This window comes from Panthera pardus, unplaced genomic scaffold (genome assembly GCF_024362965.1).
Source record: "Panthera pardus isolate Hobbes unplaced genomic scaffold, ASM2436296v1 HiC_scaffold_27, whole genome shotgun sequence".
Lineage (NCBI taxonomy): Eukaryota > Metazoa > Chordata > Mammalia > Carnivora > Felidae > Panthera > Panthera pardus.
In genome coordinates, this window is record NW_026526843.1 from 37530507 (window position 1) to 37818864 (window position 288358).

General features: G+C 45.1%; 1 protein-coding gene and 1 long non-coding RNA gene across 8 annotated transcripts; one reads left to right on the forward strand and one right to left on the reverse strand.

Moving 5' to 3' along the window:
• Positions 1–10158: 10158 nt before the first annotated feature.
• Positions 10159–11004, forward strand: LOC128773750 (uncharacterized). Its single transcript, XR_008418171.1, has 2 exons — positions 10159–10389; positions 10867–11004. It is a non-coding gene; the product is annotated as an uncharacterized LOC128773750 (long non-coding RNA).
• A 4380-nt stretch (positions 11005–15384) lies between these two features.
• Positions 15385–186323, reverse strand: TMEM164 (transmembrane protein 164). Of its 7 annotated transcripts, none has more exons than XM_053891258.1 (7): positions 185489–185603; positions 184100–184770; positions 115735–115784; positions 87071–87137; positions 54411–54489; positions 21528–21628; positions 15385–19811 (listed from the first exon to the last, which is right to left on the reverse strand). In XM_053891258.1, exons 2-7 carry the CDS (start codon positions 184487–184489, stop codon positions 19605–19607), a joined length of 894 nt encoding a protein of 297 aa, XP_053747233.1. In that variant the 5' UTR covers positions 184490–184770; positions 185489–185603; the 3' UTR covers positions 15385–19604. The 7 variants fall into 7 exon arrangements, with proteins under 7 accessions (XP_053747233.1, XP_019282385.2, XP_019282384.2 ...); XM_019426840.2 differs by lacking the exon at positions 185489–185603 and adding an exon at positions 185113–185226; XM_019426839.2 differs by lacking the exon at positions 185489–185603 and adding an exon at positions 185091–185212.
• Positions 186324–288358: the final 102035 nt, after the last annotated feature.

Genomic DNA, 288358 nt, shown 5'->3' on the forward strand with positions numbered 1-288358 from the left:
TCTAAATCACTGGCTTGTCTCAGTACTAAATCCTATGCCGTCTCATACATATCTCGGGATTAATTGCTAGTATGTGCGGGATAATTTTCGGTTACGTTGCCCCAAAGCCCCGCTCCCCATGTGAATTTGAGGACATGTGCTTATGTCAATCACAGTAGCTAAAAACAGCCAGCTCCGGTCCTAGGGGGCCACTGCAGTTTTGAGTGGTGCTCCATTAAGGCGGCCATCTGCCCGAGGTTTACCCAGTGCCATCATTCATGTTTAATGGTACACAGGATTTTTTAATGATTTAGACAATATTAATAGGCTCAGGTAGAATGAAGTCCTTGAACAAGCCCACAGCATTCATTTTTATCACATTAGTGGTTAACTCAATGGTCTGGACAGATTTCAACTTCAGTAATCACACTCCACCTACCTAAATTCTTCACAGAGCTCCAGCATTTCCTCTCTAGATTTCATGCCCCACTAGGCACCTCGGAGGACAAGTGTGGTTGTATGGGATGCGGCAGTTTCCTATTGATGGAAAACACTCTCGTGCCCAAGAGGTCCTAGCCGTGTGAGCTGGGGGAAGTGCGCTGTGCAGAAATCACACCCGGCTTCTGAGCTGCCAGTCAAGGGAGCTAGTGAGTGCCCAGAGAATGGCTTCTCCCACTGGCTGCAGCTCTGACCACAAGAGCCAGGACGACTGTGGGTTTGGGCTCAGCTAGCTGTCATGGCTTCGCACCTGTTTGCCCAGGCTTTCGACGTGCAGGAGGAATGCCTGAATGGGAGGACGTGACTCAGGCGGGCCCTGGGTCTGCTGCTTTGGCTACTACGTTACATGGCCTTCCTTGATCCCGTCGCTCAGGGTACGACCCTCCGTTCCAAACCCCGGGCCTGTTGAAAGAAATCTTTCCAGACCGGGGAGGACATTGCCTTAGATCCTCAGCGCTGTTCCGAAGCCAGTCGACCTCGCCCCAAGAACTTGGTTGCGACTGTGTTGAAAACTGACCCTTACTGTCTCCTGTTCAGATCGTACTATTCTCAAATCACATCAGTGAACCAGCCCGGAGGCCGTGCGCTTTATAGAACTGAACGCTGACCTGCGCTTGCAGATTGCCATCGTGACAGATGATCACATTAGCTCAACAGAGGTTAGATGTAGGATGCGCTAAGTCTGGAGCACGCAGCGGGTGGTGGCTGCGTTACGTGCTCACCGAAAGGGCTCTGGCGTCCTTGAGCTCACGCCCCCATTCTAAAAGGACACAGCTGTGTCACAAGGGGCCGGTAATTTGTTCAGCCTTTGGTCTCCCTCCACAGTGCCAGAATCTCTCTGCTTTTTAATCCAAATCTCAGCTGACGTCTCATGACGTGAAACGGAGGAGATTAGAAGCAGTGGTTTGTGATAAATTACAAATGCATACCGGTTACGTATAAAGCTAATGAGAACGAGGCTTGCTTGGATGACTATAAAAGCTTATAATCGGGGCGACAGATCATCGAGGCACTCAGAGCCTCGGCACCCCGTGTGTTTCCGTATTGCTGTTGGGCGGCAAGAAGGTCCTGGTTTGCACGGAGAAGAGGTGGGATCTTACTTCTGTTGTTTTATCATCGTGGGTGTGCATACAGGCCCAAGCAGGGAAATCCTGGTGCAGTCACAACCTTCTTCTGACCCAGGCCTGACAAGGCCTACCAGAAGTTCAGGCACTCCTGACATGAGAACAGAGAGGAGTCAACCCGACAGCTCCTGCTAACCCACTGGTGGCCTTCGATGGTCATTCCGGATGTACGTTAGGTATGTGGTCATGTTTTTCAAGTTGTATTTCAGGGTTGTTGGGGTTTTTTTTGTTGGTTTTTTTTTTTTTGTATTGCAGTTTTTAAATACTGTACATGTACACACACGTCTTTTGGAATCACGTGTTTACGAAAGCATGGATCCATTGAACAGAACCCCAGGTCCCACAGGATAATCGGAACACCGCTGCTAGAGCCCCAACACGCTGTTATTTTGAGAGCCTTTGGCAAGCTGTCATTTCACCTCCCTTTCCCACTCTGGCCTTTTCCTCCCAAATGTCAGGCTCAGTGCGATCCATCAATATTTACTGAGTGCCCGTCCCCACAGAGGTATGGTACCGTGCTTGGTTTGAGAATGAAGACGGTGTAATCCTGTAAGGCAAATTAACAGTCCACTCTGAGCTAGGAGTTGGGGCATACGAGTTTGGTCTGGTTGGGAAAAGCCATTCTGACTGGAGCCCAGGCCACATCGGGCTGGCTCTATAGGGTTCCCCTAAACGGCTTACACCCCAGAGTGGCACGAGGGCAGAACTGTGGTTTCTTCCCCTGTTGGCAGGTGGCATTTCTTTGGCCCTCCAACATGTCAGCGGCACCCTGCACTGCATACAATCGTGATTTGCTGAGCGGAGGAGACTGCTTCTGTCCCCACAATGTAGCTGGCCATCTTGTTCCCTGGCAGGAAGATGCAAGGTGGTTGGGAAAGAAAAGACGTGACTATAAAAGAAACAGGATTCTTCTGTACACGCAGGACGGCATTTGTGGCGGAAAGTTTTACTTTGTGCCACGAAGCTGACCTCTGAAAGGCTTCAGGCCCTTCCCGTATCCAGGAGAGAGGGAACAGAACAGAGACTAGGCTGTTTGCTCAAACAAGCCTGGAGGCCAGGGTACAGAAGGAAGCTTATGGTATGCCTACCGGTGAAAAAATTACCCCATAGGGAAGAAAAATCTCTTCGTGGAGCAGGAAGGGAGAGAGGACAGTAGCGGTAACTGACCCAGAGAGGAAAATCAGAGTGACTTTCAGTGCGACTTTCACCTGCTATGTGGAAAGGCCAGGAAGGCAGGATTACATTTGGAATTGTAAAACAGGAAACACAACTGGTACACAATAGAACGTGTAAATCACATTTCAACCGACAGGAAGCTGCTGAGGGCTGCAGCCATTGCCGAAACAGCAGGCAGATTTGAAAGTTGCTATCGTCACTTTTCACCGAACTAGCATTTCCATCCAAACATTCATTCTGGAATGACCCTAGGTACACGGTATGTGTCCACACATGTAAGTGCATTTGTGCGTATCAGCACAGGAGATGGGGGTTGACCGAACAGCCGGATGGGGCAATCATATTGCCCACTCCCACATACCCTGGCCGAGTAGAAAGGGTGTCTTGCACTGGAAAGGGCGGGAAACCCCCATCTTTCTTTGAAGGACAAGACTAGTGCGAGTAATGCAAACATTTCCCTAAACTTTCTCTACTTCAAACATTCCAACGAATTCCAGGAACTCTGCATGGAGACACTGCCGCCCCGCTAGCCTAGGCCTCGGCGATGGCGCCTTTCCCAGAACTGTGGTCAGGGATGGCGGTGGGTGGCCATCGTGGCCTCTGTCAATGAAGCCGTGCCCCTTGGTGACTTGGTCCTTGTTGATCTTGCCTAGCATATGTGGTCCATGGTACACATGGATGATGGGGTTGAAAAGGGGGCAGGGGGTTCGTACAGTTGTTCAAATAGGATGGGATGGCTCCAGTGGGGTAGATGGGCCTCAGTGGCCCCTTCTTCCTCCATTTGGGTTTGTACCACTCCAGAAGAATCTGCGGACTTGGAGAAGGCCAACTAGAAATCATTAATGGTCTGCCCTAGTCTGGGCAAGTGCAGGCAACACCCTTCATTCTAGGGCAGGCTACACAGTGCGTCCTGCAAGCGGGACTTGAGAGGTAAAAAGACACTCCTTTCCTTTCACCTCCTCTGTTGGACATTGTCTTTATTGAGGCGAAATTCACATAACATGCAATCAACCACTTTAAAGCATCCAATTCAGTGATATTTAGCGTATTTACAATAGTTCTAGTTTACAACTTTTTCATCACTCCATCAAAATACCCATCCCCACTAAGAGGTCACACCCCATTTTCCCCTCGCCCAACCCCTAAGTGACCTCTAATCTTCTTTCGGTCTCTCGGAATTTACGTATCCTGGATATGTAGGATACACAGGATAGTATCGTATCTACATACTACACGTATCGCCGTATTGTCAGATATCCTACAAATGGAGTCATACAATATGTGACTTTTTGTCACTAGCTCCTTTTACTTAGCATAATATTTTCGAGGTCCATCTAAGTTGTAGCGTGTTTTAGTACTTCATTTTTATGGCTGAATGATATTTCGTTATATAGCTATACCACAATTGGCTCATCCATTCATCAATCCACGGATGAACATTTGGGCTGCTTCAAACATTCGGCTCTTCTGAATAATGTTGCCATAAACATCCGTGTCTACGGAGGTTTCTGTGTGGACATACGTTTTCACTTCTCTTGGCTGTATACTTAGGAATGGAATTGCTGGATCATAGGGTAATTCTACGTCTAACTTTTTGAGGAACCATCAATCTTTTCTACAGTGGCTGGCTGCACCATCTTCCATTCCCACCAGTCATATATGCAGGTTCCAATTTCTCCACATCCTCCCCAACGGTTGTTAGTATCTGTCTGATCATAGTCATCCTCATGGGTGTGAACTGATACCTCACTGTGGTTTGGATTTGCATTTTGTCAATAATCAGTGAGGTTGAGACACCTTTTCATGTGCTAATTGGTCCATTTGTATATCTTCTTTAGAGAAATGTCTATTCAAGTCCTTTACCCAGTTTTTAATTGGGCTGTTGGTCTTTTTGTTGAATTGTAATGGTATATATATATATATACACACACACACACGTATATATAATGGTATATGTATGTGTGAGTTGTAATGGTATACATATATGTGTGTGTGTGTATATATATATGTATATATAATGGTATATGTGTGTATACCATATGTATATGGGGTGTGTGTGTGTGTGTGTGTGTGTGTGGAGAGAGAGGGAGAGAGAGTATTAAATCCTTAGAGAAGTAATTTGAAAATATTTTCTCCCACTCTGTAGTCAGTCTTTTTTACATTCTTTATAATGTCCTTTGAGGAATAAAACTTTCTGGTTTTTATAAAGTCCAGTGTATCTATGTTTTTCTTTTGTTGCTCATGTTTTTGATGTCAAACCTAAGAATCTATGGCCAAGTCCCAGGTCATGAAGATGTACACCTATGCTCTCTTCTAATAATTTTACCCCTTGTATTTAGGTTGTTGATCTATTTTGAGTTAATTTTTACATGTGGTTTGAGGTAGAGGCCTGACTTCATTCTTTTGAATGTGGATATCCAGTTGTCCCAACACTATTTGCTAAAAAAGCTATTCTGTCCCCCATGGAATGGTTTGGGAACCCTTGTTGAAAATCAATAGACCGCAGAGGTTTGGGTTTATTTCTGGGCCCTCAATGCTATTCCATTGGTCTGTATGTCTACCCTTTTGCCACTACCATACTGTTTTGATTACTCTAGTTTTGTTTGTTTTTAATGTTTATTTATTTATTTTGAGAGAGAGTGAGCAGGGGAGGGGCAGAGAGAGAGAGAGAGAGAGAGAGAGAATCGCAAGCAGGCTTCATATTGTCCATGCAGAGCCTGATGCAGGGCTCGATCCCATGAACTGTGAGATCATGATCTGAGCCGAAACCAAGAGTCCCAAGTGGGACACTTAACCCACTGAGGCACTCAGGCTCAGGTACCCCTGATTACTCTAGTTTTGTCGTAAGTTTTGAAATGGGGAAGTGTGAGTCCTCCTGCCTTGTTTTTCTTTTTCACGATTGAGCTCTCCAAGGATCCTTGAAATTCCTTATAAATTTGAGGGTTGGCTTTTCCATATCTGCAAAAATAAAGGCCACTGGACTTCTGATAGGGATTGCACTGAATCTGTAGATTGCTTTAGGGACTGTTGCCATCTCGATATTAAGTCTTCCAATCCACGAGCATGAGATGCCTTTCAATTTATTTAGGTCTTCCTTTTACCTCCTTGTTTAAATTTATTCCTAGGACCCTTATTCTTTTGGATGCTATTGTTTTTCTTTTAATTTTTTTTAATGTTTATTCATTTTTGAGACAGAGAGCACAAGCAGGGGTGGGGCGGAGAGAGAGGGGGACACAGAATCCGAAGCAGGCTCCAGGCTGTGAGCTATCAGCACAGAGCCTGACACGGGGCTCAAGCTCACGAACCGCGAGATCATGACCTGAGCCGAAAGTTGGATGCTCAACCAGCTGAGCCACCCAGGCGCCCCTGGATGCTATTGTAAATGGAATTGTTTCTCTTAACTTCTTTGATATATAATCCATTATTGGTGTATAGAAACACCACTGATTTTTGTGCGTTGATTTATTAGTTTATTTATGTTGAGAGAGCAAGGGAGGGGCAGCCAGAGAGGGAGACAAAATCCCAAGCAGGCTCCTTGCCATCAGTACAGAGCCCAATGCGTGGCTTGATTTCAAGAACCGTGAGATCATGACCTGCGAAATCGAGTCAGACGCTTAAGCAACTGAGTCACCCAGGTGCCCCTGTGCATTGATCTTATATCTTGCAATGAACTTTCTTTTTTTCCTTCCTTCCTTATACACTAGTAGTGTGTGTATGTGTGTGTGTGTGTGCATTCTATGGGATTTTATATAGAGAGAATCCTATCACCCTGCAAATAAACTTTCACTTTTTTTTCCATTCCCATTCTGGGTGTCTTTTGTTTCTTTCTCCTGCCTAATTGCTCTGGCTAGCACTTCCAATGTTGAATAGCAGAGGTGAGAGCTGGCATTACAGTCTTGTTTCTCACTTCAGGGGGAAAACTTTCAGTCTTTCACCACCAAGTATGATATTAGCTGCGGGTTTCTCATTAAATGCCCTTTATCACATTGTGGAACTTGCCTTCCAAACCTAGTTTGTTAAATGTTTTTTTTCATGAAAGAGTGCTGACTTTTGTCAAATGCTTTTTTCTGTGTCTATTGAAATGACCATTTCCCCCCTTCGTTCTGTTATTAATGTGGTGAGCTGCCTTGGTTGATTTTATATTGAACCACCCTTGCATTTCTGGGATAAATCCCACGTGGGGCTGTGGTATGATCCTTTTAATGTACTGTGGGATTTGGTTTGCAGATATTTTGTTGAGGACTTTGGTGTCTTTATTCCTAAGGGATACTGGTCTGTGGTTTTCTTTTCTTATGGTATCTTTATCTGGCCTTTGTATCTGGGTAAGGCTGGACTTATAGAATGTGTTAGAAGTGTCCCTTCCTCTTCTGTTCTTTTTTTTTTTTTTTTTTTTTTTTGGAAGAGTTTGAATAGGATTATTGTCAAATCTTTAAATGTTCGGTAGAATTCATCAATGAAGCCTGGGCTTTTTCCTAGTTGGGAGGTTTTTGATTCTGATTCACTCTCTTTACTGATAGGTCTATTCGGACGTGTATTTCTTCTTGAGTCAGTTTTGGTAATTTGTATGTTTCTAGGAACTTGTCCATTTCCTGAAGACTAATTTATTGGTATACAACTGCTTATAGTGTTCTCTGATGAGCCTTATAATTTTTGTAAGATTGGTGGTAACACCCTTGCTTTCATTTCCAATTTTTATTTGTCTTTTTCTTCTTAATGAGTCTGGCTAAAGTTTTGTCAATTTTGTCTATCTTTTTAAAGAACCAATTATCGGTTTCACTGATTCTACATTTTTCTATTCTCTTTCTCATTTAATTCTGCCCTTCTTTTTCTACTTCCTCAAGATGTAAAGTTAGGGTGTTGATTTCAGAGCTTCCTTTTTAATGAAAGTGTTCCTCCTAGCTATAAATTCAACTCTGAGCACTGCCTTCACTTTATCCTGTACATTCTGGTATATTGTATTTTCATTTTCATTTATCTCAGAGCATTTTCTAATTTCCCTAGTGACTTCTTCTTTAACCCATTGGTTAAGAGTGCGTTGTCTAATTTCCACATATTTGCAATTCTTCAGTTTTCCTTCTGTTACTGATTTCTAGCTTCATTCCATTTGATCACAGAAGATGCTTTGTATGATTTCAATCTTTTTAAAACGTATTGAGGATTGTTTTATAACCTAACATATGGTGCATCCTGGAGAATGGTACATGTACACTTGAGAGGAATGTGTGCGGTGCTCTTACTGGGTAGAGTGTTCTGTGTATGTCTTCTGGTCTAGTTGGTTTATACTGTTCTTCAAGTCTTCCATTCCGTATTGACCTATTATTGTCTAAGGGTCCTATCCATTATTTAAAGTGGGATATAGATGTCTCCACCTATTACTATAGAACTGTCTGTTTCTCCCTTTGATTCTGTCAGTGTTTCCTTCTGATCTTTTAAATCTGTTTGGTGTCTTGTGTGTTCAGAATTGTATCCTCTCAAAGAATCAAGCCTTTTATCAATAAAAATGCCCTTCTTGGCCTCTTGTAACAGTTTTTCACTTAAAATTGATTTGGCCTGGTATGTAGCCACCCCGGCTCTCTTTTGGTAACCATTACTTCCACTGAGTATCTTTTTCATTCCTTCACTTCCAACCTATTTGTGTCTTCGGGTCTAATCTATTTTGTAAGCAGCATATAAGTGGGGTCATGTCTTTTTCACATCCATTTTGCCAACCTATTTCTTTTAATTGGCAAGTTTAACCCATTTACATTTAGTGATTAGTGATAGTCACTAATTATTTAGGATTTTTTTTCTGCTATTGTGCTATTTGTTTTCTGTACGTCATATCTTTTTTTGTTCCTCAGTTCCTATGCCTTGTTTTGTGTCTGATGGATTTTTTTCCCCTTGTGAATCATTTTGATTCCCTCTTCCTTTTCTGTATCTTTTATTTATCTTCTTAGTGGTTACCATGGGGATTATGGTTAACATCCCAGATTTATAACAATCTAGTTCGATCACCTTTTTCTTTCCCGTTTCTTTCAAATAGACTGTAATTTTAGAGCACTTTTAGGTTCACAGCAAAATTGAGCAGGAAGTACAGCAAGTTCCCATATACTCACTGCCTGCCACCCCGCCCTCCACACACAGCCTCCTCCTCACCATGAATATCCCCACACGTGAGTGGCACATTTGTTACAAATGATGAACCTACATCGGCACATCGTTATCACCCAAAGTCTAGCATTTACATTAGGCTTCACTGGTGATGCTGTACATTCTGTGGGTTTGGATAAATGTATAACGACATGTATCTACCATTACAGTAGCATACAGAACAGTTTCACTGCCCTAAAAGTCCTCTGTGCTTCACCTACTCATCCCTCCCTACCCCAACCCCTGATACCACTGATCATGATCATTCCTTTTAAGTAATTAAAAGAGCCAGCACTGATCGAGTGCTTACTGTGTGGTAAGGACCATGGCATCCACTTTTCAACAGCCTTATAAATCTCCCATTTTACAGAATAAGAATCTAGTTCAAAGAAGTTACCAATTATCTAAGGCTACCTAGGCTACAAAATGGCAGAGCCACGATTCAGACCAAGCTTGTCAGGCTCCAGAGACTGAGCTCTCTAGCGTTCACTCTGACGTCTCGATGAGGATGAGTATGAGGGTGGCAATGGTGGTGGCAGTAGCGGTGGTAACGATAGCAGTGATGGCGTCTGGCATTGATGGAAGCAGGGCTTAAGGGGCCAGGCACTGTGCCAAGTGCCTTTACGTGCCTTATCTAGTCACTCTTCACACCGGCTCCAGGAAGCAGGTACTGATGTTATTTCCATTTTACAGATGAGTAAACTGAGGCTCAGAGAAGGTCAACAAAAATAGCCCTCAAATGCACAGCACCTACTGAATGGAGGAAGGTGGCTATCATTGATCATCGATGGAGGCAGGCTTCCTCTTGCCTCTCTGTCATCTCTCTCTAGGACTGGAGACAGCAAAGACATAGGACAAGGTCTTTGGCTGAAAACTGGTTGGTTTGAAGTTCAAACCCCAGGCGCTTAGGCTTGACATTATTTGACTCTTTGTTTTACAAGGACACACGAGGTCTGACAGAACTGCTCTCCCACAGGCAGGGCCGAGCCTGCCCTTGGCCGTCTAGCCTTAGTTATTGTCTTTCTTGTCACAGGAGGATGGCCCCCAGGCTTCTGGGTACACAACTAGGGCTCAGAAATAGCCTCCTAATCGGCCTCATCAGCTTTGAAGGAGGCCACCGCAGGAGGGGCCTAAGTAGGCCAACACTTTAACCCAGTTACATGAGGGCAGCTGTAATCCAGGCTGATCGTGTCTTCCTAAGCTCTTGGGAGGGGGGGCGGGGAGGGGGCAGGGGACGTCCCAAAAACCTCTTCCTGTGCTCAAGTATCCCTGGACCTCCCTGCAGACACTCCTTCCCCTTCTGGAAGAGCCTTGGCCTCAAGGCTACAAGGGCCAAGCTTCATTAGAGCAGCTGCCAGCACTGAGGGATGGTTGGTGGCAATCTCCGAGTGCGGTCAATGCCCACAGTATACACTACCCTAGGCCGAGGTGTTGCCTCTCCTTGAGAGGCCCACTGCCCAACGCTTCTGCCTTGTCGGAGGAGGTGAGGAAATCACGGTCTTCCTCTGTGTGGGCCAGGCAGCTGCTCACGTCAACCCAGGGCAAGGCTGGGCCCCTTCTCCCTACAGCCCTCCTCGCTCACCTCTGGCAATGACTAGCCCTGGGAAATCCCCAGGGAAGCAGCCTGAGCTGTCTGGCAGGCCGTGGGTGGGAAATAAAGAAACCAGAGCTGTCGGGGATGGCTGGCCTAGCTTGTCTGGCTCTTCCTCCAGCTCTCTTTCTGGTCTCTTCCTTCCCTCCCTCATTCCCTGTTGGTGGGCATGGTGTGCTCCTTATACAGGTGCACCCAGCCTCCTTCCCTGCCCCAAGAGGTAGCCCAGCAAAGTGAGCCCCCCTCTGGTCAGGAAGCAGAGAGCTTGTGTGGATGCTGGCAGGAAAGAAAAAGAGGATGGAGGGTTGGAACAAGACTATAGGTGACAAGTTCGTTTGTAAGTTTTTCCAAAGGGGTTTTCTCTCCCAGGATGGGGACTCTCATGGGGCAAGGAACAATTACGGCATCCCGGCAACTCTAAGACACCTCAGATGCAAGATGGCCACGGATTTTATGTGCCCCTGGAAAAGACAACTAAGCTGCTGATTAAAATGTCAGGCCACTGATTGTAAGATGCATCCCAAATTTATTTTTTTAAGTTTATTTTTATTTGTTGGGAGAGAGAGAGAGAGAGAAATGGAGAGCAAGTTGGGGAGGGGGAGAGAGAGAGAGGAGAGAGAGAGAATCCCAAGCAGGTTCCGAGCTGTCAGCCTAGAGCCTGATGCGGGGCTCAAACTCATGAACAACCGTGAGATCAGACCTGAGCCGAAGTCAAGAGCCGGACGCTTAACCAACTGAGCCACCCAGGCACCCCATATGCATCCCAAATTTAGAGGCATTAACGTGTGAAAAAAAAAAGACAAGGTGTGGGGAGAGGTCTTAGAGTCAATGAAACACAGACACATTCTTTAAAACTGAGGTATCATGTCTCCTCCACACCCCAGACCCCAACCACATGGGGCACATTAAGGCACAGTGGGTGAGTGTAGTCAAAACCCCAAGTAATGTCTGTGCGCTGAGAACATGCAGAGTAACTGCACTGTCTGGAAACAGAGCCCCCTGACATCGGACAGGACTTGATAAAGCCATTTTTCCCCCACTGGTGGTTTTCACAGCCACCTTGGAGTTCAGAGAGGTAGGACCTGGCCAAGCGCACCTATCGCTATTACAGAACAACCCCTATCCAGGGAAGAGTGGAGACAGGACTAGTGAGCGTGGAAATAAGTGACTTTTAAATGTCTTTCCCAATGAAATTACTTACAGGACCTCAATGTACAAAACAATAAAACTAGAATTGTTCCGGGGGAAGCAAGGGGAAAGATCAGAGCCTCACCCACTCTGCTCCCACCCATCCCTCCCCCCGAGGTGGCTCCTAAGGACCTTCTCCAGACTCCCTGAAGCTCTGAGGAACAATCTCCAAATTTCCGGTGTAAGGGTGGGTTTCCACGGCATTGGTAACGTTCTTCTCCTTGAGCTGGATTTAGGTATTAGTCTTCCTACTTGTTGGTAGGCCTTGAATATTTCTATTTTTAAAAGGCACTGGTGTAGAGGGTCAGGTCAAAGAGATGACTCACAACCTGGAAGCTTCGAGTAAAAACAAAACCAAAAAAAGTTTGCTTTGAATCATGAGCTGGGGCGAGGCCTGGGCATTGGGATTTTTTGTGAAAGCTCCCCAGGTGATCCTAATACGCAGGAAAATCTAGGAGCTCCTGCCTGAGTATCCTGTCAGCTCCCACATTCTCGAACTCCAGGGGTGTATCCTGGAGGGGCACAGGAAGGCCCCCCATTCCCAGCAGGCAGGAGACCGGAGAGCCGAGTTGTCTTCTACAGATTGACTAGTAAAGGGACTTGGGACTCCTGGAAAGTAGGAAACGAATGGCTGAAGGGCCAGCCAGAGCAGGCGGCACCCCGGTGGCCCCCCTGAATGGGGAGGGGGAGGAGGAGGCAGGAGAGACCAGGGAGCACTGGTAGCTGGAGCAGAGGTAAGGTTTTCGAGGCCTCGCTGGAAAGGAGAACACCTATGCAGCCCGTGCCACCGGCCCCGTCACCTGTCAGAGCTTTGCTGAGGAAGTGTTGAACCTCCCTGCCCAGACCTGCCTTGCTGGGAGACTCCCAGAGGTGCCGCACTGACGTTAGGAAGTCAGCTGTGGGCGGCAGAGCCCTTCGGGTCATCCATTAGCAACAGGAGCAGCCTTCCCTACCGCGCCCCTGGCAGACACTTAAACCTCCTTGCCAGGCAGCTCAGACACCCCAGATGTGCACTCTGGATGCCGGGCGAATGCTGACCGGGAGAGGGGTGGGTACAGGCAGTAACAGGGAGTCCTTGACTTTGGACGAGGCCGGCCTCGCCTGTTGCCAAGGTCAGCAAACCACACATCCTTTGAATAAGCCATTGCATTTGTCAGACTGACGTCTGTAGCTCCGTCTCTCCACCGGCCTTGGCAAACCAGGACAAGGGGAAAATTCATTGGGGGATCACGCTGTAACCACCCCTAGCCGCTCCCTACCCCCCCGAGGGATAGGGGACATACTCCACGGGCAGGCGGGGTTTTGGCTGTGCCAACACCAACCGGTGTGCCCCCAGGGAACGGGGCGGCGGGGGGGAACGACCCTGGTGGGGACTGAACAGCTCCCAAGGATCCAGAAACGTAGCCGGACGCCTTGCCCACCCTCCACCCAGGGGTCCAGGGAAGGCTCAGCATGGAGGCCCCCAGGCTGCAGCTCAAGGCACCTGGGCAAACGAAGGCGCATGGCTCCACGTGGGAGAACCCACGGATGCACGGGATGGGTGACAGCTTGCGTGGCAAGGTTTCTCCTTGGGGTGACAGTGGTGCCTCTCACCATTTGACAGCACTCCTGGGTAAGATCGATGTTCACTGAGAACCTTCTATGGAACAGGTCCTGTCCCACGGGCTGGAGAACGAATCACACCCCATCCCTGCCCTCCAGGAGCTCAGTCTATAGAGGTACAAGGAGCCAGAATGCATTACCTAGCAAGGGGGTGCATGGCGCCCCACAGTGAGCGCCAGGTGCTTGCAGGAGCCAAGCCAAAGTACCTAACTCGGACTGCAGCTCAGGGAAGACTGGCCCAGGAGTGGACACTAGAGCTCAGGCCTTTGGACAAGAAGGGAGACTGGGGAGCTGAGAAACCCGCACAAAGAGAAAAGGAAGCGGAAAACGTCACTGCGTGAAAAGTGGGCTGGAGCAAAGGGTCTCTCTCCCTGTGTATGGTTCTCGGGGGAGGGGAGAGGCGTGGGGGAGAGGAGATGAAGCGAAAGATGTTTGCGGGGCCCAGGGAAGCAATGCAGGCAGATGTGCATTTGCCGCCTGCGGCACGGGACACAGACTGGAACAGAGGCGGCGGACGGAAGCAGACTCGCTAGGTCAGGGGAGAGAAGGTCATGGCCTAGGTCACTGGTGTGTAGCTCTTTCTTTTTTTTTTTTTAAGTTTATTTATTTATTTATTTATTTATTTATTTATTTTTGAGAGAGAGAGAGAGAGAGAGAGAGAGACAGAGAGAGAGAGAGAATGAGAGGGGGAGGGGCAGAGAGACAATCCCAAGCAGGCTCTGCACTGTCAGCACGAAGCCTGATGTGGGGCTCGAACTCACAAACCATGAGATCATGACCTGAGGCGAAACCAAGAGTTGGACACTTAACTGACGGAGTCACCCAGCTGCCCCCAACAGCTCTTTCTGAAAAGGGAGCCACACGGAAAGGCCACGTGACCAATTTTCCTCACCTCCTTCCAGCAGCCACTTTCTGTCCTGCCCCTTGGGCCAGCTCTTGCCTGGCCTCGCGTCCACTCTCAGCTCCGCTCTGGGGCTCACCGGGGTCACAAGAAAAGATGGGTTTGGCTTCTCTGCTTCGCACACTCGTGGGGTTCCCCCGCCTCTCTCGCCTTCCACACCACTGCCTGGCTCTCCACCCATTCCTCTCGGGGTGGCGCGGGCAGCCCTGGGCAGGGGTCTGCCTTGTTAATCCGGGCACCACAGACAGGCAGCGGCATCCAGGGAGAGTGCAAAGCCCATGGGCTTTAGAGTCTAACGAAACTGCCTTCGCATGCCAGCGTCTCCTTCAGCCCAGAGCCCGCTTTCTCTGACAGAGAGGGCGTTGCCAGTCAGCTCAGTGTGCCTCTGTGGAGGTTACAGGAGATCATGCGTGTGGAGGGACTTAGCACCACACCACGCACACTATTGTTCTGCAGGTGGAGAGCCTGGGGCGGCCGGAGAGCCTGACCCAAGCTAGTGGTTCTGTAGCCTGGGACTGCAGGCCCCTGCCTCATTGATAGCCTGGGTGCCCAACTACCAGCCAACGAGCCGATCCACCTGCACCGGGGGTGGTGGGTCGGGGGGAGGAAGGTTGGCTAGCTGTGTCCCTTCGAGAAGCAGCAAAACACCACGTAGGGCCTCTGTCTGGTACAAAGGCAGGCTGGCCTGTTCACGGTTACCACGGGCTGCTCAGTGCGTGGCTTCAGAAAGGCAGGTGCGAATGTTCCCAAAGGGGCAGGGCTGATAGTGTTCCACCCCCACCCCACGGGACAGTCTGCCTGTGCTGAACAGTTCTGGCACGGAACCTGCCGGCCCTCGGGGAACCCGGGAAAGGTGGCCCTGGACATGTCAGGTTTCTAAGTTACCTCCTCTAAGAGCAGTCATGCCACATGGCCCAGCACACTGTGGGGCTCCAGGAACCCAGCAGATGTCCCCAGAAGACAGTCCCTGCTAAAAGCAAGCAGGCCTGTTGCATCCGGGGCAGCCCCAGCAGAAGCAGGCAGTGCATGGAGCTCAGGGCCAGCCGCGGGGTTCCCGGGGCAAAGCTGTGCACAGCGCCAGCTACCCCTTGGCGGTCCCTCCATGGTGTGGAGGACAAGTGGCCCCTTTCTGTCTACTTTTCGAAGCAGATGGGCTTCTAAGAAGGTTCTGGGAAAGGAAGGCCAGGACTCCTGGGTTCTCATAAATCTTTTAATCAGAGTAAATGAAGAAAACATTGTAACAGTAAAGTCCCATGGTGAGGGGACTGCTCAGGGATCTTCAACAACAGAAAAAGCTAAGACTGAAAGTTCAGAATGCTAAGCACACAAATGAATGACCACTTATTTCTAAAGGTGACTGCAGAAACCATTTCGGCACAATCAGAAGGTTTTACAAAACAGAGGAAAATACATTACAAGATGCCCCGGGGAGGTGAGAAAACTGGTGGGGGCACAGGGCCACCCAAGAACCAGCCTGGCAAGGGCACTCCCCCTGCTGCTGTCTAGGAGGCTCACAAAGACTGGTTCTAAAGGGAGCCAGTGGGGGAGTGGGGGGATGGGACGTGACAGGAGGGATCTGCCCAGTGCACAGCAAATGGGGAAGGATGGGGGCGGGGACAGAGGCATGTGCCCATTTCCTGGCAAAAATGAGACTATCTTATTCTCTCCACCACAATAACACCAAGATAAATGAAGAATTCCTTAGAATAGAATACAAAACGCACACCAAAAGAAAAGTCAGTTTCCAAAACGACAGTGTTGCTTGAAACGACTTTGTTTTGTTTTTGTTTCGTGCCCGGAGTAGCAAACCAGTGTACGAAAACGTCACAGACAGAGCAGCGACAAGTGACTAGGTTTTCCTGAGCACAGTACTGGCTCACTCTATATACAGAAGAAGGCGGCTCACTCCGTCTCGTGGACTCTAACCCCCTCAGAGAGGGCAGGGCAGGGCAGGCCATGTGGTAGGAAGACCCTCCCCAGGCTGGGGCCTGCCTCCGATCTTGCCAGGGCCTGAGGGACGCCCTCCCTATGCAAACCAGCACCAGCATCTTGGCCTGTACTGTCATTCCTCCCCGGCTTCCCCGTCAATCTCCCAGAGAAGACATATGACTCTGGATCAACGCCTACAAACCCAGGGAAGTCCTTCTGGCGGAGGGAGGGGGGAGATCAAGGGCTTTCTGTTACCCCTGAGCCACTGAGCTCAGGCCCCAGGGCCCCACCCAGCCCTGGGGCGCAGAGACAGACCGACAACTTGCTACCGGTGGGGAGCTGTGCCCACTTCACATAACACAAGCACAAATGGCTAAACCCTGAGCGAGGCTACAGCAAAATGGGGTGATCTGGTAGCTAGCCTGGAGGTACCAGACAGCGACGGAAGCCGACCATCCCACTGAACCCCAGACCACCCTGCGAGAGGACAGAGGAATGTGTATACCTGGGAAGAGGGAGGGGGCTGCAAGCAGGCGTGACCATCTCTTCTATTCTGAGCTGATGCCACAAAGTTGGCCAGCTAAGCGGACTCTTATCATTGGCCCAGATCCTTGGCCAAGACTACCTGGGGGCTGGGAAAGCCCTCCTTTCGCTTCCCGGGGCTGTTTGAGAAGAAACTGTCCACTTCCACGAACACTCTCTCAGATACCCACACGTGCGCGCACGCAGCGAGCTCCCGCACGCTGGCAAATGGCATATGGAAACTTGGCCAAGGTGGCTGGGGAACCTCCTTGGCACCTGCCAGGAAAGCCCTCGGCAGGAGCTGGGAAGCCCGGGCCCACTGGCACAGGGGCCACCTTCCAAGGCAGGCTGTTGTAGGGGTGCCCAGGTTACCTCTCACCATGGGCTGGGCCCAAGGTTAAGAGTGAGCTACAAGACCACATCAGGTACTTGTAGCGCCCCAGCACCTCCCACACAAGCCACGATGCCGCGCGCAGCCCGTGGACAGGGCTCACTCTCTATTCCTTCTGCCTATATTTTTCTGAGCTGGCCTGGCACCCTGGAAGTCCTGCACCTCCCCTCCAACCTCCCCCCCAACCTCCCCCTTCCCTGGACACATGTAGCTGCCTCCGGGATGTCACTTTCTTCTTTCCTTCCCAGCAAAAGAATATCAGCCCGAATGGGGCACTGAGCTGGAGCCAGGGCAAAGTCATGTCGACACAGGGAAGCCCGGGCTGACGGGCGACCTGTGCCATGCCACTGAGACGGAGAGGAAGAGAGGGAGTGCCGACTCGCCGTGCCACGGTGGCATTCCAAAGAGGAGTGTCTGCCACACCCAGGCTGCGGGCCCCCAGCTGCAGCACAGACCATCTGCCTGCAGAGATTCCTTGTTCTGGGAGGGGACAGGACATGCCCCCAGGGGCTCCTCCCGTGACCTCCTCCCAACCTTTCCTTTTGTGACTAGCCAAGGGGCACCGAGGCCTCGCACAGTTCCTCGTCAGCCATTCCTACACGCAGCGGTTTGGCAGTGGGCAGGGTGAGTCTAGCTGCTCCAGAGGGGCCCCCTTCCAGAGGACGACCCCAGGGTGAGAGTCACTAAAAAGACTTGGCCGGACCCTCCAAGACGGCAGAAAATGAAGGCTGTGCGTCATGAGGAGCTCAAGGGGAGTGAGAGTACTAGGTGTGCTCTCTCTGGCTCCCCCACACCCTGGGGATTGATGGCCTCCAGGCTAGCAAGGCCACTGGAGAAGGGCAGTCCCTCCCGGGTGTGGCTTCTGGGGCCTCACCATGCTCAAAGAGACTCTTCTGCACTCTGCTGCCTTCCGTAGGTCCATTTGCTAAAATCGACCACTGAGACACTGACGCTCAACCTGGGTCTGATATGGTAACAGCTGAAATACGGGACCCCAGCCCAAAGCCTCCCAGTTGCCCACAGTGGGAGAGGAGAACGGGGGCCATCAGAGGAAGTCACTGAACCAGCTTTTACTGTTCTGAAGCAAACCTGTTCTTAGTTGAAGCCCACAAGGAGTCAGCAAATGCCCAGGCACTGGCTCCCTCCTTCAAGTCCATGTGTGACTGAGTTCAAGTCTTTCAACAGAAGGTGTTCCTTCTGAAGCACTTGAACCTGTATGTATGGGGGTCTGATTGCTTGGCACCTCCCTTCCAACCTACACAGGGGCTTCGAGGGTGGGCTGGGTGGGGAGTAGGGGAGTGCGTGATGCCCACCCGATGCTAAACAATTCAGCACTGAATCTGGCTACAGTGATGACCCCTGGCCCTCGGGAAACAACACTGGCAGGATCTGTATCTTTCCAAACCCAGAATGCTGACATAGCCCATAAAAAGCACGAAATGGATGGACAGGAGCCCCCGCAGAGACAGGCCCTGATGCAAGGATTCTCTGAACTCAAACAACCAAAAACAAAGAAGCAAACAAACTGACAAAAACAAAACAAAACAAAAATAATAATAATAAAATAAAATAAACCCCAACCAACTCCAGCTCACTCTTCCCTGAAGCTGCCTTTTAAAAAGAAGAGAGAGAGAGAGAGAGAGAGAAACATTTAAGGGGCACTCAAGATTAAAAGGGCATCTGTTATCAACATTGAACTAAAATGGAGCATATGATTCAAATCACAGTTTTCTCAAGTTACCACTTCTGTTGATTAATTTCTATGCTAACTTCTCACTGGGATGTGGGTCACTTCTCAGCTCTCTCAGGCAGGATGGACCCAGGGTCCTGCCAAGTAGGAGCTGTGGAGACTTTAAACTTGTTCACTTTGGATTTTGCCACTGCAACAGCTCTCTACCCCCAGAAGAATCTAGCCTTGGGGTCAGGTAGTGCCCCCACCTTCCACCGCAGGGCAGCATCTTGGAGGGAGTGGCTAGTTGGCTGCTTGCTTTGAGTCATGGGACACCAATGGGAAGACTCTGGCAGGTTCTATTTTGGCCATGAGTGGGGAAATCCCTTGGCTCTTGGCATGCCGCTGGTATAGAAACAAGGCCTCGGTCCCATCATGGTGGGGGCTGTGCTGGAGACAAAAGGGGACCCTGGCGTAAGCCTGGAGGTCCCTGGCAGTGGAGAAATGAAACCCAACCCAATCTCATCACCTCAATGCCAACAAAAGAACTACTGCTTGTTGGTCCCCGTCCCCTCAACCAGCTGTCATGAAAGCACCAACAAGCAGAGTGAAAGCCAGACTACTTTCGCCCACATAAGGCCACTAGGAGCAGAGAGAAAGAGCCAAAGGGGAGGGGAAAGGGTCCCACCCTCAGCATGATGCCTCAGGCCCAGGAGATGTCCTGGGCGGAAGAGCTGGGGAGGGAAGAGTATGGAAGAAAGGGACAGAGAGAAGGGAAAGAGAAATACACCAGACATCCTACTGCCCTCTCCCCATGATTTCATCAAGAACTGGGTGTTCTCCAAGTCAAGTCAGGACTTGCTTCCTCAGGGAGAAAAAAAAAAAAAAAAAAAAGACAAGCACCTTCAGTCTATTTTCTTGGCTGGAAGCCGGAGCAAATCCAGCAGATATTTACACAAGGGCCCAGCCATGTATGAGAACAGGATGACCAGCTTCCCGTGGGTCATGGTCATGAGAGTCTGGTGTCCCGAGGCCCAGATGCGATACCAGGGGCCGTAGAATGGGTCTGAGATGGCCGGACACAGCATGTTGTTCAAATTCACTTCGGTGACCTGCAGGGATAAGGGAGGTAGAGTGAGCGTTCACCATCCTGAGGCTTTCTCTGGCTTCCGCCAGTTCAGCCATCTCTACCTATTGGGGGACTAAACAAGGAGGGATTAACAAATCCCCACCTGTTCATAGTGGGATTTCTCTGCCCTAGGGTTTTGGAGTGGGTCGAGGCTAGAGCCCTCGGGAGGTGATGGGGGAGGCCATCCAATGGAAAAGCTGTTTGGTTTTGCTCAGTCTTGCCTTCTGGTTGGGTCTAGAGCCTGCTGTCATTCCTAAGCAACTACTATGAGCCTAGTACCCAGAGAGGTATCAGGGGATGACCGAACAGTCAATGGCATGGTCCCTGCCTCCGCTTAACTGGAGGCCAACCGCGTTGGCATGGGCAACCGCATCTGACCTCAGAGTGGACGGTGCGCGCCAGGTGTTCCCCACCAGGAGAACTGAGGAGTGTACAGCATGGGGCCCGAGTCCTCAGAGAAGATTTCATGAAGTAGGTGGCACCCTGAATGGACTCATGAAGGATGGATGGGGGTCATGGAGAGGAATGGAGTGCATGGTGCCTTCCTCGGAGGAGGCGCGGCCTGGAGGTGGGACTGAGCATGGTTATGTGTGGTGACATGAGGACACTGACCCCTCTGGAATCAAGCAGTCCCAGTAGAGAGCGGTCAGAGTAAGTGTAAACGTCATACTGCTTCCTTCCTAGAGCGCGGGAAGCATTCACGCCATTGGCAAAGAGCTCAAACTGCCCTCCAGGCAAACCAGAGCAGAGCAGCGATACGCCAAGGTGGGGAAGGGAAAGTGACTGCTTCTACAGAGGCACGGGTGACATCGGTCCTGTGCCGTAGTCCTGTCAGGTTTCGCGAGGCTCCACACGGCTGATGCTACGCTAATGCCGCTCACGCACAAAACCAGACCTGCCACTCCGGCCCCGAGGATGGCCACGGCACCTGCCTTCCAAAGCCCTTCAAGCCTGTTCACGTTAGAGACAAGTCCTCAGCACCTCTCGGGGAGCCTGGGGGCGTCTGTACCATATCACAGAGGAGTGGAGAGCTCTCTACCCTCGAGGGTGAGGTGACCCAGAATGGTGACAGGGCCAGGACTTGACCTCAGGTCTCCTGACCCCCAGCCTCGAGCTCATCCTCCTCACCCTGCCACCAATAGACACCCATGCACTCAGCAATTCTGGACTCTGGATAACTCAACTACTGAGTCCAGCCATCATCCACGCTCCAGGCGGGTCTGAACACCCCAGAATGCCATGGGAGTCCCCCAACACGGTACTTGCACCGGCCACACAGCCCAGGGCCTGGGAGTAGGCCCAGAATGGACCCAAGGTCAGAAGCCCCCAGAAGCCTCCAGGCCCTGGGGCCTGGGCTTAAGGTCCTGCCTCCCTGTGCCCCCCCCCCCAACATAGGGTCCACAGCAAACCCCCTTCCAGCTGCAGCTCACTGTTCCCGACCCGGGTGGTCATCAGTGAAGGGCACGTTTGCCTCCCCAGGGATGAAAGGAACAATCAATACTGAAGGCTTCAGAAACTTCTCTGGAGAGGCCCAGGCTGTGGATCATAAATCAGCAACCCAGACACAACAATGTGACATGCTGGCCTTTGGCATCTTGTATTTTCAAAACAAAACGATACACCAGCGCCAACCAGGATTATCAAGATTTATGGAGAAGTCCAAACGGAGGGGATAGAAGGGGAACAGAACCGAACTTACCAGGCCCAGGATCTGCAAGACGCTGAAGTGGTAAAAGAACATGAGGCCAGTTGAGAGAAGGGCCCACCGGAAACTGCTGAGGGGCTCTGGGGTGTAAGCACCTGGAGGAAAAAGGGGAAGATGGTGAGACGGCAGGCTTGGGGACCCGCTTCTCCTTTGCCCCTTGAGGTGCAGGTGCTGAGGCCGCAGGTGCTGAGGCCACAGCCGCTGCCAGCTGACACACCCCCTCGCTGCTCGGTGACATCTACTTCAAAGCCAGTCCCACCAGCCATTCCCTCTGTTCTGCCACATATTGCCGGGGCCATTATGAAGGGAGGATTCTTTATTATTATTACTATTATTATTATTATTATTATTATTATTATGAAAGGAATGCATGCTCATTAAAGGAAATTCAGAAAATGCTAGAAAGTAGAAACAAGATGGAGAAAACAAAGAAAAACATCCCTAGCATTCTACTACCCAAATGCAACCCTGCTAACGTGTATGTGTATGTGTATGTGTGTGTGTGTGTGTGTGTGTGTGTGTGTGTGTGTGTGTACGTGAGTGCACTTGGTTGTTTTCTCTATGCCTCAGGAGTTACTTTTCTTTTTTTTCTTAATCGCCAATTGGAATCTAACTGTATATATATTCATATGTCCTTCCCTTTCACGTTTATTTTCATCTTTCCCTCATGTTTCTAAACAGGGATGCCACTGAGGAAGTATGGTAGGGTGGTTGAGACGGTTAACTGTCATGACAGGCAGATTTGGGTTCAAGTCTAGATTCTTACTGCCTGCGTGGCCCTGGAAAAGTTGTTGAAACTCCCCTAAATCTCAGGATACCAGTCCTACCTCCTTCTTAGAATTGTCACAGGGAATAAAGGCAATGATATCGTGAGCACTCGTAATACAGGATTGGGTACGATGTGAGTGTTCGATGGGTGTTAGATGCTGCCCTTAGCACATCATCATTATTCTTCAAATAACCACAGAATGTGCCAAATCCAATGGCGATGCCATTTCCCAATCATTACACAACTCCTTCCCCCTGGAGCACCGAAAGTGATGTATTTTCCGTCCAGCCATCACTAGGAACTACCATCCCAGTAGCCCTGGATGCATTCCAGAGCTTTCAGAGGAGGTGCATGGCTTATAGAATGCTGTGGGGTGTCACTCTAAATGGGGATTTGGCGGGGGGCTCCAGAATGAAAGCAAACTGGAACCCTCCACCCCAAGCAAGTAGGCGCCAACATTACATCCCAGGGTGGTTATTTTCCCAAGTCAGTCTTTCACTGATTCATCCATTCATTCACAAGCTGTTAAGTACCTGTTATATTCCAAGCCCTGGACAGGAAGATCAAGAAGACAGGCTCCCTACAGTCCAGGCTCATAGTCTGGCGGGGGAGGCAAACATGCCAATCGACAATTAGAACCCAATATGATGGGTGTGATGCCTGCGGTCTGTGCTACATATTATAGGCGAATAGAACCCAGCTTGAGGTGGGGGGGGGGAGGGTGGTGGGGAGAAAAGATGTAGGAATAAGGACCGCTTCTTGGTAGAGGGGACACGGAGCAGTCCTGAAGGACGTAACCAGGGGCCAAGACATTCCAGAGCCGGTAGCTCGCACAAAGGCAGACATGAGCTCCTGGGAGCGAGGCAATTCAGAGAACTATGGCTAAGAGTTGGGGACACAGTGGACAGTGTAGAGGGGTGGCGACCAGGAGTAAGACCCAGATGTTGGTGGAGGGCTGGTCTACTCTAAGACCTTAGGAGCCATGCTGAGGGGCTTTGGGCTTCATCCCATACTTGGAGGGTCATGTGCCCAGATGCCACAAGGCTCAGGTAGGAAATTGGGAGGAGAGTGACCAGAGACTAAGAGACATTAAGGATGCTGGAGACTGGCCAACTGGAAAGCCCATGCCCCTTCTAAAGATGGCAACCACCACTCAGCTCAATCCAACCACTGTCCTGCGGGGATGTGGTTCCCAGAGTTGCCAGTTGTTTTTTTTTTTTTTTCCAGTTTTGCAAGGGAAGCCAGAAATTTGAACTTTCGCGTGGAATTTCCTGATTTTTAAATGTTGGCAAATAATTCAAAATGTTTTAAGAATGCTCAACGGACCAAACAAAACACGTCGTCTTGGATGGATTTCAGCCCATGGATGGCCAGCTTTGCGCTCTGCTGCAGAGGCCCAGAAAACAGCAGGAAAGTGATGTGATCAGACATGTGCTCAAGAAAGGTCACGCGGGCCAGCACGGGGGAAGGAATGGAGCAGAGAACATCAAGGCAAGGAGACTGATAAGGAGGCTGCTGCAGGAACCCAAAGAGGGAAGGGGATGGATGGCCCTCAAAGGTAACAGCAGTAGGACTGGAGAAAAGTGGAAGAAGGACTCACCAGGATGTGGTGGAAGGCTGGATGCTGGGGAGGAAGGGTCAGGACGAATCTAGAAAGACTTCTAGCTTGGGCCTCCTTGGGCCTATGGTGCCATTTATTGTTATGGAGAAGAGAGGAAAAGGCAGATTGGGGCAGAAAGTAGGCAGACAATGAGGCCAATATCGGACATGTTGAAATTGAGGCGTCTGCAAAATATCCAAGTGGAGATGTCTCTCGGGCCGCTGAGGGCACCCTGGGAAATAGCACGGTGGCAGAGCGTATGGGCAATGGAGCCCGCAGACACAGGTATTCAAATCCTGGCTCTTGTCACTTATCAACGTCAAGGGCTTGAATTCAGTTTCACTCCTCTATAAAATGGGGGTGCCACTGCCTACTTCTCAAAGTTGTTGGGTAGATGAGATGACATAATTTAATGTTTGTTTATTTTTGAGAGAGAGTGCACGCGCAAGTGGGGGAGGGGCAGAGAGAGAGGGAGAGGGAGGATCTGAGGTGGGCTGTGCACTGACAGCAGAGAGCCCTCTGTGGGGCTCGAACTCACCAACCATGAGATCGTGACCTGAGCCAAAGTCGGACACTTACCTGACTGAGCCACCCAGGTTCTGCAGAGATGACATATTTTTTTTTAATGTTTTTATTTATTTTTGAGACAGAGAGAGACAGAGCATGAGCAGGGGAGGGGCAGAAAGAGAGGGAGACACAGAATCTGAAACAGGCTCCAGGCTCCGAGCTGTCAGCACAGAGCCCCACGCGGGGCTTGAACTCACGGACTATGAGATAATGACCTGAGCTGAAATCGGATGCTTAACTGACTGAGCCACCCAGGCGCCCCAAGAGATGACATAATTTAAGTCATGTCATAGTGTGGTTTCTGGTATTTAACAAATGTTGACTATTTTAATTATTATAATGAGTCACGAACTCAGTGAAGAGGGTGGGGCTGAACATCCAGATATACGTGTCATTGGCACACAAACACAAGCAGAGTCATAGGGGCACGTGTAGACTGAGAAACGAAGGCCAGAGGCAGAACACCAAGGAACACCATGGGGGTGGGAGGTGGAGGGTGGAGAGGAGAAGGAATACGATGGGGTGACTGAAGCCAGGCAGGTCTTCTAGGGGAGAAGCTCAGGCTTGCTATGGGAACAATAGCCAGGCTGACAGCACACTGGAGTCAGAAGGCCCTTCGAGCACATCAAACTCGTCCCTCCATTTTAGAGATGGAGACACTGAGGCTGGGAGATGGGGGGGTGCCACCATCAAAGTCAGAGCAGGGCACTGGGCTCTCAGACACTGCTGGGCTGCTCGCTGCTCAGTGGCCCTGCTGCCACTTGTCCAGTCCTACGCCACCCTGAGTTGTACCGTCTCTTTCCTGGTCTGTCTACCTGTCTACACCAGAGTGCCTCGGAGTGGGGGACCTTGTTGGATTCTGTGTTCCTAGCATCTGGCACAGCGTTTGGTTTGTGAAAAGACACTGAGCTATGCACTTACACTTTGTGTGCTGAATGAATGGGAACTCGGCACCGTGTTGTCCCCTGGTTGCTGGGGACATTAAGGGTAAGAGGGGACCCGGAGGACCAGCAGGGGCTTAGGCTTGTGCTCAGGCCCCTCAAGCCCTGAGCCATTTTCCCCAGGTGTCCCTTCCCTCCAGCCTCTGCTTGGCTCTCCCTAAGTGGCAGCTGTGCGGTAGTGAGAGGTCACGTGGGCCAGGCACAGGAAAAGTACAGGAGGGGGCAGCCAGGAGGTCCTCAGCCTGGAGGCAGCTTAGCCACAGACCTGGGGAAAGCAGGGAGGCGGCAGCCCCTCTCCTCACTGCATACCTCCCCTGCCCTGCAGTCCCCGCCCTATGCTACGGGGGAAAGGGACACACACTCAGACACTGCCAAGGGTACATGTTCTCACTGCCCCTTGCCCAAACCCCCACTTTAGTACCGTTCACTCTGTTGCCCCATCCACCCCACAGTGGACCATCAATGAGGAGCCGTTTCTGAATCCGCCCCCGTCCCCTCCAGCACCTGGTGCACATCAGGCACTCAAAAAATGATCAGCGTGTGAGAGAACGAATAGCACAGACCTTCCAGAGAATCCTCAAACCATATGAAACCCTTTGGCTTGGCAATACTACTTTGAGGACAACCATCGAATGCCTAAAGAACCCAACAGATGGCCCTTATTTGCACAAAGATATTTACAGCTGCACCACCTACAATATGGAGTATCTGGAAACAAACCAAATGGAGAGATAAACTCTGGCACCTCAATACCATGCAACCACCATTCAAATGACAACCGCCATTCAAATGACATCCAAACCATGAGCCTGTGTGGAAAAGTCCCTGGCTGGTAATGGCAAGTGTAAAAGGCAGAACACCAAACAGTATGCCAATGATGGAAAATAGAGCTTAATGGTTTAAAACAAAGGGCTTGGGGTTGGACAGCCTTTTGGGTTTGAACCCTGCCTCTGCTATTGCCTATTGGTGGTGGGAGCGACCTTGGGCAAATAGTGCTGCCCCTCTAAGAGCCCTTCCTGTATGAAGACTGGAGGTAACATCCACCTCTTGGGGCTGCTGAGTGGAATAGGAGATATAGAAAAATAAACAGAGCAGCTAGCTGGCACACAGCAGGCGGCTGCTATTTTTAGCATGGCAAAACCACAGCCATCCAAAATATCCTAAAAAGCCTGGAAGAAGACAAGGGAATCTTGCAAAGACGTGATCTTCCCTGTGATGGGGGAGCTTGCTTTTTTTTTTCTTTTAAGTAGGCTTCACGCCCAGCGCGGAGTCCAACGTGGGGCTTGAACTCACCACCCTGAGATCAAAACCTGAGCTGAGATCAAGAATCAGATGCTTTAAGAGACTGTTAAAAACTGAGAACAAACTGAGGGTTGATGGGGGGTGGGAGGGAGGGCAGGGTGGGAGGGAGGGCAGGGTGGGTGATGGGTATTGAGGAGGGCACCTTTTGGGATGAGCACTGGGTGTTGTATGGAAACCAATTTGACAGTAAATTTCATATATTAAAAAAAAAATAAATAAATAAATAAATAAATAAATAAATAAATAGTATCCTGTTCCAAAAAAAAAAAAAAAAAAAAAAAGAATCAGATGCTTAACCAAATGAGCCACCCAGGCGCCCTAAGGTGGGGGCTTTGACTGTGGTTTCCACTGCCTTTTTACTGTTGTTGGTTCTTTTCATTGCAAAGATAATCAAAGATTCGATTTCTCTGAAAACTTAAAAAAAAAAAAAAAGCAAGCACCCGGAGAATAAATGATCTACTCTGCATAGATATATGCAAATTGTATGCAAACGCACATTTCCTTTTTTCCATATACCTGAATGTGGCCCTTGGGATAATCCAAGTGAAAAACCAGGTTTCTTCCAAAGGCAAATAGAAACTTGAGCACTTTCAGAAAAATTAAACACATAAAACTTTTTTTTCCTACTTGAAGAAAGAAATGTGACATTTTCTGCTAGCATCTTGATTCCCAGGAGGATAGAAGCGTTTCATCTCTAAAGGTAGGGGGAACCAAGATAATAGCTTTTTCTGAAATCGATTTCTACCAGAAGGAAGCGTCACGCATGCTGGGAAAGAAGTCAACTGCACCACCAGCAGCAGCAAAGACAGATCCCCAGAGGCCTCCCGGCGGCCCTGTCTCCCATCCTATAAGCCCACCCAGGAAGGGCTTCCACCAAGGGGATGAGGCTGGGCACCAGACTCCATGCTCGGCAGTGGGGATAACGAGAACTGCCCTCGAGAACTGCCCGGCAGCATAAGAGTGAATAACAGGGTGGTGTGATAACTGAAAGCACAGTGGGTGATGGGACACAGAGGAAGGGTGGCTGGAGGTGACGGCTGAGGTGGGTTTTGAAGAAGCGTTGAGGAGGAGCTGGGATCGGAGCCTGCAAGAGGGAAAGGGTATTCGGGGCGCTGGGACAGCCTGAAAGAACTGTGGAGGTGTGACGCGGCACGCTGGTCGCATGTAGTCTTCCGGCAGGTCTGTGTCAGTGCAGCATAAAGTGGGAGGGGACATGTGTCAAGACATGGAGCCAGAGAGACAGGCAAGTGGGGTCAGGTCATGAAGAACCTCATTGGCGACACGGCCAGGAACTGGGCCTTTATCTGACGCGCAATGAGATGCCATTGAGAGGTTTAAATAGGGACACACATGGTCAGATTGACATGTCAGCGAATCAACGTGCTCTGGCCGTGTGGACGGTGGGCTGGAGAGGGGCGAGACTGAAGACAGGTTTGGACGCCGCTGCACAGATACGGATGAGCTGGCTACCGGCTGGACAGGAGGGAGGCGGGGAGGGTGGCTCCCAAGTCTGTGACTTCAGTAACTGAATTGATTTAGGGGAGAGAGGAGTTCAGTTTGGAGCACACTGATACCGAATGCCTACAGGGTATCCACGTGCAGAGCTCAGGAGAGAAAGGACCTGGAAACAGAGCTTGGGATGGAGAGATCAGCGAGGAAGAAGCCCACAGAATGAGATTCAAGCACCAAGGACAGAGCCTGGGAACCAGCAATAGTTGCCAGAACAAAAAGGATCCCCAAGAAGACGGGACTGCAGAGGAGATTAGCCCACGAGCTACCTGGGACAATTTACATGTGAAGGAATTAAAATGAAATAAAATTAGAAATTTGATTCCTCAGTCGCACCAGCCACATTTCTAAGTGCTCAGTAACTACATGTGGCTAGTGGCTACCATATTGGGCAGTGCAGAGGCAGGACATTCCCACCATCACAGAAAATTCCACTGGGGGAAGGGTGCACCTGGGTGGCTCAGTCAGTTAAGTGTCCAACTTTGGCTCACGTCATGATCTCATGGTTCCTGAGTTCAAGCCCCGCATTGGGTTCTCTGCTGTCAGCACAGAGCCCACTTCAGATCCTCTGTCCCCCTCTCTGCTTCTGCCCCTCCCCCACTCATGGGGGATCTCTCTCTCTCTCTCTCTCTCTTTCTCTCTCAAAAATAAATAAACATTTTTTAAAAATTCACTGGGAACACGCTTCTCTATAGAAAGAAAGATAAATACTGCCACTGGGTTTGGCCACGTGCTGCTCACTGGTAATCTTGGCTGCAGCAATTTCAGGAAAATAGTGATGCAGGAGTTAGGTGGTAAAAGATGAAGGAAAGTTTTTCAGGTGTACAAGGCAAGGAAGGGAATTCCAGGCAAACGGAACATGCAAAATCACAGAGAAATCATTAGCCACATTCCCAATATTTCAATCACTTCTCTGAATGTCCCCTTCATCCTTTTGCTCTTACCCAACCTACCTCTCCCCACAAGGAGCCTGCTACACCTCTAGCCTTCAAAAGTAGTCACTGGTTTTTCTCCTTGAGCCCATGTACGTAGTAGAGTAGGTAACCTCTTCCGTTGCATTGCTGTTTCCAGACCACCAAGCCTCCTTCCTCTCTAAAGCCCTACAACCACTACCCCGTACCTCCCACTAGTCTTCCCTTTTAGGGCTGTCTACACACATATGGGTCATGGCCCTCAACACCCCTTGAGGATGTTGTACCACTCCCCTGAAAACCATTCCTGTCCTATTTCTTGATAATTTCAACGAATGCCTGGATGAACCTTCCAGCATCCCAGCCCCTCCATTCCTTGGCCCCCTCTCCTCAGGGACCCTGTCTTCTACGGCGCCTCAGCCATTCACTCACATGGCCGTTCTGAAGCCTCAGAACTTTTTTTTTCCTGTTCCTCACAGCTCCTGCTCCCCTCCTTGGATTCCATGGCCCATCATTCTAATTATCCCTGGCAGACACCTTTGACTCCACGGCGCCTCTCATGATCATACTCATCTTGGACACACACACACACACACACACACACACACACACACACGACCCAGCCCTGGTTAAATTCCAATCTCCTCCTCATTCCTTGCTTGCACCCACACAGTTGAATGTGCCTGGAGAAAAACAACAGTGCTGACTGTTCTCACTTGAAATTCGTGATCACAGACCTCAAGTGCATCTTTCGTGTTGCCAGGCAATCGCACTATACTTCCCCAGTCCATTCATCCTCTCAGACAACAATATTTTCTCCTCTCTTCTCTACCCTTCAATATAGCTACCTCATCCTCACTCTCAGATGATGACCTTGCCTCCTACTTCTTGGAGATAAAACGAATCAGGCAAAAGCTTTCAGAGCTCTCATGATTGCATCTAACCACCTGTCTGCATCGGTGTTCAGTGTGCTTGGCCATCACCCCTGTTACCATGGATGAACTGCCCAGGACCCTCGCCAAGGCCAGCCTTCCCATTTGTATCCAGATCGTGTCCCCTCTCACCTGCTCGGTAGGACTCCAGCAACTACTTGCTCTTTTCCTTTTTCTTTTAAGTTTATTTATTTTGAGAGAGAGGGAGAGCTTGAGCTGGGGAGGGACAGAGAGAGAGGGAAAAGAGAATCCTAAGCAGACTCCACACTAACAGCGCAGAGCCCCCAACATAAGGCTCAATCCCATGAACCGAGATCATGACCTGAGCCGAAATCAAGAGTGGGACACTTAACCAACTGAGCCACCCGGGCGGCCCCGCTTCCGTTTTTTCTTAATATCAACCATTTCTTCTCCTCTGTTGGATTATTCCCATCAGCTCATAAACAAAATATACTATAATAGCTCCCACTCTAACACAAATAAACACCTGACGTTGCTGCCCCCTCAATCCTCTGCCCCTCTTTAGAGCAAAACTCCTTGAAAAAATTCTTTAGACTTCCATTATCCAACAGGGTAGCTAGTGGACCAGTCACTACTGTGACTTCTGTGTGGCTCCTGAGCCCACGAGACGTGGCTAGTTTGAAGTGAGACGAGCTGTTAAGGTAAAATACATACTGGATTTCAAAGGATGTAAAATATCCTGGTAATAATTTTGTACTGGTTACACTGGAATGATAATATTTTGGTTACTGGGTTAAATAAGATGTATGATTAAAATTAACTGCACCTGTTTCTTTGACCTCTTCTGAGTGTGGCTACTAGAACATTAGAAATTATATATGTGGCTCACCTAATTTTATCGACAGTACTTGTCCATACTCCCTGTCCACAATTCCTCTTCCCATTCTCTCTTAATCTGCCCTAATCCGGCTTCCACTTCTACCTTCCCCACCACACACTCCACCAAAACAGCTCCCCACAGGGTCACAAATAACTTTTTTTAAAAAGTAGGCTTCACACCCAGTGCAGAGCCCAACGTGGGACTTGAAGTCAAGACCCAGAATCACTAATTGAGCTGAGACCAAGAGTCAGATGCCTCACTGACTGAGCCACCCTGGCACCCAATGGTGCCAGGAGTTCATTCCTGCACCCAATGGTCAATTCTCAGGCTTCATTTTACACACCTGCAAACTTCTGTTCTTGAAACATTCTCTACCTGGCTTCTGGGACACTGCTCTGTCTTCGTTGCCCTCCTGCTTCACAACCTGCTCCTTATCACTGTCCTCTAGTGTTTCTTTTTCCCCGCTCCCTGACCTCTAAACAATGGAGAGTCAAGGCTACAGAACACGGAGATTTCTTTTCTCTCCATACTTTCATTCCCTCGGTGATTTCAACCAATCTCATGGCTTTAATACCACCTATGTGCTGATGACTCCAGCATTTACAGTTCAGCCTGGACCTCGGCCTTGAACTCCAGGCTCATATATCACACAGCCTACTCACTATCTGTACTTGGATACCTAAATGGGCATCTCACTTCCTTAAACTTCTGATCTTGGCTCCTACGGGAGATCATTACAGTAATGGCTCCGGGTGAATCATGACCTCCCGGTATCCACACGCTTATGTCATACCCTCCCACAGTGATTTGGCCATTTGGCCCACCTGGCTCAGCCACGTAACTTGCTTTGACTAATGGGATATCGTCTCACAGGATGCAATCAGAGGCTTGATTAACACCTGTGTACTGGAGCCTGCCCTCTTGGAATGCCGCCTGGAGACCCCCATGCCAGGAAAGGCCCTGCAGGTAGAGAGGCCCAAGCCATCCCAACTGTTCCAGGTGAGCCCAGGCAGGACGAACAGAAAAATTATCTTAGTAGCTTGGGGCTGCCATAATAAAATACCATAGGCTGGGTGGCTTGCAATAATAGAAATTTATTTTTTTCACAGTTCTGAAAGCCATAAAGTCTAGGACCAAGGCACTGGCCAATTGGTGTCTGGTGAGAACCCACTTCCTGGTTCAGAAACAGCCATCTTTTTGCTGTATCCTCACAAGGTAAGAGGGGCTAGGGAGCTCTCTGGCCTCTTATAAAAGTACCAATCCTGTTCATCGAAAAGCTCCACTCTCATGACCTAATTGAACCCTAATTACCTCCCAAACTCTCCATCTCCAAATACAATCGCATCAGGAGTTAGGGTTTCAACATATGAACTTGTGGGGGCGGGGAGGGCACAAACATTCAGTCCATAACAAAGAATGACCTAGTCCACCCACACTGTTGTGAAAAATAATGGGGCCATTGGGGGGTTTTTTGGTACCTCTTAATCCCCTTCACCAATTTTGCCCATACCCACCCCCCCCCCAAGCTCCCTCCTCTCTGGCAACCACCAGTTTGCTCTGTGTATTTATGAGTCTGTTTCTGTTTTTGTTTGTACATCTGTTTTGTTTTCTAGATTCTACATATAAATGAAAATCATAGGGCATTTGTCTTTTTTTTTTACTTATTTCAGTTAGCAAAATACCCTCTAGGTCCATCCATGTTATCACAGATGGCAAGGTTCCCCCCCTTTTTATGGCCAATATTCCAATATGGGGTGTGTGTGTGCGTGTATCACATCTTCTTTATCCATTCATCTACTGATGGACACTTGGGTTGCTTCCGTATCTTGGCTATTGTAAACAATGCAGCGATAAACACAGGAGTGCATATATCTTTTCCACTTAGTGTTTTCATTTTCTTCAGACAGATACTCAGTAGCGGAATTACTGGATTGTACAGTATTTCTATTTTTTAACTCTTTGAGGAACCTCCACACTGTTTTCCACAGTGGCTGCACCAGTTTAGGGTCCCACCAACAGTGCCTGAGGTTTCCCTTTTGTCCACATCCTCACCAACACTTGCTGTTTCTGGTCTTTTTGATACTAGCCTTTCTGACCAGTGTGAGGTGGTAAGTCACGGTGGTTTCGATTTGCATTTCCCTGATGATTGGTGATGTTGAGCACCTGTTGGCCATCTGTATGTCTTCTTTGGAAAAAATGTCTATTCAGGTCTTCTGCCGATTACTTAATTGGATTATTTGGGTTTGGGGTGTTTAGTTGTATAAGTTCTTTATATATTTTGGATACGAACCCCTTGGCAGATCTATCATTTGCAAATATCTTCTCCCATTCAGTAGGTTGCCTTTTCGTTTTGTTGACGGTTTCCTTCAGTGTGCAGATTTATCGTTTGGTGTACTCCAATAATAAGCCACTGTTTTCAGTCACTACATTTTAGGATGTTTGCTACACAAAAATAGATAACTGGAAGAGCACTTCCACTCCCCAATGCCCCCCCCAAAAGAAATAAACAAGCCCAAATCCTTCCTCCTAGTCTTCTTGATCTAGGTTCATGGTCATCCATCTAAGTTACTAAAGTTAAAAACCTTCGAGAGCCATCCTTGACCCCTCTTGCGCTCACACCTTGTATCTGATCCATCAGCAAATCCTGTTGGCTGAACCTTCAGCATGTATCCAGAATCCAGTGACTCTTCTCTGGCTCCAGTCAGTACCCTAGCCACTATGGTTGCCTACCTGAGTTACTACAAACAACACTTACACGTCTCCTTGCTTCTACCCTTGTCCCCCGTGGTCTAATTTCAGTAGAACAACTGGGTGACCCCTTTAAAAATTCATTCAGATCATGTGAGTCCACTGCTAAAAACCCTCCAATGGCCTCCCACCTCCCTAAGAATAAAATGCCAAGTCCTTACTGTGGTCTGCGAGGCCTTATATATGATCTGCCCCCTCATCTATAATAGCACCTCTCTCACCTCATCTCCTACAACTTACCCCTTCCTTCACATGGCTCTAGACACACTGACCTACTTGCTGTTGTTGGAATATTCTAGAAACACTCCTGTGTCTCGGTCCCGTATGCTTATTTGCTCTTCTTGGCATATCCCTCCACCAGGTACTCAATAGCTCACTCCCTTGCTTACGAGCCTTCACTCAAATGTCACATTCTCAGTGAGGCCTTCCCTTTAAATGAGGCTACCTCAGGGCGCCTGCATGGCTCAGTCAGTCAGTTAAGCGTCAGACTGTTGATTTTGGTTCAGGTCATGATCTCATGGTTCATGAGTAAGAACTCCAGCCCCTTCCCCCTTCTCTCTCAAAACAAACTTAACAATAAAAATAAAAATAAAAATAAATAAAAAGAGGCTACCTCATGTAAACATGCAACCTCTCCAACCATCCAGCATCCCTATACCCTTGACTCTGCTTTACCTCTCCCCTTATGGAGTGTAACATTATCTAACACACTATATATTTCATTTATTTATTTACTGTCTCCTTCCATAAGAATGTAAGCTAGTGAAAGCAAGCATATGTATCTGTTTTGCTCACGACTTTATCCGCGGCAAGTGCTTGGCACAAAGTAGGGGTTCCATAAAGATTTGCAGGAAGAGTGAAGTAAGCAGCCCAGTATGTTTGAAGACTGTATACAGTTTGGAATCACTGGACTACCATGAAGGGGAGAGGGATAAACAAGGGACAAGAGCCACCTTATGAAGAATTCTGTTGGCTACATCAGATATTTGGGACTTTACAAATCACCTTGAGATCTTGTTAAAAGGCAGGTTCCGGTGCAGCAGGTCTGGGGTGGGGACTGAGAGCCTGCATTTCTAACTGGCCCCCAGATGCTGCTGGGCCTCAGATCACACTCTGAAGCAAGGGACAGAACTTACAGTCTGGCTGCAGATTGAAATAAATCAAGGCTAAGGGCGCCTGATTGAGTGTCCGACTCTTGATTTTGGCTCAGGTCCTGATCTCATAGTTTGTGAGATCGAGCCCCACGTCAGGCTCTGCATTGACAGTACGGAGCCTGCTTGGGAATCTCTCTCCCCATCTCTCTACCCCTCCCGTGCACACATGTGCGCTCTCTCTCAAAATGAATACACTTAAAAAAAAAAAAAGAAATAGAGTGGGGCTAGAGGCAGGAACACCACTGTTGAGGCTGTTGCAATAGAACAAGTCAGGGATGATCTGATCCAAACTCAAGTTGGAGTGATGGGAATGAATTCGAGAAATGATCAGGAGGTCAAACTGACAGGATTTGGTCACTGACTGGATACGGAAGAGAAGGGGAATGAAGGGCCAATGATTATCCGTAGATTTCTGGCGTGGGTAATGAGTGGATGGTGGTACCACTCAATGGGATAGGGAACATCAGAGAAGGTGCAGGTTTGGGGACAGGGAAGAGGATGACTACTTCAGTTCCCAACAGCATTGCCAACCCACCTTTGGGCCCTCTCTAAATGAGACGCCTTGATTTCCAGCTTCTACAAGCCTTCACTGCCCAGGAGATACAGCCCTGGGTGGCATGATCCCACGATGGCCATGGATAGGGGATTCCTATTCTCAGCCACTGAGCACAGGCCCAAGTCCGGTTTCCCTTCCATCCAGGCATTCGACCAAATGAACTGGACCCTATAGTCTGTTTAACGTACAAGAAAACAGAGACTGCCCTAAGTTAGGTGTCCATGTGGAAGGCCCATCTTGTCAACTTCCTATCCTGAGGGGCTACGGAGCCCACTCAGGCCAGGTTTCACCTTCAAAGTGCCTAGCGGGGGCTGACTGGGCCACACAGCCTCTGGCTGAGGCAACTTAAAGACCCACCTTCATCTACGAGCCTCACAGCCAGCCCCCTGCCAACAGCATGCAGAGTGAGGACCCTGAGCTGGCAAAGAATCCAGCAGGTGGACCTGTCCTAGCAGATTAAGCACTGGAGTCTAGAGACCCAGGTCCCAGCTTCCATGCTTAGTATGTTGCTACAGGACCACACGTGTGGATCAAAACCCCTCTAAGCAGCACTGTCCCGCTTACAGGGCAATTGCGGGCCCTCTGGACCTTGCCGGAGCTTTGCAGGAATAGAAAAGCTAAAGGAGCATGGAGCTAGTCTACAGAAAAGCACTACTGAAACGTAACACACCACTGCGCCTCGCGCAAGTCACGTAGTTAGTGTCAGCCGGGTCTCTGGTGAGCTTTCAGCAAGGTGGTGGGTGGGGGCAGGGGAGCAACTCTTGGATCATTTGAGGCAGTGAGACCTAACCTTCAGCCTGTATCAGAACCCCCCAGGGGAGGGGCACCTGGGTGACTCGGTGGGTTAAGCATCCAACTTCGGCTCAGGTCATGATCTCACGGTTCATGGGTTTGAGCCCCGCATCGGGCTCTGTGCTGACAACTGGGAGCCTGGAGCCTGCTTGGGATTTTTTTGTGTCTGTCTCTCTGTGTCCCTCCCTCCCTCCCTCCCTCTCTCTCCCTCAGAAACAAAAATAATAAAAACATTTTTAAAAATTAAAAAAAAAAAAGATCCTCTCAGGAGAGTGGCGCTCAGACTTCAGCTGGCATCACAACTCCCCCAGACACACACTGGAGGGCTTGTTACAAGGGAGGTTTCTGGGCTGCACCCCAGACTTTCTGATTCAGTAGGTGTGGGATAGGACCTACAGTCAGGAACCTGAGAATTTGTACTTCCACCAAGTTCCCCAGTTAGGCTGCTGCTGCTGCTGGTCCAGGAACCACACTTTGAGAACCCGTGTAGAAAATGCAGGTTCCTGGGCCCTGCCCCAGAGACTTGAATCCAGGAGAGGGGCCACAACCGGCCAGACATGAGAAGCAGGGCTTCCTGGGAGCTGCTTACAATCACAGTCAGAAGTACCTGACTTAATCCTCTGCCCTTGTAAAGCATTCCTGAGACCCAACTCCTTAGTCTTCAGTGGGGGCACCCCATGGTTCTCAGAAACTCTCCTATCCACCACTTGCCCAAGCCTCAGCCCTTGGCCATTGTTTCAGATTCCACAGCTCTTCCCTCACCCTACCTGAGCCCCTTGGCCTTTCCCCTGCCCCCTCGCCTGGCCAGCAAAGTGCAAGCCAGTGGAAGAGAACTTTCCCAGCATCCTAAGGCTAGTTGAACAAGAATGGGGGAGGGTGGATGGGCTAAAGGGGGGTGGGGGGAGAAACAGGCAAACTGAGATCAGTGTGACCCTGGAGCTGGTTTTCAAGCCCTCACTGGCCAAAGTACTCTTGCTTTAACTGTCCTAGAAACTAGCACAGTGGCCAGAGGCATCCCAACCCTCATCCTCCAGGAGATGAGCTTAAAGCTTATCTCAAGAGAGGCAGGGCTTGCCTGCTTCGAACAACATTGGGGGTTCTTACACCTCAGTTTCCTGAAATGTCCCCAAAGGCCATTTGATTTGCTTATACTTCAAAACACCCTTCTCCCCCTGTTTTGAAGCCTGGGAGTCCCCGGCTCCCCAATTCTGAAACAAGGGCTCCCTCTAGTGAAATAGAAAGGGGTTTCCAAGCAGCCTGGAGGCCGGGCTTCTTCACCCTCCTGGAGCCAGGCTCCAGGGGTCCTCCCCCCAACCTCCCCCAACCCCCCCTCCCCCAGACAGCGTGGGGCACCCATGAACCACTCCCCAGAATGGTGTTCTGAATGCCTAAAAGGCAAAGAGTTCCAAAAGAAGCCAATGATATTAAAGCAGAGTTATCAAGATAGGAAAAACAGATCTGTAATTCAGTACTTCCATGTTTCTTTACTAATACATTTAAATGAGATCCAGCAGCGGGTCTAAGCAATTTCAAGGCAGCAAAGGGCATAAACAGTATTCTGAGCTGTCTGCGGCCACTGTAATGTGAGAGGAAGTTGTCTGTGATTGCTAGTGACAATAAAGTCTCAGGTATGGCTACCGTCACTGGCACTTGTTGCCTACATTTGAGGGCTGCATTTCTGGCCGAGGTTAGTGGGGGGAAAAAAAAAGGTATGATGTTTTTTTCCCACCCAAGTTAATGGACCCCTTAATCCCTAGTTGTGGACCCCATGTTAAGAACCTCTGCCTAGGAGGCGTCTGGGTGGCTCAGCTGGTTGAGTGTCTGACTCTTGATTTCAGCCCAGGTCATGATCCCAGGGTTGTGAAATCGAGCCCTGTGTTGGGTTCCACACTGAGCATGGAGCCTGCTTAAGATTCTCTGTTTCCCTCTGCCCCTCTCCCCCCCGTTCACGTGCGCTCTCTGTATATATATAAAAAAAAGTGGGGCACCTGGGTGGCTCAGTCAGTTGAGCATCCATCCGACTCTTGATTTTGGCTCAGGCCATGGTCTTGCAGTGCATGAGATCAAGCCGTGCATTGGGCTCTGCACCGATGGCGTGGAGCCTGCTTGGGATTCTGTCTCTCCCTCTCTCTGCCCTTCTTCTACTCACCCTCTCTAAATAAATAAATAAATAAATAAATAAATAAGTAAATAAATAAATAAATAATTCGTTCATTCACTCATTCATTCATTCATTCATTCATTCATTCATTCATTCCTAAATAAAACCACCACACTCGCCCAACCAAAAAAACCCACAGGGATGAGGAAAAGGGGAGGGAGTTCCCCGAGCAAGGAACTGGATCACCAGCCCTGCAGGTCCTAAAGCTGTGTGCGGTCGCTCTCCTACACCCATCCTGCAGCTGACTTCTCTCCAGACTGGAGGAGGAAACCTCTGGAAACCTGGTCCCACCACCGGCAAATCCTTTCACACCCACTAGCTTCGCACAGAATGGTCCTTGCACCTCCTCTCCCTACAGAGACCCGGCTCTCCCCCAGGACACTGCTTCTCCCTCTGGGTGCTCTGAGCAGAGACTCCTCCTCCTCCTCCTCCACCTAGGCTCACAGCAAGCTTCTGTGGGGGAGAGGGGAAGCTGAAGATCCTCCTCCCGTTACTGCTGCTGGACGTTTACTCTTCTTTCTTCCAAGCTTCACGTTCTCTTCTTCACCATGGTCCACCCCCCCACTCCCCCCCCGCCCCGGTCCTCCAAGTCACCATCAGACTCAACCCAGATCAGTCTCGCTTTGCATACAGGCTTCCTCTTTACATCTGGCCTTCTCCTGCCAGCATTCTGGGTGATTCCAACATCTGCAGGAGGGGCCCTTCTAACATCCTAACCTCATGGCCTCTTGAACCTCCTCAACTCTCCAGACCTGCACCTCAACACCACCTTACTACCCAAACGGCTTCAGTGAGCACACCGACCACCCCGCCTCAGTTACATTTATCTGACCACAGTTTCCCCGTAATTTCAGATTCCACATCCTCAACTCCTACTTGTACAGGTACCTACAGACGTCCTGGTGACCTCTGATCCCGTGATTCCCGCCCCTCCGTGGACTTCCTCCTCGCCCTTCCTTCCATACCATCTTGGGCCCCGTGACTGATCACTTGAACTAGCCCCCTCTACTCCCAGGTGGACAGAGGGAACTCCTCATCCACCTCACCACACACTACCCCGCACCCCCTCACCAGTTCATCCCCCAGGGGGCACCTGCTAACAGTGACATCCGAAGAAACTGCCCGGACCACATTTTATGATATTAGGAGGGCAGGGTCAGGGTACCTTGGCAAACAGAAACCATATGAAGAGCAGACTTATGCAGTGTGAACTGAGTGACGGCCGCTATCACAAGCACCTCACATACACTGATACATTTAACGCTCACTAAAACCCTTTGGGGAAGTACAATCGTTCTTGTTTCACACATGAAGAAATGGAAACGCAGACAAGTTATGACACTTAGCCAAGGTCACACAGCTGGGAAAGTCGCAGGACCAGGATTTGAAAGCAGGTAGTCCCGTTTCGGAATGGGCAGCGCACACTTTTCGCTGTTTATTGAGTGTGTGTCACAACCATCCCATCGGCAGGCAGCCAGGCCTGTTCGATTTCCTCTCAGGCTTCCCAGTTCCTTTGCCTGGATGGGGAATAAGTTCAGGCTCACGCTACAGATCTGGCCACTTTAGATTCTCAGGGGATGGAGCGTGCCAAGACCAAAGCTACAGGCTCCAGCCCAGCCTGCTGAAGCAGCCCTGCCTGTGTTGGAGTGGCTGGGTGCTTGATCAGCTAATAATAAAAGAAGACCTGGGGTGCCTGGGTGGCTCCATCACTTAAGTGTCCGCCTTCGGCTCAGGTCATGATCTCGCGGTTCATTTGAGTTCGAGCCCCACATCAGGATCTGTGCGGACAGCTCAGAGCCCAGAGCCTGCTTCGGATTCTGTGTCTCCCTCTCTCTCTGCACCCCCCTTCCACTGGCGCTCTCTTTTTCTCTCTCAAAAACAAACATTAAAATAAATAAATAAAGAACTCTGTTTCCCGTTCTGTTATTGTTCCTTGGGTGGCCTGCCCTCAGTCGGAAACCCAAAAGGAGGCAAGTGTGTGGCAAGATTACCAAAACTTTGTCCCAAACCCCATACATCCCTCACTTTCTGGATCTTCAACACCATCGATCCTACTTACAAAGCCCCACCTTTGGATAGACGCCTCAGGCCAGATGTCCTGCCCCTCCATTCAGGCTGCTGAGCCCTCCTGGAGAAATTGGGTCACTTTACAGTCCAGTGCTGGGAAAATGCAAGGAAATGTGTTTCAGGAGGGCCCCCTCAAGCGCTAGTCATCAACCTTCTAGAGCCACGTTGTCCAATATGGTACCTACTAAAGACCTGCAGCTACTTCGATTTCAATGCAAATTCATTCAACTTAAATCAAACATGAAATTCATCGCTCCTAGTTCCTTGGTTACACTAACCATGTTTCTTCTGCTCAGGAGCCACACGGAGTTGGCGGCTACAAAACTGAGCACAGCAGCTATAGATCATCCCCATCATTACCGAGAATTCTAGTGGACAGCACAGAAAAGTCTAGAATTCTTTTCTCCCATACCACTTATTTCTCCTGTCAGTGCCCATCCCAATCTACCACAGAGCCCGTTCGTTCTCAGCAGGTGCCATCACCTGTGATTCACCCACTCCCCTTCCTCCCTAGCACCCTCACTGCTCCCTCTCACTACTGGCCTTCATCTTCACACCTGACCATGCCTAGCCTTGGGCAGAGAGGAAAGGGGAGGAGAGGGGGAAAGAAAGGCAGGAAAAGGAAGAGGTGGGGAAAGAGAAATCCCTCCCTTAGCTTTGCAACACCCTTAACCCCTCCTTCCTTAACACCTTTAACACCTGCCTTCCTTCCCATTCCCACTTCTCCAATGGCCTTACTTTACCAGAACTCTCTGAAATGCGGCACTCCTGATCACTACTTCTCGGATGAACAGGTCTACTGCCCTAGCTTCCAGGACAGCTGGCCATTCCTATTAGTGCTCTGACGGGTCCTGCAATCTCCTTAAACTCCTCTCCCCCTCATCTACTATTCACAGGTCAATGTTCCCCCACCCAAGTCCTTTTTTCCAAGTTCTATTTCTTCCGCTCCCATGATTGTATGCACCACCTTTACACCAAGGACACTGAAGTATGCCTCTAGCCAAGACTCCCATGAACTGTGCCAGAATATTCCATACAACTGCCTCCTGGACATCTCAGCCTGATAGCCTAGAAGTATCTGAAACTCAAGTAAAGAACAACAATCTTCCTTCCTAAAACATGTTCCTTCCTTCTGTGTCCCCTTCTCCATTACTGGTACCCTATCTTCCTTCAGCCACCCAGGCCAAAATCCCGGGGCCTCATAGACTTTGCCCTCTCCCTCACTCCCACAGCATCTTAATTATAATAAATACAGTGAAGCCTTGGTTTGCGAGCATAATTCATCCTGGAAACATGCTTGTAATCCAAAGCACTCATATATCAAAACGAATTTCAAGAACCACTGGCTTAGTTGTGATCATGGGATATTTGGCGTCACATACTACTCGTATCACAAGACATCACTCATTTATCAAGTTAAAATTGATTAGAAATGTTTGCTCGTCTTGTGGAACACTCGCAGAACAAGCTACAAACAACCCACGGTTTTACGGTACTATCAATTGAATTATTTAGTATTAGTAATTTAAATTAAATTAAAAGTGATCTTCCTTGTAGAGCCTCATTTCCTGAAAAGACGAAAAGATGAGGCTACTGCCACCTAGTGGTAAAACACAGATAAACAATCAGATGAGACCTTTACGACATTTGAGGTATGCAGATTCAAAACAATGTTCAGCAGACTTTTGGTGGAGTCTATCGGATTTTCCATGTATAATATCATGTCATGTGCAAAAAGCGAAAGCTTGACTTCATCTTTGCCAATTTGGATGCCTTTGATTTCCTTTTGTTGTCTGATTGCTGATGCTAGAACTTCTAATACTATGTTAAACAACAGCAGTGAGAGTGGGCTGAATTCAGCAAAGTTGCAGGATACAAAATCAATGTACAGAAATCAGTTGCATTCTTATACACTAACAATGAAGCAACAGAAAGACAAATAAAGAAACTGATCCCATTCACAATTGCACCAAGAAGCATAAAATACCTAGGAATAAATCTAACCAAAGATGTAAAAGATCTGTATGCTGAAAACTATAGAAAGCTTATGAAGGTAATTGAAGAAGATATAAAGAAATGGAAAGACATTCCCTGCTCATGGATTGGAAGAATAAATACTATCAAAATGTCAATACTACCCAAAGCTATCTACACATTCAATGCAATCCCAATCAAAATTGCACCAGCATTCTTCTCGAAGCTAGAACAAGCAATTCTAAAATTCATATGGAAACACAAAAGGCCCCGAATAGCCAAAGTAATTTTGAAGAAGAAGACCAAAGCAGGAGGCATCACAATCCCAGACTTTAGCCTCTACTACAAAGCTGTCATCATCAAGACAGCATGGTATTGGCACAAAAACAGACACATAGACCAATGGAATAGAATAGAAACCCCAGAACTAGACCCACAAACGTATGGCCAACTCATCTTTGACAAAGCAGGAAAGAACATCCAATGGAAAAAAGACAGTCTCTTTCACAAATGGTGCTGGGAGAACTGGACAGCAACATGCAGAAGGTTGAAACTAGACCACTTTCTCACACCATTCACAAAAATAAACTCAAAATGGATAAAGGACCTGAATGTGAGACAAGAAACCATCAAACCCTAGAAGAGAAAGCAGGAAAAGACCTCTCTGACCTCAGCCGTAGCAATCTCTTACTCGACACATCCCCAAAGGCAAGGGAATTAAAAGCAAAAATGAATTACTGGGACCTTATGAAGATAAAAAGCTTCTGCACAGCAAAGGAAACAACCAACAAAACTAAAAGGCAACCAACGGAATGGGAAAAGATATTTGCAAATGACATATCAGACAAAGGGCTAGTATCCAAAATCTATAAAGAGCTCACCAAACTCCACACCCGAAAAACAAATAACCCAGTGAAGAAATGGGCAGAAAACATGAATAGACACTTCTCTAAAGAAGACATCCGGATGGCCAACAGGCACATGAAAAGATGTTCAACGTCGCTCCTTATCAGGGAAATACAAATCAAAACCACACTCAGATATCACCTCACGCCAGTCAGAGTGGCCAAAATGAACAAATCAGGAGACTATAGATGCTGGAGAGGATGTGGAGAAACAGGAACCCTCTTGCACTGTTGGTGGGAATGCAAATTGGTGCAGCCGCTCTGGAAAGCAGTGTGGAGGTTCCTCAGAAAATTAAAAATAGACCTACCCTATGACCCAGCAATAGCACTGCTAGGAATTTATCCAAGGGATACAGGAGTACTGATGCATAGGGGCACCTGTACCCCAATGTTTATAGCGGCACTCTCAACAATAGCCAAATTATGGAAAGAGCCTAAATGTCCATCAACTGATGAATGGATAAAGAAATTGTGGTTTATATACACAATGGAATACTACGTGGCAATGAGAAAGAATGAAATATGGCCTTTTGTAGCAACGTGGATGGAACTGGAGAGTGTGATGCTAAGTGAAATAAGCCATACAGAGAAAGATAGATACCATATGGTTTCACTCTTATGTGGATCCTGAGAAACTTAACAGAAACCCATGGGGGAGGGGAAGGAAAAAAAAAGAGGTTAGAGTGGGAGAGAGCCAAAGCATAAGAGACTGTTAAAAACTGAGAACAAACTGAGGGTTGATGGGGGGTGGGAGGGAGGGGAGGGTGGGTGATGGGTATTGAGGAGGGCACCTTTTGGGATGAGCACTGGGTGTTGTATGGAAACCAATTTGACAATAAATTTCATATATTGAAAAAAAAAAAAACACAATGTTCAGGAAAGTGTGCCTTAGGCTGCCTAGGGAAGTCACACACAGCTCCAGCGTGGAGGCAGCATCGCTGAGCTAATGTTAAAGGGGGACATGGAGTTTGCTAGGCTCTAGGTAGAGAAGCCGTTGTGTGCGTGGACATGGCAGTGAAGGCACGTGGGGCAAATCTGTCAGCAGGTTTGTTCACTTAGAAGGGAAAGTAATGGGAGTTGAAACTTGAGTGATGGGAAATGAGGTCAGAGAGACAGATAAGGGGCACCTGGGAGGCCGGTTAAGCGTCCAACTCTTGGTTTAGGCTTAGGTCATGTTCTCAGAGCTTTGTGGGTTCCAGCCCCGTGCTCTGTGCTGGTGGTGTGGAGTCCGCTTGAGATTTTCTCTCTGACACTCCCTTACTGACACTGTCTCTCTCTCAAAATAAATGAAGAAACTTTAAAAGAAAAAAAATGGGGCACCTGGGTGTCTCAGTTAAGCGTCTGACTTCAGCTCAGGTCATGATGTCATGGCTTATGGGTTCGAGCCCCACATTGGTCTCTGTGCTGACAGCTCAGAGCCTGGAGCCTGCTTTGGATTCTGTGTCTCCTTCTCTCTATGCCCCTCCCCCGCTCACACTCTCTTTCCCTCAAAAATAAACATTTAAAAAATTAATTTTTAAAAAGTGAGACAGATAAGGGCCAAATGTAAATATCTTGAGTGCCACGTGACGAAGTTTGGTCTGCATCCTGAACAGGATTTTTTAATTTTTTTTTTTTTAACATTTATTTCTGAGAGAGAGAGAGAGAGAGACAGAGACAGAGAGAGGCAGACAGAGCATGAGTGGTGAAGGGGCAGAGAGAGAGGGAGACACAGAAACCAAAGCCGGCTCCAGGTTCTGAGCTGTCAGCACAGAGCCTGATGCGGGGCTTGAACTCAGGAACCGTGAGATCATGACCTGAGCCGAAGTCGGATGCTGAACCGGCTGAGCCACCCAGGTGCCCCAAGGAGAGGATTTTTAAGCAGGGGAGCAAAACCTGATCACAATTGTTCTTTCCGTAGAGAAGTCATTCTGGAGACTGGGTGAGACACAGGGGGCCAATCAGGGCAGGGAGAGGAGAGAGAAAACAGAGTAGTCCCGGCAACAGAGGCCGAGAGCCTGTGCTAGGGCTGGGGTGATGGAAAGAGAGAGGAAGAGCTGAATTTGCAAGCATTTTGAGAATCTGAATCGTCAGAATGCCTGAACTGATTGCCATAAGGGATGAGGTGGAGGAAGGGATCCAGAAAGTTTCTGGCTAGGATATTGGCTTTGGCCCTGGGTGGTGGATGGTGGAGCTGCTAATATAGGAAATGGAGGAAGAAGAAGAGTAGGTGGGAAGAAGGGGTATGGAATTGAGAATCTTGATTGTAGACATGTTTCCTTTGAAGTAGCTGTGGTGTTTCTCGAGCCTTCAGTTACATCTATGGATGGAGAACCCTGGGACCTCTGGGACAGGCAGAGCAAAGGAGCCCAAAGACAGCCAGCCAGAGGAGGAGAACCAGGAGACAGGAGTGTCACACAGCTGAAAGGAGAAATAGGCGTCTAAAAGGAGGGACGCTGGCGATGTTAAACCTGCTGACAAACGTACACTCAGTAGGTGCAAGGCTCTGTCACTTTCGAATCAGGCAAGGAAGAATCCTCAAGAGCCCACAGTCCAGTTGGAAGACAGATGTGTAATTAATAAGGCCGTGTTATAGGGGTGAATAATAAAAGTCTGCAACACTTAACACACGCCAGGCACTGTTCTATGTATTCCCATATATGAGCTCAGTAAACCCTCACGCCACACCTGTGAGGTAGGTACTATTCCTACCCTCCTTTTACAAATAAGAAAACAGATGCAGAGAGGTTTAAGGCACTCACCTAAGTGCCAGAATCAGGATTCGAACTCACAGTCTGTCAGAACTCAGCGACAACATGGGGGAGCAGCACTGGGTGGTGGTGAAGCTTGTCTGCCTGGTTTCTAATGCCAGTTGAAAGTCTAGTGCAGGGGCTCCTGACCTTTGTGGTGCTGTGGACCCCATGGCTGATTTGGGGCCTCCTCTCTCAGAATAAAAGGTGTTTTGTTTTTTTTTTTTTTTTTTTGAGAGAGAGAGAGAGAGAATGAGAATGAAAATGAGCAGGGGAGGGGCAGAAAGAGGGAGAAAGGGAATCTTTTTTTTTTAACGTTTATTCATTTTTTTTCAGAGACAGAGTGTGAGTGGGGCAGGGGCAGAGAGAGAGGGAGACACCAAATCCGAAGCAGGCTCCAGGCTCTGAGCTGTCAGCACAGAGCCCAACACGGCGCTTGAACTCACAAACCACGAGATCGTGACCTGAGCTGAAGTCCGATGCTTAACCGACTGAGCCACCCAGATGCCCCAAAATCTTAAGCAAGCTCCACACACCTAGCATGAAGCCTGATACAGGGCTCGATTCCATGACCCTGGGATCACTACTTGAGCTGAAATCAAGTCAGATGCTTAACCGACTGAGCCATCCAGGTGCCCCTCAGAATAAATCTTTTTAAGTATACAAAATAAAAAAGGATAACAAAAGCAAACAGTAACACTGAAATAATTGTCGAAGTACTTTTAAAAATTAAGGTTTTTACATTTGCAGGTAATGAGGAGGTGCCAATGATTTTTTGAAATCCCTACAGCAGCTGTAATAGGAGGAGAAACTGATTTACGTTAACAACAACATCTGTGAGTGCTGCTAAAGCTGTAGTTTGTTGCCTACGTTTCAGCACTGAAAGTAATGCTAGATGTCAGTTGGAGTTAATGCAACTGGAGACGTAATTTTTTTTTATCATCCAAGATCATGTGCTAGTGGACTTACAGGGATTAAATGAGAGATCAAGGTCATGCAAGTAAAACACTTACCCAGTGCCTAGTTCGTGGACAATGCACCATAAATGCCAGCTTCTAAGATGCATAATAAGATATGTAAAATGTGCAGTGTGCGGGTATCTATATAGGTCCTCATTCATTCAGCCCTGAAATACTAAGAACTAAAGAACACTTCCTGTCCTTAGGCAGACAGGCATGTCTCACACGTGCACTGCAGAAGGACAACCACAGAACAGTTCCAGTGGGCTGCCTGGAGAAGCTAGCGGCTGAGGTTGAGTTTGGAAATATGAATGCTTTCCAAGCCACCAAGCTGGAGAAGGGCGTTCCTGGCAGAAGTCATGGCATCTTCAGGACGCAGAGGCAGGAAAGTTAAACGGTAAACTTGTTGAGGGGGGAGGCCCCTAAGAATCTTGGTAATACCCAAGTTCAGAACACAAGGAAGGGAGGAACATACAGAGAAGAGGCCTGCAAAATGCACTAGGCTCTGGGGACAAGGAGAAGCCACCGAAAGTTTCCAAATAGGGAGGTGCTGTGATCCTATTTGGGCTTTGAAAATAGCTTTGGAAGCTACAGGGACAGGTTGTTGGTAGGGGGAGCTGGGGAGACCACACAGAGCCAGCTGTCATGGCTAAGGTGCGACATGAGGAAGGGCCAGCCCAAGGCAGGGAGAGAATGGATTTCAGGAACAATTAGGTGGGTAAAAAAAGCAGAGAACAGTGATCACTCTTCACATCGGTCAGCATGGTCCTACCCGCAAGCACACCTGATTGTGCCAGACTATTCGCTCAATGGTCTTGGGACAAACAAGAAGCCATCTGGAAATCAAATTGGATCCTTATCTCACACTGTATCCCAGGATAAATTCCAAATGGATGAAAGATTTAAAGGTTAAAAAAAATGGAACTATTAACACAGGCAAAGAAAATATGGGATATATATATATATATATAATATATATATATACATATATATATTATATATACATATTTTTAAGTTATTTTATTTATTTTGAGAGAGAGAGAGCATAAGTGGAGAAGGGGCAGAGAGAGGGGAGAGAGAGAATCTCAAGCAGGCTCCATGTGCGGCACAAAGCCCAACATGGGGCTCGATCTCAGGAACACGAGATCATGACCTGAGTCAAAATCAAGAGTTGGACGTTCAGCCCACTGAACCACTCAGGCACCCTGGATTTGTCTTTTTTTTAATGTTTATTTATTTTTGAGAGGGAGAGAGAGACAGAGAGGGAGAGCGAGCATGAGTGGGGGAAGGGCAGAGAGGGAGAGAGAGAATCCCAAACAGACTCCAAACCACCAGCACAAAGTGTGATGTGAGGCTTGAACCCATGAATCCCAACATCATGACCCAAGCTGAAGTCAGACACTTAACCGAGTGAGCCACCCAGGTGCCCCCGGGATATATTTTTTATAACCGCGGGGTGTGGAAGGACTTCCTAACCATAACTCAAAATTCAGAAGCTATATGATAAAAATAAATTAAATTGCATAGAGATGTAAACATCCTACCTAAATAAATCAGAAGATAAAAAAAAAAAATGACAAAACTGGGAAAAAGATCTACAGTGCAGATCACAAAGGGTTACCTCCTAATATTTATATAGAAATACACAGAAAAATATTTACATTATAGAGAAAGATATTTATATTATCTAGAAAAACTTATACGGAAAAATAATTATATAGAAGTGTGTAAACATATATTTATATTATGTAGAAATATAAACAAATATGTAAAATATATAAATTACATATAAAGAGCTCCTAAGATTCAATTTTGTTAAAAAGGCCAATAACATAAGGGAAAAATGAACACATGAGAGGAACACATAGGTCAGGGAAGAAGAAATTGAATGCCAATTTAAACATGTAAGGGGTGCCTGGGTCAGTTAAGCATCTGACTTTGGCTCAGGTCATGTTCTCACAGCTTATGGGTTCGAGCCCATGTTGGGCTCTGTGCTGGTGGCTCAGAGCCTGAAGCCTGCTTCGAATTCGGTGTCTCCCTCTCCCTCTGCCCCTCCCCTGCTCATGCTCTGTCTCTCTCTCAAAAAATAAATAATAAACGTTAAAAAAAATTTTAAGTGTATTAAAATAAGTAACCAGTGCACTGAATCCAGGATTTCATGGAGCAGAAAGATATTTTAGGAAAAAGAAAAATTAGTAGATTTAAGGACATATATCATAGACATAATAATACAGATGACACTGTGGATTAGGCAAGAATTGTCACACCCAAAGAACTGAGGTTTAGGAAATCTTGTTGGACTAATCTTTGAAGATGCTGGGACACCGGGGTGGCTCAGTCGTTTAAATGTCCGACTCGATTTCAGCTCAGGTCATGATCTCATGGTTTGTGAGATCGAGTCCCGCATCTGGCTTGCTGCTGATTCTCTCTCCCTCTCTCTCTGCCCCTCCCCCAGCCTCTCTCAAAAATAAACAAACACTAAAAAAAAATTATAAGGGGAAGACTTCGGCATCCTTCTTGGCCAAAAAGCCAGTAGTGAAAAAAGCGTTGAAATCCAGGAGACAAGTGACTGACTACTTGATGGAATGAAGTTCTGGATGAGGGGAAGGGATGCGAGATTACCACAAAACCACTTCCTCCAAGATGACAGGGAATGATGTCAGGACAGGGGTGGGTGAAGCAGCTTTTAGAGCAGAGGGAAATAACCGAGGGAATTTGCACCTGGAAATCTCTGTTTTCCCAGTCATTTGTTGGGGATACATCTATCAACAGTGGGAAGGACAGGAAGCTTGAGGAGAGGAGGCTGAAAAGAGTAGAGATTTGGGTCACGGAAAGGGATGCAGGGGCTAATGATCTCAGACAGAGGAGTTTCAGGGGGTGGGGGGCAAAGTCAGTCAGCTGAAGAGAAGAAGACACAGAAGTCACTGAGGTGGAGACACCCAAACTTTTAGAAGCTGGGTGGGGCGAGTGGTCTTCCCTGGAAGCCTCTCCCAATGCTGGCCAGAGTTGTAATGGAAATACTGAGCACCAGGGGCCAAAGGCATCTAGGAACATGGGGGAAGCAGATGAGGGGTTAGGTGGTGGTAGTGGTGAAAAGAAAAGGTGGAAAGAATGGTAAAGGGGAAAGCACTTCCACCTGAGAGATGAAATATTAGTCTGGGGGGAGACAGTGGGGGGCTCGACAGCACAGGGGGCAGAAAAGGAAGAGCAGCCTCCATTGGGGGGAGCTCCAGGCAAGACATGGGAGGACTTGGTGTTCTGTGAAGAGCTGGTTGGGCTGGGGGTTATAAAAAATATACAGCTGACCCTTGACCAGCACGGGTTTGAACCTTTGCAAGTTCACTCCTGTGCAGATTTTTTCTGATAAATACAGAGCAGTAGAGTAAATGTATTTTGTCTCCCTTAGGATTTTCTTAATAACATTTTCTTTTCTCCAGGTGATTTTATTGCAGGAATACAGTACATAATACATATAACATGCAAAATCTGTGTTCTTCCACTGTTTACATTATCAATAAGGCTTCTGGTCAACGAAAGGTTATTAGTAGTTATGTTTTGAGGGAGTAAAGTTATACACGGCTATTACACTGTGGGGTGGGGGGGCGCATCCCTAACCTGCGCACTGTTCAAGAGTCAAGTGTAGTTCCAGAGAGCCAAAGGCAAAGAGCTGGGAGGAAAGGAAACAAATAAAAAGGAAGGCTGGAGGAAGAAAAGAACAGTGTGGACAAGGGTGCCTGGGTAGCTCAGTTGGTTAAGTGTCTGACTTCGACTCAGATTGTTCATGGGTTTGAGCCCCACGTCGGGCCCTGTGCTGACAGCTCGGAGCCTGGTGCCTGCTTCAGATTCTGCATCTCCCTCTCTCTCTGCCCTTCCCCCACTGGCACCCTGTCTGTCTGTCTCTCTCTCTCTCAAAAATAAACATTAAAAACATTTTTAATAAAAAAAAAAAGAACAGTGTGGACACAGGATGTCACAGTCACTACGGCCATGCTGAAGGACTGTAGTAATGAAGGAGGGAGGGGATCCCACTAGGTACTACTGAACTCCGCCCCCACCCAGGCCACAGAAAGCAGCACAATTTTGCCTTTCAGGAAAACAGGGCTCCTGGCCATGGGAGAGCTGTCTTGCCTTGGGTATAAAGTTCAAAGTCAGTTACTTTTGGAAAATTATAGGACTTCTAGGAAAGAGAACCCCTAAACCCTCAGCTTTTTTGATTTACAGAGAATCATCTTCCCACTGCTCACTCCAGATCGATTTGTCCTCTGCAAGGCCCAGGTCTGAGACTCGGGACCAAAGGAAAACCAGACTTTTCTCTAAGTGCATATAATTTCCCCCAAATGAACAGCAGATGACAGCAAAGAGCCAGAAAGGAAGCCAAGGCTTCCTAAGAGCCCAGAAGTGGTGACAAATAAATCCTGTTCTGTTCCTATGGCGCCCTCTGTCGCACTTATCCCTGCTGGTTTATACTCCCAAGGCTCTCTTCCCGCACAGACTCCCTATAGCAGGGAATCTCTGATTCCCTAGTACAAATGCTGGGTTCGTAGTAAGTGTTCAACAAATACATGTTGGGGGTGGCTGGAGGGGAGACTCCCAACCTGCTGTGTGGTTAGGGGACAGGTGCCTGCCTTTTAGGACAATGAGGTACGCGGAGAAAAGGACTGGTTTGAGAGGGAATCGAGGCCAGGCTTTGAATCCTGGCTCTGCTACTGATGGCTGTGAGCAAGGTACCTAACATTTCTGACCCTTGGCTTTCTCCTTTGTAGAAGGGGCATTTTCACCAGGGTTAGTTGGATGAGAAAACACACAAAGCGTGCCTAGCAAAGTATCTCACACACAGGAAACACTCAATAAAAAGCTGATATTTACTGTGGCTATTATTACCGTTACTGTTTTTACAGCCTCTACTCTGGGCCAGGCACCAGAGGAAAGAGGAAAGAATCACTAACAGTGAGAAATAAATTGGAATTAAGCCTTGGCATCCCTGCTTCCTCGGCTCAGTTACCCCAAACAGTGTGGCGACAGATTCAACAGAAGGCTGCAGTGGAACCTAGCACTTCTAGAAGCTGCAGCTTCCCAGACTGTGAGGGGTTTTTTGTGGGGAGGGGGTAATGGGGATGGCTACTTGGTATTTTCCATCTCAGAACAGTCTGGCTCAGCTACCTAACAGATTTTTACGGGCACCTCGGAGCCAAGTAGGTTTAACTAATGGCCATGCACGTTGAGCCAAAACCTGCATCTCATCCCTCAGAAAGGAGAGGGGGGTTGCTTCTGGAATGCAGAGATAGCTGCCTGCCTGGTTCTATTCAGAATGAGTGTATCCCCCAGACTTGAATATTATTAGCAAGCTGCTTCCTGTGCCACAGGAGACATACCTGAAAAATGGACACGTCTCCTGGATATGGAGACTTGCCCTACAGCTTAGAGGGGGAAACAGTACATTTAGAGCAAATTCAAAGAAGGTGCTCTCTGAGTCTGTGAGACCCCCAAGGGGCTGCACGGGGTAAAAACAGCCTCAAAGAACATTGAGACCAGTCCTAAGAAAAAATGCTATCTGACAGAAACCAGGGCACAGGGGGGCAGATCTCTTGACTGACAGGAGACTCCACCGAGAGCAACGGTACCTGTCCTCCAATGTGTCCCCAGGTTGCCAAAAGTTCTTCAGATTTGCCAGGATTCCTGAGTTAGAGGAAGCACCACTTCCAAACCATCTTCCAGTGGCTTTAAGGGCCCACATGGCCTCGTGTCATTTTCAACGTGATAGAAATGAAAGCCTTGGTGGCCTGAGGTGAGATAGTGGTGTTGGTCCCCCAGAGAAGTCCCAGCAACCAAGACAGAGAGGCTAGTCCCCTCTCATCTACCACATAATAGAAGGGGGGGGATAACTTAAGGGTCACTGTGAGGTCACAAAGAGATCAGCTTTCCTTTCAAGGCCATCTCTACCAAGTTGGAGGTCTCTCCCTCATGACAAGATCAAGGTTGTCAATGGTTTGTTTTACACAGTGGTCACTGTTCTTTTACCTGCTTCTTCCCTCAGCCCTAGAACCTCACAGTCCCTGCACTTCTTGCCCCTCTCAATATCTTCTTTGGTTCTGAGAGGATGGATACAATAAGCAAGAGCACAAGGTCCTGCTCCTGACAGGGCTGAGTGCTTCCTTCTCTCCTCCTACCCTATACTGCACACTGACGCAACGGGGGAGGCACAGCACAAGTGAGTGACAGAATCGGGGCTGCGGGGGTTTCCATGCAAACCCAATGTCACCACAGACAACGAGCCCAAGGCCTAGGCCCCAGGACACACAGCAGCAGCGTGCTTACCCACAAGGCACAAACAAGCGTTCTGAAAAGCCCCCAGATTCTTTGCAGGCCTTATCCACACCCATCTGCTCACCCCCTGGTGTGTGGCATAAAGGATACTGCAGAAACCCAGCCTGGCAGTAGCTCAAGATCCTGGTGGGCATCCAATACATGAGGATTCCCCAGAACAGAAGGGAGCAGCTAGGTGGGGGTGTGGCTAAGTGTGGGAGCGGCTAGGTGTGGGAGTGGCTAGGCATGGGAGTGGCTAGGTGTGGGAGTGGCTAGGTGTGGGGTGGCTAGGTGTGGGAGTGGCTAGGTGTGAGGTGGCTAGGTGTGGGAGTGGCTAGGCGTGGGAGTGGCTAGGTGTGGGAGTGGCTAGGTGTGGGGTGGCTAGGTGTGGGAGTGGCTAGGCGTGGGAGTGGCTAGGTGTGAGGTGGCTAGGTGTGGGAGTGGCTAGGCGTGGGAGTGGCTAGGTGTGGGGTGGCTAGGTGTGGGAGTGGCTAGGCGTGGGAGTGGCTAGGTGTGAGGTGGCTAGGCGTGGGAATGGCTAGGCGTGGGAGTGGCTAGGTGTGGGGTGGCTAGGTGTGGGAGTGGCTAGGTGTGGGAGTGGCTAGGCGTGGGAGTGGCTAGGCGTGGGAGTGGCTAGGCCTGAGGTGGCTAGGCGTGGGAGTGGCTAGGCGTGGGAGTGGCTAGGTGTGGGGTGGCTAGGTGTGGGAGTGGCTAGGCGTGGGAGTGGCTAGGTGTGGGAGTGGCTAGGTGTGGGGTGGCTAGGTGTGGGAGTGGCTAGGCGTGGGAGTGGCTAGGTGTGAGGTGGCTAGGTGTGGGAGTGGCTAGGTGTGGGAGTGGCTAGGTGTGGGGTGGCTAGGTGTGGGAGTGGCTAGGCGTGGGAGTGGCTAGGCGTGAGGTGGCTAGGCGTGGGAGTGGCTAGGTGTGGGGTGGCTAGGTGTGGGAGTGGCTAGGTGTGGGAGTGGCTAGGCGTGGGAGTGGCTAGGCGTGGGAGTGGCTAGGCGTGGGAGTGGCTAGGCGTGGGAATGGCTAGGCATGGGAGTGGCTAGGCCTGAGGTGGCTAGGCGTGGGAGTGGCTAGGTGTGGGAGTGGCTAGGTGTGGGGTGGATAGGCGTGGGAGTGGCACTGGCGGTGTGCTGGGAGGGGGGGGGGTGGCTTACCTCCTTTCCAAAGCAGGTAGATGGGCACCACGTAGAGCATAACATGCTGAATGTAGTAAATCTCCAATTCAAAGGGGAGCTGTAAGGACAGGAGTGAGAGAGGTGTCACAGAGCAGGAAGCACTTATGTCAACAGCTTCTGAAGTGGACGGCCCTTGCTCTGTAGGACCTACATCTTAGCCAAGCCATGCATTGCAAGTGCTCACGTCCCTTCACAATCACAGTGAAAAAAAGAATAAAATGAATATACACTTATGACCTCGGCCCGGCATCTTCCAAAGCATGTTTGGCAGCGATGGTACTTGAAAAAACATTTCACTAAAAGAAAGCAGCCAGTTGATTAAGAAATTTTGCATATACTAGATCCCCAGGAGATTCACCACGGCTATTCGTGGTATACTGAGGATCTGGGTGGTCTCTGCCACTACAGAATCTGCTAACAATTGTTTATCCAGTGTTTCCCAAACTTAGCCAGTGCCTTTTCTTCCCCAAAGAACACTCAGTATTCTGCAGAATATGCTTGAGAAAACACAATGTAATGTCACTTCTTGCTCCAGATGAGGTGGTGGTAAATGATTTTTAATTTTTTTAATGTTTGTTTATTTTTGAGAGAGAGACACAGAGCGCGAGCCAGGGAGGGGCAGAGAGAGAGGGAGACACAGAATCCTAGGCAGGCTCCAGGCTCTGAGCTGTCAGCACAGAGCCCGACACGGGGCTCAAACTCAGGGACCGCGAGATCATGACCTGAGCCATAGTCAGATGCTTAACCGACTGAGCCACTCAGGCACCCCAGTTTTGTGTTGCTTTATTATTGAGAGACAGAGACAGAGCGTGAGCAGGGGAGGGGCAGAGAGAGTGGGAGACACTGAATCTGAAGCAGGCTCCAGGCTCTGAGCTGTCAGCACAGAGCCCAATGCAGGGCTCGAACTCACGAACCATGAGATCACAACCTGAACCGAAGTCGGATGCTTAACCCACTGAGCCACCCGGGCGCCCCAAGGTGGTGAATGATTTAAAAGCTTATTTCTCATCTGACATGGAGAACGTGCGACATAGGATTTATTAGTCCCATTTTCCAGATTTCCAAAAAAATAAAAAACAAAAAGGCAATTGCTAGGCCTGGTCAGGTCTAGATCCAAGAATAAAGAGTTTCCCCACTGGATATTTGGGGTCAGTCCAGAGTTAGCCCTACTTTTGGGTGAAGACCAAGCAGCTGGGCCAGTTCCGACATGGCGTGCCAAAAGGAGCGGCCCCACCCTCCCTCCACCCAACACGCCTGCTCACTCACTGCTGTTTCCCATCCCTCACAAAATGGAAGCCCTGGATTACCCAAGCAGAGCGCGGTTTCCACCTGGCATGGGGACCGCGCCACTGACTTTGGCAGAGGGCTAGGAATGCAAACAGCTGGGTGGCTAACACAATTCTGGGGGAAAAAAACTTCAGCAGCTGGCAAGAGGCCTGGCCTCTGGGGCTTACACAGCCTGCAATACACACACACACACACACACACACACACACACACACACACACCCCTAGACGGAAGCCGAGAGAGACAAGAAAACCCAGGGGAAGGGTCCACTGCCTCCTTATTCCCTACAAGGCAAGCACAGAACCAAGACTGCACGCTAATGACAGGAGGCAGTTATGGGCTCCCCAGGCGTGAGAGCCCAAGCATGCCTTGTGCCAGGGACTAAAACCAAAAGATGGCAGAGCCCCCCAGAATGGCAGCTGTGATGACTGTAGACCATGAACAGAGATGCTGGCTCCGGCCCTTGAAAATAAAAACCCACAGGGGCATCTGGGTGGCTCAGTGGGTTAAGCATCCAGCTTTGGCTCAGGTCATGATCTCACGGTTCCTGAGTTCAAGTCCCTAATCGGGCTTGCTGTTGTCAGCACAGAGCCTGCTTGGGATTTTCTCTCTCTCTGCCCCTTCCCCGTGCTCTCTCTCTGTCTCTCTCTCGTGCACTTTCTCTCTCTCTCTCAAAAATAAATTAAACATTAAAAGAGAGAGAGAGAGAGAGAGAGAGAGAGAGAGAGAGAGAGAGAGAGGTGCCTGGGTGGCTCTGTTGTTTAAGCTTCCAACTTGATTTCAGCTCAGGTCATGATCTCACAGTTTGTGAGTTCGAGCCCCACATTGGGCTTGGGATTCTCTCTCTCTCCTTCTCTCTCTGTCCCTCCCCCACTCACGCTTTCTCTCTCTCTCAAAATAAATAAATAAACTTTAAACAAAGAAAGAAAGAAAAACCCACACAGAAGGAAAACTGCCCACGGACCCAGATGATGCCCAAGTACTATTTTATGTTCACAGGCGGATGTGAAAATCCCAGAAAAAGAGATGAGGTTCCACGTGGCTCTGCAGACCATGCTGGAATAGCTAGAAAAAGGTTTGACAATGGGCATCACCAGCATGAGTTCTGGAGGTCTCGGGGGTCCATACTGGACCCTCAATAGTCATATGATCCAGGATCACCCTACCATCTTGAGTTGGGTATTGCTTCATGCTTTTTCAACCATTTCCATATCCATGACCCTCCTCATTCCTCTCAAAAACCCCATGAGGCCGGCAGGCCAAGTGTCATCTGACAGATGAGGAACCCGAGGCACAAAAGGGTTAACTGCCTTGACTGTGCTCACCCAGAAAACAGGCAAGGAGGAAAAGGTCCCAGGAAGGTCCAACAGTCTGGCTGTAATCTGAAGGTTCAGGTACCTACGGGATTTGACCTCCCTCCCCCTGAAACAGGCCTGGGAAACCAAGCTGCTGTCGTACAGCATGGAGCAGAGAACTGGGCTAAGGACCCACAACCCCTGGCCCCTGCCGTGTCCTTCCAGACTCTAGCTACTGCTTACCCCTCTGCACTCACAGACCTCCTGGAAAGCACACCCTTCACCTGCAATGTCCAGGGAGGCAGTTTAGCACCATGGCTAGGAGCAAAAATTTTGGAGACTGTCAAATCTGCGTTTCTAGATTTCATTATGTCCTTAAGAGCCCTTTGGTCTCAAGCAAGCCACCTAACCTCTCCACCCGTTTTGGCACCAGTAAAATGGAAATAATTACGCTGTTATAAGATTATTGTAGGGGAACCTGGGCAGCACAGTCAGTTAAGTGTCCAACTCTTGGTTTCGGCTCAGGTCATGATCTCACGGTTTGTGAGTTCGAGCCCCACATCAGGCTCTGTGCTGACAGCATGGAGCCTGCTTAGGACTCTGTCTCCTTTTCTTTGCCCCTCCCTTGCTTGCTCTCTGTATCTTTCTCAAATTAAAAAAAAAAAACCTGTAAAAAAAAAAAAAGCAGGCTGATAAAGCCCTCCAGGCCTCTGGACTCAGACTGCCTAAAGCATTAGGGGCACAGACTCCGTCCATGGCAAGCGTGTGACCTTCTTCCTAGCATATGGCTCTGCCGGCCACACCCCCATGCTCTGCCATGGAGACAAGCAATCCCACCGTGCCCTCCATCCTTGGTCACCTCAGTCACCATAAGAAGCCCCAAACTCCCAAGTCACCACCCAACACCTGAATTCTAAATTTTTTAATGTTTATTTATTTTTGAGAGAGAGAGAGAGAGAGAGACAGCACAAGCAGGGGAGGGGCAGAGAGCAAGGGAGGCACAGAATCCGAAGCAGGCTCCAGGCTCCGAGCTGTTGGAGCTGTCAGCACAGAGCCCGACATGGGGCTCACACTCACAAACCGTGAGATTATGACCTGAGCCAAAGTCGGATGCTTAACTGACTGAGCCACCCAGGCGCCCCCCAACACCTGAATTCTAATCCCTCCCTAATCTGACCTCATCTCTCACCCTCCCTCAATTCTAGAAACCCTTCCAGCCTACCTTCTGGAACCCAAGGACTATTCGAAATCGTCTTCATTCTCAAACTCTCCTCTGAGAAGTCCCTTCACCTTCTTGCTTTAATGAAAACCTGGTTCCCTGCCCCTCTGAGGTCACGGCCACCCCTACAGCCCTCTCAAGTGCTGGGTGGTTCTCCTCCCATGTTGCCCGGTACCACGGGGCCAGGAGGGGTCCTGTCTGCTCCTCACTGCTGTTTCTACACCGCTGGCTGTTCCACAGCCATTCTCTCTGCCTCCTTCCTAACCACTCCCCCAATGGAATCTCATGCCCTTGTACTCTACTACCCACTGCTCTTGCGGCCACCTATGGACCGTCTCTCTGTGCATTTCCCATTTGGCCTTGAAGACTCTGCCTCCCTCTCTTGTCATTTTTTCCAACGTTCCTGTGTTGGAAATGTGTCAAAATGCCTGTGTCCTCAACAGTGTTAGCACTGGTCTGTCGTGTACCCCACTCTCCAACGACCACAGCCTACCTAGCCAACAACTCACTCGCTTCATATCCGTCTTACAACTTCACTGGGACCTATGGTCCACTGATCCCACCACGTTTTGACTGCCCCTCACCGACCTCACATCCTCACTTCTACACTTGCCCTTCAGCCGCTTCCCCACATTCTCAACCCTCCGGACATTCTCTCCCCACTCTATCCTACCTGCTTTACAAATCCACGTTGCTGGTTAAATCAAACTCTCTGCCTTCCCGTCTCTACCCCCCAGGCAAGTGAGCATTGCCGGAGAAAAATATAAAACTATGCCGTGAACCCCCCTTAAATTCATGACGGCAAGTCTTAATGCTACCCAACCATCCATCCACATGCCCCAATCCATTTGCTCTCCTCTCTCTTGGACAACTATTGTACAACTTCTTGCGCCTTCCTCAAACCTTCCTCCGTCCTGCCCCTCAGCTGGTGAAATGCCTTTCTACTCCATTCGGGGGAAAAAAGAGCAATGGGAAAAGGACATCCGCGGGCACCTGCCTCGATGTCTCCCTCCTCCCTGCGCCCCATCCCCAGAGCTGCCTTTTCTTCCGCTGCTCTTCAGGATCCCCCGACCATGCTGCTGGCTAAGGCCAGTCCCCTCACGTGTGTGCTAGATCCCATCCCTTCTTGCCTGCTCCAGGACGTCACACCAGCAACTGTCCCTTTTTGTCACTGGATCATTCCTATCAGAAAACAAGTACATTTCAATATCTTCCATCGAAAGAGGAAAAAACTCCTGCCTTTGCTTTCCCCACCAGCCCCCACCCCATATCTCTGCTTTCCCTTTTACAGAAGTCCTCAAAAAGATTGTCTCTTCTCATTGCCATCATGTCCTCTCCTCTGAATTATCCTTCCATCCACTCCAAATTTTCACACCCACCACACCCCTCAAATTGCTTTTACTGAGGTTACCCATGACACCCATCCTAATTCTAATGGGCAACAAGGACGGAAGCACACCCGTGTGACATCTTTGTGTGAACTTTAAGGAGACACCCCTTCTTCATCCCCATGCCAGGGTGTCCCAAAGATTTTTGGCACAATCACCCCCTTGTGCAGTTAACAACCTGTGCAACTATACATGCCGGTTGGTCCTGGCCAATTTTCAGGCCTCATCTTACTTCACCCCTATTCTTTCCCTACCTCAATGACTCCCCTTCTCAACCTCCATTACCGGATCTTCCTTCTGTCCCTTATATAGAAGGGGCTCAGAACCAAGTCCTTGGCTCTCTTCCTATCTGCTCTCCCTCACTAGATAACCTTATTCAGGCTCCTGGCTGTAAAGGACTTCTGTCTACTGATGACTTCCAAATGAATATGGCCAGCCTAGAGCCAGGCTGCTCAGATTGAAATTCTAGCTCCATCATTTAGTTGCAAAGCACCTTTGGGCAAATCACTTAATCTTGTTGAGGTTCACGTGGCTCATTTATAAAATAGGAATGATAATAATGCCTATCTCATTAAGCTGTGGTGACATTAGGTGATGTAATGCATGTAGAGTTCTTGGCCCAGTGCTGGTATACAATATGTGCTTAATCAATGCTAGCTGTTATTACCCCGTATCCTTTTCAACATTAATCCAGCCAGTAAGTGGTAAAGGCCAGATTTCCATTCCGGCCAGCAAGACTTAAGGCAAGGCCTCTTTGGGTCAAAAGCTGGAGCTCTTTTTACCTAATCATTCTGCCTTAGCAAGAACCTCCAGCAAGAGTAGAGCCTGGGCCTGTCCCATGGCCCTAAGTCACATGTCAGTGTATTTATCAGGTGACTACCAGGATAACTTTAGCTTCCCAGCATGATTCATTCTTTTTTTTTTAATGTTTGTTTATTGATTTTTGAGAAAGATGGAGAGTTAGGGGCAGAGAGAGAGAGAGAGAGAGAGAGAGAGAATCCCAAACAGGTTCTGCACTGTCAGCATAGAACCCAACATGGGGCTTGAGCTCACAAACCATGAGATCATGACCTGAGCTGAAACCAAGAGTCAAACACTTAACTGCCTGAGCCACTCAGGTGCAACCCCCCCCCCCACCCCGACAAAGTGATTCATTCTTTTGGCCTGTCTCTAGGTGAGAGCTTCTCCCTGGAGACTTCTTTATCTCCCAAAGGGCTGTCAGCACCACTCTCCTCTTCTTACCCACGACAGTCCTATTCTTACTCTCATCCAATCAATAGAAAAAAAAAAACACAACACTTATTGAGACACTACTAGGTGGCAGGGAAATGTGCCTGGCTCTGGGTATACAGCAATGATGAAGACACAGTCTCTGCCCTACAAGAGCTCATGGTCAAGTTGAGGAGGCTAATGGATAAAAGGATAAGGTCAGGTGGCGCCTGGTTGGCTCCATCACTTAAGCATCCGACTCTTGGTTTCAGCTCAGGTCATGATCTCACGGTTCATGAGTTCGAGCCCTGCATCAGGTGAGCTTGAGCCCCACTTTTGGTGAGCACGAGCTCTGCTTCGGGTGATCTTGAGCCCTACTTTGCGTAAGCACGAGCCCTGCTTTGGGTGAACACAAGCCCCACTTTGGATGAGCCCCCGCTTCTCTCTCTCTCTCTCCCTTTCCCTCCTGCCCTTCCTGAGATTCTCTCTCTCTCTCTCTCTCTCTCTGCCCCTCGCTCACTTGCACTCTCTCTCTCTCTCTCAAAAAAACAAAACAAAAAAAAACTCAAAAAAACCCACAAAAAAAACAAAAAACACTAGCATGGAAAAATAAGAAGCTGAAACTCTAAGATGGATATGCTAATATTTTCCTAAGCACCCCAACAGAACATCTTACGCACCTCACTTTGCAGACCCTGGGCCCACGGTCCTCCCAACAAGAGTGCATGGGTGGAGAGAGACAAAATCATAACTCCAGGCTCATATCTACAGAGCGATAACAGTGAAGAACGGGAGCCCGGAACATATTTACGGAGGGAGGGAAGCAGCCAGTGGTGAGTGGAGAGGGAGAAGCAGAAGAAGCAAGATAGGCAGGAGACGCTGGGCAGTGAGAGGTCCTGCATGGAGTGGGACCCAGAACACGAGAGAGGGTATCGGCTCGGGCTCCAGGAGATGAGAAGGGAAGGACAAGGCGAAGGGAGGATAACTGTCTGAGGGAGGGGTGTGCTAGAAGTCCAGGGAGCTCACGACCTCGGAGCTCGCGCTGCGTGGCAAGAGAATTCGGCGTTACCAGAACACTCCCTGGCTGATGATGAGGTGCAGAGTAAGAATAGGGGGTTCTAAGGGGAGGACCCTGGTCTCAGCTCAGCCCCTGATGCCCACAAGAAATCAGAGAATCAGAAGAGAGAACTGCTTATGGTCTGAATGTCTGTACCCCTCCCCCCAATTCATGGCCCGATGGGATGGTATTAAGAGGTGGGGGGCTTTAGGAGGTGATGAGGTCTTGAGGGGGGAGCCCTTGTGAATGGGATCAGTGCCCTTATACGAGACCCCAGGGAGCTCCCCGTGGCCCCGTCACCCCTTGAGGACACAGCAAGGAGCCTGCGGTCCAGAAGAGGGCCCTCATCACACCACACCTGCACCCCAGTTTGGGGCTTCCAGCTCCCAGAACTGTGAGAAATGCATCTCCGCTATAGAAGCTACTGGGCCTGTGGTACTTTGTTATGGCAGCCTGAACAGACCAAAACAATAATCCATCTCCTTTAGCGGGGGAAGGGACACAATCCACTCTTACTGCTGCCTTTGGTACTGTTCCTGCCAACCGAGTTCGGCTTTGGAACACTTTGTCTTCATTAACTGACCACAGACTTTTACTGTGGCCTACGGGTGCCACAAACTCCTGGGAACTAAATAATACCACTTGCTAGAGGAGGCCACAGAAGGAATGCCCACAACTTAAAATAAACCACAGTACGTTCACGGAACAGAATACCATGCTGCCATTAAAAACAACAAGGTGCCACGAGAAAAGAGCCAGACAAATCCAGAATGTGCGAAAGTCTACAAAACGACTGGCCCGGAGTCACCAAAATTTCGCTGCCATGAAGAAAGAAAGCAGGGGCTGGGAGAGACTGTGCCTAGATTTTTTAAAATGAACAAAAATTAAAGAGAACAGTCAAAAACAATCTTGAAACCTGACTGAATCCTGATTACAAAACAAAAAGTTAAAGGGGTGCCTGGGTGGCTCAGTTGGCTGAGTGTCTGACTCTTGATTTCTCACGGTTCGGGATATCAAGCCCCACAGCGGGCTCTGCTGATAGCACGGAGCCTGCTTGCGATTCTCTCTCTCCCTCTCTCTCTGTCCCTCCGCTGCTCATGTGCACTCTCTCCCTCTCAAAATAAATAAATAAACATCAAAAAATTATTTCAGGGGAGCCTGGGTAGCTCAGTCGGTTAAGCGTCCGACTTCGGCCTAGGTCATGATCCCACGTTTCGTGGGTTCGAGCCCCACGTGAGGCTCTGTGCTGACAGCTTGGAGCCTGGAGCCTGCTTTGGATTCTGCGTCTTCCCTCTCTCTCTGCCGCTCCCCTGCTTGCACTCTGTCTCTCTGTCTCCCAAAAATTAGTAAATATTAAAAAAGATTATTTTAAAAAGTTAAACACGTTCTTGGAACAATCAGGGAAATTTCAATTTAAACTGATTACCAGATAAAGTAGACAGCATTGTAGAATTGTTGAGAATTCTCTTGGGTGTGGTCACAGCATTGTGGTTGTATATGACCCCTTCCTTATTCCTGGGAACTCAGGCTGAAGTATTTGGAAGTGAAACATCAAGATGTCTGCAACTTTTTTGGAAAAGATTCAGCAAACTTACACAGAAAGAAGAACAGCAGTGGAAACGGAATATGGGAAAATGTTAGTTGTTAAATCCACCTGGAGGACATGTGGTTGTTCACTACACTATCACTTCAACTCTTCGGTATGAAAATCCCTACAATGAAAAGTTGGGAAATTGTTTAAATTTAAATGAGGTAAATCTGTATGACCTAATATGGCAGAAATCCTAACAGATATTCATGGGAAGGAAAAACAAGGGATCTTCACTTTGGCAGCAACTGGTCATTATTTACCAAAATATTTAAATACCCATTCACTTGGACTCACTTCTAGGAATTTATACTAACAGAGATGCTTGCACTCACACGCAGAGCTGTATGTGTACAGATGCAAAATGGAATGTTATGTGTAATTTTAAAAAGTATGTAATAACCAAAAAGTAAACTAAAAGTCCATTAGTGGCAGGTTCATCAAAAAAATCCTCTGGAGGAGCCTGGGTGGGTCAGTTGGTTAAGCATTAGACTCTTGGTTTCAGCTCAAGTCATGATCTCACAGTTTGTGAGTTCAAGCCCTGCATCAGGCTCGCACTGACAGCACAGAGCCTGCTTGGGATTTTTTCTCTCCCTGTCTGTCCCTCCACTGTTTGTGCGCTCACTCTCACTCTCTCTCCCTCTCTCTCTCCAAGTAAATCTCCACTGTTTGTGCTCTCTCTCTAAGTAAATAAACTTAATTTTATATATAAAGTACTCTGGAGAATTAAGTATGCAACCATTTACAAAAAAGGAGGTACAACCATTTGTTGGTAAAACTGAGCAAATCTACATTATACAAAGCATGATCATTTTTGTACAAGAAAAAGGACAAATTAGTATTTGTGCTTCTAGGTGGATGGAAGATGCATAGCAAAAGGACTGGGAAGGTATTTATTAGCAAACCGAGCAGGGGAACAGGACTGGGGAGGAGAGATTCGGGTAGGGGAGACCTTGACTTTGGATGTAACAGACTTGTCCAGTCGGAGTTTTACAGCAAATGAATGTCTTCATTTATTAAGCACGTAGCTCAAAAATTTTGAAAGCCAAAGAAAAGGTCGAAAGATGAATGCACCAAACCGTGAGTGGCAATTACCTCTGGGGAGTAAGAGGGGAGAACTCTCCTGTTAGAGTCTCCTTATCTCTACATTGCAGGAAGCCTTAACCAGGACGATGCATTTAGCTATGATTAGTGAACATTTTTCTAGTTTGTATGAACCCCCGCTCTCAGAGTATCTGAGCATGTAAAGAAAATAACACGTAATGGGGATCTACAGACCCCCACATCCTTTGTCCTCACTGTATCGTCCCTTGTGACCCTACCCCTGGCCCCAGTAAGGACAGGTGCCCACAGCGCTACCAAGCATAAGGTATTCAATCCACCTTATTCTCAAGGTCTGGTGTGGAGAGAGGGATGCAAAGTGACGGGTAGGGGAGAAACGGGTCCTTCCTTTTGGAGTCTAAACCCTATCAGGGTGACTCCTGACTTCCTCCTTGGTGCTCAGAGCCCGAGAGAGAGAGACAGAGAGACAGAGAGAGACAGAAACAGAGACAGAGACAGAGAGTGAGTGGGAGAGGGACAGAGAGAGAGGGAGATGCAGAATCTGAAGCAGGCTCCAGGCTCCGAGCTGTCAGCACAGAGCCTGACATGGGGCTCGAACTCATGAACGACTTGAGCCGAAGTTGGATGTTCAACCGACTGAGCCATCCAGGTACCCCAGACACTAGGCATTAAAGAGGACTCAGGGGGCCCCGAAGCCACAAAATCCACATTTACTACTTCTTCAGACTGAGCCAAAGCTAGAATTTCATGTGGAAAAAAGAGAGAAGCTTTGGGTACACAAGAAGGGTACTTCAGGACCTGGAAGTCCAGCCCTGAACACGTTACTTGACTTTTTACTGAAGGAGGGAAAGTAAATATTTGTGCAGCTCTCTCCAGACAACTCGGGGGAAAGGCTAAGGACAGAGACTGTTCAAAAGGCCTACAGAGGAGCCAGGGCAGGTGCAAATCAGAAGACAACCAGTTTGTGTGCAGAGGCCAAACCGCACCGGCAGAACGACTTGCCCAGGGCCGGCCGTCTTGGCTTAGGTGGTGTGACAAGGCGCTCCACAGGGGCCTTCTGTACCACTAACAGGACCACGGTGTCATCCTCCCTGCCTTGGGTTGCAGATTCCACCCAAAATACGTAAGCCCCGTAGCGTGGGAGGTAGGTACGAGAGGAAAGGTGCTAATCCCCAACCCCTCGGTAGCCCAGGTAATCCGTGGTATCATCTGCCTCTACTTTAGTGCCTTCAAAGGACTTGGACGTAAGATGGCGTGAAACAAGGTGAACCTCACCCTAGTACTGGAGCAAAGAGTGGGACAAAAGCATCTGAAACTCGGCTCTCAGCCCAGTCCAAACAGCTCAAGGGCACTCAGCACCCAGCCCACCGTCCCCCTACCCCCCATCAACTGAGCAAGGAGTCCGCCTAGTATTCTACTCTTTGGGGGCCCTAGATTGAAGGCAGCCAGTGGGCCAGGCAGCCAGTTCTAAGACAAGCCTCCCTGACCTGCTGCCTCTAACATCGCCCCGTAACTGGACTCATCATCACCTCTGCTACAAGCTGGAGTCAGGTTGATGAATCCCTAAATCAAGGGAAGGCAAATGCCACATATCCCCTGGAGGCCACCAGAGATGGACCTGACCACCTGCTGGCATGAGCAGACTCTGCTCACTTCTCTCCCTCCTTCTCTTCTTCTCTTCTCTTCCATTTAACTCTCCTCTTCTCTAGCTCTTCCCAGGCTCCCAGCCTCCATCCCAGGGTTTCTACCAGCACTGCAGGATAATAAACAGACTCTTGCAGCAGCTCCTGGCTAATCCCACACACAGAGTGTGCTGATCTTCAGCACAGATTTTTAGACCAAGGGTCTTCTTTGGACCCACCGGGATGAGGCCCAGCATCCTGTACTTTAACAAGGCTCCCTAAGGTAATCTGGATAGAGGAGCGTTTAACCTATACTTGGAGAAATACTAGTAGGCCAGACTCCTGAAGGCTAAGTGGTAGGTGTAAAACTCAGAATAGTTTCTCAGAGCAGTGACTGGTGGTTCCCTGGAAAAGGTACTGATAAGGACAGTGATAGGACTAGTGTTCAAAACAGCAATAAGGATAACAATAACAGTAACAGTAGTTAATAACTACTGGTATGTAGTACTTCTCTGCTAGGCATTGTCCTAAGTACTTGGTATGTATTAATGTATTAACTAATACTTAGAACAACTCTCCTAGATAGCTGTCATAACCCCCCCCTTTCAGAAGTGGTCACTGAAACATAGATTAACTGCCCCAAGGTTAGTTACAGAGCCTGGATGGAAATAGGCAGACTAACTCCAGAGATCATGTTCTTCACCTCTGACCTACCTTACCTGGATGTGCGCTAAGGCCCTTTGTGGTGCAGAGACAGCCGCTGACTTCGAAACTTGCTTTACAAATGACTCAAATCCATGATGCCTTGATCCCCTGCTACTGAAATGTCCTGTCTCCCACCCCCGCCATGTGAGCTCAGGCCTGGAATCTTCTAATTATATTACCCTGGGAATTAATCAACGCTAGAATCTACCTTCATGATCCCCCATACACCAACCCGTTCGTTCATTCAGTCAACAGGTATTTACTGAGCACCAGCTATGTGTCAACTATTATGAACAAAATACGAATGGTCCCTGCCTGCATGCACTTTATGGTCTTATACCCGACTCACTCTAAATTCTGATTTCCGGCATTTTGAAGGGCTCAGAAATCAAAAGATGGTTTGCTTACGTATTTATGTATTTTTATTTGGTGGGGGCCGAGGGAGAGAGAATTCCAAGCAGGCTCCATGCTCAGCGCAGAGCCCGACACAGGGCTCGATCTCACGATTGTGAGATCATGACCTGAGCCAAAATCAACAGTCGGACGCTCAACCTAGTGAGCCACTAATATGCCCCAAAATATGGCTTAAATCCATATTCCGAGGGCTTATGTTAGCCACACGATGGGTTAAATGGACTTCCTGATACCCCACAGAACTTGGCATAATACTAGACAAAGTAGAGATTTATCAACTTCTTTAGAGACATGTCAGGAGACCACTGAGAACATCTAGACAGATGGCCAAACCAGTGAACAGAATTAGAATGTTCTCCTGACTGCCCCCGCCAACAGTAAGGACACCACCATAGAAGGCTGGAAAACAAGACCCAGACTTCCATTTCTGGTAGTAATCAATGGAAGACAGAATATAGTCATGAGTGCACCTTGGACACTCCATCACAGACAGGGTCCCTGGATCTCTCTCTAGGGGAGGCTGTTGCCACACGATTTGTGCTGTGGTTCTTCCTCCTACTGAAACGGATTGATTGGAATGCTGGTCTTTCCAGGGATAGACCAGAGAGGGTAGAGCTCCTTCCAGTACTGGCTGGAGAGTGGGGAATCTCAGATCTCCCACCCGCTTCTGTCACGGCTCCTTTTTTCCCTTCCTGCACTGGCACTGTGGCACACAGGGAGTGAAATTCCGACAGAGCTGAAATGACTCTTCTTGCCCAAGGGCCTAGTCAGTTAAAGCAAAAAAGAATCTTCTCTTGGATCCCCTCTCTAGAATGAGGAGTCTGGTCTTCGAGCACACCAAAACACGTTGCCCAGACAAAGTTCCAGGTGGTAGTCTGTCAAGACAGGTCTGGCCCTGCGTCTGCCAACAGCGCCCCCCGGTGCCTGCTCCATAGGGAAAGCGACCATCGCTTCTCTCAAGATGGGGCCCATCCGTCTGGCCCAAGTTGCAGTGGACCTCTGGCCCGGTTTGGAAACCGAGAACCAACAGTTCCGATCAGTGAATGTGGCACGAGGCCTGAATGGGAGCGGCCCAGGTCTTTCACCACCATCTTGATGAATCACAAATTGGCCTTCTTTAGCATCAGTCATATCTCGAACACCCACCCCTTCCAACACATATGCAGATCCCCAAGGCCTTCTCAATGAATTCCTGTTTCCACTGTTTGTGTCTCAGTGTGGGCCTCAGGAAAATGGAGCGGGGGGGAGCGGCAGTTAACGTCTACTTGCAAAAGAATTCTGGAAAGCAGAAAGCCGTAAGAGAAACCTCTTTTCAAGCCAAAGGAAAGCACAAGCCCAGCAGAAGATGTCCAGATGGCTCCGAGAGCCAACAGTCTGTCACTGTCACAGAGCAGGAGCTGCTGTGAGCCCACAGTGGAGGAGGGTTCTTCCTGCTTTGAGACTCACTGTCCTTGGGGGAGGGGAGAGGTGTGCTCTGGACCAGTCGAGAAAGAGAAGCAGGTCTCCCCTGATCCTTCCGTCAGCCCTACCTCTCCTCCTATGGAATGGACCCCAGAGGGCGGCCTGTGAGCCAGGTGAGAAGCAGGGCACAACCAGGCAGCTTCGGAAAGATTCTTTCTCTTCTCTTCCTTTCCATTTACCCACCAAAAAGCCATTTTAAGTTGCTGTCATCTTAGAATAACACAATCCTGGTCTATGCAGACAAGTTTAGCTTCTCCAGAGCCCACTCGCCACCGCCCCACCCCACCCCGCCACCCACAACCTATTTTGGGCCAACATAATTTACAATTCCCAGAAATGTCTGAGAAGCGGCATACAACACTTCCGGGGCCAAGCCTGGCCAGTTTGACAGATTTTCACTTAGCAGGTGTCTGCTGCTAAATCAGTAGCAGCTGCTAATTGCTTTTCCTCCCTCCAACCTTCAGACAGAATGAAACATCTGGTGTTCTCTCACTTCGGGTTAAAATCAGATACCTTATCATTCCTCCTCTGGGTTCCATTTTTATTAAAAAGCCTTCAGCTGACGCCGGGAACAGGCCACAGACAGCAAAGCCACCCCAGAGGACGGGGGATTAATTCAGAGGACGACAGGGCACACCTGCCTCACGCCTCCAGCCCTCATGCCCAGATGCAGAGCTGTGCAGGCCTGTCCCCACCAGGTGGAGCTTTAAGCCCATGGCTGCCCAGGGAACCAAGGCCTCAGGAGGGGGCTGGTCACCTGAAAGGGATGAGACGGTGGGAGTGTTTGGCCATGCCCACTGACCTCTGGGAAAGGGCGGCGACACATTACGCTCTGTAATAAAAACTCTTGAACAGTAAGAGTTGTTGAGCTCCCCGGCTGGTGAATACATCCACGTGCTGGGTGAATGGCACCCTCGTTCCATGGGGACAGATGCTCCTACGCCTGGGACCCTTCTGAAGCCTGTTCTCTATATCTCTTTGTCTGGCTGTTCATCGGTATCCTCCAAAGATCCTTTCTAATAAACTGGCAGACATCAGTCAACGTTTTAGACTTCAGTGAGCTGCTCTAGCAAGTTCATTGGACCCGGGGAGGGGGGCATGGGCCCCTCCAATTTATAGTCAGTCAGTCAGAAGCCCAGGTGACAATGTGGACTTGTGACAGGCATCTGAAATGGAGGCAGTCTCATAAGACTGAGCCCTTAATCTGCCGGATCTGATGCCACCTCCAGGCAGACAGCGTCAGAGTGAATGAAATGGTAATAAGATACCTAGCTGGTGTTCGTCCACACAAGTGTTTGGTGTGGGGACCCCTCCCCCTACACATACACACTGAGCATCCCATTCAGTACTTATGTAGCAGGGGACATAGAGCACTGGTCTGGGAGTCGGGAACACCTGAGTGCAGGTCTTAAGAGTTGTCACTCACTGGCCATATGACCTAGTTATTCCCCCTTTCTGGGCTCTATCATGTGTGATATGACATAGTTAGATTACCTGATTTTCTAAGGACCTCCCAAGCTCTAAAGTGCTAGGATCTAGGAGCACCTGGATGGCTCAGGAGGTTGAACATCCAACTTCAGCTCAGATCAAGATCTCGCACCTCTCGAGTTTGAGCCCCACATCGGGCTCACTGCTGTCAGCGCACAGCCTGCTTTGGATCCTCTGTCCCCCTCTCTGCCTTTGCCCCACTTGCATGCTCTCTCTCTCTCTCAAAAATAAATAAACATTAAAAAATAAATAAAGTGCTAGAATCTAGTTGATTTTTTAAAGTGAGTATTTGAGCTTTACCTTTACTAGTATAAAATTTCCTTTCTGTTCCTTAGGCAATTTCAGGACGTTTTGGGACACGGAAACTGTCGCCTGACATAGCTGTCTTCCCCAGCTTTGGGACACAAGCAAATCTGACACTCTGGAGAGTCATCTTTGCCTTGATGGAACTTGCCATCACCCCCTTAAATTAGTTCAGCAAACCATTAAGCCAGCTCTAGCTTATCAGGAAGAACTATGTGGTAAAATGACTTACCAACATCCAGATTACACTCTGGCTTCCCCTAATTAATGTTTGAGTAATCCTATCAAAACGAAACATGGAGAGTTTCACAAAAGTGTATTTTGGGGGGGGGGGGGGGCTATGCTGGCTCCTGGTTCTGTTCCATATGACCAGAGACCAACTGCTTTCTGCAGTGTTCCTCAATTTGGCTGGAGGCTATTCTGAATGGGTCTCCCATGGATCTAGAACTCCCAGTATTTAACCTTTGCTCCTTTCAAAAAGCAAAATAGCTATTCAACCTTACTTTGGGGCACCTCACCTATTGAGGCTCTATGCATTTTAAAAGTCACCTGCAGTGGATTTTAGAATGTTAGGATTTCAGGTGCTAGTTTTTTACTTTCTTTTTTGTTGAGGTATAACTTACATACCGTAAAGTGCAAAATACCAAAATTTTTGCCCAGCCCTATCGTGTAGGCCTCAGTTACAGTAGCTGAGTGACCAACCAGGAAGACCTCAGTCTTTACCAGGTATGCTCCACACCCACACCTGTTGGAAGACAGGTCTCCTTAAAGGGAAGAACAGGGGGTGCCTGGGTGGTTCAGTCGCTTGAGCGCCTGACTTTGGCTCAGGTCATGATCTCACAGTTCACAGGTTCGAGCTCTGCATTGGGCTCTGTGCTGACAGCTTGGAGCCTGGAACCTGCTTTAGATTCTGTGTCTCCTGCGCTCTCTGCCCCACCCCACTCACACTCTGTCCCTCTCTCTCTCTCTCTCTCTCAAAAATAAATATTAAAAAAATTAAAAAAAAAAAAGAACAGAAGCAGGATAAGGCCTGAGTAGGACTGAGCCACCTTTGCTCCTTTGCACATTATATATCAGTCATTTTGCTTCCTCTAAATCTTGCTTCCCAGGCCTTCTCAAAATTTTGCACGCACACCAACCCCCAGGAGATCTTGTTAAAATGCAGACTATATGTCTAGGATTGGGCCCATGACTCTGCATTTCTGGCAAGTTCCCAGGGGAGGCCAATTCTGTTGGCCAGTGAACCACTCTTTGAGCATCAAGGATGGGGGATACAGTGAGGACGGTGGAGTGGTATAGTGGAAAGCCAATGGGCTTTGGAAACAGAAACATGGGTTCTAGTTTGCAATATTGCCACTCATGAGCTCAGTGCCTTTAGGTGGGTTGCTTCATCTCTTTGCTTCCGTAAGGGAGCAAATTTTGCCACCCCAAGATACGCCTCTTTGGCAAATTGGTGATTCCAAGCTGGTTTATTTGAAGAAACCACAGACTCACCTCAACTCTGAAAATGGAGTAAGTTACCCTTTGTAAGAGATATTTATGTTTATAAGGGAAATCTCCAGTTGTAAGGGTGTCTTCCTCACCACCGAGAAGCGGGGGGATGACTCTAAATTTCTGAACGTGCTCATCAGGGGAAAAAGGAACAACTCACATCTGCAGTACCATCTTACCTTTGTTTACTGTGCTTTCCCTTAATAACCTCCCATAACTGACTCCCTGCCCCCAAAGTTACCTGTTGCCTGAAGCCGGAGATGGTATTTAAGGTGCCGGCCACTTCAGGGAGCTTTTCAGTCTTCCTGGGTATCTCCCATGTCTACAGGAGCTATACACGTTATTAAGCTTTGTTTGATTTTCTCCTGTTAATCTGGCTCAGGTCAATTTAATTCTTAGTCCAGCTAGAAGAGTCTTGAAGGGCAGAGGAAAACTCTTCCTGCCCCACACATCTCAATTTGCTCCTCTGTATAAATGAGATTGATCATCTACATTTCAGGGCTGCTGGGTGGAATGAGATGAGGGAATTAATGAATCTAGCATAGTTCCAGGCACATATGTAGGCTCTCAAGGCATGGTAGCTATTGTGAATATCTGATTGCGCCTGCCATTCCCTGCCTTTGTTATCATGACTCCTAAAGTTTCGAATTTAGCCACACCTGGTGTGTACAGTGGTCTAACCACCTGTTACGGAATACATGTTGGTATCTCCCAAAAACTCACATGTTGAAGCCCTAACCCCCAATGTGATGATATCTGGGGGGGGGGGGCGCTTTGGAAGATGATTAGATTTAGATGAGGTCCTGAGGGTGGGACCATCACAAAGGGATTAGTGTCCTTTTTTAAAAATTTTTTTTTAAATTTATTTTGAGAAAGATATAGAGAGCAAGTGGGGGAGGAGCAGGGAGAGAAGGAGACAGAATCCCAAGCAGGCTCCATGCTATCAGCACAGCCAGATGTGGGGCTCAAACTCACGAACGATGAGATCATGACCTGCACTGAAATCAAGAGTCGGACACTTAACCCACTGAACTGCCCAGGCACCCCGGGATTGGTGTCCTTATAAGAAGAAATACCAAAGATTTTGAGGGCTCTCTGCCTGCCCTAGGAGGACACAGAAAGAAGGTGGCTACCTACAAATAAAGAGAGATCTCACCAGAATGGACTACACTGGCACATTGATCTCTGACTTCTAGCCTCCAAAACTGTTGGGAAATACATTTCTGCTACATAAGCCACCTAGTCTATGGTATCGCTTTATGGCAGTCTGAACCAACTAACATACCTATCCTAAGCATATGAACTATCTAGTAACCATTTATGGAGCTCCTACTCTATGCCAGCACTGAAGTATCATTTTATTTGCCTTTAATTCTTAATTGCCTCATGGCAACATAGTATCACTATGAGTTCATGGAAACTCTATTAGCTTTAACTGTTCTTTTAAATATGTTTGAGATTCTATATTTTAATTTGAATGTAGATGATTATCAGCCCCTGAAGTATCACCATACATCCCCCCTCGGGAAGAAAGGACATTCTCGCACCCTAAACCAATTCCCAACCTTGAATGACTAACTAACTTAACTCCACATTAGGTAACATTCTACTACCCTTGGTTCCTCAAGGGTAAATAAATAAACATTTATTAAAGGATACTGGAGGTACCTCCTCAACCTGATAAGGGCACCTGTGAAAATCCCACAACTAAAATCATAATGATGAGAGACTGGCGCTTTCCCCCTAAGACAAGGATGTCCACTCTTGCCACTGCTATTCAACACTGTGCTAGAGGTTGTAGCCAGGGCAACTGGGCAAGAAAAAAAAATACAAGGCACCCCGATTGGAAAGAAGTAAAACTATTTTATTTGTGAATGACATGATCTATAAAAAAAAAAAAAAAAAAAAAACTTGAAAAATACACACACACACACACACACACACACACACACACACACATTAGTAGTGATAAATGATTTCTGAAAGGCTGCAGGATATAAGATCAATATAGAAAAAATGAACTGTACTTCTAGAGTAGCAATGAGAAATCTGAAAATGAAACTGACGATTCCATTTGCAATACCACCACAAAGAATAAAATACATAGGGATAACTATAACAAAGGAAGTGCAAAACCTACACTCCAAAAACTATAAAACATCATTGCAAAGAATTCGAGAAGACCTAAATACATAGATAAACACATCCCGTGTTCATGGATTGGAGGGCTTCATATTAAGACAGCAATATTCTTCGAACTGATCTACATTCAATGCTACCCCTATCAAAATCTCACCGGACTGCTCTGCAGAAATTGACAAGATGATCCTGAAATTCATATGGAAATGCAGGGCTCCAGAATGGCCAAAACAACCTTGAAAAAGAAGAACAACTCTGGAGGATCCATACTTCCTGGTTTCAAAGCTTTGTACAAAGCAACAAGAATGAAGACAGTGTGGTGCTGCCATAAGGAGAGACATACACATCAACAGAATAGAACTGATGGCCCAGAAATAAACCCTTATTTTTATTTTTTCACTGAGTTTTGACAAAGGATCCAAGACATTTCAACAGGAAAGAGTCTTTTCAACAAATGGTGCTGGGACAACTGGCTACTCATATGCAAAAGAATGAATTTGGACCCCTTCTACACATTACATTATAAAAATTAACTTGAAATGGATCACAGACCTGAATGTAAGAGCTAGTGCCATGAAACTCTTCTATGAAAACTGTCATAAAATTTCATGGCAGCAGATTAGCTGTAGTTTCTTAGATGTGATACCAAAATCATAAGCAACCAGAGAAAAATTAGAGATTAGATTTCATCAGAGTTCAATGATTTTGTGCTTCAAAGGATACCACAAATAAAATGCAAAGACAATCTACGGAATAGGAGAACATATTTCAAATCACACATCTGATAAAAGTCTAGTACCCAGAATACACAAGAACTGTCACAACTGAACAAAAACAAACCACCCCCCAAAAATGGGAATTTGAAAAGGCATTTCCCCAGAGAAGATATACAAATGGCCAAAAAGTACCTGAAAAGGTGTTCAACATCATTCAACATCAGGGAAATGCAAATCAAACCCACAGTGAGACATCACTTCACACTCACTAGGATGGGGATAATAAAAAAATGTCCAACAGTAAAAAGTGCTGATCAGAGTCCAGAGAAACTGGAACCCTTGTACACTACTGATAGGAATATAAAACTGTACAGCCACTTTGGAGAACAATCTGGCAGTTCCTCAAAAGGTTAAAAATAGAGTTACCATATGATCCAGCAAATCCACTTCTAGGTATCTACCCCAAAGCTGACACTCAAACAGATACTTTTATAAGAATGTCATTTTTCATAGTGGCATTATTCATAATGGTCCAATGGTGGAAACAACCCAAATGTCCATCAAAGAATAAATGGATAAACAAAATGTGGCATATTACACAAAGGAATATTATCCACCCATAAAAAAGGGTGAAGACTTACTACATGCCACAACACGGATGAATTTGAAACTTTATGTAGAGTGAAAGAAGTCATTCAGAAAAGGCCACATGTTATAAGATTCTATTTAGATGTAAGGTCCAGAATAGGCAAATCCATAAAGACAGAAGGTCGATTGCCGGTGGCAAGGGTCTGGTGATGGGAAAATAGAGAGACGCTGGGGGCCCAGGGCAGGCTGCCCCAAGATATGCCACAGTGCCATAATGATTATTTTAAATTAAAGTTACTTAAGAAGCAGCCAGTGCAAGATAACTCTGACTCCCTGTCTCTTGTCTCTAGAATGCAGGGAATGCATTTTCCATGTGAAAGGTACTTCCTCTGCACCAGAAAGTAGGGAGACATCCTTATTGTCAAAGGCAGTGAATTCAAGGCCAAAGAAGCCTATATAAACAATGCTTATTTACTTTCACTAATTTACCACCCAGGCCCAAATTCTGTTTAGCATTCCTTATAAACTGAAGCTCTCAAACATAAGTTTTCTTTGTCTTGTGAGCAAGGGAGAGAGAGAACAAGGCTCATTTGTGTAGTGCTTTTAACTTTTCAAAGTTCTTTGCTATCTCTTTGTTACCTTTTGCTATCCACTATCTGTTCTTCCTGAGTCTCTGTGAGGTGGAGAGAACAGATATTCCTAATCCCATCTGCCAAAGGAGGAAGCTGGTGGTTGATCAAGAGACATTACCTGTTTCGAGCAGGCTGCACAGCTTCTCTGGCCGCACAGTGGAATTAACTGGGGTGCTTTCTGAAAATGGTTATGTTTCGAAATCAGCCCTGGTGATTCTAGTTGTGCAGCCAGGGTTAAGAACAACTGGTCCACAGACTGGAGAGAGTGAAATCGCCCCCTAGATAAGGCTCCACATTGCATAAAGAAATATTGCGTGGGGTTAGTGGCTCAAGGCTGAATGAGAAGCACTGGGTACAATCGCTGGAGGCAGGCCCTTCTAATCTCATTCTAGGAAAACAAAACAAAGGCAAAGGACTGGCAAACTCTAGAGGCTACTCCCTGGTACTCACTCACTGCTGCCATTCACTCCATGGGCTGAAGGGCTCAGGCCTCACTGGCAAACCAAAGAGTCTGGACATTTTATTCAAATGGGAAGAGAAACCAAGAGTGAGCCTAATTCACCTGGCAGAATGCAGGAGAGAGAGCTGGCCAATAGCTAATCAAACAGGCTGTCTTGGAAACAAATGCAAAAAACAAAGGTACTGTTAGTGCAGAAAAGGAAGCCTGCCAGGGAATTTTAATCTTGCTCAGCATGGCTAATACAAAAACAAAGCCCCCCCTTTACTTCACCATCACCCAACAGCTTAAGGAGATGGAGCCAAAGTTCTGAAGACAAACATCGAAAAAAAGCACATGCCAGTAGGAACACCCCTCCATGTCTAAGGTAGTATCAGGAACGGTGCTTGGTGCTTAGTGCCAAGTGCTTACCACCCATGATCTCCATTCACCTGGGCACCATTTCATAGCTCAGAAAATGAGTTCACAGAAGTTAGTTACCTTTTGCAAGGTCACACAGCTAAAGACAGAGGAGCCAGCCACAAAACCACAGACAGGGTGGCTCCAGGGTCGGCACTTTTGACACCCACACCAGACTCTTACCATCTATGCAGAGACAAAAGACTTCGAGAATATGCAGCAAACAATGTTAACAGTTGTTACTACTGAAATGATGTGTTTTATTCTGGTCTTTTTCTATATTCTCTATTTTCTTCCATTATGAACGGATATTACTTATATAAATAAAACATTCATACATTTGTAAAGACGAAGGCACAAACGCCTCATGCTTTTTGTTGCAGTCTCTTTTAAAATGTAGTGAAAAATAACCACCTTTGCACTGGTAGTGATTTTTCTTTTTCATTTATACTTTGCTGTATTTCACAAATTTTTGACAGTGCGTATATCTTTTGTTGTGATCAGGAAGATATCATTATTTCAAGTGGTTTAAAAAAAAATAGTTCACCTGCAAAAAATATCATCTATCATCCCTCTGTCTTCACTCCCAAGATCTCAGGACATGTGTGAGAGGGATCCCTGGGATTTCCCTGGACGAGACAGAGGTTTAGGTTTGTGGACTAGTTCATTTATTCTATCTGTGGCTACTTACCATATGCTAGGTGCATGGTCCTATGGGGGACAGACGTCACAAGAGACACTATCCTTGCCCACAGAGACTAGTTATGATATAGTGCTGGGAACCTAGAAAACTGGCTGAATGTACAGTCCAACCGAACTATGGTGTGCTAAGCAGCCGTTACAAAAGAATGAGTTACATCCATTATCTGCACAGATTACGGATTATCTGTTACGTTAAAGGAAATTCACTGGAGCAATGTTTAGTGTAATGCCAATTGTGTAGGAAATCAAAACCCACACAAACCAACAACGCTAGAAATAGGGAAATCTTGCTCTGCATTTATGAGCAGAAGAAAACTGTGGAAAGATACGCAAGCCTTTAACACAACTTACCCCTGGGGGGGTGGGCGGAATAGGATTGAAAGCTGGTGGGTAAAATGATTAGCTTTCTCTTTATATTCCTGATTGGTTTTTCAACAGAGCATATCTGATTTTTATTAAAAAATAAAATAAAATAATAATCCCAGGGGCGCCTGGGTGGCTCACTTGAGTATCCATCTTTGGCTTAGGTCATGATGACGTGATTCTTGAGTTCGAGCCCCACATGGGGATCACTGCTGTCAGAGCAGAGCCTGCTTCAGATCCTCTGTCCCTCTCTCTCTGCCCCTCCCCCATTACAGATGCTCTCTCTCTCTCTCTCTCTCTCTCAAAAATAATAAACATTTTTTTTAAATCCTAAAGGTATAATCCATCCCTCAAATCTCTAGTGGGTACTGTATAAAATTTACCACAAAGAGTTGATTTGGCTTAATACTTGAAAATCAGTCTACATAATTAGGAAAGAAAGAAGAGGACACCCATAAGCTTTGTATCAGAAAGACCAAAGTTCTCAGGCCAGCTCAGTCTATGCATCCCTATACAAGTTACTTAAACTTTATATGGCTCAATCTGCAAAATGCTTATTATAATACCACCTCACAGGACTTTTGTGAGGACCCAAGACTAATAATTAACAGCTAACACTGACTGAGGGTGTCCTGTTTGCCAGGTGCTGTGCTACACGCTTCACACATGTTAACTACTTAATCTTCAGGATAAATTTAGGAGGTTAGCACGATTGTCACCTCCATTTTATAGATGAGGAGAACTGTGGTCCACAGAAGTTAAGTAACTTGGCCAGCTTCCTTCCCTCTCTCTCTCTCTCTCTCTTTCACATACACACACACACACACACACACACACACACACACACACACACACACACACACGGGAGTAGCACAGCCAGGATATGAGCCCACATCCATAGCTTTGCTCCCTACATCCATATTCTTAATACGTTAGGGTGAGATACCTGTGAAAGAGCTTTTCTGGTTGCAAAGTCCCATCTGCCTGTAAGGAATTCTTAGTAGAGGTGGAAAAGAGAAGAAACACACCAGAATCTAAACACGGTAAGGGTGAAAAGACGAACAGAAGCAGCATCATGGATATCTTCTAGTGGTATGCAATGTCCACATATACAACCAGAATTCATGATTCTTCATCCTGTTCTTCAGAATCTCAATGACAAGTGTGCAGTTTCCTACCTCCATGTTCAGCCATGGCATTCCCTTAGTTGAACTGCTTTGCTCTTCTGTGATTGCATGCATATTCCATTCATCTCCCAAGGCTCACTTTGGGCTTTATTTCTCTGAGAAGCCTTTTTGGACCACTTAACCCACGGATCTCTCCAAGAGGCAGTGCATTCAGCTGTAGCATATTAGGAACTGCATAACTCTGGGCAAGCCGTTTAAACCTCTCTGAACCCCAATTTCTTCACAGGTAAAATGGGGTTCTTGTGTGAGTTAAATAGTAACATATGTAAATTACCTGACATACAGCAGGTGCCTGATCACTGCTAATATTTAATCCTCTTCCCATCTTAGAACTCACAGCAATTGCAATTTAGCAATTCAGCCTGGACTGCCTTGTGATACGTATTTTTCATGATTTCAGTCTTAGTACTGCCATAATTTATGCCTCATCTTTCTAATTAAACTGCCAAGTTCCTTGAGAGCCAGGAACACACCCTTGGCTCTTTCCACATTCCCTGCAGCATCTTGCACAATATGTAATACCAAAAATTGCTCAATGAAAATCTGGACTGTGTGATTGGGCTAGATTCATGGAGGATGGAAGGCTCTCAAAGATCAATCTTGGGGTGCCTGGGTGACTCAGTCGGTTAAGCATCTGACCCTTGACTTCGGCTCAGGTCACTATCTCACAGTTTGTGAGTTTGAGCCCCGCATCGGGCTCCGTGCAGTTAGTGTGGAACCTGCTTGGGATTCTCTCTCTCTCTCCCTCTCTCTCTGCCCCTTCCCTGCTCGCTCTCGCTCTCTCTCTCTCAAAAAATAAATAAACTTAAAAAAAAGATGAATCTTAAAATAAAGGCAGCTATTAGACATATTCTAGAATAGTCCCTAGAATTTGGTTTCATCTCACCAGAAACACACTGGCCTTTGTAGAAGGCTGAGGCAAAATTTTGACCAAATCAATTCTTCAAAACGCAAAGGTCTCTTCTAAAACCAAGCTTTTTATCTTTTAAGTGCTCTCAGGAAAGCAAAGGGACATTCTGTCCCTAGTTCAGGTCCAAGATCCAAACTATAACTTTCTTAAACGGCTCAATTTGCCAGGCACCGAAGTAACTTTTCTAGGTCAATTAGCACATTTCAACATGCCAGTTAGCAAAGAGTAAGATTCTCAACCCCATTTGCCCAGGGGGAAAGCGAAGTTTCCCAAGCAGCACATACGGGGACAAGGTGTACCAGCGACAAGCCTGCATCTCGAGAACATGAAGATAATGATCGTGGATGCCGGGAGCCGCCCCAGTAATGAAAAAATCATTACTAGCCTCTTCCACTCAGTCTCAGAGTGAGGGACATTTGAGAGAACCATCTCTCACAAAACAGGAAGCAGACAAAAGGCAGGGGGATGGGAAAGGAGGGGGAAAAAAGAGCAACAAAGAGATCAACAAGGATACATAATAATGGACAATTTTGATAATGAGATAATTCTACTTGAGGCTTTGGGCCTTGAAGAAGAAAGGAACTTGATGAAAAGAATCATTACCATCCTTATTATTATTCCAGTAGAAGACAGATGGCTGTAAAAAAACAACAACAACAACAACAACAAAAAAACACAAACGGGCCAGGCCAGAGTCTTCAGTCTGGGAAGGGGGCAGATACGGTGTCTTATGTTTGTTTTCCACTTCCACTCTCCCTTGCTCAGAACACTCTACATTCAGATGCCCTCTCCTGGGCATCTGAGGACAAAAGGCACAGGACTAGAGATGTAGCTCACGCTCAGTGCCTCATTGTGATGACTAGATCAACAACAATGCAAGGTAAGAGATGGAAATGAGAACCTAGTATGTAACCAGGTTCCATTGGTACCCTACTGAGCTCCTACCTCCCGGCTTTCACTTTCCAGAAGGTGTTTTAGCTTGGAATGGGTATGTTTTGCTAAGTCACAGGCACAGATAAGGAATCCAGCATCACCACCAGCCCAAAAGCCACTAGCTATCACAAGGAGTTCATTAACTAGGCAACACATCTATTCTTTGAGCCATGGAGTATAGCCAGCTTGGGTGAGAAGTGATCTCAACCTGGGATCCATGGATGGGCTAGGGGTTGGCAGGAGACAGGAGAGGAGAGTCTCCTGAAATTATCTGCCCAATTGTGTTTGTGCATTTATCTAGGAAGAGGGTCTATAGTCTTCTTCAGCTTCTCAGAGAAACCTATGGCCCAACTCTTTCAGATGGACAGAACTAAGAAGCATCTCCAGCATCTGGGCTCATCAGCTTTCAAACATGCCCTGAACTCCCATCATAGAATAGGAAAACAGCTCTGAAGTCTGAGTCAGGAGACCTGGATTTTAGGGGCCACCCACCTTAGCTTCCTGGGCAAGGCATTTATCCTTCTAAGGACCGCCTCTAGAAGATAAGATGAGACCAGACAAGCTTTCAGCTCCCTGCTAATCTAATAATCAATAGTTCTATGATGAATTTTTCCTCCTTCCCTTCAAGAAGAGAAATAGCACTTACAACACTTCACCTGAAGCCAGAAAAAGACCATCTCCAGAATCCTGGCAGTAAAGAGCTCTTCCTTATAATATGAGCCACTGGAATATATGGTCCTTCCTCTAAGGTGTCAGCTTCTAAGCTGAAGAACCAGGAGAAATTGGGACCCAGGCATTCTCTAGCTAGTCTGCATATACTGGTGCCAGGAAGTCACAGGACAGAGTACAGCAAATGAAAATTCACTGATGACCAGTCAGCTTTAGCTGACTGTGACAACTTCCTGGAACTCCCTTGTTCTCTCTCTTTATATATATGAACATATATAAGACTCTGTTACTGGCACACACACTCACTCATTTTCTTTTCCTTGCCTTTAGATTACTGCTTATGAACAACAACAACAACAACAACAACAACACAGATTAAAATGGTAAAGGGTCAAGAACAAAGAGCAAAAGAGGGGTGCCTGGCTGGCTCAGTACAGCATGTTAGTCTTGGTCTTGGGGTCGTGAGTTCAAACCCCACATTGGGCCTGAAGCCTACTAAAAAAAATAAAGAAGGAGAAGGAGATATCCTTTTGGGATGCTTGGGTGGCGAGGAGGAGGAGGAGGAGGAGGAGGAGGAGGAGAAGGAGGAGGAGAAGGAGGAGGAGAAGGAGGAGGAGAAGGAGGAAGAGGAGGAGAAGAAGGAAGAGAAGGAGAAGGAGGAGAAGAAGAAGAAATCCTTTTGGGGTGCCTCAGTCAGTTAAGTGTCTGACTCGATTTTAGCTCAGGTCATGATCTCACAGCTTTGTGGGTCCGAGCCCTGCTTAGGACTCTGCACTGGCAGCATGGAGCCTGCTTGGAATTCTCTTTCCCTCTCTCTCTACCCCTCCCCCACTTGCGCTGTCTCTGTCTCTCTCTAAATAAATAAATAAATAAACTTTGAAGATTATATAAAAAAGAAGAAAGACGGAAACAGAAGTCAAAAGCTGGGTTCTTACCTAACCGGATTATCAGGCTTAAAGAGTTGCCAATCTTCCTGCGTCTTATTTTAACTCAATCTGTATTCAACTAAGTGATCGCAAAGCAAAAAGTCCTGAAGGCCAGAAGTAGCCCAGGAGGGGTCCCAACTATCTAAGAAAACCAAGGCAAAGCCAGTTGCAAAAACACAAGCAAATGAAGCCACGACTGTGAGCTCTTCTCAGCTTCATTTTAGAAAAAGAGCAGCACCAAGATTATTTACCAGAGTGATTAGAATCGCTCATTAAGAGCTCATCAAAGAAGCTTCAATGTTAAGGAAAGTTACCTGAACATTCTTGATGAGCTGGTTGGCTATAGCCCGATATGCATTTGTAAAGTATTAGGTGCTATAACAACTGTAATAGCAAATCTGCCATGAGAAAGGGGAAGAAGGGGAGAGAGAGAAAGAGAAAGAAGGAAGGAAGGAAAGGAGGAAAAGAGGGGATGAAAGAGAAATAGTGTTTCCTGTACAGAGTAGTAAAGCTGTTATGGGCTGAATTGTGTCCCCACCAAAATTCATATGTTCAAGGCCTAATCTCAGAATGTCACTACATTTGGAAATGCCTCCAATAAAGTGGTGATTAAGTTAAAAGGAGGCCATTAGGTGGGCCCTAATCCAATCTGACAGATGTCCCTACAGGAAGAGGAGATTTGGACACACAGAGAGGCACCACGGATGTGCGTGCACAGAGAAAAGACCATGTGAAAAGACATCAAGATGGCGGCCATACGCAAGCCAAGGAGAGAGGCTTCAGAGAAAACCAATGCCGCTGGCATCTTGATCTGGGGGATAATGAACAGTGCCTTGCCTCAGAAGTTTATTGTGAGGATCAAATACGTTAGCCCATGCAGAGCACTTGGAGCAGTACTGGGCGCATAGTAAGCGCTCCAGAAGTGTCAGCTGACCTGGTGAAGAAATGCAGCTGTGGTATAACAATACCGGCTGAATGAAAACTTCACCACCGCCTTTCTGACTCCAGGTACCTGAATGGGCTTTTGGGGGCCTTTATTTTCAAGCTCGCACAATGGGAATCATCACGTCTGTTTATGCTTAGTGGTCCTGCAAGATGACTATTTGGCTTTCCTTGTGGGAAAGGTCCCACTAGGAAGAGAGATGAAGGCAACCTGTGTAGAGGAAGCATATGCACCTCAACGGATGGCAGAGACTGGCCCAAGCTGTGGGCTAGAAGCACTCGAACTCAGGATCACTGACTGTGTGAGCCTGGGGTGGAGGTGGTATTTTCTGGTGCGCTGCCCCTTCCTGGAATCTGCCAGAACTGCTGAAAAGGAAGAAGGAAAGCAGCTTTTTATCTGCCTGACCTCTCAGTCTGAGAAAACAGTGACAGGGTGAGCGGACAAATGGGATAAGAGAGCACTGGAGCCACTTCTCTGCCTCCGCAGCGTGGCTCCACATCCCTGGGCGCACAATTTGTTTGTTTTGTACCGTTCTTGGGCACCGTTCTTCAGAGCCCCTACAGCTCTGAGACCAAGGCAGGCGTTCTGGTGAAGGACTCAGGTGAAGTCGGGCAAGTCGTACGTTGTGGGAAATGTGGAAGGGAGAGCAAAGGTACCTACGTCAGCAGCCCGGGCCTGCTGAACCCAGCTCACAGGGGAACACTGAGCTGTGTGTGCCCGCCCTACCATGGCAGACACAATACTGCCTGCCCTTCTCCCACCCTGGCACTTCCCCTTCAGGAGCTCCTCTGGTCTATCTACGAGATGCTTTGGGCTCTGTGGAAGAAAGCTGGGAGGCCCTGTAAGCCACGCATTAAAATGCAGATTCCGATGTAGTAGTTCTGAGGTAGGGGTCTAAAATTCTGCATTTCTACCCCAATGTTTATAGCAGCACTACACACACACACATACATACACACACACACACACACAGGAATATTACTCAGCCACCAAAAAGCATGGAATCTTGCCATCTGCAACAACATGGATAGAATTAGAATGTATTATGCTAAGCGAAATAAGTCAGTCAGAGAAAGACAAATACCATATGATTTCACTCATATGTGGAATTTAAGAAATAAAACCGATGAACACGGGAGAAAGGAAGCAAAAATAAGATAAATACAAAGAGGGAACGCTGCCTGGGTGGCTCAGTTGGTTAAGCATCCGACTTCAGCTCAGGTCATGATATCATGGGTCGTGAGTTCGAGCTCCATGTCGGGCTCTGTGCTGACAGGTCAGAGCCTAGAGCCCGTTTCGGATGCTGTGTCTCCCTCTCTCTCTGCCCCTCCCCCACTCATGCTCTGTATCTCTCTCTCTCTCTCTCAAAAATAAATAAAAACAGGGGCGCGTGGGTAGCTCAGTGGGTTAAGCATCCGACTTCAGCTCAGGGCATGATCTGACAGGTTGTGGGTTCGAGCCCCATGCTGGGCTCTGTGCTGACAGCTCGGAGTCTGGAGCCTGCTTCAGATCCTGTGTCTCCCTCTCTCTGCCCCTCCCCAGCTTGCATTCTGTCTCTCTCAAAAACAAGTAAACATCAAAAAATGTAAATAAATAAATAAATAAATAAATAAATTTTAAAAGACGTTTAAACAAACCAGGGAAATAAACCATAAGAGACTCCTAAATACAGAGAACAAACTGAGGGTTGCTGGAGGGGTGTTGGGTGGGGGGATGGGCTAAATGGGTGATGGGACCTCAGGAGGGCACTTGTTGGGATGAGCACTGCGTGTTATAATAAAGTGACGAATCGCTAAACCCTATTCCTGAAATCATTATTACACTATACGTTAACTAACTTGGATTTAAATAAAAAATAAAATAAAAATTGAAAAAAAATAAAAATAAAATAATAAATTAAATAAAATTCTGCATTTCTAAGAGGGAGCACCCATGTGAGGCTGGTCCTCAGGCCACACTTGGATTTCCGCGTTTGGAGTTACTGGGAATTACGATCACCTAGGATGCTGATTGTCCAAGGGTAGTCAGAGGACCCCGGCAATCGACATTCCTTGGGGGCTTATTACAAACGCTTGTTTCCTGGCATCATCCCCGATCCTTGTAATCAGACCTGCCAAAGGTGAGGTCTGGCAAACCTCATTTTTTAGTCATTTCCTCAGGCTGACTGCTGTGGACATTCAGTTTCAGAGCTACTGCACAAAATCAGTGGTCCTCAACCACAGCTCCACGTTAGGAACACTTTTTAAAAACACTATACCCAGGCTGTGTCACAGATCAAGAACTCAGATGCTCCAAGGCATCAATGGTTTTTGTTTGTTTTTGTTGCTGCTGCTGTTCATTTGTTTGTTTGTTTGCTTAAGGACCCCTGGGTGAGCCTGGAGCAAAACGTTGAGCCTGGGTTCAAGATCATTGCTTTAGATGAATGCTTTTTCTTTTAATTTCTATTGATGTACAATATGCACCTAGAAACATACAGCAATCGTAAGGGTATACGTGAGTATTTGTGAGGAGGGTGTGAAAACATCCTTGGAGAGAGTGAAGGTTAGCTGTGCTGATAGGATCTAGAGGCTTCTCCATTCCCAACTCTGCCACTTAGAACTTGTGTGACTCCATGAATGTCAGTTTCTTCCTCTGTAACAAGAGGCCATAATACTTGCCCTTATCTACCTCCCGTAACTGTTATGTTGAAAAGACCCTGTAAACTATAAAATGCTATCCAAAGAGGAAGGATTAGCATTGTGAGATTTACACTGCGATCTTAATGCATGATGCAAACTTAAGTAAGTCATGAAAACAGAAAGCAGGAGCAAGGATTTTACAGGTGATTTGTCTTCCTGTGCTTTCTAACATGTGCGGCGAATCCCTCCACAGTCCCACATGAGGGAGTCTGAGGACAGGGCCCTGCCACCCCAGCCTTATAGCTCCTGTTTCTCTCTATGCCCATTTATCAACCACCCCCCCCCCGCCCCCGCTACAGCGGGATTCTACTTGCTAACCACTGCAGGGGGTGGGGGTGGTGGCCCAGACTACCCTGCAGGTTTGGGTGAATGCGGGAAAGAATCTAATTCTTTCCCAACGGGCCTCTTGACACAGTGGACAGGCCTTGAGGCTCCCCATCAGATTATTCTGGGCCAATGTGGCTGAGTCCAAACGAGAGCCCCTTAGAACACCTGGAAACCTCTAATAAAGTGAGTCTCCCAGCCCCCCTTCTCTCCAGCAATGCTCTCCAAGAGCTCCTGTAGGCTTTTTCAGTCTATCCTAAACTCTTAATGCAGGCCTAGAGTTCCATCAAATACTCCCACCCTTACCTACCAAGCTCCGCTAAATCCAAATAGCGCTATGTCAAACCTCAATATTAAATATATAGATATTTTAACACTCACACGGGCACACTGAGCTAAGCATGGGGGCAAGCACTGGATAGTGAAAGAGTGAGCAAAGACTACTCTGTACATTGCTGGTGTGTTTCTAGAAGGGGCAACTTACCAGCCGGGTATTTACCACAGGAAACAGCAGGGCCAGAAGTGCTCCATTCAACATGTGCATCTGGAGCCTGGAGAGGAAAAACAGACAAAAGTCCAGGTCACACTCGGACTCTGTTGCAAAGGCGGGCAAAAATGTGTCAAGTTACTAACGCCCTGCCACGTGGGAGAGCATGTCAACAAGCGACTCTCTGTGTGAAATGGCACTGGTGTTGGCGCACACGCGTAATAAATTGAAAGCGGCACGTCTTGCACGAATGAAATGTTCTGACCACTGCCTCAAACTCCCCCAAATGCCCCCTCAACGCGCTTTAGCTACACCACTTCATTCCACAATGAGCTCTGTGCTCCCTAAGCCTCCAATCGGTCCCAATCAACAGCTTCAGCCACCACAGCTCAGGCAACTGTCAAAAAGAGGGGTTATACTAAGCAACTGCCCTGTTACCGCAGTGGAGGAGACACTCTGTTTCTTGTAATGTGCTTGTTTATTCACACAGCTTTGTCCGATCCTTTTCCCCCAAACAGCAGCCCAGGTATAAAAAGGCTGGTTAATGTGGCGAGCTGAACGCAGTGTTCTGTCAACTGTGTTCTGCTACTTTCTTAGACATGTCTTCAGGGCACTTTGGATTCTCAATCTCTGCCCCTCCCCAGCTGACTTTCTATCTCTCTCTCTCTCTCTCTCTCTCTCTCTCTCTCTCTCTCAAAAATAAACGTTAAAAATTTTTTTTTAACAAAGTGGGGGCACCTGGGTGGCTCACTTGGGTAAGCATCCGACTTTAGCTCAGGTCATGATCTCACGGTTTGTGAGTTCGAGCCCCGCGTTGGGCTCTGTGCTGACAGCTGGGAGCCTGGAGCCTGCTTCGTATTCTGTGTCTCCCTCTCTCTCTGCCCCTCCCCCACTCACACTCTGTCTCTCTGTGTCTTTCAAAAATAAGTAAAAACATTAAAAAAAGGATTCTTGGGGCGCCTGGGTGGCGCAGTCGGTTAAGCGTCCGACTTCAGCCAGGTCACGATCTCGCGGTCCGTGAGTTCGAGCCCCGCGTCAGGCTCTGGGCTGATGGCTCGGAGCCTGGAGCCTGTTTCCAATTCTGTGTCTCCCTCTCTCTCTGCCCCTCCCCCGTTCATGCTCTGTCTCTCTCTGTCCCAAAAAATAAAATTAAAAAAAAAAAAACAAAAAACAAAAAACAAAAAAAAAAACGTTGAAAAAAAAAAAAAGGATTCTTGGGGCCCCTGGGTGGCTCAGTCGGTTAAGCAGCCGACTTCAGCTCAGGTCATGATCTTATGGTTCATGGGTTCGAGCCCCACATCGGGCTCTGTGCTGACGGCTCAGAGCCTGGAGCCTGCTTCGGATTCTGTGTCTCCCTCTCTCTCTCTGCCCCTTCCCAGCTTGCACTCTGTCTCTCTCTGTCTCTCTCTTTCTCAAAAATAAATAAATATTTTACAATTTTTTTTAAAAAAGAAATGTCTTCCAGGCTGCTGCAAGAGGTGGGGACAGCAGAAGTGGCAGGCTTCCAGGCTTTCTTTGATCGATTTTACAGATTGGATTTTGTGACTTCAAAGCAAAACAAAAAAGAGAAAGGTGGGGGTAGAAGAAGATGAAGAAAACCACCAGTCTCCAGCATCAGTAATAATACTGTTTCTGAATACCAGACTTGTTGAAACACAAGCTAGAAACCCTGTATAAGTCAAGAAAAACCAAGTCGGAGGGCACCTGGGTGGCTCAGTCAGTTGAGGGTCTGACTTCGGCTCAGGTCATGATCTCACGGTTCGTGGGTTTGATCCCCATGTCAGGCTCTGTGCTGACAGTGTGGATGCTGCTTGGTATTCTCTCTCTTGCTCTCTCTCTGCCCCTCCCTTGCTTGTGCTCTGTCTCTCTCTCAAAAATAAACATTTTTAAAAAAAAGAACAACCAAGTCAGGAACAAACTGCCTGTGAGGGCTCTGAAGATGGACTTAAGCAGCTTCCTTCATCACTCAAGGCAAACAGTCCTTTATTTTTTTCTTTAATGTTTATTTATTTTTTTAGACACAGAGTGCCAGTGGGGGAGGAGCAGAGAGAGAGAGGGAGACACAGAATCTGAAGCAGGCTCCAGGCTCTGAGCTGTCAGCACAGAGCCCAACACGGGGCTCGAACTCACAGATGGCAAGATCATGACCTGAGCTGAGGTCGGATGCTTAACTGACTGAGCCACCCAGGCGCCCCAGCAAATGGTCCTTTAAAACTGAAGGAGAAGTCAAGAGTGACAGTCCTTCTCCCGAAGGAAAGTGGATTGGATGGGTCAGGTACAACCACCACGCATTCAACAGGCCTTTTGGACCTCAAGACACTAGCGTGCTCTCTCTCTCTCACATACACACGCACACACACATGCACACTCACACAGCAGCCCCGCGATACCAGGATTTCTCCCATCCCCTGAATGGGAAAGGACTCCATATTCTGAAGCCCCCCCCCCCCCCGCCCCAAGAACTTCAGGTGCTCTCTCGAAGCTCACAGATGTGTGCCTAAGACTAAGAGGCATCACAAGGAGACCCACGAGGACAGCACAGAAGCCCAAAGGTGGTTTTTCATTTCCCCCAGTCTGTTCACTACTGTTACTTGTTGTTACCAATGCCGCGAGGATGCTGGTACCGTGCACTTAACGTAATCTCAGAGCGTATCTACTTAACTGCCTGACATGAATTATCTCGCTTCATTCTGACAGCAATCTTACGAGACAGGTACAATTCCTTCTTTTCCCATTTGGTGAGGAGGAAACCAAGTTCAGAGTTGCAAAGTGGCCTGGTTCACACCACACTCAAGATAGAAGAGCCAAGATTTGAACCCAGGTTTCTCTAACTCCAGACCCCAAACTCCTAGATCCCTCTTGCTGCCTGATACCAGAGCTCCCCTCCCCTCCTCCCGGCCAAATGTGACCTCAGGTGGAGAGTCAGGGAGGCTCGTGTTTCCAAACTCCATTTGGGTTTCAGGGAAGCCACCCTATTTATTCCCTGGCCAGGGCTCCATATGCTTTTGGGGCGGGGGGGAGGGGGGTTGGTGACCAAGGGGAGAATGCTCTGAGGCCACGCCAAGTCCTCGCGGTCCTGCAGTTTAACAGGACTTGGCTAAGTCCACCAAAGGAAGGAGGTACACCAATGCGGTGTCACTCCCGCCTCCCAGGGCTGGCCACGTGACCATGCTTTTATAACAGGGTCATTGGAGAGGGGCACTCTGTGCTCTGAGAAACCAATTGCTGAGAATTCTTACTCAGGCCTCAAGGGCTTAGGGCAGGGTTAATAGCCATTCCAGGCCTGGCCTAACTCTGTCTCTGGGCCTGCCTACGGGAGGCCCCAGGCATAAACATTCTTGTTTAGCCACGGCATAAACATTCACCCTGGAGAGGGGAGAGGGAAACATCACATTAAGAGTCCAGGTAAAGCTGGACTCTGGTGCCAGGCTTTGCTACTGGCCTTAAAAGAATACTGGCATTTACACAAGGCCAAAAAGATATCTGGGCACCAGAAGTGAAATCGTGAGGATGACGAAATTGATTCCAAGGGCCCCCATGGAAGGCCAAACATAAAGAAAATAAAACCAACATCAAGATTCAAAAACATGGGCACCTGACTGCCTCAGTTGGTGGAGTGTGCAACTCTTGATCTTGGGGTCATGAGTTCAAGCCCCATGTTGGGTGCAGAAATTACTTAAAAAGTAAATAAACATTTTAAAACAGAGATTCAAAACAACTATTTAATTCCTAGATGAAGACAAGCCTGTTCTAGATCCCCAAAATTCAGTTCTATAAGCTACATATATGCCAAAGAGTGGATTATCTCTAATATATGGGAAGGTCTTACATATCAATAATTACAAAACGATCTAGCATGTACAGAGCACTTCTATGTGCCAACTGCTGGGTTAAGAACTCAGATGCATCATCTTATTTATCCATCGGTTTTTATTATAATCATTATCATCTTCTTCAACTTCACAGCTGAGAAAACCAAAGCACTAAGTGACTACATGACTTGCCACAAATCATAGAGACAGCAAGAGTCAGAGGAAGAGGTCACACTCGGGTCTCACCAAGTTTCGAGACTGCTTTTGTCACTGTAGGCTGCTTTAAATCCAAGATATGAACGATGAACATTATAAATGTTCCGTGTGTGTCTATATGTGTGTGTGTGTGTGTCTGTGTGTGAGTGAATCAGTCAGACTGTAGAGAGAGGGGGAAAAGGTCAGTCAGACTGTAGGCTAGGAGGCAGAAAGGGAGAGAGTCAGACTGTAGGCCAGGTAGGAAAAGATTCCAGATTGCCTAAGGGGAGAGAGGGTCATGCCCTCTCTAGACTCCAAGCACAGCCAGACAGGTAAGTGAGTGGCCATATGAAAGGCAAAGGCTTTTGTTTTCACTTTATATCCACCTCCAGCCTGCCACTTCTATTGGGTATGGGAAATGGATAATGGGCTACTAGAAAGTCCTATGGGAGTTACCTCACCTGTACAATGGGAACAATAAGTACGCACCTCGTAGGACTGTCATAAGGAGTTAATATGTTGAAGTACTTAGAAGAGCACATTGTATATAGTAAGACTCATATATGCATTTCGTAAATAAATGATGAAAATTTTGCCTAAAGCTTCAAGATGTAAAGGGAGGCAAGGAGAAAAAAGGGAAATCAAGTGAGAGTCGGACTGTTAAAAAAAATTCAAAGGATGAAAAGGAGGTGCATAGAAAGCAAAAGGACAGACTGAAGGCCAGAACCAAGCAGCACAACAGACGTCTGTTGGATACAGACTTCTGTTCAGTTAGTCATGCTCATAAATCTCCTTGACAGCTCAAAGTCTTGGCCATTACTATCATCACAAATATTTTGTCAGCTTTTTTGTTTTTGTGTAGGATACTGAGCTAAATTAGCTTCGTGGGTAAGAAACTGGGGCAATATGGCAAATGTCATGGGTTTAATTCTCTTCCAGGTCAGTTCCTGTCATTAAATTTAGTTCCACAAACATCAATCAATCCATTATTATGTCTAATATTGTTCCAGGGGCTGTAGGGAAAAGGAAATCAGTATAACACATAGTATCTGCCTTCAAGAAAATAATCCTGGGACGCCTGGGTGGCTCAGTTGGTTAAGCATCCGACTTCGGCTCAGGCCATGATCTCGAGGTTCGTGGATTCGAACCTCACATCAGTTCTGTGCTGACAGCTCAGAGCCTGGAGCCTGCTTCGGATTCTGTGTCTCCCTCTCCGTCTGCCTCTTCCCCGCTTGCTCATGCTCTCTGTCTCTCAAGAATAATAAACATTAAAAAAAAAAAAAAAGAAAAAAAATCTTACTGACAAGGCAAGAAATGAAGTAATGAAAGGAAATGGAGTATAATGGTGAAGGATTCAGGGTTTGGCAACAAACCTAAGCTCAAATTCCAGATCTATCACATACTGGTTGAGTGACTCTGGACAAATGACTTAAAATACGTGTGTCAGTTTCCCCAATCATAAAACCGGGCTAATCATAGTACCTAGCTCAAAAGTTTGTTGAGATAATTTAATAAGACCATGTAAAACTGATCAACATAATGCTTAGGACATAGAAAGTACTCAATACATGGTAGCTATGATTATCCTTAATAAGGCAATATAAATGAGTATCATGTTACCACTAAAAACCTTCATGAAAATATGAAACAGATGGCAAGTTCTCGAAAGGCAAATTCATAGAGAGGAATTCTCAAAGGAAATTGTAAAATAATTTGAACTGGACAAAAATAAAAATACAACAGATTAAAATGTGTCAGATACTTATAAAATTTGTAGATTAGGAAAAAAAACAACTCAGTAATCCAAGCTTCCACCTTAAAAATCCAGAAAAAAAGATCAAAATAAACCAAAAGCAAGCAGAAGGAATGAAACAATAAAGATTGGAGCAATAATCAATAGAAGTAAATACAAAACCAACAGAGAAAAATCAATGAAACTGAAAGCTTGCCTTTGAAAAGACCAATACAATTGATAAACCTCTAGAAGAATAACACGGACAAAAAGGAAGAAGACCGGAGTTACCAACATGAGGAAGGAAGGAAGGGATACCATTACAGACCCCCTAGGAATTAAAATAATAAGGAGAAACTAGGAATAATAATTCAATACACATAAATTTGGCAACTTAGATACAATGGAAAATTTCCTCTAAAAATACAAATTACCAAAACTCACCCAAGATGAAATTGATAACCTGAACAATCCTATGAAGGAAACTGAATACACACACACACACACACACACACACACACACACACACACACACACACACACCGGAATATTATTCAGCCATTAAAAAGGAAACTTGTCATTTGCAACATCGATGGGCTTTGAGGAAATTATGCTAAGTAAAATAAATCATATGGAGAAAGACAAGTATCTCACAATCTCACTTATATGTACACTATAGAAAACAAACAAACAAAAAAGACAAACTAAAACTGAGCAGACAGGTACAGAGAACAGATTGGTAGTTGCCAGAAGCAGAGAGTCAGGGTGGGCAAAATGGGTGAAGGTGGTCAGAAGGTACAAACTTCCAGTTATAAAATAAATAAGTGATGGGGGGTGTAATGTACAGCATGGTAACTATAGTTAATAATACTGTATTGTATATTTGAAGGCTGCTAAGAAAACAGATCTTAGAAGTTATCCCCAGGGTACCTGGATAGCTGAGGCGGTTAAACATCTGACTTCAGCTCAAGTCATAATCTCATGGTTCGTGAGTTCAAGCCCAGCATCAAGCTCCATGTTGACAGTGTGGAGCCTGCTTGAAATTCTCTCTCTCTCCCTCTCTCTCTCTCTGCCCTTCCCCCATACCTGCTCTTCTCTTTCTCTGTCTCAAAATAAATAAACTTTAAAATACTTTGAAAAAAAAGAAGTTATCGGGATGCCTGGGTGGCTCAGTCTGACATCCGACTTAGGCTCAGGTCATGATCTCACAGTTCATGGGTTCGAGCCCCACGTCAGGCTCTGTGCTGACAGTTCAGGGCCTGGAGTCTGCTTCGGTTTCTGTGTCTCCCTTCCTCTCTGCCCCTCCCCTGCTCACTCTCTGTCTCTCTCTCTCAAAAAATGAACAAACATTTTTAAAAAAGGAAGTTATCATCACAAAAAAACGTATAACTATGTGTGGTGATGGATGCTAACTAGATTTATTATGTTTCACCATATATAAAAATATGAAATCATAATGTTGTACACCTGAAACTAATGTTTCAGTCAAATATATGTCATTAAAAAATTGCATTTGTCGTTAAAATCTTCTGAATAAGAAATCTCCAGACTCAGATGGTTTTAGTGACTAAGCCTATCAAATATTTATCCAATCTTGTCCAGAAAATAAAACAGGAAACATTTCTCAACTCATTTTATGAGGCATTACGCAGATAATAAAACCAGACAAATAAGGTTAAAAAAAAAAAAGAAAGAAATCCAATTTCCCTCATGAACACAGACACGAAAACCCACAGTAATATTTTAGCAAATCTAATGCAGCAATTTAAAATGAATAATATTCTGTGACCAAGTAGGGTTTGTCCTAGTAATGAAAGATTGGTTCAGTATTTGAAATTCAATTAAATTCCACCAAATTAACAGTGAAAAGAATACAAAGTACATGACCATAGCAACTGATACAGAAAAGACTTTTGCCACAATTCAACATGTATTCATGATAAAAAATACCAACAAGCTAGGCATAGTAGGGAACTTCCTCAACCTGAGAAAAAGACATCTGAAAAAAGGCCCAACATCATAATTCATGGTGAAGGACTGAAGACTAACATCAGGAACAAGACAAGGACACCCAAAATTTTGGTTTGTTATTCCACATTTTGTTTTCTACACTATTTAAGAGACTAATGCACATTTAGGGGCACACACTGCATAAAGATGTAATTTTGAGATCAATACCTGAAAGGGGTAGGTGTGAAGCTATAAAGGAGCAGCATTTTGTATGTAATTTAAATTAAGCTAATATATGGGGCGCCTGGGTGGCTCAGTCGGTTAAGCGTCCGACTTCAGCTCAGGTCATGACCTCACAGTTTGTGAGATCGAGCCCCGCATCATGCTCCATGCTGACAGTGTGGAGCCTGCTTGGGATTTTTCTCTCTCCCTCTCTCTCTGCCCCTCCCCTACTCATGTGTTCTCTGTCTCAAAACAAATAAACTGTGAAAAAATTTTTAAAAAAGACAGAAATAGGTTGAAAGTGAAAAGATGGAATAAGATATTCCATGCAAACGGTAACCAGAAAAAGAGAGCAGGGGTGGCGATACTAACATTAGATTCAATAGACTATAAATCAAAACAGCTTACAAGAGACAAAGGATGATATTATTTATTAATAAAAGTTTCAATATTGCAAAAAGATATAATAATTATAAACATTTACATACTTAATAACAGACCATCAGCATATACGAAGCAAAAACTAGTTGGAGACTTCAGTACTCCACTTATAATAGATAGAAGAGCCAGACAGAAGAGAAGCAAGGAAACAGAGAACCTGAACATCACCATAAACCAACTAGATCTAACAGACATATATATACAGAACACTTTAGCCAGCAACACCGAATTCATTCATCTCAAGTGCCCATGGGGCATTTTCCAGGAAAGACCATATACGTTAGGCCATAAATTACGTCTCCATAGAGTCAAAAAGATAGATATCATTACAAAGTATCTTCTCTAACCACAACATGATCAGGTTAAAATCAATAATGGCAATAAAATGGGAAAATTCTCTAATGTGTACAAATTAAATAATACACTCTTACACAACCAGTGGATCAAAGAAGAAATCACATGGGAAGTTAGACAATGAAATGCAAATCAAAATCCCAATTAGATACTATCTGACACCATTAGAATGGCTACTATCAGAATAAAAAACCACACAGAAAACAACAAATGTTGGCAAAGACGTGGAAAAACTGGAACTCTTGTACACCATTGGTGGGAATGTAAAATGGTGCAGCAGCTGTATAAAACAGATCAGTGGTTCTTCAAAAAAATTAAAAATAAAATTACCATATGATCCAGCAATTCCATTTCTGGGTATATATAAAAAAGAGTTGAAAGCAGGGTCTCTAAGGAATATCTGTACACCCGTTTCATAGCGGCATTATTCACAATAGCTAAGAAGTGTGAGCAACCCAAGTGTCCATCAACAGATGAATGTATAAACAAGATGTGACATACACATACAATGGAATATTATTCTGTCTTAAAAAGGAAGGAAATTCTGACACAGGCTACAACACAGATGAACCTTGGGGACATGGTGTTAAGTGAAATAAGCTAGTCTCACAAAGACAAATATGTAGGATTTCACTTCTGTGAATCACCTACCCAGAGTAGTCGAAATCACAGAGACAGAATGTAGAAGGATGGTGGCCAGGGGCCGGGGGGGGGGGGGGGGGGAGAAGGAATGGGAGTTACTGTTCAATGGTTACAGAATTTCAGTTTTTGCAAGATGAAGGAGTTCTGGACATGGATGGTGGTGAGGGTTGTATAATACTGTGAATGTCCTTAATACCACTGAACTGTACTAAAAATGGTTAAGATGTATATATATATATATATATATATATATATATATATATATATATATATAATATACAAATATATATATATATACTATAGATAAATATTATACATAAAATATATATAATATATATACACACACAAATACAGTGAAAAATATTCATGGAACTATACACCAGAAAGTCAATTTTAGGGTATGATAATTAAATTTAAAAGTATATATGAGAGGTGCCTGGGTGGCTCAGTCAGTTAAGAGTCCTGGTTTTGCTTTTGGCTCAGGTCATGCTCTCACGGTTGTGCGATCGAGCCCAGCGTCAGGTTCTGCACTGGGTGTAGACCCTGCTTAAGATTCTCTCTCCCTCAAAGGAAACAAAACTAATATAAAAACAGGGAGGGGGACAAAACAGAAGAGACTCTTAAATATGGAGAACAAACAGAGGGTTACTGGAGGGGTTGTGGGAGGGGGGATGGGCTAAATGGGTAAGGGGCTTTAATAGGAATCTACTCCTGAAATCATTGTTGTGCTAGATGCTAACTTGGATGTAAATTAAAAAAATAAAATTTAAAAATTAAAAAAAAAAAGATTCTCTCTCCCTCTCTCTCTGTCCCTCTTTGAGACAGAGAGAGAGAGAGAGAGAGAGAGAGAGAGAGAGAGAGAGAGAGAGAGAGAATCCCAAGTAGGCTCTGTTCTTTCAGAGTGGAGCCCAACACGGGGCACAATCTGAGCTGAAATCAAAAGTCAGATGCTTAACCCACTGAGTCACCCAGACGCCCCTCACCACAGCTGCTTCTTACTAACCATATTGTTATATGTAGGTCTACTTCATGTTTTTCACTGCTATATATTATTCAATTATATATCAGAAGTCATTCTATACATTGTCATGTTCATGGACATCTGGATCTACTCTTTTCCCTTCAGCCAGAAACTGTCTTGAGATTTACTTTCCACAATTTGTATTATACAAATAGATCTGTTTCTACTATCTCAGAGCCCAGGGCCCTTCCACTCTGACCTGCTCTTTCCATCGGCCCGTGGGCTTAGAGTGGACACTTTCTGCCCACTTGCACTACAACCTGTCACATATCACAGGAATTGTGGTCAGGATCGTCCATTTTTTTAAACTGACGCATCAGAAAACAAAAATGACAAAACAAAAATGACAAAAACTGCTGCATCTAGCTAGAGATCATACAAGTATTCAGTGTACTGCCTTGTTCACCTTTCTATATGTTTCAAATGTTTTCAGAATAAAAGTTGGAAAATACAACACAAGAAAAATAAACTATAATAAAAAGGCTTGGCTGGCTTTGCCTGTGTGCACAAAGAGATAGGACCCTTTATAGAGTATTAAAGATAGAACACGATACTGGTTGTAACGGGTGGTTTCCCACCTGCTCGCTCTGGACCCAATGGGGCCATACAACTGCAGAGGCTGCAGAACACTTTTTCCCATGAAGTCCAGAAAGTTGGCCAAAGCCCCTACGTGGAAGGCACTCAACTAATAAAAGGGGCTAGTTATCTGAATGCAGTTTTCATTCTCAAATTCTGCTTATCTGAATGCAAATAATTTTCATTCGCTCGGACCCTACTTCTAACAGTGAGGTAAGTACACAAGATGGTGAAGCAGCAAGACAAAACATATCCTGATTACTTAGTCTCTGATAGGATCCATGCTAAGTAATTAACCACCATTCAAGGAAGCAGCTACTTTTCACAGCATTCTTTTACAAATGAGGAAATGGAGGTTGACACTTTAAGCCTCATGAAGTGGCCAAACCACAACTATATAACCTAAACCATCTATTTCCACTGCACTGTTTAAGGTTCCTTTAAAACATTATCCCTCAGGACGCCTGGGTAGCTCAGTCGGTTAAGTGTCCGACTTTAGCTCAGGTCATGATCTCAGGGCTCCTGAGTTCGAGCCCTGCGTCGGGCTCTGTGCTGACAGCTCAGAGCCTGCAGCCTGCTTCGGATTCTGTGTCTCCCTCTCTCTCTCTGCCCCTCGCCCACTCATGCTCTGACTCTCTCTCAAAAATAAACATCAAAAAAAATTTTAAAAAAACATTATCTCTCAAACCAAAAGTCAAATAACAGGGCACTGTTTAAATATATCATATTGTATTCATCCAAATGATCAAATATCAAATACTATGCAGTCATTAGAAATCATATCAGAAGAATCCCTGGGGTGCCTGGGTGGCTCAGTCCGTTAAGCGTCCAACTCTTGATTTCGGCTCAAGTTATGATCTCACGGTTTCTTGAGTTCGAGCCCCAACTGGGGCTCTGCACTGACAGCTCGGAGACTGCTTGGGACTCTCTCTCTCCCTGCCCCTCCCCAACTCGTACTCGCTCTCTCTCTCTCTCTCTCTTTCTCTCTCAAAATAAATAAACTTTAAAAGAAAGAATATGCAATGACATGGGGAAACAATTATGGTATATTAACTCTGGATATATTACAAATCTAATCTTTGGAGAGACCTAGAATAATCCCAAATTTGTTTAAAAAATGGGTATGTTCTCACAGAACACAGGTAGGACATAATGCCAACATATTAACAGAGGAATCCTCAGGTACTCTCATGTATACCTACAGATCTTGCCCCAGCCTCATCTGTTATGCTGTACTGCTTTTTTCTTTTTTTCCTGGAATTGCTTTTGCCCGATATATAGCACAGAAGACACCCAACTTAGCTTCCATAAGGACTGGGTGGGCTGACAAAGTAAAAAGAGGCCCAAAATGATCGGTCCTTGTTCTTCTGATGAATAATGCTTTCCACGCTTTCCCAGATGCAAAAAATTATCTGCATCTTCAGCATTACTTTTACGAGGAAGTGTTATACATCCAAACACATGTTTAAAGGACAGGCTGCCCCAGAGGAAGATAAAAATAAATAAATAAAATAAAATAATAAAATAAAATAAAAGCAGCCTCTGTTCCAGAAACTTTCAGAGAGATTTTGAGGAGAGGATTGGGTTGGGGTGATGAAAATAATCAGAAAATACGCGCTAGGACTGTAGCAGCCAAAGCTCCCAAGAAAGAACAAAACTGAGTATATACACATGGGGAGGAAGGCAGCTTCTGGTGTGTTCGCAAGGGGAGGAGGTCTCTGAACAGCCCGAAGGCGTCTTCCCCCTTATAAGCATTAAGAAAGAATATGTATGGGGGTGCCTGGGTGGCTCAGTAGGTTAAGCACCCGACTTCGGCTCAGGTCATGATCTCACCATTCGTGGGTTCGAGGCCAGAACCTGGAGCCTGGAGCCTGCTTTGGATTCTGTGTCTCCCTGTGTCTCTGCCCCTCCCCAGGTTGCGCTCGGTCTCTCTCAAAAATAAATAAACATTAAAAAAATTTTTTAAAAGAAAGAACACATATGGATCCAAGGCAGCAAGCTGACAGTTATGGCCCCTTGGAAAGGAGACACCGGAGCAATAGCATTCTGTAGAAGACCAGAAACTGGTCCCCTTGAATTGCTACTTGCTTACTATGGATTTGCTAGGTTCCTGGTGTTCCTCCTTTTGAATCTGCAGCATTCATATGTAGGGCTTTCTCTCCCTTGCCAAGAACAGTCTTAATAAAGCTGTTCAGGTCAGAGACAGTCTCCCAAACACCCTTTCCAGTAATGAGTTCAAAGCTAAGCCAAAATGCAGCTACCTCGGAGGGGAAGGTGCCAAAAGGCTGCTCTGTTTGGGGTCCCAGAGCAGCTGATCCGTTGAGCGCTGCAAAAAGGGGGTGCTGAGACAGTACAGCCACTCCGAGACATTAAGACGCAAGAGGTTCAGCCTGAGCCCACCTCAACTCAGGATGGTCCTAGCAATCGCGAGTCTCCCTGCTCAAAGTCCTGCTGTTTAAAAATCTGCAAGTACAATACTGCGGGATCTAGAAAAAGAGAAGGTCACAGGGCTACTGAATACACGTAAGATCATGTGGCCCAAAGGCCAACAGGGCACCAGTCCCACAATGCCAAGATCACATGTCAGGCTGTCCTCATTCCCCTCACCCAGACCCATGCTTCCCTCACCTACCTTGGCTCGCGCAGGCCTACAGTCCTCCCTCCAGCCAGCAACGCGCCCCCTGCTCGCGGCAGCACGGATGAAATTTCATCTCATCTCCTTCAAAATCCTCTCCAGGCTGAGTCAGCAGATACTCATGACCAAATAATCCCACTTGCATCACACATCCACTCCTCTCCATGTGGACATGACAATGAGCAGATTTAAGGGTTTCCGCGACGCTGGGGGCGGGAGAAGGGCCATCGTATACTTCCTGAGGCAGAAGACGCGAGCCAGCTCTCTGCTGTGCACTTTTCTTACAGGGCAGGGTGGGGGAAGAGGTCCCCCCCCATTCAGTCGGAGTCACTCTCTGAGGTGCCCCCAGCCCTGGCGGCACACACTTGGATAACCAGGCACGTTAAGCCGTGAGCGCTCATAAGGCCGCTCTACTGTCTGATCACAAGCCAAAAGCCAAGGAAATCTTAACAGCCACTCCCTTTTCTTTCATGTGGTCCTTCAAAATACCCCAGCTCAGACAGAGGAGAGTTCCAAAAGGCTGGATTCCTTGAGAGGTTCCCAGTCCCTTGGGAAACCAAGAATTTCGCCCTCTTCAAAAAAAAAAAAAAAAAATACAGCAGCCAGGTTGCCAACAAATAAGCTTAAAACTTAACAGGCTGACTGCACTCGAGAATGCTCTGTGGTGTTGGGATCCATGGAGACTGGGAAGGGGGAGTGAGTACATGCCACCACGTGGTGACAACACTCTCCTTCAGCCAGGATAACAGACCTGACAGAAACCAGGAAACTCCAAACCACCGCAGGATGGTCTGGGGTGGGGTGGGGGGATGTAACATACACGGCCCTTGATTTGCTAACTCAGCTCCAAGAACAGCATTAAACACACCAGAGACCTACTCCCCTGAGCAGATTCAAAACCCCGGTTGGACCTGGGGCTCTTGCAAGATCTTGGTCAAGCTGAGGGAGGCCAAGGCTAGCACGGGAAAGCAAGATTCACCTCTCCACACCTCTTTCACACTGGTGAAAAAAGCGCCTTGGGGACTGAGATCAGCATTGTTTCCCAACCAAACGGCCCTGGGCCTGGGCCTCCAGCCGACAGGCCAAAAAGCTACGATCTTCCAGCCCCAGCCCCGGCAAGAGACCACGTCATCTACAGGAAGCATCGCCGGTCTTACCAAGAAGGAAGGACTGACTGGCTTTTAAGTTGCCTCAGGAGTAGAAAATCCCTAGTCTGAGCCTTATGCCAAAAAGCGTGACTATGAACTCTGTGTCTCTCTATCCCTAAAGACCATGAGATGATGTCACCAGCATGAAATGCAGTTACCCAGAACCCTGCCCCACTCACTAAGGTATTCCTAAACAATGTCACCGTCCTACTGGATACGTTTAATTTCTTCCTCTCTCCCTCCTCTCTTTCTGTGTACTAGATTTTTTAAATATTTATTTATTTATTTTTGAGAAAGAGAGAGAGAGGGAGGAAGAGAAGGAAGAGAAAGGGACAAAGAATCCAAAGTAGGCTCCAGGCTCTGAGCTGTCAGCACAGAGCCCGATGCAGGGTTTGAACCCACAAACAGGGAGATCATGACCTGAGCTGAAGTCTGACACTCAGCCGACTTAGCCACCCAGGCGCCCCTGCGTACTAGATTTCATTGCTCTAAACTCAAGGTCAGCCAAAGTAGGGTCATCCTGTTATGTGTGGGTTTTTGGGGGGATGTGGTAAAATATACGTATCATAAAATTTACCTTTTAACTGTTTTTTTTTAAGTTTCTTTATTTATTTTGAGAGACAAAGTGTGAGTCAGGGAGGGGCAGAGAGGGAGAGAGAGACAGAGAGACAGAGAGAGAGAGAATCCCAAGCAAGCTCTGCACTGTCAGTGCAGAACCCGACATGGGGCTTGAACCCATGAACCCTGAAATCATAGTGAGCCGAAATCAAGAGTTGGACACTCAACCAACAGAGCCAGCCAGGTGCCCCACCATCTTAACCATTTTTAACTATACAGTTCAGTGACATTACATACATTCACATTGTTATACAACCATCACCTCCATCCAGCTCCAGAATGTTTTCATCTGGTTGTCCTATTTTTTGTAAATAAAGTTTTATTGGAACACAGCCAAACCCACTCACTTAGGTAATTATGTATGTTGCTTTCATGCTACTAAAAGTTATGGAGCTAAAATACAGGTCATATGGACCACAACATTCAAAATATTTATCTGGCTCATTACAGAAAAAGATTGCCAACCTCTGCTATGAACCAAGATATACACTGAATTTCTAGTTTAAAACAGCACTTGGCTAACAGCCAGTAACATAGTTTCTCCCAGCTTTCCACTAAAATTCCTAAGACAGAAAAAAGAGAGAAGACCCTCAAATCACTGAAAAATTAGACTGATGGTCATCATCCCATTCATTACGAGAATCTGGAAGAAATCTCCACTAATGATAAGGCAAGTGCCAAGATGAGGAAAAAAAAATCTGAGGCCAATGCATGCAGCAGAAACCTGAACCAGATCAGGAGCACACGGAGTCCTGCCACTGTGGGCTTCATGGTTTAGAAATCGAAGAGTCCATCGTAACCAGCAAACTGGACAGGCACACCTCCACTAGATGACTACTGCTTTCCAAGGAAGTCGACAACTCTCCAAACTGGTCTACATGCATCTGGAGGCTGACTCCCACTCTCTGAAATGAAAAGGCCTCAAGTGATGGCTTTGGGGCTCGCACACCATGTCATGGGAGTTAAGAGTCTGCCCAAGTAATGTGTGTGGGAGGTGGCAGTTTTTCACATGCTGTTACCAAAGAATGCAGCGGTAGGGGTAAGTGATTCCGCACAGGTCCAGTAGAACCCACTAGATGAAGCTGCTACCCACTGGCAAACAGGCTAGAAGCTACGGACATCCACCTGCCACTGAGAGAGAGGCTGAGAAAGGGTTCTATCCAATATCAAAAAGAACATGAGAACAGTCCAAGGCAATCAACGGATGCTATCTTGAGCAAAATAATAAATAAATCCTCCTTTGTTTTTTCAATGTTTATTTATTTTGAAAGAGACAGAGAGAGAGAGAGAGAGAGAGAGAGAGAGAGCGCGCACCAGGGAGAGGCAGAGAGAGGGAGACAGACAATCTCAAGCAGGCTCCATGCTGTCAGCGTGGAGCCTGACATGGGCCTCGAATTCACAAACTGTGAGATCATGACCTGAAACCAAGAGTCAGACACTTTCCCGACTGAGCCACCCAGGCACCCCTATAAATCCTTTGAATATGCATAAACATACCCAAGAAACAGCACGGTTCCTCTGAAAGCCTCTGGCAGCAGAAGTGCATATCATTCTGAAGTCTTGGAGGAAGGACAAAAGTCTGAATTTAGTGTCTGAGCCAGAAGAAGTATTTGACAAAACTGCATCCTCGATAGAATATGAGAAAACATGGACTCTCCGAAACAGGTATGGAATGCCATCAGAATAAAACATACTGAGAAGGAGGGGCGCCTGGCTGGCTCAGTCGGGGGAGCATGTAACTCTTGATCTTGGGGTCATGAGTTCGAGCCCCACATTGGGAGTTGAGATTACATAAAAAAAAAAAAAAAAAAAAAAAAAACCCCAATGAGAAGGAAAGACAAAAAATTGGGGAGAAAAGAGAGCTTAAGCTTAGTAAAGCAAGGAAGAGTTAGAAAGAAGTTAAGATTGTAGCAGCAGAATTAAATACCACACTAGAGATGGCAAAGAGCAAAATCAATCAAATTCATAGTATGGAAGCCAATTCTGAATCTCTCCCATGCATGCACAGTAAAAGGAAAGGTGACCTTACAAATCCAACAAAGGTTGTTATTAAGAAATCTATTCATTTAACACACCAAATGGGGAGGTAAAGGAGAAAACCCAAATGAACCTCTCAATAGATTCTTAAAAATCATTGGCTAAATTAACTACATTCAACAACCATTCCTGATTTTAAAAAAAAATTGGTAATTTAAGAATTAAGAGAATTCCTTAACATTATAAAGGAAATCTAATCTAAACCAACAACCACCATTCAAGGCAACAGTGAAACACTAGAAACATTTTCATGAAAATCAGAAGCGGGGCAAGAATTCCTGCCAGTACCACTATTATTTAACACTGTTCTAGAAGTTATAGGCAATACAATGAGGCATCAAAGGGGGGACGGGTGTATTTGCTCTTTAAAAGGAGATAAGGGGGGCAGCTGGGTGGCTCACTTGGTGGAGCATCTGACTCTTGATCTCAGCTCAGTTCATGATCTTACAGCTTGTGAGATCAAGCCCCGTGTTGGGCTCTGTGCTAACAGCATGGAGCCTGCTTGAGATTCTCTCTCTCTCTCTCTCTCTCTCTCTCTCTCTCTCTCTCTGAAAATAAACAAATAAACTTAAGAAAACAGAGAAGTAAGATTACCATCTGGGCATTGATGCCATTAATTTCCAAAATAACCCAAGTGAAGCAATAAAAATCTATTAAAATAGTAAGCACAGTGGCCAAATATAAAATAAACATGTATAATCAAAATCTTTCCTATGTACCAGTAAGAACTACTTTGAAAATGTAAGAAATAAATTACATCATAAACTACAAACTGTTCAGGAATGACTCTGGTGAGAAATAGGTAGGATATGCATGCACATACCCTTAAAGAACATAAAAGAAAGCTTGGCTATATGAACTAATGTACCACGTGTTTTCCTATCTGGACAGACTCTGTATTATAATGGTGTTAATGAAATTTTAGGCTTCAAGTCATTCCAATCAAAATGAATATAATTTGAAGGAGAATCTGACAAAAAAAACATCCTGAGTTCATTTGGAAGGAAAAAAAAAATGGTTCAGACTAGCTAAGAAAAAAAGCGTGGGTAAAGTAATAGGTTATGAACAACGGCAAAGAGAAATCTGGCCTGCTAGCTGTTGCAAATACAAGAGTATTAAAATGGTGAAGGACCCTGGATGCCTGGGTGGCTCAGTCGGTTTAGCGGCTGACTTCCGCTCAGGTCATGATTTCACAGTTCATGAGTTCAAGCCCCGCATCGGGCTCTGTGCTGACAGCTCGGAGCCTGGAGCCTGCTTCAGATTCTGTGACCCCCCCTCTCTGTGCCCCTCCCCTGACCTCACTCTGTCTCTCGCTCTCAAAAATAAGTAAACATAAAAAAATCAAAAAATAATACAACGGTGAAGGACCCAAAAAAGACATCAATGGAACAGCAAAACAAGCCCCCAAAATAAATCCTAGCATGCATAAGAATTTAAGTGCACAACAGCAATAATCATAGGGAAACAGTTATTCAACAAACAGTGCTCCAAAAAATGACAATTTGAGGAAAAATATAAATTATATCCCTACCACATACTATTCACAAAATGAATTTTCAATGAACTGACAGCTAGATATTTTTTAAAACAATTAAAAATCCAGATTGCCTATCTGATCTTTGGAGGGGGGGGCAGATTTTCAGGCATAAAAACACCAGAAGAAATCACCATTGTCTGAAGGCAGTTTGGAAACCCATCAGTGTGTCCAATACAAACATCAACTGTACATCAAAAGCATCATCAACAAGTTAGAAGACAATCTGGGAAGAACATTTCCTACGAAGGTGATAAAGGATTAATATTCTATATACAGATGATGCATGCAGATCAATGAGAAGAGAAACACCCCCATGTAATAACTGGGCAGAGAACACGGAGTGGCAATTCACAGATTAAAATATATAATGAGTAATAGGCATGATATGTATAGGTTTGGAATTTTCTATAATGAAATTTGAAGGGAAAAAATGGAGGAAAAGGGCAGGGAGAAAGAAAATGAGAAGCCACTAGGGAGATGAGGGGGAGAACTGGGTAGGTTTGCAAAAGGGGGTCTTATGTATGAAGAACCTGTGATCCATCCATAGATGAATGGATAGAGAAGATGTGCTATAGATACACAACAGAATATTACTCAGCCATCAAAAAGAACGAAATGTTGCCACTTGTGACAACCCAGATGGACCTAGAGGGTATTATTATGCTAAGTGAAATAAGTCAGAAAAAGACAATTACCGTATGATTGCGCTTACATATGAAATCTAAAAATTAACGTAAAGAAACCCAAAAAAAATCAGAAACTGACTCATACACACGAAGAACATACTGGTGGTTGCCAGAATGGAGGAAGGTAGGGGGGTCGGCAAGACAAGTAAAGGGGATTAAGAGGTACAAACCTGCAGTTATAAAATAAATATAAGATACAGGGATGAAAAGTACAGCAGAGGTAATATAGTCAATAATATTGTAATGACTTTGTATGGTGACAGATGGTAACTCACTTACCCTGATGAGCATTTTATCACATATATAATTGTTGTATCACTATGCTATATACCCAAAATTAATATATGTCAATGATACTTCAATTAATCAATTTTGAGAGAGATTGATGAATTAATTAAGAACCTGTGAGGCAAGCTGGTTCATATTATGGGACTGGGGATATACGATCAAGGTAATTGAGACAGGTAACTTTTTTGATGTCAGTAGCAGGATCGTAAGCGCAGAAAGATCTCTAAGAATATCGTCGTTTTTCTCAAACCCGAGTGAGAGGAAGAATTCCAGGGCTTGGATACTGAAGGTACTGGGATATGGCTCTTCAGGAAAGAACCACTCAAAACAGCCAAACGAGTAAAAAGAGAATGGCTCAGATTCAAGGAGACACAGAACAGTGCTGCAAGCATACACACAACACAACAAGCGATCCTGGTTGCTGCTATATGAGCATTCACGGAGACGAGGAGCCAAGAATAGAAGGGAGAAGAAGCCTTCAGAAGCCACATGCTGCCAGGCTGGAATTCTAGGAGTAATAGATACTGGAGAGCAAAAGATTACCACGCCAGAGGTTGCAGTGGTGGTGGGCCAGATAGAAACCCCTTCCAGCCCCAGCTCCAGACTCCGCATACATGCTTTCTGCTGAGGAAGCCTCCTTAGCTGCAGACTTAGCAAGTCACATGTCCACAGAGGGGCACATAAATGAAGCGCTCTGGGGCCCAGCCAGAACACTGGGGAACCGCCATTCCCTCTTGTCAAGTGCACCATGGGTACCCTGTGGAGGATCCTGCCCCTTCTCCACCCCAAAGAGAATTGCCAGCCCCTGCCCAGCATGGGGCGTGCGGACCGCTGGGCACACCATACCCTTTTCCTGCAGTGTCCGGGCACGCCTCCAAGAAGAACATGCCAGCCTTGGCTTAGCTGGGAAGCAGACAAACTCATGCTTGGCTGGCACAGCCAAGGGCAAATAGAAAAAAACAAGAGTTGGGTATATAGTGCTACTCACTGAAACCTACAGAACACGCTGGCATAAAGACCACAGTGGTGCCCGTCTGTGTACACTGACATTTGAGGAATTTTAACTAGGATGCTTTCATGGCTTTAACTCCTTAAATAATAATAGGATAGCAGAAAATATTCACTTAAGCAACATAAGGTAGTGATTAAAAGCACTGGTGCTGGAGTCAGGGACACATTGGATCAAATCCCACCTGTACCGCTTACAAGCCACTTAAGTCACTTCAACTTCCTGAGCCTGTTTTCTTGATGTAACTGGGGATACTATTTGTACCACCCACACAGGTCTGCTGGGAGAATTAAATGAGATGATCCACGTTAAGTGTTTCCCACCATGCCTAGGCACACGATAAGCCTGATTACGAACATTAGCAGGAAAGGAAGAATGGGAATCCTGGTTTTCCACTCTGTAATGTCAGCCATGCTATCTAAGATCTCTTGGTCCCAAATGGTTGACTTTTGTGTGAATAACATAGTCCCTATCTCACAGCATTATGTGAAGGATTAGATGAGACTGTTTAAGACAAAGTACTTTGAAAACAGTTATGACCTATACTCATGTAAGGTGGAGTTATTAAGAACTATTTCCCAGGGGGGGCACCTGGGTGGCTCAGTCAAACATCCGACTTCAGCTCGGGTTATGATCTCGCAGTTTTTGAGTTCGAGCCCCACGTAGGGCTCTGTGCTGACAGCTCGGACCCTGGAGCCTGCTTTGGATTCTGTGTCTCCTCCTCTCTCTGCCCCTCCCATGCTCATGCTCTGTCTCTCTCTGTCTCTCAATAATAAATAAATGTTAAAAAAATTTTTTTAAAAGAACTATTTCCCAGGGGTGCCTGGGTGGCTCAGTCAGTTAAGCCTCTGACTTTGGCTCAGGCCATGATCTCACAGTTACTGGGCTCAAGCCCTGCACTGGGCTCTGTGCTGACAGCTCAGAGCCTGGAGCCTGCTTTGCATTGTGTGTCTCTCTCTCTCTTTCTCTCTGCCCCTCCCCAACTTGTGCTCTCTCTCAAAAATAAATAAATAGGGGCACCTGGGTGGCTCAGTCGGTTAAGTGTCTGACTTCGGCTCAGGTCATGATCTCACGGTCCGTGGGTTCGAGCTCCGTGTCAGGCTCTGTGCTGACAGCTCAGAGCCTGGAGCCTGTTTTCGATTCTGTATCTCCCTCTCCCTCTCTGCCTCTTCCCCACTCATGCTCTGTCTCTCTCTCTCAAAGATAAACAAACATTAAAAACAACTTTTTTAATAAATAAATAAACTTTTTTTTTTTTTCAAAAAGAGCTATTAGGGCACCTGGATGGCTCACTTGGTGAAGTGTCCGACTTTCCCTCAAGTCATGATCTCACAATTTGTGGGTTCAAGCCCCTCATCGGGTGGGCTCTGTGCTCACAGCTTGGGGCCTGAAGCCTGCTATGGATCCTGTGTCTCCCTCTCTCTCTCTGCCCCTCACCCACTTGTTCTCTGTCTCTCTCTCGAAATTAAACAAACATTAAAACACAATTTTAAAAAGAACTATTTTTAACTTCACACTGCATGTAATATTTCCACACAATGGAATAATATGCACCAAAGAAAAAGTATGTGCATGATAAAAACTTGGATGGATCTGCAAGGAATTATAAGTAAAAAACAAAAACAAAAAAACCCCACAAAAAACAGCCAATCCCGAAGATAATATAGCATTCTTAAAATAACAAACGTTTGGACATGGAGAACAGATTTGTTGCCAGGGGTCAGGGACAGGGTTCAGGTGGGAGAGTACTGACTGTGGCTACAAAAGGGCAATAGGAGAGGCGCCTGAGTGGCTCAGTCGGCTAAGTGTCCAAACTCAACTCAGGTCATGATCTCGTAGTCTGTGAGTTCAAGCCCCATGTCAGGCTCTGTGCTGACAGCACAGCCTAGAGCCTGCTTTGGATTCTGTGTCTCCCTCTCTCCTTCTCTGCCCCTCCCCTGCTCACACTCTGTTCTCTCTCTCTCTCTCAAAAATAAGTAAGTTAACATTAAAAAAATTAGCTAAAAAAAAGGGCAACAGGAAAGATCCTCATAGTGATAAAACTGCTCTGTACCTCAACTGTACCAATGTCAATATCGTGGGTGTCATACTGCATTACAGTTTTGCAAGAGGTTACCACTGGAGAAAACTAGGTGAAGGGTACACAGGATCTCACCATTTTTCTTACAACTGCACCTATATTATGATATGATATTCATTATATTATATAATTATCTCAAAGTATAAAACTTTAATTTTAAAATATATGGATGATGAGTTTAACAAAATGGGGGAAATGTGATATTAAGTAAACAAAAGCAGAATAGAAAACAATATTTAAAGAAGGTAGAAACTCGGGGCGCCTGGGTGGCTCAGTCGGTTGAGCGACTAACTTCGGCTCAGGTCACGATCTCACAGCTCATGGGTTCGAGCCCCATGTCGGGCTCTGTGCTGACAGCTCGGAGCCTGGAGCCTGCTTCAGATTCTGTGTCTCCCTCTCCCTCTGCCCTTAACCCACTCGCATTCTGTCTCTGTCTCTCTCAAAAATAAATAAACATTAAAAAAATAATAAAAATATGGAAGGTAGAAACTAAAGGAATAAATACATCTTTTTACCGTGTGTGTATGTGTATAAACTATATCTAAAACCAGATTCTATAACTCAACCACAAAATAAAGTACTTATTAACCTAACTAAACTATAATAATGAAAACAAAAACAGACAAGACTAAACCCAAAAAAGAAGACAGGACTACAGATGAGGAGATAGTTTTTTAAATTATCAAAAATAAGAGGATACTACATGCTCCACTAAATTCACGGCAACAAATCCGAAAACTCAGAAGAAATGAGCAACTTTCCAGTAAAATACAAATGACCAAAACTGACCCAAAAGATCTGAGTAGGTGAATTACCATAGAAGACACTAGAAAGGTGGTTAAGGGTGTACCAACAGAAAAAGGCAGTAGGACCAGATGGGCTTCACAGCTGAGTTTTACCTGACCTTAAAAAACAAAAAACAAAAAAACTTCTAAACCAACAACAAAATAAAGAAAAAAAGAAAAGAAAAAGCATGTTAAAAAATAAAAAAAAATTAGGAACACATAATTTCTAAGGGTAATTAAATTGTTCCAGGCCAGACAAAGAGAAGAAGTATGCTGCAATTCAATTTTAATCCTTATCCCTGATGAAAAAAATCCCCCAAAATGACTCCCATCTCACTTATGAATACTGAGACAAGGGTTCTAAATATACGATTGATAGGAGTGCCTGGGTAACTCAGTTGGTGAAGCATTAGACTTCAGCTCAGGTCATGATCTCACACTCCATGAGTTTTGGCCCCGCGTGGGGCTCTGTGCAGCTCAAAGCCTGGAGCCTGCTTTGGACTCTGTGTCTCCCTCTCTCTCTGTCCCTCCCTTGCTCATGCTTTCTGCCTCAAAAATAAATAATAAAATAAAAATAATAAATAAAGGATTGACAAATGGAATCCAGCAATGTATCAAAATAATATAACATGAGCAGCAGGACTTACTTCAGCATGTAAGAGTAGTTCAAAACCAGAAAATTTATGAACATAGGTCACTGTATCAAAAAGTTAAATGGCAAACAAAATACTCAACAGACATAGAAAAGCATCTGAGGGGCACCTGGGTGGTTCAGTCGGTTGAGCATCTGACTTCAGCTCAGGTCATGATCTTGCGCGATTCGTGAGTTGCACTGTCAGCACAGAGCCCACTTTGGATCCTCTGTATCCCTCTCTTTCTCACTGCCCCTTCCCCACTTGCACACATGCATGCACAGGCACGTGCACTCTCTCTCTCTCAAAAATAAATAAACATTTTAAAAAATTATAAGAGGGGCGCCTGTGTGGCTCAATCAGTTAAGCACCAGACTTCAGCTCAGGTCACGATCTCACAGTTCGTGTGTTCGAGCCCCGCATCCAGCTCTGTGCTGACAGCAGGGAGCCTGGAGCCTGCTTCGGATTCTGTGTCTCCCTCTCTCTGCCCCTCCCCAGCTCATGCTCTCTCTCTGTCTCTCTCTCTCAAAAATAAATATTAAAAAATTATAAAAAATAATTTTAAAAATTATAAGAAAAAAGCATTTGATAAAACGCAGGAACTGTTTTCTTGGAAAATCTCTAAGTTAATGCAGCATTTACATGCAATAGACTATTTAACATACACCAACAGCAAACAGGGAGAAACACAGAGAACAACTCCATTTAAGATCAGTTTTACAGGGATGCCCAGGTGGCTCAGTCGGTTAAGCGTCTGACTTTGGCTCAGGTCATGATCCCGTGGTTCGTTCGAGCCCTACATACGGCTCTGTGCTGACAGCTGAGAGCCTGGAGCCTGCCTCAGACTCTGTGTCTCCCTCTCTCTCTCAAGAGTAAACATTAAAAAATTTTTTTAAAAAAAAGATCAGTTTTATACACAGCGGCCCACCAGCACCATTTTTACTTAACTCTGAGTTTCAAGCAAAAGCAATAACCGAAGAAAATAGCTGGTATAACCACTGGAGAGACAGCATAAAATGAAAATTAATTTTACCAAAACTAACAAGAGGATCTGGTAGGATGGCTGGACCTGAGAACTACTGCTAAAATCAACAACCTTCTTGTAGCAAGAAGCAGTTAGGAATGGAAAGGAGAACATTCTTCAACTCATCAGGGGCAGAAAAGCTATTAATTCTTTAGGAATAAATGTATGAAGAAAGGCACAAAATGAGATCTGAACAGATGGAAAGAAATACCATTTCTTCGATGAAAAGACTTACATAATTTTCAAACATCAGTTCTCACAAAACTGCAATATACATTTAATGCAATTCTAATTAGAATCTAAATAGGGCTGATGGGGAGGGTTGAATAAAAGTGACCTTAAAATTTACATATAAGAAAAAAATGCCAATGAATAGCCAAGAAAAATATTTTTATGCTAACAAATCAACAAAATCATTTAAGTAATCAAATCAACATGTTTGAGTAGACAGATATATAAAACAGAATAAAGGATCCAATGAATGAATCCTTATATATGAGAAGTTTAGTAGGTAACAAAAATGGTAGTTCAGTTCACAGAGAAAAATAGGAATTATGTAATATATCATGCTAGTACAACTAACTAGCCATCTTTAAGAAAATCATCTTAACCAAGACTGGGAACCCAGAAGCTATAATAATATTTGAATGTGAAAAAATATATAAAAAATCACACAGAAAAACATACTATCAGCCAAGTCAGTACATACAGATCAGGGAAAGATATCTATAATGATGCCGATAGGCAAAGGGCCAATATCTAAAATATACAAAGAAGTCTTACAAATGAAGAAAAATCTAAACAACCCCTAAGAAATGGGCAGATGGTATGAACAGACAATTCAAAGAGCTAATTTAATTGGATAAAAAAATGTGAGATAAAAAAAAAAAATGTGAGATAATACTGAAATTCATTAGTAGCTAAGGAAATACATCCATTAAGTTGTCAAAATTATAAGAGTCATAACACCTTATGCTGGAATGGATATGAAAAAAGTAATCATCTCATGTATTACATATAAAAGGGAAAAGCGAATTATAACAGCTGGTTTTTGTATATCAAAATGGAAAAATCTATTAATATAAATATATATTTATATGTAAACATTTGTGTTTGTGTGTGTGTATAAATTAAAAGCACCAGTATATAAGGGCATATGTACAATGATGTTGATTTCAGCATTGATTATAGTGGCATCATTCTGGAAAGAACACATGTAAACATTCATTAATAGAAGAATGGCTACGGTAGGGCGCCTGGGTGGCTTGGTCAGTTAAGCGTCCGACTTCGGCTCAGGTCATGATCTCATGGTCCGTGAGTTCGAGCCCCACGTCGAGCTCTGTGCTGACAGCTCAGAGCCTGGAGCCTGTTTCAGATTCTGTGTCTCCCTCTCTCTCTGCCCCTCCCCTGTTCATGCTCTGTCTCTCTCTGTCTCAAAAATAAATAAACGTTAAAAAAAAAAATTTAAAGAAGAATGGCTACGGGTGCCTGGCTGGCTCAGTTGGTAAAGCATGCAATTCTTGATTTCCGGCTTGTAGGTTCAAGCCCCATGGAGGGTGTAGAGATTATTAAAAAATAAAAATCTTAAAAAAAAAGAAGAATGGCTACATAAGTTGTGTATCCATGAAATATTTGGCAGTTTTGTGAAAGAATAAGGTATACCAGTAAACTTTGATAGATTCCCATGAGATATCGCTGAGTGAAAAAGCAAGATGTATTACAGTATATATAAGATTCTATGTTTGTAAAACAATCAATGAACACCAACAGCAAAACATTCCAAAACCCCTGTGTGTCAGTGTGCACATGCATGCATGTATGTGTACATACCTATGAGCAAAGAAAAAAAAAAACAGAAGGCTACATACTGGTTTGGTAATATGCAGGTGTGGAAAGGTAGAGGTAGGAGCCAAACAAAATAAAGAAAACTAAAAAAAAATAACCACTATAAAAAAAAAAGATATCTAGCAATAATGTTTATGTATTTTCATATGCATACATGTATAAGGAAATTGAATTAAATTTAGAAAAGATATAGTAAGAATTCTAAGTATTATCTCTGCTTATTTAAAAAAAAAGCGGTAACTGAAATTATTTCTTGGTGGTAGATTAAGGGTGATGCTTATTTTCTTCTTTATGTGTCTCTGTATTTTCTATAATGAGAATTGTTACTTTAATAATAATGAAATAAAAACAATAAATGTTACTTTCAAAACATTACACTGAAAAATTGAGCTCATTTTGGGAAATCAAGGGAGGGAAACAGGGCTAAATAGCCTTCTACTTAGGGTACAAGAAATCAGGATCCATTTGCCCTCATCCAGCAGAAAGCTACTCACCTAAGGCAAGAGACTAAGTGGCTATTCCAAGGAGCTGTTTGAAGCAGCAAATGGGGTATATTTCCCCCTACCTAACACATTAACGACTTAAGTAAATCAGAAAGCCATTCACACCACTCTCAATTACCCAAAGATCTACTGGGCCCCTTACTTCCTGTCTCTTCCCTCTGGCCTGTGGCCATTTCACTGCTCAGGAACAGCTCCAAAATGGGGGCCAGGGAAGGGGGAAAGAGATGAAATTAATTCGGTAGATTTAGCTTCTCATTAGCAACTCCACTTGAGAAGTGAGATGGTCACAACTCATGGTTAAAAGGAGGGTTCCGGGACTCTTGACAATTTCACTGAAGCCAATTTGCCTTCAGATAAACATGATTTGCCTACAATACACTTTAATGAATTTGATGCTTGCTATTTTTAAGAAAGTCAGAACTTGTAATAAGGTGCTATTTTTCTCTCCTCACTTTAAACTTTTAAGAAAAAAAAACACAGAAACATATGAACAAAGGGCTTCGAAGTGAAGGACCATATCCTCAGTGGAGCAGCTGGACCACAGTGCGATGATTCTTGAGAGGAGGGAAGCTGTCTGGCCCCCAGCATGCTCTCAAGAGAAACTGTAGGAAGCCAGCAATCTTCCAAGGGAGCAGGCCTTGGCCATAAACCACCACCACAAAACACTCACTAAAAAGGACTTGTCAGGGCTTGACAAAAGCCAAGTCTCTCCATGTCAGATCTCCGTGTTTCACTCTACAAAAGCCTCGTAGACTTTTGTCCCTTGGGAAGCCCCCAGACAAAGTGGTGCAGGCCCAAGATGTTCCCACAGATGTGCTCATGTGCTTTGTCATGAAACACAATGTTCGGAATCGCAATGGCAACAGAGCAAAAAACAATTGTCTCTTACTTGAACACGACGATAGCTCCAGGACACGGAGGGCAGGCCAAGAGAAAGATCTGCAAGTAAAAAAGAATTAGGAATGGTTATCATGAGGAATACTGTACACAGTTAGAAAATGTTAGTTCATTAATAATAGTAGTAACGGTAATAACAGTACCAATAAACAACCAAACTCTAACACAAAAAATGCAATATAAAAACTTAGAGAGGCAAGCAGGTGGTCTTCCACACGTACTTCTGTTTGCACAGGCATCTAGGTATGTGGATACGTCTGGGTGTGTGTGTGTGTGTGTGTGTGTGTGTGTGTGTGCGTGTGTGTGTGAGACTGGCAGAAAAGGGATACAGATAGAGACTGAGGGAATGTTTAGGGACAAGGTAGGAAAAGCCTTTTTTAGACCCTTTTAGCCTCTAGAACACTTCCTCTTGACCTCTAGAGCAGGACTCAATTTTTCAACTCTTCGGTGTCAATATGATCCAGCAGCCAGTCTGAGAAGCTTTTAACCCAGGGCAAACAAAAATATATCCTATGAATGGGACAAAATACGCAAATGCCATCTGGTTTGCCTCCCACGGGGGAAGGTAGAGTAATCAATACCCAGCACTGCCAGATTTAGCAAATAAAAAATACAGGAGGCCAAGTTAAATTTGAATTTCAGATAAACAATGAATAATGTTTTTGTGTAAGTATATTCCATGCAATATTTAGGATATACTTATATAAACACATTATTCATTGTTTACCTGAAAAATTCAAATCTAACTGTGCCTCCTGTATCCTATCTGGCAACTCCACCAATATGGCCACCCCCAGGCTCCAAACCTCCCTTTGATTTTGAAGGGGAGCAAATTTTGCCACCCTGAAATATGTCTCTTTGGCATAAGGATGATTTTAAGTTGGTTATTTTTTAAGAAACAGTAGACATAGGAAAAGCTCTGAAAAGTGAGAAGTTTACCCTTCTGTAGGAGACACATACATTTATAAGGGAAATCTCCACTTCTAAGAATGGCTCCCCCTCTGTACCAGGAAAAGGAGGATGATTCAGACTCTCGAAAGTCTTATCAATGGAGAAGACTCTGACCTCAACCTGCATAATGACCTTACCCTTGATCACCGTGCTCTTCCTGGTCTCTTCCCATAATTGACCTTCTGCCCTACACCAGCCCCACCACCCAACATCTTTCTTCTGTCTCTAAGGCTGGAGATAGTATCTAAGGTGATGGCTTGGGCCATTCCAGGGAGTTACTCAGTTTTTTTGCATCTCTCCTACGTATACAGGAGGGTATACATGCTATTAAACTTCCATTTGTTTTTCTCCTGCTAACTGGTCTTTTATTATGTGGCGGGGGGTGGGGGAGGGGGTGGTAGCAGCCAAGAATCTAGAGGGTAGAGGGAAAATTATTTTTCCTTCCCCACATTTGACTGGATTATTTCTAACCATGACCAGGTAGTTCTATGCTTCTATTCCCCTCCCGGGGCAAACCAAATGAAAAAGAACCTCGTCCAGGGCATCTGGGTGGCTCAGCTGGTTAAGCTTCCAACTTTGGTTCAGGTCAAGATCTCATGGTTCATGAGTTTGAGTCCTGCATCGGGCTCTGTGCTGACAGCTCAGACCCCAGAGCTTGTTTTGGATTCTGTGTCTCCTCTCTCTCTCTGCCATCCCTCCCCTACTCATGCTTTGTCTCTCTCTCTCAATAATAAAAAAACATTAAAAATTTTTTTTAAAAAGAACCTTGTCCTTCTAAGAGACAAATCAGTCCCATGCTGCTTGGTTTGACCTAGGCTGGGGTTATAGAAAAACATGTGACAGTTTGACTTTCATCAAAGCAATGATTCTCAAGAGGGACAAAGAAACCCCTGCAGAGCTCTTGTTAAATATGCAGATTTCCAGCTGCCCCATTAGGAATGTTGACTCCAAAAGTCTGGGACTCCAGGAATCTGCATGTTTAACAAATGCCCAGGGAGATCCAACCACTCATGGCAACCAGATAAGATGACATTCAGCAGGACTAAGGATTAATGAAAGAACGAAACACATGTTGGTGGAGTTCCTTCCTCTACAGTGATTTATTGGTATGGTTTGCAAAGTAATTGATCTGTGTTCCTATCTTGTTGTAAGCATTTATTTAGAAAGCTTATCTGCATTATGCACTTGTTTGGCTTACATGTATATACATTAGCATTTGGCTCTTTGGTTCTCTCAAAATCTACATTTAGAAGTAAAGGGTACTATAAGCAAAGTCACAAAGAAAGATACCTGCTTGAATCCCTAACAGGAGGAAGAGAAAAGAAGAACAGAAAAGAGGAAGGGTCTTACAAAGAATGTGGCCAGGAATCCATCACCCACAAAATACCTGAGCAGAGAACCCAGCCAAGGAAATATCCACCAAGAACGAGCCTTTCCCCCTGTGGATCAATTTGATTAAAAGTGCAAAACCAATGACAATTACAGGTCCATAACCCTCATCGGCAATCACCAAATCCAAAAGGCTCTAAAAATCAAAAGTTGGATTCTTTTCAAAGCTAATTTGGTAGCAAGCAGGACTTGAACGGATCTGAGACTATTTATAAAGTTTCTTTATACCATTTATGCTGAGTATTCATATGGCTTCCATAAAAATAGTATCTTCTGATTATGGTGTGCTACCATAGTCTCCACTGAGGGTAGATGTAAAATACTCCACACCCACCATGTTGCTTTTCTGGTTTTTTTCAAGTAAGCTCTATGCCCAACGTGGGTCTTGAACTCATGACCCCAAGATCAAGAGTCGCATGCTGTATGGACTGAGTCATCCAGACACCCCTGTATTTCCTTTATGAAATCCAGAAGTTTCTGACTTCTGAAATACATCTGACCTGAATGGTTTGGGATAAGGACTGTCAATTTGTTATTTCAATCATCCAAACATTAATATATCCCTACTCCCCTTCCACCCCTCAGTAGCAGTCCAAGAAAGAGTCAAAGCTGGTATTCTCTACCACTGACCCTTGCAGCAAAGCTAGTCACCTTAAGCAAGGGACCAAGTTGGAGGTTTGCACATAGTCGCCCAGCATCAGGCCCATCAAAAACCACATTCACAGTATAGAGTATACACAGAACAGACAGGAGCCCCCAACCACCTTGAAAAGGCCCTCAATACTTCTGGAGTCCCCTAGGAGCCATGACAGCAGCCTTCCTGAGTTTCTGGAATAGCCAAGATACTTCATGCTAACGTGCTTAACAGAGAAGCAAAAATAACACTGGGCCCCACAGTTAACTCTTACTTTTCCTATAGCCAAGAACAGATGAGCAGATTACTGGGGCAGATTTCCCTATAACTGCTCCATTTGGCTGGTTCGGATTCATGACAGCCCTGTGCCAAAAGCCCAGAAGCCTACTAAAGGGAGTGAAGGCTCCAGTCGCAGCAACCCAATGACAGGTCTAATTTCATTTGAGGCAGCTCATCAATCTAGCTTTGACCCTAAGTGAGGTTCCCAACAGTTACTTTCACGTGGCCAAGTCATTCCACCCAGCACTTTGGCCTTTCTCATCCAACCTGTCTATTCCCAACACTGGGACACAGGGTATCTGCTTGAGGCAATCTTTCAATCAGACACATGTAGACCTATCAAATGAGCAGGTCTGAAAAAGGACTCCAAATTCATCATATTCTAGTTCCAGTAAACCCGTGGCCTCCCTCAGCAACTTCAAAGATTTACAACATTGAACCTCTCTGCCCTAGCCTGCTGGAGCCACATCCATAAGCAACATTAACCAAAGGAGCCATGTGAAAATAACATTTTAATTCAGAGGCCCGATGGACCTCCAGCCTTGGCTTGAATATCCCCGCTCTCTTCCTTGCTAGCCTGCCAGCCGCCTCCGAATTTTGGTAGCGTGTTTTAGGCCAGCAGATGGAAAGCTAAACTATCCCTTCGGTTGCAAACAGAGTGGGAAGAAAAGCCACTTGGGAGAGCAAACAAGGACGAGAGGAAGAGGAGAATGCATTTGTGGGTACCCCAGCACCAACCTGGCACTTTTGTACTTGTGCTAAAATCTGCCCAGTTCAGCACCTGAAGAAAAGGGCAGGGCTAGGTAACAGAGATGTGCTAAAAGCATTTCTACTTTCCTGTTGTCTGGGAGATGGGCAGGGCCTTGTTATTAAATCCCATTTTGCAGCTGAAGAAACCTAAGGGAAAGGGTTCCAACAAGAACCCAGATTCCCTAACCTCTAGTTCCACTCACTTTCCACCTCACACCTGACACGGTCCCAACTTCATAAAGGCTGCTCTTCTCTGTTTTTTTTTTTTTTAATTTTTTTAAATGCTGATTTATATTTGAGAGAGAGAGAGAGCGCACGAGCAGGGGAGTGGCAGAGAGACAGAGACAGAATCTGAAGCAGGCTCGAGGCTCTGAGCTGTCAGCATAGAGCCCGATACGGGGCTCGAACTCGTGAACCATGAGACCACGACCTGAGCCAAAGTTGGATGCTTAATGGATTCAGTCACCCAGGCGCCCTGTGGGCTGTTCTTTAGACTCTGGACCTGCCCCGTGACAGGTCCATGGCACATGGAGTCACCCCAGCGGCCCCACACCCATAGCACCACACAGCTCACAAGATGTAGTCACTACAAGGTGAGACATTTCCAAACACAACCTAACCAGGCATCAAATTATGTTTACGCGGATGGGTTTCAGAGTTCAGCATTCCCTAAAGATGTGTTCACCTTAGCTCCAACCCCTCTCATTCAGAACCAGGTCTGCTGGGTTCTGATACTCCTTGCATCCTTTGTTTTTTAAGTTTATTTATTTATTGTTGAGAGAGAGAGAGAGACAAAGAGCAAGTAAGGGAGGGGCAGAGAGAGGAGGAGACACAAAGAATCCCAAGCAGGCTCCGCACTGCCAGCACAGAGCCCGACGCGGGGCTCCAACTCATGAACCGCGAGACCATGACCTGAGCTGAGACCAAGAGTCGGACACTTAACCGACTGAGCCACCCAGGGACCCCTATTCCTTGGATCCTTCCAAAACTGAAGTCTTTTCCTGGAAAAAAATACACGGGTTCCATTCAAAGCCATACCCTCTCATATTATGGTAAGCGAAACTGGTCAGAGAAAGACAAATATCTTATGATGTCACTCATATGAGGACTTTAAGATGTACATATGGGAAGGGAAGCAAAAATAATATAAAAACAGGGAGGAGGACAAAACAGAAGAGGCTCTTAAATACGGAGAACAAGCAGAGGGTTGCTGGAGGGGTTGTGGGAGGGAGGATGGGCTAAATGGGTAAGGGGCATCCAGGAATCTACTCCTGAAATCATTGTTGCACCATATGCTAACTTGGATGTAAATTAAACAATAAATTAAAAAAAAAAATTTTAAGATAAAAATTAAAAAAAAAACATACCCTCTCAGATTTCCCAGGAAAGCTCCCTGTACTACTCCAAGGCTCTCCCTCTCAGTGATAAAAAGAAAGCCACAGGCCCAAGGTGGTGTCACTTACCCCCAGGATAGCAAACCAAGAATTAAGGGCAGTCGCAGCTCCCCCAGTAGAATATTAAGCCAATCGTCTGGAAGTTTTCTGGTCCTCACCAACTAGGTACTCTATTCCGCAAAGGAACATGACCTGATCCACCTAATAAAGACCTTCTGCCCTTCTCCCTATGAGAAGGTGACCTTGCCTGAAACAATCCTTTCTTTTTTTTTCTCCTTTGCTAATAACTTCCATGCCTCACCCCACTTCCTGTAAAAATCAACCATTCTGTACAACACCCCTCCCTTGCTAGATGGGATGCTACCTGATTCATGGATCTCTTAATAAAGTCAATTAGATCCTCAAACTTACTCTGTTGACTTTTGTTCTTTAACACTGGAAATGTGTCATTTCTGCTCTTTGCAAATCATCCGATCTAGGATGTCCCAGTTCGCCCTCTACCTCTGAGCTGCTCTGGTTCCAGGTTCCCACCTTCCCCCCCACCAACCTACCTCTCAGACATCACTTGTCCTACCTTCCTGTTCCTGTTCCCACAGGTACATCAGCCCCAAGTTCATTGGCATCATTGTCCAGTCCATCAACTGCTTCACCCCAGCATGAGGTCTGATAAACCCCCACTTTCCTAACACCTAAGGAAGATTAATTTTTGTTCACAGGATGAAGTGTGAGTACAATGGCAATGTAATTGGGAAGAGGGGCCAGCCGGTTGCCAAGACCACCCTAAATAAGGGACTAGCCATGTAAAGCAGTGAAGAAGGGTGGAGGGGGGGAACTAAATGAAAGAGAAACAGTGAGAGAGGATGAGGGGAGTAGTGGCCTGGCACACAATCTTCTCAGGCCCAACCCTCTAGCTCTTATTCTGGTTCTATCTCCCACGATCCTATGATGGTACACAGCTATTTGGGGATTCCTGAGCGCCTATAACCTTTATCCACCATAGGAACGGTCCATTCCTTCAACTGCCCAAAGTCTGTCCTAGGCTCTATTCACTAATGATCATACTCTTGTACCCTCATCCTCGCTCCCTGGACCACTGAGGTAATCTCTTCACTGGTCTCCCACATTCCAGGCACACTGCTGGAAGAAAGATCTACCTAAAACACCATTCTAACCTGCCATTTAAAATCCTTCAGGGGCGCCTGGGTGGCTCAGTCGGTTACACATCAGACTCTTGGTTTCGGCTCAGGTCGTGATCTTGGAGTTTCATGAGATAGAGCCCCATATTGGGCCCTGTGCTGACAGCAGGGAGCCTGCTTGGGATTGTCTCTCTCCATGCCCCTCCCCCACTTGCGCTGTCTCTTTCTCTCTCAAAATAAACTTTGCCAAAAAAGCATTTAAAAAATAAAGTAACATAAAATAAAATCTTTCAATGACTTGCCAGTACTCACAGAAAAAGCCCAAGCTGCTTAGCATGGCAGGCAAAGCTTTCTTCGCTCTGGACCCTGTCTACCTTTCCAGCCTGGAAACCTCACACTTTGTGCCAAACTGTACTCTGAACACGCTCCATGTTGATAAACACGCTTCTACAACCTCATTTTCTAAGCGCTTCATTTGATTCAATTATGTAGATCCGCAACAATGTACTCAACCACTCTCTTCCTACTGCACGTGCATGTTTTGTGTAAAATTTCAGATCCTTTACTATTTACTTAGTCTGCATTTATACAAGTAGAATTTCTAGGTCTTCAAAGGGAATATACAGTTTAAGGCTTTTAACCTATAATTCTAAACTACCTTCGAGAACATTTATTTGAATTTATACTCCCACTGGCAACATAGGAGAATGTGTTTCTGCTACAACCTGTTTAAAAGGCAAAACATGGAAGGGGAGCAGAATTGGCCACCCTGAAATATGTCTCTTTGGCATAAGGATGATTTTAGCTGGTTACTTAAAAAAACAAAAACAAACAAACAAAAAAAAAACAGCAGACATGGGAGAAGCTCAGGAAAGTGAGTAGACGTTACCCTTCTGTAGGAGACATATACATTTATGAGGGAAATCTCCACTTCTAAGAATGGCTCCCCCTCTGTACCAGGAAAGGGAGGATGATTCAGACTCTAGAAAGTCTTATCAATGGAGAAGACTCTGACCTCAACCTGTATAATGACCTTACCCTTGATCACCGTGCTCTTCCTGGTCTCTTCCCATAACTGACCTTCTGCCCTACACCAGCTCCACCACCCAACATCTTTCTTCTGTCTCTAAGGCTGGAGATGGTATCTAAGGTGATGGCTTGGGCCATTCCAGGGAGTTACTCAGTTTTCTTGGGTCTCTCCCATATATGCGGGAGGGACATACACATGCTATGAAACTTCCGTTTGTTTTTCTTCTGTTAATCAGTCTTTTATTACGGTGGGGGTGGGGGGTCTTAGCCAAGAACCTAGAAGGGTAGAAAGAACATTATTTTCCTCTCCAATAACACACACGTACAACTTACTGCTTTAAATGGCATGTCTCAAATGACCAGAAATGTTCAACTATTTTCTAATATATTTTTTGGACAGCTATATTTCTTCTTTGCGGACATGACCATCTGTGGCCTCTGCCTGTTTTACAACTGGTATGTTCTTTTTCTCACTGAGTTTTAAGAGCTATTTATGTTTTAATGACATTTTATACAGATTATTTGATATTTATTGAAAATATTTCCCCCAGGTCGTCACTGCTGTAGCTTTGCTTAATGTTAGTATTTTGATGTACAGAAGCTTTTTTATCTTTATGTAATCAGACGTATTTGTCATTTCCTTTATGGCTTCTGTCTTTGATGTGACGTTTAAAAGTCTTACAATGCTGGGATTACACAAGAGTCACCTACTGTTTTCCTAATATTTTCATCATTTTATTTTTAAAATTTCAATCTCCATCGCAAACATGATTCACTCCTCCAGAAAGGCCTTCTCACCTTTTCTTTTCTGGCTAATCCCTATTTACCCTTCAAATACAAAACTGAGCATCATTTTCTCCAGGAAGCCTTTGGCTAAATTATGCCCACCCACTTTCCTTCCATTAATTCCTTCTGCTTACCTCTTTCTGAGAAAGGATGATTTTTGTCACTATAAGGAGCTTACAAAAAGAGAGCCTTCCTTCAGGAGTTTAGACAAAGGGGAAATAAAGTTCCTATAAAGAGTTGGGCTTTCGAATCAACATAAAGTGGATTAATAAGGTTATAAGGTCATCTTAAAACCAGAATGGTTCCCAGACTTCAAAGACCAGATTGTAACCTGTTTCAATTATACCTTAAAAAAAGAATGGGGTTGGTCAACCACTGAGATATCGAATGAGGAGAGTCACAAAGGCATATTTCATACTGTCCACACCCAAGCACTATCAGGGCTCATAAACACCCAAGTTTTCTGGTCCCATTGGCAAATTCATCCCTATTGAAAGGATGGAAACAGGACAGGTAGCACTGCTAACTGGTGCAGATTATGGGCTCTAGGGTCAAAACAAACTTGGGTCTATACGCTGGCTCTGCCACTCACCAGCATGATGGGCTTGGGCAAGAAACTGGAGGGATCCCCATTGCTAAATTAGGGATCAAAATAGTATCCATGTCTCACAAGGTTTTGGAGAGGATCAAATGCAATCGAGCAAGCCACGCTCTTGGCACGATCTCTAGTCCAGAGCTAGCACTCCATACACAATAGCTATAATTATTCTGATCTCAATAGAAACTCCATCCCTACTGTGAGCTACATCAGCAACAGCTCAGATTGAATTTCCAATTCCTCTAACTTTTTTTTCCTAACGCTTGCAAATCTCCATGCGTGCAAATAACAGTCTGATGTATTATATGGCTTCCTTTCTCCAGCTGCCTACAAGCAGAGAAGACTTAACTACTCGAGGCTCAGTTTCCTCATCTGTCAAGTGGGGATTACGACAGGGCTATCTCATAGGGTAGAGGTGAGGACTGAATGCTTGAAGCGCTTAGTTCAGTGCCTGGCACACTGTAAGGAAATAAAAATAAGTACAAGCTATTGATAGCAGCATCCTTCTTGGATGCCCTTTCTCTTCTCTGACTGCAAATTCCATCCAAGCCCATGGCAAGTTCTATTTCCTCCACAAAGCTGTCTTCAATAACTACAGATAACACCTCTCTTTTTTTTCCCAATAGCTTGTAGAACCCATTAGGTACTTAGATTTTATTGAATTTGGAGTATTATATAGCTCTCAATTGCTACACACAGTGCCATAGATTTTGAACTAGGATCTAATTATCAATCTTTCCCTCCTTTTTTTTTCAAGTTTATTTATTTTTGAGAAAGAGAAAGAAAGTGCATGCATGCACACATCAGCCGGGGGCAGAGAGAAAGGGAGTGAGAGAGAATCCCAAGCAGATTCTGCACCATCAGTGCAGAGCCCAATGTGGGGCTTGAACTCACACTGTGAGATTATGACCTGAGCCAACATCAGATGCTTAACCGCTGGAGCCACCCAGGTGCCCTTCAATCTTTCCCTCCTGCTAAATCTTAAATTGGCATTGATGAGCCACTGAACAAAGTCCAAAGTTGTTTGTCAGGCAATGAAGACCCTCAGCAACATTGCAGCCCACTGCCTTGCCAGTTTTATTTCCCACTATGCCTTGGGTTTCCACCCCGAACCCGGGTTCTACACTCTAAAATGGAAAAGCATGGGGCACCTGGGTGACTCAGTCGGTTAAGAGCTGTCTTTGGCTCAGATCATGATCTCGTGGATCGTGGGTTTGAGCTCCACGTTGGGATCTGTGCTGAGAGCTCAGAGCCTAGGGCCTGCTGCCGATTCTCTGTCTCCCTCTCTCTCTGCCCCTTCCCCACATGAGCTCTCTTTCTCTCTCTCAAAAATAAATAAACCTTTAAAAAATTTTTAATGGAGGGGAGCATGGATGGCTCAGTCAGTTAAGTGTCCGACTTCGGCTCAGGTCATGATCTCACAGTTTGTGAGTTCAAGCCCCACGTCGGGCTCTGTGCTGACAGTCAGAGCCTGGAGCCTGCTTCAGATTCTGTGTCTCCCCCCCTCTCTACCCCTCCCCTGCTCACACTCTGTGTCTCTCTGTCTCTCAATAATAAATAAACGTTAAAAAAAACTTTTTTAAAATTTTAATGGAAAAGCATAATAGTACTTGCCTCCAATACTTGACCTCAACTTTTGTTTCTATGCAGATACCAAATGCTTTCTATTTCCATCTACATGCCACACAGATACCCAAGACATAACATGCCTAAATCTGGCATAACATGTCTAACCTCTTTCCTCTATAACTGCTTGCTTGAAGAATGGGAGAGAAAAGACATCTCTTTGAACTGCAGAATTCCGACTGACAAAGGCAGAAGGAATGAGGGAAAAAGGAAATCAACATTAGGCAAACACTGTAGCTAACACTGATACAGGCAAGAACCATTGATAGCTGCTCCGATTAGTAATGCAAGTATTACTTTTGCATGCAAGCTACTTGTTAATTACAAAGGAAAACTGGGAACTTCATAGTGGAGAAATCTGGCAGACGTCATCTTAACCAAGTGACCCTGGTTAATAAGACATATCATCATGTACCTCCTGATATAATGCACAAGAAGGGTACAACATCACTTCTGCACTGTTTTTGCCCAACTGCCCAAATATAAGCCTGAAAAAAAAACAGCTGAATCTAAATAAGGACATTTTACAAAGTAACTTACCAGCGCTCCTCAAACCGTGAAGATAATGAAAGACAGAATGAAGAACTGTCATGGATGGAAAAGACTAAGAAGACATGCCAACTAAATACAATGTGGGATCCTGGAACAGTAAGAGGACGTTTGTGAAAACACTGGTAAAATCCGAATAAAATCTATAGTTCAGTTCATAGCAGCAATGACAGTTTCTCAGTTTTAATAATTTTACCATGATTATGCAAGATGTTAACATCAGGGAAGCTGAGTAAAGGCTATACAAGCATCTTCTGTAATAGCTTTTTTTTTTTTTTTCAACGTTTTTTTTTTTTTTTTTTTTTTTTTTTTTTTTTTTTTATTTTTATTTTTTATTTTTGGGACAGAGAGAGACACAGCATGAGCGGGGGAGGGGCAGAGAGAGAGGGAGACACAGAATCGGAAACAGGCTCCAGGCTCCGAGCCATCAGCCCAGAGCCTGACGCGGGGCTCGAACTCACGGACTCACGGACCGCAAGATCGTGACCTGGCTGAAGTCGGACGCTTAACCGACTGCGCCACCCAGGCGCCCCTTCTGTAATAGCTTTAAAATTTTGTAAATTAAAAATAATTTTAAAACACAAAGTAGAAAAAAAAGTACTGTTATCCAATCAGCCTATTTTTAAACCTCGGAGCCATCTTCGATGGCACCCCTCTTCCTCAGCCCCCACATGTAGTCAGTCCCCAAGTCCTGTCATGCTGACACTTCAACTTTTTCAATGGATCTGACACTTATCCTATCTTTTCCTAGTTTAGCCCCTAGTATTTTCTTGAGCTACTATAATAATTTCCTATCTGATCTCCAGGTGTCCAGTGTCTTCCCTCCTTTACTCTAATTCATACATTATTATTAGGTTCTTATTCTCTTTTTTAATGGTTTAACTTTATTTATTTTTGAGAGAGCAAGCGAGCAGGCAAGTGACGGAGGGGCAGAGAGGGGGGGAGGGAGAGAATCCCAGGCAAGCTTCACACGGTCAGCGTAGAGCCCAGTGCGGGGCTGAAACTCACAAACCATGAGATCATGACCTGAGACAAAATCAAGAGTCAGGTGCTTAAGCAACTGGGCCATCCAGGGGCACCTGGGTGATCAGTGACCTTTGATGTTAAACTGTAATTGTTTCTACACCCACAAAATTCTGTAACTGCACCCGCATAAGATAGTGAACTTAGTAAATATAGGTGTTCTGTCTGCTCTACTGACTGGCTGTGGACACAACAATAGTGAAATTAGGCCAGTTAATAATCCTACAATGGCCTCTAAGTATTTAAGTGAAAGGGAGAGTCACACGTCTCTCACATTAAATCAAAAGCTAGAAATGATTAAACCTAGTGAGGAAGGTATGTTCCAAGCCGAAAGGCTGAAAGCCGGGCCTCTTGAGCCAAACAACCGAGCTGTGAATGCAAAGGAAACGTTCTTGAAGGAAATGAAAAGTGCTACTCCAGTGAACACATGAATGATAAGAAAGCGAAACAGCTTTTGGCGGATATGGAGAGAAAGCTTTAGCGGTGTGGACAGAAGATCAAATCAGCCATCACATTCCCTCAAGCCAAAGCCTAATGCGGAGCAAGGCCCTCACTCTCTTCAATTCCATAAAAGCTGAGAGAGGTGAGGAAGCCACAGAATGAAAGTTTGAAGCTAGCAGAGGTTGGTTCATGAGGTTTAAAGAAAGAAACCATCTCCACAAAATGTTAAAGTGCAAGGTAAAGCAGCATGTGCTAACGTAGAAGCTGCAGCAATTTCTCCAGAAGATCTAGACAAGACAGTTAATGAAGGTGGCTACACTAAACAACAGATTTTCAATGCAGATGAAACAGACTTTTACTGAAAGAAGATGCCACCCGGGACTTTCATAGCTAGAGAGGAAATGTCAATGCCTAGCTTCAAAGAACAGGTTGACTCTTGTATTAAGTGCTAATGCAGCTGGTTATGGATGGTTGAAACTAATGCCTTTAAGTTGAAGCCAATGCTCATTTACCAAGCCAAAACCCCTAGGACATGTAAGAATTACGCTAGGGGTGTCTGCGTGGCTCAGTCAGTTAAGTGTCCGACTTTGGCTCAGGTCATGATCTCACGGTTCGTGGGTTTGAGCCCTGCATCGGGCTCTCTGCTGTCAGCGTGGAGCCTGCTTCAGATCCTCTGTTTCCCTCTCTCTCTCTCTCTCTCAGAGAAAGGAAAAAAGAATTATGCTAAATCTCCTCTGCCTGTGCTCTATAAATGGAGCAACACAAGCCTGGATGACAACACATCTGTTCACAACATGGTTTGCTGAATATTTTAAGCCTACTGTTGAGACCTAGTGCTCAGAAAAATAATAGATTCCTCTCAAAATATTACTGCTCCTTGACAATACATCTGGTCACCCAAGAGCTCTGACGGAACTGTGTGTAATTAATGTTGTTTTTTAACATTACTGCTAACACAACATCCATTCTGTAGCCTGTGAATCAAGGAGTAATGTTGAATTTCCAGTCTTATTATTTAAGAAATACATTTCACAAGGCCATATAGCTGCCATAGATAAAGATTCCTCTGATGGATCTCGGCATACTGAATTGAAAACCTTCTGGAAAGCATTGACCATCCCTGATGCCATTAAGAACATTCATGATTCACAGGAAGAGGTCAAAATACCAACATTAGCAGGAGTTTGGAAAACGTAGATTCCAACCGTCATGGATGACTTTGAGGGGTTCAAGACTTCAGTGGGGGAAGTAACTGCAGATGTGGGGGGAAGAGCAAGAGAAATAGAATCCTAAGTGGAGCCTGGAGATGGGACTGGATTGGTGCAATCTCATGATACAACTTGAACAGGTGAGAGCTGCTTCTCACGGATGAGCAAAGAAAGTGGTTTCTTGAGATGGAACCTACTCCTTGGTGAAATGCTGTGAAGATTGTTGAAATGACAACAAAGGATTTAGAATATTACATCAATTTAGTTGATAAAGCGGCAGTAGGGTTTGAGAGGATTGACTCCAATTCTTATAGAAGTTCTACTGTGGGTAAAATGCCAACAAACAGCATCACATGCTACAGAGAAATCCTTTGTCAAAGGAAGAGTCCATCAATGTGGTAAACCTCATTGTTGTCTTATTTTAAGAAAATTGCCACTGTCACCCCAGCCTTCAGCAACCACCACACTGATCAGTCAGTAGCCATCAATATCAAGGCAAGACCCTCCACCAGCAGAAAGATTACAGCTCAGATGGTTAGCCTTTTTAGCAATGAAGTATTCTTTTGTTGAATGAGACAGCATGTGTGGGGGAGGGGCAAAGGGAGAGGGAGGAAGACAGAATCTTAAGCAGGCTCCACATCCAGCACAGAGCCTGACACAGGGCTTGATCTCACCAAGAGTCAGATGCTTAACTGGCTGAGCCACCCAGGCGCCCTTGAAGTATTTTATTTTATTTTTTTGACATTCATTTAATTTTGAGACAGTGCAAGTGGGAAAGGGGGAGAGAGAAGGAGAGAGAGGATCCGAGGCAGGCTACGCACTTTGAGTACACAGCCCAATGCGGGGCTTGAACCCACAAACCGTGAGATCATGACCTGAGGAGAAGTCAAGAGTTGACCACTTAACCCACAGACTCACGCAGGGACCCCAAATTAATGTGTGTATATTGCATTTTTAGACATAATGGTATGGAACACTTAATAGACTATGGCATAACATAAACATAACTTTTACACAGATGGGGAAAGCAACAAATTCATTTGACTCATTTTGTTGTGATATCTTCTTCATTGCAGTGGTCTGGAACTGAACCCACAATACCTCTGAAGTATGCCTCTACATACGCTGCTGGTAGGGTTGCAAAATGGCGCCCCAACATTGGAAAACAGTCTGGCAGCTCCTCGAAAGGCTAAACACACTTATCATATGACCTAGCAATTCCTTTCCCATGTATATAAGCAAGAGAAATGTCTATATAAAAACTTCTACATGGATTTTCATAGCAGCCTCGTTCATAACGGCCAGAAGGTGGAAACAACCCAAACGTTCATCAGTGAATGAATGGATAAACAAAACGTGGTATCTCCATACAATGGAATATTATTTGGCCATTAAAAGGAGTGAAATACTGATCCCTGCTACAACACAGACTAACCTTAAAAACATCCTAAGTGAAAAAAGCCAGTCAAAAAAGACCATACACTGGGGCACCTGGGTAGCTCAGTTGGTTAAGTGTCTCACTGCGGCTCAGGTCATGATCTCACGGTTCATGAGTTTGAGCCCCATGTCGGGCTCTGTGCTGACAGCACAGAGCCTGGAGCCTGCTTCAGATTCTGTGTCTCCCTCTCTCTCTCTGCCCCTCCCCCTCCCCTGCTCACACTCTTGTCTTTTTCTGTCTCTCAAAAATAAATGAAAACATTAAAAAAAAAAATAAAGACCAAAGACTACATGACTCCCTATGAAATGTCCAGAACAGGCACATCTATAGAGACAGGAAGTAGATTAGTCATTGCTTAGAGCAGATGGGGGGGTGGGGGGGGGCGACAGCTAAACGGCATGGAACTTCTTTCTGACGTGATGAAAATGTCCAAAATTGTGGTGATAGCTGCACATACCTGTGAATATACTAAAAACCATTGACTGAACACTCTAAATGGGTCAACTGTACAGTATGTGATTCAGGTCTCAACAAACTATCTTTAAAAAAACAAATTTAGGATGACTCAATAATGCGTGTTAAATGAAGTCCAAACTCCTTAACTTGGAATCCAAGTTCCTCCTCTCCCCCATTATCACTTGACACCGGCCCCGCCCCCACGCCCCCCCCAGGAAACCAGCATCATCGCTCACTACTCCATGTGCCTTTCTACTGGACCAAAATGAACTATTCACCATTACCCGTATACCCCACCATGCAGTTTCCCATCTGTCTTTCCTCTTGCTCTTCCCTCTTCCCCTGGAACTGTGTCCTCACAACTCATTTTCACATATTTGTATCCTGCTTCTTTCATAAATCCCCATTTAAATGCTCCCTCCCATGCAAATCCTTCCCTGTTCTTCAACCCTCATGTAGTAGGCCCTCAAAACATTATTTAGTGAAAGAATGAAGGTCAGTAGTCCTCCCATAGGAGGAAAGACTACCACCACTCAACTGCAAGCAGTAATGTCAGACTCTCCCAAGTGGGGAGCCTTAAAAGGATGGAGATACTGCCAGAGGATGCCCCCCCCCCCACAAAGCCACAACTGCACTTCTCTCCTCCTTTCCTAGTCACAGCAGCAGCTCAAGGCTTCAGCCCCCTTACTAAGTCCCTCAGAATGCTCCAAACTGCTACTCTCTACATTTCCCAAAACCAGCGTATAGACCCATTTCCCTGTCCTTGATGAGAAAAGTACTATGCCAGGGCCGCCGAGTACAGTTGTGTAGGTTGTGCACTGCACAACCCTAGTGGCGCCATTCAATTATAGTCTATGTGAATGGCACCCTCTCCTAGGGTTGTGCAGTGCAAAGCCATTCGTGGCAGCCCTGCTTAGAAACTTCAATAGAGTTTAGGAAGAACGCCAAAAAGAACACTCAGCGAGACAGTCACTATAACTATATTGCTATTGAGAAGTGGATGTTTTCCAAATCTTATCCAGAAGATAAAACTGAAACATCCAAGAGAAAAAGTGTCTCCGATGTTTGATGTTTTCCCAACTGTAGCTGGGGGGGGGGGGGGGGGGAAGATATACGTCCAGGTCAATACAACAGTGTTGACATACGTACCTTGTCTCTCTCAAAACCCTTCAACTGTGTTAGCTTCTGATTTTAGGTTACCAAAAAAGCCTGTGATTAATTTGGCTTCATTCAGGAACCTGGCCATCAGGAAGGATGTGACCTGACTGACAAGACACGAGTGTTATGTCCCTATACAGGTCCCCTCCACCATCATCAATCCATTCATCCACCTTGTGGCTTATTGTGAAGTCAATTGTAAGGTTGGAGAGTATTCACCCAACACCCCTGGATAAGCCGATACAAATTAGGCTTTGAACCCACAAACCAGGTTGCAGAGTTAGGACCCACATGGACTCCACCAAAGCACAGATACCTTCTAAAGCGCAGCCAGGACAAGCGGCAGACAAGCCCCCCTCTAAATTGCAAGTAGTAATAGAGGGCTGGAGTAATAGAGGGCTGGAGATACCAGCTGTAAAGACAGGTGAGCTGGTAGTAGAGTCTGAATATACCAGATGCTGACTCAGTTCCTTTTTTTTTTTAACGTTCATTTATTTTGGGAGAGAGAGAGAGCATGAACAGGGAAGGGAAAGAGAGGGAGAGAAAGAATCCCAAGCATGCTCTGCACCATCCGTGCAGAGCCCCATGAGGGGGATTGATCCCACAAACTGTGAGATCATGACCTGAGCCGAAATCAAGAATCAGGACGCTTAACCAACTGGGCCACCCAGACAGGTGTCCCTTGGTTCCTTCTTTTGAGCCCCATGCCGGTTCAGTTCAGCCAGGGTCATATATTTGCTCTACCTGGCATATTTCATTCCACTTCTCCTACCTTCTCCAGAGATTTCCTGGCTCACCCGCCAAAACTGATCATTCTTTTCCTAAACTACATTTGTGCTTACTGGTACTACACACTTGTGACTCTACTAGTCTCCTATCATTATTAGTAATAACAGCAGTAGTAATAGTCGTTGTTGTCATAGTAATGATGTTAATGGCAGCAACTGTTCTTTCCTGAGTGCTTTACTATGTGGCTGGCACCATATTCAGCACCTTATGTATAATGTCCCAAGTATTCCTCATAGCCATCCTAGAAGTGCTATTCCCTACCCCACCCCGCCCCTGTTTACATAGGAGGAAATTAAGCTAATAAGGAAAGTAACTTGCCTAAGGTCACACAACTATTAAGTAAATGTCAGGCTTTGAACCCAGGACTGTCTGATTCCAAAGACCACATTTGTAGCCAATACAGTAAAACCCTGGATTGTGAGTAACCTGTTCTGCAAGTGTCTGCAAGACAAGCAAACACTTCTAATCAATTTTAACTTGATAAACAAGCGATGTCTTGCAATACGAGTAGCACGTGACGCCGAAAGTCACATGATCATAACTGAGCAAATATCGAAATCCACTTTGATATCCAAGTGCTCTGGATTACAAGCCTGTTTCCGGAACGAATTATGCTCGCAAACCAAGGTTTTACTGTACTACCTTTTGTCTCCCCTATATGATAATTTGTCTTTTAAGGAGTTGCCTCCAGAGTGCATAACACAGTGTCAGACACATCAAAGTTCCCCAGGAACCCAGCTGAGGGCACCAGCTGGAAGAGAGGGTCAATGTTTTAAGGAGCCATGGGAGTCCGCCTCCTCTGACCCATTTAAGAGAGGATCATGCTGCTGACTTGACCTCAGTCCCAGAAAAATATTTAGAATAGAATGATCTGGTTGTCTTAAAACCGTTCCAGACAGCTGTGAGGGAACGGAGCCTAAGCGAACCCGTGGGAGGGACGGAGGGTGTCCAGTTCCCTGCAGGAATGGGACCAACTATGTCAGGGTCACGGCCACGTGTGCCAGCAAATGTTTCCAAAGCTCTGCCACCGACAAGCTATCTGACTATGGTCAAGGATCTTTGCAGAGGGAAGAGAAATAGGAACGTTTTTAAAGAAGGAAGGTTTTTTTTACACCTTTTCTCATCTTTAAAATAGGAATAAGTTGGGGCACCTGCGTGACTCAGTCGGTTGAGTGTCTGACTTCGGCTCAGGACATGATCTCACATTTCATGGGTTCAAGCCCCACGTCAGGCTCTGTGCTGACAGCTCAGAGCCTGGAGCCTGCTTCGGATTCTGTGTCTCCCTCTCTCTCAGCCCCTCCTCTGCTTGTGCTGTGTCTCTCCCTCAAAATAAATAAACATTTAAAAAAATTATAAAATGGAAGAATACCAATCATTTGCAGTGCTGCTAAGGCATAAATTAAGAATGTAAGAGAAGTACCTGTGACCTGATGCCTTGTCCTTGCTGGGGTTATGGGCTCACAAAGAGATGGTAGGACATAGTTCCCAACTACAAGAAGCTCACTGTCTGCAAAAGTCTTCTGATCTACCGTGTTGATAGCACTCTGCCAACCAATGACAAAGCTGGCTGATGGATTACCCTCACTCCCGGGAAGGCCATTTTGTTAGATGAAAATTCTGGCAAGACTAAAGCCTGGAAGGTTATGTCCTTGCTACCACTCTCCCATCAGTACCTCTGTATTAGGAAGTTGGGGAAGGGGACTCTCAATCTCCATTTAGAAAGTGATGCACATAGGGGTGCCTGCGTGGCTCAATCAGTTAAGCATCTGACTTGGGCTCAGGTCATGATCTTGCAGTTCGTGAATTCGAGCCCCGCATTGGGCTCTGTGCTGACAGCTGGGAGCCTGGAGCCTGCTTAGGATTCTGTGTCTCCCTCTCTCTCTGCCCTTCCCCACTCATGCTGTGTCTCTCTGTCTCTCCCTCTCTCTCAAAAATAAATTTTAAAACACATTTAAAAAAAAAGTGACACAAGTAAACTCTGTTCTTTTCCTTCACAACGCTTACTACTGTTTCTCACCTTACAGACCTGCAGTTTTTTTTTTTAATGTCCATCTTCCTGCTACACTGAAAGCTCTTGGAGGCAGTTGTAGCTGTGTGCTCACCCTTCCTGTAGCTCCAGAAGCTAACGCAGTACTTGGAACAAACAAGACAGTTGACAAGTACTTGTTGAATGAATAAATGAAATGAACAAAGAGATGTGTCTATGGTATATAGATAGACTTGGTCACTCTAAAATATCCAAGCCTTATGTGTAGACTGCCTCTCGAGATTTCTAAGAAACTGGTAATGGTGGTTTATTTCCTGGGAGAAAGAAAGAGTGCGGGGGGAGAGTCAGGGCTTAGAGGGAATGAAACATGCTATTCTGTTCCTTTCAAATTGTTGGGAGTTTTTAAGTAACAACTAATTGAACGTAAAATCTGAAGGGAAAACATGCTTACAGGCAGTTAATCGCTGGGAGACAGACTTCTGAAGGACTTTTTCTCTTTGTTACGTGTTGTATTCTCACAACGTTTCAGGCTTGGATGGTGAGCACGTGTTGCTTTTTATGTTAGAATCACAAGATAAAAAGGCAATTCCGAAAAGAACAAAAACACGGTGCCTAACTCTGCTACCCACTTGGGGTATGAGAAGGGAGTCAACTCGAAGCTGGGGTAGGTTCAAAAACCCCAGAAAGCTTTGTCCACACTGCACTTGGGAAAGTGAAACTACCGTTCCTCCCCCCAGATAAGCTCCTTCTTCAAGCAACTGGAAAGATTTATTTTAATCCCTGAGACAGCTTCAAGCCACTGTGAACAGCCCAGACACCAAGCCAGCTAGATAATTGGATAGTTTTTTTTTTTTTAAGGGAAGGTGTCACTCTTTTGTATGTGATAGCAATGACAGGGCAGTCACAGTGGGCTTCTAACTCCTCAAGCTTTACTGCTCCCATCTTCTAAGCAAGAAAAACTAAAGGTACACAAAAGTTGATCATATTTCCCTCACCTATTTCAAGCAGCCCAGAGCACAGGTATTAGGCTTTGCTGTTCAAACACAATGGCTCTAAATGCCGAATGCACGCTAGACTCATCTACGCAATTTACTGAAAATAAAATACTAACGCCTGTGGCCCACTCCTCAAGATCCTGACTCACCTGGTCAGGCCTGGGCAGTCGTATTTTGGGGAATTTTCAATGTACAGTCACATTTGCAAACCACGGTTCTCCCCACTGCTGAATAGCCCAGTATCCTTGGAGAAAGAGTCCTCACTGACTATTTTTAAAACTCTTCTTCAAGCAGTATATTCCCCCTCAAAAAAAAAAAGACAGTCCGAAGAAGTCTGTAACCAAGACAACAAGCTGGGAGCACAAAGAGATAAGTCTTCTGTGATTTGAAACCAAAGGAACCGGAAGAAAAGAACAGAGAAGGCTGAACACACACACTGAGCGATGGACGGGAAGCTCAAGTTTAACAAGAGCATGGTGTGTGAGCGAGTGCCCAAATGTCAGCACCTCAAACTCCTGCTCCATCATCCGGACTGGGTACCTTGACACAGAGGCCCTAAAGATGGAAAGCAACCCTGAATTAGCAAACTACATGCTTAAAAACACGCTGTCTTCTGAATTGGACTATCTGGGGTGGAAGATGGGAATGTCTGCTTTGGCAGAGGTTACAAACCAATTTTTTCCCTCCAGTCCCTCCCTCCCTTCCCTACCTGCCCTGACCCTATTGCAAAGCAGAAAGACAATGAAACATGAAATTCGCCTGCTCTTGGGGTTTTTAAAAAGCGCTCTTCCTCCATCTATGCTCTGACCCTGGAGCTCTGGTTTTGTTCCCAAGCAGGGGAAGCACGGGGATGGATGAAAGGGTTGGGGCTGCTGCAAATTGAAAGGCACAGAGTTGGCCTTTTGTTCTCCTTTTCAAGGCAGGGGCTATTCTGGAAGGCAGACATCAAAAGGAAAATTCAGCCTGCGATGAGCTGAAATTGGACAAAATGTGATGAGGCCTAAGTGGGGGGGGGGGGGGGAGAAAGTAAAGAAAAAAAGGAAAAAGGGCTTTTCTTTACCCAAAGGGGCTCTTTTCTGAAAACTGCATCAAATTACAGCGCGGTCCACATTTGGTTCACTCCAGGAAGCTTTGCATTGTACCTAGAACCAAAATGCTTTTTGCCACCTGTTAAGAGGAGGAACTGAGGCAGATGCAAATGACCCAGAATTTGTTGGTTCGGTAAGACACAAGGGGGAAGGCAACGCATGACGACTTCAAGAGTAGCCCTTCTAGGTACACTCGATTTCCCTCAGTCCAGACAATTTACTCAGAGTGACATTAAAGAAGGGGTGTGCAAGCAAATATACATTACCTTTTTTTTTTTATCTTTTTATTTTTGAGACAGTGCCATTTTGAGCAGGGGAGGGGCAGAAAGAGAGGGGGGCAGAGGACCAGAAGCGCGCTTTGTGCTGAGAGCAGAGAGCCTGATGAGGGACTTGAACTCATGGACCACGAGATCATGAGCTGAGCTGAAGCTAAACTGACTGAACCACCCAGGTGCCCCCCCTTTTTTTAAGTAGGCTCCAAAGCAGGGCTTGAACTCACGACCTTGAGATCAAGACCTGAACTAAGGTCAAGACCCTGAGCTGAGATCAGGAGACAGAAGCTGATGCTTAACCAATGGAGCCACCCAGGCGGCCCCCCATACATTACCTTTTCTTAAAGGTATACCACCAATGCTGCTTAACTTTATTATTCATTAGGATATGGACCCATCAGTCTCTGAGGATTTGGGGTGGCAGGATGGAAGGACGCTCAGCTCTCACAAGCTTTTGAGCTTTTTGGCTTCTGGGCTTAGAATTTTAATTAGCCACGTGCCAGCCGTTTTCTTCACCACAGGGAGAAATAACCAGCCTGATGAGGGACTCCCAGAGCGTGTCCTCCTAGAAGGCCCTCAGAGAAATGAGCTATGCTGTCCGGCCACATACCGTCTGCAAGAATCCTACCCCAGGTCACAGGCTTACAGCTGGAAAAGCACTGCTCTCCCTTCCTCTCCAGGGGCCCACAGATGGGGCCTTTCCCCTAAATGCTTTTGAACCTTCCGTATGTGACCCATTAGGCTGTGTCCTTTCACGAAGTACTATGGTAGCTTCCAAACTGAGCAGAAGAAATCCACAGGAGTCATAACGAGAAGGGCAAATTTACATTTAGCAACAGGTATGTAAGGGACTATGTGATTTTTAATAGACGAAGCAGGGCCCCAAACCAAATGGCCTGAAGGTTCCTCCTAGCTCTACAGAGCTACATCAAACTAACAACAGAAACAGCACTTAGCAAAACCTCGAGCTTATCAATTAAATGCTCGGCGGTATGAAAATTTCTAAATGGTATCCTCGTCACGCCAGCAGGGTGATTGCAGCCGATCGCATAATCAAGAAATACCCACTGAGCATTCGGTCGCGTTCCACACTCTCTACAGATGTGGAATTCTGGAATAATGAAAAGCCATCTGTTATGTCTCCAACTCTGTATGCCGTGCTTTGGGTAAACTGTACTCCCTTACCTCTCCTCCAGGCCCAGCATTAATGAACCCAACCTAAAGTACAAGAAGGTACTTTCTGTATGACTTCACTATTCCTTTTTCCCCCCAGCTCAGCCCCAGCAGTGACCCTGGGTCAAGTGACTTGAGACTGCCTCAAATATCTGCAGGCAGAGAAGTTGTTTCTGTGCCTGCAGACTTTGTTTAGAGAATAAATAAATAAACACAGGCGAGAGAGCTGAAGCAAGGGATTTGTTGTGAATAACAGTCAAAACGCTGAAGTTTGCAAATTACGTGCATGGATATTCATCTGCACACGCTCTCCCTCAGATAGTTCACACTGTCGCTTTCTGCGGTTGGAGAGCAAAATAAGTCACAGATACGGCAGTTGGGAATTCTGCAGAACATAAATATTACCTTTTTATTGATGCGGCCCTTAGCTCGGTCGGTTGAGCACATGAAGACCATCCATTATGTGCCCGGCAGCTACAAAAAGGTTGAGAACCCCTAAACTAAAATGATTCATTCACTTGCCATATAGTTATCAAGAACCTGCCAGACACGAGGCTAAGTGCTAGGGACACCACAGCAATTAAAGGACATGGTTGTTGCTTTTGTGGAGCAGTCCCGGCAGGAAGGAACAGAAGTGACATAAAACACACAAATCATACTATAATAAAAACAGTGATCAGAGTTCTGAGAGCCTGTACCAGAGCCATCAATTAGGCAGCAGGCAGGGGGTGGGAGTTCCAGGCAGTGAGTATAAGCTTCAACGGCCCAGAAGTTACAGAGACAAGTTTCAGGAACTCAAAGTAGTTCCTCTTGCCTGGATCATATAGAGTGCCAGGGGAAACATGGTAGAAATGATGCCGTAGGGGCACCTGGCTGGCTGAATCGGTGGCACATGTGACTTTTGATCTTGAAGTCATGAGTTCAAGCCCCACATTGGGCTTAGAGCTTACTTTATTAAAAAAAAAAAAAAGGAAGAAAGAAAGGGGGGCACCTGGGTGGTGGCTCAGTTAAGCATCCGACTCTTGGTTTCGGCTCAGGTCACAATCTCAGGGTTTCATGAGTTCCAGCCCTGTGTCGGGCTCTTTGCTGTTAGCGTGTAGCCTGCTTGGGATTCTCTCTGTCCCTCCCCGACTCGTGCTGTCTCTCTCAAAATAAATAAATAAACTTAAAAATGTTTTTAATTAAAAATTTAAAAAAAAAGAAAGGAAGAAAGAAATCATGCTGTAGAAGTACAGAAGCCATATCATACCTAGGAAGCTAGATGAAGGAGTTTCCTCCAACAATAAATCCCTATGATTCTGCTCACAGACTGAACCTAGGATGTGTATCTAGGATCACAGGCCTGAAACCCTGGTGCTTTTTCCCACAAAAACACTGGTAGGGGGGCGCCTGGGTGGCTCAGTCAGTTAAGCGTCCGACTTTCGCTCAGGTCACGATCTCGCGGTCCGAGAGTTTGAGCCCCGCGTCGGGCTCTGGGCTGATGGCTCAGAGCCTGGAGCCTGCTTCCAATTTTGTGTCTCCCTCTCTCTCTGCCCCTCCCCCATTCATGCTCTGTCTCTCTCTGTCTCAAAAATAAATAAACTTAAAAAAAATTAAAAAAAAAAACACTGGTAGGAGCCCTCGTTAGGGTGTGGGGGACTGTACTTCCATTCTACTTCAGATTAAATAGACTTTTGCCAGCTGGTCTGGGAACCTGACCTCCAAGTATACTGTGTCCATGGGAAAATGCAATCTGAATTCTAAACAGACTTCCAAAGCAACTTTTGGAACAAAACCCATTCAACAGTTGTTTGGGAATGCCTGGAAAGCAGTGAAACACAGGATCCTGCTTTACTCCGTACAGCCAGTGTTTTGTTTTTTTTTGGGGGGGGACACGGAGGCTGAACACTCTAACCACAGTCTTAAAACAAACACGATACCCTCATTTTGATTAGTAGGGTTATACTTAGGGACAACCATTGAATGGCATCATGTAGTTCCTATTTATATATTTAAATTACCACAAAACCCCAAATATGTTGGCGAGGGCCAACTCTAAATAGAGACAATGCAGAAATGCATAAGAGGGTGGTCTCTTGAGCAGAAAACATGCAAAACGAGTCTATAAGGTCCACACATGTCCTATGTCCCTGGCTCAATCAACTGCCAATTCTCCAGACAGTAATTCAACAGATATTGGGAGTGTTCAGAACCATCGGATTTTTGCATGGTGGCATCTCCGTGTTTCTTCACTGTCCTTTCTGTAGAGCACCCCACCTTGTCTATCTTCAGAAAAACTCCCAGTGACACCTGGAATGCCCCACTGTCCACACCCACTCATTAGGTCTACTAACAGGGAGGGAAATGCAAGTGTTGGCAATTTCCCAGAACTACCCTCCAAATAAATCTCCACAGGTGATTTGACTGAGTCGTCATTCTCAAAGTTGGGTGTGCACAGATATCACCTGGAGAGGGGTGGGTTAAAACTCACATTTCTGGGCTAATTCCCCTCCCCCATATCTGGACCTCCATAGGTTTGAGGTGGGCCCAGGAATCAGCATTAAAAAAAATAAGCCCCCTGCTCAGATGCAAGGGGCTCAAGAACCAAACTTGAAGAAACCCCACTGCAGATATTTGAGCTAGCTGAGTCCCGAGTGCCAAACTAAGAATAATGGTTGCCAGTCAAAGAGCTGGCTGGCTCTGACGTGGAATGCTGACAAGAGGGTAAAATAGACGAGAGAAAGAAAACAAAACAAAACAAAACAAAAACAGCATCCCAGTCAGTCGACCTGCCCCCGACTACATTTTGGTCTTTAAAAATCCCATATTTTTACTTTAATCAAGCAGATGGCAGTGCCTTTCTGGCAGTCTCCCACGGGCACCAGAAAAGGAACTCAAGGGGGACAATTCAGAAGGAAGGTATAAAAGTGGGAGAAGAAACAATGTTAATTTGCTTGGCCTTGCCCTAGCTGTTTTCAGCCTTACCTCTCCTGCTAGTTGGTTTCCATTTCTGGAACTCAGTGCTGCTGTGGCAGGGAAAAGAGGCCAAGGTGGGGCAGGTCTTGTATTATTCACATTAATGTTTTCCTCTATTACATGAATAATCAAGAGTTGACTGGAAAGAGGAATAAATCAAAGGCAAATATTCCACTGAGGGGCTAAATAGGATAAAGAAGGCCCCCTGTTGGTTGAGAGCTGGGAAGTGATAAATGAACAGTCAGAATCCCTGCCTCTCTTCATTCTCACCATTTGCCAGGAACACAGATTTAAAGCCCCGACGTCAGCGCTGAACTCGAGAGAAATAATGAGGTACCTGTGTTTTTTGCACTGCTCCCCATAGTGCCTAGAATAGACTTTGGCACTTAACGTTAACCCTAAACTTGAACCAACGGTCGTTGGCCCACCCGCGAAGTCAACAGTCCTAAGGGTTGGGGCCTAGATCTGGTCTGACAATTTATTTTATTTTGTGCTGGTGAGAACACTTCACACACGATCTACCCTCCGAACAAATGTTTAAGTGCACGGTAGAATACCGTTCACTGTAGGTGCTATGTTGCACAGATCTCTAGAATTTGTTCATCTTGTATCATCGAAATTTTGTGTCTGTGGGTTAGCACTTTCCCAGCCCTCCAGTACCCCTAGTAGCCACTATTCTAGTCTTTGATTCAATGGGTTTGACTATTCAAATACCTCCTAGAAGTGGAATCATGCTTTGTTTCACTTAGCCTATTATCCTCAAGGTTCATCCATGTCATAGCCTAGGTCAAGATTTCCTCCTTTTTGAAGGCTGAGAAATATTCCATTGTACATGTATACATTTCCTTTTTCCATTCATCCATCCATCAGTGGACATTTAGGCTGTTTTCCCATCTTGTCTACTGTAAACCGTGCTGCGGTGTACATTGGCAGGCTAATATCTGAGGTCTCAATCTCAAGTCTTTTAGATAAATACCCAGAAGTGGGTTTGGTGGATCATAGGATAGGTCTATTTTTAATTTTTGGAGACATCTCCATACTGTTTTCCGTAGTGGCTGCTCCATTTTGCGTTCCTGTCGACGGTGTACAAGTACACTGTACAATCTCTCTACATCCTCACCAACACCTGCTATCTTTTTTTTCTCCACTATTATCAAAACAACAAAAGACAGCAAGGGTTGGTCTGGCAATTTTTATTGCAAGAGAACAGAGTCCTAATCAAGCTGACTCAAGAAAAGGAAGGTTTATGGTGAAAACTGAAATAGGTACCCAATGAGAATCTTGGTACAGGATAAAGCCTGGCCTCAGGAGAACTGGAAGGTGGGTCTGGGGTCAAGGTGGTTGTGGGGAACAGCTCATCTGTCTCTTAGGGCATTTCTAGTCCTCTTATTAGCTTCGTGTGTTTACTCAGTTTCTGTCTCCTTCTGTCTCCTTAGACATGGCCTGACATGGCGGCTTCCTTCATCATCTTTTGGCTCTTGTCCCTGCTGCAAATTGCCTTATTTAGTCTCTCAGCTTCCTGATTCTAACTTCCTAGGAGGGGAATACGATTGGCCCCACTCATCTTGTCAAACCCATGTTGCTTACCACGTGATGGTTGGGCTATTTTGGAGACAGGTGGCCAACCCTTAGTCCAATCAACCCAAGCCAGGGAGGCAGGTTCTCTGGCACAGACTATGGCTGCTGCCTCCGGGCACAGCTGGCATAGAATAAATGGTTTGCCTTCAAAGGGAACATGGGCCAGAAAGCACAGTAAAATACATATGTACAAGCCTGATGCTTTGCGTGTAATCTGAAAGATAACTGACATGTCCATTCATGAGCTTCAAACACCCTTATTCTTACGTTCTCAGCTGGGAAAAACAACAGCACCTGACCCCAACCCAAACCTCGCTGCCTTCCACCCCTACTAAACTAACTTCACCAAGCTGGGAAAATAAGGCAAACATGTTGTATCACAGGGGAAAACACCATGCTGCCATGATAAAGAAGAAAGGGGAAGAGAACATGAGATAGACAAATGCTGATAAGTTGATGCCACTTGCCTTTGGCCCATCTCCGGGCAGCCTTTCCATCAGTTCAGTTCGCTTTACGCCCTGTGATCAGCTTATCTTTCTCTAAGTTTCTCCAAGTGCCACGTGAGGTCAGTGTTCAGTGTTAACTAGAACAAGGCAGGCAGCATCACAATCTGACAGATGGCAAGTGGGAGCTTATCATTCTTGGATTATTTCATTCCCTGGAGTGGTACATGCCGGAGAGTAAAGCACGCGATTTTGACAGCCACCTAATAATGGCTGTCAGACACTTCTACTACCTCTACCCTTTCCCTTAGATAACCTTCTTTTCTCCTGTCAATCCCCAGTTGCAACAATAATGAATGCCTCCCCGGATGAAGTCAAGAGGAGCCTGACTAGTGACAAGTGCCTGGACACAGAAGAAAACAAAGAAACACAACCACTGAGAACACTGAAAACCGATAGGTCACAATGATAGGAACACCTGGTGGTGGCCATCTTGAAAACCCAGGAACAGATGAAGAGGGATGAAGGGCGGTGCTGCCTTGAAATCAATGTTTCTCAAACTCAGACCAGAGCCTACCGGACTTGAAGAGATTCTAAGTAGGGGTTTCAAAAGATCGGAGTTGTTGAACCCTTGTATTGTACACCTGAAACTAATATAACACTGTATGTTAGCTCTCAAGACCAGAGTTGCAAAGCTCTGAAGACATAGGAAAGAATTTGATACGTAGTCTTATCTCATGACTATCCCTAAGGGGCTTAAGTGTTTTCCTGTAACACTTAACAACATGAATTGATTTTCCTCTTATCATTCTAAATTGGGTACCCAAACCAACATCATTCTGTTCCCTGCTTCAGAGCTACCATGTGCCAACTATCACCCCTTCTTTAAAACAGCCCTTCACAGGGTGCCTGGGTGGCTCAGTTGGTTAAGTGTGTCCGGCTCTTGATTTCAGCTCAGATCATGACCTCAGGGTCATGGAATCGAGCCCCGTGTCAGGCTTTGCACACTGAGCACGGAGCCCACTTGGGATTCTCCCTCTCTCTCTCTGCCCTTCCCCCACTCACACACTCTCACTAACGTGCTCTCTTTAAAAAAAAAAAAGGAATATTTTTTAAGTCCTATAGTTTATCACTGGTGATATGACAGCTTTAGTTTTCACTTCCAATATAAACAGATTTTAGGAATGGTGGAGGGTACAAAATAACAATGAAGTGTCTCTGGGGTTAGAAGAAAGTCATTCACTCTGTTTATGCAGTCAGCAGTCAGTAAGGAAATCCCTTGAATGGGACAGAAGGTAGTGACACAGCTATAAACACTTGGAACATGTCTAGCATACGATGTGCTCAACAAATGGTAGCGATTCTTACTTTCAGCGAGGCAGCTCAAGTATTGTAATTGAAAATTATTTTCATTGACTTTTAGTTGTAACGTCTGCAAATTCATTTAAAATACTTTCAACAAAGATGCTGTGACATGTGTGTCTGTGTGTGTGAGTGTATTAGTTTTATTCTACACTGCAGGGTGGTTAGTTAACATTCACTAGTGTGCTAGAAGCCCCATAGTAGTTGCTAACAAGAGTTGATTGTGCACATCCCTTCCCGCTCCTTTGTTACTTTAATAAGGACAGATTGGTAGCTTGAAATGGACCATGGAGATCGGCAAATGCTATAAATCAGTCCTTTAAACATTTACCAGAACACTGCAGTTCACATATGAAAAATCCTAATTGAGAATACACACTCCAGGGGTGATTAGGTAGCAACTGAAATCGCTAATCAAAGCCCACAATCACAAACCCAACAATAAAAAGACAGACAATTGAGTTTTTAAAACATGGTCAAAGGACTTACCCTGACAGTTCTCCAAAGGAGATATACAAATGGCCAATGAGCATGTAAAAAGATGCTCAACATCGTTAGTCATTGGAGAAATGCAAGCAAAACCACAATGAGATGCCACTTCACACCTACTGGGATGGCTAAGATTTTAAAGACAGGTAATAAGTGCCAGAGTGGATGTGAAGAAATAAGAACCCTGTACATCACTGGCAGGAATATAAAATGGCTCAGGTGTTGTTAAACAATTCTGTGGTTCCTCAAAAAGTTAAACACAGAATTGCAGTAGGACCTAACGATTCCTGTCCTAGGTATAAACCCCCCAAAATTGGAAACAGGGACTCAAACAGGCACTTGTCAGCCAATGTTCACGGCAGCACTGTTCACAGTAGCCAGGGAAAAACAAGCCTAGTGTCCATGGATGGATGAATGGATAAACCAAATGTGGTACATTCATCAAGTAGACTATCATTCAGCCTTAAAAAGAAGTACTGATACATGCTATGACATGAGTCAGCCTTAAAAAGGAAAGAAGGACTGGGGCACCTGGGTGGCTCAGTCAGTTAAGCGTCCGACTTCAGCTCAGGCCATGATCTCGCAGGTTGTGAGTTCGAGCCCCGCGTTGGACTCTGTGCTGGGAGCACAGAGCCTGCTTCGGATTCTGTGTCTCTCCCTCTCTCTGCCCCTCCCCTGCTCATGCTCTGTCTCTCTCTGTCTCTTGATAACAAATAAAAACGTTAAAAAAAAATTTAAAAAGGAAAGAAGTATTGATACATGCTATGACATGAGTAAGCCCTGAAAACATTATGCAAAGTGAAATAAACCAGACACGAAAGGACAACTGTACCTAGATAAGCACAATCTTAGAGACAAAAATATAGAACAGTGGTTAGCAGGGGTTTGGGAGGGGGGGAGAATGGGGAGTTATTGCTTAATGGGTACAGTTTCGGTTTGGGGTGATGAAAATGTTTTGGAAATAGATAGTTGCGATGGTTGCAGAACACCGAATATAATTAGTGCCACTGAATGAATGGTGCACTTATGAATGGTTAAAATGGCACATTCTATATTATATATACATTTTACCACAATTTTTAAAAATTAATAATTCTCCAAAAATACTCAATTGTATACTTTAAGTGTTTTTTCTTTTCACTTTGAGTCATCTCTCTATCTAATGTGGGGCTCAAACTCACGACCCTAAGATCTCAAGAGTCATGTGTTCCTCTGACTGAGCTAGCCAGGCACCCCTGAATTGTATACTTTAAATGGTGAGGGGCACCAGGGTGGCTCAGTTGGTTAAAACATCCAACTCTTGATTTCGGCTCAGGTCATGAGGTCTCACAGTAGTGAGATCGAGCCCCGCATGGGGCTCTGCCCTGGGCATGGAGCCTGCTTGAGATTATCTCTCTCCCTCTCCCTCTGCCCCTCACCACCTCAAAAAATTTTTAATGGGTGAATTTTATGGTACAGGAATTATATCCCAATAAAGCTGCTTATTTTGAAAGGCCCACAAGCAATTCATTTGGAGGGAGGAATCTGGAGAGAGGGGGTGGTTGATGGAAGCAATTCTCTATCTTGATTATGGTGTATGGATTTGCCAAAACTCACAGAACTGGATCCTAAAAGGAGTGTAAAATATACCTGAATTTTTTTAAGGGGAATAAAAAGCCACACTCAAATGCTTCAGCTATGAAATCCTTGAAATCTAGTTAACAAGATGTCTTGTTAACTAGAACAATGGATATTAGAAATTATATTTCACTGGGGGATGCATGAATTGGATAGAAGACTCTGGCTGACCCAATGTCCTTCACCCCTTTGGAATGACACCTTAGGCCCAGGAGATGCAACAAATCTCATGTTCAAACAGTTAATGGAGGATTTGAACATGCCCTTTAATAAGAAGGTAAGTGGAACCCTATTTACTACAATACTGGCACATCTACCTCCAGTGAATCTTTCACCCAAAATAGTGGTTTTGTGCCCGACTGTTAATAATGTTTGTGTGACAGAATTAGATCTGAATTGCTTTCACTATAATATACTGGTTGTGGGGAAGAAACCTATAGTCCTTACCTACCTCTTAACTACTGGAGATCTTTGCTTCCCCCCCGCCCCCCCCGCTCCAAAATAGAATCCAGTAACTGTGGACAACCAAACTGGCTTCTTAGATCATTTTGCAACAAATATTTTTGAGACTTCTGTACAAACAGGGATGTGTCTGATCTGAGAATTCACTTCACGCAAAATCAAACCAAAGAAACAAACAAAAAAATTATCTACTTTCCCGTTCTGGCTGTGTGGCTAGTAGGGGTGAGGGAATGGGAGTTGTTCAGGTTTGTTACTTATTTACAGGGTAATACTATTAAATGGATTTGCTTCATGGAAACATTCCCCATTTAATCTTTTGTTCACAGAGGTGTTTTATCCAAAGGGGCAGAGTGAAAATTCACACTACGGATCCAGGAAAAGAAAAGGGTATCTAGCAGCATCACCCTGCTGCTAGATCATCAGGGCATCACCCTGAATCAAGCTAACAGTTAGAGCCCAAATGTCAGTCTTCAAGTGCATCCTCTAGTCTCAGAAGCAACATGGCCTTAGCACCTGAGTCCAAGTAACAAGTAACCTAGGAGGTTGGATGAACATAGGGGGAAGGAAGTTCAGCTAAACAGTTTTTTTTTTTAAATTATATTACTCTGGGGATGCCTGGGTGGCTCAGTAGGTTAAGCATCAAACTCTTGATCTTGGCTCAGTTCATGATTTCATGGTGTTGGGGGCTCTGTGCTGACAGTGTAGAGCCTGCTTAGGATTCTCTCCCCCTCTCTCTCTCTGCCTTCCTTTCTGTCGAAAGAAAGAAAGGAAGGAAGGAAGGAAGGAAGGAAGGAAGAAAGAGAAGGAAAAAAGGAAAGAATGAAGGCAAAGAAAGAAAGAAAGAGAAGGAAAAAAGGAAAGAAAGAATGAAGGCAAAGAAAGAAAGAAAGAAAGGGAAGGAAAAAAGGAAAGAAAGAATGAAGGCAAAGAAAGAAAGAAAGAAAGAAAGAAAGAAAGAAAGAAAGAAAGAAAGAAAAAGAAAGAAAGGGAAGGAAAAAAGGAAAGAAAGAAAGATCCTATTACTCTGTATTCTGTTCTCATGAAAAGTGACTATATACACAACTCATTAAAATAAAGACAGCAAAAAGCTGCTGGGAACCCCCCTTCTAATTGAACTAACAGAGATGCCGCTATCACGCTAAGGTCTTAGTCTCCAGGGACTTAGATCAAGGGAAACCAAGACACTAGTTCCATTTCCCTGAGTAATTTATAAAAGGAACATAACCCACTCACTTGTTTCGCTAAAAGGAGGTTGTAGCCTAAAAATTGCACAGACTTGCTTGAAGCAAACATTAAAATCAAGATTTAACAACCAAGAAATCCAAACGCTATGATTCACATTACCAAAGGATTTTTTTCCCTACGAGGCTCCCCGTGAAATTCCTTACTTTTATAAGTTGCCCCTCTGTCCTTAAAGTAGGATTTAACATACAGATTTTGTACCACAAGCAATTTTTCAACAGTATATTTATTTCTTCTTGCTACTGAAGTAGAAATTCTGGCCAGGGTAGTACAGAAAATCAAAATCTACACCCACAGAATCCCAAGAAGATGATTTGGCCAAGTGACAGCTAGGTAGGTTTCTAAGGAAGGTGAAAGCGTAACTGGTTTCCAGTGTTATTGCTGAAGATTAAGAGATCAGCTGGAAAGCTTTCCTTAAAGCCAGGCCAACAGAGCATCCCCAGGTGGGGCAACCAGGCCTCTGAGTATGGAATACGAGGATTCCCTGACTCAAAAACAATACCTCCCACCCACCAACCATCCCCTCAACTACAGAAAGTAGAGGCCATTTTTCCCCAGGACCTTACTCTGGAAAAGGCCAGGAGGTGCTGTCATCAACCGCGCCCCACCCAGGCCTTCACACAGGGCGGAAACCTCTCAGACAGGTGACAATTACCTTAAGTTTCCTTAGCAAAGGCAGCCCTAGAGTTTTCCTCAGTCATCCAGTACCTAGGAACCCTCTTCCTGTCAAGAAAATCTTATTAAATCCTTCACACCCAATGTTTCCTAGTCAGAGGATTTGTAGCTTCAGGAAGACAAAAGCAAGCATCCTGAGGAATGAGGGAAAAGGACACTGGGTCATTGGGCTTAGCCTTGAAGATATTACACACATAAATGGACTGCTTTCATAATAACTACCTTTTACTGAGTCTTAACAAGGTTCCAGGCACTGTACTCACAGACGCTCTCTAATTCTTACAACAACCATGCAAGGTAGGCATTATTACTTCCGTTTTACAGACAAACTGAAGTTCAAACAAGTTAACAAACTCACCCAAGCTCCAATAGCTAACAACTGGCAAAGCCAAAAGTTTAATCCACTAGAGTCTGATTCTAGAATCTAGCAGAATTACTGGCCAATAGTACATGCTCAGGGAATACATACTGCAAGAATCCACACTCTTTTTTAATGTTTATTTATTTTGAGGGAGAGAGAGAAAGAGAGAGAGAGAGAGCAGAGTGTGAGGGGCCATGCGCAGGCTCAGGGCAGAGCCCAACTCGGGGTTCAATCTCATGAACCGAACCATGAGATCATGACCTGAGTGAGCCGAAATCAAGAGTCAGACGTTTTGGGGGCGCCTGGGTAGCTCAGTTGGCTAAGCGTCCGACTTGGGCTCAGGTCATGATCTCGTGGTTCATGGGTTCGAGCCCCATGTTGGGCTGTACGATGACAGCTCACAGCCTGGAGCCTGCTTCAGATTCTGTGCCTCTGTCTCTTTCTGCCCGTCCCCCATTTGTACTCTGTCTCTCTCTCTCTCTCAAAAATAAACATTTAAAAAATTTTTAATATAAGTTACGATATTAAAAAAAAGAATCCATGTTCTTAATGCTTAAAATACACCACCCCTGTAATCAGGAAAGAAACCAGAAAGATTGTTTATTTTTGCAAAACTCTTAAGTGTGCCACTCAAGGTAGCTTTTTTCATTGAAATTTTCCCTTTTCAGGGTGCCTGAGTGGCTCAGTCCGTGAAGTGACAGGCTTCAGCCCAGTCGTGATCTTACAGATCGTGAGTTTGAGCACCACATTGGGCTCTGTGCTGATAGCATCAAACACGCTTCGGATCCTCCTCTATCCCACCCTCTCTCTCTGCTCTTTCGCAGCTCACATGCTTTTTTTTTTCCTCTCTCTCAAAAACAATAAATAAAAAAAAAATTTAAAGATGAAATGTTTCCCTTTCCCCCAGTGGCAACATGAGTCAAGAAGTTTTCTCTTTCCTTTAATTGGGCAATGCAGCAGTGAGGAAGCTGCTTCACTACACCAAAAGAGAGAAGTACCCCTCACTTCTAGCTGTGTCAAGGGCAGGAGGCGAGGGGAGGCCCACACAGGGGACACCTGTTCTCTCAGCAACTGGTGCCCGGCAATTTGAGGAAAGCGGAGGGGGCCCTGTGTTCTCAACTGCAACCCCGCTGACACAGGGAGATTTAACAATCAGCTGTCTCTCAACGCCTGGCCGCCGGTCACTGGTTTCTGAAGACTTCTAGGTATGACTGGAATAGAACATGTTTTTCCAAAAGGGAGGTTACTTCTGGGGCACCTAGTGGCTCAGTCGGTTGAGCACCTGACTTCGCCTCAGGTCATGATCCTGCAGTTCATGAATTCGAGCTCCACACTGGGCTCTCTGCTGTCAGCCCAGAGCCTGCTTCAGATCCTTTGTCTCCCTCTCTCCCTGCCCCTCCCCTGCCTCGCACACACACACTCTCTCTCAAAAATAAATACATATTTTAAAAAAGGACGTTATTTCTGAGCTAGGCTTTCTCTTTGAGCCAACCTGGGCCTAGAAGATGGGCATCCAGGTAGGGTAGAAAACAGGAGTAGCTGCATCCACTGGGTATGCTGGAGAGTGTGAGGGGAGGGAGAGTTCCCTTCGGTAACATGTTTTTCTTAAAAATGAGTCCAGAGGCAGATCTTTAGAACAGTGACAGTTAATTATTAAGCCCAGGTCCTAAAATCGCGACAGGGTTATGGAAATATAAGCGAAGTACTAAGGGACAGGGTGGAGGCACGAAGGAGTAGATAGAACAAAGCAATGTAACTATTCAATGTAAGTGAAAATTGTGTGTGGGGGGAAACAACAATAAGATTAAAAATCTTCTAACAAAAAAATTTAGAAATCTACGACCAGCCCTTAAAGGAAGCGGGCAAGTGGGGACAGAATGGCTGGGCTCCCAGATTATTTCTGAAAGAAACACACCTTTCGATGCTCAAGGCACCAGGACTGCAGAGTCCATTCTGCCTGTGGCTAAGCAGCAGTGACCGGCCTGCCACCCCTCAGACAGCCATTCTCTCCCACCTCCCAACTAGAAGCCCGCGGCGCTCAGTACTGGTGTGTAGCTGAGCCACAGGAAGGCACACAATAACTGGAAGCTAATGTGAAAATAAATCACTTGTGTTTTCTGATGCGGCTGGGTTTTGATGGAGTTGGTGAATCACTACTGCCCAGCCCTATCCAATAAAGGAGGGGCCAATAACTCACATCCTCTCCCAGCAGCTTGCACGCCCCTGGCAGAGGTGACCTTGTAACACCATGCTCATCCGTCACTCCTTTTCTCATGAATTTTTAATGGCTCCCTATTACCGACCGTATCAAGTCCAAATGTCTGCTCTTGGTGTTCCAGCTTGTCATGCTCTGCCTCCAACCTACCAATCGGGCACTATCTCCCTCCCACTGGAGGCAGGTGCCATTGTGAACCCAACTCACAGCTTCCTCTCTCTCTCTCCACGTTTCTACCAGCATCTGGGATGCCTCTCCAAACTTCCAGGCAGCCATAATGTCAATGTCACTGTAGATTACCATAAATACCAAGCTCTTAGCTATAAAAGACACTGTACCTTTAAAAATTTGATGTGATCCTGCACTGTCCAATATGGTAGACAGACTACAGGTGGCTATTTGAATGTAAAGTATCTAAAATTAAATAAAATCAAAAATCAGTTCTAGTTACAATAACAACATATCAAATACATAGTAACTACATATGGCTAGTGGCTGCCCTATTGGAAAATGTGAACATCAAACAGTTCCATTATCACAGAAACTTCTACTGCACAACACAGTACTATACTATACGTACAAAGGAGGAGTAGCCTAATATGTGCTAAAATTGTTGTTTATCATCAACAACATTTGTTGTTGGAAAACTTGAAGATTCACACTTCACAAAAAGGAGTGCATGGGTCTTAGGGATACAGCCCATCTTAAGTAACCAGAAATGCATTCTTATCAGTGATCTCAACTAGGTCTATAAACACTGCCGATAATTGCAACATGTACTTACTTATTTTTTTCTAAAAGTCACATGCAGCAGGCCTCAGGAACGTTTCAACAAAGTACTAATAGATTAGTCAGGGCCCTGTATACTAAGCTCTCGCTAGGTTCTGGGAACCAATACAAATAACATGGCCCAGTCCCTGCTCTGGGGAAGAAAGCCCATATACACAAAACTGCAGTAAGGAGGAAGAGACAATTGCCCTACAACAGGTACTATGGGGAACAAAGAGATCAAATGAGTAAGAAGAACGAGGGAGGGCTGCATGGACAGGGAGATGAATTCAGATCTGGATTGGGCCCTAAAAGATGAGTAAAACTTTGACACAGGAGCTCAGAGAATGAAAGGGGAAAATTGCATTAGCAAAAGGGGTAGCAGGTTAGGGCCCAAGGTGCATAACTGGAAGCTAATGCAAATGAGGGCCAAAGAAATACAGCAGCGAATCAACAATCACTTGACATTTTTTCCAACCACCCTAATAATCAAAGAACTACATATGAACTTCAATGCCATTTTGAAAAAGATTTTGCTTTAGTGAGAGTATCTGTTGCCAAGGATGAGGTACAACAGACTATCTTCCGTATGGCTGGTGGGAATGTAAATGGGTACTACCTTTTCAGAAAGCCAGTGTTAAGCTCCTTTAAAAGCATTCATACCCCTGACCTCATCATTCCATTTCAAGGAAAATGGAAAATCGGAAATACAAAGAATTGTGCACAAAGCTGTTTTTTGCAATGTCATTAATAATGGAGAAACTAATGGGAAATGATTAGGTAAATTATGTTCTAGTTATAGGATGGAGTATTATATAGCCATTAAGAATTATGCTTCTGGGAAGCCCGGGTGGCTCAGTTGGTTGAGCGTCCGACTTTGGCTCAGGTCATGATCTCACAGTTCATGGGTTTGAGCCTCGCACTGGGCTCTGTACTGACAGCTCAGAGCCTGGTGCCTGCTTCGGATTCTGTGTCTCCCTCTTTCTCTGCCCCTCCCCTGTTCACACACACACTCTCTCAAAAATAAACAAACATTAAAAAAAAATTTTAAACAGGAATTATGCTTCTGACAAGCTTTAAATGACATGGAAAACATTCTGGGAGTGTTAAGTGAAAAAAATTAGGACACAAAATTGGTAGTATAACAATACATAATCTGATGTGCCTGCATGGCTCAATTGGTTAAGCAACCGACTCTTGATTTAGGCTCAAGTCATGATCTCACGGTCGTGAGATCAAGTCCCAAGTTGGGCTCCTCCGTGCTGAGTATGGAGCCTGCTTAAGATTTTTTTTTCCTCTCCCTCTCCCTCTGCCCCTCCCCCACTCATGTGTGCACGCTCTCTCTCAAAACAAAAAAAACGAAATACATAGTCACAACCATGTCAAACAGTATGAATGAAAACGATAAAACTTAGCAAGAATGTTAACATTTTGGTAGCAAGATTATAGGTGATCTTTATTCCCTACACCAGGGTTCAGTAAACTATGGCCTACAAACCAACTCTGATTTGTATACAAAGTTTTACTGGAACACAAACACAAACATTCATTTCCATATTGTCATGGCCCATGGCTGATTTTGTGCTACAAAGGCAGAGTTGAGTAGTATGACAGACACAATAGTTACTGTCTGGCCCTTTACAGAAAAGGTTTTCTAACTCTTCTATTTTCCAAACTGTCCATAACAAGTATGTTACATTTGCAATCTTTTTTCTAAAAGGTCTATTTCTACACCGCGAAGGGCCGCAAGGAGCAGGAGAACAACTTCACATTTTATAGTGTAAGTAACTGGGAGCACTAGAAGTTTCTGAGGAGGGTAGAACATGACCTGACATGATGCCTACTAGCAAAACAGAACATCACATCTTTCAAAAGGATGGAATTTAAACTGCATGCCTGGCAAAGTCTGTGATTCATCAACAGCTGTGATTCAGAGCCACTCCTCATTTAAAGGGGAAGGTGATCTTAAGACTTGGCTGGTTATTGTTTGTAAATCTCCTCCTGTGAAGAAGCCCTAAGAAGTGGCCTCCTCCCTGGAGTAATGAATGACCAATGGGGTTTTTCCCTCCAAAGAAAGGGGGGGGGGGGGCATATGCAAATTTATGACTTTGCCTGCAGAGACCATTGGAAAGTTTAGGGTGGTATACTTGCCTTCCTGAAGTCAGTTCTCCATTTTCCAAGCTTTTTTCCATCTCCTACTTTTCTTTCCTGTCCTAAAAGGACACAGGGAGAGGACATGCTGTTGGGTAAAGGGGAAGGGACAAAGAAAGGCACAAGAGCAAGTGCCTGAAGCACCTGCCTCAAGAGCCCTGAGCTCCTAGATTTACCCACCTTTAGAACATGGTCAAGACCTTAAAACCTGCCTCCAAGGAAGAGGAGCTAAGAGGAAGCGTCTATATTCACAGTCTTTCTGCAGGTTCTCTGTGCCTTTACCACCTGCCCCAGCCCTACTTCCTCAGGTGCACTGCAAATAACCCGTTCCTACAAACTATCCTTTACTCATTCTCTCTGGCAGGGACACAGGGAAAGCATGGAGACAGTCTTAAGAGTAGTTTCCTTTCAAATAAACACTCTACCAATCACAAAGATGATTAATCATCTACAGAATGAAAAACTCCCAACTAACATAATTCATGCCTGGATGGAATAAAAGTCAAAGGAAATAGGTCTCTGGATGTGGTGGGCTTTGGGGTGTGTGTGTGTGTGTGTGTGTGTGTGTGTGTGTGTGTGTGTGTGTTTAATTTTAAATACATGACATTTTGGGGACTTCAGCAAATTAAAGCTGTGATTTGCACTTGGGGCACCTTATAATACTGATCAATTCATGTGTAAATCTGCTAGCTGTTTTTTTAAAAAAAAATTATTTATGTTGTAGGGTATCAGTCCAAGAGGGACAAGATGTGAAATGCACCAAGGTGTTCAATTATTGAACAGATCATACTTAACGTTTTGTATTTTAACATATACCCACTGCCAACAATTGTTCTCACGAGCTTTCCGAACCACTAAGCTGCACTGCTCTCCTTCTTCTAAATCAAATATAAGTAATTTGTTGTCATAGCAATGCTTCTTCCCACTCCGTAATAGTTCAATACAGGCTTTGTTTCAGCAGGCAACTATCTATCTACCGAAAATTGGTCATTATCTTCTATCTTCTTGACAAATGTCTTATTAAATTGAGCTGCCCGGTTTTACAGTTATCAGGAGACTGTGTTTCTGTGGCATTTTCTTGCACCTGCACAGGAAAGGAGCTTATGGAACCCCTCTGGAACTGCCTGGAAGCATATTACAGTTAAGTCGCTGGGCGACAGCCAATCTCACTAGTCATGATGACAACGATCCTTTGCATTATTACCCAGCTTTACAGTTTACAGAGTGTTGTCACCCACCTTATTGTATTTGAGGAACTACTAGGCAATGCTTCTGTGTTTCTTCAATACCCTACATCGGGCGGGGGAGGGGGGTATAATTTAACTGTGCACACCAGCGGTAAGCTACACTTGTTCTGGGTCTTTCCTCTCTGAGGTTGAGTTCTGCTTTTCTACCCCCATGGATGCGGTAATAACAAGGACAATTAAATAAGCTTTTGGAATTGCAAATAGAAGTAACAACGGAGGCACAGGATACCATTTTGTCGGTTCCTCACGCCAAGGCCCATGGACAGATGTGTACTGACTATTCAGACAAACACAGGAGACCACACCCCAGAGCCAGTACTAATGTTAATGTTAATCTCGTATTTGTAGAGCATGTTAGAGTTTCCAAAGCAGTTTCACAAAAAGGATCTCACTTAGACTGTACCTCTTATCTACCCATCCTCCCAACACACAGAAACACAGCTGGATCATATCCCCTGTCATGCAATTTATCCATTTTTAAATAAAGGTGAATAATCGGTGCTTCTAAATCCAGTTCCTTCCAGCCTTGACTTGTATTTGCATGCAGCCATATTCTGTGCAATCTAGCGGTCTGCCTCACCCCTACCATCCCCACCACCATTACGCTGGAATTTCTTTTGCACTGCCCTTTGGTGAGAAAAGCAAGTGTCAAGAATCAGAAAGTAGGGAGGAGAGATTCTTTGACATCAGCCAAGGTCTTCAGATAGAAACAGAATGAGCATGGAGGGATGGATTCCCAGAAACTTTCATTTTGTTTTACACATTCCTGTATTTTTTTTAAAGTTTTTAAATTTATGATCATAGACGGCTTCTGTAATCAAAAAAAACTTCAAGTTTATTTTTAAAAATGAAGAGGGAGGGGCACCTGGGAGGCTTAGTTGGTTAAGCATCCGACTTCTACTCAGGTCATGATCTCGCGGTTCATGAGTTCCAGCCCCGCGTCGGGCTCCATGCTGACAGCCTAGAGCCTGGAGCCTTCTTTGGATTCTCTCTCTCTCTCTCTCTCTCTCTCTCTCTGTCCCTCCCCCACTCACACTCTGTCTTCTCTCTCTCTCTCTCTCTCAACAATAGAACATTAAAAAAATTTTTTTAATAAAATAAAATTAAAATGAAGAGGGAGAAAGAGGAGTGTAGCTGCATTTAAATGAAAGGGCAGCTGGAAAAAGGGAGATCCTAATGGGCTTACCTGCTCCCCCTTCTTTGAAATTCTCTGGGAGGGAAGGAGGCACCAGCAAAGGGGACCAGTTCAGAGTGCCCAGTTAGGAAATACAATCAGAATCAGGGGCTGCCTTAACAGAGCCTGAAAATGAGATTTCACAGAACCATGTGGGCTCAAGAGCTGGAGCTGAAAAGTTCCATTCCCACCCAAATGTGACCAAATGTAATTTGTCTCTCTGTAGGACTTTTAGCTTCATGGAGTCTGATTCTCTTCAAAAATCTAATAAAAGGCATACTCATTGTCATCATTCCTGTTGCTTGGTCCTTGTGAGCACTTGTCTCCCACAGACTTTCTTTTTCTTTTTTTCTTTCTGCAGAGCGAGCAGAGGAGCTGATGAATTATTTAGAATCCCCATGCAACTATTATCTCAATTTCTGCACACCTCACCTCTGTCAGGTGGAAGGGGGAATGAGGCCTACCCACATAATTACAAGCATTGGGCCTAAAAGGCAGAGAGGTCAACAGGATTTGGGCCAGGTCCCAGAGAAAATGCTAGGCAATGAAAGAAAGATGCCGAAGGGTCTGAAACCCATCTGACCAGCCAATAGTAACGGTTGGTTGTCATAAGGCCCAAGAGAAATAAAGCTCTCCTGCCCAACCTCTCGCCCACCCCAAAAGGAATAAGGCTTTCAAAACTGCTTTAATGATGACAAAAGCCTGTGACACTAGAGGATATGAGAGTGTTCATTTTGTTTGGCAAAGTCAAATTGCTTTAAGAATTTAATTCTATAACCAGGAAGGTGCAATTCTGATTTTAAATGTGTTTCTTCCCTGGAGCTCAAAATCCAATTTGCCAGCCCACCTAGAGGGATGCTTTTGCTTTCACCAAGTCATCGTTATTAATCTATCTACAGGCTAAGTTGCAATGGGAACCGCTATATTGAACATTTGATCAATGAATGTAACAAAGAAATGTAAAAACTGACCTACTATACCTAATAACCCAACTTCAAAAAATACAAAGTAATGTTGATAGTACTAAAGGAAGAAAGAGATAAATCCACCTTGGTAGTGGTAAATTTTAACAACTCTCCCAACCACTGACAGGAAGAAGCAGACCAAAAAAAAAAACAAACAAACAAAAAAAACTGGGTAAAGCTGCAGAATAGCAGCAAAATTAACAAGGTTGATCTAGTGGGCATTGGCCTCGCGCCAGGGTATGTAGCAAATCTCAACAAATTTCAAAGAAACAGAGGACGCAGACCACATTCTCTGATCACAATATTGTTAAGTTAGGAATCAACAACAAAAGGCTAACTAAACAAATGTTTAGAAAAAATTGTTTCAATCCTTCTGGACACCATGGCTTAAGAAACCACAATGTAAATTATAAAACACTTAGAAACCGAACGACCTAACAAAATACTACATCTAACTTAAGTTAGAAAAAGAACACGAGATAAAACTCAAAGACAATATGAAGGATCAAATGATTTTCAAAATGAGCAGAAATTAACAATAGAAAACTAACATATGATAAGAGGATTAACAAAACCCAAAGTGCTTCCTATAAAAGATAAGTAAAACTTACAAGCGTCTGGTGAGAAGATTGATTTTTTGAAAAATAAAAAGCCAGTCAATGAAAGACAAACACCATATGATTTCATTCATATGTAGAATTTAAGAAACAAAACCAATGAACAAAGAAAAAAAGAGATGAAAAATAAGACTCTGAACTATAGAGAAAAAAACTGATGGTTACCAGAGGAGAGGTGGGGGTGGGGGCGGTAAAAGACGCGATGGGGATTAAGAGTACACGTATGTGACGGGGCACCTAGGTGGCTCAGTCGGTTAAGCGTCCGACTTCGGCTCAGGTCATGATCTCATGGTTCGTGGATTCAAGCCCCACATCAGACTCCGTGCTGACAGCTCAGAGCCTGAAGCTGACAGCTTCAGATTCTGTGTCTCCCTCTCTCTCTGACCCTCCCCTGCTCACGCTCTCTCTCTCTCTCTCAAAAATAAATAAACGTTAAAAAAAATTTTTAAAAGAATACATGTATGCGATGAGCACTGAGTAATGTATGGAATTGTTGAATCACTGTACACCTAGAACTAATAGAACACTGTATGTTAATTATACTGGAATTAAAAATTAAATAAAAGTTTTTTAAAAGTTAGTAATATTATAAATGGAAAGGGGGTATCTTTTTTAATATCTGCACTTTCTACACTTAAGAGGCTAATAAACAATTTTAAAACAATCGATTTGAAAATACAGACACAATTGTTACTATATTCATGGAAAAACAAACTACCAACACTGACTAAAGAAATAGAAAACTTGAATATTCCTGTTATCATGAGAGGAACTGAATCAGCAGTCCAAAATCTTCCCACAGGGGCTCCTGGGTGCCTCAGTCAGTTAGGCATCTGACTTCGGCTCAGGTCATCATGATCTCACGGTTCGTAGATTCAAGCCCCACATCGGGCTCCGTGCTGACAGCTCAGAGCCTGGAGCCTGCTTGGGATTCTGTGTCTCCCTCTCTCTCTGTCTCTCCCCTGCTCATGCTCTGTCTCTCTCTATCTCAAAAAAATAAACAAATATTAAAAAAAATCTTCCCACAAAGACACCAAAGCCCAGATAGTTTCACTGGCAAGCTCTAGCAAGCGTTCAAGAAACAAATAACTCCAATCTCACATGAACTATTCTAGAGTTTAGAAAAAGAGAAAGCACTACCCAACCCTTTTTATGAGGCTAGCATAAACTTAATACCCAAACCTGATGGGACAGTATGAAAAAGGAAAATGAGAGCCAGCTGATTCACAAACATAGCTATAAAAACATCAAATCAAATACTAGCAACCCATACCCAGGAACTAGAAACTTAATATACCATGACCACTGTGATTTGAAACCAGGAATGCAAAGTTGGTTTAATAGTAGAAAATCAATCAATGTAATTCACCACACTGGCAAAAGTCATCTCAATAGATAAAGCAAAAGCCTCTGATAAAGCGTACTATCCAATCATGACTAAAAAAAATGTAACAACTTAGGAAACTCAGAATCGAAGGGAATTTCTATAGTCTGATAAGGAGATTAACAAGAAAAAAATCGACAGCAAACATACTTGATGGGGAAACACAGCAAGCATATCCTTTAAGACAGAAGTCAAGATAAGGGTACCCACTATTGCCACTTCTATTAAACATTATACTAAAGGTCTTAACCAGAATAGTAAGGCAAGAAAAAGATATTTTTAAAAAGACAATGGTTGCAAAGAAAGAGATAAATGTCCCTTTATCTGCAGATTATGATTAACAACCTAGAGAACCCAAAAGAATCCTCAAAAAAAATTAACTATCATTACTTGAAAAGCATTTAGCAAGGTTGCTATATACAAAAATAATGAAGAAAATCAATTGCATTTCTAGACACCAGCAACCAACGATTACAATACAAAAGCTAAAAAGGGAAGGGAAGGGAAGGGAAGGGAAGGGAAGGGAAGGGAAGAAGAAAAGAGACTAGAGACCATACAGGGTAGTCAGTGAAGCCCCTGGGTCTGGTGTCTAAACCTAGCTCCCACTACTAGCTGTGTGACTTCGGGCAAGCTATTTCGTTGCTCTGTAAGCTACCTTTTTAGAATCCTCGTGAGGATTACAAGAGTTAATATTTAACTTGTAAGGCACTTAGGCCAGCCTGGCACCAAGTCAGTGCTAAATAAACCCAAGCTGAATTCATGTGAAGAAGTGGTTAATAGGCCTATTACCAAGAGCTCTAAGGTTCTATTGGATTCCAAGCCATCTCAAGGGTAAACCGTCAGGGAGCCACCTGAGACAGGAGCCAATGAAAGTCACCCGTGTTTTCCCTAAGGCTGGGCACCCAACTCCTATACCTAATACCCAGCTCATTACCCACACACCCTGAAGTCTAGAGGGCAATCAGCACAAGCGTACACCCTTTCCCTGGAGGCTTCTTCCCCAGTCTTACTAACTCTGTAACTGGCAGCGAAAGTCAACAACTTCAGGCTTCCTGTGAGGATGCAATCCTGAGTTTCTGATGGCTACTTTTCGTCATCAAAAGAAAAAGGCAAACCTCAGCCTCTTAGTTCAGACTAATGCCAGAAAGGCTTTGTGAAGTATTAGAAGAAAAGCTTTTGTGGGGTGCCTGGGTGGCTCACTTGCTTGAGCACTCAACTTTGGTTCAGGTCATGATCTCATGGTTTGTGGGTTCGATCCCCGCATCGGGCTCGCTGCTGTCAACGCAGAGCCTGCTTCGGATCCTCTGTCCCCCTCTCTGTCTGCCCCTCCCTGCTCACATGCACACATTCTCTCGCTCTCTCAAAATAAATAAACATTTAAAAAATAAATAAAAATAAAATTTATTTAAAGAAAGAAAGAAAGAAAGAAAGAAAGAAAGAAAGAAAGAAAAGCTTCTGCAACCAGGTCCATTTCTTGGGGAGAAGGAGGAAGACAGGAACAAGTATTTTTGACCACCTACTATGTACCATACATGTTTCTCAGGGCTTCACAAATGAGAACTCATTAAATTTTTTCCCTAACCTTATGAGGTCTATGGAACTCGCAGCCCCATTTTACAAATGAGAAACAGAGTGACAGGGATTATGTGATTTGCTGAAATGTTCGGAGTTCATGAGTGATAGAAATTAGCTTCAGGGCACCTGGATGGCTCAGTTCAGCTTGGGTCATGATCCCAGGGTGCTGGGATCCAGCCTAGCATCAGGGCTCCACAGTGGGGCTTCGTGCTGAGTGTGGGGGCTGCCTGGGATTCTCTCTCTCTCTCTCTCTCTCTCTCTCTCTCTCTCCCCCCATCTGCCCCTCCCTGCCAAAATGAAATTATCTTCAAACCAAGATCAGTCTGACTCCTAAGCCCTATGCCAAGCTAGAAGAAAACAAGGATAGAAAAGAAACTGCCTCCTCAAATGAATGAGGGAAGTGGTACAAAGCTATGGATTCTAATTCTCCTTCTGAAAACAGAGGCCGGGGCACCTGGGTGGCTCAGTCGGCTGAGCGTCCAACTCTTGGTTTTGGCTCAGGCCATGATCCCAGGGTCCTGGGATGGAGCCCCTCATCGGGCTCCGCACTCAGCATGGAGCCTGCTTAAGAGTCTCTCTCTCTCTCTCTCTCTCTCTCTCTCTCTCTTTCTCTCCCTCCCTCCCTCTTCACCTTCTCCTGCTTGCACCCTCTCTCCCTACAATAAAATTTAATAATTAAAAAAATAGTTGTGAAAACAGAGGCCAAAATTAGAACGGGGATTCAAACAATCATCATGAGAAGCCTAAAGATCAACAAGCCAGCAGGGTATCCAAGTTCATGTCTGTGATGTAGCCAAACGAAATGCTGGTGCCATTTCATGGCGTGACTGAGCAGTATTTTTAAAAGCCCACAGAAATACTGCCAATGTGGTAACCTGTTTTCACCAACCCTTTTGCTGAAAACCAGGATCTTACGGCCAGAACAGATTCTCCATATTGCTTAGACTCAGGTGAGAATAAGGTAAAATTAGCTTGGAGTATGGGACCGGTTGCTGAGGAACAGGATACGTATGCAGCTTAGGTTTTGATACCACTGGGTTGTTAGCTCCTCCATATGGCAACCCTGCCGAGCTAACTGACTTGACTGCCCACAAGTGATGAGCATTCCAGACACTTTCACCTGGGACTAGAGAGCGCAAGGCTAACATTTGCACAGCACGGAGTAAGTGCCGCACACTGCCACCATCATAGTCCACCCGTCAGGGCTTCCCCATTTCTGTCCCCAGGTAAATGAGTTTGTTCCTCCTTTTAAGATCAAAGCTACCATTCTAACTAGGCATCATCTAGGCCATACAGATTATTAACCTAAGTGTGCGTGAATACAGGGTGATTTTTTATGACAAAGCAGACAAATAAAAGGTAAATTACACAAGACCTAGCTATGTGTCCACCTGCTTTTAAAGTCTGGAGGAAGATCAAAGTTGCACATACAATCTATTTAGACTGCTTCTCTTCTAGAAACCACTATCCCCCAAAGCCATCTTACAAAACAGAACACAAATCCTAATTCTAGCATAGAGCAATAAAATATGAGCACCCCCATTCTTAAGTGCCCTATTACCTTTATTTGATCTTTAGAAATACTTTGAGAGATTACAAGGCCGGAAATTCTATAATAGCCACTATAAGAAAGCTAGTACTTTCTGATGTGGGTAAATGACAAGAAACTAGGTCTTCATAAATTCCCAAGGGAAAACAGAACAAATGGGTAACTGCCTAAGCATGGTAAACCTATTTGAGGTTAATTGATCTAATTGATCCATCCAGGAAGCTCCTGGGAGCACCATTAGATTCTCCCCACTTTCACATTTCTGATGCATTTTGTCCCTCATCCAGTACTCTGATTTTTCCATTCTTCCAGGAAGCGAGACATGAACCAAAGTGTCATGAAATATCAGAGCTGGAAGGAACCTTAGGTATCTGGTCGAATCCTCTCTTTGACAGACACAGGAAGTGAATTCCACAGAAGGGAAGTGACTCATCTGACACAGCAGTGCTGGTGACTGGCAGGTGTCCTGACACAGTTTGCCTCACAGTGGAACAAAACTGCATGTAGGCCTTTCTCACTAGCTCTTAAATGGGTTTGCAGAAAATTGGCAGATCATTCCTCAACACAGAAGAAAATGTACCTGGTAACCTCTTTAAATGATAGGCTCCATTGGCCTAGTAGTTAACAACACCAGCTTTGGAGTCAGCCAGGCCTAGATGTCCATACCAGCTTGCACACTTTCTAGCTGTGTGAACTCGGTCATTACCTAACTTCTCTGAATCTGATCATCCTCACCCATAAAATAGGAGTGCCAATAAGAACATCAATCCCACAGGGGCGCCCCAGTGGCTCAGTCAGTTAAGAGTCCAAATTCAGCTCAGGTCATGATCTTTCAATCTGGTCCGTGAGTTTGAGCCCCGCATCAGGCTCTGGGCTGACAGCTCAGAGCCTAGAGCCTGCTTCGGATTCTGTCTCCCTCTCTCGCTGCCCCTCTCCCACTCGTGCTCTGTCTCTCTCTCTCTCAAAAATAAATAAACATTAAAAAAATTTTTAAAAAAAGAACATCGATCCCACAGAGTGCCTGGCACACAGTAAACATTAAGTATTAGTCGTGGGGTGCCTGGGTGGCTCAGTCCGTTAAGCATCCGACTGTGGATTTTGGCTCAGGTCATGATCTCACAGTTTGTGAGACTGAGCCTCGCTTCAGGTTCTTCAGGTCTTGATGGCACGGAGCCTGCTTGGGATTCTCTCTCCCTCTCTCTGCCCCTCCCCCACCTGTGCACCCTCTCTCTCTGTCCCCCTCAAAAATTTAAAAATAATGAAATGAAATGAAATGAAATGAAATGAAATACAAAATAGTAGTTGTGACTATTCAGTTGTGATTATTCCTATAAACTGGCACACCAGACAGCAGGGCTGGGAGAGGATTCTGGCAAGAGCAACCCAGTATCTGCACATGGAAGTATCCTTGTCTCTTCAGAGAAGGCCCCAGATGTGACACTGAATTTCTGATCAGGAAACTGATGGAGAACAGGGTTAAAAGAACCAGCCTGCACGAATTCTGAGATGCACACATAAAACCACGCACCACCCACCTCTAAGGTCAATTTCACAACAGGTTTACCTAAAAAAGAATGGCCGAGGCAAAAAAGACATCAACACACTACGTTTGCAGGAAGCACCCCCCCCCCACTCCAGAAAGAGTAGAAAAGTGACATAATTAAACACAGGAGGGGCTAGAATCCATGGCTGTTATAGTAAAGGGAAAATTAGTCATCTTTAGGCCTCTCAGGCCTGAGCTATAATTCCAGGGGTAACCAGTGCTGGCCCTCCCCAGGCAAGGTTTTAAGAAAGACTCAAAGTCAAAGCAAGCCCCACCCCCACCCCACCTTCAACTGTAAGGAACCCTGGAAGCCTAAAGCACAAAATGGAAATCTCGTTCAAGTTTTGACATGGGTCATTTCGTTACCTTGTCCTTCAAATGATCCACAGAACAGTGTAATAGGACCGCAAAGGTGGTAGCCTGTCACACCAGTCCAGTTTTGCCATTTCCTAGTGGTGTGACCTTGGGCAAGTGGCTTTCCCGCTCTGGGCTTCTTTCCCTAGCTACAAAATGGAGCGCCTGAACTCCAGGCATGCGAAAGGGCCTCTGACCTCTGGCATTCTCCTGCTTTAAGTTCTGCACATATCCTGGCCACCTAAAAAACGCACTAATTAAGCCTTAATAATAGGCTCCCCTGGGGGAGCAGAAACCATATCTGCCAGTCCTTGCATGGCTCACGGCACCCGGTACACTCTGAGGCCCAGAGCAATTGCATAATAAATGTTGAGTGATACAGATTCGCTGCAGAGAGCCTGGCATATCATAAGCTTTTCAGATGCCAGGCAGTTCCCCTCCAACCTCTCACCCACCAGACTTTTCGAATAGGTCAGATTTTCCCATTGCTGGGCTTTTCATAAAAAGCAGCATTGCTTGGGGCGCCTGGGTGGCGCAGTTGGTTAAGCGTCCGACTTCAGCCAGGTCACGATCTCGCGGTCTGTGAGTTCGAGCCCCGCGTCAGGCTCTGGGCTGATGGCTCGGAGCCTGGAGCCTGTTTCCGATTCTGTGTCTCCCTCTCTCTCTGCCCCTCCCCCGTTCATGCTCTGTCTCTCTCTGTCCCAAAAATAAATAAAAAACATTGAAAAAAAAATTTAAAAAAAAAAAAAAAAAAAAAAAAAAAAAGCAGCATTGCTTAAGAAAACAAAGCTCCTTGGGGCGCCTGGGTGGCTCAGTCGGTTAAGCATCCGACTTCAGCTCAGGTCACGATCTCGCGGTCCGTGAGTTCGAGCCCCGCGTCAGGCTCTGGGCTGATGGCTCAGAGCCTGGAGCCTGCTTCCGATTCTGTGTGTCCCTCTCTCTCTGCCCCTCCCCCGTTCATGCTCTGTCTCTATCTCAAAAATAAATAAACGTTTAAAAAAAAAAAAAAGAAAACAAAGCTCCTTGTGACTTCATGTGACAATGATTAAACACCTAGCTGCCAGGCGCCCCGCTCTGCACTGGAAAGGGGGAAGACCCGGGCCGAGTGCTGGCGCTTGTCAGGGAGTCAGGGCAAGTCAATTAACCCAGCCCGATGTGAGGCCCGCTAAGTGCAAAATGAACTCCGGAATCTTCCAGCGTACATGTCTCCTGACAGACCGGCAACTAATGAGCACACAATGGGATGAACACTTTGCCAGTGATCCATCCACTTTAGGCTTAGGACACATTTCATCCGCTCTTTGATACTAGTAGTTCCTAATCTGGGCTGCACAGAATCACTTGACGAGCTTTAAAAAAAAAAAAAAATGTTGCTGCCCAGGGCCCAGCCCAGGAAATTCTCTTAGAATGGGGTGGAGGGAAACAGGTGCTGGTATTTTCTTAAACACTTCCTTAGTGGCTGTAAGGTGCAGCCAGGGCTCAGGACTCCTGGCCTCCACCTTCTCCCTGCCCACTTCTAGCCTGCAACATAGTGACAGATCCAGCAGCTAACTCCGAGGCCCGCCAGAACACCCGAAATTCTACCTCAGTTCTACCTCAGTCACTCACCAGCGTATTCTCTGAGCCATTAAGGTAACTCTGCCAGTGCCAAAACATTTTTCGCAAGCCAAACTTAACCAAAAAGAGGCTTTCTTAATTAGCCCTCAGTCACAGAAGGCAATTAGCTAGTCCAGTCTACCCCCCAACCATTCCATTTATTGGAGACTTAATTGGCCTGAGATCTCATCCTTCTTTTTGGAAGCTTCTCTACTCTTAGGAATGAGATTTAATTTGTCCCTTCTTGGCACGTTTGGGTGCTCAGTCAGTTAAGTGTCTGACTCTTGGTTTCAGATCAGGTCATGATCTCCTGGTTCGGGAGTTCGAGCCCCACATCAGGCTCTGTGCTGGTGGTGTGGAGCCTGCTTGGGATTCTCTCTCCCTCTCGCTCTGCCTCTCTCTCAAAATAAATAAATAAACTTAAAAAAAAAGAAATTTGTACTTGCATCAAATCTGCATGACACAGAAACGTATGAAGGAAAAAGTGAGAGTACCCCCCTTTCCCCTAATCACTCAGGAGGAAGCACCATTTGTGATATATTCTAGACTTTTAATTTTTTTAAGGTTTATTTTCAAGAGAGACAGAGCATGAGCATGAGCAGGGGAGGGGCAGACAGAAGGGGAGACACAGAATCCAAAGCAGGCTCCAGGTTCTGCACAGTTGAGCACAGAGCCCAACTCAGGGTTTGAGCTCACAAACTGCAAGATCATGACCTGAGTCAAAGTTGGATGCTTACACAACTAAGCCACCCAGGCTCCCCTTTAAAAATATTTTTTTTAATTATTCTAGACTTTTACAATGCACTCGCAGCCATGCACACGTAAAATGCTTTCTTTGTTTTCTTAGGAAATGGGTTTCTATCATACATGCTGCTCTGCAACTTTTTTATTGTTATTTTTTACTTTTTAAGTTATCTCTACACCCAATGTGGGGCTCAAACTCACAACCACAAGATCAAGAGTCACCTGGTCTACTGACTGAGCCAGCCAGGTGTCCCACAACTTGTTTTTGTTTTTGTTTTATTTTAACAATACATCATGAACATCTTCCAAAGGGAATACAGAGAGCAGCCTCCCTTTTAAAAGCTGTGCAATACTCCACTGGCCAGATTTAGCATTCTGCTCCTGGCAGACTGATTCCCAACATTCTCTATTTACCAACACTGAGGCCATAAATGTCCTTGCATGCAACTTCTTCCCACTCAAACATCTAGGTAACTATTTAAAAGTGGGTGGATGGCTGTCCACAGGACCAGCCTGTACTCACAGATTCCAACTGCCCTGGCTTCCTGGGGTTCCACCTCTTTGCATCACATGGCATCGGGGACTGCTCCTGCTTCCTGACACACCTCCCACTTCCTGGATGACTGCCCGGCCGAGTCTTCTTTCTGCCCCCCAAAGTAGGCATTCCACAGAACACTTTGCTTCCTTCCCTTCCGAATGGGCATGATATTCTCGCCTTCTCTTTTATCTTCCCTAGACAGCCTCCTAACTCAACATTTCTAGCCCTAACCACAGCTCAACTGCCTGCTGGACATTCCAGCCTCCATGTCTCAAACACCTGAAACTGAATAAGTCCCAGAATAAACTTATGACCCTTTCCCTCTAAGCCTCAGTTCCCCCATCTGCAAAACAAAGGGATTTGTCCAAATTAGGAGTCTAGTAGGCACTAGATGTTGTGGGGGACAGAGAAATTCCCAGAAGCACAGGCTTTACATTCAGGGAACATACACTCTAAGGAGTGGGGAAGACACATAAACAATTACGTAATAAAGGGCAGAATAAAATGCTAAAATGGACAAGAGTGGCTAAGTCTGGGGTGTAGGTTTGACGAAAGCTTCGCAAGAGGCAGTGTTTGGGCTGAGCCTTGAGTGATGAGCATTTCAACAGGAAAAGGAAAGAAAGAATATTTCTGGCTGAGGGTATGGCATGAACAGAGTGTAAACTCGGAGAAGCATGCGAGTGTGTGGTGCATACATGGAATAAGAATGTCCTAGAAGCTATGGCTGGAAAGAAAGACCATAGAAGACCATGAATTCTGTCATCATGGAGTTTTTAGGCTTTCTCTAAAGAGTTTATCTATTTGCCAGCCCGAGTCTATGTGCCAAATTCAAATAATTGAAAGCAGCTGCCTAAAATGCTGTGCTAAAAAAGAGTTTGGACCTACATGGAGACTCATTGGAAAAGCAGCCTATGACCAAGCAGCAATATCAGCTCAGGACACCATTAGGTATATGCATAAGGTATAAGGTAATAGGGAGCTCTTGAAGGCTTTTGAGCAAGGGAATGGCATGAGCCAACCTGTGTGCTACTCGTATCATTCGGGCAGCAGTGTACAGGATGAACAGAGTATGAATCAGTTGGGAGGCTGCTATAATAAGCCAGATGGTGATGGTGATGGTGATAAAGATAAACAATTGGATGAATTAGGGCAGAGGAATCAAAGGAGGAAGAGACAGATGGAAGAGATAATGAAAAGACAGAATCAAGATGACTCAGAGACTATGATGATGGAAGGAAGAGGGAGGAATGGAAATGTGTCAAGGTTTCCAGGGATTTAACCTGGGTCACTAGATGGACTTCAGTGCCATCAACTAAGATAGGGGCATTGAGGGAAGAGTATAATTGCTTTTCATTTCGAATCCTCAAGCCACTTTACTTGAGATGCAGAAATCTCAAGTGCCCTTGAGTACACTGGGAAGGAAAAAGCACAATTCACATCGCTCAATGGGCTCAGCGTTTATATAAAATACAAATCTACCAGAAATGTTTGAAACCACTGTAAATGTGGCATGATTGACTGTATGTATCAAGAAAACGATGATGAAACATGTCTTGTCTGTCAAACCATTTCCGTTGATTCATCTTGATTATTGAATTATTCTATTAAATTAATGCATTCAATTAAAAAAAATACAAATCTACCAGATCACCAAGGAAATATCCATCAGTATCTGATCCTAGACACAATGTGAGAATAAGGCTTTGAATGTTCATGCTCTCAAAAGAGAATTCTTCCCATTGAGCCAGCGCTTTCATTCCACATACCTTATTTCATTTGATTCCCTATGAATTAGGAAGGGCAGAGATCATCCCTATCTTACAATGATAACAGCCATTACTCATACTTCCTAAGCTCCTGCTACACAGCAGATACTGCTCCAAATACTTTACATGTAGCCATGCATTTAATTCTCCCAAGAACCCCACAAGGTAGATACTATTCTCCCTACTTTACAGAGGGGGGGGAAAAACAGTCTCAGAAATGTCAATGCACCTGCCCGAGGCTACACAGCTGGAAAGCAACAGAGCTGGGATCTGAACCTGGCCAGTCTGGCTCCAGAGCCCCCACACTGTAGGTATTATCGTAAGAACACTGAAGCACAAAGAGGCTACCTGCCTAGACACAACTACCAGGTTCTGTCATCCAGTTGCGTAATGAATTCTAGAACCAAGGCCCACAGCTGGCTAACACTTAATCCAGCACTCTATTACTCTTCATTGTTTACCAAGATAAACAGACCTCTCCCACTGAGTGGACAGATAATTCTGACCTTTTTCCTCCTTGGCCTTTGTCTCACCTCTGCTGGACAAGGTTTCGGAGTCCTGCTCAAACAACCCAAGATTTCTGTTTCTCTACTAGTGGACAAGAAAAAAAGTCTGGCTCCTTCCATGCTGAATGGTTAGGGGTGGAAGGAGTCCACACGTGGCATGAGAGGCAGACTGTGAACCGGAGTCAGGAGACTTTGCTCTGCTTCTGTTTAGCTGTGTGCCTTTGTACAAATCGCTTCACCTCTCTGGATCCCAGTTGGCTCATCCGGAAAAATGAGGAAGGAGGTGAACTGGATGGTCTCCGAGGTTTCTTTCAGCTGACATGGCATCGCTCTGCCATTCTGCCAAACCCAAGGAAGTTTTGCTAGAATGTCATACGGTATCTTTAGTCGACCAAAGGGGAAATCGGTCAGAGTGGAGGGAAAGAAAGAGTTAGATAATACAAAAATGATCTTTGTCGAAGGCTGGCAAAATTAGGTAATATATGGGTGGCTAGTATATTTAGCACCTTGCCTGGGGGATAACATGCTCAAAAATGTTACAAGTGTTATTACTGCTACTAACTTTCAGAGAGTGTACAGAGATAACCAAAAATTCTAGTCCTATCTTTCTCCTAAATTTGACTCTCTTTTGCCTACCTGACTCTGTTCCAGGTTTATAGTGTTTAAAAGGTCAGGGGTGGGGGGTGGGGGAGCCCTACAGGAGCAGTGGGCACCAACTGTCCTCAACGGTGATGGACAGTTATGACTGGAAAGCGAGGCCCCAAGCCCAAGGGGAAGGGAAAAAAGAAAATGTAAGTGGGAGGGGCCAAGGTTAATCCTCAGTTCACTGAGAACTGACCATGGCAAAGGGTGTGGGGGGGGGGGGGCAGCGGGAAGCAACAACAGGTGCGGACCACAGTGTACTTTGCCAATTGTTTTTCCGAGCAGCCCCAAAGCAGAGAGTTAGAAACTTGGGAAGATGATCCCAGCCTGGTTTCCATGTGTGTCCATCTGAGCAAACACAGCACTACCGGCTGTGAGGTATGGCCAAACACTCCGCAGCAGTCAGGAGCCCCTGCCACGCGGCAGGCTTCACATTCTTCTCCACAAATCCAGTGCAGCCTTGGCCTAAAGGTCACCCCTGACCTCCTGTGTCCAAGACAGCAACACTCCCCAACCTCCCCAACCCCCCCACCCCCCGAGAGCCCCACCCAGGGAGAACAGCCACAAGGCCCTGATGGGAAGGGGGGGTGGCGTCAATCTGTTCTCTTCCCTCACTGGCCAGAAACCTCACAAGCAAACACAGAAACATGACCGTGGCTTGGTGCTAAGCTTGCACAGCTATTCTGAGGAGGGCTGAACTGGAAAGTCCAGTGAGGTGCCGTGCAGTGGAATGGCGATCCCAAGGGGGTGCCCCACTGCTCCCTGTGGGCCTGGGAGCCCCGGAAGTAGAGAGAAATGCCCACTGGGAGCTGTAGGCAGCTGCTGCAGCCCAAGGGAGTAAGTGTAAAAGTGCTGAAGATAATAAGGCACTTATGCACATGACCCTCAGCAACATTCCTGCAGGGCACAGAGAATAAAGGGCAGTGACAGGCAGGCAGGCAGGCGCGTGCGCGCGCGCGCACACACACACACACACACACACACCCTTAAAAAAGGAAACTCTTAACAAATGCAAATGGACAGGGAGCAAGTGGTCATATGAAGAGGACCCTTTGTTAAATCTCCCTAGGTCTTGGAACGGGTGACCTTCCACAACTAATTTCTAAGAGCTGCTATTTCTTTGGGCTGCTGTTTGTTTTAGAAAGGCCCTCCAAGCCAGCTCCAGCTGGGGAACCAGGATTATTACAGAAAACATGACCTTAGCCTTCTCAATTCTCGCAACTCCAAAGCTAAGAAACTGCCTATTTACCCACAATGCTTGGGAATCTGCCCAAAGGCCTTCCGATGGCATTGAGGGGAGGGAAGAGGTCCAAGGAGGGGCACCCCCCACTACACGGCTGTGCAGTCACATGATCAAGGCATCGGCCCTGGAAGGCAGCACTCAAAGGCGGCTCAGCTCCCAGGGCAAAGTCAGTTCTAAGATTCAGCTGGTCTTGAAAACATGAGAGGTTTACGGAGCTACCAGGATTGTCTAATTTTTTTTCCTGTCCATTTACTGACACGGAAAGCAAGGCACTGGTCTACTTTATTTTCTTTTAATATTTATTTATTTGGGGGAGAGTGCAGGTGGGGGAAGGGGCAGAGAGAGGGGGACAGAGGATCCGAAGCGAGCTCTGTGCTGACAGGCTGACAGCAGTGAGCCCAATGTGGGGCTTCAACTGACTGAACCACAAGACCGTGAGCTGAGTCAAAATCAGACAGATGCCCAACAGACTGAACCACCCAGGTGCCCTGGCATTGGTCTACTTTAAACCTACCTTTGTCTCGGAGTTCTGGAAGCAGCCCTACCTCCTCCAATAATTACCAAACCCTGGTAACAGACGGCACTTGAGAAAGTTACACTCCCCTCAATCAAAAGGAATTAATGAAAAAGGAAAAAAATAAATCCACACACCTGTCTCTGTCCACCCCCAAACCATTCCTTCCATACTTTGGTCATATACTCGCTGGTTTCCTAGGCTACCAATCTTAAGATAGCTTGCCCCATGAAGCCAGCCCATTGATGGAAGAGTGGCCCAGAGGTCCCTGGAAAGCCAAGCTTCCTACCAGTGACAGCCATCTGCCAAATTCTTCAGATGGGACTGGGTGATTCAAAGTAACTTTTCAAATTGCCCATCAAGCTGTCCTTAGGCCTCAAATAGCCAAGCATCATGGAACCAATATTTTTGCCCACTATGTGCCAGGAAAGTTTTACTTAGATAAGATTCTCAACGCTGCCTTCCTGTACCTAAGCTTTATCGTCTTATTCCAGCACCAGGCACCCAAGCTCACAGGAGCAAGCAGCCATAATGACAATGATGATGGTCATCATTGCCATTGCCATCACCATCATCATCATCACAGCTAAAACTTATTAAACATTTACTAGGTATCAGACACTATCTTATTAGTCCATTTTACACGTGTGGGAACGTAGGCTTAGAGAGGTTAAGAAATTTGCCCAGAGCTAGACAGCTGGTGGTAAGATCTGAACCCAGGCCCTTACCCGCCTCGGGTCCGTGCTCTGTGTGTGCTGACCCACTGTGCCACCACTGCCTTGAAATAGATCGCAGTAATACTACTACTCTGAAAAACTGCTAACATTTATTATGTGCTCACAATGAGCCAGAACTCCCGCTGAATACTCGATGTATTTTGCTAAATCCTCACAACAGCCCATTAGGTAGGTGGCATGATTCCCATTTTACAGAAGAGTGAAACTGAGGTTCGCAGCAGTTATGTTACATGCCTAATATCATGTGGTGAAGCAGCTCAAATGTAGACCCGGGAAATGTGGTCCAAAAACTCAAGCTGAGAGGCTGAACTTGCATTTGGAAAAGGAGGCATTTCTACTGCCCTACCTAGTCAGGCTCCCTGCTGTGTCCCAACTCCAAACCTCCAGGGTCCCAGCAAGAATGTGGCAAGTAAATGTTAATGAGGAAGGCTCTTTAGCCCTCCCAGGTCAATTCGGCTCTGATTAATCTAGGAAAAGAGGATCAAGACTCTCTCCAGAAGTCTCTCTCCTTACCCCCATCTTCCCTCAACCTGTCTTCTGAAGAAAGCACCTCACATCCAGCAGTCTCTGCTAGAGCTCTGCTCAGAACATCTAATAAGTGTTTACCCAGGGCTCCCAGAGCCATAGTTAAGGGCCTTAATGTGCAATCTGGCTCTGCGCCCTATTTAATCAGCACCTGAATGAAATGTCTCTTTGCTAGCAACAGCCAGAGCACAGGCAGGCAGAGGCTTTCTGCAAACACAGCTGGTCGGTTGGCAAAGGCGATTCAACACGCAGGCAAAATACACCCTGAGTTTATACCACCACTGATACGTGATAGAGGCAGGGAGATTGAAGCCATCAGGTTGGAAACAGCATGGGCCCGTGCTTCCTGACTTCCCTGGATGACTTTGCTTCTCCCTTTCCTACCCACCTAACACCTGCCCAACGGGGCACTGCCTGGACTGTTTTTGCCAGATAGGCCAATCCTCTCTAACCTCCTGGCTCCTGCCACCCATCCCCTTCCCTGAGCACCTCCAGGCCCAGGACAAGACACACCCTACCTTCTTCCCTCTGGCATTTCCTCCCGCAGCTATGGGAACGGAACCACAGGTTTACTGAGATTCCCCCAAACCCTCCCCTTCAGATCCAGATCCCTCAACACAGCATGCATGGACAGATGTGCAAGCCATGCCCTGCTTAGCTGGCAGCTCTTTCCCCGGGAAGAAGCAGTCAACAGAGAAGGCTGATGCCCAGAGGAGGAGGAGTCCTCCCCAAGACTTCAAGCACCTTGGAGGGAGGCTCATGCTGGGGGCCAGCAAGTAGGGTAGCAAGGACTGAACATGGGAAAAGGCCATGTGCTCAAAAATAATGGGAGAAGGGCACCTGGGTGGCTCAGTTATGCGTCCGACTTCGGTCATGTCATGACCTCACAGTTCATGGGTTCAAGCCCCACATCAGGCTCTGTGCTGACAGCTCGGACCCTGGAGCCTGCTTTGGATTCTGTGTGTGTCTCTCTGTCCCTCCTCCGCTTGTACTCTCTCTCTCTCTCTCTCTCTCTCTCAGAATAAATAAACCTTAAAAAAAAAAACTGGGACACACCTCACCAATTTGAGATCACGCTGGGGTAACAAGGCCCTTTTGGAAAATCCTCCCCCCACACACACCCAGTTAGGTCTGAAACCTCTTCATACCGGAACAGCTTTCTTCCTAATTCCCTCATGGCTATCACCGCCTCTGACAGAATGGTCATTTTGGATGCTAGAAGGCATTGCACTGGAGCCTGGATTATTCTGGAAGGGGGCAAGCTTGGATGGGCTGGGCTGGGGGAGAGACTTGGAAGCAGGGGCGAAGGGACAGGAAAAAGAAAGGTAGCAGGACAGCATCACATGAGACACTAAAAATCTTCTGGTCGCAGGTGGGATGCCTGCTATCTCATTTCCTGTACTTAATGCCTTCTCGCTCTCATCAATGTTCTTTGTTGTCTGTCCTTGACAGCATGGGCCCTCCTTGGGACAGCACAGAGAACACAATGCTCTAGCTCACGAGCCCCCGACTGAGCACTGATGGGCAACTGCAGTTGGCTATCAGCAGCGCAGAAATGACAGAGCATTTCTGGAGCTTTATTTGGTTTGCCAAGGGAGAAAAGAGATGAAATCTACCCCTGACAGTAATATGCGAATGACTCCCAGTTATAGTTGTGAAGCTTTCTTATGCTTTGCATATATTGTTCCCTATGCCTAGAATTCCATTCCTTCCTACAATGCCCAGCTCACTGAGCACCTACTATGAGCCAGGCCCTGATAGAGGCACTAGAAAAGAAAACCAGACAAACAAGAGTCCCTGCTCTCCCGCAGCTGATGGGTCTCTTTCGTGAGCCAGCTCAAATGTCTCCTCTTCTAGAAGGCTTTCCTTCATTGCACTAGGTTAACAAAAAAAAGACCCTCTGGGCCCTATGTCTTGCTCAAATGTTACTGTAAATGTCACATTGTAATTTCGTTGATCTTGTCTGTCTCATCTCAAGCGAGTGACACGAGGGGAAAGAATGTTTCGTATTCATCTCTGAATCCTTGGATAAATAGCTGCTGAATGTGGGGTGCCTGGATGGCTCAGCCAGTTGAGCATCTGACTTCAGCTCAAGTCATGATCTCGCAGTTTGTGAGTCTAAACCCCGCGTCAGGCTGTCTGCTGTCTGCATGCAGCCCGCTTCGGATCCTCTCTGCCCTTCTGTCTGTCCCCTGCTCACGCTCTCTCTCTCAAAAATAAAATGAAACAAGTGTCCTGCAAACAGAATTAGCATGCAGTAACTCTTTGGAAACTCCCCTTAGTTTCCAAAGATCTTAGAGACTGGCAGGGAGGGAGGACCGGAAGGTGATGGAGGCCTGGCTGAAATACTTACTTCAGTGACATAACTCCCAGTCACCAAAGAAGCCACTGGAATGCTGAAGCTACCTTAAAATGTACCTCACAGTAACTTGGGGCCTTCACACTTTTAATCGCAGCCACATTATTTAACACCTACATAAACACTGAGGCACTGCCAGAAGGTTCAGTGCCCTGCCCACAGGCCACCCAGATTCACGCCAGTCAGGATGAGCTTTTGAACCAACGTGCTACCTAATACTTTAGCTACTAGATAATGTCTCTCAAAGTGGGGTTCAAGGCTCACCAACATCAGAATTACGAGGGAGCATGTAATAAATGCAGAGTCCCATCACTGCCCTCCACCTACTCAGACTCCACATAGAGAGCCAGGGATCTGCACTACACCAAGTTTCCAAGGTCATTTTTCACAACGAAAGTTCGAGAATCCTTTCTCTCCACACCCACAGTTTCTTCATGTCCACACTGCCAGTTACTGGCAGAAGAGGGACACCTGGGACGAGATATTCTCAATTTAACAAAAGATACGTAAGACCATGAATACAGTAACTTGATGAGTGGAACCCTTTCACAATGTATGTGTATGTCAAACCATCATGTTGCACACTTTAAGTATCTTACAGCTATCTTACCTCAATAAAACTGAAAAAACAATTCAAGTACAAAAAAAAAAAAAAAGATACAAAAGGCCAGGAGAAGTTTACAAATCTGGCTCTTCTCACCGAGGGCATTTTGATGAGGCATGATGACAATGAGCTACCACTGAAACATGCAGAAAGAGATGGAAAGTGAATCACTAGCCTAATAACATTTCTTTAATTTATGCGATATTAAGGAAGGAAAAGAAGTAGGCCTGTCCAGATGTCTGCCGAGGGATTAAGACCAAGATCCAACAGCATAATTTCCTCACTGGGATGAAAGTGAGCAGAGACTCTGGGCAGAGAGCAGGCTGCAGCACTAATCACTGGCTCTTTGTGATGGAAATGCAACAAGAAAGATGTGTGAGCTAGAGCCCTGACCACCTCTCTCCTCTATTTCAAAAAACGGACAGGAGATTCTCCTAATGGGCACAAGAGACACAGGAACCATGCCCCATCAGGCCTCAAAGGAACACAGGCAGGGCCACTGGAGGCCAACAAAAACACAGAGGAGAAAGTTGGCTCTGTCCATCGGGCAGTCAGCATTATCCAGGTACACGATGAACAACTGATGTACGTGTATGGTATTGTATTAAACTGTGCAGAGAGTTACAAAGGAGAAAAAAAAATAACACTGACCCCTTCTGTTAAAAAAAATATATATGCTCACGCTAACGGTGGAGACTGAACAAACACATACACGCACAAAAAAAAAACCAAGTGACCCAGCCAAATGCAGAATTACCTACAAATATACAAAAGTATACGTTAATGAGCCAAATCATCTGAGGAATGTTCAGAGGGTTGAGAAAGGATGACAAAAGGTGTTACCAGAATGACTGGAATAACTGGAGTCGGTCAGGGTCATCTGGAAAGAAGATCTTCAGGAAGATCTACAGTGGGGAGGAACAGACAACAAATCCTATGAAGACAACGATGACAAAGGTGGCCCAGGTATGGCAAAAGGGACAAAAATCCAGGGAGGGGCGTCTGGGTGGCTCAGTCAGTTAAGCATCCAACTCTTGATTTTGGCTCAGGTCCTGATCTCACAGTTTGTGAGTTTGAGCCCCACATCGGGATCTGTGCTGACAGTGTGGAGCCTGCTTAGGATTCTGTCTCCCTCTCTCTGCCCCTTCCCTGCACTCAGTCGCTTGCTCTCTCTCTCAAAATAAATAAATAAATGTGGTTTTTTTTTTTAAGTTTGAAAACAATCCAGGGAGCCTGTGGATCATCCCGTGAGTAGGCGCCAGCAACACACTGTTCCTTAAAAGCGAGCACCATGCTGGATTATGTTGGCAGGTATAGACTGGGACCAGTCACAACATCCAGTTTTACGGGCTATACATGAGAAAGGTATACAAGCAAGGACTAGGAGCCAGAGAAGAGTCACAGAAATGCTCAGGGGAATGAATTCCAAAAGCTAGCAAAAAAGTTGCAAAGGAGCAGAGGTTTGTCAGTTTCTGACTTGAGGTGAAAATACATTGGTCACGTGCCAGCTCTGATCAGCTCTACCCAGCTTCTCTGTTTAAGTGACCACACAGTTACTTCGAGGATTAAAATGCTTTGTTTTCCACATGGCCCATTTCACGGAGAAGACAGAGACAAGAGAAGGTGAAATAATTTGCTCGGGTCCCCACAGCAAGCCAGGAGCAAAACTAGCGCCAGTGTTAAGTCCTAGGGTGGTCTGTGGGTTGTGGGACACAACAATCCACACACAACTTCTCTTAATAATGGACACCCCCAAAAGACGGTAACAATGGAAGATGGAAAAATTCTCTGCAAATTTCCTCGGGGGAAAAAAATAAAACAAACTAAAAAGGAATGTCATGCCTCACTGCTGAGGCCCATATAAACATCATCCTCTTGTGTCCCCCTGGACTGATAACACAGGACACAGTCCATCTGATAAGCTGTCAGCAGATGGCTGGATCCCTCATTGTACCCATTACCCACCAACGTCAATTCCAAGGAGGGGCAGTTATCAGTGCTCCAGACACCAGATGGGGATGAGGAGGTGTGGCTGGTCTCAAGTCAAGGAGGTGGGGGGTGGGGGGGCTAAAAAGCCTAGTTCTCAAGTCCATCAGGTTTTCTCTAAAGCAAATCCATCACAGGGTGAACGGAACACACCACTGTTTATTCAGTTAGTTCCAAAAGGTGTCAGGAAAAGCTCAGGAATGTTTTGAAGATGTGCCATTCTTACATTTGCGGCGAGGAAGTAGGAAAATCAAACACTGAAGCAAAAGCAGGCAAGCCAGATTTGGTGGAAATGAGACTTCTAATATAGTATAAAGAAGACAGGGAATCAATAGCAATGTTAACCCTAAAAAAGGATGGGACTCAGTCAGAACTACTGGCTAAGGGGCACCTGGGTGGCTCAGTCAGTTGAGCATCCAACTTCAGTTCAGGTCATGATCTCATGGTTCGTGAGTTTGAGCCCCACATCGTCCTGCTGCTGTTAGCAGGAGCCTGCTTCAGATCCTCTGTCCCCACCCCCGCTTGCACACGCGTGCTCTCTCTCTCTCTCTCTCTCAAAAATAAATAAACGTTTAGAAAAAACTACTGGCTAAAAACCACTCGCTTGGCGGCACCCAGGTAGCTCAGTCAGTTAAGCATCCAACTCTTGTTTTTGGCTCAGGTCATGATCTCACGACTCGTGGGGTTTGAGGCCCACAAAGGGCTCTGCACTGACAGCACAGAACCTGCTTGGGAATTCCATCTCCTCCTCTTGCTCCCTGCCCCTCCCCCACTCATGTTCTCCATCTCAAAAATAAACATTAAAAAAGAAAAAAAACATTGGCGTGGGACTCTGGGGTCTATGGCATCGATTATTAATTTGGCAAATGTCCAGCCCGGATCCAGCCTGCCTTATGTGCATAGCCATATGTTGTACCCCACTGAGTTCATTGCCCAATCAGGAGATGTTGGACACAGACACGTCCAGAACCGACAGGAACTGGACAATTAGAAAAGCCATCCAAAATGGGGTCTTTTTGTTACGTACCTAAGACACAGACAATATAACCGCACGCCAGGGAGATGAAGGGCCACTAATTTAAGAACACCAGTCTGTACAGACAGAACTGGTCCAACTGGCGAGCATTTTAACCCTTCTGCTGAGAAACTGTAGACTTTAGGATGTAAACAGCTACGAGAATCTCTTTCTGCTTAAGCCTCAATTCCCACCGCAGCGGCTCAGTCTTAAAGCTACCTCTGCCATGAACTTGCCGGGTGATTTTTGGTAAATAGCATAATCGCTGAGTAAATTCACTCCCTGTCACCCATACCTGCAAGAATAACATGCATGAAGGGACTAGCCATGCTCGAAGAAATACTTATTGGCAGGCACCACAGATCTTCACCAAGGCTTATCAATGGCGCATGAGTCTTGGGGCTTACGAATCCTGACAACCCTCTCGCACTCCGGCTGAAGGGATATGGGAGATGGTTGTGCTTCAGTCACACAAACCATGATCACCCACGGTCCCAGGGCCTCTGAGAAATCAGAGGAGACCAAAAAGAAACCGGACAGCAGGAATATTAATCAAGAACAGAGCTCACACACAAGAACTGCCCTTCGTTATGCTTCTAATGCTGGCAGCCACCCAAGAGCAGCATGGCTATGATGAGGGGTTGTTTAAAAAGGCCTTGGGAATAAATATTTTACAGACTGAAAAATGGGAGATGGGGAAGCTAACCAATTTCCCTCCAACTCTTCCACTTCCTGGCCTAAAGCAATACTGTCCTTGTTATAAACTTACATGGACTCAGAGGAACAAGGCCTTTCTATGAAGCCAAAATTGAGTCATCCTGTGGGGAGAAACACACCAGAAATATTTTCTGCTAAGCTGTCCCTTTCATTTCAGTCCATGTGTCCCTTTCCTTTTCGGGACCTCTGAACTCCACAGAATGTTCACTTGCCAAAGCATTTCTCTGTACTCAACATCTCCCCTTTGGAATACACAGTCACAGGAAACGTTTTAACATCTTTTTCCAGGCCCACGCTAACCTATCATAAGCCTAAATAAGATAATGCACGTGAAAGTGCCTTATAAGCAGTAAAGTGCCAGGTAAGTGTAAGGTATTATTAACCACCCTGGCTATCATTAGCCCTTGCTGCAGTCAAGTCAGAAAACGGTTTCCAACCATCTGTTGTGGAGTTTTCTAAGGACTCCCACTAACTCTGAAAAATCCATACTTTCCTGCTTCCCAGAAAGAGCCATAGGTAGGGTATGGGATGTGGGACTGACCAAAGGCTGGGTCCCACAGCAGGCCTGAGGCTACTAATTTAAATGACACAAAGCAGGGATAGGAGTAAAGAGCATAGGAGAACAATCCTGGTCAGAGTCAAGAATTCCTCAGCATGACTCTGTTCTCTTGCCCCCTGTCCTATAGCTTCAGAGTCTAAGCTAAGCACAGGACAATGAAAAGCATAGGTGACAGACAAGAATCAGTCCACAGTTCCCCGCCCCACCCAAGCATGCATCCCTCCGCAGCAACCAGCCCCAAGTGCCATCATCATCTACGCATGTGCCCAAGGGTGGCCAGGTCAGGTTGACTTTACTGGGAACATACAGGAAGCCGAAGACGAACAAGGCCACCCGACCTCAGCAAAGAAGAAATGAGGTTCCTTTTTCCACACAAGGAAGCCAAAAAGCATTTCTAGAATAGCACTCTGTTGCATCCCTGGCCACTACTTGAGGAGAAGAGAATCACAGAACGCTGAGTGTCCAGAGCTAGGCATGCAGCTCTGTGTCATTTGGCAGATGGGTAAACTGAGGCCCAAAAAGTTATTTTTCCTCAAAGTCACACAACTGAATAATGCCAGAACAAAGTCTCTACAGTCTTCTAAAAGCTTCTAAAAACCCTTCCACTCAACACCACGGTGCTGCCAGGTTTGATGTCATCACACCAGTTTCAGCCCCAGTCAGGCTAAATTTGGTCCTTTGTTGACCTTCTAGATATGTGGCTGCCAGTGGCCTCAAGACCCCTTTGTAGGAGAGGCACCCTCTGACCCTCACCACCTGCCATCCAAAAAAAGCACTCCTGTCCCCAAAGCCTCCCACAGCAGCGGCTGAGATGCGTTGTTTCCTCGCATTAACAAAAAGCCCATTCATTAAAAAAAGAAAGAAAGAGGACTGGGCTCAAATTTACACAGAAGGGCTAGCTAGGAGAGCCCTGGGCTTCCTGTGTACGGCATTACATCCCAAGAAGCCCTGTCTTTAAAAAAAAAAAAAAAAAAAAAAGGCCGCCCTCCAGCCCCACTGGATGCTGACAGCTACACAGCTATCCACACCCCCCCTTGCCACCTCTGCAAAGACAGGAAGGGGCTGGAGGCCATTCACCACATTTTACAGATTGGGAAACTGAGGCCAGGAACCTGCAATCAAAGGAGGGCCTACAACACAGAAGGAGCAAGCGCTGGGCACTCCAGAGCCTCAGAGCCACAAGGAGGCGGCTCCATGATCAGCCCAGGCCTCCCCCTGAGACCTCCCAGTCACCACTGACAGCTTGCAACCCCAAGGAGGGTAGGCAACTTTTCCAACCCAGACGCTAATTCGTCTTTTGGCTGTGGGCAAGCAACCTCCCATCCCTGGTCCCTGGGCCCCACCAGGCCTGTAAAACCAAGATAATAATCTCAACCTCCTGCCCCACACAGGGTTGTCACAAGTCTCCGGAGAACAACCTTCTACAAATATAAAAGCAATAAAGATGCTAATGACAGGTTTCAAAACTGTCCCTGAATAAAACAGACCAGGTTTTTCACAGCCCGAAATCTAAAATAAAGATTTTTTTTTCCCTTCTCTCCTCTTCCTCCTCCTCCGTGATTTTATAGTTTTAGAACATCTCTCCACAAAGGCTGAGTACAGAAAGACTCTCACTCTTGGGCCTCACCCAGATTATTTTTATGTATCTGGCAACTCTCCTTTTCAATCCCATTTGTTTTTCTTAGCACCGCTAATGGGAGGTAAAGAAATCAGCTCTCTGAGCACCCCGGACCATGACCACAGGAAACAGAAGAAGAGTGATAAGATGGAGAGGTTTGCAAAAAATAAATACGCTCTCACCGTGGATAGAGAGCACCAGCCCGGAAGTTCAGGAGTCGGCCTGGGGCCTGTTTCAGAGGGCGCTTAGTAGGAGCTTGGTGCTGCTCCAATGCACACCTCAGAACTGAAAGGCAGACCTCGCCTTAAGAGCATGAAACTCCCCAGTGAAAAAAGAGTCATGAAGAGAAACCCATAGAAGTATATCCCCAAAGTACCACAGTGGAGACAAGGAACCTTATCTGACCACCTCCAGGAAAGGGTGTCGTCAGACCTCTGGGAAATTCACTGCAGCAGAGGGGATGGGGGCAGGCCATGGTCCCCAGATGTGATTCAGAAAGGACACCTGGCTGGGGCTAGACGTCCTGCTTGTGAAAGCCCAGGGTAGGGCTGGGAGGGGAGGGACAGCCTACCAGAGTGCCAGTGGTTCCCAGGGCTCTGTCACTACGTCCCTCACCTCCACTGTGGGGCTGACGCATTGTGCAAAGGTGAAAGAAAGCCAAATGTGGAACCTGCACAAAAACAGCCACTCTTGGAAAATCATTTTTAAGGGTCCCGCTTCCCGCAAGATGAAGTGCTCTACATTTCCGAGTGTCCTGAGCACACAAAGGACTCTTATCACTAGGGCTGCCAGGGAAAAAGTCAACACACTCACATGCATCATGGTGACCAGGTGACAAGGGTTGAGCAGGTAGATGACGGTCTTGGTGGCGAACTTAAAGCCCACCTCCACCCCGAAGGTCAGGCACAGGGCTACTAAGAGCAGATTCTTGCTCAGGCTCTCCTTGCCTTCCTCTGGCCGCTGGGTCACCTGCTCTGGCTGGCAGCCACGGCCACCCCTACCGTCCTCCTTCGTCTGCCTCAGGATGTGCCGCAGGGCCACCAGGATCTCCAACAGGGCCAGGGTCAGGACCACCACACTTTCCAGCAGCCGCTGCTGCCAAGAGAGGAAGGCAGCACAGTCGGGGCCCCCATTGCCTGCAAAGCTGGGGTCCACGCCCCCATAGAGCCAGTCCAGGAGACTTTCGTAGCTATACCGGGACATGATGCCAAGTGGTTCCCCTCGACCACCGTGCAGGATGCAAGAGTGAGATGGAACACAAGCCCAGAGGGTTGCCCGGGTGCTGGGACGGGTACCGGAGGGCACACCCCCGCACCCGCACCCCCCTCCAGACACCGGGGCACCTAGAGCAGGGGAAGGGAAGCTACACGCGAGGCCCGGGGTCAAGTGCTGGCTCTAACTTGTCCCCACGGCTGTCTGGGGAGCCCCCCGCGCTTCTCCAGTGGCCACCAACGAGGCAGGGTTGAAAGGAGCCGTTGGCCAATCTAAAAGGAAGGAGAGGAAAAAAAAAAAAAGGTCTCAAAGAGGCAATTGCATCGGGAATTACGAAGCGGGGCGGGGTGACTAGCGAGGGCAGAAAAGGGAACAGGGGCAGTGGCGAAGCAAGCAAGGGTCAGGGAAAGCCGGAGGCCGGGAGGGTCACGGCGAGGACCGAGGGGACCCGGCAGTGCCGCGGGAGCCAACCGGGGAGCGGCGGGGGTGAGAGCGAGGAGACACGCGGAGGCCAGGAGAGGAGCTAGCGGGGCCGGGCAGGCGGGGAGGGCGACGGGGATGGCAGGGACGCCGGACTCCTCGTCTCACGCACTCGCCACAGGGGGATCTCTTACTCCTGCAACCGCGTGGCCGTCTCTGCCCCCAGCTAGCAACTTCGCCGCCGACGGGCCCCTCCAGCCAATTTAGCGCCGTCCCGGGCCAGCCTCCCGCCCCCGGGTCCACCCCCGAGCCCCCAGCTCCACCCCCGGCCCCAGACGCCCGCCCTCGGGCAGCACCTCCCCCCTCCCGCGGCCCGCCCGAGACCAGCCCCCCTGGCGCAGGCAGCAGCGGGAGGAAGCCGGCGGGGAGGGAGGAGGGGGGGAGCGGGAGGCCGGACCAGCCGGAGGCTGGGCTTCGGCCGGCCCCCTCCCTCCGCCCCGGCGCCGCATCTGCCCGCGCCTCCCGCCCGGCCCGGGGACCGGTCGCCGCGCCCCTTGGGGCTCCACTCACCGGCAGTTCGGCCCGCGGCCCCGGCTCGGCGGCCGCTCGCCTCCCGCGCTCCCCGCGCTCCCCGCGCCCCGGCGCTCGGCTCCCCCGGCGGCCGCAGCTGCCGCCGCCGCCGCCGCCGCCACAGCGCGCGGCTCCTCCTCCCCGTCTTCCTCCCCCTGCAGCGGCCGCGCTCGCTTCCTCCTTCTTCCCCTCCCTCTCTCCTCCCCCTCGCCGCCGCCGCCTCCCACCGCCCCCCCCCCCCGGCGGCGTCCCGCGCAGCCTCTCGCCCCCCCCCCCCCCACGCCCTGGGGCAGCTACTGCCCCGCCTCGCCGCCTCCCCGCCGCGACCTCCCTAGCTCCCACTGTTCACACCTCCCATCCCCCTCCCCCCTCCCCTCTCCACCCTCCTCCGGCCTCAGTCCCCGCCTCCTTCCCCCCCTCCCCCGGCCTGCCTCGCGTTCTGCACTCCTAGAGCCTGCACGCGTGCACATTCACCTTCCTTCACCGCCCGTCTACACAGTCCGCCCCCTCAGGGAAGCCGTTTTGGCCGACTCCGGCTCCCGCGATCCGGTTGCCCCGGGCGCATCTGTGTCCACCGAGCACATAGTAGGAGCTCATCGGGCCCTCACCAAGCTCACGGGGAATGAAGAAGCCTGGCTAATGCTGAGCCGCTGTGCCAGCTTTCCTTCGGGGTGTTTGCATGGCTGTGACCTTCTCGGCGCGTCTCCTCCTTTCTGCCCTGAAAGGAGACTCCTGCGGGACCAGGATGTCCTCTTCCCTTGCCTTTGTCGCCCCAGTCCCACTCGCGGTTTCAGTGCCTGACGATGGAGTCCTCTTTTCCTTCTTTTCTTTGCTCTGCTCCGGTATTTTTCTCCCTTTACCCCAGGCCACGGCCACTCCCTCCCCTGGCCCTCCTCCCTTTTTCTCCCGCCCTGCCCTACACCTTAGACTTGCTGCAGGAAAAGATGCCTCCCCCAACCTTTTCCCCTCCCCTGTCCCTGTAGAGGACCAGCTGCTTTCCAACCCGCATTCACGCGGCTGAGGGTCGTGCCCCTGAAGGCCAGCCAGGACAGTGGGGGTGTGGAGGGGCCCAAGAATGGGAAAAGAGCGGCTGATTGGAGCAAGGTCCCCTCTTCTTCGCTGCCTCTATCCCCCGTCTGTGGTTTGATTCTCTTGGGACAAGGAAACAGGAAAGGGACCTCAGAATCTACCTCACAGTGATTTAACATTTATTGAAGACTCACAGTGAGTTAGGAGAATATCCAGAAAAACACAGTCAGGCACTTTGCCTAGGAAACACTTTCGGGTGTTGGCGGCAAGCCAGACTCAAAACATAAAATACAATCTACTGTATTATCAGGCCATGGTCCTCCTATCCTTTCCAAGCCTGGTTTTCCCCACAAATAGAGCTTCAGGGCCAGGTGGCTTTATCTAATTCGAAGCTCTGTATGGCATCCACCAGAGGCCCAATGCTTTTCAAGTGCTAATTAATAAAGAACAGCTCATTCATTCTCCTTAGGTGTTTTGTTAAATCCTCTGCAACATAACCAAGAAACAAGAAGGGTAAAGTTGTGGTGCTCCCGGCAATGACCTGCAGCATCCAGAGACCTCAAATTCCTCGCTTCCAGGAAGTAAGAATGAGATTATAGAATTCAGTAAATGGCTTCATTAATCCCTCCAATTTTCCTGCTGAACTTCAGTTGGCAGTTTGGCCTACTGGGTCCTGTGTTTGCAAAACGACTGTCTTTAGTGACTACAGTCCGGCTAACTTCCTCATCTGAGTCACAAATTCCTCTTTTTTATAGGTAGAAGGGCCAAGTGTTTTTGGCCCAGGCCTGTAATCCCATTTACTTGCTGTGTCCCTTTGGGCAATCGATGCAACCTCTCTGTGCCTCAACTTCCATTAATTGAATTAACTATCATCTAATTCCTAGGATTACGCACTTGGAAATGCGTTGAATTATGTACGACATTATGCTGTATCTGGTGCATAGACATAAATGCTCAGTAAATGCTACCCGTTATTGTTACCCAGTTCTGCATCTGTGTGTGCTTGCGTACATACGGGCATACACCCTGAAATTTAGTGCCCTCCCCCACACCTGCATAAACAATCCTACCCAGCCTTCAGATCGCATGTGATATTGCTTTTTCCCCCAGCTCCCAGAGCTTTCTCCCTCCTCTGAACTTCTATAGCAGTTATTGCCTGCACTACTCATTTTATCCTGAATCACATACTGCCTCCCATTGTTTTCTCATTGTTAGTCCTGTCCCCCACACTCACATCTTTGACAGCAGGGGATGGGTCTTAATCTTTTCTAACCGCCCCCCCATCACAGCACCTAGGGAGTGGCAAATCCAGTAGGCACTAGACAAACACTAGGAGATTGTTGTCCCCATAGGTTAAAAAAAAAGGCAAGCAATAATTGAACCAAAATGGTGGGTCAAATTTTAGAAACTCAAAAAGACTCAGACAAATGTCCTGATCGCTTCCTTGCTGGGACACAGGCCAGAGGCTTCTTGTCTGTAAACAGTAACAAGAGCAAATGAGCTTTGCTTTTTTAAGGCAAATTAACTTTGCCTTGTGGGGCACAGTGAAAAGGGAACCCGGAATCCAGGCTCCGTGCAAGGGGATCTTGGGGGAAATCAGCTCTCCTTGCTTCAGCGTACTCAGGAAAAATGAGGGGGTTGAAATAGAATGGTTTCTAAGATACCTGCCAGCTCTCATATTCTATGATGCTGGGAACTCAGCCTTCCCGCCTTTTCATCCAAGTCATGTTTGAATCTTAAAGCAGATAGCCCATCTAGCTGGCCTGGTGACAGGAGCCACCTCTCTGCCTGTTGAGACAATACCCTAAATTCTTTTGTCCAAAGTACCTTCCCAGGTGTGAGATCAGCTGACCTCCCGTGGAGTGCAAAGCAGCAGAAATTATAACCTCTTTTGTACCACGGACAAACAGAGGCTCAGAAAGGTAAAGTGACTTGCCTAAGATCACACAGAGCGAGCACTAGAAGTTGGGGTTCAACAGCACAGGCTGGAGGAAGCTCTTTCTCTTTGACTTGGCCATCTGACCTTTTCTCCCCCTGCACTTTATATTCTTTCAATCCATTCCTGTCCCTCTACCCACAATGTAACCTGAAAGTCAAATGCATGCGTGATCGCCCACAAGCAAAAAACAATGCACAATCCCAATATTATATCAAGTATTATCAGTTAAAATAAAATGCATGTGTTTGGGGGAGAATGAAGAGAGAAGCCTTTGTCTTGATTTGACTATCCGCTTACTGCTTCTTGCCCCTTCCCCATTCATTCAACTCCAGCTTTCATTCCACAAATATTTACTGAGCCTCTGTTAAGCACATGGGAATTTGCCGGACATGGAGGCAATTTCTGCCTTCAAAGAGCTTAAAATCCAGCTAGGGGGATATGACTCACAAACAAGGAAGGGCTAGATAACGGTACACGAGGGAGGCATAAATAAATACAAGCAAAGCAAATAGCTGCTTCCTCCAGAGCATGTCTCGCCCATGAGCTGCACAGACAAGGAAGGCAAGAAGAATTCAGGGGTAGTTCAACATCAGGCAAAACTCATCCATGGGGAGAGAGGTCCACATGGCAGTGAAAGAAAGCAGAACTTGTCACCTCAAAATATGCCTCTTTGGCATAAGGATTATTTTAGGCGGATTATTTAAAAAATTTTTAACTTTTTATTTATTTTTGAGACAGAGATTGACAGAGCATGAACGGGGGAGGGGCAGAGAGAGAGGGAGACACAGAATCGGAAGCAGGCTCCGAGCCATCAGCCCAGAGCCCGACGCGGGGCTCGAACTCACGGACCGCGAGATCGTGACCTGAGCCGAAGTCGGACGTTTAACCGACTGAGCCACCAGGCACCCCTAGGCGGATTATTTAAAAGAAGAAGAAGAAGAAAGAAAGAAAAACAGCAGACACAGGAAAAGCTCTGAAAACTGAGAAGTATCCGTTTGTAAGAGACATTTACATTTACAAGGGAAATCTCCATCTGCCCTAAGCCTTGACTTGCTGTCCTGACGTGCTTTCCTCATATTTGGCAGAAAGGTGCAAATCCCATCCTGTCCCTACTTCACAAGAATACACTCAGGACAAATAAAATTACACACATGAGGCTTTTTGTAATCTTGCTGATATACAAATCCAAAAGATGATGACCGTCATTAAATCTTAAATCATGGAAAAGTCACGCTTTCACCAGGGAAGCCCTTAAAATACATACCTCTGGTACATGCTAAGAACAGAAATAAAAAGTTCAGAGACATCACACACACCAAAAAGGTCTTTGGTTTGGGGTAAACTAACTTTGAACAGAAACTGACATTACTTTTTTTTTTTTAATGTTTATTTACTTTTGAGGGAGAGAGAGAGACACACACACATGGAGCGCGAGTGGGGGAGGGGCAGAGAGAGAGGGAGACAGAATCTGAAGCAAGCTCCAAGCTCCGGGCTGTCAGCATAGAGCTTGACGCAGGACTCGAACTCACAAACCGTGAGATCATGTCCTGAGCTGAATTCGAACACTTAACCAGCTGAGCCACACAGGCGCCTCAGAAACTGACATTATTAAGCAGTTTATTTATCATCTAGAAAGCCCAAGTTGAAGAAAAAAGTTCAAGGCCAGAAATGAGTCCTCAGGCCTCCAAATTGAAACCTTCCCCTAATTCCATTCATTGACTATCAGTGGAAAAATGTTTTCTTGGCTTGTGATCCTCAGCCACCACTTACTCTGTCATCAGAAATTCAATTTGGCATTATTCGGCTATTTAAATCATGAAGCAGTCAGGTGGTTGTCTTTCTTCCAGGGGTTCCAAGAAAGGTCTGTGGTTAAATGTCACAGGCTCAGGCAGGGCCAAAAGCTTGCTGTGGCATACTGGGCAAAGGATGCCTGTTTGCCCTTGACACAGCCTGGGCAAGCCTGGCTGGGTAGCACGGTAATATGGTTGAAAGCATAGGGGACTGGTAGCCAGGACACGGGGATTGGATTTGACTTGCTTGGGCCAGTCACTCCCTTTCTTGGGGTCTCAGCTCTCTCTTTTGGAATCCAAAAGGATTTCAGTCAGTCACTCTAAATTCCCTTCTACCTTTAATATTCTCTGAAAATAACTGGGGAATGGGGGCGCCTGGGTGGTTCAATCGGTTAAGCGTCCAACTTCGTCTCAAATCATCATCTCACAGGTTCGTGAGTTGGAGCCCTGTGTGGGCTCTGTGCTGATGGCTCAGAGCCTGGAGCCTGCCTGGGATTCTGTGTCTCCCTCTCTCTCTGCTCCTTCTTTCCCCCTCTCAAAAATAAATAAACATTTAAAAAATCATGAAAATAATTGGGAACGTTATGGTAAGAGAACTGGCCTTACAGATTTGGACAGCAGTTTGGAGTCCTGGATATCTCTTTAGTATCTATACCATGATGTGGTAATGAAAAAGTTGCTTCATTGAATAGAGACATAAATCGATTCATTGCAATCTAAGCTAATCACAGGTGCATGGAAGTGGCAGACCCAGCATCTTCCTGAGGGAGGCTCATTTCTCCTGGCTGTATTTCCTCACATCCTTTGTTATTGTTGTTTTTTAATAAATACGTACTGAGGGACACTATGTGCCGGGTAATACGTACAAACAGGTATTTTATAGCTACAGTTTTACAGACAACATATATTTCCAGCATTAGACTGCATAAACCCACATTCCTTTTTTCATGCAGAAGTTGAATATTGTGAGAAATATTTTAAGTCTCTGATGCCAAAATTAACATGAAAAGTATCAACTTTATTTTATGTATCAATATTTGAATAACAAAGTAAAGGAACAAACTGGCCCTGAAATCAGGGAGACCTGGGTTCAATTCCTTGCCAACAAGGAGCTTTTGCAACCCCAGGCAAGTGACTTAACCCCTCAGAGCCTTTCTCCTCATATGTGACATGTTATCTGCAGCATTTACCTTGTAGTGGTGAGGATCAATGTGGTAATATATATGGAAAGTAGCTAGCGCCCTGTCTTGCAAGTGAGTCACTCGATAACTGTTTGCTTTAGGGATTTCCCCCTTTTCAATTCAAAACATTCATGCTGTAATCCTAAAACAGAAATCAAATCTACCCCAAGTCGGTCAAGTGGACCATTTTTCTGTTGAAAACCCTTTCGCTGCTGTAGCCTCAGGTGAAACTGACATCCTGTCCAGCCACAACATAGAAGTGGAGTTATTAGAAACCGCATACTTTCCTGCAGGGGAGGAAGAAGAAAGGAAAGGAAGAAAACCAAGCATCTGGTACATGTGCAATTGATTTTGAGATGTGGGCAAGCTGGCAGTTTGTAGTTGCTCTTTTCCTGAAGTGCAACGCTGTCAGAAATCAATATGCTGAAAGCAGTTTTGGAAAGCTTGCTTGGGAACCCCTGGAGGATTCTGAGAGCTGCAGCCGCATCCATTCTACCTCTAGGCAAGTGCACTACCCTAACCTGGTTCTCTGTTTGTAAGATAAAGCAGGCAGGACACTATCTCCTCTCAGTCCCAGCCGTGGAGTCAGAGCCAGGAAAGGAGATAGATTTCATTTGACTTAGATTACTAAGGAGTATTGATAATAATCCCCCTCCTGGAGTGGGTTAAAGAGTGTCCAGGGCCAGGTGAATTTGCATCTCTTCTGAGAATTCTTGAGGGGAAGTGCGGCAGTAGCAATCAGCTTCCGAATTTACACTCAGTATCTCAATCCACACCTGAGAATAACAACATTATTAACCATGATGAAAATAGAAACAACTGTCATTTATTGAGTAGTTATGTGCTAAATTATCTCAACCCTGGGGGGAAACCAAGGCTCAGGGAGAGAGAGACAGAGACAGAGACAGAGAAAGACAGAGAGAATAAGTAATTTGCTTAAGGTCCCACTGGTAATAAGTGGAAGGGCGCATTTCCAAGCCAGATCTATCCAAATGCAGAGCTTGACCAGCTGACCCCCACACCACCTGTCTCTTGTCATATGAATGACCTGTGGCTTGGTCTTGCGAAGTGACTGACTAGGTGTGGAGGACTAATTTGTGAACAAGAACACAGTCTCTACTGTTTGGACCCGGGGAGCTGAGAAGCAAATGAGCCACGTGGGGTTTGAGCCCGGGTCCTCAGCCTCACGATCACAATATTTTAATTATCTGCATGCTTGGTGATACCTCCTACCCTAAACATGGGTATGCCTTTCACTTTGCTGCTCCAAATCAGGAAGTGATTTGCTCTTTCAAGGACTCATTTGGCTTAGCTGGCATCTGCTTTCAAAGCCCTGAGGACTGAATATCTTCAGTGCAGTTCCCTCTTGGATGGGATTCTCCAGATATTGATGGATTTGTTTGTAAGGACACAGAGACAGAACAGAGGAATGAGACAGGAGTCCCAATTTTGCCTGTGGACTGGCCTCTAGCATGCTAATCACATATATACACCAGGAGTTCAACACATGAACATTTTATCCTCAAATTCTTGGTTTATCTACGTGCACCCCGGCCACTTGCCGGAGTCTCCCCGACTTGGTGCTACCTTTTGTGGTGGAGGCTTAACTTCAGGGCCACTTCCTGGTGTATTCTTACATCTCTTCTTTTCATCAACCCCCTATTCGTCCTTTCTGACCCGTAGAGACCACGATATACTGTTAGTCCCCAGCATAACCACAGACTCCATTCCTTTCCATATTTGATATTTCCTTTACTCAGGCTTACAACAGTTTGCAGGAACTCTATGTTGAGAAAGGTACAATTTATCATCACAACAGGTGGATAATAAGATGCAGTGACTGCATGGGACTCAGAAGCTTTCTGTTTTCCACCTCAGAATGGGTCATCTCTGACATGACATTTCCTGGGTTTTCAGAGGTAATAACAGCATAGTATTTATGAACTTCATCACGCACATGAAGAGTCATGGGATCCACTAAAGTAAAATTGAACTGGACGTTAAAAAGTAAGCATACTTTTTATATTTAAAAGTAGAATATAAGCCTGGGTGGCCCAGTCATTAAGCATCCAACTCTTGGTTTTGGCTCAGGTAATGATCTCACAGATCATGAGATGGAGCCCCACTTCTGGCTCTGTGCTGACAGCACAGAGCCCACTGGGGATTCCTTCTCTCCCGCTCTCTCTGTCCCTCCCCTGCTCGCTCGCTCTCTCTCTCCCTCTCTCTCTCAAAAAAAATAAGTAAACTGGGGTGCCTGGGTGGCTTGGTCTGTTGAGCATCCGACTTCAGGTCAGGTCATGATCTCACGGTCTATGAGTTTGAGACCCACATCAGGCTCTGTGCTGACAGCTCAGAGTCTTGAATCTGCTTCCTATTCTGTGTCTCCCTCTTTCTGCCCCTCCCCACCTCACGTCTCTGTCTCTCTGTCTCTCTTTCTCTTGAAAGTAGAAACAAACATTAAAAAAAAGACTAAAAATAATAAATAAATAAATAAGTAAACTTAAAAATTTTTAAAAAGTAAATATAGTATAGCACAGTGCCTATAGCTAACAGTGCTGTATTATATACTTACAAACTTGCTTAAAGGGTAGATCTTGTGTGAAGTGTTTTTTTTATCATGAAAAAAAAAAAGATAAACAGGCCAAGAGGAAACTTCTGGAGTCGAAGGACATGTTCGTGGCAGTGATTGTGGTGGTGATTTCATGAGTGTATACTTATTTCCAAACTCATCAAGTTCTATATATTAAATATGTATAGCTTTTTGTATGTCAATCATACCTCAATTAAGTGGTTTTTTTTCTTGGGTAAACATAACTGGGTCAAGGGTACAAGGGATCTCTCTGCACACTTCTTACAACTGCACATGAATCTACAATTATCTCAAACAGTTTAATTTTTTAAAACCAAATACAAATTTTTATATACAGGATTTGGTCTAGTGTTTCTGAAAGAAACAGATGGGTGGATAATTGGGTCCACACAATTCTGTTTCCCTCCAAGGTCAAAGGAACTCCAACTCTGAGTGCAGAAGCCATGCCCTCATTAATATTCAATTCTTTTAAGGTAAAAGAAGGAAAGAAGAAAAGAAAAACAGAAATAAAAAAATGTAAAGAAAAAGATGAGATATCTCATGGTGTTTGTTGTCTTTTTTTTTTTTTTTTTTTTGCCCTCACCGTAATTTCTCCACCTTGTTTGGGTCTCTGGCAATAACCAAAACTTATTTTAACCCAGCCACATGGTCTGTTTGAGATGGTCATGTCAACCATAAATAGAAGGGATCTTTCCAAATGGAGCTTCTGGGGGGAAAAAAAAACTCTTTATCTGCCTTCTAGGGCCATTTGCATTTTCTGGGCCTCTCCTAGCACTGTCTGCTTCCCCCCCACTTTCTCATCACATCATCCAAAGATTGGATTTCATTCTGTTTTCTCTAGGAGACAGACCAGGCTTGCCTGGAAAGAAAACATCTCTGGAGAGATTAGACTCTGACTAATTCTCATTTCCAGCATCTAAAGGCAGAGGATTAGATTAAGAAATAACATAATACTGTGCTCCAATTGCTCTATGCGAGCTCTCTAATATATGGCATTTTTAATGGATACCAGCCAAGGTGATTCTTAGCAGCAGATGGTGAGTACTATATTGGTCAGCGGCCCTGCAACCCCTACAAAGAAGACAAGAGGAGTAACTTAGATTTAGACCAGAAAAAATGACCTCTGGTTTTATGTCTCGCTCTGATGTAAATATTCAAAGCCATAAGTTTCATGCGGAAGTGGGTATTTATGCAAGCTGGAGGGGGAAGGGTAAAAATGCTATTTCGTTCTAGGCAACGCCTATGGCTAAAGGGGCCAAGACAACTAGCACTAAGCAGGACCAGCCTGGGTTTTCACTTCCTGTTCCTTCTGACATCCCTCGAAAAGTCTGTCACTGCTCCTTCCTTCTTGCTTTTATTTTCCTTCTCTTCCTTACCCTGTCTCCTTCCAGTTCTCCTTTTCCCTTAGCCCAGAAAATTGTATTTACCTTCAAACACAGCCTAAAATGTTCAAATAGTGCCACCTGACTGGGAAACCTGGCAAGCGTTTCTGTCCATCCCTTGTCATTGGCCCCTCCTACTCTGAGTGGGCTCACAGCTCTGGGATGAGCCATCCCAGCCACCCCAGATGGCCCCCAGAGTAGGGGCACCTAGATCTGGCTGCCTGTTGCCCCCAGAAGGAAGGTGGGGGAAAATGACTCGCCTTTGCTAAGAGGACTTCCTTGGCTATTCTCTGACCCTACAGAGAAGCACATTGCAACAGGGGGATTCTGACATTTCCCTGCATTCCACCCTCCCTCTTACTCCTGTCTGCCAAGATTCCTGCCTATTCCTCTGGGCAGGTGAAAAAAACACCTGCAAATATAACTGTTGCTTCTTGGATCGCTGTATTAAACAGCACGAGCAACGTTAGAGATCCATAGAGGATAAGAGAGGACCAACAGAAGGGAGAGAACTGGTATTCTCTGCTCATGAGGCCAGTATTACAAGAAAGACTAAGCAGGGCTCCTGGGTGGCTCAGTTCGCTAAGCATCTGACTTTGGCTCAGGTCATGATCTCATGATTTATGAGTTTGAGGCCCACTTTGGGTGAGCCCTTCTTCTCTGTCTCTCTCTCCGCCCCCCTCTCTCTCTCTCCCCCTCCTGGGATCCTCTCTCTGCCCTCGCTCACTTGTGCCCTCTCTCTCTCAAAACAAAAACAAAAACAAAAACAAACAGAAAACAAATAAGACCAAGTAGTCACTGACCTTTCTTACAGACTCCACTTTTTTTTCCCCCACAGTAACAAATGAAATCAGAAGGGGTAAGGAGGGGCTTTTAGGGAATCAGAAGATAAGCTAAAATCATGACTCCTAGATTTAATTCTTCCCCTAACGAAAGGCAAAGAGGAATGCTGGCCTGAATCCCAAGTAAGACAGTTGCCTGAATGGGGTGCCTGCGTGGCTCAGTTGGTTGAGTGTCCAACTTCAGCTCGGGTCATGGTCTCATGGTTTGTGGGTTCGAGCCCCACGTCAGGCTCTGTGCTGACAGCTTGTTCAGAGCCTGGAGCCTGCTCCGGATTCTATCTCCGTTTCTCTCTGTCCCTGCCCTGCTCATGCTCTGTCTTGGTCTCTCTCCAAAATAAGCATTAAAAAAAAATTTAAAAGACAGTTGACTAAGTATGTGATGAAAAGAGTAGAGCCAACTGCCAGGGGAGGCCTAATGAGTATTCTCTGGGTGGCACTGTAGCATGGTGGTGGACAGCAAGAGGCTCAGAAGGAAAGGAGAGGTGGTTCGAATCCTGGCTCCTTCACTAACTCCATTTGTGCCCTTAATTTCACCTCCTCTTACCTGCTTAAGAACATGGCTCCAATGGGGTGCCTGGGTGGCTCGGTTGGTTAAGCGTCTGACTCTTGATTTCCATCCAGGTCATGAACTCATGGTTTGTGTCAGGCTCCATGCAGGGCCTTCTTGGGATTCTCTGTCTCCCTTCTCTCTGCCCCTCTCCTGCTCATGCTCTCTCCCTCTCTCTCAAAATACATAAACATTAAAAAAAAAAAGAACATGGCTCCAGGAATTCTCACCCCTCTCTTGCATGAATCATTTCTTCCCTATTTACCTGCTATCATATCTACCATTTCAAAAATAAAGTCTTCCACTGACCCCACATCCCCACCCCACCCCAGCCTCTGTCCCAGTCTCTTCTCCCTATCACAGCAAAATTCCTTGAAAGAGCTGTCTTCACTCTTCCCAATGCCTCTCCACCTCTCCTTTGAATCATGTGCAGTCATGCTTTTGTCTCTATCACTTCATCAAAGTAGCTCCTCCCAAGGTCCTTAATGAACCTCCACTTTGTCAAATCAAATGGTCAGTTCTCAATCCTCATCCTGCTTGACATTTCATCAACATTGTAAACAGAGACACCCCTCTTGGAAACACTTTCGTCCCATGGCTTCCAGGACAACATTCTGTCACCAGCTACCTCCCTGGCGGCCCCTACTCTGTGGGCTTTGTTGATTCCTCCTCTCATTCCCAACCTCTACCTTTGGGGTGCCCCAGAATTCAGACCTTGGACTATTTATCTTCTCTATACTCTTCCCTAGGTGGTGGCTTTAACTACCCTGGATACACTGAAGGTTTCCAAATTTGTATCTGATGTTCAAATTTCTCTCACTCCATATGCATCTCCCCAACTCTATACTCAATGTTCCCTCTTGGAGATCTAATAGTCAAATTTAATGTGACATGCTGAGATTTCCTGATTCCCCTTCCACAAAGTTGGTTCTCCTCCAATCCTCCCCATCCCTGTTGATGGCAGTCCCATCCTTCCAATTGCTGAGGTCAAAAAAATTGGAGTCATCCTTAACTCCTCCTTTTCCTGCCACACTCCATACCCAAGACATCTGCAAAATCTATCAGACATTTCTTTGAAATAATGTCAGAAAACGGGTTTCTTGGGTGGTTCAGTCAGTTAAGCATTCAACTCTTGATTTCGGCTCAGGTCATGATCACTGTTCAGGGGTTCAAGCCCGGAATCATGCTCTGCGCTAACAATGCAGAGCCTGCTTAGGATTCTCTCTCTCTCTCTCTCTCTCTCTCTCTCTCCACCTCCACCACTCACCTTCTCTCCCCACCTCTTTCTCTGAAGATAAATAAATGCTTTTTTAAAAATGCAGATTCCCATCCAGTAGATTTGGGACATGGCCCAAATTTCTACATTTCTAAAAAGCTATTAGATCCTGCTAGTACCGCTGGTCCAGGGACCACACTTTGAACAAGGTCCTAGTATAAGCCCTAGTGTCAAAGAAATAGGAACATCTATTTGGCCCCTGTCCTTTCATGTGAACACACCCTAGACAGAAGGGCTAATTACAGCAGGTGGAGCAAGTTTCAAGGTACCAGTGCTTGGAGGTTCCTGACAGGTGTGTCAAACAGAGCCCTGGGCGCTCTAGAAGCAGGTGGTGTTCAGAGATACAGCTGGGCAGGCAGCATGGGGGAAGTAAGTCACAAGGTCACAAAGCCACAGCTATTGGAGAATTTCAATTCCTGGAGAGGGAAAGGGAAACAACAGACAGGAACAGAACAGATTCCCACTTACGGAGAATTATCAAGACCCCAACAAACTCAAGAACAAAAGGCAAGAATCAGAACAGAGATAGAAGATAAGGGGGTTGGACTCAGGATGAAGATTGTGTCATTGCAGGACTTGCCTTGAACCTGAGCATTGAATTAGAGGACCTTAAATTGCTGGAGGGCAGGGTTGATCCCAGAGATGGGGCAGAGCTCAACTGGGCCTGTAGATGGAGGGAGGGGGTTGTATGACTCCAAGGGGGCACTGTGGAGAGAGGAGGGTTTGGGGAACAGTGCACCCAGCAGATTCCACACTGCTCTCTTCAGAAATTCTTGGAACTCATGAGGCAGTGAAAAGTGTGTTGGGCTTTGTTTTGAATGACATGGTCCCAAAGAGGAAATTTAATGTTGACTATACACACACACACACACACACACACACACACACACTGATTTCTTTCTTATCTGTAGGGCTAGAAAGCACTTGGATGCAAAGAATATTAAACTAATATTGGAAAGGAAGAGATAGCAGAGAGATGTGTTGGAAGTGAACTGATGGAAGAGACTGACAAAGGGAATCTGGTATTTATAAAACTATGCCCTTGATGAGATAAGAGGAAATGCAGGAGGAACTTGAGGAAGCCAGAACCTAACACCACAAATGTCATACCAGTCTGTGTGCTCCAAGTGACCTTCGCAAAGAAGGGTGACTAAGCCCCGGTTCCTGAAAAGTCACTGAGCTGTCATTGAGCCGAGAGAGTCCAAGATCTCTCCTTCAAAATGAGCCAGGAAGGCAGTGTGCCCCACTGAGTCAAAGCTGTAGACCAGCAGCTGTACTAGTTACGAGCAAGGCGTCTCAGGCCAGACACGTGTAGGTCCATATTCCAGCTCAGTTTCCCTGGGCCTCCATTTGCTCATCTGTAGACAAGGATGATAATATAAATCACCTACGTCGTGGAACTATCGTGAGAATTAAATGCCTCCATGCGCACAAGTGCCTGCAATAGTGCCTAGCACATTGTTAGTGCTCCGTAGGTGTGGTATTAGTCATTACTCTTGTTGCAACAAGGAAGAACAAGAAGAGACAAGCAAGTTCAGCCCTCTCCCCTGCTAGAAAAGGAGCAAGAGGTCCAGAGAGAAGTAGGGAGTTTTTCCAGGTCACCAGCAAGCTCATAGCAGGGCTAAGGACAAAAACCAGGTCTCCTGAGCTTGACGTTAACTTTTCAGAGGGGGCTTCCCAACTTCTTAGATCACAAATACCTTTTCCATGGCAACCCATACATGAACCACATGTATATAAGTGACACAAAATATGCATGAAATAATACTTCAAGGGGCACCTGGGTGGCTCAGTCAGCTGGGCCATGACTTCGGCTGAGGTCATGATCTCTCGGTTCGGTTTGTGAGTTTGAGCCTCGCATCAGGCTCTCTGCTGTCAGCACAGAGCCTGCTTCGGATCCTCTGTCTCCCTCTCTCTGCCACTCCCCCACTCGCACAGCTCTCTCTCAAAAATAAAAGAAACATTAAAAAAAAAGAAACAATGCTTCAAATACAACATTCACTCTAATATTTTCTATTCTATTCTTTGAGACCAAAACTAAAAATAATGATAATAATTGAGGGGGTGGGGAACAACCCATCAGGGCCAGGAGCCAGAGTAGGAACTGAGCAAAGCCAGCTGGAGAATATCACACCTGTGAGGGGTGATACACTTAAGAGCACATGAGAGGCACATGGATGCCTGTCAGAGGACAGAAGAGACCAAACCTGCCTCACTTACACTAAATAACTCTCCCCCTTTCCTCCAATCACAACGTTGCACTGCCCCCAATCTGGAGACATCAGAAGCATTAAGGGAGAGGAATGGAAGAACAGACAGAGCTCAAGTCCCTCCGGCCACAGGGCATGCCTGAGCTGAAGGGCCATAGGAAAACAGCCCAAATCACAAGTGAGAGTGAAGATTTCAAGTCAGACAAGACCAGATTGAACATACCATATAAAATTGGCTGGAAAACCAGGGATGCTGCCCACATGACATTATGTAAGGGAAGGGAAGGAGCTTTGAGCTAATTTCAAACATTAATTGCAAGGGCGCCTGGGTGGCTCAGTCAGTTAAGCAACCGACTCTTGGTTCTGGCTCAGGTCATGATCTCATGGTTCATGGGTTCAAGCCCTGCATCGGGGTCTACAAGGACAGCACGGAGCCTGCTTAGGATTCTCTCTCTCCCTTTCTCTCTGCCTCTCCCCCACTCACTCTGTCTTTGTCTCTCTCTCTCTCTCTGTGTGTGTCAAAAATAAATAAACATTAAAAAATATTAATTGGAGAAGAAAACATTTCACGTTTGTCCCCCTGTGCTCAGACAGCCAAATAAGTTCTTTACCTCTGTAGTGGTACAAAAAGTATATACCCCTGCCCCAAGAGAAACAATGTGTTTTTAATAGACAACTGATTGCATAAATTGCCAGATAGCTGTATGATGGATTGCCATGTCACCTTTATTTTTTTTTTTAAATTTTTTTTATTTATTTATTTTTGAGACAGAGAGCCATGTCACCTTTAGAAAGTATGATGTATATCTGTATATGCTGATGGAAAATATCAAACATATATATATTTTTTTATTTTTTATTTTTATTTTTATTTATTTATTTTTTGATGTTTATTTATTTTTGAGACAGAGAGAGACACAGCATGAACGGGGGAGGGTCAGAGAGAGAGGGAGACACAGAATCTGAAGCAGGCTCCAGGCTCTGAGCCATCAGCACAGAGCCCGACGCGGGGCTCGAACTCACAGACTGTGAGATCGTGACCTGAGCTGAAGTCGGACGCTTAACCGACTGAGCCACCCAGGTGCCCCATATATTCTTTTTTTTAAATAGTGGGATTTTTTTTTTATTTTTTAAGTTTATTTATTTATTTTGAGAAAGACGGAGACAGCACAAGTGGGGGAGGGGCAGGGGGAGAGGGAGTCCCAAGCAGTGTCCGTGTCGCCAGCGTAGAGCCCAACTCGGGGTTCAAACTCACGAAACCGTGAAACCATGACCTGAGCTGAAACCAAAGTCGAACGCTCGACTGAGCCACCCAGGCACCTTACGAACATATATACTCTTGACAAAAAGAAAATACGGAGGAGTGTCTACGGATTTGGCTATTCTGGACATTTCATATGAATTTAACTGTGCAACATTTAAAAATCCGTGGGATCTTATGTCTGGCTTCTTTCACTTAACATAATATTTTTCAAGGTTCATCCATGTTGTAGCACGTATCAGCACTTCATTCTTTTTTATGACCAAATAACATTCTATTGCATGGTTATACCACATTTTGGCCATGCATTCAAACTTTGAGGGACATCTGGCTTATTTCCAATTTTTGGCTCTTCTCTTTAAAAAAAAAAATTAAATGTTTTTATTTTTGAGAGAGAGAAAGAGACAGAGCACAAGCAGGGGAGGGGCAGACAGAGAGGGAGACAGAGAATCTGAAGCAGACAGAGAATCTGAGCTGTCAGCACAGAGCCCGACACAGGGCTTAAACTCACGAACCGCGAGATCATGACCTGAGCCAAAGTCGGATCCTTAACCGACTGAGCCACCCAGGTGCCCCAAGTTTTGGCCCTTTTCAACAATGCTGCCATGAACATTGATGTACATGCTTTTGGGTGGACTTGCATTCTCAATTCTCTTGGGCACATACCTAGGACTGGATTTGTTTGGATCATATCATGACTCTGTATTTAACTTTTTTAAAAAAAATTTTTAATGTTTATTTATTTTTGAGAAAGAGAGAGACAAAGCGTTAGCAGGGGATGAGCAGACAATCCAAAGCAGGCTCCAGGCTCCGAGCTGTGAGCACGGACCCCCCGATGCGGGGCTCAAACTCACGAACTGTGAGATCATGGCCTGAGCTGAAGTCCGATGCTCAACCGACTGAGCCACCCAGGTGCCCCTGTATTTAACTTTTTGAGGAACTGCCAAATTGTTTTCCAAAGTGCCTGCACATACCCACCAGCAATGTATGGAGGTTCCAATTTCTCCACATCCTCATTGACACTTGTTATTGTCTGTCTTTTTGATTACAGCCATCCTAATGGATGTGAAGTGTTATCTCATTATGGTTTTGATTTGCATTTCCCTAATGGTGAGTGATGTTGAGCATCTTTTCATGTGCTTATTAACCATTTGTATATCTTTGGAGAAATGTTTCTTCAAATCCTTTGCTTGTTTTAAAAAATTGAATTATACGAATTTGAGATGGCAAAATATGAAAGTATTAATAAAAGCCTCACCTTATGGGCAAAATTTGATGTAATGCAATCCCCAATTAAAAAGTTGTGAAGCAAGGGGCGCCTGGGTGGCTCAGTCCATTGAGCATCCGACTGCAGCTCAGGTCATAATCTCATAGTTCATGGGTTTGAACCCCAAGTTGTGCTCTGTGCTGACAGCTTGGAGCCTGGAGCCTGCTTAGGATTCTGTGTCTCCCTCTCTCTCTGCCCCTCTCCTTCCCTGCTCATGCTCTTTGTCTCTTTCTCTCAAAAATAAATAAACATTAAAAAAATTTTTTTTAATTGTCAAGGAAGACATAATTTTATTTTTGTTTTTTTTTGTTTTTTTTTAATGTTTATTTATTTTTGAGACAGAGAGAGACAGAGCATGAATGAGGGAGGGTCAGAGAGAGAGGGAGACACAGAATCTGAAGCAGGATCCAGTCTCTGAGCTGTCAGCACAGAGCCCGACGCGGGGCTTGAACTCACGAACTGTGAGACCATGACCTGAGCCGAAGTCGGCCGCTCAACCGACTGAGCCACCCAGGCGCCCAGGAAGACATAATTTTAAACATGATGGGTAGAGGGAATTTAAAATGTACTTAAACATTGCCACATGCTTGTGATCCTAACTGGTAAACAGAGATCACTACCAGACTTTCTCAGAAGTATTCTTGAACTATTAGAGATTTGAATGTTACAAAATCCCTATAAAGGCTCTGGAATAATATTTTAGGATGTCTGACATCAGCTGGATGAAATTATATATATAATACACACACACACACACACAATAAAACCTTGGATTGTGAGTAACTTGCTCTTCAAGTGTTCTGCAAGATGAGCAAACATTTCTAAAAAATTTTAACTTGATAAATGAGCGATGCCTTGCAATACGAGTAGTACATGGCTCCACACGTCAAACGATCACAACTGAGACAATGGCTCTTCTCTCTCTTTCTTGCAGGATTGTGGATGATTGTCTCCCCTGCTTGGGTGCTTGGTCTCAGGCTTCAGTATTTGGCAGAAATCAATGATTTTTTCAGCACACTGGAAGGTGCCTACAACTGGCACGAGCATATTTGTTGTCACTTCAAAGCACCTATGGACAGTCCTTTGCTTTTCCATACAAGAGGAAGCTTAGGCATGCTGCGCTTCATTCTAGGTCAGGCTGCCTGCAGACATAGACCCTTTCCTCTGCTGCCTTATTGCCAGTTACATTAAATACAATATAAGACAGGAGTTTATTACCACTGTGCTGTAGGGGCGCCTGGGTGGCTCAGTCTGTGAAGAGTCCGACTTCGGCTCAGGTCATGATCTCGCAGTTTGTGAGTTCAAGCCCCGCGTCGGGCTCTGTGATGACAGCTGTACTGAAGTCAACATCTGTTAGTGATAGTGAAAATAATCCTACACAATAACCCTTCTCTCTCTTGTCTCCCTCACACCAGCCACGAAGGTTTTCAAAGGTAAGTGCAGGTTCATTTGTTTATTTTTCTTTATATTCTGTATGCTCTTTATTATTTTGTATCATACTACAGTAGTATAATCTTTTTTTAATGTTTTATTTATATAATACTGAGCCACCCAGGTGCCCCAATAATCATTTTTATATGAACATTTTTGGGGTGTGGAACAAATCCTCTGAGTTTCTAGTATAATAAATGGGGAAATTCGCCCTGATTTACAAGTGCTTTGGATGACAAGCATGTTTTCAGAACAAATTATGCTCCCGAACCAGGGTTTTACTGTATTTGTGTAATCCTTACCTGGATTAAGACGTGGAACACTTTTATTATTCCTCATGCCCCTTTCCAGTCCATGCCCTTTACCTCAGAAGTTACATAATTCTGACTTGTATCACCATTAATTATTGTGGCCCATTCCCAACCTCCATTTAAATGGAATAAGACAAAAGAAAACAAAACCAAATGGAATCAAGGAGTTTATATTCTTTTATATCTGACTTTTTTTTTTACGTTTATTTATTTTTGAGACAGAGAGAGACAGAGCATGAACGGGGGAGGGTCGGAGAGAGAGGGAGACACAGAATCTGAAGCAGGCTCCAGGCTCTGAGCTGTCAGCACAGAGCCCGACGCGGGGCTCGAACTCACAGACTGTGAGATCATGACCTGAGCCGAAGTCGGACGCCCAACCGACTGAGCCACCCAGGCGCCCCTATATCTGACTTCTTTTACTCAATGTAATGTTTAAGAGCTTCATCCATATTGTTATGTGTGCAGTGAGAAGGGAAACTGTAGGAAGAAATGGTCATAACAGAGATGGGAGTTTGGTTGCACACAGGACGATTAAGGATGAAAGCGGTCAGGTTTCTCACTGTCCAAGAAAGGAGTTACAAATAAAGAAAAGGATAAAACTAGAATGAACTTTACAGCACCAGATGGGACTTGGAGGCACTGATATGAACTTGTGGTGTATTCATTTCTTGCCATAGCAAATCACCACAAATTTAGTGTCTTAAATGATGTATTCTCTTGTAGTTCTGTAGGTCAAAAGTCTAAAATCAAGGTGTCGGCAGGACTTCATTCCTTCTGGAAGCTTCTGGAATCTTCTGTTTCCTTGCTTTTTCTACCTTCTAGAAACCACCAACATTCCTTCATTCATGGTTTCATTCCTCCATGTTCAAACTGTGTCATCCCAACCTCTGCTTCCGTCGTCACATCTCTTTTCTCTAGTCAAATCTCCTTCTGCCTCTGTCTTGTAAGGACACTTGTGATTACATTGGGCCCACTCAAGTAATCCTGGAAATACTTTCATTTCAAGACCTTTTACTTAACTGGAGCACCTGGGTGGCTCAATCAGTTAAGCAACCAACACCTGATTTCTGCTTAGGTCATGATCTCATGGTTTGTGAGATAGATCCCTGCATCAGGCTCTGCACTGACAGCACAGAGCCTGCTTGGAATTCTCTGCCCCCTCTCTCTCTGCCCTCTTTCTCTCTCAAAAGAAATAAATATTTTTTAAAAAGAGTCTTAACTTGATCGCATCTTCAAATTTCCTTTTGCAATGTAAAGGAACATATTCACAGGATCTGGGGTCATTATTTACCTACCACAGGTGGTATACATACATACTTGGCTAGGTCTAGAAATAAATAAAGAGGTACATGTGTGTGCATGCATATATGTGTATGTGTAGGTATGCCTACACATACAAATCTTGGCTTCTAAGTACCATTCTCCAGTAAAAAAATTGGGAATCCTTTAAGAAACAGCTGATTCCATAGCTGTGGCAAGGAAGTATTCAAAAAATAACAGAGGCATGTCAAAAGGCATATAAGCCAGGGGGCTCCCATTGATCAAAGTCAGACATCCCATGTATTAAAATAAACAGTGAAAGTAACGGATTGTAACACATTGAGGAAACTATGAGTCAGTACTAATATAAGGAGATAAATGAGGCACTGGAAAAAACACACAGAGTGGGATTACTAGCAGATTAGACATTGCAGAAGAAACAAAAAATAGTGACCTTGAAAACACAGCAATTGTGTTAGTGTTCTATTGTTGTGCAATAAATTACCTCCAAACTTAACTGCTTGTAACAACACACATGCGTTATCTCAGTTTCTGTGGACCTGACGCCCGGGTCTAATTAACCTGAATCATTCAGCTCAGGATCTCTCACAAGCCAGCAAACAAGTTGTTGGCTTGGGTCTTGGTCACGTCAAGGTTCAACTGGGGCAGGATCCACTTCCAAGTTCACTCACTGGTTGTTGTCAGAAACGAGCTCCTAACAGGCTGTGGGACTGAAGGCCTCGGTTCCTCACCGGCTGTTGACCAGGAGCCACCCTCAGTTTCTTGTCGCATAAGCTTCTCCTTGTGGAAAGTCACAGCATGTCAGCTGCTTTCATGAGAGCAAGCAAGTGAGGAGACTAAGTGCACAAACAAGGTGGACATTACACTCGTTTATAAACTAATATTAGAAATGGCATCCCTTTACTTTTTCTCAACTCCATTTGTTAGAGGCAAGTCACTAAGTCCAGTCCAAACTCAAAGGGAAGCTATTATGAAGGATGTGAATACCAGGGGTGGGGTTTATAGTCAGGAGCTATCTAGCACAGTCAGTCCTCCAACCCCCGATGATCTGTGTCCTTCCCACAGGCCAAGTGAATTCACCCACTGCTCAGATTCCCTAAAAATCTCATCTCATGGGGCACCTGGGTGGCTCAGTCGGCTAAGCGTCCGACTTCATCTTAGGTCATGATCTCCCAGTTCATGAGCTCGAGCCCCACATCGGGCTCTCTGCTGTCAGCGCAGAGCCTCCTTTGGATCCTCTGTCTCCCTTTCCCTCTTCCCCTCCCCTGCTCTCTCTCTGTCTCTCAAAATAAATAAAAGCATTAAAAAAAAACTCATCTCATTACACCATCAGCTCAAAGCCTGGAATCTTTTCATTTAAATGAGATCCAGGGTGCTTGAGCCTCCTCAAATGTACTTCCTTATATATAACTACCAGTTCCTCTTGATTTGAAGATCTGTAAAACTAAAGAGATAAGTGGGGCACCTGGGTGGCTCAGATGGTTAAGCATCCAACTTCAGCTCTGGTCATGATCTCACAGTTTGTGCACTCGAGCCCCGCATCGGGCTCTGCACTGGTGGTGCAGAGCCTGCTTGGGATTCTCTCTCCCTCTCTGCCCCTTCCCCACTTGCTTGCTCTCTCCCAAAATAAGTAAATAAACTTAAAAAAAAAACCTAAAGAGACAAGTTTTCTGTCCCCTAACTCCCACACAAACCCCCAGCAATGGTGGATCAGGCATAGGAAAACAAGATGAAATGAAATGTACAAAGGGGCCCCTGGTCCATAGAAATTCTGGAATCTACTAGGAAAATGTTACAACATAATTAAGTTTGTAGGCCCAGGAATAATTCTGCATGGCAATCGGCTACACACTCTGAGTTGTTGGTACCATTGCTCTCTCTGTCAAAGCCAACAGTGTTTCTGCTAACAGAGTTTTCTCAAAAACTTTGGGGGGCTACCGCGACTCTCTTCAGGGTTTACTTTGTTCGAGAAAAACATAATTAAAAATCTCTAAAATTAGCCCTTATCTACCTTGGGACTCTGAAAAGCCACCTGAGGGACAGTGTCCTCAAGTTTCCTACAGCCCTACCGTTCAACTAGAGAATCTGTGAAGCACACACTTAACTGCTTTAGTGGGCCCTTGGTGTTAGTAGTGACTCTGACTGCTTTGATCCTTCCAAGGTCCTAACAAAAGTTTGTACAGTCACACATTTAGACCATTTTTCCTGAGTGTGCCGGGAAGCCATTTCTTTTCTTTTCCTCTCCCTCTGTCTCCTTCCTCCTCCCTGTTCCTCCTCCCCCTCCCCCTTCCTTCCCTCCCCTTCTTCTTCTTCTTCCTCTCCTCCTCCTCCTTTATTAACTTTCTCAACACATAATGTGTACTTTTAATCAGAGTACTCCTGTTATTATATTTCTGGAAAATCTTAATGTCTCCTCCCAAAAAGGGGCTTTCCTTCACTGTGACTTCTGTCTTGCTCTCACTCTCTCCTTCTGGCTTTTCTTGCTGGCTTACTCCGGGGAAGCATGCTGCCACGTTGTGAGCTACCCTATGGACAGGCCCAGGAGACAAGGAAAAGAAGGGCAACCTCCAACCGATAGCCATGGATGACCTGAGGCCATCAGTCCAACAACCAGCGAGGAATCATATCCTGCCAGCAACCACATCAGTGAGCTAGGAAGCAGATCCTTCCCCAGGTAAGGGGCGTTGGGATGAGCACTGGGTGTTATATGTAGGGGATGAATCACTGGAATCTACTCCTGAAATCATTATTGCACTATCTGCTAACTAACTGGGATATAAATTAAAAAAAAATAATTGTTTTATTTCATTATTGTTGTCATCACTCTCTTACTATGCCTAGTTTGTAAGTTTAACTTTATCGTAGGCATGCATGTATGGGAAAAAACAGTATATTGGGGTTCACTACTATGCATGGTTTCAGTTATGTACTGGGAGTCTCAGAACATATTCCCCATGGATAAAGGGGGGGGGGGGCTGCTGTATCTAAATATGGTCAACTTAGATTTCCATGCCAAGTGTAAATAGGAAATATGTTTTGAAACAAAACAGAACAATGCATTGCTTTTCATCATAAGAAAAAAGATTTTGTAACTTTTTTCTCCCAGCCACCATTCTGCTCTCTGTTTCTATGAGTTTGACTTTTTTTTTTTTTTTTAGATTCCACATATAAGTGATACCATACAGTATCTGTGTTTCTCTGCCTGGCTCATTTTATTTAGCATGGTACCTTGAGTTCATCCATGTTGTCACAAATGGCAGGATTTCCTTTTGTTTTAATGGCCGAGTAACATGCCAGTGTGTGTGTGTGTGTGTGTGTGTGTGTGTGTGTGTGTGTATGTGTCTGTGTGTGTCTGTTTGTGTGAGTGTGTGTACAGACCACATCTTTATCCATTTATCTGTTGATGAACACTACAGTTGTTTCTATGCCTTACCTATCATCAATAATGCTTCAAGGAACATGGGGGTGCATATATCTTTTAGAGATAGTGATTTCATTTCCTTTGGATGGATATATATCCAGAAGTGAAATTGCTGGGTCATATGGTAGTTCTAGTTTTAATTTTTTCACAAACTTCCATACTGTTTTCCATTCCTACCAGCAGTGAACAAAAGTTCCTTTTCTCCATGTGCTTGCCAACATTTGTTATCTCCTACCTTTTTTTATGGTAGCCATTCGAATAGGTGTGAAGTGATATCTCATTGTGGTTTTGATTTGCAATTCCCTGATGACTAATGATGTTGAATATCTTTTTGCGTATCTGGTGGCCATTTGTATATCTTGTTTGGAAAATACCTTTGCCCACTTTAAATTAAGTTATTTAATTTTTTGCTGTTGAGTTATGTGAGGTATTAACCCCTTATCAGTTATATGGCTTGCAAATATTTTCTTCCATTCTGTAGGTTGCCTTTTTTAATTTTGTTTATGGTTTCCGCTGCTGTGCAGAAGCATTTAGTTTAATGTGGTCCCACTTGTTTATTTTTGCTTTTTTGTCTTTTTTTTTTTGCCTATGCTTTTAGTGTCTTATAAAAAAAAAATCATTGCCAAGACTAATTCCCTCTATGTTTTCTATGTTTTCTTCTAGAAGTTTTACAGTTTCAGGTCTTATATTTAAGTCTTTAATTCATTTCAAGTTACTTTTTGTGAACGGTGTAAGATAGCAGTCCAGTTTTATTCTTTAGCATGTGGTTATCCAGTTTTCCCAGCATGATTGGAAGACTTAATGTTAAGATGTCAGTACTATCTAGAGTAATCTAGAGAGTCAATGAAATCCCCATAAAAATCCCAATAATGTTTTTTGCAGAAATTAAAAAAAAGCCCATCCTAAAATTCATATGGAATCTCAAGGGACATGAATAGCCAAAACAATTTCGAAAAAGAACAAAGCTGGAGGACTCCCACTTTCTGATTTCAAAACTTACTACAAAGCTATAGCAATCAAAACAGTATGGTACTGAAAATATAAAATGTTAGGATACTAAAAGGCTTTTCTGCAATTATTCCAAAATATTTACACAAGTTTATAGCAATTTCTAGTCCATCGTAAATGGATATCCAAGATAAATGGATAAAGATGTGGTACTGGCATAAAGACAGACACGTAGACCAGCTAAATAGAATAGAGAGCTCAGAAATAAACTGTCACATATATGGTCAAATGATTAGTGCCAAGGCCAAACAATGGGGACAGACAGTCTTCTCAATAAATAGTACTGGGAAAACTAGATATCCACATGCAAAAGAATGAAGTTGGACCCTTATCTAACACCAAATTACCAATTAATTACGAATTAATGAGACAGATTCCTAATTAAAAATTTTTTTAATGTTTTTATTTATTTTTGAGAGAGAGAGAGAGAGAAAGCATGAGCAGGGGAGGAGCAGAGAGAGAGGGAGACACAGAATCTGAAGCAGGCTCTAGGCTCTGAGCTGTTAGAATAGAGTCCGATGGGGGGCTGGAACGTGCAAGCTGTGAGATCATGACCTGAGCCGAAGTCGGATGCTTAGCCAAGTGAGACACCCAGACTCCCCGAGACAGATTACTAATTAATGAGAGAATTGACATCAATAGAAATATTAAAAGGAAAATAGGGAATATTATGGACAATCTTATTCCTAAAAAGTCAGCATCTTAGATGAAATGCACAAATTCCTTGAAAGACACAATCTATGAAAGCTCACTCAGAAAGAAATCAATAAATAGCACTGTATCAATAAGAGAAATTGAATTTGTAGTTAAAACCCTACCCACAATGAAACTCCAGGCCCAGGTTTCTTTGCTGGTGAACCTGACCAAATATTTATAGAAAAAAATGATTTAAATTCTACCCAAACCCTTCCAGAAAATGGAAGAAGAGGGAAACCTTCCAAACTTATTCAATGAGAACACCATTACCAAAGTTGGTACAAGAGAAGGAAGCTACCGACAAATATCCCTCATGAACCTGGATGTGAAGATCCTAAACCGGATTTTAGCAAACTGAATCCAATGATATGAAAACCAAGCCATTAATAACCATATCAACAAAAAATGAAAAATCATATGATCATCTCAATACATAGGGAAAAAATGGACAAAATCCAACATTCATTTCTGAAAAATACTGAAAAAAAAACCTGGAAATAGAAGGGAACTTCCTCAATTTGACAAAAAGTATCTACAATAACATCACCGTTTGTGTGAAAAAGTGAAATTGCTTTCCACAGGCAGAATTTCCTCCTCCTGATTGAATCTGGCCTCCCAGATTATGTAGGATAATCTCCTTTATCTCACATCAACTGATTGTGAACATTAATCACATCTACAAAATTTCTTCCCAGCAGCGTTTGATTAGCCTTTGATTAAATAGTCAAGGACTATCACCTGGCCACGTTTGAAACATAAAACTAACCATCACACAACCATTCAACAAGTGAATGGACAAATTGTGCTGTATCCATTCAATGGAATCATAATTCACCAACAAAAAGGAATGCAGTGTACTACAAGGGAAGATTACTCAGCCATCAAAAGAATGAAATCTTGCCGTTCGCAATGACATGGGTGGAGCTAGAGAGTCTTATGCTAAGTGAAATAAGTCAGTCAAAGAAAGACAAATACCATATGATTTCACTCATATGTAGGCACTCATATGTGGGCTTTAAGAAACAACACAAATGATGGGGAGCCTGGGTGGCTCAGTTGGTTAAGTGTTCAACTTTGGCTCAAGTCATAATCTCGCGGTTTGTGGGTTCAAGCTCCGTGTTGGGCTCTGTGCTGACAGCTCAGAGCTTGGAGCCTGCTTCGGATTCTTTGTCTCCCTCTCTCTTTGTTCCTCCACCACTCACAGTCTCTGTCTCTCAAAAATGAATAAAAACGTTAAAAAAGTTTAAAAAAAAGACACAACACAAACCGGCAAACGGAAAAAAGAGAGAGAGGGGCAAACCAAGAAACAGACTAACTATAGAGAACACACTGATGGTTACCAGAGGAGAGATGGGTGGGGGAATGGGTTAAATAGGTGATGGTTAAATAGGTGATGGGGATTAAGGAAGACACTTGCGGGGGCACCTGGGTAGCTCAGTCAGTTAAGCGTCCGACTTCGGCTCAGGTCATGATCTCGCGGTCTGTGAGTTCAAGCCCTGCATCAGGCTCTGTGCTGACAGCTGGGAGCCTGCTTCGGATTCTGTGTCTCCCTCTCTCTCTGCCCCTCCCGTGCTCATACTCTCTCTGTCTCTCTCTCTCTGTCTCTCTCCGTCTTTCAAAAATAAATAAACGTTAAAAAATGTTTTTAAAAAAAGGAGGACATTTGTGATGAGCACTGGATGTTGTATGGAAACGATGAATCACTAAATTGCACACCTGTAACTAATATTAGACTATACGCTAACTGGAATTTAAATAAAAACTTGAAAAAATAACAAAAACGTTTAGATCTTAAAATTTTTATTTGGATTTTCATTTTTATTTTCGAGAGAGAGCACAGAAGAAAGAGAAAGAATCTCAAGCAGTCTCCATGCTCAGCAAGCACAAAGCCCAACATGGGGCTTGATCTCACGACTCGAATCATGACCCAAGCCCAAATCGGGAGTTGGATGCTCAACCTACTGAGCTACCCGGGGATCCCAACATTTATATCTTTAAAAAAAAGAAGCACATGGGAAAAGCCGTGTGTTTTTCAGCTTGGAAAATACACTGTGCTTAAATTAAAAAAATGAGTGAACTATTGATACATGCAACAACAAGGATGAATCTCAAAGTAATTATGTTGAGTGAAAGAACCGATACAAAAAATAAGTATATCTGATCTGATTCCATTTTCAGAAAATTCTAGCAAAGGCAAATTAATCTGTAGGGACAGAAAGCGGATCAGTGGTTGCCCCAGGACAGAAACAGGGTAGAAATGCAGCGGGGGCAGGAGCAAGGGATTACCAAGAGGATAGAAGAAACTTTGAGGGAGTGATTGGTATGTTAATTGCTTTGATTGTATTGATGCTTTTACAGGTACAGACAGTTCAAAGCTTATCAAACTTTATACTTTAAATATGTGCAATTATGTCAATTATACCTCAATAAAGCTGTTAAAAATTAAAAGAAAAAGTCAATTGGACACCCACGAAATTTAGCGCACAACCCACGAAATTAAGCTCACAGTTCAATAATATGTTATCACCTGCAGTTTGAACACCACTATGTGGGAGGCTCGAAACATTGCTTTGCTTGTTGGTTTGTTTGCTATCACTCATCTTCTTCCTATCTGAAGGGAGATCTCCCAAGATGTGAGATATGGGTGGGACACAGTACCCTGCCTCAACTACACAGATTGAAGGGAAAAGATCTATTCTCCTTCTCCCTCCTGGGACAAAGAATCTGAGAAACTAACTGAGAGGGATGGTTCCTATCTAGTCACTGTAATTTCAACAATGTCCAGTCTCACCGATAGTGTCCTGGCCACACTGTTTCTGCTGAATGGAGGTTGCATGCTTCCTGGTGGTCCCTGGGACCCCTTTCGTTCATGTCGTCTTCTAAGTTGGGTTCTCTAATCTCCCCCTTGGTTTTGGGAGCCCCCCAACCCTAATATCCTTTCAATAGATTCCTTTTTTGTATTGTTCTATTAGGTTAGCTGTAGTTGGTTTCTGCTGTTTACAATCAACAATCCTGATAACATAGGGGCACCTGGATGGCTCAGTCGGTTAAGCATCCAACTTTGGCTCAGCACAAGATTTCACGGTTTGTGAGTTCAAGCCCCACCTCAGGCTCTGTGCCAACAGCTCAGAGCCTAGAGCCTGCTTCGGATTCTGTGTCTCCCTCTCTCTCTACCCCTCCCCACTTGCACTCTGTCTCTCTCTTTCTCAAAAATAAAGAAACATTAAAAAACATTAAAAAAGAAAGAATCCTGATAATATAGAGAAGAAAGGGGAGAGGTATGGGGAGAAAATCCTGGAAAGCCCACCAAACCTCAATCAAGCAGGAACCAAATTATCTATTTTGTTTAGTAAGATACAAAACCACTATCATGAAACCCTAGGGTATCTACTTAGGATTAAGGAAAAGGAAAGTGTATTTAGCAATTTTTATACAATAAATAGAGCCTGCCAGTTTGCTCCAGATGTCTGGATTGTGATCCCATCTTCAAAGACTTTTCCCACAGGGCTGGTTTGGATGGGTGGGCATAGAGTTTTTTCCCCCCTTTCTCTTGTCCATATGGAAAAGGTTGGGTTTGTAGAGAGTGAAGACAGTGTTAGTGGCTATTTGCCATCATTAGGTAGTGGGAAAAATGGTAGAGGAACCCTGGATTTGGATCTTTCCCAGTATGACTCAGGGATTAGGCAACACTCCATGTCCTAATCTAGGTTTCTTTATCCTTCTCTCTGACCGTGAGATATGCTTCTAAATCCTTACCCTACAATATGGCTTCTGGGAGATGTGAAGCAATGTTTCCCTTTGCAAGGTATGGCAGGCATAGCAAATGGTAATGTTTCTATAAAATGCTGTGAGAGACAGACTGCTTGCAGGCCCTGGTGACTGGCCTGGGGGTTTCTTTGTAATCCTGGCACACTGGTTAGAAAGCTCTGAGCTAAAGCAATTAAGTTCAAATTCTTTGCCTGACCATGTGAAGGCCTTCACAACCTGTCCCAGCCTGCTTTTCTTCCATTACTACCTGTCCCTGCTACACTGAGTCTTGCTCTAGTCCACTGATATTCAAATTATGATCCGAATAATGGCTCCAAGTTTTTTTTTTTTTTTCAACGTTTTTTATTTATTTTTGGGACAGAGAGAGACAGAGCATGAACGGGGGAGGGGCAGAGAGAGAGGGAGACACAGAATCGGAAACAGGCTCCAGGCTCCGAGCCATCAGCCCAGAGCCTGATGCGGGGCTCGAACTCACGGACCGCGAGATCGTGACCTGGCTGAAGTCGGACGCTTAACCGACTGCGCCACCCAGGCGCCCCTCCAAGTTTTGATAGAAATGAGACTCAAGTCAGGAAAAGTTTAAAAAAACACAGCTCGGGGCCCGTGACCTCTTCCTTCCCTGGACCATGTCTGGTTTTGTTTGTCAGGGATTGCATTCAGCTTTACATTTAACATTTTGTAGGGTATATCTTGTCTTGGCTTCCCAGCGAGATTGGAAGATTTTGGAAGGCACAGCATCTGGTTTATTTCCAGCATTTAGCAAACAATTATTGAGCGAATAAACTAATGCACGAATGAAAATAGTTAACATTTAATGAAGATAGACTGCTTGCCAGGCACCGTATTAAAGCTGTCTGCGCGTGGCGCCTGGGTGGCTAAGTCGGTTGAGCATCTGACTTCAGCTCAGGTCATGATCTTGCAGTAACGAGTTCGATCCCCACGTAGGGCTCTGTGCTGACAGCTCACAGCCTGGAGCCTGCTTTGGAATCTGTGTCTCCCTCTCTCTCTGTGCCCCTCCCCTGCTCATGCTCTGTCTCTCTCTCTCTGTCAAAAATAAATAAAAATTAAAAAAAATAAAAAAATAAAGCTGTCTGCGTGTGTTATCTCATTCATTCCTCACAGCAAACCTATAAGGTGGGTATTGTTAATACACTCATTTCACAAATGAGGAAAGCAAGGCTCAGAAGATGGAAATGACCCGTCCAAGGTCACATGGCCAGTAAACGACTGGCTGGCATTGAAACTACAGTTGGCCCTTGAACAATGACAACGTGAAGGTAAGGGGGCTGACCCTGTTCAGTCGAGTATCTGTGTATAACTTTTGACTCCTCTAAAACTTCAGTACTAATAGCCTACTGTTGACCTGAGCTGTATTGATAACAGACACAGTCAATTAACACAGATTTTGTATGTTGTATCTATTATATAGTGTACTCTCACAATAAAATCAGCCAGAGGAAAGGACATACTATTAAGAAAATCTTAAAGAAAAGAAAATGCATTTACAGTGTTGCACTGTATCAAAAAAGTGGACCCACGCAGTTCAAACCTGGGTTGTTCAAGGGTGGAATGTACCCCAAGTCTCAAGGTAGCATGATTCAGAGAGGGAGAATGTTAAGAATTTTTAAGACTTACAGTTCTGAAGAAAGAAAAATACCATATGATTTCATTCATGTGTGGAATTCAAGGAACAAAACAGATGAACATAGGGGAAAGGAAGGAAAAATAAGATAAAAACAGAGAGGGAGGCAAACCATAAGAGACTCTGAAGTACAGAGAAAGAACTGAGGACTGCTGGAGGGGTGTTGGGTGAGGGGATTGGGCTAAGTGGGTGATGAGCATTAAGGAGGGCACTTGTTGGGATGAGCACTGGGTGTTGTACGTAAGTGATGAATCACTGGGTTCTACTCCTGAAACCAAGACTACACTATATGTTAACTAACTTGGATTTAAATAAAACAAAAAAAGGAAAACTTACAGTTCTGAGATTCCAGACATTCTCCAACAGACATGACAGGTGAAGTAGCAGAAGAGCAGGGAAAACTCAGTAAACTGAGTTTTATGGAAGGAAGAAAGAAATGGAAACTATCATCAAGTTAGGACCATTGGTTTACGCTCTCCTAGCACCCTCCCCCATCCAAGCCCTTTGTGAGATACACAGCAAGTTTCTGCTCTCTATTAAGAGAGCAGTAACCCACATTCATTCACAAAGCCCTAATTAGGCAACTATTTGTAAAGAAGCTTTCTATGACTCTCGGATACTAAAAAATGCAGACATGAACCAGCTATTTATGTAGAAGCTAGTATACTCCCTGGCCCATACATAATGAGCAGTTACTAAATGAATCATTCATGGTATTGTTAGTGTTAATAAAAAGGATATTTATTGTGTGCCTAATATGCACACTATTCTGGGTGATTTCGTAGTCCCTGGCTCCCATAATCCTTGCAACCATCCCTTGAATTAGATGATTTTCACTGCATTTTAACAAATGCAGAAACAAAAGGTCAGCGTGAAGATTTCCTCAGTCGCACTAAGCTGATTACCAGAACCTATGCTCTTTGTAATAACTGGTAAATAACACGTAAGGTAATACAAATAAATGGACCCAAAAGATAAATGGCAGCCAGGACTTACCAACACCTTAGAAACAATGTCTATGGCTTGAATCAGTTGAAGAATGCAATTCATTCAAAGATTGGGGTGACTTCTCTGGAAGCTTCATCAGATTTTACAGATGATAGCCACTTGGACAACAGATATTTCACCCCTCCCAGAGCTAAAGTTCGCTTGAGACTGGCTCTAGGCCCAGTTCACGACAGGCAAAGGAACTGTGTCCTACATTCTTCATCAAGAACCTTCTTGCTTGGTTATAGCCAATGAAGAGTGAGTCAGTGAAACAAAGAAAGAACCTTTGCAGGGTGGGGGAGAGAGAAACAAGGTAGTTCATTCATAATACAGTGCGGTGGTAGAGACTGCTTGTTGAGTCCCTACAATATCTATCCTTACATTTTCCTATAGTAATGGGAACCTTGACTGCATATGACAGCCTAGGTAAAAACTGCATTTCCCAACATCCTTTGTAGCTACATGAGGCCAAGTGATGGAGTTTGGAGCCAATAGGATTCAAGCAGAAGTGATTTGTCTGACTTTTGAATTTTTTTATGTTTATTTATTTTTGAGAGAGAGAGACAGAGCACGAGTGGGGGAGGGGCAGAGAGCGAGGGAGGACACAGAACCCAAAGCAGGCTCCAGGCTCGGAGCTGTCAGCACAGAGCCCCACGGGGGGCTCGAACCCACGAGTCATGAGATCATGACCTGAGCCAAAGTCAGGTGCTCATCCGACTGAGCCACACAGGCACCCCTTGTCTGACTTTGAATTGTGCCCTTAAAAGAAAGAAACATGAAAAAAAGAAAGAAAGAAGCATGCCTCCCACTGCCCATGCTCTCCTTTCTTATGAGTTGGAATGTTAACGGGGTGGGAAACAACAAGATAGCACCCCATACCCTTAACATCTTCAAAACTCCGTATTAGCCCTGGACCACCTACTTGGACTAAATCAATCAAAAGTAAGCTATTTTTGAGGTGCCTGGGTGGCCCAGTCGGTTAAGGCCAGCCTCTTGATTTTGGCTCAGGTCAGGATCTCATTGTTTGTGAGATCAAGCCCTTCATCAGGCTCTGTGCTGACAGCCCGGGGCCTGCTTGGGATTCTTTCTTTCTCTCTCTCTCTTGCTCTGCTCCTCCCCTGCTTGCACTCTTTTTCTCTCTCCAAATAAATAAACATTAAAAATAATAAGCTATTTTGTTTCAAACACAATATTTGAGGGTCTCTTATTAGAGCAGTTGAGCATGTAAATAATAGGAGTACTTGTGGCAAGATTGTTCTGGAAGGTTGGCTACTTTGGGTGTTTTGCGCTAAATGTTTAGAAATAGAGGTGATGAGGGAGCATAAGGCAAGCTGACACCATGCAAACCCCCTCTCACCTCGGGTGGGATGTGTGTGATATTCCTCAGGCACTCCTGGCTGCCCAAGAACAAAAGAAAGGGAAAAACAAATGGTTAATTAACTGATAGAGATCACAGTCATGCATGAGTCTCTATCCATTTGCAACTGTTTTTAATGATTTACAAGGGAAAAAAAGGCAATATCCAGAAACCTATAGACTCCTTTTCCTGGAGCCGTAACATCACGCTCCCCTCCATAGTGATGTGGGGAACAAAGGCAAGAAGAAAATGTAGATAAAATTAAATTTCTTTATAACCTGCAGCCCATTGAGAGTACTTGAGGCAGGCGGAGTGGAACATTTCTCCAGGAACTCCCTACTGTCTTGATGTTAATGCTCTGCTAGAGGGAAAAACAATCTTAGCTTGACAATATAGCTAGGCCTTCAGGATCTTATGAGTCCTCCTTAGTATATGAAAGTCCTTCTGGAAACCTCCCTTTTGCCTTCACCTCCCCCAATTCCCAAGTATATAATCAGTCACTCCTCACAATCCTGGGGCAGCTCTTTCTGCCCACAGGTCCTGTCCCCCTTGCTTTAATAAAATCACCTTTTTGCACCAAAGACGTCTCAAGAGTTCTTTCTTGGCCATGGGCTCCATACCACCCCCCACTCCAAAACCCCATCAGCAGGATCTTGATCTGTCATCTAACCCAAGGTCCTGCTGTTTCAGCTGAGACCCAGAGGGGAAGAAAGGACTTGTCAAAGACTACCCACGCGATTGAGGTTGCCATCTGTTACCATCCACGGAGGCTATCGTCTTTATTTACGCATTGGCATTATTAGAGGCCAATAATAAATGCCCTTTCTAAAAATAACGAACCCAACTTGTGCTTCTTTCCAGCTAGGTCAGCTTCTAAAAGCAGGTCTGTGGTAGCCCCTGGAAGGTCCGAGTACTGGTAGACTGTGGTGGTGGAAAGCAACCATACTGTGAAGTGGTAAGCTGAACTATAAGATGGTGACACCCACTTCGTTCAATGATAAAAAGAGGGTTTTTTAAATGTATTTTTCTTCCCTGGGAATCAATACAAGTGCACACCAAACATCTAAGCACTGATTTTGGAGAATTAACAGAACTTGGCTGGAATAAACTTGGAGACAGCAAGGCCAGCAGTGGCATGAGAAGCCATTCAGAGTGGACGTCAAACACCCATTACATGGAAAGCATGCTTGGAATTCACTCACTTTTCTGAATGTCAGCATCCAGAACGTTGAAAGGGCACGTAAGCCAGCGGAGGAGGCAGATATACTCTCAGCCAGCAGGGGAGAGTGCCAAAGATGGTGTAAAAGGACAGAAAAAGAAAATTTGAAAAACTCTGACTCTTGATATCTGCTTATGTCATGATTTCCCAGTTTGTGGGTTCGATCCCTGGGTGGAGCTTTGTGTTCTCAGCGCAGAGCCTGCTCGAGATTCTCTGTCCTTTTCTCTCTGACGCTCTCCTGCTCTTTCTCTCTCTGTCAAAATAAATAAACTGTAAAAAAAAGAAAAAGAAAACAGGATCTGGTGACAAAATAGCATCAGAGACATGCTGGGCTCCTCCATAGCAATGATAGCTCTGCATCTTGGCCATTTTGTGGTATCTCGTAAAAGCTGCTAAGTACTGGGGCGCCTGTTTGGCTGTCAGTTAAGCGTCTAACTTCAACTCAGGTCATGATCTCTTGGTTTGTGAGTTCAAGCCCCGTGTCTGGTTTTGTGCTGACAGCGCAGGACCTGGAGTCTGCTTCAGATTCTGTGTTCCCTTTCTCTCTGCCCCTCCCTCGCTTGCACTCTGTCTCTCTCAAAACTAAATAAACGTTTTTTTTTTTTTTTTTAAAAAAAAGAACGACTGAGTACTATGAGAATCAGCTTTAGCATGATTGCTGGAGGCGGGATATAATAATGTCTCCGATCACCGCCTTTGGAGATGGCTGGCTCGACCCACATGTGAATCCCAGATCTCTCACTGACTAGCTGTTTTTCCTTCGTTTCTCCAAACATTGATTTTTTTTAATCTGTGAGATATAGATAACATCCCCTGCTTCACTTGGTGATTACGAGGTGTGTATGTGCAACAGTAATGTCCAAAGCACCAAAGCACTTAGCACAGTGCTAAACTAAGCACACTTAGCTGGTATAAAGTAAGCTCTGAGTTAATATGCTTTTCCATTATCATGGTGTTTTTATGTGGTTAGAACACTGAAGCCTATTTGAGTAGAAGGAGTAGGAACCCCTAAACCAAGGCTCCTCACAGTAAAGACAGCAGTCTTTGTCTTTTATGATATAACAGATTTCCCCAGTAAATGTAAGAAAATGCCAATGCCTGAGTCCCCTGTCAGAGGTTCCCATTCAGTAGTCTGAGGTGAAGCATTTGTTTTATTTTTAATTTTTTTAATGTTTATTTATTATTATTATTTTTTAACATTTATTTATTTTTGAGACAGAGAGAGACAGAGCATGAACGGGGGAGGGTCAGAGAGAAGGAGACACAGAATCTGAAACAGGCTTCTGGCTCTGAGCTGTCAGCACAGAGCCCAACGTGGGGCTCGTATTTATTATTTTTGAGAGAGAGAGAGATAGCACGAACAGGGGAGGGGCAGAAAGAGAGAGAGACACAGACTCTGAAGCAGGCTCCAGGCTCTGAGCTGAGAGCACAGAGCCGGACGCGGGGCTTGAACCCATGAACTGTGAGATCATGACCTGGGCTGAAGTCTGATGCCTAAAGCAACTGAGCCACCGAGGTGCCCCAAAGCATTTTTTTAATGTTTATTTTTATTTTTTTTATTTTTTATTTTTTTATTTTTTAATTTTTTTTAAACGTTTTATTTATTTTTGAGACAGAGAGAGACAGAGCATGAACGGGGGAGGGGCAGAGAGAGAGGGAGACACAGAATCGGAAGCAGGCTCCAGGCTCTGAGCCATCAGCCCAGAGCCCGATGCGGGGCTCGAACTCACGGACCGTGAGATCGTGACCTGAGCTGAAGTCGGACGCTTAACCGACTGAGCCACCCAGGCGCCCCGTTTATTTTTATTTTTGATAGAGAGAGTGAGAGCGAGAGTGAGAGAGAGAGCACAGGCGTGCAAGTTGGGTAGGGGCAAAGAGAGAGGGAGACAGAGGATCCGAAGCAGGCTCTGTGCTGACAACAGAGAGCCCAGTGCTGGACTCAAAGTCACGAACCTCGAGATCGTGACCTGAGCAAAAGTCGGACACTTAACCAACTGAGTCACCCAGGCACCCCTGGGGTGAAGCATTTCTTGACAAGCTTTCCATATGATTCTGGTAGATGTGCTCCAAGGACCGTACCTGGAGAAAGAGTGGCCTAAGGACCTAGAATGCATATATAGGTCCCGGAGAAAGATCGTTAGATGATTTCAACAATTGAGCTGTTCTTGACTGGAAACTCTGAGACTGACCAAATAGGGGAAGTAGGGGGTGAAGGGCTCCGAGCTCTGGGCTCTCTGGATTCCATGAGGCTAGACATGTTTCACAGCCAAAGACAAAAATTTACAATTCAATTCCCTGCAGCTGCTCTTACCTGCTACTTTCTGAAGGCTCTCTCTCCCACTCCCCTCTCTCTCGGGAGACACAAGTGATTGCTGACCAGACAAAAGAGAGGCTGTTATAGCTAAGGTTGATTAAGCTGTTACGTGGGGAGCACTCCACTTAGCAATTGTCCTGTTCTCATCAAAATTAGAACCGTGGAGTGGCTGATAATGGGATAAAGAATGCACGCTTTCTGGCTGGTGCTCACAGCTCCTGCACTTCAAAATCCCAGGCTTCCCTGATGCCTGCACGGAACTCTTCAACCAGGATATTTGCTTCTTTCACATTGAGATCCGACATAAGGACAACAGACAAACTGCCTATGACGTTTTGCATAGGACCTCACAGTATGATTAACCTGGTAAGCATGCATGCGTGTGTGGTGAATACCCACGCATACGTGCACGTGCGCGCGCGCGCACACACACACACACACACACACACACACAGAGACTTCCACTTAAGTTGGCTAAGATAGAACAAGGTTGAAGATGATACCAAAGGATCTGTAAAGCTTTAAGATTGACGAGGTTTGCTTTGACACCATCCCAGTTTTATCTCCATGATGAATAAAAGGTGACAGAGACAGTAGGCATCTCCTGGAGACCAAAACTGAAGAAGTAGATCTCTGATGTTTGTGGAAAGAGATTCTAGGGTAGGGGGGACTTTCAGAGGTCACTTGTTCCTTCTAGAAGACCTTGGTTTGCTCAAGGAGGCCTTCTGTACTTTGTGAAATGGATCTCCAGAATAAGAACTGCCTCCACTGAGACTTACCAACTCCAAATCATCTCCCTTACGAGTTTGGTTGTCTGAGAAAGTCACCAGCTACACTTTCCCTTCGCCAGCATGCCCATTAAAGAAGCTGCATGGAAGCCCAAAGGTGTTACCTTTTCCAGAATTTGGATTAAATTAGATTCATACAGAACCATTGGCTTTTCTCCATTCTGTGAAAGAAGTCGGTGGGTCACAATAGTTTGTAGAACAGTTTACTTGCTTAATTCTGATACTTTCGGAAAGGCTACCATCCATGACTGCAGAAATCTGGTATTTCACACAGGCTACATTACATTATCTTTCCAGTGCCTGCCCTATCTACTCCAGCTAGAGAACATTGTATGCTGCACGGCGCACTCCATGTTTGTTGATGATAATCACAGGCAGAAGACACTGGCCTGGGAGTAACAAGACCGGGGTTCCGGTTTCAGCTCTGCTACCAATATGCATGTGCAACATTGAGCGAGTCCCCTCCCCATCTGAGAACTTCCTCATCTGTAAAATGAGGAAGAAGACCTCTAAGGGTCCTCCCATTTCTGCTATTCTGTGAGTCCAAACATAAAGGCTTTGGTATAATTTAGTCCGATCACATCAGCAACCCTAAGCCAGTGGTTCCTAAGTTCAAATGTGCATGAGAATCAGCCAGAGAGGAAACCCTAGTTTTAGAAATATATCCTACATCTGAAAAATGATGCACGTTCAAGGTGATTCATTACATGCATTGATTGTATGAGTTACTAGAGGATTAGAAACAACCCGTGTGCCCATCAAAAAGTGACTGGTGGGGTTCCTGAGTGACTCAGTCAGTTGAGCATCTGACTTGATTTCAGTTCAGGTCATGATTCCAGGGTTGTGGGATCGAGCCCTGCCTTGAGCTCCATGCTGAGCATGGAGACTTCTTGGGATTCTCCTTCTCACTCTCTCTCTCTCTCTCTCTCTCTTTGCCCCTCTCCCTGACTCTCATGCACTCTCTCCCTCTCTAAAAAAAAATAGCGGGGCACCTGGGTGGCTCGGTCGGTTAAGCAACCGACTCCAGCTCAGGTCATGATCTCGCAGTTCGTGGGTTCGAGCCCCATGTCGGGCTCTGTGCTGACAGCTCAGAGCCTGGAACCTGCTTCGGATTCTGTGTCTCCCTCTCTCTCTGCCCTTCCCCTGCTTGCACTTTATGTCTCTCTCAAAAATAAATATTTAAGAAAAAAGTGACTACTGGACTAAAGTCTGGGACATGCACATAATGGAATATTATAAAACTGTGAAAATACCAAGAAAGTTCTCTATAACAGATATGAAAAGATCTTTTTTCTTAATTTCTATAAGTAACTTTAATTTTTTTTAAATTTGTTTTAAGTGAAGACTAGTTGGCACACAATGTTACATTGGCTTCAGGTGTATGCTAGAGTGATTTGACAGCTTTGTACATGATTCTGTGCTCACAACAAGTATAGCTATCATTTGTCACCACACAATACTATTACAACACCATTGACTGTATTCTCTGTGCTGTTACTTTCATCCCTGTGACTTGTTCATTTCCATAACTGGAAGCCTGTATGTATCCCCCAATCCCTTTCCCCCATTTTGTTCATCCTCCCACTCCCTTCTGCTCTGGAAGCCATCAGTTTGTTCTCTGTATTTACGGGTCTGTTTCTGCTTTTTTTGTTTGTTTGATTGTTTGTTCACTTGCTTTGTTTTTAAAATTCCATGCATAAGTGAAATCACATGGCATGTTTCTTTCTCTGCTTGACTATTTCACTTGGCATAATACTAGGGCCATCCATGTTGTTGCAAATGGCAAGAGCTCATCCTTTTTCTTGGCCGAGTAATATTCCATTGTATATGTATACAGCACTTCCTCTTTACCCATTCATCCACTGATGGCCATTTGGGCTGCTTCCATATCTTGGTTATTGTAAATAATTCTATAATAAACATAGGGGTCTGTATATCTTTCCAAACTAGTGTTTTGGGGGGGTGAGGTGGGGGGGTAAATAACTAGCAGTGGAATTCCTGAGTCATATGGTTGTTCTATTTTTAACTTTGTGAGGAACCCCCATACTGTTTTTCACAGTGGCTGCACCAGTTTCCGTTCCCAACAGTGCGCAAGGGTTCAAGGGCTCCTTTTTCTCAGATATGGAAAGATCTCTACTTTATATATGTATATATATATATTTTTTTTTCTTAAAAATGCAGAACACTAGGGGCGCCTGGGTGGTTCAGTCGGTTAAGCGGCCGACTTCGGCTCGGGTCATGATCTCGCGGTCCGTGAGTTCGAGCCCCGCGTCAGGCTCTGTGCTGACAGCTCAGAGCCTGGAGCCTGTTTCGGATTCTGTGTCTCCCTCTCTCTGACCCTCCCCTGTTCATGCTCTGTCTCTCCCTGTCTCAAAAAATAAATAAAACGTTAAAAAAAAATGTTTGAAAAAAATGCAGAACACTGTGTGAAGTGCTCGTTTTTGTGGGAAGAAAGTGAAAAATATATATCTGCCTTTGTTTGGTATCTAAGAAAGCATCTGATAAAGAAACTCTGATAGGATTCAGGAGAAGTAAATAGCAGCAGGTCCCTAGGTCCATAGGGCCGGTGGGGGTGGGGTAGGGTGGGAACTGGGCAGCTCAGGGTGGGGATGGGTTTTCTTAAGGAAGCTTTTGCTCTGCACATTTCCATGTTTTCAAAGTTTTTTTGCCATGTGAATGTATCTTCAAAAATTATATAATAAAATAGAATAACAGAATCCACTTGGAATCTTGTTAAAAATACAGAGTGTAAGGGGCACTTGGGTGGCCCAGTTACTTAAGCTTCTGACTCTTGATCATGATCTCCTCATTTGTGGGTTCGAACTCCACATCGGGCTCTGTGCTGATGGCCCGGAGTCTGCTTGGAATTCTGTCTCCTTCTCCCTGCCCTTTATCTGCTTGTGCTCTCTCTCTTTATCTTAAAATAAATAAATAAACTGAAAAAAAGAACCCAACAACACAGACCTTAAGGAGTCAGGACTCCAGGGGTTTAGAATCTGCATTATTTGCTAGTTCCCCTGGTAGATTATTAGGTAACTGCTGAGCAAAACATACTTAGAAAACCAGTAACCAAGCAGCCCCACATCACTCTGAAATGATAACATTCTGAAATCCATCCCTTCCCTTTCTACCTTCTTCCTATGTCTTCCAGGGATGTGACCAAACACTTCTTTGGGCAATCCCAATATTTCTTGACATTGAGAAACGTATGTCTCTAGCACCTACGTCTGTGTAGGTCTTTTTTCTTTCACAGAATTAGGCCAGCAGGACCTGCTCATTTGGAGGAAGAAGGGTTGTTGGGAAAGAGAAAACCCCCTCCAGAAGAGGAGGTCTAAGAGTGATTTCACTTGCCTAGTACTTTGGCGGCCAGCGGTGCCCTTCACAGAGCCAACCATGGGAGTACTGCAGTGGGCGTAACTCCTGCCTCCTATTAAGGGGACACACTTAAGCATTCCAAGTCGGGGTGTGGGTAATATGCAGGTTTTGCCTGGAAATATCTGACATGTATCCTTTGAGCCAATTTGACACCCTTTAAAAATCATATTAAGCAGCACTTATTACTTATGTGTACTAAGTTCTTACCATGTTCTCTTATTTTTTTTTAACCCTGCAAGTGTTTTTTTTTAATATAATTTTTTAATGTTTATTTTTTGAGACAGACAGACAGAATGTAAGTGGGGGAGGGGGAGAGAGAGAGGGAGACACAGAATCCAAAGCAGGCTCCAGGCTCCGAGCTATCAGCACAGACCCTGACTCAGGGCTCGAACTCACAAACCGTGAGATCATGACCTGGGTCAAAGATGGAGGCTCAACCGGACTCAACACTCTCTGTGAGTGTTTTTTTTTTTTTTTTTATCTCCATTTCACAGATATGGATATTGAAGCTTAGGTTGGCTAGGTGACCAGCCACAGGCCACGGGGTAAACAGTTAGGATTTACATTCTGATGTTGTGATGTTCGAGTCTGTGTTCCTAACCACTTGACTATACTGCCTCCCTTTCATGGTGGTTGGATTGTCATCCCTACTCAGAGACAAGGCCGAGTCACCCAATAAAAAGTTTCTGCAACTCTGTCCTGAAGCTCAGGGTGTCTCCACTGGCTCTGCCTTTCACTCACTGTCTCTATCCTTCTTGCTTTGGTCTTCTGTGCCTGGCTTTCTCTAGAAAAGGCCAGATTTTCTGGTCTGCCCATTGGGATTGGCACTTCATTTGGACTGTCCGCCTGGATTTAAGATTCAGCTTCTGCCTTGATCACTGGCTTTCAGATCACCTGTGGCTTTAAGCTTAGAAGCCCTCAGGCAGGCCTAACCTGGTCTCGACCCAGGTCTGCAGCCCAGGCCCCCAGCGTGGGTGTAGTATCCTGGCATCCTGCTTGTCCTACCAGGAAGAGAAGAACAGACTCTCTTGTCTCTCTCAGACTTTTCTTTCTCAGTCAGCCGCTTCTGTTGACCCCTCATCCTTAGTCATGTGCAACAAGGTCTTCTGGAAGCTGCCAACAGGTAGACTTCCTCCAGCTCCAACAAGAAGCCAACTGATGACTCATTGGGGGCCCAGGATTATACCTTGAAGCTATAATTGCATTTGATGTCATTTGCTGTCCCTCCCTAGTAACAGCTGTGGTATAACTGAGGTAGTGCGGAGACAGAAAGAGGAAGTGTCTACTACAATAAACATAGTCCACCCATCATTTTTTGTTTTATTTTTTAGGAGTGAGGGTGAATTTGCACTAAACCAATTGCTTCTTATTGCCTTGTTCCATGGTGGGATTTACTTTTTTTTTAATTAAAAAAAATTATGATTATTGTTTTTTTAATGTTAATTTATTTTTGAGAAAGAGAGAACACAAGCAGGGGAGAGGCAGGGAGAGGAGACCAGAGGATCTGAAGAATGCTTTGTGCTCATGGCAGTGAGCCCAATATGGGGCTCTAACTCATGAACTGTGAGACCGTGACCCAAAATGAAGTCAGACACTCAACCAACTGAGCCACCCTGTGCCTCTTTTTTATTTTTTAAGTTTATTTATTTACTTTGTGTATGTGTGTGTGTGTGTGTGTGTGTGTGTGTGTGTGTGAGAGAGAGAGAGAGAGAGAGAGAGAATGGGGGAGGGGCAGAGAGAGAGGGAGAGAGAGAATCCCAAACAGGCTCCACACTGTCAGCACAGAGCCCAATGTGGGGCTTGAACTCACAAGCCATGAGATCATGACCTGAGCCAAAGTCCGATGCTTAACTGACTGAGCCACTCAGGTGCCCCTAATTTGTATTCTTCAGCATCTCCTTGCCATCAACCAAGTCTGAGGGGATATGTGGAGTTCGACCACTTTATCTCCTTTTGCTGCTTTGACCACATCCTTCACCTTCTCAAAACGATTCAGCAATTCCCTCGTCAGAACACCAGAAAAACTAGGTCCCACCTATGATCTGTTTACACAGCATAGATAGCATGGACTCCAGAGCCCGAATGCCTGGGTTCAATCCCGGCGCTTCTACCTACAACCTGTGTAACTTTGGGCAAGATGCAGAACCTCTCCGTTTTCCAGTTTCTCTTTCTGTAAAATGGGAACAATAATCCCACCTGTCTTACTGGGTTGTTATGAGGAATGGATGAACTAAAATTTGGAAAGCACTTGGAACGGTGTCTGACTATAGTAAGTGCTATGCAAATGTTTGCTAAATAAGTAAATAAGTATATTCATTCATTAAAGAAATATCTGTTGGGCATCCAATGAGCTAGCCAGGAGTTGGCAAGCTTTTGATATAGAGGGCCACATAGTAAATGTTTTTTACGCTTTGCAGGCCACACGATCTCTGTTGCAACTACTCAACTCTGCCATTGTAGTGTGAAAGCTGTCATAGACAACATGCAAATGAATTGGTGTGCCTGTGTGCCAATTCAAATTTATTTATAAAAATAGACTTTGGGTTAGATTTAGCCCACAAGCCAAAACAGGTTGCGAAGCCCTGTTTTTAAACTCAGCATGTATAATATCTTGTGAGAATGGCAGAATTGTTAAGAACATAGACTATTGCTTGAGGGAGGGAGGCAAACCATAAGAGACTCTTAAAAACTGGGAACTAACTGAGGGTTGATGGGGGGTGGGAGGGAGGGGAAAGTGGGTGATGGGCATTGAGGAGGGCACCTGTTGAGATGGGCACTGGGTGGTGTATGGAAACCAAGTTGACAATAAATTATATTTAATATTAAAAAAATAAAAATAAAAATAAAATATTAAAAAAAAAGAACGTAGACTATTGCTCAGCTGCCTGGCCCACACACAAGTTGTGTATACTTGGGCAAGCTACTTAACCTCTCTGTGTCAAAGTTACCTCTGTCAGATGAGGATAACAATGTTGCTAGTATCTACCTCATAAGGTAGTTATGATTAAATAAACCAATACATGTAACCTGTTCTGAGTCATACCTGGCTCATGGTAATTGTTACTATGGCTTTACTCTTGCTGTTGTGGATCCTGTGCGTGATATTTCTTGTAAGGTACACTGTTTTCCTTTTTTTTCCTGCTAATATTGCCTCCTTTATACTCTGAGGAGTACCATTCCACGAAGTTCTCATTTCAGGATTTAGTTAACAAGCCAGTAAGACAGTGGTTAACATGCACTGAGCACTTATGTTCCAGATTCTGTGCTAAACAGATTCAAGGACAGAATCTCAAACCCTCTGGGTACCTGGGTGACTCAAGCGTCTGACTCTTGGTTTCAGCTCAGGTCATGATCTCATGGTTCATGAGATCGAGCCCCGCATTGGGCTCTGTGCTGACATCACAGTCTGCTTGGGATTCTCTCTCTGCCCACGATCCCATACTTTTTGTCCCTGCTTCGAACTTAGGGCCAACCACAGAAAGCCAATTATGCACCTCTAACCAATCACATAGGATACCTTGCTTCTAAACTGGTGTAGCCACTCTGGAAAACAGTATAGAGGTTCCTCAAAAAGTTAAAACTAGGACTACCTGAAGATCCAGCAATTGCCCTACTAGGTATTTACCCAAAGGATACAAAAATACTGACTTGAAAAGATACATGCACCCCAATGTTTATAGCAGCATTATCAACAATAGCCAAATTATGGAAAGAGCCCAAATGTCCATTGACTGATTAATGGATAAAGAGGATATGGTGTATACACACACATACATACATATACAACATACAATTACCTGGTATACATTGTATATTAATACACTGTGTGTGTGTGTGTGTGTGTGTGTGTGTGTGTGTAATGTTATATTACTCAGCCATAAAAAAAGGCACCATGGGGCGCCTGGGTGGTTCAGTCTGTTAAGAGTCCAACTCTTCATTTCAACTCAGGTCATGATCTCGTGGTTCGTGGGATTGAGCCCTGTGTCGGGCTGTGCACTGACAGTGAGGAACCTGCTTGAATTGTTTCTCTCCCCCTCTCTCTGCCCCTCCCCTGCTCTCTCTCTCTCTCCTTGTCTCAAAAATAAATAAATAAACATTTCAAAAAACTGTTTTTAAAAAGAATGAAATCTTGCCATTTGCAACGACATGGATGGAACTGGAGAGTATTATGCTAAGCAAAATAAGTCAGTCAGAGAAAGACAAATACCATATGATTTCACTTGTATGTGGAATTTAAGGAACAAAACAAATGAACATAGAGGGAAAAAAAAGAGAGGGAAGCAAACCGTAAAACAGACTCCTAACTACAGAGACTAAACTGATGGTTAGTGGAAGGGAGGTGGGCAGGGGAATGGGCTAAATGGGTGATGGGGATTGAGGAGGGCACTTGTCGTGATAAGCACCGGGTGTTGTACCTAAGTGTTGAATCACTAAATTCTGCACCTGAAACTCATATTGCACTATATGTTAACTAGCTGGGATTTAAATAAAACTTTACAAAAATTAAAAAAAAAAAACAACAACCCGGATATCCTTCTTCTAGTTAGCCCGCCTGCAGCTTCCTCATGCCAACAGCATCCAGTCAGGGCACACTTGAACCCTTTCCTTTTTCCACTGTAACACTTTCCCACTCCTCTGCCTGCCTTTTAGTCTCTGCCTTAGCCCACGTAAAAGTGACTGACTTTTACTTGCTACAGCAAGCTCAAAATAAATAGCCTTTGCTTGTTCTCACTTGGTTGGTCTTTTTGTTTAGATCCACAATGACATCCTAAGGGTCCCCAAGATGGTGAGTGGCAGAGCTAGAATTTAAAGCCTCGTCTATCAGACTCCAGAGCCCCGAGTGTTCAACCAATATACTGTATCGCCTCTCCACACATACTTTTAGGATGTTCTTCACCTTTTCCCACAGGAAAGAGATAATCTGTTCAGGATTCCCCTAGGCAGCAGCTCCGATTTCCATGATTATTGGAGGCTCCTTCTCTGTACCTTTTCCAGCTCATTGCACAATTGGAAGTGCAACCTACATACAATAATTACAGGGCTGGCAGCACCCTGCCTAAGAATATGTGTTTTTTCAGGACTGCCATTATGAGTAAGCAGTGTAATCAAGATAAAGATCTAACATTTGCTTGGTTCTTATTATGTGCCAAGCACTGTGCTAATACTTTGTATGCATTAATTATTTAGTCTTCAGAATGACATTAGGAATCAAGAAATGCTATTATTCCCATGGTACAGATGACAGATCAGAGGCAGAGAGAGCTCTGGCAATATTGGTGCGATTCCCCCAAAAAAGTTTAAAAAAGGGGTGCCTCGGTGGCTCAGTCGGTTAAGCATCTTACTCTTGGTTTCAGCTCAGGTCTTGATCTTGCAATTCGTGGGATCGAGCCCCATGTTGGGCTCTCTGTCCTGACAGTGTGGAGCCTGCTTGGGATTCTCTCTCTCTCTCTCTCTCTCTCTCTTTTTCTTTCTCTCTCTCTCTCAAAATAAATAAATAAACTTTAAAAAAAGAGTGGTTTTGGGATGCCTGGCTGACTCAGTCAGCAGAGTGTGTGACACTTGATCTTGGGGTCATGAGTTCAAGCCCCATGTTGGGTGTAGAGGTTACTTACAAAATAATAGTAATAAAATTAAAAAATCTAAACAACAAAGGTGGTCTAAGCCAGGGGTCTGCAAACCTTTTCTATAAATGGCCAGAGAGTAAATATTTTACATACAGTTTCTGTCACAACTGTACAACTCTGTCATTGTAGCTTGAAAGTGGCCATACACAGCATGTAAATGATGCAGCAAACATGTTCCAATAAAACTTATTTACAAAAATAGGTGGTGAGCTGGATTTGGCCCTTGGGCTGTAGTTTGTACAGACCACTGATTGAGTCTCTATTGAGCTGGGTGTGTTGTAAGTTCATGGGTCCTAAGTGAGCACCACTGGCTGCTATCCAGACATGGGACTGGAAATCATACTCTGAGAAGGAATGCAGGGGATTTGGCCCAGTGTGGCCAGATCTCAAGACATATCCTAGTAGCGTTGTTTTAAAACAGAAATCCCAGAGCGCCTGGGTGGCTCAGTCGGTTGAGCATCCAACTCTTGATTTCAGCTCAGGTCATGATCCCAGGGTCATGGGATCGAGCCCTGTGTTGGCCTCCATGCTGAGTGTGGAGCTTGCCTAAGATTCTCTCTCTCTCTCTCTCCCTGTTTCTCTCTCCCTCTGGCCCTCTCCCCTGCTTGCACTCTCTCCCTCCAATTCATTGTCATTCACTCATTCATTCAATAAAACAAAAATCTTCATGGGAGCTTTTTTCCTTTCTATTTCTTCTACTTCCTAAAAGGATAATGTATTTTTTTGTTTGTTTGGGGAAGGAGGTAGGAGAAAGGAGAAAGATAGGGAGGTTCCAGTGACCTGGAATTCTGATGAATGGGATTCCAGATAAAAGAGGTCTGTCTGTCTCCAAGTTACTGGCAGAGAAAACTTGCCCATCAGTTCGGACGTAGCACTGCCAGGCCCGGTGCATTTGCCCTTCGGTGTCCAAGGCTCACAAGTAGGTTGATCATAACTCCTGCAGGCTTAGAATATGCCTGGGACTCAATGCCCTTGGGAGCACTTCTATAATACGCTGGCAGGGTACCCTGCTCCAGGGGATGTGATGGCAAATAGATTTTGCTTTGTATGCTAGTTCCAGTTGATGGGTAGGTAGCTGCTGTCTTTTGAGAGGGATTTTGAAGCCACTTCTGGAGTGAATGGAAGTAAGCCTGTTTGCTTCATGAGACCTGCTATGAACATGGAAGGAGAGAGGAGAAGAAGCATAAGACCCCCCCCCCCCCTCCGCGCCCTCTGCTCCAGGCCTGGTGAACTGGAAAGAAATGCACACAATTTGCTGAGTCCTATCTGCTAATGCCTAACTAGCTGGTGACAGACATTACTTCAAACATCTGAGTAAATCAAGTGACTCATGAGGAGGTGGCCCAGTTAAGGCCTATTTTCGTGGCTATTATCACCCATCGTGCCGATGTCTCTTGTGGTACAATCTGGAGCACAGTCCTGCCGGGGATGTCTTGTCAAGCGGGCTGTGTTGCCTTGACTGTGAATCATCTACATTCATTGTGTTGGCACTGAGGAGGTACAGACAGAGATGGGGAAGAGAGAGTCCCAGCCACTTAGAAATTTGCTTTTTTAAATCTGGGAGAAACCAATATCCAAATTAGTATCTAAACCACAAAGCAGACTGAGATACATTCTATGAGAAGAGATTAAGGAAAATGCTATAGGAGTACACAGGAATGAAACGAGCTTTAACCCATAGGAGATGGGGTTGGGGCCTCAGGGAAGGAGGTTATCCAAGACCCTATGGAGGAGTCAGCCTATGAACCAGGCCTTAAAGGTCAAGTTGGTTTTTTTAAGTTTATTTATTTATTTTGAGAGGGAGAGGGAGAGAGAAAGCACGGACAGGGGAGGGGCAGAGAGAGAGAGTGAGAATTCCAAGCAGGCTCCACGCTGTCAGCGCAGACAACTCGGGGCTTGATCCCAAGAATTGTGAGCAAGTCCTGAGCCGAGATCAAGAGTCGGATGCTCAACCGACTGAGCCACCCAGGTGCCCCGAAGGAGAAGTTGATTTTAAGTTATAGAGAAGACCTTGAGAAACTGCTCTCTTAAAGCTCTTCTTGCCTGGGGTGTAATGGTTCTCAATCTTATTGACACCCAGCATACCAAGGAGTAGAATATATCCCATCCATTCATCTTTCAAATTTTTTGAGCACCCACAGTGTGACTGGTTGGGAGCTGGAGATTGCAGAGGTGTGGCCTGGCCTCTCCTCTAGGGGACCAGGCATCCCAGAGCAAAAGGGTATCGAAAAAAGTTTTCTTCACGAACCCTGTCTTTTCTAACCATTGTTAACAGGTCCTGGCATATCCTGCAGGAGAGAATCTATACAAACACGAGCAAATAGGCCCGTACTGTTGCCACGGATGGCAACACATCACACACATTGTTCAGCATCTTGCTTTTGCTTTTTTAAAAAAAAATTTTTTAACATTTATTTATTATTGAGAGACAGGGAGACACAGAGCGTGAGCAGGGGAGGAGTAGAGAGAGGGGAGATACAGAATTTGAAGCAGGCTCCAGGCTCTGACTGTCAGCACAGAGCCTGATGAGGGGCTGGAACTCACGAACCATGAGATCATGACCTGAGCTGAAGTCGGTCGCCTAACCAACTGAGCTACCCAGGTGCCCCAAGCATTTTGCTTTTTCTTTCGCAGAACCACGCATCTTAGAGATGCTTTTCATAAGCACATAAAAAGACTAGCCATTAAAAAAAAAAAGACTACCATTTTATAGCTACATCCTATTCCTTTGTATGGATTGCCATGAGTAATTTAATTTAACCAGGCTCCTAAAAGTGGTCAGGTTGCATCAAATGGGGCAGGCATTTGTAGCTTTTATACGCGTTGGCTACATTGTTCTTTATCCCCACCAGCACAGTGTGTTATTCAACTTTTTTGTGTTCCTTAATGTGACAGATGAAAAAGGAGATCTCATTGCAATATTAAATTGTATTTCTCTTTTAATAAGTGACACTGGGCATCGTTTCATGCGTTTAAGAGCCATTTATATTTCCTTTTCTTCGAACTGTTTGTTTACATCTGTTGCCCATTCTTCTATTGGTTTAGTGGTCTTTTTCTTTATTAATTTGCAGCAGCTCTTTATATAGTAAGGAAATTAGATCTTTGTGATGTAAATTAAAAAAATTTCCCCCCCAGGTTACAGATCCTTCTCTTTAGTCCTTATACTTGTTATAATTTCTTCCATTTCTCAATCAGAGCAGGTAGCAAGGTGACTGTATTGAGAATCTTTTCCTGCATTTATCCATGGTCTAAGCAATTTTCTTTCCTTCTGGCCCCACCCCTTATATTCTGGACCCTACTTTTGCAATTCCTTGCTAAAATGTTACCTGATTAGTGACTATCTTCTTTCAAGTCAAGGAATCTTCCATAATCTGATTAAAGCTGTGGACCCAACGCCCAGAAAGAGACTCACATATAACATGCCCACAGGTGTTCGCAACCCTCTGGAGTCGTGTTACCTGAAGTGCGGCCTAAGGAGAACACGTATCAGAGGCTCTTGGGAGCTTTGTTTAAAATTCAGACTCCTGAGGCCCTCCCCAGAGTGGAGGAACCAGACTCTTTGCAAACGTATGGGGCCATGGAATCTGCATTTCAACCCAGTCTGGTAATCGTGATACTCACTAAAAAAGCCTCCCACAGCCTAGGGGCATCCACCGATCCAGGTTAGGAACCCCTGGTTGAAATCTCCGTCTCCAACGAGAGGATTTAAATTCTGATAGGAAAATTTGAGAGAGGAGACAACCTCAGGATTCAAGATCCACAAAGATACAAAGGTGGAGTGACTGATGGGGCAGATGACACTTTTGTGCCGAGGTCTCTCAAATAATACCACACGGTCAGTCCATTATAACACCATCCCACTGTGTGTGTGTGTGTGTGTGTGTGTGTGTGTGTATGTGCGTGTGTGCGTGTGTCAACGACAGAGAGAATCGCAGGTGAAGCTATCTTTATCTTTTTTGATATCTTTATCTTCCTCATAAGATCAGAAATGACCTTTGCAGTAGTTCGCCCTCTTTCTTCCTCCTCCTCTCCCCACTTCTCTTTCTCCTTTCATTAAAGTACGAGCAAAGCACATCATCACTCCAAGAGGGAAAGGTGCTATTATTGAAGGATGAAGTGCTTCATGTGCAAAGCAGGCTTTCATAGAGGCCTGAGTCTTGCTGAAATAAGCCACTGATAGGGATGATTTGACAAATATTTGATTTTTTCACAGGGTTTCCCAGACCTCAGCTTTTGCTCTCTGAGCGCCACAGGGTCATTCTTCCATGTTGGTGGCACTTTCTCCTTCTATGGGCAGCTTCCCCCAGGGGACCCACTGGCCTCTTCTGTTGACCAGTGTTTGCTCTTTCTTCCCATGAAATAAACAGTATGTTCTGACTACTCTCTTAGAGTAGTGCCTCTTAATTGTGTACGCCTCTATTTGGACAAAAGCACCAAACACGTAAGGTACACGGGGTGCCAGGGGTCCATGGAATTCCTGAAGCCCATCCATGAGCTCCCTAGGGCACTACTTCCCAAACTCTGGTTTCACACTGCTGAGCATCTGGGTCACTGAAGGTCACCTGGCCTGGGGCACACCTGGATGGCTCAGTTGGTTAAAGGTCTGACTCTTGATTTTGGCTCACGTCATGATCTCATGGTTCATGAGATTTAGCCCTGCATCAGGCTCTGTGCTGTTAGCATGGAGCTTACTTGGGATTCTCTCTCTCCCTCTGTCTCTGCCCCTCCCCTGCCTGTGCTTTCTCTCTCTCTTTCAAAATAAATAAATAAATATGAAAAAAAATTTTTTTTAAATATCCCAGGGCCTATGCTTTACCCCAGACCTACTGAACCGGAATCTCTGGAGCCTCTGCCCAGACATGCTATCCAGATGTTTGTTTGTTTTTTAAGTTGATTTATTTATTTTGAGGGAGAGAGCACCCATGCTACCACAAGCCAGGGGAGGGATAGAGAGGGAGGAGAGAGAGAATTCCAAGCAGGCTCCACGTGTTGTCAGCGCAAAACCTGATGTGGGGCTTGAACTCAAGAACCATGACATCATGACCTGAGCCGAAACCAAGAGTCGGATGCTTAACAGGCTGAGCCACCCAGAGGCCCCTCCCCAGATGGTTCCAATACATACTGCAGTGGGGGACTTACATGTCAGAGTTAAGAACCCTGCTGTAGGGTGTCTTCGTATATTAACTGAAGGTGGGGGAGGGCTAATCCTTCAGTACCCATGGGAGTCTTCTCCAAGGGAAGTCAGTGAGCTCAGGAGGGTGCAAGGTGCTGGGGACCGTCACATGGGCCGAACACATGAGTCTTCAAGGAAGGGGACTAACACACTGATTTTGTTCTATTCCATGATCAGACTGTGTCGGGGGGCATGCTGGGGGGCTGGGTATGCCTGGGAGATGAGAAAATAGGGTAGTGCAGCCTGAGAGCTATTTAGCGATTCTCTTTATAGATACAGTCCATCCAAGCCCCTCCACACGTAAACATGGGCTTGAGAATCAAGGCAGACTGCCTGCTGTTGCTCAGCAGGGACAGGAGGCTCAGGTGAACCAAAGCCCAGTTAATAACAGAGCATCTGGTCATGGCAGCCTGTCTTAGCTTCTGGCAGCCTGAGAGTGTTTGCCAGGGGGTGGGGGTGGGGTGGGGAGAGGCACCTTCTCCCCCAGCTCCATTCCCCAGGCACAGGGTCCCCCAGCTCCCTGTTGGATCTCGGATAGAAGTTGCTCTCTGGGGAGCTGACTCCCTGCCTCTGTCCCCGCTACCTTCCAGCTGATCAGCAATGGTTGAGGAGATAGGGAGGGAGGGCAGCCCTTCTGGGGGGCCGCATGTGCTCCTCTTGCCAGATGGCTGGAGGGGCCACAGCCAGGGGGGCAGGAGGCAGGATGTGCGGGCTGCTTAGTGTGTACACAGAAGATGGAAGATTTTAGCTAGCAGCCACTGCCGGCTCTTGTGGTGAGAGGGACACATCATGGTTTGTTTAATGGAGCAACAGCGTACCTCGAGGTGGCCACCTTTGCTACAGGATTTTCTCTGTCACCCCGGAACTCAATTCAGCGATCTGTCCCAAGAGGAACCATCGTGTCCCAATGGAACCAATCAAGGATAAGTCATCGAAGCACAGAAGACTGACCTCTAACTTATTTGTTTGTTTTTTATTCAGTTTTTTTTTTTAATTTGAATTCCACTATAGTCCACATACAGTGCTATGTTCGTTTCAGGTGCACAACGTAGTGAGTCAATGCTTGCATGCATCACCCGTGCTCATCACGATGAGAGCCCTCCTTAATCTGCACCCCTTATTTCCCCCATCCTCTCCACCTCCCCTCTGATAAGTATCAATTTGTTCTCTAGAGCAGAGTCTGTTTTTTGGTTTCTCTCTCTCTCTCTCTCTTAAATCCTTTGCTTAGTCAGAGGAAGACAAATACCATAGGATTTCACTCATATGTGGAATTTCCAAAACAAAACAAATGAGCAAATGCCTTCCAATATATGAAGTATCAGTGACAGTTCTATCTGTAGCAGCAATAGTTTCCATATTTGATGTGGTTTGGGTCAGGGGCTCACTTCTCCCAGCCCCCAGTTCTAAAGCATGTCACAACAGGCTCTGCTCCTGTGCCTGCAATCTTCCCCATTGGAGGTGCCTCTTTGCATTAGGAGAGGCATTCTCAGTGGGAGTGGTGTCATCCCCGAGGGGGCCAAAGTTGGTGCCTGAGGGTAGAGGCATCTTAGATGTCACAGGGGTGTGTGGCCTTCCAAAGGGCATAAACATCTGTGGTAGCAACATTTCATGGGAAGACATTAGGGAATAAATATCCAAACAGGCTCCTTGGTGGAACCATAATACAAAAAAGAAAAAAAAAAAAAAGGTTGAGAAACACTGTTTTAGGGGAAGCTTAAACACCTTCCAACTCCAGGGCCAGATCTGGTCCTTGACCTGCTTATTTCCAGCTTGGCCTGTTATTTCTCTGGATCTTGCTGTAGTAAACCAGAAAACAACATTTTCCTGGGCAGACTGCCCTAGCTGAGTCACTTACAGGGAAGCAGTAGGTAGAAGGATGAAGGGCAATTGAAGATTTGTGAAGGCTGGCTGGCTAATAACCTAATTGGAATTTCAAAGGCTGAAGCCTAAAGCCAAAATTAATTTCAAAAAGTAGCTTATCTTGTTAACAGTCACCTCCGAATTCTCAGAATTTGGAGTGTCTCTTTCTGCCTCAGATTTGATGAGGGTCAGAGAAGGGCCCTGGATAATCTTTGCTATGAGTCGGCAATGCCAGATGACAAAAGGGCTCTCTGCCACTTGGTTCAGGCATCGATTTCCTCACCTAATGCTCTTTAGGTCCTGACGCTTTAACTGAAACCTGGCTTCCTGAGCAGGCCTGTCTAGTGGGCGCTGCTCAGTCCCTCACAACCTACCGACTTCCATGCCCGGAAGTCGGGTAGGTGCCACCTTGCTCCCCAGTGCTGCTTTCAGACCACTATTCTTCCACATTCATGTCAAAACCTCTACTCCTTAGAAGCTTCTTCCTGCCAGCAATAACCCTTGTGTATTACAGTCATTTACTAAAGTCCCCATGACTCACTGAATATGTAGGCATCTACCTCTCTGTCTTCCGCCCCCTCCCAAATTCTGCCATCTTTCTGGGTCTCTGCTCTATGCTTCGAACATTCAGTCTACATTCTCCCTACAGCACACAAAGTGATATTTTTAGAACACAAATTACATCATGTCTCCCATCTGCTTAAAACCTTCCAGTGGCTTCCCATTGCTTTTATGAAAAAGTCCATGTTCCTCACCATGCGTGGGTTACAAGGCCCTGCATGATCTTGTTCCCAACCACTTTCGGTCTCTCTTTTCAGGTTCTTGGATTCTCTCACTCTGCTCTAGCACGTGAACTCACCAAGGTCATTCCTTATGTCTGCTGTTCCCTCTGCCTGGCAACTTTTCCTCCCAAATTTCTGCATGGATAAATACCTCTCATCCTTCTAGTTGACAACTAAAACGTCACTTCAGAAAGTCATTCCTTGGCCACCCAGTTATTCTCTTTCACATTATCTTACTTTGTTATTTTCATAGCACAAATGTCCTTAAATCGTCTTATGTATGTATTTGTTTTTGTCTGTCTCCCTCAACTTGAATGTGTTAAGAAAAAAGGCTTGGTCGCTGCTGTATCTTTGGCACCTAGAATAGTGCCCTGCACATAGTAAGTGTTGTAGGCAGCTTCTAAGATGGCTCCCGTGGTCCCCCACCTCTTATTCATGCCCTGTGTAATCCCTTCTCCTTGGGTGTGGGATGAACTCTGACTCCTTCCTAGCAAACAGAATGCAGCAGAAGTGACAAATGTCACTTTGGAGATTAGGTTACAAAAGACAGTGGCTTCTGTCTTAAATACCCTCTCACACTCTTTTACTTGCTCACTCTGAGGGAAGCCAGCCGCCATGTTGTGAGCCGCCCTATGGAAACACCCAGGTAACAAGGAACTGATATCTCTGGTCAACATGCAGAGAGTGCCTGAGGCCTGCCAGCAGCCACATGAGTGAGCTTGGAAGGGATTGGAAGTGGAGCAGTCGAAACTTGAGATGTAGCCCTGGCCAACCCTTTGACTGAAGCCTTGTTAGAGATGATCAGATAGAAACAAGTAAGCCATGCTCAGACTCCTGACCCACAGACCTTGTGAGATCATAAATGTTTGCTGTTTTAAGCCTGTAGATTTTGAGGTAATTTGTTCACAGAAGTAAATAGCTAATATAGTAGAGTCTTGATAAATGCTTATTGATTTAATGGATTCTTGGTGACTTCCTCATCCTCAATGACTCCGACCTTCATCCCACTTTAGTCACCCACTCTCTTGGCTACACCCTTGTCCTTGGCATCATCCAGAAACACTTCACCTCTGAAATAATAAATTAAGACATCTTACCCTGAAAGGGCTACACCCTTTCATCCTTCCAACTCGCTCAGTTACTCCCAGTATACTAGTCTTCATCCTCACTGGGCTCAGTCCAGAGACACCATGTCACAGGTTGGTTTCCCTAGGAAGCAAACTCTCACAGGGAGTTTAGTGTGCAAGATGCTTATGAAGAAGCACCCTTGGGACTAATACATACTTGTAGGAAGGAGGCGAAGGAAGCAGAACTGGGCAGAAGTTGGGATGTGCTGTGAACCCGGTAACAGCTTTGGTGAGTCCCTTAGGGAAGCTCTGAAGCTACAATGGCCCTATAAGTGTTGTTCTGAGTTGGGCCAAGATAGCCAGGCCTTTATACCCCTGTCTCAACTAGTCATTGGAAATGGGCCACTGAAGAGGGCGTGAGACTTGGGGTGAGGCAGCTAGCACTCTGCAGCTATGAACCAATCCTCAAAAGGCCTGGCAACAGAGCTCAGCGCAGCCTGTGACAGCATTGCTGGCAACTGAGGCAACAAGTCCTTCACTGAAAGGTGATCTGGGTTGCACATCACAACCCACGTGTGTGTATGTGAGGTACGTGCACCACACCTCAGTCTATTAGCCTCCTTCCTGTCCTCATTGTTTTCCCCTTCTCAGCTTATATACCACTGTTTATCACTCCAACTCTACTCAAATCCTTGTTCATTGCCTTTCTGTGTTGCCTGTCCAGACAAAACCTTCAACCTTAAGTGAATTCAAGTGACCTTTCCCCCCACTCCTGTGCTTGAACTGCTGAGCATAGATAGAGAAAATCAAATCATTGTGCACAGTGATGGTTCCATAAATCTGTAGTCTCTCACCTCAATATGGCTCCTTGATGCTGTCTATCAATCCTCATACATGTTCCTTGTGAGCATTCTCCCACTCACAACTCAGCTATTGCAAACCTCCTCCACATCCTTCAAAGCACTGCACTCTCTACTTTTCCCAATCCCATCTGAACAGATGACCTAACCTTCTGTTCAAAGGGAAAATCATTATCGGAAGAGAGTTTCTACACCTTCTTTCCAACAAATCTCCGGGTAGACAAGATCTGTGGATTCTATCTCCCAAGTAACTTTCTCTTTTCTTTTCTTTTTAAGTTTACTTATTTATTTTTAATGGAGAGAGCATGCGAGAGCACAAGGGGCAGAGGGAGAGAGAATCCAAAGCAGGCTCCACGTTGTCCGCATAGGGCCCACACACCATGAGATCATGACACTTAACCAGACACTTAACCGACGGAGCCACCCAGGTGCCTCCCAAATAACTTTCAAATCCACTCACTTCCTACCAACTCTACAGCCACTTCCTTATTTCAAGTCCCTTCCCTCTTAGATTTGAAGGGCTGCAGGTATTTTCTTGATTCTATAGTTCTCTTCACGCCCATTGGAGTGCAACATTGTGCTTACTTTCTTCCTTTTGCCTCCACACATAAGTTTCTCTGTGTCCAGAATACTTCCCCTTTTACATCAGTCCCTGTGTCCTGGCTAACTCCTCCTTTCTGTTGAGGTGTCTGCTTAACTGACCCCTCAGTAAGAACTCATTGGACTCTCCAAAATAGAGTAAGACCCTTTCTTATATGTATTCATAGCATCCTCTGTTCCTTTTTCATAGCACATTTATACCTTATATTCATTATTTATTGCTGTATAACAAATCACCCCAAGACCCAGTGGTTTGGAACAATAATCATTTATTACTTTACAATCTCTGTGGGTCAGGAGTGGCTTAGTTGGGTGATTTTGACTTAAGATCTCATATGAGGTTGCAGAGAGGATGTTCACTGGGACTGCAGTCATCTGAAAGGTTGACTGGGGTTGGAGGATCTGCTCAGAAGAAGGTTCACTCACATAGCGTTTGGAAGGAGGCCTCAGTTCCTTGGTATATAGACCTTTCCATTGGGCTTTTTGAGTGTCATTGCAATATGGCAGTGACATTCCCCCAGAGCAAGTGATCAAAAAAAGGGAGAAAGAAGGAAACTGTAATGGCTCTAGGAGGTCTCAAGTCTCAGAAGTCACATATCATTACTTCTGCCACATTCTATCTGTTAGACATGAGTCACTAAGTTCAGTCCACAGTCAAAGGGAAGGGAACTAAGTTTCACCTCTTGAAAGGGAAATTATAAAAGAATTTGTGGACGTATTTTGAAGCTGCCATGCATCTCTTTATAATTGTGTGTCTGTCTGCCTTTACCAGACTATAGGCTCCATTAGAGCAGGTACCATGTCTGTCTAGTTCACTCTGCATCTCCAATATCTATCACAGTACCTAGAGCATAATGAAAGTTCAATAAATGCTGAGGGAAGGGTAGCATTAATTAACGAATTGATCGCTTTTATTAGATGAAGCAGAAGACATTACACCATAATTCTTTATGAATCATTAACCTCTTAGATAAAATTAATGTATCAGGTTAGCTTTGGAGAGCATGAGATCCACATGAAGAAGAGTTTTATGATGGGAATAAAAACTTTGATAGAGGCAGTGCTAGCTCTGTATGCAATGCTCAGAAGTTGTTCTGGGAACCTTAGAAACATTTCCTGAAGAGCCACAGGGGAGGATGGGGCTCTTTTTTGGCCTTCCTTCTGGCAGGGAAATAAGTGGTAGAACCAAGACATTGGCTGTCATTCTAGGACCTGTCAAATTCCTCTTCTGCAAAGAAGAGTCATCTTGTTTGATTCATTAGATCACAAGGAAATGGCATTGTCAGGACACCAATAGACCAAATGGAGTCTCTAAATCGTTTTCAGATATTACCAACACTGCTTCCAACCCTCTGCCCGAATGTGGGAATCACCAGGGACTCAAACAGTGCAAACCGTGGCACCCAGTGCTGGAAATTGTTGTTAGTGGTGTCAACAGTGATCTCCTCACCAGTGTAGGTCCATGGTGTGGTTCTGGATATTGTTTTTGGCTTCTTTGCCTCAACTTTCTCCTTCCTTCCCAATTATTCTGCAAACTACCACTAAAACACCTATTCTGGGGGTGCCTGGGTGGCTCAGTCAGTTGAGTCTCTGACTCTTGACTTCTGCTCAGGTCATGATCTCACAGTTTGTGAGTTCGAGCCCCGCATCAGGCTCTGCGCTAACAGTGTGGAGCCTGCTTCAGATTCTCTCTCTCCTCTCTCGGCTCCCCACTGTCTCAAAATAAATACATTAAACTTAAAAAATAAATAAAACACCTATTATGTGCTTAGATTGACTAGGTTCTGTTTCTGTTACTTGAAACTAAGAACTCTGACCAATGCAGACAAGGCTAATGATTTGCCCAAAGTCATCCAGCCAGCAAACAGTGAGATTTACCTCAAACATGGATATGTCTGACTCCAGAGCCCAGATTCCTCACCCTTCTCATCCTTCCTTCCTGGCCAAGGCTTTCTCTCCAAACAGCAAGGCTCCCCACTTTGTCAGCAAAGCCCATAACTCAAAGGCCACCTTGACACCCGCACATCAATCCAACAATCTGACAAAAGTTATGAAGTTCCTAGTTTGCAAGAAACAAGTCTAGATTTTTGGGTTGTGGGGGGGTGGCGTGAAAGGTCACATGGAGATGGAAAGGGCTAGAAATTGCTCTGGGGAGCAGGGTTCCTACAGGGGAAAAATGATATCCAACTGGGGAAACCAGGAAAAGCAAAGAGGTGGCATTGACCCAAATCATGGGAAATTCTACAGGACAAGCTACTCATTTTCCTTGAAAAAAAAAAAAAAGAAAAAAGACAAAAATTACAGGGGAGGCTGGGTGGCTCAGTCGGTTAAACGTCCAACTTCAGCTCAGGTCATGATTTCACAGTTCGTGAGTTCGAGCCCCGCATTGGGCTCCATGCTGACAGCTCAGGGCCTGGAGCCTGCTTCAGATTCAGTGTCTCCTTGTCTCTCATTCTCTCTCTCAAAAATAAATAAATATTAATAAAAAATTACAAAGAATAAAAGAAGAGAAAGAGGGGCGTGCCTAGAGATTATTAGATATTTATCAAAGATGCTCGACATCATTAATCATCAGGGAAATGTAAATCAAAACCATGATGAGATATCACTTTACAGCTGTTAGCATGGCTGTCATCAAGAATACAAGAGATAATAAGTGTTGGCCAGGATGTGGAGGAAAGGGAACCCTCTGCTCTGTTGGTGGGAATGTAAATTGGTACAGCCTCTGTGGAAAACAGTATAGAGGTTCCTCAAAGAATTTAAAAAAGAGTTACCATATGATCCAGCAATCCCACTTCTAGGTGTATATGTGAAGACAATGAAATCACTATCTCAAAGAAATATCTGTTTATTGCAGCATTATTCACAATAGACAAGTTAAGGAAACAACCTAACTGTTCATCAATGAATGAATGGATAAAGAAAATGTGGTGTGTATATATATACATATATATATATATATATATGTATATATACGTATATACAAAGAATAGTATTCAACCATAAAAAGAAGGAAATTCAGCTTTTTGTGACAGCATGGATGAACTTGAGGGCATTATGCTAACGTGAAATAAATCTAAACAGCAATAGACAAATACTATGCGATCTCTTTTATATGTGGAATTAAAAAAACAGTCCAACTCATGGCAAAGAGAGTACAATGGTGTTGGCCAGGGACTGGGTGGTAGGGGGAAATGGAGGAGATACTGGTCAATGGATACAAATTTCCAGCTAGAAGATGAATTAAGTTCTTGGGATGTAATATACAGCGTGGTGACTCTAATTAACAATACTGTATTATACACTTGAAAGTTGCTGAGAGGATATCTTAAATGTTCTCAGTATACACACAAAAAAGGTAACTGTGTGAAGTAATGGGTGTGTTAGCTAACTTTATTGTGTCAACCATTTTGCAACACACACATGTGTTTGGATGGCACATGTAGGTGAGGTCATCCAATATCCATCTTTCTCTGACAAATACTGTTGTTTCCATGTTTTGGCTATTATAAATAATGCTACAATGAAACTGGGGGTGCAGATATCTTTTTTTGAATTAGTGTTTTCATTTTCTTCAGACAAATTCCCAGAAGTGCACTTGCTGAATTACGTGGTAGTCCTATTTTTAATTTTTAGAGGAACCTCCATACTGATTTCCATGGTGGGTGCACCAATTTACATTCCCACCAACAGTGCATGAGGGTTCTCTTTTGTCTGCATCCTTGCCAACACTTGTTACCTCTTGTCTTCTTGATGACAGCCATTTTAACAGTTGTGAGGTGATATTTCATTGGGCTTTTTATTTGCATTTCCTTGATGGTTAATGATGTTGAGCACTTTTCATGTACCTGGTGGCTATTTGTATGTCTTCTTTGGAAAAATGTCTATTCAGATCCTCTGCCCATTAAAATTTTTTTTTCTTAACATTTATTCATTTTTGAGAGACAGAGAGAGACAGAGCATGAGCGGGGGAGGGGCAGAGAGAGAGGGAGACACAGAATCTGAAGCAGGCTCCAGGCTCCTAGCTGTCAGCACAGAGTCCGATGTGGGACTCGAACTCACAAACTGTGAGATCATGACCTGAGCTGAAGTCAGATGCTTAACTGACTGAGCCATCCAGGCACCCTTCTGCCCATTTTTTATTTGGGTTATTTGTTTTTAGGGTTTTGAGTCATATGAGCTCTTTATATATTTTGGTTTTTAACCCCTTATCAGATATATCATTTGCAAATATTTTCTCCTATTTGGTAGGTTGCCTTTTCATTTTGTTGATGTATGCCATGTTATATATCTATTATTTCTCACCAAAGCCTAACAAAAAGAAGATTGGAGAATGTTTTAAAAAAAGAGATAGACTTATCAACCAATTGCAATGTATATACCTTATTTTTCCTGATTCAAACAAACTACAAAGAAAATACACATTAATAATATGTACACGAATTTCTGCTTATGAGTTTATTTTATTAAAAAAATTTAAGCATATCTTAGGTTGACACATGTTTTTTGTGTTTTTTTACAGAGAACATGAATGGGGGAGGGGCAGAGAGAGAGAAAGAGAATCTCAATTAGGCTGCTCACTCAGTGTGGAGCCAGACGCGGGGCTCCATCCTGTGACCCTGGGATCATGACCTGAGCCGGAATTAAGTGTCAGATGCTCAACCAGCTGAGCCACCCAGGCGCTCCTGCTTATCATTTTAGCGAGTTGATGGCATATTTTGTTTACTTTTTGAAAGTTGAAATTGAATAGTTGACATACAGTATTATATTGATTTCAGGTGTATAAATAGTGATTTAACATTTATATACATCATGATATATGTATGTAGTAATGGTATAGTTATGTTTTTTTAAAAAACCACATCCTGTTTATAGAGATAACATGGTGCAATGGTTACAGGTGTAATGATATCATGACGTATTAGCTTCAAATAATAGTGAGGGAGTGGAACTATAGATGAAACAAGGTTGGCCATAGTTGATAATCTCTCTTTCTTACTAAAGTATAGTTGACACAGAAGACTACGTTAGTTTCAGGTGTACAACACAGTGACTTGACAATTTGATACATTATGCTCTCTGTGCTGATCACGAGTGATCATTACCATCTGTCACCACACAACACTACTACAACACCATTGAGGAGATTCCCTATGGTGAACCTTTCTTCCCTCTGACTTATTCATTCCATAACTGGAAGCCTGTACCTCCCATTCCCCTTTGCCCATTTTGCCCATCCCCCCCACGCCATCCCCCCACCTCTGGCAACCATCAGTTTGTACTCTGTGTTTATGGGTTTGTTTCTGCTTTTATCTTGTTCATTGGTTTGTTTGTTTTGTTTTCTTGGATTCCATGTATAAGTGAAACCATACGGTATTTGTCTTTATCTGTTTGACTTATTTCACCCAGCGTTATACTCTCTAGATTCATCCATGTTGTTGCACATGGCAAGATCTCATTCTTTTCTATGACTGAGTGATATTCCATTGTGTATATACACCACATATTCTTCATTTATTCATGTATTGATGGACACTTAGATTGCTTTCATATCTTGGCTGTGGTAAATAATGCTGCAATAAACACAGAAGTGCATGTATCTTTTCAAATCTGTGCTTTTGTTTTCTTCGGATAAATAACCAGTAGTGGAATTACTGGATCATATGGTGTTTTTATTTTTTATTTTTTTGAGGAACTACCATGCTGGTTTCCACAGTGGCTGCACCAATTTACACTTCCGCCAACAGTGCACAAGCGTTCCTTTTTCTCCACCTCTTTGTCAGTGCTTGTTATTTCTTGTCTTTTTGATTCTAGCCATTCTGACAGATGTAAGGTGATACCTTACTGTGGTTTTGATTTGCATTTTCCTGACGATCAGCGATGTTGAGCACTTTTGCATGTGTCTGTTGGCCATCCAGATGTCTTCTTTGGAAAAAAAAAGTCTGTTCAGGTCCTCTGACCATCTATAATCAGATATTTGAGGGGGTTTGGTGTTATGAGTTGATAATGTCTTAATCTGGGTGATGGGTAGATTTGGGTTCATTATACTACTATTTCAACTTCTGTAAATGTTTGAAATACTCCCTAGGGAAAGTTACAAAAGTAGGAGAAGGCACTATATGGCCTAGAAGTTGACCGTGTTGAGCTCTGGAGTCACATGCCCCGACTTCATATTCGGTCTCTGCCTCTAATAGCTGTATGCCTTTAGGCAAGTGCATAGTCAGGATAGGAGGGACCTTGACTGATGGAAGGCCCATCATCTTGTGATGCCACCATATCAACATATGGCTTCTGAAGATGCTGCAGAAGGGGAAGAAAAGACACAGATTCATGGGATGTTTTTAAGGGCCAGGCCATATTCTTTTGGTCAGAAGCCAGCCACAGGGTCTTAGCTTAATCACAAAGGACAATGGGACATGTGTGCCCGGGAAGAGGAAGATGAAACATATTTGAATAACATATTTTGTGCCACAGCAAGTTACTTAACTTCCTGTGCCTTAGTCTGCTCCTCTGTAGAATGGGGATAACAAGAGCATGTCTCTCATAGACTTATTTTAAGTATTAAATGAGTCAATACATTTAAAGTTCTCAGGTCAACTGGGTGTTCTATGGAAACCAATTTGATCATAAATTATATTTAAAAAAATGAAAAAAAGTTCTCAGGTCAAGGCCTAATTCAGTATAAATGCTTAATAATTTTTATGTATGTATGTATCTATCTAAAAAGACCTTGACGCATGGGGAGGATTATCGACCACCAAAGAAGGGGGTTAGTGAAGCAGTCTATTTCACAAACAGATGGGACACCATGAACAAAGGGGCAAAAAGGAGATGTGGGCTGTGTTCAGAGAATGAGTGTGTGGAGTGGAGAGGGGGATGGGGTATACATCTGAAATGTCAGTCTGGGGTCCATCAGGTAAGGCCTCAAACACCCGAACAGTGGGCAGTAGACCACCATTGAAAAACTGGAGGCATAGAAAAATCATAAAAATCATAGGATCATATGGAATTATAATAATGGAAGAACAATGAGGTGACATATTGTCCAATCCCCTCATTTTACAGAGAATGTAATTAAGAGGCACTTGGGTGACTTGTCCAATAAGAGATGACTTGCTGATGGTATGGAGGACATGAGTTCAACCTTCTTACCTCCCCAGCCTCTGGTTTTCAACCATACTGTGTTCCTCTTAACAATTGTAGGAGACTTTAGGAAGAGGAATTTGTCAGGTTCTAATTTCAAGTTTGCCACTAACCTGTTATGGGCAAGTTACTTCATCTCTGGATTCCAGTTTCCTCTTCTGTAAAATTAAGATTATGCCACATGATCTCTAAAAGTCCCTCTTCTAGCTCTAAAGTTAGAATTAAATTCGACTTGAGAAAGTTTGGAACCAATTCAGTTTGATAGTCTAAGACAGAGACTGAGCGCTGTCCCCCACTATCAGTTCTCCTTCATTAAACAGAACCTCCAGGTTTTCACTGGAAATATAGCTTCCAGAATAAATTTTATATTTCCAGCCTCCCTTGGAGCAACGAGTGGCTAAGTTCTGGCCAATCGGCTGTAAACTGTATTTTGGTGGTGGATACAACATTGGGGTGACACCTCTTTCTTTCTTCCTCCTGGGAGGAACGTAGACATGATGTCTGGAGCAGGAGCACCCATCTTGAAGCATGATGTGACATTGGCTCAGGCATGGAAGCCATGTATTGGGAAGTGGAAAGCAACAGGGCAGAAGAGCTGTGGACCCCAGTGATTGTGGAGTTAGTGGGCAGCAGAGACTCTAGGAAAGTACAAGTGAGTTGAAGATTATTCCAAGGTGTTGAGCCTGAATGACTGCTATCAGAAATAGGGACGTTGGAGGAGGGGCTAGTTTGACAGGAAAGATAATGAATGTGGTTTTAGATATGAAGAAAGGCTTCATCAAGAGATCACATGAACATTTAATGCCCAAATGACACCAAATGCAGAGACACTCATAAGGAGGAACACGGACTTCCCTCAAAGACTCTTTCACTTAGTTTTGTGAATCTCAATGGGCATTTCACTTTATGCTTAGAAATATGTCCTCTCATGTTCTTCTGATCTAAGTTCCTTATTAGAGTCCCTTGTCATAACTTCTTCTTCCATAGGAACTTTCTGGACCATGCACAGCTGTCCTCTGCTAGTGGCCATCTTGAACAGCACTGTTGTCTATAGCAGAGTGGTAGGCAAGGGGAGGGTTGGTCTCTCCCTAACTTTGTGACTCTGTCACCTGAGTCATGAATCAGCACACTTTATGCACAGAATCACACCAAGTACATAGGTTTTCTAACGCCTGGTTTTAACTGGACCCACAATCAATTTCTTTAAAACCACTAGAGCACAGATTGTACCAGTGATTGTAGTGGGCAGACTCTAAGATGGCTTTTAATAATCCCCATCTCCTGGTATACCCTTGTGTAATACCCTCCTCTTGAGTGTGGGCTGGCTTAGCAACTTGCTTCTCACCAAAAGAATATGGCAAAGGTGATGGGAAATCACTTCAGTGCTTACATTACATAAGATTGTAACTGTGTCGTGCTAGCTGATTCTTTTTATTGCCTTCATGGTTTTCATGCTTTGAGCAAGCAAGCAGCCTGTTGGGGAGACCCACATGGCAAAGAATCGAAGGAGGCCTCTAGTTAATAGCCAGGAAGGAACTGAGGCTCTCAATCCAACAACCCATGAAAAATCGAATCACACCAGTGGCCACATGAACTTGGTCAGCTTGGTCAATTTCCCCAGATGAACCTTCCAATGAGACCCCAGCCCCAGCTGACACTTTTATTGCAGCCTTGAAAGAGACCATGAAACAAAGTCTCCAGTTAAGCCATATCCAAATTCCTGACTCACAGAAATTGTGAGATAAGAGATGTGTGCTGCTTTCAGTTGCTAAATTTGTGGTGATATTTTATGCAGCAATACATAACTCAGACAATAATATTTCCTCCAATCTCCTCATGTCTCCCCAGACCCCTACCTTCTCCAGCCCCAAATCTCCACCATGCATATCAACTTATGGGATCACCAGCCCACTAGTTCTGCAATCACAGAATTTTGGCATCCTATTTTGAGCTACAGCCTAGACAAATAAATAAGCAGATACAAGGTTTTGTCATTCCCTTACCTGTTGTACAGCACAGCTTATGTTAACTCAAACTTCACCTTCTGACATCTTGCATTTATTTATCTTGGTGTGTTTCATTTCTCCTAAAGTTGTCCTGGGCTCTGAGACTCCAAGGAAGCTCAGCTATGAAGTCTCTAGCTGCTGAAAGATGCCTCTATCAGAGCCCCAACTGGTTTATTTAGTTGGCTTCAGTTCATAGAGCTATTTGGGTCTTAGCTTTGATTTTCCAATTTCCAGGAAAGAGTATTCCACTCTGGGTCTTTCACGCTATACATGTCCTCACTCTTCCTCTGGGCTAAGTTTTCCCATTCTGAAAATAGTTCTGAAAACTTCAATGCTTCCCCCCCCCCCAAGAGCACTTCCTCTATTACTGATCTACAACTTTATTTCCATACTCTTTAGTAACCTCTAACTTTGTCAATCAGTCACTCTCAAAGGCACATATACTTTTCCATAAATAATCATTTAAACAATTTTCACATTTTTCACAAGAGTCTCTACTTTGGACAGATACTTCTTTTTGAGGTATTTTCTAATTTTTGTAAAGTTTATTTTATTTTTGAGAGAGAGAAAGAGAGACAGAGTGTGAGCAGGGAGGAGCAGAGAGAAAGGGAGACACAGAATCGGAAGCAGGCTCCAGGCTCTAAGCTGTCAGCATGGAGCCCAATGTGGGGCTCAAACTCATGAACTGTGAGATCATGACCTGAGCCGAAGTCAGATGCTTAACTGACTGAGCCACAAAGGCACCCCTTCTTTTTGAGGTATTAACATTCATTCTATCTCTTCCTAATAGCTTTATGCCATTTTCCTATATTTATTTTCATAGTGCAAAAAAAAAACCCACCCCAGTTATTTGTGATGTAGGATATTTGTTTTTCTTTTGCAGGTGATGCCAAGTATTCCACTATTCCTTGCCATTCTGTAGTCACAATCCATGTTTCTTACCTCCACGTAAACCCTATAGAGACATCTTTCCCATATGTGTTTTCTAGTCTAACTTCAATTCATTCAACAGGACACATCCATAAAGCAAGCACTGGTGATGCCTCTACTATGAGTTAGGTGATGGGGCTACAAAGATGACTAAGACAAGAATTTTATCCCCAAGAAACTCACAGGTAAGAGATCTCACTTGTCTGCAAAAGATAAGTAAAGCAGTATTTGCAATACCACATGCTAGGTGCTACAATCGAAGTGTATGGGAACCTGCTGGTGGAAGTGAGTAGTCTCCCCAGGTGAGTGGGAGGAATTTGATCTGAAAGATAGTTTTTACGATGAACCTTGACGCCTGAGGACTCTTATATGTGGAGAAGGGAAATAGTGCATTCTAGGCAGCAAGTACATAATATTATGCCTGTCCAATAAAATATCAACTGGAAACCACTTTTAAACAGAGCTTACAAAGATTTCAAAATTGATTTCAAGTGATGTCATTATGCCCTCTCTTAATGTTTTTCAGAGCTACTTCAAATGATAAAAATAAAAAAAAATACTACGATTTGAAGCACATGGTGAGTACATTTTCCAACCCCCAGATTAGGACATGTGATCTGAAAGATACAATGGTAATATTGGGAATAATAGAACCGAGTGTTTCAATTTGGATCTCTTTGGTAAAAACTGAGTCAGAATACATGTTCTTTTAGATATTAGCATCGAGAAACTCCAGATGGAGAAATGTATTATTCCAACCCTTGACAATCAGATAAATAAATCGGCATGCCTACAGACTGCTTCGCAGTATTTGCCTACTTTTTGGAACCAGTCATAAGGAGAGTTCATTTGGAGGCTCTACCACGGGTGTCCAGCCATTCTGACCTCTTTTGTATCCTTTGCTGTAAGTAACAGACACTTTAGGTAGCTCAGGGGAGTACAAAGTGTTGAAGTGAATGCTGTGTGGGATTCTGGAGCCTCTCAGAGAACCAAAGGTGGAGTGAGACGGTCATGGCTCAAGAGTAGCAGAAACCAAGGCACCTCTGCAGCATGCCCTCAAGGAGCGAGGATCACAAACTCAAGAGGTCAAGCAGAGTTGAAGCAGCCTATATTTAGCTGGGCAGTTGCCATTTCCTTTGCCATATAGGAATTTGGCCTCAGGCTGCCAGGTCCAGTAAAGTCTGAACTGTGGAGTGTTACACGACACTTCCTGGTTGTTAAATACCAGCTACGCAGTCATATTAAAAATTAAAGAACACTGTAAGAGACAAACAAAACATGCTTCAAAGTGCTGCCATGAAGTGATGACTCCATCAGCTTGTCTTCTCTGCCTTGCTCCATTCAAACTCAGGTTTCCTGGAGTGAAAAATTCCATTGGCCCGATCTAAGCCAGGGATCTATCCCAGACTTAGTCACCTATGCCTGGAGGGTAGTGTCACTTAGCATAGGCATAGCGACTTTGTGTGTGTGCAGGGGGTGGGGTCCACCTTTATGTATAAAATGGGTCATTCTCGGGGCGCCTGGGTGGCTCAGTCAGTTGAGCACCCGACTTCGGCTCAGGTCATGATCTCACGGTCCGTGAGTTCGAGCCCCGCATCGGACTCTGTGCTGGCAGCCCAGCGCCTGGAGCCTGTTTCAGATTCTATGTCCTCCCCACTCTCTCTCTGCCCCTCTCCCACTCACGCTCTGTCTCTCAGAAATGAATCAATGTTTAAAAAATTAAATAAATAAATAAAATGGGTCATTCTCGGGGAATAATAATCATGACTAACACATATGTGCTCACCACAAGCCAGAACCTGACCTAAGTATTTAACATACATTATTTCATTTAAGCCTTATGACACCCTAATGAGGGGATACTCTTATTCCCACAGATTCTTACAGATGAGGAAGCAGAGGCTTGGAGAGATTATGAAGGATTTGCCTGTAGTCACACGGGTGGGAAAGCCATTCCTCTTCCTGATCTTGTGCTGTCAATCACTTCACCATGAGGCCTCCTTAAGAAAAGATGGATTATGAACCAGGCAGCCGGCCCACTTGCTTGATTGGGCAAGAAGTTCCGGGAAACACATACATGACATAGTGAGAGATGAAGGGGCCATGGGTCTACCGGATTCTGACACCCAGGAAACTGCCTCTCAGGCTGGGAAAGTGACTTGCCCCAGGTTACAGAGCTAACAGCAGGCTAGGAGCGCCCCACCCCCCCCCGCTTCCTAGTCCTCTGACCTTTCCTCCACAGCCTCCCATTCTCAGCCAATCAGCCTTCATGTTCATGCACCCCCAAACCTCATGTACATTTGTGGGATCCCATAAAAGACCTCCTCCCTTTTTGTTTTCATTCGGTTCAGCCTCTCAGCGGCAATTCTGTATCTCCCCACCTCCCCTCCCCCAACTGCCTGTTCATTTATGAAAATCAAGAGAAACCCCTGAAAGAATGCTTTCCAAGGCGGGAAGCACACCATTCCCCATCTGCATTACTTTTTTTTCCATATGTCAGAGCTCCCCTGTCATGGAGAAAAATCGGCAGCTTTCCCAAACTGGCCAGGATGGGTCTAAAACTGTGTAAATAAGGACTCAGAGGTTAAACTCAGGGGCCAGTGTCCACTGCCATCCTGTCACACCATTGCGCTAACCTTCAGTTGAAAGCGCCTGTTTTTTTTTAAAAATTTTTAATGTGTTTTTTTTTATTTATTTTTGAGACAGAGAGAGACAGAGCATGAGCAGGGGAGGGGCAGAGAGAGAGGGAGACACAGAATCTGAAACGGGCTCCAGGCTCTGAGCGGTCAGCACAGAGCCCGATGCGGGGCTCGAACCCATGAACCATGAGATCATGACCTGAGGCGAAGTCTGACGCTTGCTGACTGAGCCACCCAGGTGCCCTGTTTTTTTTTTTAATATTTATTTATTTATTTATCTATGTTTTTATAATTTTTTAATGTTTATTTATTTGTGAGAGACAGAACGACCTGGTACAAGCAGGGGGAGGGGCAGAGAGAGAGGGAGACACAGAATCTGAAACAGACTCCAGTCTCTGAGTTGTCAGTATAGAGCCCAACATGGGGCTCAAACTCATGAACCGAGAGATCATGACCTGAGCCGAAGTCGGACGCTTAACTGGGCCACCCAGGAGCCCTTTAAAAAAATTTTTTTTAATGTTTATTTATTTTTGAGAGAGACACAGAGTGTGAGCGGAGGAGGGGTAGAGAGAGGGAGACACAGAATCTGAAACAGACTCCAGGCTCCGAGCTGTCAGTACAGAGCCCGATGCAGGACTCAAACTTGCAAACTGCGAGGGCATGACCTGAAGTGAAGTTGCATGCTTTACCGGCTGAGCCCCCCAGGTGCCCCGAAAGCACATGCTTCTTACAGATCTCAGAAATGAAAAGATGGGTGCAGGGAACATGCCAGTGCTTGGGTTAGGCTTGACAAGTGGCCCAGAACTTTGAAACATGCAGGGGAAATGTCGGGCCTGCTGGTCGATCCTGTGTGCTTTGGCGAGGTGCCCTTGGGCATCGGGCTCTGAGGGAAGACTGCAGTGAGAAAGAGCCAGAGCATGGGTCAGACTGTAGAAAGGAGACAGTGGGAATGGATCTGTTACACTCACTCCTACTGATGGGTGCTGACCCTTCCCAGGGAGATCGGTGTTCTCATCAGCTAACCTCATCTGGGACTTTTGTACCCCTAAAGAGGTGGTGCATGCATGGGCTTTCGGAATCCAAGAAGCCTCTGAAATTGCATGTAAAATGGTGTAGGGATGTGCAACTTTCCAAGGAAAGCAGTCCTAGATCGGATCAGATAGTTAATGGGACCATGATGTTTAAAAACAAAAACAAACAAACAAACAAACGTACAAACCACTTACCCTGGAAGCCTTATGATGACGGAATGCACTTGTAATGGTGTCATTTCAGGAGCAACGAGCTAGGGTTGAGGGCAGGGATTTCCCCAGAGTCCTTAAAAACCAAGTGGAATTAGGGGCACCTGGGTGGCTCAGTCGGTTGGGCGTTCGACTTCTGCCCAGGTCATGATCTCACACTTCGTGGGTTCGAGCCCCACGTCAGGCTCTGTGCTGACAGCTTGGAGCCTGGAGTCTGCTTTGGATTCTGTGTCTCCCTCTCTCTCTGCCCCTTCCCTACTCATTCTCTGTCTCTCAAAAATAAATAAACATTGAAAAAAATAAAAAAAAAAACCCCACGTGGAACTCATGACCAAAGTCACAGAGAGTTGGCCTGGGCCAGACAGGTCATCTTGAAGAGAGTTGAGACGGACCAAAGGAAACTGGACAGGAAGACAGTGGCCAAGGCAGCAGAGATGTTGGGGGAGTACAGAGGAGCCTGGAATGAAATCAAAGTCAGACATTTTGAAATCACTCAAGCACCAATATGCAAGTGCTCTGCAGAGCTCAGCTGAATGGGAGAGACGGGATCTGAATGGCTGGGAATAGAAGCTGTCTTGAAGAAGATTTGTGTTTAACTGTGATGTTTAATATTCCTCTGCAAGGCAAAACAGTAGCAATCAATGCGAAAGTAAGGGAGCAGCTGTCGCTTCCCAAATACTGTCAACAAGACAGAAAATGTGCGAGGTGTTGTGAATAATGGCTGTAATTAAAGCAGTGCAGCAATTCTGGTAGGATAAGCAGGGCTCCCAGGGTTATGATTATCAAGTTCAGTCTCAAAGGCACTTCTTCTGGGCATGTGGGTATGCATGTGTGCAAGTGCACGTGGGTGTGCATGTATGTGCACATGTAACTATGTACGCAAATGTGGAGAGCTGAAAGAAAAGGACAGGGTTTGGAGAAAGTGTGATGGAGAGGAAAAGAGAAAGTGAAGAATAAGAAGACAAAAAGGGAGAAGATGGAGAAGAGAGAAAGGAGAGAGGGAAGGTTTGGCTTTGGCTCTGGAGGTCAAGGCTCAGCAACCTACCTTACCTGACCACCTCTGTAAAGTAGGTCTACACATGTGTGCATGCACATTTTTGCGGATAATCCCTTTTGGTACATACGTGCTATTTTTTGCAACATTTTTTTCTCTTTCTCTCATTTTTCTTACTTATTTACTGTTGTTTTCATGGAATTGTAAATTCCATGAGGACAATGACTACATCTGTCTCATTATCAACTTGTAATCAGTTTAGTCTTAAGTTATGCTGCGGTAACAAATGACTCCTCACAACAGAAATTTATTTCTTTTTTTCCTTTATTTTAGAGAGATAGGGTGGGGGAGAGGGGCAGAGGGAGAGACAGAGAGAATCTCAAGCTGAGCCTGACTTGGGGCTTGATCCCATGACCCTGGGGTCCAAACCGAAATCAAGAGTCAACCAACTGAGCCAACCAAGTGACACCCCAAATTAGTTTCTTAAATATTTTTTAAGTTTATTTATTTTGAGAGAGAGAAAGAGAGAGAGAGCTGGAGAGGACCAGAGAGTGGGGGGGAGAGAGAGAATCCAAAGCAGGTTCCATGCTGTCAGCACAGAGCCTTACGTGGGGCTCGAACCCACAAATCACGAGATCATGACTGGAGCTGAAATCAAGAGTCGGACGCTTAGCCAACCAAGCCACCCAGGCGTCCCCCCCAATTTTTTTCTTGCTCATATTGCATATTGGCTGTGGGTTGGTTATAACTGTGCTCCATGTGTCTTCACTCTGGTACTCAGATTCACAGAGCAGTCCCTATCTGCAATATTGGTGTTCTCACAGCAGAGAGAAGACGGACCATAGAGTTCTCACTCTATGGCTCTGGAAGCATCTGATTGGATGTGACACAGTCACTTCCACTCACATTTCATTGACAAAAGCAAGTCACATGGCCACTCCTGAGTTTAATGGAATCAGAATGCATTGGAACACACTCTCAGGCCTGGGTGACAAAATTTAAACAGTGATCTGTACCACTGTATTCTCGGCACCTAGCACAGATCTTGGAACAAAGTAGACCATCCTATCAGAGGTGCCCTGTGGCCATTAGCTATTGGGAAGCTTTGTTCTCCTGTGTACTGTGAGATTGACCCTAAGTACTTCTTCCTGGTTTTTCCCACATGATATAGAGAATTGATATTTTCTCAATCTATGTAACGTGTGAAAACACTATCTTTAGAAAAAAAATGGCTTTTTTTTTTGCTTTGTAGCCCACAGTCTAAGTGAAAGCCATGTGATATTAACACAGAGGCAGCTTCAAGAAAAGCCCCACACCCGCCTTCCAAAGAGATTGCTTCAAACCACCGCTAGGTGGGGAAATGCAGTCAAGCATCAGGCCGGGGTGGGGGCTTTGGAGCAGTCCAAACAATTCAAGAAGGTGGAGATACTGCTGCTCTTTCCAAGTCTAGAACTCAAGACAGTCTATGGGAAAAACGCTGAACCTTGAGGCACCCAACGGGCATGCCAAGCTCATCATGCCCAAAGCCAAACTCCTGCTGTTCCTCTCCCTCAAAGCCTGCTCGACCTTCAGCCTTTCCCGTTTCATGGTAACTCTCTCTTTCCAGTTACTCAAGCCAAACTGCTTGGAGTTGTCCTTGAACGTTTCCTCTGTCTCTGTCCTTCACCCCCCACACCCTATGCATCAATACCCACTGCCAGTTTTGCCTTCAGAATATATCCAGAATCTGAACCTTTTTCTATCATCTCCACTGCCATCACCTTGGTCTAAAACATCATTATCCCTTGCCCTGGATTATTGCCTGATCGCCTCTGTCTGTCACCTATTGCAACGATGATCTTGCCAAACAGCCCCAAAATGCCAATTGCTTACAACATTTATTTTGCTTGCTCATGGGTCTATGTGGCGGCTGAAATGACTCTGCCTCAGGCTAAGAATCAAGTTCATATCCTCTTCTTGGATCTCTTCATTCCGGGACCAGCAGCCAGCTGGGGCATGCTCTTTTCATGGCAGATGGCAGGTGCACAAGAGGCCAAGTGAAATCAGGCAAGCACATTTAAAATCTCTGCTAGCATCATCTCCACTGACGTTCTGATGGACATGGTAAGTCACGTGGTCCTGTCCAACAGCAATGTGGCGGTGAAATATATTCTTGCTCTAGAAGGAAGTAGTGCAAAGTCATGTGGCCAGGAGATGTATATAAAATTCTACAACAGGAAGAGAGTGAAAAGGAAAAGAATCTCATCTATCATACCCTCTAACTGTTCTTATTTCTGTCTTTTTTCCCTCCAGGAGCATATTCTCAGCATAGCTCCCTCCTTAACCTTTTTTGGGGTCTTTGCTCAGATGTCATTTTCTCAGAGAGGACTTCCTTCTGCACACTATTTAAAATTATACCCCCTTCCACACACACACACAACTATCCCAGCATCTCTGCCTCTCTTTCCTGTTATCACCTAACATACTGTGTATTTTTGCCCTTTTAGTTTCTTGTCTGTTACCTTTCAATAGAATGTAAGCTCCCTGGGGAGCCTGGGTGTCTCAGTCGGTTAAGCGTCCGACTTCAGCTCAGGTCATGATCTCGAGGTTTGTGAGTTTGAGCCCTGCATCGGGCTCTGTGCTGACAGCTCAGAGCCTGGAGCCTGCCTACGATTCTTTGTCTGCCTCGCTCTCTGCCCCTCCCCCACTTGTACTCTGTCTCTGTCTCTCAAAAATAAATAAATGTAAAAAAAATGTAAAAAAAAGAATGTAAGCTCCCTAAAGGCAGGTATTTTGGTCTGATGTGTCTATTGATGTATCTTGAGTGCCTAAAAGAGTGCCTAGCACACAGGAACCCCCAATAACTATTGAATGAATAAAGGAATGAATGAGCTATTAGCAATAGGAACAAGGAGACAGCTAGGCTAAGAATGGGAAAAGATTGAGCATGGCCCTGGAGTATGGCACTTTATGCCAAAAGCTCTGCCATTTAAAAAATAATTAATGTTTATTTATCTTTGAGAGAGAGAGAGAGAGAGAGAGAGAGAGAGAGAAAGTGCCAGCAGGGGAGGGACAGAGACAGAGGGAGACACAGAATCCAAAGAAGGTTCCAAGCTCTGAGCTGTCAGCACAGAGCCCGATGCAAGGCTTGAACCCACAAACTGTGAGATCATAACCTGAGCCAAAGTTGGATGCTTAACCGACTGGGTCACCCAGGTGCCCCTCTGCCATTTTTGAGGAGGGAAAAGAAGAAAACAAAAGCACGTTTAGGGGGAGGGGAGATAACAAAGCCACTTTACTCATGGCCATTTGGGGTCTATAGACAGTGAGGTTACATGATAACTCAGAAAGAAATGTCTGTGACCTCTTTAGGCTGGCTACCTCCTTCTTGTCTTCCCCTCATTCACATGCAGAAAAGCAGAATCAAGACTGCAAATTCAGGTCTCCTGAGGTCTTTTCCGTCCACTCTTCCCCCTGTGGCACCACACAGCTGGCAATATTCAATGGCTGAAGCTTCACTTGAGGCAGTGGGGTCTGCCAGTTTGGCTGGTTTTCCCCGCATGAGTCCCAGTGGGTTACCACCCTGGGCTAGAACCTTATTTGAGGAGCTCCTCTGGTTTCTGTCTCAGAAGAAAGAAACAATTCCATGCAGGTAGGACCCAGGATCTGGGAGACCTGGCTAAGCTACTGGAAGGGGCGTTGAAACAGTAAGATCTAGGCCTGGGAATGGACACCAACACTCAGTAAGCATTTTGAAGTGGGACCAAGGATTGCAGAGTATTGGTCAAAATATCTGCGATTTTTGGCTTTTTTTCATCAATTTTGATGTGTGTGTGTGTGTGTGTGTCTATAGAGACATATGAGTAATATATTAACTTATATAAAATATAATATGTATGATGTATATATTCTATACATACAGACTGTGGTAGTCTCCAAAGATGGCCACCATGAATTACCTCTTTCAGTGTCCTTGTTTGCCACTCCATTCATCAAGGTGGGGAGTCTGTTGATTCTCCTCTTGAAACTGGTCTCATCTCTTGCCTTCCCTTGGCTAGTAGAATGTGGTAGAAATAACACCGTGCTTTAGGGGCGCCTGGCTGGCTCAGTCAGTTAAGCGTCCGACTCTTGATTTCAGCTCAGGTCATGATCTCCCAGTCATGAGATCGAGCCCTGGCTTGGGCTCTGCACTGAGCGTGGAGCCTGCTTGGGATTCTCTCTCTCTCTCTCTCTCTCTCTCTCTCTCTCTCTCTCCTTCTGCCCCTCTCCCTCACTCATGCTCTCTTTCTTTCTCTCTCTCAAAATAACAATACCGTGCTTTAGTTCCAAGTCTAGTTTTTCAGAAGCACGAAAGTGCACTCTCTCAGGGGCAGCCAGCTACTATATAAGAAGTCTGACTACTCTGGGAGCACCGTGCTAGGAGGAAACCCAAGCTACCCGGATGGGAAGACCATGTGGAGGGTATTCCAGGAGCCCAGCAGACAGTGAGAACTGAGGCCCCAGATCCAGGAGCCCAGTCAAGCCACCCTGGCCAGGCCCCAGTTGTTGGAGTTACCCACATAGAGGCTCCAGACATCCCGGTGTAGAGACAAGCCATCCGTACCATATTGGGATTCCTGATTCACAAAATCACAAACAAGGAAAATGGTTGCTGTTTTAAGCTGCCACGTTTGGGGGGAGCTCTGCAACAATGGGAAACCGAAGCAACAGAATGTGCCTACTGAGAGGCAGCTTAAAGTGACATTTATTGTGTCGTGTACCGTAGCATGAAGCCAGTGGACCCCGGCTAAAGGCTGCCTGGGTGCCAGCTGCGTGACCTTAGACAAGTCACTGAACCTCTCTGTACTTCAGTGTCCTTGCCTCAAAGCCAGGGTTAATAATATCTCAAACTGGAGCAGAGACAATTAAGTGAGTTCATGCATGTAAAGCCCTCTGACCTGTGCCTGGTACATAATACGTTCTATGAAAGTGTTAGCTGTCTCTGTGATAAGGATAATGACAATGATGATGGTGGTGATAATGTATAATTTGTACTATGTGTCAATTTTTTCTTTCACATGTGCTCTCTTACGTGCCTGGGACCCCTGACAGAACACAAAGAAATGGGCTAGGACAAACAAAGGTACCGCCTCCCTAGCTACTGACCTAGGTCCTATGCACACAATATGCAGTCAGAATTTGGGGATTTAACTGAAGGCCCCAAATCATTTCTGGTAGGCATAGGAAGGAACTCGAACATTGCAACCTCGGCCCCCATCCTATTTGCCTCTGTATTTCCATTCTGCGTAGGCAAATGTTCGAGTTTGCATTCCTTAAGCACACATCCACGGGCTGTCAAGAGAGCAGGGGGGAAAGACAGTTCAGAAAACGGTTGGGAGGCAGGGGAAGCCAGCTGAGAGAAAGGCGTTATCAGCAGATAATCCACCAAGTGGATAATTCACAGGAGGCATCAAGGGTTGACTTCAGTACATTACCACTTCCCAGGCCCTAGCGGTGGCCTGAAAAGTTCATGGGACCTCTCCAAGTACCTACCACTGCCGGAGGAGAATTGTGTGGGCCTTGGGAGCATCGACTCCAATATAAAATAAAGTAGATAATAAGTATTTCCACCCTTCTTGTCACTCTCATGGAAATGCAAGCTGCCAAGGCTGAGGGGAGGTGGGTGTTAAGTGTTCATCTGACTAATCTGTAAATCAGCATGATGCAGCCCGTGCCCAGGTAGGTAGGAGGCAACGTGGGGGAAAGAGCTGGGCCCCTGAGACATGCTGTGCATGTGGAGGGTGCGGGGCTCTCAGAGCGGCACAGGGGACATGGCCTAGGCCGGAAGTCACTACAACGGGGAGCGATGGAGTGAAACATTATGGTAGGCAAAGTCCCCCTGCTTTTTCCATCCCCTCCCTCCACCTGCATCCACTCCCCTCGTTTTCCCCACAGCCTCCACAACAGCCATGGGTGGTGGGTCTCCTGCCCTTTGTGGTTGGTACTCCCCAAACACCAGAATAATAACCCCAGCTTTGGCTGTCCCCCTCCGCCATGTATTCAAAACTGCCTTTTCCCTAGAGAGCTGAGCCCATTCTTGAGAAGCAAGAAAGAGCTGCCGGAGAGCGAGGACTGTGAGGGGGGAGAGGTGAAGGCAGCAGGAGAGTCCTGGCATCCAGGGGACTGGTGGGGGATGGGCCGGACTGGGCAACTGCCGGTGGAAGGGCTTCACCTACCCCGGTTCACACAGACGGCTCAGGGCTCCGGGATACTGGGGAGGGGTTGCAGCTAATAAAGGCCGGGCTTGCAGGCTGGGAATGGTAAAAGAGGCAGTGCAGAGTGTCCCAAAAAGCCCTCTCCCTAGGGAGCTACCAATTTCTCTCTCTCTTCACTGTCTCTGATTTCCAACAGGGGCACTGCCTGCCCAGCATATGATGTTGTCAAGATCAAAAATAGCCCCTGGTAACTGCAAGAGGGTCTGTATATAGACTTCCGGCCTTCACACCACCTGTGATTACACTCCAGCAAGCTATCTTTTATAAAGAATGAATTCCTTCTTTCTCCGGAAGGGCCCCCTGGCCACAAAAGGATTGTGGCGATGGCTTTTGTTTTTTTTTTTTTTTCCACTTCCCTCTCCTCCTTTGGAGCAATACCTTCCATCCCTCCTCTGCCCTAGGACCCTGTGCTGTCCACCACCTACTACTGGGGTGTGTCCTCAGGCTCTGAGTACCTCTCAGAGCACTCATCTCAGCAAAGCTTACTTGTGCTGTGTCTCATTCCCTCCCTGTCCCTGGCTCTCTGTTGCTGGAGACTGAGTAACCTGAGCCCATTTAGCAATCCTAAATCCCTCCCATGATGCTTCTGATGCAGACCCTCTCCCCTTTGTGTTACTGGAAACTAGTGTAACAGCGAAAGGAGTTCCCCTTCCCAGGCAACACGTGTTCATTTTGAAAGGGGAAGACGAAGCGGTTGAACCTGTGAAGTGACTGACAGTGTGAATTTCAGACCAGCAGTCCACCAGGAAGTTTTTTTTTTTTAAGTTCATTTATTTTGAGAGAGAGCTAGTGAGCACAACCGGGGGAGGGGCAGAGAGAAGGAGAGACAGAATCTCAAGCAGGCCCTGTGCCATGAGCGCAGAGCCTGAGAGCCCGATGAGGGGCTTGAACTTACAAACCAAACGTGAGATCATGACCTGAGCCAAGATCGAGAGTCAGATGCTTAACTGACTGCGCCACCCAGGCGCCCCCACCAGGAAGGTATTTTTGAAGCACAGGGGCTGTCTGTTGGCCACTTGTCCCGCAGATCCATGATCAGTGCTGGAAACTATAGACCCTGCCTGTGACTCAGACCAGCCTTTCTGCCCTTAAATAGGAGTCAGAGACTCAGACACAGACTTAGTGACTACAGGACCCAGGTAGGCAACTGGAATAAATAGATCTAGTGGGTGTGGTGCGCTAGTCTCTGTGGCAAACTGGAGAGCGCATGCCCATCGGAATTACGAAACAGCAGTGCAAAGGGAGATAACACAGTGTAACTGACAGGCTGCCTCAGTGCTGGGCAGATAAGAAGGGGGAGGTGAATTAGGGAGTGCCTGATTTGTTCAAGCAGCACAGCCAATACTCAGCTCCAGCACAGTGTGACCTCATGTCAGACTGCGTGCCTAACGCTGGCAGAACTTCCAAATTTTCAAGAGGAAACCAAAAGAGCTGATGTGTTGGTTTTTTTTTTCCTTTGGAGGCATAACTGACATACATTATATTGGTTTCAGGTGTACCACATAATGATTCAACATTTGTATACATTGCAAAATGATCACCACAGTAAGTCTGGTTACCATCTGGAGAGCTGATGTTTTTAAAGGCCAAACCTCCTTGCTTTTTGATATCTTCAAATTGTCAAAAAAAGAATTCTCAAACGTCGAGCAGGCTGAGTGAAGAAGCCACCTCTGCTGGAGGCCATCAGAGTATACAACCCCAGACACTGAATCAGTCCAGAATGTTTAAGTTTGGACAACTTTTGGCCTGGCACTGATTACATGTTCATGATTAGGAGAGAGAGAGAGAGAGAGAGGGAGAGAGGGAGAGAAAATCTCCAACCTAACTTCTCTCTGTTTTTTTTTAATCCCGTGAAAGGTGTTTGGGTAAGGCTCCCAGTTGAAAAGTCCTGAAATTTAGCCCGTAACTAAATTTAATCACTATTCAATTATCCATGGAAGGATTGCTTGCTCTAGGGATTAGTCATGGGAATTTTGGAGCCTGTGCCCATTTTCTCTGACACTCAAGATATCCCTGGATGCTGCCTGCCAGTCACCCACACTGGAGTGGGCACAGAGACCACTGACCCATGCACACGACAGTTAGGAAAACAAATCTGTAGTGAAGATAATCCCAGAATCCATCCCCAAATCCCATGCTGTTGTGAATCTCTGGTGGAACAGATAAGAAGGAATCTACTGCTGGCTTTAATTTCACCTAATTAGTAAATGTCAGAAAGAGGAATTGGCTTGGGGCTACTTATGGAAACTTCTTGTCTAGAATCTTCTCAAGTAATCCATAAACACAAACAGTATCCATGGGACAAAAATGCACCCCCTTTCCCTCGTTGCTTTTCTTCTTTTTCTCCTTTTCATCTTAGACAATTCTTTTTTATTAATTTAATTTAATTTAATTTTATGTTTATGTTTATTTATTTTTGAGAGAGTGAGAGAGCAGGGGAGGGACAGAGAGAGAGAGAGGGAGACACAGAATCTGAAGCAACTCCAGGCTCTGGGCTGTTAGCACAGACCCTGACGTGGAGCTCAAACTCACTAACCGCAAGATCATGACCTGAGCCAAAGTCAGACATTCAATTGAATGAGCCACCCAGGTGCCCCAGACAATTCTTCTTTAAATGTCTTGTCTGTGCCAGACACTGTGCTAGTCACTGAATATAGGAACCCGGACAGCTTCAACATCGGCCCTTTGGAGCTAGTGGAACCCTGGGCAGATGGAGAGAAGGGAATTCATGGGAATACAACCCATGAGACATGCTTGGACCTACAGAAGCACCTCAATACATAACATTTGGAGATTTCACCATATTCTGAGGCCATAGGACCATATTATGCTATGTAAGAGCAAACACATGGGTCTTGGAATCTACCAGCCTTCCCTCGTAATCTCGGCTCGCCTACTTGCTCCATGTATTGCCTTGGGCAAACCACTTATCTGTAGGCTTCAGTTGCCTAATCTGTAAAATGGGCACAATAGTAATACCCACTTTATGTAATTGTGTGCTTAGCAGAGGGACTGGCTCATAGTCCTCAGAAAACACTAGAATTCCTCCTCTCATCCCTCAGAATTTGAAAGTGATACCACTGGTCCTCCATTCGGGATATGCACTTCTGGACTATTTTTTAGTGGTGGGGATCAATGGTTTATGCTGATCCACCCATTGTCCTTAATTTCTTTTACTTTTTTTAAAAGTTTATTTCTTTGAGAAAGAGAAAGACCACAGGGGAGAGGCAGAGAGAGAGAGAGAGGGAGAGAATCCCAAGCAGGCTTCACGCTGTCAGCTCAGACTCCGACACCGGGCTCAAACTCATGAACCTCAAGATAATGATGCGAGCCGAAATCAAGAGTCTGACGCTTAACTGATTGAGTCACCCAGGCACCCCTGTTGTTAATTTCTCTTCGCCATCCTTCATGCTGACCCTGGCTGTCTTGAGTGCGAGTCCCAGAATTCGGGCCACTGGTGTGCCAGAGTCAACTTGCATCAGCTCACAGAGCCCTTTAGACACGTTTTGTAACTCTTGTTGTCAGAGGCATCTTAATGATGGCTTGAAACTGGCCATGCTGGAAATATTTACACCACAGAAATTGGCAAACATCGCAAATCAGGGTTTCCCCTTACACACTCACGTGCACATGCATGCACACACATGCACACACGTACAAACACAAGCTGGTTGGGAAACATTTACTACCACCCCATGGGCTTAGGACCAGAGGGAACCTCATTATGTCATCTGATCCATTCCCTGCTTTAGGGCTAGGACTAGGGTGGCCAAGCAAAGTGTCTGGGCTGCAAAAGGTAAGGCGGCAGTCACTCTAAAGGTCATATAGGCAGGCTCACCCAGCGTACTGCTGAGTGTGAGCGCCGTCTTAAATATTGTGCCCTAGGCTCCACATTTGCCTCCTTCTAGTGCCGACCCAGCCTGGCTCCCATACAATTATGCTTTCAATCAATATTTATTGATCATTGGGGTGCCTGGGTGGCTCAGTTAGGTAAGTGTCCAACTTCAGCACAGGTCATGATCTCACGGTATGTGGGTTCGAGTCCTACGTCCGGCTCTGTGCTGACAGCTCAGAGCCTGGAGCCTGCTTTGGATTCTGTTTTCCTCTCTCTCTCTGCTCCTCCTCTGCTCATTCTCTCTCTCTCTCTCAAAAATAAATAAAAAGCCTTAAAAAATATTTGTTGATCATCTACTATTTTCCAGGTTCTTGTCTAGAAACAAACACCCTTGGCTTTCTGGAGCTTACATTCTAATGGTGAGGGGCAGGGAAAATATGATATATAATCAAACATATAATATGTTAGATAGTGTGAAGCACTAAGGCAACAAATAAAGCAGGAAAGGGGATCGAAGATGTTTAAAAAAATTTTTTTTAATGTTTATTTATTTTTGAGAAAGAGAGAGACAGAGTGTGAGCAGGTGAGGGGTACATAGAGAGAGGGAGACACAGAATCGGAAGCAGGCTCCAGGCTCTGAGCTGTCAGCACAGAGCCCGACACGGGGCTTGAACTCTTGAACCGTGAGATCATGACCTGAGCTGAAGTCAGACGCGTAACCGACTGAGCCATCCAGGCACCCCGATTAAGACATGTTTTGAAGTGAGCTGTAATTTTAAATAATAAGGTCAGGGTAAAGCTTCACTGAAAAGTGTCTTTTGAATAAAGACCTAAGGGAGGTAAAAAAAAAAAAAAATTAAGACTACCGTTTTTCTTCCCTAGTCTATTCTATTCCCTAGTCTACTCTCTCTAGGCAAAGAGAATGCATAAGCGTCCACCCTAGGCTCACTCACTGTTCCATTTATGCATTCATCCAACACCTGCTGATTGAATGCCTGGTGTCAGACATTGTACATGCGGAGAATAAAATAATAGCTAATCCTGTGTGCCTACCATGTGCCAGGCACTGTCCCAAGCATTTCGTATACATTAACTCATCTTCTCATTGTACCAACTCCAGGAGGGAAGTACCATCATTATGTTCATTTTACCAATGGCGACATTGAGGCACACGTCATGGATGACTGAAACATGCTACCTGTTCTCAAAATGTTCTCAGTCTGATGAGGAATGCAGATATAGAAATAATTATAATGTAACCTGGGAGAAGGAAGGACAAGTTGTTATGGGAACACAGAAGGGGCCCTTGAGAAGCCTTGAGGGTTTGGGGGTGGTAACTAGGAGAGATTTCTCAGGAGAAGCCATTGTTTTGCAATGAGTACTATTTTAAAAAAGCAATTTGCTATCAGATTTATCAGAGGGGGCCCCTAGCTGGCTCCTCTGTGGAGGATGCAACTCTTGGCCTCATGGTTGTGAGTCTGAGCCCCACGCTGGATACAGAGATTACTTAAAAATAACATCCTTAAAAAATGTTTTTAAGTTTATTTATTCTGAGAGAGAGAGAGAGAGAGAGAGAGAGAGAGAGAATGCGAGAGCAGGGGAGGGACAGAGAGAGAGGAAGAGAGAAAATCCCAAGCAGATTCCTCACTCACAGTGCATAGCCCAATGTGGGGCTCGAACTCACAAACCATGAGGTCATGACCTGAGCAGAGATCAAGAGTTGGATGCTTAGCCAGTGGAGCCACACAGGCACCCCCAAAATAAAATGTTAGAAAAGAAAATTTATTGTAGGACTGACTGTTGTGCAGAATGGCATCCACTACATCTTGGGGTATCTTCTCTTTAGAGAAGCTTCAGAAGATATTTGTCTCAAGTTCCAGAAAAACACTGAGCTTCTTTTAAAAATGAAAAGGGGGAAGAATTTTTTTTTAACGTATGGACACTACGAATCCTACAAATCATTGGGTTTCTTATCCTTGCCTTGGCTGCCAGCAGGCTTAGAAATAAATGTGTGGCCTACCTTTCTGGGAGCAGAAGAAGCTTTTGGCAGGCTTTTTTTTTTTTTTTTTTTTTTTTTTTTTGCAGGTGAATCTTGCCTTCCTGGATTTTGGGGTTTTTTCCAAATTCTACATTTCTTTTTGCTATGATTTTATCATTTATTTGGTTTCTTTTTCTCATTTTATGCATTTTGAAAACCATCTCAAAAACTTTCTGGGATAAAGTATAATATAAAAAGTAGGTTAGTTATAAGCTACAATTAACGATAAGAGATGAAGGAGGAGTTTATCAGATGGACAGAGAAGAGAGGACATTGCAGGCAGCCTGAGAGCAAGGAAGGCATGCAAACTGATGATGTGCATGGGAGGAAATAAGCTGGGCAAGAGAGTGGCTCGAGTCAGCCTGTGGAGTAGGATAAACAGGGATCTGATCTTAACCTCCACAGTGTGTGACTTTTAGTTAATGTCGCTAAGCCTTGAGTTTCCTTTCTGTAAAATGGGAATCATTTTACACCTACGTCCTAGAATTGTTGTGAGGATTAAGTTTATTCAAGCATCAAGAACTATTTATCGGGGGCCCTCCATGTGCCAGGTGCCATGCTTGACACTGGGGTAGCTAAACAGATAGAGATGGTGGTCTCACTCCTCATGGAGCCTACAGTCTGGTGGGGATAACACAGGGAAGATGCTTACATATGGCAAGTATTCAATAAATAGTATGAGTGATCATATAAACAGCCATTTAATACTACTAATAATAGTATAAGGAGCTCTGCGTGCTCAGGGCATGAGAATGATAGGACTTCCTGTGTGAGCTACAGCTCAGAGGAAGGACACCAGAAGACAATGATGCTGCAAAAAATATCAAGGGGACAGAGATCCTAAAAGTCTTTGAATACAATGCTAGGGAGTTTGGAGTCAGATTTTTTTTTAATTTTATTTTTTATTTTTTAAAATGTACATCCAAATTAGTTAGCATCTAGTGCAACAATGATTTCAGGAGTAGATTCCTTAGTGCCCCTTACCCATTTAGCCCATCCCCCCTCCCACACCCCCTCCAGTAACCCTCAGTTTGTTCTCCATATTTAGGAGTCTCTTCTGTTTTGTCCCCCTCCCTGTTTTTATATGATTTTTGTTTCCCTTCCCTTATGTTCATCTGTTTTGTCTCTTAAAGTCCTCATATGAGTGAAGTCATATGATTTTTGTCTTTCTCTGACTAATTTCACTTAGCATAATACCCTCCAGTTCCATCCACGTAGTTGCAAATGGCAAAATTTCATTCTTTTTGATTGCCGAGTAATACTCCATTGTATATATATATGCCACCTCTTCTTTATCCATTCATCCATCGATGGACATTTGGGCTCTTTCCATACTTTGGCTATTGTTGATAGTGCTGCTATAAACATGGGGTCCATGTGTCCCTTCGAAACAGCACACCTGTATCCCTTGGATAAATGCCTAGTAGTGCAATTGCTGGGTCGTAGGGTAGTTCTATTTTTAGTTTTCTGAGGAACCTCCATACTGTTTTCCACAGTGGCTGCACCAGCTTGCATTCCCAAGATTTTTTTTTTTTTTAATTTGAGAGAGAGAGACAGATTGAAAGAATCTTAAGCAGTCTCCGTGCTAAGCACAGAGCCCAATATGACCCTGGGATCATGACCTGAGCCGAAATCAAGAGTCAGCCACTCAACTGACTGAACCACCCAAGCACCCCTGGAGTCAGATTTTTTAAGTGTGTGTGGTAGGGGTGGGAGGAGAGGTGAGATGATTTTTTTCATTTCAGAAACAAATTTAAAGTCACTAAATTCTTCTGTTTGAGCCAAATCTCTCTTCTTGTAGTTTTTACGTACATTTCTCTCCTCCTTCTTCTCATCTTCCTCCTCGTCCTCTCTCTCCTCTTCCTCCTCCTCTGCTCCCTCCTCCTCCTACCCTTCTTCCTCTTCCTCCTCCTCCTCTTTTTCTCCCCTTCCTCCTCCTCCTGTTCTTCCTCCCCCTCCTCCTTCTCTGCCCCCTCCTCTTCCTTTCCCACTGATTGCTACTCCTACTAGCTGCCATTTCTTGAATGACTGCTATGTTAGGCACTGTGGTAAGTTCTTAACTTGTGCTTAACGGTACTTACGTCATAGGGTTGCGAAGATTTTTATCGCCGTTTCATAGATGTAAAAACTGAAGTTTAGGGGCACCTGGTGGCTGAGTCGGTTGAGCGTCCAACTCTTGATCTCAGCTCAGGTCTTGATCTCAGGGTCGTGAGTTCAAACCCCACATTGAGCTGCATGCTGAGCATGAAGCCTACTTAAATAACAAAACAAAACAAAAAACATAAACCCCCAAAATAAAAAACTGAAGTTTAGAGAAATCAGGTAACTTGCCCAAAGGTCACATGGTTAGTAAGTGGTGGAGTTAATTTCTGAACCCTGGGTATCTGCATTAATGATGGTTATTTAATGAATGCCAGGCTCTAACTGTGAATATTTTTAGCTCATTTCATCTACAAAACAACCCTGTTAGAGAATGTTACTATCCTTATCTTATGAATCAATGGAATCTCAGAGAGGCTAGGTAACTTTTCCAAAGTCACACAGCTTCTATGTAGTATAGCTCTACATTTAAATTTTGGGTAGTTCTGCTGTTTATTTTGATTTTGATTTATTTTATTTTATTTTTTAACGTTTACTTATTTTTGAGACAGAGAGAGACAGCATGAGCAGCAAAGGGGCAGAGAGAGAGAGGGAGATACAATACTGAAGCAGGCTCCAGGCTCTGAGCTGTCAGCATAGAGTCTTACATGGGACTTGAACTCATGGACCATGAGATCATGACCTGAGCCGAAGTTGGACGCTTAACCAACTGAGCCACCTAGGCACCCTTATTTTATTATTATTTTTTTAATATTTATTTTTGAGAGAGAGACAGAGTGCAAGTGTGGGGAAGGGCAGAGAGAGAGAGAGAGGGAGACATAGAATCGGAAGCAGGCTCTAGGCTCTGAGCTGTCAGCACAGAGCCTGATGTGAGGCTTGAACTCATGGACCATGAGATCATGACCTGAGCTGAAGTCAGATGCTCAACTGACTGAGCCACCCAGGTGTCCCTTAAGAGCAACTTTGAGGGGCATCTGGATGGCACAGTCAGTTAAGTGTCAGATTTTTTTTAATTTTTAAAAAATTTACTTATTTATTTTGAGAGACAGAGAGAAACAGAGCACAAGCAGGGGAGGGGCAGAGGGAAAGGAAGATACAGAATCCGAAGCAGACTCCAGGCTTTGAGCTGTCAGCACAGAGTCCGATGCTGGGCTCAAACTCATGAGATCATGATCTGAACCAAAGTCGGATGCTTAACTGACTGAGCCATCCAGGCACCCCTAGTTCTGCTATTTAAAATGGGCAGATTCACAAAGTTTGTACATAAATTGTAGATGCTGGGACACCTGGGTAGCTCCTTTGGTTAAGCATTTGACTCTTGATTTTGGCCCAAGTCATGATCTCCTGGTTCATGCGTTTGAGCCCTGCATCGGGCTTGTACTGACAGCATGGAGCCTGCTTGGGATTCTCTTTGTCTCTCCTCTCTCTCTCTCTCTCTCAAAATGAATAAATAAACTTAAAAAATATAAATTAGACTATAGTTGCTATAGTCTAAATGCTTTGGGTCAACCGGCCAACTGACCAGTCACTCTTATTTTATTTTTTAAACTGTTTTATTTATTTATTTTGAGAGAGAGAGAGAGAGAGGGAAGGCAGGGGAGGGGCAGGGAGAGAGGGAGAGAGAAAATCCCAAGCAGGCTCCATGCTGTCAGTGCAGAGCCCAACGTGGAGCTCAAACTCACGAACTGTGAGATCATGACCGAGCTGAAACCAAGAGTTGGATGCTTAACCGACTAAGCCACCCAGGCCCCCCACTCACTCCTGTTTTAAATGGGTCACCCTTTCCTTGTGTGTACTGGGAAAGACCTCTGAGCAACTATTGAAGTGGGCTTCCCATTGAAACAGCTTTACAATGGTTCCTGAGGCATCTGCCTTTTGACAGGGATTGGAAACCAGAGCTTATTCCCAAATCAGCCTTGTTCCCTGCCCCTCACATCCACATACCAGTCTCTCCTAGGTGCCCTCATGCCACAAAATGAACTGGAAGAGGGAGTTGTGCACGGGGACATTTGGCCTGAGTACATACCGAGGAAGCCAATGGCTTCAGAAACTAATGAATCTGGGCTTGCCTGGCCTCATCACACACACACACACACACACACACACACACACACACACATTATAAAATGTCGCTGTCTCTTGAAGCCTCTCAGCCCCACTCCTGATTCATGGAAGATAAGCTCAGAGTTGCAGGCCTGCCACCTTATTGCCACACAAAACATTCATCTTCTGGGTTTTTCCACCCTCCTGACAGCACAGGGTAATCAGACAGAATTACAGCCCTGAGACATTCATGATCATAGGATTTGCACCAAATAAACTGCTTAGGCTTTGATATCGATGGCTGGCTATAGCTTTTTCTTTTCCTATCCATTTTTTTTTCTGTTTCTGGAGGACCAAGGACATCTTTCTGCATTTCTATTCCAAATATATTTTTTCAAAAAGCCTTGATTCCCCATTAGCAAAAGACATTCATTTTACTACCCAGGGCTAGCGTCTGCAGATATTGGGACAATGGGGGTGGGGCTTGGTATTAGCCCCGGGGTTATAAGAGCCTACCTTCTAGGTTCTGTTTGCTGATTGTGCGGGCAGGGTGGCAAACAGGTTATGAGGATACGATTGCAGGGGGTCTTACGAGCCTCCATCCCCTCGCCCTCACTGCACTGCTGGTGCTGCTTCAAATTTCACCATGCGTGTTTGATTTCTTTGGCTTCAGGTTTGCGTCTCCGTCGGAACGCACATGTCCCTGGGAGGGGCACATTCATATGTTTCAGGGAATGAGTCTGTCTTTTCAAATGCTTGGCCAGCTGAACGCCGGCTGTTTTTCTTGTAATTTAATGTTTTGGAGGAAGAAGTGCATTCACATGATTCAAACTGCAGCGCTATTAAAAAGGAATGCATTAAGGTGTCTTCCTCTCACCCTGCCTTAATGTATGCCATTCTTTGTCCAATCATCTTACCTCTAACAGGTAACCACTTTCATTGACTGCTTGTATAACTCTTTAATATTTGTGCAAATATATTTGTGAGTCTTTTTTATATTTTCCCACTCTCTTCCATGAAGGTAGCATACTCTGTATCCTTCTCTATATCCTTTTTTGTACTTTGCTTTCTTCATTGTAGTGTATATCACAAAGATATGTCATTATCAGCACAGACATCTCCTTCAATTATCTTTTTTTAAGCTTGTTTATTTATTGATTGATTTAAGTTTATTTATTTTTGAGAGAGAGAGACAGACAGACAGAGGGTAAGTGGGGGAGAGGCAGAGAGAGGGAGACACAGAATCCGAAGCAGGCTCCAGGTTCCGAGCTGTCAGCACACAGCCCGACACAGGGTCTGAACTCATGAACTGCAAGATCATGACCTGAGCCAAAGTTGGACGCTTAATCAACTGAGCCACCCAGGCACCCCTATTTATTTATTTTTGAGAGAGAGACAGAGATGCTGTGAGCAGGAATGGGGCAGAGTCAGAGAGGAAGAATCTCAATCAGCCTCCACACTGTCAGCCTGGACCCCAATGTAAGGCCTGAACTCACAAACTGTGAGATCATGACCTGAGCTGAAATCAAGAGTCAGATGCTTAAACGACTGAGCCTCTTTTTTTTTTTTTTTTTTTTTACATTTATTCATGTTTGAGAGACAGAGAGAGAGCACAAGTGGGGGAGGAGCAGAGAAAGAGGGAGGCACCAAATCCAAAGCAGGCTCCAGGCTCTGAGCTGTCAGCACAGAGCCCAATGCAGGGCTCGAACTCACAAACCATGAGATCATGACTTGAGCCGAAGTCGGACTTTTAACTGACTGAGCCACCCAGGCGCCCCTCGATCATCTTTTTTTAACAACTGCATGATACTGCATTATACGGATATACCATAGTTTATTTATCTAGTTCTCTGTAGATGGACATGTGGGTTATTTCCAACCATTCACTATTATAAACAACATGACAACAAATAACCTGTACATGAGTTGTTTCATAAGTGTGAAAGGCTGTCTGTAAGATTGATACCCAGAAAGGAAAATACTTTTTAAATGTTGATAGGTGTTACCCAATTGTCTTTTATGGACATTGCCCCATTTTGCATTCCCAACAGCAAAGCATGGGCATGCTCATTTTCCCACTGCTTTACAGCAGAGTGCTATAAAATGTTCAAATTTTGATAAATTAAACAAGAAGAAAATAGTATGTAAGTTTGGTTTTAATTTACACTTATTAGAAGTGTGATGGAATAGCTTCTCATATGTTTAAGGGCTGTTTGCTTTGTATTCATTTGTTTCTTTTTTTTTTATTTTTAAAAATGCTTCTTTATGAGAGAGAGAGAGAGAGAGAGAGAGAGAGACTCAGGCAGGCTACATGCTGCTATCCCAGAGCCTGATGTGGGGCTCGATCTCACAAACCGTGAGATCATGACCTGAGCAGAAACCACAAGTTGGATGCTCAACTGACTGAGCCACCCAGGAGCCCCTCATTTATTTGTTTCTTCATTAAACTTTCTCCAACATTCAACAGAAACATTGAACACTTATTATGTGGCAGACACTATGCTAGACTTTTGGGATACATCAGCGAACAAAGAAGACAGAGACCACTGCCAGCTACCCCCACTCCCAAGCTTATAGTCATTCACCCATTGGTTCATTCATTCTAAAAACTTTCAGTCAGGGAGATGTGTAGATGAGTAAGACATAGTTCCTTCCTTAAGGTTCAGTTTGGTGGGACAAGGGACAAGGAAAGGGTGTATTATACTGTGGAGAGGTAAATGCTAAGAGAGGTGGGTACAGAGTGTTAATGGAGCATAGGAAAGCAGTATGTAACTCTGACTAAAGGGAATACTCCCAACTTTGAGGAAGACTGGAACATAGCCAGGCTAAGAAACAAGCAAAGGATAGCTCAGGCAGCACAAAAAACACAGAAAGAGGAAAACTCACATCACCTTTTGGGATTGAGCGATAGTTCTTTATTGCTGTTAAGGAGGTAGGCAAAGAGAAGGGAAGGTGGGCAGAGAAGTTGTTTTCATAATTGGTACTCATTTTTCATATTTGGTCCTCATTAAATATTTATTGGGTGAATGAATGAATGAATGAATGAAGTTTGAAGTAATATACTACAGTAATGTGTTAATTATCTACTGCTGTGTAACAAATTTCCACCAAACTTGGTAGCTTAAAACAACAAACATTCATTATCTCACATAGTTGTTAAGGGTCAGGAATCTAGGAGTGGTTTATCTAGGTAATTGAGGCTCAGGCTGCAATCAAGCTGTTGGCTGGGGAAGTCATCTAAAGGTTTGACTGGGGCTGGATAAACCAGTTTCAAGCTCACTCACATAGTTGTTGCTAGGCTTCCGTTCTTCATTGGATGTTGGCAGTATATATCTCAGAGGAATGCCTGACATATATTAAATTCTGTATAAATACAAGCTGTAATTATTACCTAAAAACTATGAGGCATTGTAAAAGGTTTTAAGCAGATGTGTAACCTGATCATTTTGCTGTTTCAGAAAACTCCTTCCAGCTCTCATGTAGGGAGTGGACTAGGGAGGAGGAAAACAAGAAGGAAGGGGACCCATTAGAAAACTGTTACAGGGGAGAGATGACAGTGGCCTGGGTTCATGTGATGACAATGAGACCAGAAAGAAGTAGATGCATTAAGAGTATATTCTAGAAGTAGAACTATCTACACATAGATTAGAGGTAAGGGATGAAGGAGAGAGAGATAGGGAACATAGAAAGGAAGCAAGGTCTTTTGTTTATAGAGGTAGGGTGGAGGTGCTAACTTCAATTAGGAACCTGTAGATTTGAGGTGCTTGTAAGACAACCGTGAAGAAATGTCCACTTGGCAGTTGGATCCATGGGTGTGGAGCTCATAAGAGAGATCTGGGCTAGAGATTTAGGAATCATCAGCATGTGGGTCACTGAGGCCATATGGAATATATTGCTCAGGGGAGAATATGTCCAATGGGAAGCGAAGGCCACCTAGGAAAGAATCCTGATGGTTACCAGGAGTTAAAAGATGGATAGAGGAATGTGCCTGCAAAGGAGAGTCAGGAGGAATAGCCTGAAAGAGGAAAACCTCAGGGTATGGTGTCATCTAAGTCGACACAATGTCTCCTGAAGGAGAAAAGGAAGACTTGGCCAGGCTAATGTTGCTGTTGCCTATGGAAAGAAAAAGGTCACAAAAGATAAGGGCTGAAAACTCTCTGAATTTACCAAGATAGAGGTCATTAGTGATCTTTGTGACAGTCATGTCACTGGAATGGGTGGGTGGGGGTCCCAGCCTCTTCCTCTAGGCTACGAGTGCACCATCATGGGATTCACAGACCTTGGTGCTGAGTACCTCCTCCTCTTCCCAAACAGAAGCTTTGACCCCACAGGGATCAGCTTCTTAGAGCTGTAGATTCAGGAGTGGAACTCACCGAATTGGGGTATTCCTTGACCATGATGATAATAATAAACAATAGGTGGTAACATAGATTGAGTGCTGAGCCCTTTCCATGGGTAATCTGATTTAATTCTGACACCAACGCTATGAAGTGGGTACAGTGCTACGGCACTTGCTATGTGCCAAGTACTGTGTTAAATACTTGACATATGTCAACTTCTTTATCATCCCCAGATAAGAATCTTTGTGGCTCATATCACAGTATAGACCCAGGCTGAGCCGAGTCAGGCCAGGATCAAGGAAGAGGTAAACCAAGATCCTGTTATTGGAAAACTTCTGTTGCCTCCGGGCTCCAGGAAAACTCTTCTCTGAGGAATATAGACTTATGAGGGCATTTTCTTGTGTGAGTTGTTGGGGCGGGACTGTCTAGAGCAAGGGGCTGTAAGATTCAGGGAGTGTTTTAGATTATCATCTCTAGGAGATCATGCTAACTTATCTCATCGTGTCATCTAAGGTGACGCTCATTAAGCACTGGAAGACCCCTGACCACGGTCTTCCATTGCTCCTCTTCCTGGGTATAGATGAAGCTTTGGGTACCCCAGAAACCTAATTTCACAAAGACCCAAGCCTCCATAGGTTAGGAAGCATGGAGAGCAGATTGCCATTTTAAATTGTAGCAGCTTGGAGACTGTGATAATCTCAGTTCTTCTATTAAGATCTCCAAGCACGCACGGGGGTCCATATGTCAGACAGAGGGCACATCTGCTTGGAGCTTTCATTGCCCTCGGTGCCTGTCCTGTGGCACTCAGCCCATTAGGACACAGGAAGATATGAGCACCTCCTGCCCTCCACCAGACCATGACTTTCTCAATGGTAGAGATGACATTTTCTTTACATTTCTTTACCCCTATGACTTCTCTGCTTCTGGCGTGGGGCTGGGTTCTTAGTAGGCCTTGATAAAGATTTGTTGAATGAATGAATGAAAGAACAAATGAATTTTCCTAGGGCCAGTCCTTGTGCCAGCTTAACTCTTATTTATATTCATAACCAGACTAACCTCCCTAACCAGTAGAGCATCTGTGTTTTTTTTTTCTAAGGCAGGAATAACAATGAGTGTGGGAGGGCTCTATCAAGGTCATTCAACTCAACAAGTATTTAGTAAGCCTGCTGTGAACCTAGTACTGTGTCATGTGTCCTCTCAGAACACATATGAACCTATGTCATTCAAAGGTTTTCAAAATGAACATTTTATGGGGCACCCGGGTGACTCAGTCGGTTGAGGGTCCAACTTCAGCTCAGGTCACGATCTCGCCTGAGTTCGGGCCCCGCTCGGGTGGCTCACTCTGTCCCCCTCTTTCTGCCCCTCCCCCACTTGCACTCTCCCAGACATAAATATTTTTTTTTTAAAATTAACATTTTACACGTACAAAAAGGTATAAACAGTAACATGACACACTCTACGTACCCATGACCCAGCTTCAAAATTAAGGACTAAACAGTGTGCAATTCCAAGGGATTCAGAGTCAAGAAGCTTTTTTTCTTTTTTTTTAAGTTTGGCATCAAAATTCCTTCCGTGACAAAACCTAGTCTGACCTGACCTGAGTCTACTTCATAGTCTTCATCTATCCCACTAAGTGTGACAGATTATACATTTTGCTGCAGAAATACTAATATGTTTGATTAATGGGCTGTTGCCCCGGACCATGCTGGGTATGTTACATAATGTCTAGCATATACTCGTATTACCTTTCTAACATCCAAACAATTTTGAATTCGCAAACACGCATGGTGGCAAGGTTTATAGGTGAGACATTTTACGTCTGTGGTCTATTGGGCCATGACTTGGGGTTTGGTTACTGAGTGGTATTTCCCAATGTTGTCCAAAGGAAGGAAGGAAGGGAGAGGTCATGGGAACTGGGTAGGTAACCAAGGTCTGGTACACCTTGTTATCCTCCTTAGCCCCTCAGTTCCCAGCCCCACGCTTTTCTCTTAAGCTCCATCTTTCTTTCAGTCTCTGGTTTACCTAACTCAGTGGCAGCCTCATCTCATACAAAATTCTTATGCCAACATTCCTGAATTTGTCTCACATCCTCCTCATCCCGTGGCTTCTATGGCTTCCTCTCTTTATCTCTTGACCAGGGTTTCCCTCTTGGTTTTGAGATCCGTTGTCTCTTACCTGCCCCCTCCTTCTTTCTGCTGTCGATTGGTCTTGGTCCCTTGACTCCTGGATCATCAGTTCCAGACCCGTTATTTCTTCCCATCAATCCTTGATGCAGCCCTTTCTCTCTGGTGCCATTTTGTTTTTCATCTATGGATACTTCTCTCCTTTTCTCCCCACCCCCCCCCATCTCCCAGTTTATTTCTAAAATAGGCATACTTGGGTTAAAAATTAAGCCAATTTAAAGAAAAATATTCAAAAGAGTATATAGCAATATGCTATGATATGGCTAAAATTCATGTACTCAAATGATTGTGGAAAACTTGTTCAATAAACCTTTTTTGAATGAGGGATTTTTTTTTTTTTTTTGAGTGATGGGCCATCTAGTGGCGAATGGAGGATGACAAATCCTTCTGGTCTGAGAAAATAAGGTGGATCTTTAAAAAGAGAAACGGGCTTGACCCTCAACCACCCTAACAGGTCCAAAGCACAATCCTACAAAAATACTTGTACAGGGGCGCCTAGGTGGCTCCAGTCGGTAAGCCTCCAACTTTGGCTCAGGTCATGATCTCGTGGTTTGTGAGTTTGAGCCCCGCTTTGGGCTTTGTGCTGACAGCTCAGAGACTGGAGCCTGCTTTGGATTCTGTGTCTCCCTCTCTCTCTGCCCCTCCCTCACTGGTTCCCTGTCTTTGTCTCTGTCTCTCTCTCTCTCTCTCAAAAATAAATAAACATTAAAAAATGCCTGTACACCTAAGGTCAAGTCCCACCTGGAATACAGTTGGAGGTAATGTATGATTTTAGCTTGGCAATGTTAAAGGATATAATATGTATATATATGCATATGTTCGTGTTTATGTATATGCATCCCAGAGGACCTGATGGCTGAATTCAGAAACTCCACAGATGCTCTTTACAGACATCCCAAGGGCCTTTTCACCAGGGCAATGTAAGTGGCTGCCTCGTATCATACTTTTATTCTGGGAAGCCACATTATGAGAGAATTAATGATGTGCTAGGGAGGAAATTGCTATCTGAGAAGGAAATGACTTTCAAATCGTATCTCCCAATGTTGTAAATAAAGTCTCCGAAACACCCAAGTCAAGCCATTTTCATTGGTAGTCATTTATTCACCCAACTAACATTTATTGAGCCACCAAATAGCATCTTAAAACTATTCCAGCCTGTTAATACACGCCTGCATTTTTACAAGAAGAAATATATCACCTAATCAAGAAACATACATTATAAATGGGCACATTCCAGATATAGGAAATTCCAGGGAACCTAGAAATGCACTCCCTCCCATGTGCTTCTCTCCAGGTCACCCAAGTTAAAAATTTTAGCTATGGCAGCTAATAGATACATAGATTCTCAAATAACCTTCAGCAATGATTGCTTGTTGACTTAACAAAGCCTCTGAGCCTTACAGCTAACCATGCTTTACCAATAAAAATAACGTATTTAAATGAGTACTTGAAGAGCTTCAGAAAGGTCTGCCTTTAGAGTGACCAACCACCCCAGTGTTCTCAGGTCTGTCTTGGTTGTAGCGCTAAAACCCATGTATTCTGGGGAAATGTCTCCGTCCTGGGCGAACAAGTCCAAGTGGTCACTCTAGCTCCTTTAGAATCTTCAGAAGATTGATCCTGAGCCAAGGATCCGCTCACCAAGCAACCTTGAAAAAGAGTGGTAATTTAAGCTGCGTTCGAGTGGTTGCTAAACGTTATTTCCTTACGTACCACCCCCAAAACAATCTTCTGAGGCAAATACTATTATTATCACCACTTTACAGATGGGGAGACTGAGGCACAGAGGCAAAGAACTTAAAACTTGCATGGGATGATTAAACTAGCAAGTTGCACAGGCAGGATTTGAACCCAGGCCAGTGCAGCACTAAATCTTGCATCCTTAAGCAGCATGCCATACTTCCCTTATTTAAACAGATCACTCGGTCAGAGCGGCTTAGGGGCTGTCGGAACCCGCCCTTGCTCCCAAGTCATTCAATAAGGGAAATGTGGAATTGTCAAAGATCTTGATATTTCTTGAAAACATTTTGGACACAAACTTTAAAGATCTTAGAAACTTAGACAAGTGGTTTTTTTCAAAGTGTGATTTTCCATCTATTTGCTTCTATGTCACCTGAGGTGCCTACTTAAAAAACTAATGCAGAAACTGGAGCCCTAACTGAAACCTATGCAATCAGAATGTCTGGCAATCTACACTTTTTTTAATTGAAGTATAGTTGACATAAATTTTTACACAAGTTTTGGGTGTACAACAGAATGATTCGATAATTCTATACATTACAAAATGCTTACTGGGATAAGTAGAGTTACCATCAGCCACCATACAAAATTATGACAATATTATTGACTATATTTCTTTTTCTGTACTTTTCATAAGGATCTATGCCTTAAACAAGTGCCCAGATTGACCCAGGTGCATGCTAGTTTGAGAACTGCTGGGCTAGAAAGTTCTGAAGAGATCAGCCAAGATCTAAGAAATTCACTTTATCCATGTTCTCGATTCATGTGTTCTGTGACCCCACCTAATGTGAATACAGCCTAAGTTCCATTATTAGGTCCTTTGTTTGATCTTCTCTCTCTCGAATGTCTTACTCAGAGGTTTCCATTATCACTTCTGCCTATTATGTTATACGAGGAACCAGACCTTAGGTCCAACCTCCATTCTAGCATTGATTTTATGACAATGAACAAATCCATTCTCTTCCCTGGACCTCAACTTTCTCACCTGTAAAATGGAACATATCTCATCCTCATGTAAAGGGCTTTCCAGGCTTAAAGTCTATGGTTTACATCATTATTCTTGCAGTGAGGTATGAGATCCAGTTGTAACAATTACCCAAAGTGTTTATTAGAGAAAAGCACATCCAGGGACACCTGGCTGGCTTAGTCGGTAGAACCTGCAACTCTTGATCTCAGGGTTGTGAGTTTGGGCCCCACATTGGATGTAAAGGTTACTTAAGAATAAAATATTTCAAAAAAATTCATCCACTGACGGATGAATGGATAAAGACAATGCGGTCCATAGGTCTATACATACAATGCGATATTATTCTGCCTTAAAAAAGGAAGGGAATCTTGTCACATCTACAACATGGGTGAAACTCAAGGGCATTATGTGAAGTCAAATAAGCCAGCCACAAAAGAACAAATGCATGATTCCATTCATATGCAGTATTCAAAATCATAGAAATAGAAAGTAAAAAGTTGATCGCCAAGGGCTGGGGAAAGACAGGACAGGGAATCATGTTTAATGGGTGTAGAGTTTCAGTTTTGCAAGGTGAAAAAGTTCTCGAGATCTGTTACACAACAGTGTGAATGTACTTAACACTACTGAACTATACATATGAAAATGGTTGACACGGTAAATTGAATGCTAGGTAGTTTTTGCACAATAAATAAAAAAGAAAAGAGCAGTTCTTTTTTTTAAAAGTGTATTTATTTTGAGAGAAAGAGAGAGCAGAGGAGGGACAGAGAGAGAGAGGGAGAGAGAGAATCCCAGGCAGGCGTCATGCTGCCACTGCAAAGCCCGATGCAGGGCTTGAGCTCACCAACTGTGAGATCATGCATGACCTGACCCAAAAGCAAGAGTAGGACGCTTAACCAAATGAGCCAACCAGGTGTCCCAGGAAGGAGCAGTTCTAAGCTCCATCCCAGAGATATTGATTCAAAATTTCAAGGATCGGGGCTGTGAATGTGCATTTTTAACAAGTTCCTCCATGCGATTTTTAGCTCCTCTAAATTTTGAGAACCACTGACAAAAAGGTATAATAAATCCTCTCTTTACTACAACAAATTTGATATCGTGATCGTAGCTTCCCCCTTTCCCCGGGAATATTTATGTGCACTTTCACTTGCTGCCAGCTAGTGTGCTTAGAGAATATAAATTCATTTGATTATTAGCCAAAGCAGAAAAGAATCCAAAAGGCAAATGTGCTGCAAAAGAAGGGCATCCAGTCCATTTCCAAGCCAAACAGAGATGACTTTGGATCCAGCCCAGTGTTGGATTACCCATGACTCTGATCTTCTCCATTAGAGTGAGTAATTGAAAGCTGGCTATGTGTATGCTTACAGAAATTATTATTTTAAATTGTTCACATTCGATAAATCTCCGCCTTTGGTGCTGTCTGCAAGAAACGGTGGTAAGAATATTAATGAGCACTTCCCCAGAATGAGATTTTGTAGCTTCTAAACAACGATGAAAGCTCCTGTTTTCATTGTCACTAATTAGGGAGCTGCCGAGAAGGGGCTTGCAGGATTCAAAGTCAGCGTTAGGTGAGGGATAAGAACATCGGCTCTCATTTGCTGGACACTTGCCGTGTGCTGGGTACGAGGCTCAATTCTTTGCACGGAGGGTCTCATTCAACCCTTACCCTAGGCCTATAGATTGATATGATTGTTATTTTCTTTGCAGAAATGGAGGCTCCGAGAGTCTCAGCAATTTGCTTTCTGGCCGATCCTCTTAACCAAGAAACGATGGCTTTTCTGGCACATAGTCTTCTTCTTCCCACACTTTCTACCCACTGGTAGCTTTTGCCCCAGACCAATGTTGCTGTCAGATGAAGGGCATTAGATAAGGAGCTTTAGTAGATGCTTGGAAGTCAACTTTTCATCTTGACTCCAGTACCTGGACTTTGTTCTTAAGACAAGTACACTCTGATATCAGACCTGGCCTGTGCCTTAATTCCTAAGGCTAGAAGCCTTTCTTTCTCTTGCCAATCCTTCCCTGACTCTCCAATTTCCCTACTTTCTTGGATGTTCTTGCTCACCTGCTTGGACATTTCTAGACTCCTTGATGGTATTCTACCTATGGCATGGATACTTTGTTACCTCAACTGTACCTCTCTGATGCTGACTTCATAGATACTGGAAATTGAACTAAGTTTTAAAATCAAACTACCATTGGGGCGCCTGGGTGGCTCAGTCATTTGAGCATCCGACCAGCTCAGGTCATGATTTCACGGTTTGAGAGTTTGGGCCCCACATCAGGCTTGCTGCTGTGAGCACAGAGCCCACTTCAGATCCTCTGTCCCCCCCACCTCCTGTGTTCATACTCTCTCAAAAAAAAAAATTAAAAAAAATTAAACTACCATTGGAATCACAGCCCATGAAAGGAGGCTGGGACCTCTGTGCTAAACCTCAACAGGGCAACCACTTGACAAATTAAAAGATTTACATAAGACCCAGAATCTCCCAATATAGTAGACAAAATGTTCAGGATGTAACTGAAAGATCACCTATCATACCAAGAACCAAGAAAACCATAACTTGAATTAGAAAGGACACTTCACTGACAACAACCCTGAATTAGTCAGATGTTGAAATTATCTGACGAGGGGTTTAGAATAACGAGCATAAAAATACTTCAGCGATGTACATTCTCCTGAGACCAATGAAAAAGTAGAAAAATCACAGGAAAGAAATAGAAGTTACAAAAAGAGTCAAATTGAAATTATAAAACTGCAAATGCAGAGCAGAAATGAGAAACTCACTGGATGGAATCAATAGTAGAGGATGGAATCTGTGAACGTGAGGACAGATCAATAGAATTTAGCCATTCTGAATAACGAAGAGAACACAGACTGAAAAAAAAAAAAACAAGAAGAGAGTGGGGCTGGGAGGAAATATAATGACTGAAAAGTTCCCAAATTTGGTGAAAGACACAGACCTATAGACCCACGAAGCTGAGCAAACCCTAAATAAAACAAACCCAAAGAAATCCATGCCAAGACACATCATAATTAAACTTTTGAGACTAAAGGCAAAGAAGAAATCTTGAAAGCAGCCAGAGAAAAACAATGCACTGCCCATGGGAGAACACTAGCTCAAATTACACCAGATTTCTCATTTGAAACTGTGAGGACAGGAATAAAGGGGCACATTTTTCAAGTGCTGAGAGAAAGAAATGTCAATTGCAAATTCTATCTGGGCAAGAACACTCTTCAAGAGTAAAGGAGACATGAAAGCAATTTCAGATGAAAGATAGGCAAAGTAACTGTCCACTGGCAGACCTACACTTACATAACAGCTAAAAAAAAAAAAAGGTCTTTAAACAGAAAAAAAATTATATGGGGCACCTGGTGGCTCAGTTGGTTAAGCATCCAACTCTTGATTTCAGCTCAGGTCATGAGCTCACAGTTTGTGGGATTGAGCCCCACGTCAGGCTCTGCACTGACAATGCGGGACCTGCTTGGGATTCTCTCTCTGCCTCTCTCTCTGCCTTGCTCATGCTTTCGTTTTCTCAAAATAAATTAAGTACTTAAAAAAAAACATAAAAAATTGTAAAAGAAGGACTCTTGGAGGATCAGGAAGGAGAAACAGCAGCTAGAGCCAAAATAAGGATACGTACAACCGATTATCATTTTCCTTATGGGTTGTATACAGCATATTTAGTGGTTGAAGCAAAAATTATAATACCATCTGATACTGAGGCGAATGATAATTAAAAGAAAGGAAGGTGAAGGAGCCTAGTCATGTTGTGGTAGAGACTGCTCATCAAAATCTACTCACCCCTTCCTTCATAAGAATACACTTGTGCCTGCAACATGGCTGCCCAGCTAAGAACTCCCTTTCCTAGCCCTAAACCCTTTTGCAGTTGGAGTCGTGGTGTCACTACGTTTTCACCAATGGCATATGAATGGAAGTGTTGTGTACTGCTTCCAGGCATGAGTTAAGCAGGGGCAACATTATCCAAGGTCTAGTAATCCATTGAAAGAGTTTGGATTTTATTACACTGCTGGTGGGAATACTCTGGAAAACAATTTGGCAATTTCTTTAAAAATTAAACATGTTCTTACAATAAGACCTAGAAATTGCACCTCGTAAGCATTTATCCCAGAGAAATGAAAGCTTATATTTACACAGGACCTGTACCTGAATGTTTAGAAATAATACAAATGCCTTTCTGTGGTTGAATGGATAAACTGAGGCACATCCAAAGCACAGAATACAACACAGCAATTAAAGGAACACATTATGGATACATGCGACAGCCTGGAGGAAGCTCCAGGAAATTATGCTGAAAGAAAAGTGACACACTGTATGATTCCATGTATATGTTTTTGAAATGAGAAAATTATTAGAATAGAAATTAGTGGTTGCCCAGGGTTAAGTAGGTGGGGAGGAGAGGGAAGTGAGTATTTATATAAGCGCAACACAAGGGATCCTTGTGACAATGGCACTCTTCAGTATCTTGATTGACTGTGGTGACAGATACACGCATGGACTTACACAGGTAACTAAACACACGTGTGAATACAAGTGAAACTGAGGGAATCTGAATAATATCAGTGGATGATATCAGTGTCAATATCCTCATCATGATATTCTAGTTTTGCAAAGTGTTACCACCGGGGGAAACTGGGCAAAGTGTATAGGGATCTCTATTATTTTTACAGTGGCTTCTGCAATTGCCTTGATAAAAAGTTCAATTTAAAAAAAGGCCACTATTTCTGGAGCTTAGTGGATAAAATCTTAGTGGAAGCCATTGGAGAGTCATCCTGTGAAATGATTTACATTTTAACAAATCATCGTGGTTTCTGTGTGGAGGGGAGAGTGGCAACAGGGAGAAAGGTAAGAGATCATTGTGGTAGACTAGCGTTTCTGTCTTCCTTTCTACCATTGTGGCAAGAAATTCTGGTAGCATGGATTGGAAATGAGTGACAATGGAGAGAAGTGGATGAATGCAGGTTATATGTTGGAGGTAAGAGTTGACAGCAGCTCAGAGCTGAATGGACGGCTATGAAGTTTTCAATCCAGAGGATTTTCCAAAACGGGCCCAGATTCTACTGTCTGCTATTTTAGCTTTTCAGATTACGATGTCTTCTCAGTAGCTCAGTCTTTCTGCTATGTATGAGATAGAACAATAAAACTACTTGAAGAAGGCAATCCAACTCTCCCAGCTTAGGTTGAGTTTTAGAGTCGGCCTTAGCCTCCCTTGGGTAGAGTGATCTAAAGACAAGGGGTGTTGGGCTCCTGTTAGCTGTCTTCCAAGACCTCAAAGGGGAAGTTGGTCACTAATGGCTCTCATTCCACACTGGCAATTGGCTTTGACTAGCACCAACTTCTTGGGGATAGGTATAAAGGTGGCAGTCATGATGTCTATATCCTCCTTGGGCAGGATAGCATATATTAGCCTTTGGTTTTGAGGGTGTGGGTTCTAGCTGGGTTGAGATGCACCAAGACTGGGGTATAGGTAAGTGTGCTTTTTGGAGGCTGGAACGCCATAGCTGACCACTAGGCAAATAGGTTTCCTCTTTCGAGATGAGTGATTA

Coding starts and splice junctions, on each gene's coding strand:
- TMEM164 (XM_053891258.1), bottom strand. CDS start 184,489: ATGTCCCGGTATAGCTACGAAAGTCTCCTGGACTGGCTCTATGGGGGC. Junction 115,785..184,099: donor ACCTGGTCACCATGATGCAT/GTGAGTGTGTTG, acceptor TTTTACTTGCAG/ATCTTTCTCTTGGCCTGCCC. Junction 87,138..115,734: donor GGAGCTATCGTCGTGTTCAA/GTAAGAGACAAT, acceptor TTTCCTCTCCAG/GCTCCAGATGCACATGTTGA.